Genomic DNA, 288,358 nt, shown 5'->3' with positions numbered 1-288,358 from the left:
TCGGTTTGCCGATGACATTGTTCTATTCAGAAACACTGGGGGCGAGTTACGACAAATGATTGAGAACCTTATCAGAGACACTGTAAGAGTGGGGTTGAAGATTAATATGCAAAAGACAACGATTATGAAGAATAGCCGGACAAAGGAACAAGAGTTCAGGATCGCCAGTCAGCCTCTAGAGTCTGTGAAGGAGTAGTTTTACCTAAGCCAATTAATCACAGGGAAACCCTGACCATGAGAAGGAAATTCATAGAAGAATAAATATGGTTGTATCGCATACGGTCGACATTGTCAGCTTCTGACTAGAAGCTTACCTTTATCTTTGAAAAGAAAGGTGTACAATCAGTGCATTTTATCAGTGCTGACACATGGGGCAGAGACTTGGAAACTGACAAAGAAGCTCGAGAACAAGTTAAGGACCACGCAAAGAGCGATGTAACGAAGATTGCTAGGCATAACGTTAAGACATAAAAAGAGAGCGGTTTGGATCAGAGAGCAAACGGGTATAGACGATATTTTTATGACATCAAGAGAAAAAAATGGAGCTGGGCAGGTCATGTAATGCGCCGGTTAGATAACTATTGGACCATTAGGGTTAGAGAATGCTTACCAAGAGAAGGGAAATGCAGTTGAGGATGGCAGAAGACTAGGTGGAGCGATGAAATCAGGAAATTCGCAGGCGCTAGTTGAAATCGGTTGGCGCAGGACAGGGGTAATTGGACATCACATTGAGAGGCCTTCGTCCTGCAGTGGACATAAAACAGGCTGCTGCTGATGATGATTCGTAATGAGGTTTCGCACGTACACGTATGGCTTGGGTTTATCACATTGTTTATTTGAAATGCCACACATCACGCTTCGCATAATCACCATCATAGAGGGCGCAATGAGTGGTTCATTGTGTTAATCCCATAGTTTCATCAAAGTCTTTCTGAAATGTGTTACGCATCTGTATTGTATGTGTGCGAATTTGTACCTACCCCGCAACAATGACCGGCTTTAGACCCGGGCTATCTATCCAAGACGCCCTGAAGCTCCTCAAACATGAGATCATTGATGCAGACACAAGAGACGCGAGAGCAATCCTAGGGCTAGACCTCGAAAAGGCCTTCGATAATTTATCACACGACTACATACTCGACACGATCTCCAACCTCGACCTCGGCCCGAAACTCTACGCTTATACAAAATCGTTCCTGCGGGACAGAACGGCCACCCTCCGTCAAGGGGAAATCAAGTCTCAGAAATATAAACATGGCGGCAATGGCACCCCGGAAGGTTCTGTCATTTCTCCGACGCTTTTTAACCTTGCGCTAGCTGGCCTAGGCAAGATACTGGATGAAATCGAGAACGTCAAGTACACCATATAAGCAGATGACGTAACGCTTTGGACCCCCGGAGGTAGCCTGGGATCAAATCAGAACGCTCTACAGCAAGCGATCGACGCAATCGAGGAATACCTCGCTCCCACGGGCCTGCGATGTTCGCCTGCGAAGTCAAAAAAAATTTAGCAAAAGGTAAAGCGTATCGTCGTAGGAATACGTTTGGGATATTGTCAGGAACGCACGATGTTTTGGTTTTCAAGTTTAGTGACATAGATTGTGCAATTTCGTAACTTTTATTGTGCGAGCTTCAGCATAGCATGCCACCTTTCCAGTGGCACCGGAGCGAGGCGCCAGTTCTCACTGGGAGATAGAAAGCGCTCAGATTAAGCACGGACTGATCGATTGATTGACTGCCCATATAGCGTCCCAAAGCAACAAGCATGCTCTGAGAGAACCCGTAGTGCGGCGATCCCGGGTAATTTGGACCACGCAGCGCTGGTAAAAGTGAACCCAAATACACGGGATATCTTCTATTCCGCCCCTATCAAAATGCGGCCACCGCGGCAGTTAATCGAACCGACGGCACGTTTCATTAGTACGACGGGCACGGCCATTGTGCGGTGGACCACGGAGCGAACGACTGCGCAACGCAGCTGACGAATGACGTGGGGCAGACACGTGGCTTTCCATACGATCAGTGAATTTCCAGGCGCCCCATAGGATAGACAGTAGGATAGACAGTACTGTAAGAGTGCTTCATATGCCGTGGGCTAGAGGTCATCGCGTTCATTAGTGACTTCCTAAAATCTTGAAATTACGTTGACCAAATTTCAGCGCTCTATAAGTTAACCACAGTAGGCCAAAAGAGGGCTCGGTCATGCCATGGCATCCGTCATAGCTTTTGTGTAGTGCGTTGTCTTCCATACCCCGACGTAACTAGCGTCCCAAAACACTCCATGTTGATTTTTTTTAAGTCGCTAACTGATAATGGCGATGAATTGCTGGAGTTTTGGCCTTTCTATCTTTTATTGTTTTTTAAACGTCTTCCTAATATTTAAAAAAATACAGCTTTAACTCACCTACCGCGGTGGCGAGTCAACGGTGGATATGTTGGATGGAAAAACAACTCCCGATTTTTCCAAGTGGTATCACATCTCAAGATTGTGCTTTGCCTGGAAAAGAAGCTTCAAATCACCCAGGTGGCTCAATAAGTTCTTTGACATGTCTTTAAATGCAGCGACAAGTGCAGGGGCGTATGAACTTCAGTGGGAGCGAAGCATTGAACTTAGAGGGAAGCTGAAGAGTCTGTCGAATTCAATAAGACGCTCATATACGGATGCGGGAACCTTATAAACCATGAAGGTAAAATTTTGGGGGGGATTTTTCACTTAGGAGCGACGCAATCGTCGGTTAAAATTGCGCTGCAGCTCCGCCCCCCGTCGAGCGCCGCACGCTGCTGCTGACGATGACGATGCGAGCGGAGACCGGAAACCGCGGCTTAGTGACGTCAACACTGGTGTTCCGCTCCTTCGCAGTCTCCGCGACCGTGCCTGACCGGGCTTATTTCTGCGTGCGTGCCGTCCTAATCTGCTTCGCTCGACCCTACATTCCTTTATTTGTGTGTATATAGGAGTGGTAGTTGACGTGCGCAGCATCAATTGAACTTGTAGGCCGATCATGCTGGCGCTCTGTGCAGCCTACGCTTGCACGAACACCAGCGGCCGCGACGATGTTCCGATGTTCCATTAGTTCCTGCAAGACAAGAAGCTTTCAGCTAAGTGGGAGGCTGCTGTGAAGCGAAACAACTTCAAGCGCTCAAGAACAAGTGTTGTGCTCTAACCACTTCCGTGACAATTACTACCGGAGTTTATCAATATCGCGTGCTTTGGGTTCTCCTAAAAAAAATATTTAGCACGCTGAACGGAGGGTGCATGTTTATCGCCCACCCTTGACGCAGGTTTCATCGCTAAGCGCCGCGAATTTTCTATTCGCACGTGTGTTGTGAAACAGCCTGCATGCAGCTACCATAACGCAGTGCAAGCGTAAAGTTTGCATGTGTTGGAAAGCCTGCTCACGCCAAGACGCTGCGCTCCTCCTTCTCTCGCACACATAAGAAACCGACCATCTCACGTAGCCGACGGAATTCGCCGGTTACGAGTAGCGTGCGGATGGCGCGCTGATGAAGGTTCTATACTACACGTGCTTCAACAGCCGGTAAACTTTTCCCGCGTTTAAACCGTCTGTGTAGATTGCCGACAGCTTTGGGGCAGCGCACAAATGCTGAAGATCGCATCACCGCTTACGTTCTACGAGGAGGCATGCAGGAACATAACGCTGCAGTTGTTTGCCGGGAAACGTACTCACTAGAACGCTGAATGCAGCTTAACAAAAAACATACTCGCCAACGAACATTTCCAACACAAGGAGATGCTAACACTTCGCCTTCGTTCGCGTGGAAAGCAGTGCTTGCACCAGCATTTTTTGTTTCTTGAAGAGGCCGGCTCTGCGCAATCGGCTCGTACATGTAGTATGTACAAGTATAAACCACTTACAAGTGATCTTGCACGCGACAGCGACAGCGCTACAAGCGAGGCGATGGCTGTCGCGTTCACTCGTCGTCTGGAAGCCGAACTCCACGCGAGCGACGGCTTTGAGCGACTACTTCCCGGTATGAGGGCAGCAATATACGCGCCGAAACTAGCGAAACGCATGCTTTATCAATTTAAGTTGCTGTATTTTACTGAAGAAGGAGCATAAAATATTTCAGAAGGTCTTGCACTAGGTTCTTATTCTTGCACGTGTAAAATTCAATAGTTTGCTCGTTGCGTGCGACAAACAGCAGTATTTGAGTTATGTACATCCAATTTCGGCTTCGCACAATTGGCTAGTCGCTCATAGCATTTCCGGGCGACGAGCGACGAGTTCTAGATTTCTAGATACGAGCGATCGAACGACAACACCAAGCGATTTGTTCAAGCGACGGCCCGTTTTGTCGCTCGAAGCCGTCGCCCGTCACCGTCGCGCGCAAAATCGCTCTCGTAGAGTTTGGACTTAACGCCGAACTCCTTAGAGAAACGCAAGCTCTCGAAAATTTCCATGACCGTCTCAACAAAACACCATCAAACTACCTTGCACCGTGCTTCGTGTGTAGCGGCAGCAGTCAGTCCGGACGAACACCATTGCTGACGTCACGAGGCGCCCGACCAATCACAGGCGGACACGAGGCGCGGGAGCTGGGCGTGTCTGCTGCTGCACTTTTCGTCGAAATAAAATATGTTTGCGCTTTCTTACACTCAATTTCGATGCGATATTCGAATTCAGAGGGCTGAAAACCACGGCGTGCTACTCTTCCCTCATTTTTTCTGGAAAACCTTTCAGCTTCCCTTTAGCCAAAGTACCTTGAGGAATGTTACACCGAAATTTAGAAGTTATTTACGTCACTAAAGAAGTGGTTAAAATGCCGCCAGGACTACACGAAAAAGAAAATTGTAGCCAAATCTTGCTAAATTTAGCAATCTTCTCGCCACGTTGCCAGCGCTGGCTCTCGGGCTGCTCCTCGCTAATATGTGCACACGTGCGCCGTTCCGAAGCCCTTTCCTTCTCCCTGCGCGTCGTTCGGCGCAGTCCTCGTGATTCCGTGAAACTTGAGTGGGGCGTGACTGCTGTCAAGAGCCCTGGCGCAGCGCCACAGGGTTTTGCGAACGGGGAAAGAGTATACACGCACGCGTTCAGGCCATTTCCAAGCAGATGTAACTGTTCGCCGCAAAGTTATGCTCAACCACGTAACAATTTCCTCGCCACTGCCGCGATGCACGCAAATACAAACATCCAAGCGCTCAGTTTTGTGTATGATTTCATTGTTCGTCTTCACCCCCTTGCCCTCATTCGTGCCTCGCGCACCCGCTGACTTCTTGCTGCTTGCGATTCCTTTATGTGCAGTCTCATGCTGCGCATTCTTTGAAACGGAAACCGAACTTCCGTAAAATCACGTAGCGGAACTTACGTCAACACGCGCACACAGTTAACGGTTACGTTCTACTGGCTTGGTACAGCCAAATCGTCGGAATGGGGCCGAGAATGCGCATCGATATCGCGTGCATTTTGCGTTCCGCTACTTTGATACCAAAATCACATTGTCCTGTACATGATTTTTTTTTTCATATAGTAATTTTAAGGAGATCCTTCGTGTGCTTCTCTTCTCCGAAGGGAAAATCTAATTCATATCTCTAAAGTGGCTGCCTTCGGGACTGGGACTGTTCTAAAGAAAAAAGCAAAAACGGGGTTACAAAGAATCGGCGGAGCAAAAAGCGCTCAGCTTCCCGAAAATGTAACTTCGTGGAAGTGTTTCTCACAGCCGTATACAATTTACTGAGCAGACGCCCGTGCTGGAAAGAACGCGCTGAAAGGAAGACGGATGCCTCGTTGCGTGCGGCTCAATCGCCACCTGGGGACCTCCACCGTGGAAAAGTCACGGAATCAGTTGAACACTCGCCGAACAGCCTCGCTTGTGTGATGCGCTGTAAGCAGGCTGATGGTGCCGGCACGACTCCCTCCCCACGCCCTTCCTGAAAGGTACCAAGGTCGTTGCGTAGGCGTTGCGTACGTGTACCGGTGAGAAATCCGGAGAACTCGCAGATGTGCGCCTCAGTAAACAACATTACTGGAACGCTCGGAGAGGTGGGAAACGGTCTACGTATAAGCTCGTTAACCTGCGTGCTTTATACATACCGCCTAAAGCTTGACGTGCTTTTCAGTGCACAGAGCACGCTTCCTGGCAGAGAGTATTGAGAAACTCCTTGCGTTCGCGTCAAACTGCAGTCGTCATTCGAGTCGGCACGTTGTTGCGCTCCGTGTGCCGCTCGAACGAAGAATGACGAACTTCCTGCTTGATAGTGAGAACAGCATTCCGGGCAAGTTGGTAATATTGATAATATAATGATATTGCACAACAAAAAACGACACGGACGTAAGAGAGGACGACACACCAAGCGCTTGATAATCTTTTTTTCCGAGTTCGCGTGAACCGCGTGTCGCATTAATTCTGGGAAAGCGACATATTTGCCATCCCAACTGAAGCTCCGCATTTCATGCAGCGGGTGTAGAAGACGTGCGCGAGAATTCAACACTGAAGGGGCACGACATTTTGCCTGCATATAACTAATTATTTTAGACCACTCCAGGCGCGACAATACCCAGCGTGGCTGCGTGATATTTGCGCTTTCACTGTGCAGCAAGAACTAGTATAGGTTCGGGCGTCAGCGCTCTCTTCTTCTATAAGAACGGCATTCAGAACTGTGCCATATCGCATTACGAAAAAGCGAACTAGAGAGAAAAAAGAAATCAAACCGCTCTTGCGTGCGATTACCTAAGCGCGCAAGAGCTGTATGACTTGCTGCAATGCCACGATCTCGCTCTCAGGCAGACACGAGGCAGACATGACACATGACCTCGTCCTCATTCTCGTCGGCGCCTCGAAATCGCTCAGTGAGCTGCAGATGAAGCGAAGATCGTCCTCGGAAAGCCTGCGAGGCGGTGAAGGTGAGGGAAGGCGTCCGTTGTGAGATGAGGGAGGGCGACGTGGACGAAGTCAGGGCGCGTGAGAAAGACGCGATTCATGCCCTTACGGTTAATCGAACTTTATGTACAATGGACTCCGGATGAACGAAACTTGCTTAAACGGGAACGCCGGAAAACGGAACAATGGTATGAAGTTTGGTAGGCCGACCATATGCACAATGTTAACAAACTTCAGATATACGAAACACATGTTTTTTGTGGGCTCCCGGTTAAATGGAACTTTAACCGAAACTACTACCTACCTCATCGGAGTATTGAACAGTAAATGTCCAACAAACGTACCAAATGGTGATTCTATAAACAGTGAAGAAAATCTAATGTACCAAGAAGTTGCGGGAAAGTTAATGCAAATAAAAGATGTTGAAGTTGCAACGGCGTTTCCATCATGAGGACTTCGATAGGCAAGTATTGATCCCTGAGGAAGCAGAAAGCGCTATGGGTGTAGGTACAGAACCCTGAAGTCAGGCGGCCGCTATATTGCTTCGTTCACACTGCAAGAGACCTCAGACAATGTCCTTGATGCCTTCCCTAAGGCAACAGTTGAAAATTTTGTCGGTGAAGTTCGTCTCAAAAACTACGATGCTCTTAATGAAGACATAGATATTACTGTTCCAGCACCAGTTACTGTTACGGGAAGAGACGCACTTGAATGTATGCAGCGTTATTTTGGACGCTAGGACTGCGCAGAAGAATAGCCTTTCGCGCATGAACACAACCTTGCGCGAAAGAAGTTACAATATTAGAAGCAGAGCGCAGTAAAGTCTCTCTCTCTTTTTTACCAGAGTAGTATCAAAACACTCGGACGCTTTTAGAAAAAGAAAGGATTGTTATTAATTTTTGTGTCCTTCGCTTAAATGAAACTTCCGATAAACGCAAGACGTTTTCCCCCTTCAAGTTTCGTTTAAGCGGATGTATTGTATGTCCCTCGGTGAGCATCTTAAATATAGCCGACAACTATGGGCATTCCGTGCCTTCTTATCAAACAAGATCATATGGCACCATTTATGCAATCTACAGTATACTGCCGACAACATAACCTGTATGGAACGAAAAGACATCAATATATTTTTTTTTTGTTACCGCAGCCTCAATTAAAAGCTCACAATTGGGTTTGCTGTGCCAGTTTGACCGTCCTTTCCGTTACGACGACAACGACGTCATCGTATAATCGTTGTCGTTATGGTGTCGCCGTCACGCCTGCTCTTCATCCTCAACTCCACCTGCGCTACATAGAGCGAAGAAAAGAGAAAGAGAAAGAGAGAGAGAGAGAGAGAGAGAGAGAGAGAGAGAGAGAGAGAGAGAGAGAGAGAGAGAGGCAAACAAAAACAATATTGATGTTTTTTCTTTCCATACAGGTGATGCTTGTCGATAGTAGATCGAGCATAAGCGGTGCCATAGGATCTTGTCTTATAAGACGGCACGGAATGCCCATAGTTGTCAGCTATACGTAATTAAGAGGCTCACTGAGGGATGTACAGTACACCCACTTAAATGAAACTCGAAGGGTAAGAAAATCGCTGGCGTTTATCCAAAGTTTGATTTAAGCAAAGGACAGAAAAATTAATAACAATCGTTATTTTTCGAAAAACGTCCGAGTGTTTTGATACTACTGTGGAAAAAAACATAAAGACAGAGAGAGAGAGAGAGAGAGAGAGAGAGAGAGAGAGAGAGAGAGAGAGAGAGAGAGAGAGAGAGAGAGAGAGACTTTACTGCACACTCTGCTTCTAATATTGTAACCTCTTTCGCACAAGGTTGTGTTCATGCACCCGAAATGATATTCTTCGCTGTCCTAGGGTTCAAAATAACGATGCAGACATTCAACCGCGTCTCTTGCCGTCTGGCGTGAAACAGTAACACGTACTAGAACAGTAATATCTATCTCTTCATTAAGAACATCATAGTCTTTGACACGAACTTCACCGATAACATTTACAACTGTCTCCTTAGGGCAGGCAACAGGGGCATCGTCTGAGGTCTCTTGCAGTGCGAGCGAAGCAATATAGCGGCCGCCTGACTGCAAGGTTCTTTGCCTACACCATAGCGCTCTCTTTTTCTTCAGCGATCATTATTTGCCTAGCGAAGTCCGCATGATGGAAACACTATTGCAACTTCGACATCTTTTATTTGCATTAACTGACCCACCGTGGTTTCTTAGTTGCTATGGTGTTGGGTTGCTAAGCACGAGGTTGCTGGATCGAATCGCGGCCCCGGTGGCAGCATTTCGATGGGGGCCTAATGCGAAAACACCCGTGTACTTAGAGTTAGGTGCACGTTAAAGAACCCCAGGTGGTCTAAATGTCCGGAGTCTCCCACTAAGGCGTGCCTCATAATCAGAAAGTGGCTTTGGCAGGCAACACCCCAGAATTGAATAATTTTTTAATAAATTTGCATTAACGTTCCCGCAACTTCTTGGTGCATTAGATTTTCTTCACTGTTTATAGCATCACCATTTGACAAGTTTGTTGGACACTTACTGTTCCATACACCGATGAGGTAGGTAGTAGTTTCGGTTAAAGGTCCATTTAACCGGGAGCCTACAAAAACGTGTGTTCCATTTAACCGAAGTTAGTAAACATTGTGTATATCCGCGGCCTACCAAAGTTCATACCAGTGTTCCGTTTTCCGGCATTCCTGTTTAAGCGAGTTTCGTTCGTCTGGAGTCCATTGTACATAAAGTTCGTATAACCGTAGCGGCATGATTCGCGACTTTCTCACGCGCCCTGACTTCGTCCACGTCGCCCTTCTTCATCTCACAACGGACGCCTTCCCCCACTCGCAACGCCTCGCAGGCTTTCCGAGGACGATCCTCACTTCATCCGCGTCTCACTGCGCGATCTCGAGGCGCCAATGAGAATGAGGACGAGGTCATGTGTCATGTCTGCCTCGTGTCTGCCTGAAAGCGAGATTGTGACATTGCAGCAGAGTCGACAGCTAAAGACGGTACAGGGAAACGTGTTCCAGCCTGAAACTTGCCAACAAACATCAGGCAAGCTGGAAAACATAAATATTCAAAGGCGTACTTTCGAAGTTAGTTTTGACTTGTTTGCGTTTCAATTTACCTCGGGAAATAGACCTTAGCTTTATACTCTCATGAAGTATACGCTTTAACAGAGCCACAGCGTAAACAATGCAACTATAGTTACCGCGATGCGTAGCCTGTTTACAAACTCGGCATTGAGCGGACTGTGGCACGTTCCATAGAAAAAGGAAGGGAACTGCTCACGGTAAAGGTTTATTAGGTCGTTATCGAAAGCCAGTGCGGTTCTGAGGTAAAGATATTATGGGTTTTTACGCGTCAAAACAAGTATTTAATTATGAGGCACGCCGTAATGGCGGACTCCGGATTAATTTTAACCACACGGGAGTCTTTAACGTGCACCCAATGCACGGTGCGCGGGCGCTTTTGCATTTCGCCCCCATCGAAATGCGGCCCCCGCAGCCCATGGATTTGATGCCGCCCTCTGGGCTTAGCAGCGCAACGCCAAAGCCACGGTTCTGAGGTAAGCTGCTTACTGCGAAATCCGCGGTCGCAAGCTGTGCGAGTACACACCGCTAAATGAAAGCATTTCCCTGTTCTGTTACAAAAGCTGAATTTTTATGCCAAGTGGTTCCAGACGCACGACATACGATAATATGAGGAGGTAGTGTACCCTATTAACGGCAACTCATATAAGAACGGCAGCGACAGGGAAAAACGAAAACGACTACAAAGAATTCTGGCAGAACCCGTCTAACGAGGAATGTCGATGGTAATGTGCTTAGCATTGAAGCAAAGTAGCGACACAGCGCGTTGCCACCGCTGAAACACGCCATACATGAGGCGTGTACTGCAGCCGGGCTCCCACGTGCCGCTTCCCTTCGGACACGCTGCGCCATCGAGCGGCGCCACCGCGAAGCCCGCGCGGCGCGTGCTCGAATTAGCGGGTGTTTCAGCGAACGCTTTCAACAAGTTTTTTAAAAGCTTGCCTGCGGCAAATGGGACAATTCTAGTCCATGAGCTGATGCACTTGAAGAGGCGGACATTACTTGCACAAGCAATTGAAATGCTTAATCGACTAATTAACAAAAAATCGCGAATTAAGTTTTTAACTAATTTCGTATGGTACATATTGCAATTTACAAATTCTAGCGGGGGAGACTGCAAGGCATATCAAGTTGAAAAGAATTGTGTGGATGACCCCATTTACGAGATATGCGCCGTCAGACTTGCGGTAAAAATGCACTGTCGTTCCATTATTTTCTTACCAAAATGTCGCTCTATGCATTGAAGCACAAAAGTAACTGGAATGCCAATGCACTTCCCCACAAATTTCCGGAATTAATATCTCGAAACTAGTGCCATTCTCAGAATTCGTTCCAAGTGGATCTGCCTTGCGAACTTCCTGACTAGAATTTGTAAATTACAATATGTGCCCCAAGGTAATTAGTTAAAAACTAAATATTGAGTTCTTCCTAATTAGGTGATTATGCATTTAAATTTTTTGTACAAGTAATGTCCGCCTTTTCGAGTAGGCCAGCTCATGAATTAGAATTGTGGTACCTGTCACAGGCAACCTTTAAAAAAATTTTGAAAGTGTTCGCCGAAACATCCGGTATATTCTGACAACATTGTCTGGATATATGGGGTGTCCCCCGTCGATTGTGGCAAAATTAAAAAATACGAGAAAACCATGCAGCTGTGCAGAAGCAAGGCAACGTTGTCTGCCGTCGCTTGGAGCTGGAGCAAGTCAGACTATTTTTATGCTTTGCCTAAACACATAATTAGCTATTACTCATTAATTATCTTTTAAAGTAATATAATCAGAGCAAAACCGTCAACCAGAAATTTGTCGGCTGTCATGAAAGATTTCCGATCCATCTTTTCTGTTGCTCAATACGTGCTACATAAAAGCATTTTTCAAGCGCAAGAAAAGCCCACAAAAATACAAAAAATGGGCCGTGCCACTAGACCCGCGGCACTTTAGGCGTGCTTCTGCGGGCTTCTTTAAGCTAGAGAAACACAGATCGTGATGTCCTCTGTGACTAAAAAAAAATTATGGGGTTTAACGTGCCAAAACCACTTTCTGATTATGAGGCATGCCGTAGTGGAGGACTCCGGAAATTTCGACCACCTGGGGATCTTTAACGTGCTCCTAAATCTAAGTACACGGGTGTTTTCGTATTCGCCCCCATCGAAATGCGGCCGCCGAGGCCGGGATTCGATCCCGCGACCTCGTGCTCAGCAGCCCAACACTATAGCCACTGAGCAACCACGGCGGATGCTCTGCGACTAAGTGGTGGACAATGGTACATACTTATTAGTAGGTCTATATTAAAAAGAAGTGAATTCTCGGATTTTGTGCACAAGAACGACGATCTGATTATGAGGCACGCTGTAGTGGAAGGCTCCGGATTAATTTTGACAACCTGGGGTCCCTTAACGTGCACCTAATTCTTACGTTAAAACGACGACGCCATTTCTACACCTGCGAAAAAAAAAAACGTTAAGACCTGTTTAACCTGGACCGGTCGCACAGCTTTTACATAGCGTTAGCTGCTACGAGGAAAGGACTTGGGAATGCGGGCCGATCCCGAGAGCGGGGTTGCAGCCAGCAAAGCGTCTAGAAGTACTGCAGCTGTCACGAGGGAATAATTCGAGAAACTGGGACGTGACGCAAGCGCCAAGCGTCTCAAAGAGTTGGTTGGCTTTGGCACCGAGAGAAAAGTGTGCGTGTGATCATTGCCCAATGGTTTGAGCAGCGGGATGCTGAGCTGGAAGACAGAGGCTCGATCCCACCAGATGCTACGTTACGTTTTTTTTATAACCATAGGTGCCCGAAACGAGGCGGGACAGGAACCTACCTACCGCAAAGGGCATGAAACTGGGCAAAGAATGCTTCACATTAGAATATTTCATATAGCTCTGAAGCTTAGCGAAGCAGAAGAGGAAGAATAGGGTTCACGTTAAGAATACTGAGTCGACGGACTTTTCAAAGACCGCACTTCAGCGTCGTGAGCAGCCTCGTGTATCAGCATGCGCTGTAGTGTGTGGGCGTACTATTCTGTCGGTTTACTCTGCAACTCTTTCTGGAAAAGATTAAGGAAATATTTTCTTTTGCGGCCGTTACTACAGTCACAAGACTAAGCAGCTGAATCTGACAGAAAAGGGCCCGACACAAGCCACGTGAAAAAAAAAATCAGAAACAGAAAGCGGCGTAATTCAGCAAGCCTCTATAAACGCGATGCGGAAATTATGCTATTTTAGAGTAGTTAGATGGTTCTCATCACAGTTCCTCCTTCTCTCTTTCTCACTTCATACCGAGGAAAAAAAAAGAAAACGACAGGAAAGGAAGCGTATTAGGGGGCATTATTTCGTCAGTGCTCCAGCATCTCCTACAAACTTTCAACAAGAAATCTGCGCGTTGCAAGGCGAAGGTGAAAACTTTAATTGTCAAAGACGCAAGGAATGGGACGGAAGTTACTTCATAGCTTTGGCGTCTGTAAAGTGGGTCACCCTGGAGAGGATAGTCGATGCAGGGAGATTCCACAGACCCAACAATGCCGTATCAGCCACGTCGCGTTCTTTCTTTTGTGAAGGTGTTCAAGTGGACGCGGCGCATGGACTCGACAGCCATTCAAGTACAGCACCGATAGAGACCCTATACGCATCGAGGCTATATGTGCAAAGCTGCACACCCGAAAAGAAAAAAAAATGAATAAACTTAGCAAAGAATTCCTTGCCAATGTGTTCGAAGCGATCGAAGCAAGCATGAGCAGCAGAGGGGGCTGCGCCATCATCACATGCATCGCTTGGTTTGTGTCTGCTTTCAGATACGCGAAGCCCCATGGAAACGACATCGGCGCCGAGAAAGCAGTCAATATGGAAAAAGAAAAATGAGCAAAAAATTGAGCACCTGTGTCCCGGTCGGTGCCGAAAGGCAACCATGCGGCGTTTCTCGGCTGGCTGCCTCGGTGCGGGGGAGAATAAAACAAAATATTATAAGGTTATAAAAGATAAGTACCAAAGTAGCCGGTTCTTAAACTAAACCCTTCAAAGAAAAAAACAAGTAAGCAGCCTTTCCGAGCTGGAAGAGTCGACTTCCAGGTCAAGGAAAGCCGATGCATCATATATAGAAAAACAACCATCTGCGCCGAGCTAATGGGGTGCCTAAAACCAATTTGCTGACAGGATCTTTGTGCTGTTGAGAGTGAAACGGTTCAGCGAGATAAAAAGAACAATAACTTCTTTGCCTTGTGAAAGGCTAAAGAATGACAGTTGTTGCTAAGCTGGTGTGTTTATCGGTGAGAGAATTAACGAACTTCGCACGCGCCAGGGCACAACTATTTACATTCCTGTAAGAAGTACCGCAAACACTATCGCAAGCAGCTTAGTTCTGCTTGAAATTCTAGAGTGAGGGCGACAGCGTCAATGCGTTCTTTCCATCTTGAGAGCAGCAAGTGCCACCGATACTCGAGAGCTGACGTTCACGGAAGCAGGACTCCTGTTTATACTGCGACCTGATAAGAACGTTAGGGAAGTTTCTGTATAGGACGTCCCAAGGAATGGAGTTAATACGCAGTCGATAGCTCTTCAATGCATGTTCTTTGAACCACCGTCAACTTTTCAGAATCAGTCGATTTAAGATTTGGTTTTAAATCTTCATATAGTTTTATAGGAACAATAGTACGAACTGTAAAAATAAAAATAAAAAGCTAGAAAGTACATCAGCACTTACTTTACGTTATCACCGCTACCGAAGAGGACGGAATTTTGAATTTCTTTTCAGTTTTTCGTGTTGCGACAAAAATAGCCTGATGTTTCAAGGTGCGACTTAGGTGAGGATGCGCAGCTGCTGTCTCTGATGCTTTGAACAATGAACGCAGAGCGAAAGGACCGAGGTGTTTTCCGCGTTCTTCCTTTCGCCCCGTGTTCCTTAAAGTAGCACACACAAACAGCTACTACAATGTTTCGTGCGCAGAATCAGCATGAAGGCACCGGCACCTTACTAGAACATACGCGTTCTAGACTGATCGGCTGATCACTTGAAAGCGCTTTTATTTGCAAGTTAAATGCGTTATGTTGCGTTGTTGCTGGATAGAGAGAGAGACAAAAAGGGAAGGAAAGACAGGGAGGTTAGCCAGTGTTAATACCGGCTGGCTACCCTGTGCTGGGGAAAGGGGTAGAGGGAATAAAAAGAGAAAGAAGAGAAAAAAAACAAGAAAATTCACGCAGTAACGTGATGTTACGCGCAACAATAGTCAAAGGCGGTCGCACAATTCACAGGTCCTTAAAAACTTAAATGTTAAAGCAGAGCCCTTAAGGCCTTGAGTGCCGAAACCCGTCTGGACCAGTGTACTAGAACTTTCGCTTCTGTGAAAGGGCGATTGTCCAGTTTTTCGAGCGCGGTCACGAGCATTTTGGAGAACGTGGAGAGTCACAGAGGAGGTGCGCGATCGTCTCCTCGCAGCCGCAGGTGTCGCAAGTGGGGCTGTCGGCCATTCCAATGAGGAATGAATAGGAGTTCGTGAATGCCACGCCGAGCCACAGGCGGCACAGAAGTGTTGCTTCCGCTCGTGGCAACCCTGGTGGTAGGCGGAGTTGCAGACGTGGATCCAATCTGTGGAGACGTGCGTTCATGAATTCACTGGTGTTCCACAGAGTTTGCGTAAGCTCGCGTGCGAGGGAGCGAAGACTTGTGGCTGCATCTGTTCTTGACAGCGGTATGGGTATAATCTGGGCACCATCGTGGGCCGACCGGGCAGCGTCATCCGCACTGTGATTTCCCGAAATTCTACAGTGACCCGGTATCCACTCGTAGATGATGTGTATTGTTTCTCTTGTCGATTGCGTAATGGTGGAGTAGTCGGATGTCTACGACTAATTGCACATTAGGTCCGTAGTTGAAAGGGGACAGCAGACGCTGGAGACACTAGAAAGAATTGGCACGGGACCGGCCAAGCCGAGAGCCGAAGTGGAACTGTATTTATTCAGGGCATACAGATTCAGGACGTGCAATATTAGTGGCGCGAGCTTTGATTCAAGTCGAAAGACAACGAATGGATGGCAGGACACGAGGAAGCGACGATACTGTTGTGTGATTATAACGGGTGTTTCACGTAACTTGAACTAAGTATTTAAAACGAAATGGTTAACCGCAGCTGGGTGAAATCAATTGCATATGATTTGCCGTCATATGGCGCTCCTCAAAACATTTTGGATATTCCGCCAAATCACTGATATTAATTGTTCAAAAATTTTAATGTTCACTGTGGGGGCCCAATAAGTTTCGTTACGTTGTAGAGGGGGTACGGAAACGACCGATTCAATTTTTTTTTTGTGTGTCAGCGTACATGCTGCGATATTTTTCGGCGTTTAAAGAAAGCCCACGAAATGCGAAATAAAACCACGTGACTGCGCTCATGGGCTCTCAATCGTGCTTCGTGCCCATCGCTTGTCAGGGACGATGGTGCGTCCTTTCTGTGTGCTCCCGTCAAAGATGCTGACACACTGTGAAGCCGATGCCTAGAGCCCCGGCCGCTCACTTCTCCTCTGTCCGCGCGCACGGTTCTTTGGCTCGACGCACGGTTAAGAGCACTGCAATACGATAGCGCGTGAGAGGAGTCACGTGGCTTACTTTCGTATTTCGCGAGCTTTCTTCAAACGCCGAAAAAGATCATCCACGCAGCATGTACGTTGCCACAAAAAAATTGGATCGGTCGTTTTTCAGTCCCCCTACATTTTAAGGAACGCACTTGGCCCTAAAGTGAATATTAAAAAATTTCCATAACTGATCTTAGTTAATTAACTAATTCGGCGGAATATAATAAAAAAATACTCTAAGCGGCGCCACATGAGGGCAAACCATATGCCCCCGGTTTCATTGAGCTGCGGTGAACCACTTCCTTTAAATCCTTGGTTCAAGGTACGTGAAACACCCGGCATAACAACCAAAATCTGAAAAGGAACGACGATAGGCGTACTCGGGAGATTTTTGAGACATTTCAGATAAGTCAAACATAAAACAGGAGTGCAATGTGTAAGCCCACCGTCAGTGGCCATGACAAAAAAAGGAGTGACCTTTTTGAGAGAAGCCTCAAGTAGATAAAATAGACGAGATGTGGCGATGAAATAAAAAGCGCGGGAATTTCAACCAAGAAATCAATTGACAGTGCAGTTGCGTCCACGTCTATTCGTTATTTCTGCATCCATATTCCATAAGTTCTGCTGCGACAATCCTCGAACCCTGCATAACAAACCCTTCTTTTTAATGAGAATCGGCTTTCTAGGGAATACCATTTAAGGACATTATAGATATGTTTCTTTATAGCTTATTCGAAAGCTATAGCCAGCCGGAAAGTGCTAAGCCACGTTTACTCTAGTTACGTGGAGGCGCTTGTCGAGCTGGAGTATCGCACAGGAGGATTCTTCCGGAACGCGTAGTTTTAGGTGGACCAGGCTGTGTTAATTTTGCTGGAACTGGTGCATCGGAACTGGTGGATGCCCTTGGCCTTGAGCTGATGGACTTGGCTCAGCTATGGTGTAGTCCGCTGGCGAAGTTTTGGTAACAGTCTGTTCCGTAGCCCTCGATCGTAGATGGATGCGGCTTCTAAAGAAGATGCCTCCAGTGTCTGTGCTCATGACGCATCTACGAAGTTCTGGACCGACGTTGACCACTGTGGCATAGATGCAGCTTTTTTACCAGTTTCGATCGTGACGAAGCCACGCAGGCTGACGAGGAATGAGTGGCGGGATGTTTCTCGTGTGGTAGTTGCCATGTTTATGCTGCTCCTTTTGCGCGTTGCTGGTGGAGCGCATGGTGAGGTGCGGTTGGGAAGCTTGGTTTCAAGACGCTCGCCGAAGCAGGCAAGGATATGTGCGCAGCTTTCTGCCCTTTAGGAGCCCAGCTGGGTATTTTCCTTCTATTTGTGGTGTCGAACGATAGCTAGGTAGCACTAATGCGAAGTCCTTGCCCTGCTTTGCTCATTTGTTATAATTGATTAGACTGTTTACTTGAAGCATGTGCCTAGGCGGAATAAGTGCCGTTACTTGAAATTGTAAAAGTTCAAAAGGGAAGCACTTGGCCCCCCGCACATGCCGAGCTTTAGGGAAGTCCGAGGCATATAGGAAGCAATTATTGCGCGCCGCTCCTAAGTTTTTCTTTGTGCCGCAGGACTGATATGATATATCACAATACACCATCCACGTAGGTATTGCGAAGCTGTACCATAGAGTGGAAGTCACTTCCTTATCGCTGTCCAGCAAGGCAGCTCATCAGTTGAGGTTCTCTGCAAATCTGCTCGCGCAATCGCTTGACCTGAGCAGACCATGAGAGGTTATGGTCAATCACGATGACAAGAAATCTTTTGAGTTCTAATATAAGGAAGGCTCGACCACCAAGTATCAGTGGATAGCGATCTATCAGCTTTCGGGCGAATGCCATGGCAACGCTCTTTTCAGGTGATAACTGAAACCTCGAGCTGCTAGATACGTTGACACATTAAAGCGTACTCTCTGAAGCCGCGGTTGGGTATCTCGACAAGAGCACGACGCACTCCAAAGGCAGCGGTCGTCTGCGCACAGCATGATGTTAACTCATTTTGGTGAGCACCATAGGCGGAAAAGTTTAATTTTTCCGGGGAGGGCGAGGGGCGAGGGTCCGACCAGGTTTCCGAATCGCATATATGACCTTTAATAACAGTTGCACTTGAAACGTCGTGTGACCTAGAATAACTGTGCACTGAAGTGACGACCTTATATGAGTTTATACAAGACTTCGTAGTAGGCAACAGTTCAGTTTCACAGCCCGAGCCCTTCGCACCATCAAGAATCTGGCGTCTCTCAGTGGTGTAATCTTTCTTCGTGAAATTGTCTTATACTTCGCCATCCCTAATACGGCTCGCTATGACTAATACTACTCCGCCTTTCCGGAGAAGCTGCAGCATCTTTCTTTTTAGGCGAGTCCGAGTAAAGCGCTGCTGCGCATGACTGCTGTTGATTCTCATTTCGAGTGAACCCGGCTTCGCCTCATTTCAGTTATTGAGTTAATTATACAGGATGTCTCAACTATCATGCACCAAGACTTAAAAAAAAAAAGCGATTGCGCTAGTTGAAGAAAACCTAGTGCATACTGTTTCCAGTACAGTGGAGTAGCCGCCAGTAATTTTTTTAATTACAGAGATTTAATTATGTCATTTAATTATCTAACTCTAGGAGTACTGACGTAATTATCAAAGTCTTAATAAGGCATTCGTAGGCACTCCCCAATAACATCTAACTGCGGTGTTTTCTGCGACGTACTAATTGCGCACTAATTTTTTCCGACTTCTAAAGAAACCCCACAAAAATGAAAAAAAAAGCCCGCCGTGGTTGCTCAGTGGCTATGGTGTTGGGCTATTGAGCACGAGGTCGCGGGAATGAAACCCGACCACGGAGGCCGCATTCCAATGGGGGCGAAATGCGAAAAAAAAAAACGTGTACTTAGATTTAGGTGCACGTTAAAGAACCCTAGGTGGTAGAAACTTCCGGAGTCCCCCACTACGGCGTGCCTCATAATCAGAAAATGGTTTTGGCACGTAAAACCCCATAAGTAAAAAAAGTATATATATATATATATATATATATATATATATATATATATATATATATATATATATATATATATATATATATATATATATATATATATATATATATATATATATATATATATATATACCACGTGACTGCGCTCCAACGCGCATCATAAAGCTGCACCCTCAAATAAGCTGATTGATTGCAATAGGCTGTCCCGATATAGTGTTTGACTATTGAACCACCTTCTGTATACTAAATACTTGTAATGTGACCCAAAATCTAATAATAAATTCTGATTCTGTTACTGTACTGCTTTGCCTGCCGCAAACCCGTATAGAAAGCGCATCACCTTGATAATGGTACGAAAGAAGCACCAACAGCAGGTTTCGCTGCTTCGCAGCTATTCCTTCCTCTCATTTCTACGTCACACTTAATATCCGTCTCCCATGGCTGACTGATCAGACTGATAACAAAAGTCCCTCGATAACGCGGTCGAAGCGCTGCTCTGCCCCCGTAAGAAAGGCGAAAAGTAATGTAATAGGCATAGAATGTTTCAAAATCCCGGCTCTGCTCGCACAGCATCAGAAGAGTGCACACGCAGCTATATCTCGCGGCAGAAGCTTGCTTCGGACCAAAGCAAAATTAAAGTGACGGTTTTATTTTTCATTAGAGTGCATGCGTGCTGCAAGAACAGGTTCTTGGGAAAAAATTAAAGCGAAATAAACAGACCGGGAAGCGACTCACGTGTAGAGAAAAGGCGAAACCGATGCGTTAAAGAAAGTAAATGTAACACTTCTAAATGAGCCGAATTGGCAATCACAACGTCCGCACAAAAAAAAAAAAGAAAGCACGCAGAATCTTCTTCGAGATTTCCCTGACTGTTGCGTAATAAGCATATTGACACGTGTACTTATCTTTATCGCGCAACCACGTTTCGCCGCTTAACAACTGTAATCGCAGAGCGAGGGACGCGCCTGCATGTATCCGACGTTTCTGGAAAGTTATCGACGCTTCTATCCGCGTGTCTGTTGTCGCCGAACCTTGTGTTATCAGATTTCATCGCGTGACACGAATGGTGTAGAACTTTGTGGAAGACACGCGGGTCCCATCAGTTAATCTGGAACATTCGACGACTGATCTATAAAAGCCGACGCGCTTGACCCGCTGATCAGATTTTCGACGATCGCCGATCGCCGAGATTTTCGACGATCGCCAGGCCGCTTTCGTTGTGCTATAAGTGTAGCCTGTTTTGTGGGCACAGGTTCGCCCAATAAAAGCTAGTTTTGTATTCCACCGTACTGCTTCTTTCTTCACCGTCACTACCACGTGACATCTGGTGGAGGTGCTTGTGCGTTCATGTACCGAACGCCCCCGCAAAGCCGCGACCCAAGCCCGAAGCCTGAGGACAGAACCAACATCGCCGAAGACCAGCGTGCTAGCCGCAGACTGCAAGGACTGCCCCCAGAGCACGGACTTCTACCTGAGACGACAAAGAAGATCGTGGTCAAGACAACCCCAATGGCTGCCCCAGCGTCCCCTGTTATCCTACAACAACCTCGGGACCCACCAACCTTCCATGGAGCAGCGACTGAAGACCCGGAATCATGGCTGGAGACCTACGAACGAATCGCAACATTCAACAACTGGGACTCCGACGAGAAGCTGCGGCATGTCTACTTCGCCTTAGAAGACACCGCCAGAACTTGGTTTGAGAACAGGGAATCGACCTTGACAACGTGGGACCTGTTCCGTAGCGGCTTCCTACGCACCTTTACAAGCGTCGTGCGCAAGGAAAGGGCTGAAGCTATGCTGGACGCCCGAGTGCAGCTACCAAACGAGAACGTTGCCATTTTTACGGAAGAAATGAGCCGTTTGTTCCGCCACGCCGACCCGGATATGGCCGAGGAGAAGAAAGTCCGCCTACTGATGCGTGGGGTAAAGGAGGAACTTTTCGCCGGGATGGTAAGAAGCCCACCGAAGACCGTCGAAGAGTTTCTTTGTGAGGCGACGAACATCGAGAAGACACTCGAAATGCGGAACCTGCAATTCAACCGCCGTACAAGCTCTACCCACTACGCAGGAATTCAATCACTGGCCACGGACGATCTGCGCGAGACCATCAGGGCCATTGTGCGCGAAGAACTGCGGAAGGTCTTGCCTTCGTCGCAGCCTCAAGTGGCCTCGATCGCCGACATCGTAAAAGAAGAGGTGCACCGATCGCTTGGAGTTCCTCAAGTGCAACCAGAACCGCCGCAGCCTCAGCCGCAAGCGATGAGCTACGCCGCCGTCACCCGCCGTCAAGGTCCCCTTCCACGACCGCGCCAGGACCCCGTAACGCCGCAATTCCGTCGACCACCACCGCCGCCGCCAGCACGCCCACCCGTCGCCCAGCGCAGCTACCCGAGGAAGACAGACGTTTGGCGTGCTCCTGACCACCGCCCGCTCTGCTACCACTGCGGAGAAGCAGGTCACGTCTACCGACGATGCCCGTACCGAGAGATGGGACTGCGAGGTTTCGCCGTCAACGCGCCGCGTCCACAGCTTGGAGAGCGCCCACGTGACATCGCCGATTACCTCGCCGCCACTCAGTGGAGCCCTCGACGACCGTCCCGTTCGCCGTCACCAGGCCGCTACCTGTCGCCGCAGCGCCGACCGTACACCGGCCCAGCCCGGGGCCGCTCTGCGAGCCCATATCCGGAAAACTAAAAGCAGCAACCGATGGAGGTGCGGTTGCTGTTCGTCGAACTGACGAAGATCCTCCGCCGCCGACGAAGACGACGAAGAAACCATCTCGACGACCTAATGACGACACGCCGCCGTCCCGACGAAGTCTGGAAGCCAAAACTACACCGACGAAAGACGACTTGACGACGCGACGTTCCAACTTCATTTCAACACGACGCAGCCGTGATCCAACGCCAAGACCTAACTGCAATGCCAGACAAAGAACAACCGACCTCGACGTGCTTCTCGACGGCCACGCAGTCACTGCCTTAGTCGACACAGGGGCCGATTACTCCGTAATGAGTGGACACATCGCCGCCCAGTTGAAGAAAGTGAAGACCGCATGGGAAGGCCCTCAGATTCGCACCGCTGGAGGACACCTCATCACGCCGACTGGGATCTGCACGGCAAGAATAACCATTCATGACCGGACTTACCCTGCCACCTTCGTTATCCTCCAACAGTGTTCACGAGACGTCATTCTCGGTATGGACTTCCTGGACCAACACGGCGCAATCATCAACCTCAAGTCGAAGTCAGTAACGCTGTCGGAAGATAAAGCAATGCCGCCGGAGAGCCCTCGTAGTCACCACGCCTTGAGTGTGCTTGAAGATCAAGTGAGCATCCCGCCTCGCTGCAGCATTGTTATTTCGGTCAGCACCGAAACACCCGCTGACGTAGAAGGCGTCATCGAAAGCGACCAACGTCTACTGCTAGACCGTGAAATTTGCGTCGCAAGAGGGATCGCTCGACTGCATGGAGGGAAAACTGAAGTGTTGCTGACAAACTTCAGCCAGGAGTTCAAGCACATCAACAAGGGCACGACGATCGCGTACATCGAGGAAATTCTGGAAACAAGTAATGCGTTTGTCCTATCGGAGTCCGCCGCATCTACCCCGACGACCATGGTTCCCGAACCAGACTACGACATTAATCCAAATCTCCCTATGATTAAGCAACAGCAGCTGAGAAGTCTGCTCCGGCGATACAAAGGCTGCTTTTCGACGTCATCGAGGATTCGACAAACACCAGTCGCCAAGCATCGCATAATCACCGAGGAATGCGCTCGACCACTCCGTCAGAGCCCTTACCGAGTTTCGGCGCGAGAACGTGAAGCTATAAGAGAACAAGTCGACGAAATGCTGCGCGACGACATCATCCAGCCATCGAAAAGCCCGTGGGCATCCCCTGTTGTTCTGGTAAAGAAAAAGGACGGAACCCTACGTTTCTGCGTCGATTATCGGCGTCTGAACAAGATCACGAAGAAGGACGTATACCCCCTCCCACGGATAGACGACGCATTGGATCGGCTCTGCAACGCTAAATACTTCTCGTCCATGGATCTCAAGTCTGGCTATTGGCAAATAGAAGTCGACGAAAGAGATCGCGAAAAGACCGCCTTCATCACCCCAGACGGCCTCTACGAGTTCAAGGTTATGCCATTCGGACTGTGCTCGGCGCCTGCAACGTTCCAGCGCGTGATGGACACGGTTTTAGCAGGATTGAAGTGGCAGACCTGTCTCGTATACTTGGATGACGTCGTCGTCTTCGCCGAAAATTTCGACGTTCACCTTAGGCGGCTGGCAACAGTACTAGAGGCCATCAGGACATCAGGACTTACTCTGAAGCCGGAAAAGTGCCGCTTCGCTTACGAGGAGCTTCTATTTTTAGGCCACGTCATCAGCAAATCTGGAGTCCGCCCCGACCCGCAGAAGACAGCTGCCATAGCAAAGTTCCCACAGCCCATCGACAAGAAGGCAGTGCGTAGATTTCTTGGCATGTGCGCCTACTACAGGCGATTTGTCAAGAACTTTTCACGCATCGCTGAGCCGCTGACGCAGCTAACTAAATGCGACGTCGAGTTCAAGTGGGAAACGCCGCAGGCCGAGGCATTTCAAGAACTCAAACGACGCATGCAGTCGCCGCCCGTACTTGCGCACTTCGACGAGAACGCCGATACCGAAATCCACACTGACGCCAGTAGCCTAGGCCTCGGCGCCGTCCTGGTCCAGAGAAAAGATGGACATGAACACGTGATAGCTTACGCTAGCCGGTCGTTGTCAAAAGCGGAAGGCAATTACTCTACAACCGAAAAGGAATGCCTCGCCATCGTTTGGGCTACAGCGAAATTTCGCCCTTACCTATATGGCAGGCCATTCAAAGTCGTCAGCGACCATCACGCCTTGTGCTGGCTAGCGAATTTAAAGGATCCCTCAGGACGGCTAGCACGGTGGAGCCTCAGACTACAAGAATACGACATCACTGTAACATACAAGTCCGGACGAAAACACTCAGACGCCGATTGCCTATCACGTGCCCCCATTGACCCGCCGCCGCAAGATGACGAGGATGACGACGCCTTCCTTGGTATAATAAGCGCGGAAGACTTCGCCGAACAACAACGAGCGGACCCGGAACTTAAAGGCCTCGTCGATTATTTGGAAGGGCACACCGACGTTGTCCCCAGGGCATTTAAGCGCGGATTATCTTCCTTCACGCTTCAAGACAGTCTACTCGTGAAGAAGAACTTCTCACCAGTCCGCGCCAATTACCTTCTCGTTGTCCCGTCAGGACTTCGTCCAGAAGTATTGCACGCCCTACATGACGATCCGACCGCTGGACACCTCGGTTTTTCCCGGACACTATCGAGGATTCAAGAAAAGTATTATTGGCCGCGCCTGACCGCCGACGTCGCCCGTTATGTCAGAACATGCCGAGACTGTCAGCGACGCAAGACACCGCCGACAAGGCCAGCCGGATTACTACAGCCAATCGAGCCTCCTTGCCGACCATTCCAGCAGATCGGGATGGACTTGCTGGGACCCTTTCCGACGTCAACAACCGGAAATAAGTGGATCGTCGTGGCGACAGACTACCTCACCCGCTTCGCTGAAACTAAAGCACTGCCGAAAGGTAGCGCAGCCGAAGTGGCGAAATTCTTTGTCGAAAACATCCTGCTTCGACATGGCGCCCCAGAAGTCCTCTTCACCGACAGAGGAACGGCCTTTACAGCGGAGCTTACCCAAGCCATTCTGAAATACAGTCATACAAGGCACAGGGGGACCACGGCCTACCACCCGCAGACGAATGGCCTTACGGAGCGGCTGAATAAGACCCTCGCCGACATGCTAGCGATGTACGTCGACGTCGAACACAAGACCTGGGATGCCGTCCTGCCGTACGTAACATTCGCTTACAACACGGCGGTGCAAGAAACAACACAGATCACGCCGTTTAAGCTGGTTTACGGCAGGAACCCGACGACGACGCTCGACGCCATGCTGCCCCACATCCCTGACGAAGAGAATGTTGACGTCGCTAGCTATCTCCAGCGCGCCGAAGAAGCCCGACAGCTCGCCCGCCTACGGATCAAGACCCAGCAGCGTACCGACAGCCGACACTACAACCTCCGAAGACGCTTCGTCGAGTACCAGCCCGGCGACCGTGTTTGGGTATGGACCCCGATACGCCGGCGAGGACTCAGTGAGAAGCTGCTGCGACGCTATTTCGGACCCTACAAGGTCATCCGACGTATTGGCGCACTAGACTATGAGGTCGTGCCAGACGGCATTTCGCACTCACAGCGGCGCCGCGCACGATCTGAAGTGGTCCACGTGGTGCGCCTTAAACCATTTTACGGACGCTGATGAACTTCCTTAGTTTGTTGTTTTCTTTGCTACGAGTGCTTTTCTTTGTTACTTTCGTTTGTTTGCAGCATCGGGTCGATGCTTTTTAAGAGGGGGGTAATGACACGTGTACTTATCTTTATCGCGCAACCACGTTTCGCCGCTTAACAACTGTAATCGCAGAGCGAGGGACGCGCCTGCATGTATCCGACGTTTCTGGAAAGTTATCGACGCTTCTATCCGCGTGTCTGTTGTCGCCGAACCTTGTGTTATCAGATTTCATCGCGTGACACGAATGGTGTAGAACTTTGTGGAAGACACGCGGGTCCCATCAGTTAATCTGGAACATTCGACGACTGATCTATAAAAGCCGACGCGCTTGACCCGCTGATCAGATTTTCGACGATCGCCGAGCGTGTTCGCCGCTTTCGTTGTGCTATAAGTGTAGCCTGCTTTGTGGGCACAGGTTCGCCCAATAAAAGCTAGTTTTGTATTCCACCGTACTGCTTCTTTCTTCACCGTCACTACCACGTGACAATATCGTAGTACTGACGTGATGTTTCATGGTAGTATGCTGGTGTGTTTCGTGTAATTGCGAGAACGACCGCGAAATAACCGTGAAACGGAGAAGCGCTATTGCAACGCTAAACTGTTAAGTGAGACCTGCACGAGACGACGTAGAAGAGGCGAGTAGAAGGAATGTTCACTGGACGTGGGATGAAAGGACCAGGGAGATGTAGCAAATGAAGGAAATATATGCAACATTGATTAGATACACTGAACCCTTATGAACTGTGATAACGCCGTTGATAAAAGACTCTGCCGAAGGAGTCACTGAAGTCTGCAGGTTTTTTCAGGGTCTAAAAAGCACGCAAAGCAATTTGAAATGAAGTGAACATACAGCAACGTATTATTTATCTAGGCATAGGCTATGCATACCTTTAGACATAATTTTTCACTGGCTATCTCCTTCTCTTTCAAAAGTATAATAAACTTTGTCCTGTGTGTAGATTTAAATATATAGTGTATGTGCATGGCGTTTACAGTGGAAATCTAAAAAGAAATGTTGAAGTTAAAAAATAAGGACAAGGCAGTCACCGCTAGGGCTTCTAATGTCCTTATCCTCCACTTGTCAGGATTTGCAGAAATAAAGCGGAAGTATGAATTAAAAGCCGTGCACGTCCGCGCCAACAATGATGCCGTAAGCCATTAGCCACAATGCAATTTTGACTGAAAAGTCAAATGAAACCTCCAGTGATGTGGGTGACAAAACTCTGGTAGTGACATTTTACGTGTGTGAGTGAGAGAGGGGGGGTACGCTTCGGTGCACCATCGGCGGGGGAAGGGAGGCTCTGCCCCCCCCCCCCCCCCCGGGAAAACTTTTGTGGGGGCTCGGGCGCCGGAGCCCCCCCCCGTAGTCGGCGCCTATGGTAAGCACTTCTTAAGAAGCATTAGCGTGAGGTTGAAAAGCGTAAGGCTGACGACAGCGCCATGAGAAACTCCTCCTGCGGCAGCAAGGCAGGTAGTTGGGCTTTCGGGTGTAGCCATCAGATGTTGCGGTCCTCTCAGATAACTGAAAATGCGGGAGTAACGCTTTCCTTCAAGGCCAACAATGTCGAGGGAATCGAGAATTGCACATGAAGAATGAAGTAAACGGCGGCTTTTATCTCTAAAAAATTTGCGATTGGAGTGCGTCCAGAACCGCTTCTGCTGATGAAACAAGGGCTATAATGTTGTCCAGTGCCGATCTGTTTTAATGAAACCGGTTCATTTCCTGCCTCTTGTTTCATACGCCTTTTGTATCCAGGAACCAAGTGATCCTCTTGTGAATAATGTTTTCGATTACGTTACCGACACAGCTAAGAATGTCTATAGGTGGGAAAGAAATCACCGCCCCTTCCAGCCCGTGAAGATGGTTGAAGAGCGAAACTGTGTTAGTTACACCGAGTGTTACACCATAGAAGTCAAACATCGCAAGCAGTCTATATTGTAAAGTTTTGTTTCACCATTCTTTCACATCATATTCGCGTTTGCGTGCTTCGCGGGGTAAACATACTTGAGAGGTGCTTTTTTTTTCGGTTCTCCCATACTCTTTTTTTTTTTTTGCTCGTGAGGTTTTTGTCTGTGTTATGCCGCGCTTTTTTTTTTTCGCGTGCAAGTTGCTCCGACCCGTGGTCTTCCCATAGTTGTAGCTGGGATGGAATGTGCGGAATCACTAATCCAAAGCTCCGTATATTGGGCGAAAGGCCCACCACTGGAGATGCGGGCGTTGCAATCGTTTTGGCGATTGCTTGGATCGGTTTGACGATTGACGTCTTTGTGTTTCTTAACGAGGTTACACACACGTTCGGCTGCGATGGAGAGAACGATGTCAGTGACGGTATGGCTGCAGTCCATCGTCGCCATTTGCATTTGATGTCTCGAGTTTGCTCCGTGGCGTGGTTAGCGGCATCCACCTGGCATTGCCGCTTGCGAGTCTTCGAAATTAAATTGCTTCCAAATTAAATCTGTCCGTCACGTAAGGTGGTATGAATGGCTCATAGCCCCTTAAGCAATGGCTCATTCCCCGTAAACGCGGCCTCCCCATTACGACAACAGAAGAGAAGTGAAATTCTACGCTGAAATGACGAACGGCCACGGAGCCAGCTGTGGATGAGAACGACGGCACTCGAGCCATTGCAGATGATGATAGTTTTACCGAACTCCGAGTACGATGGCACAGGGTGCGCGTAAACAGCTTCGCTGTGAAACAAGACTTGTTAGGTGGTTTACCTTGCTTGAGTGGAACTCACTTCGCACACTTGTCTGCCGAGATAGGCCTTGCCTGTGGCGCGAGTAGTATGATATCTGTCAGTAAGGCAGGCCTCGCATATGAAACACTTTATATAGATGTCCCGTGACATCATGGATGCCACATTCAAACCGAATTCACACATTTCACTGCGCTTCTTCCGATAAGCTCGGAACACGTACATCAGATTAGGGCGAAGCTTCTCCAACACGACGGTCGCGATGACGTCAGTGGAAGCCACCTATTAAACAAACCGCTTAAGCTAATAGCGCCAGTGCACTTTGCGAGGAAAGTGTATACTTGCGGATACGCTTGGAGCAAACATCTGGCGTTCAGCGATGGCTCTGGCTTGGTAATCAAGGCGCAGAATGCCGAGAAAATTGCGTTCTCACAATAATTAAAAGCGTTAAGTGCAGCAGATTAATGAGGCCCTATCTGTTGACAAGTACTCGTCTTGTGGAGTGTCTGCTGTGATGAGAGGAAAGAAGAAAGAAGAAAAAATGCGGCTGGAAGAACTGGTGATTACTTAGATGCACGACCAGGCCCGCCATCGCACGGGCTTAGCGGCTATGGCGTTGCCCTGCTAAGCACAAGGTGCACAAGACACAAAAATGCCCGTGTCTTGTGCATCGGGGGCACGTTAAAGTTCCCCTGGAGGTCAAAATAAATCCGGAGTACGTGCCACATAATCAAATCGGTGTTCTGCCTCGTAAAACCCCAGAATTCAATTCAATTTCAAAAGGCGAACACAGGAACACTTCTGCGCATGCGTACGAGTGTGCACGCTTGCGCGTGTGTATGAGTTCTTGCTGTTGAGTTGTCATGCTGTCTACCATGTCTCCAACTGTGAAAGAGGAAAGACTATGCAAACTTAGAAACCACTATGCACACCAAGAAAAAAGAAAGAAAAACTCGGTGCCCCTCCATTCTGTGAAGAAGGATGACCAGCGAAACTGTGTATGTGGACCCCTTAATGGCGAACCGCACCTCCGCCGCGGGTTAGCCCGGTACTGCGCTATGTTCGGGATCGGCACACGTATGAAAAATTGTTGGCCTACGCGTGCACGCGATCCGCCATATCGTAGCCATAGACAGCTTCGCTTTAAAAATGGTTTCCTTCCGCGTTCTGCACTGTCTTTCCGCCATGACGAAGCTGGCTTCGTGGGCTTTGTGTCGTTTTAGTCACCAAGAGTAGCGCGCTGCGTGCGCGCGTGGGTGAATTGACGGTCACAATCACGGTTCTGTGCTTGTGCTCACATCTGGTTTAGAAAAGACTCCTTGACGAACGCAAAAATAGGGTTGCGCCAACCTGTGCTGCTAGTTCTTATGTATACCACGGCCAGCAAGCGCTGTGCGACCTCACTTGCATGTGTTTTTGTTCGGTAGCGTCATATCGTTTTGTTTATACTCTGCTCGCGAGTGCGTTTCCCGGTGACCGTCACGCAGTTCTTGCAGTTCACGCAGTTCACACGGGAATGTGAAAATTGTTGTGTCCACTACACTAACGAACCCACTCGGCCATTTCAATCACGTCTGCAGCAGCAATACGTTAACATCATGACAGGTTGGATGGAGCGAAAAAGACAGGGCATAGATCAATGACTTTCATCTCGCCAGCTAAAGAAAAAAATAAAGCTCGTCGTTTTTAAGAGCGCCACTTGTAAGTGGAAGAAGCACGTGTTGTGCGAAACGATACGCATTCGCGACAGTCACGCCCTGCATGGCTAGACACGTTGACACAAAACAGAGCATTCTGCATTCTGCATTCTATCGTATTCCATCGCTGCAATGAGTCAGAAATGACCTCCCTCGCAAAGTTTACGCAGAATATGCAACAGGAGCGACGTCTCATTTCCGCTACAGGTTAAGCCGCTGAGGTCAGCGGCACTTTCGGAAGGTTGAAAGAGTCGCAGCGCTACCTGGAAAAAAAAAATCTAAAGGATGTCGCAGCATCTGAACCAACAGCTCTCACTGACTATATACGTCAACATCGATTTAGGGGGTAGTGCACAGGAGCTTTGGCAAGTGGCAGGGTGTGCTAGCTCATAACTAAGCGGCAGGTGTACCCCTTTCTGGGCAGGTACAATTAGGAGCTGTCAGGTGATGTTTTTTGCGCCTTGCTTACAGGAAAAGTGTGGCGAACATTTTGTGAGACACTTTGGAGATAGAGTCACTGGAAATATGCATTGCCGTGCTTGAGAAAGCGGTCGCAGGCTTAAAGACCACTGACACCATTTTTCTGCGAGTGAAAAGGATGAATTCTTTCTGGGAGCTTTAATGACACGAAGCAAAATCGCTAATATACCACCACGCAGCAAAAGTCATTTGCAAGGCACAAGAAATGCTTCAGGCGCTGTCGTAAACTATGCAAACGTGCGATGCTCCCGAGACTCGTTAATTAGGCTGGCCGCTGTTGCTGAACAGAGATCACGAGTGCAGGTGCTCAGAGCTCGTTTCCAGACAAATCTTCTTTGAAATTTAGATTCGATCTGTGCCAGGCTGCTTTGCGAAGATCGCAATGGCCAGGCTTCTACAGAAGTAATAAGGCCTGCGAACAGCGAACGCAGAGTCACGTAGGTCAGGCAGCTCGAAATGCTAGCATATAATGAGTGCATACTGCGCGATAGTTCCTTGCCGCCATGAAGCAGAATCTCTCAAATAAGTCAGAACAGAACTGTAGACATTTTTTGAGCCAATACGAATGTGTTGAGAAAACATACGGGAACAGCTTCTATTTTACTTTTTCTTGTCCTCCCTTTTCCGCTGGTGTTGAATTTATAATATCAAATCAGCACACATGCTTTCAAGTCCTCTGACATAGGAACCGCAACGGAGCGCATTTATAATGGGACCTGTTCATACAAAGTCCTCACTAGTGCACACAGGCCAATTAATATGTATATTAAAAAAAACACCGCATCCCTGCTGGCCTTTTTCATTTCTTCCTCGCTTCCTGCAATGCCTAGCGCCAGGAGATAGTGCTTATGGGAGCTACGCTTACTGCTGAGATCAGGCGATGCTCACAGAAATTAAGGAACAATTTTTATCGTTAGTGAGATTTGACCAAATATATAATTCCTAGCTAAGTCCGTCACTTCTACTGAAATTGCTGCGCCTTTTTTTAGTTAATTGTACTCTATAGTGTTCAATGATGTTTACGTAAAAGACCGGCCGTGAAATAATTATAGGATGAGAGAGACTACGCGCAAGGGCACTATAGCCTAATATAACTGTCATTATCCTATTGGAAAAGACCCATAGGTCCCGTACCGTAATCCTACACAATGATATGGGTTTATATATGGGAACCTACAGGGTTCTTTTTTCATGCCGAATCTTATAGAATCCTATAGGAGTATGGATACAGGCCATAATAACACGCGAGATTTTTCATAATGTTATAGTACAACAAATCAGTTATACATATTATTAATTTTTTTGAACTTAGACAAGGATATTCTGAACAAGCGTGAATGCAGTAATAAACTAAAGATGGATCTCTTTTCCAGTATTTCTCCCAAAAGCCAGTACTTTAACAGAGCTATATCGCCAAAGGTGGTGTTTATTTGACGTATACGGTACCTCATATGCCACACAAACACGCTCGCGATATCCCGGTGTGAACACCGACACTACGCGACAGCCCACTCTAGCGTGACGTGTGATGCCGTGCAGCGACACGTCGGAGCTGGTAGCTGTTTATTTTCCGAGTAACAAAACAGGAGAAGCAACGGGGCTTGCCCGAATGGCGTGGACGTAAGTAGGTGCTCGGAGGAGAACTGGGGTCTTCTTGTCGGGCATACGTGACGTTTCAAGTCGCAGCGATAGTGAAGTGTCCAAACGCGTTTCTTTGGGCTCAAACCTGCAATCACATTCCATCTCCCCGATGTCGCGAAACGGCACGCTCTCCGCTGTCGTTTCAATAGTCGTCAAATGGTCATGACTGCCACCAGCCTTGAACTAAAGCACTCCGCAAACATCGTTCCACAATACCATACTCTTTGCCTTAGAACGCAAAGTATTCACGCACCAATATGCTTTTTTTTCTTTTTGCTATTGACAGTATCGCAACCCAGTATTACTGGTTCGAGTTAGACAGGATGTCTTTTCGTCGAAGCTCTTCAACTTGCGACCGAAACGTATAACGCCGTGCCTGATTCCACACTGTTTCCTCTTTCTGCATCAGTGGGCGTCTGGTGTCATCTAAGAAAGGAACCTCTATTCGTACTATTTCTTTTTTTTTTAGCTGTAAACGCAGCATGACGCTTAATTTTGGTCCTCGATTGCCGTCAGTCACAGAGCCATTTTACAGCCTCACAGAGACAGGCCGGCTCCCATACCCCTAAATTTGGTCATCGACGCCACGCAAGGGTGGTGGCACCTCATCATGACGTTCATCGCGTCGCGAGTGTTGACGGCCTCGACAGCCTCTACAGCGCCTATGCCGTAACTTTAATCGCTGTCTGAAACCAAGTCGACAACAAGCGCTGACCTTCCTAAACTAGTCGTTGCGCCTTATCCAACGATTGAGAAATTTGCCGCAGACACTAAATCTGTTCGGTCGGTTTTTTTTTATTAGTGTCGGTGTTTCCTAAGCGCGGAGTTTCACAATAGTCAGCGCTTGACTTATATAGCAAGTACGGCATTACCAAAGAAAAGGAGATGCCACGATGTGCGTGTAATTAAATATGTCATCATCATCACCATCATAATCATGTTTTATGTCCACTGCAGGACGAAGGCCTCTCCCTGCGATCTCCAATTATCCCTGCCCTGCGCCCCCCTCCTCCCCCCTCCTCCCCCCTCTTCCCCCCCCCCCCCCCCAAACCGATTTCAACTAGAGCCTGCGAATTTCCTAATTTCATCGCTCCACCTAGTTTTCTGCCGTCCTAGACAGCGCTTCTCTTCTCTTGGTACCCATTGTAACACTAATGGTCCAACGGTTATCCAACCGGTGCATTACATGACCTGCCCAGCTCCATTTTTTTCTCTTGATGTCAATTAGAATGTGGTCTCTACCCGTTTGGTCTCCGACCCAAACCGCTCTCTTTCAGTCTCTTAACGTTATGCCTAGCAATCTTCGTCCCATCGCTCTTTGCGCAGTCGTTAATTTGCTCTCAAGCTTCTTTGTCAGTCTCCAAGTTTCTGCCCCGTATGTCAGCACTGGTGAAATGCACTGATTGTACACCTTCCTTTTCAAAGATAATGGTAAGCTTACAGTCAGGAGCTGGCAATGTCTGCCGTATGCTCTACGGGCTCTATAGCGCCTATGTCGTAACCATATGTGAGCATAACTGTAACTAAATGCGGCCGTACATCATGCCCCTTATAAAAGCACGCCTGGAATATTTTATTCACCTCTTCATAATGCGTGGCGCGCTTTCGAGTTAGTTGAATGGCCGGTACTGTAGCGCATACATATGCGTATTTATTAACATCATATTCATTTTTGCTTTCCGGAGCTCGTTATCTTTTTGAAACTTTACAGCGCATTGAACCTGCTTTTTGAATTCCTTTCTAAAAAAATTATTTCTTCTTCTCTTGGCTCTCTATGCGTGTTTTACTTCCATCATGCATCTGTCGTATTGCTTTATATTATAGAACACATAATTGAAACCGACATAAAATTTGATGGATTATTTTGAAACCGACAGCATACGGTTTAGCACAATTTTCTGACTTCCACACATGGATGGGGCATACAGCGCCATAACCTCTAACGGCGACACAGTTCTAAATTGTCGTCGTAGTCGTCGTCAGTTTATGTCCACTGTAGGACCAAGGCCTCACCCTGCGATCTCCAATTACCCCTGTAGCGCCTCTGAACTATAGATAGCACCTCTGAATTTACTAATTTCACCGCCTCACCTAGCCTTCTGCCGTCCTAGACTGCGCTTCCCTTCTCTTGGTGCCCATTCTGTAACCCTAATGGTCCAACGGTTATCTAACCGGCGCATTACATGACCTGTCCAGCTCCATTGTTTTCTCTTGATGTCAATTAGAATATCGTCTATACCCGTTTGCTTTTTCTATAGTCTTTTTTATATAACATTTGCCGATGCCGTCTCAGTGGTTGTAAAGTTGATTCCATCAGAAAAATAATATGATTTGACTTTTGGGGAAGATAGCACTGCACTTTCTTGTTGCATTCACAAGTTTGCGATGTGACGTGCATCACTGTTGTCTTTTATCGCTAACAGGAAGCGCAGAGGAATCGAAAACAACTTGCTTGCCATGGCCTAGACCTAGACCTCTATTTCAGGTCATGGCGGCCACATTTCTGTTGGACGGAAATTCAAAAACGCTGACGTTATTTAGATTTTGTTACAGGGCAAAAAAACCTGGGGGGGAGGGGGGGTTAAAATTATTCTGGTGGCTTTCACTACGACCTCTCTGGTAGCCCCATTGTTGCTTTGGGGGCATAAAATAAATAAATAAATAAATAAATAAATAAATAAATAAATAAATAAATAAATAAATAAATAAACAGCTTTTCATCTGGATGGCAGGATTTCAAACACAACATTTACAATTGCGAACATGTGTGCGGCTCATGTGCTCTTCAGAAAATGGCTTTCTTCTCGTGCAAGTAGACGGTGCAGTCAAGGTACGCTATGCAGAAGCTTTCTGTGGCAAATCTGACCGTGTGAGTGTGTGAGTGGGAGAACGCCTCCTTTCGGGTTAGCGACATTCTTACAAGAAAAGTAAAAGTGCCGTGTCACATAAAATTTCGAGCCAGATTTCAGAAGACGCCACACGAGCCTTCGCGGTTTGATGGATGACGTGATAATACACTCATTTTCGGCCTTGCATTTCCTTGTTATCTGCGTTTCTCATCCTTCGCCGTAGCGTCTAGTTCAATGCGCGTAGTGCCTGTAGGCGCGCATGCCGCACTCCCACCCTCCTACATGACTGACAAGAGACGGACGTTAGTAATACACAAAGCGTGAAATAAATAATTGTGATCGACTCGGCTAAATGCCAGTGCTTTTCTCCTCTGAGGCGTACAAAAGCGGGTGAACGGCCCGGTCCTCGACCGGGATCAGTCGGCGGTGCGCCGAGTGACGCCTCTTCTTCCTTTGGTCTCGGCATTCGCACAGCGCCGCCGAGGATTTGCATAAACGGTGAGACCGAGAAAGACGGAGCGGACGCAATCAGGGGAGCGTCGCTCACAGTGTCCTTCGTTTCTTGAACCTGAGCCTCGGCGGCTGCCCCGACGAAGACGGCGAGAAGGCGCTGATAGTTTTGCCCGCTCGAAACCGATCAGCAAAACGTGGAACCAGTGAAGAAAGGGAAAGTGCCACTTAGTTTCCGCCTGCCTAAGCACTGCACGCTGGATGCCATCTACGTCGGGGCTTGTCGTTAGCTTCAACGCCGCGTGGAGGAAGCCCACCGGATAGCGAGGCTTTAATGTATTTCACTTTTTGTTAGCTTGTTTATTCCCCACACCCTATTTTTTTTCTTAAAATTCGTCCGTGCGGAGCGTAGTGATCGCAAAGCACGCATTGCTTAGAGATAAGCACACGTCTTTTAAAAACGTATCAGTTAAATGTGATTATTGAGTTGGGCTGGGTACTAAGCTGCACTTGTTTTGATTTAAATTCCGTGTTTTTTAAATTCTTGGATAAATTTCTTTACAAAAAACAAATTTATAAAATGAGCGCACAATACACGAGGCGCAGACCAAGTATCCATACGCCAAGTAATCTGCTGGTCAACGGGGAATATTCTGAGTCCGGACATCACATTTTCACGGCGTTAGCTAGCTTTAAAGAATAGCGAAATGATCAAGTTCACAGTCCCAACTAAATTTCCTAATTATTCTAATAATATGTGGCGCTTACAGGTCTGATTTAGTGCTGTCCCCGTAGCGTGGTCCAGTTGATCGTTGACGTGTCGGTGGTGAGGTCGTCCCCCTAGCGCAGGACATCGAGGGAGCCTTGATCGAAGTCCATGGTGCGCAGCCGCGGGTCATGAAGGGTCAGGCCAGGCCGATGCCATGCCGCTAGTGTCTCCCACCAGGCTTCAGCGTGGACTCTCCTGGTTCGCCTCTTCTAGCCGAGTTCTCCCGCGGCAGTCTTGTGCGGTTCTGGTGTCAGAATACTACGCTAGACAGTTACTGCGGTCACTAGTAATTTTTCCTTCCCTCCCTATCCTTTATTTATCTAGTCATTTAACATAGTAACCTAATTATTACTACAACTACACACCTGTTTGCTTGCTTGCTTGTTTTCTCCCTATATCATGACGGGGAGACTGGCCGTGAAGCTTCGGTTAAACGGACGAGGGGAGATAAAACTTGAGAGAAAATATACATCAGGGTAAAGTGCAAATTGTAAAAGAATTAAAGTAGGCAAATGTTAGATCATTTTTTAAAGGCGAAAGCCTTTCTAGGCTCATGGTGAAGTTTTTGTCAGCAGGCCTGAATGCCGGAGTGTCCGCCGAAGCGTCATCACACCATATGAACACATATTAAATAAAGAATTATTGAGTTGGCAGACCAGCTCTGGGCCGTCCGGCAAGCCGAAGATGCCGCCCGAGTCCAAGGACTTCGAGCCGCCACGTGAGGCCACCAAAACAACTGCCGGATCACTCTTTATTGAAGTTTCTTCTTCTTCTAGACAGTGAAAGTTAGTGAATGATAACATTCTAATAGAGGTTGGTAGAGGTTAATAAGGACTAGTAATGATTTGTAATGACTAGTAATGACTATGAAATGACCAATATGTCTAACGATAACTTGTAACGACTACAACTGATTAGAAGTGACTAAAAATGCTTAGTAATGACCAGTAATGACTAATACTGACTGAAATGAATTGTAATGACTACTGACGACTATGATATGACCAACATGTCTAACTACGGCTTGTAATGACCACAATTCATTACGAATGACTAAAATACTGAGTAGTGAGCAGTAATGAGTAATAATGACTGAAATGACTTGTAATGACTAGTAATGACTACTAATGACCAATATCTCTAACGACGAATTGTGACGACTGTAAGTGATTACAGTTGACTAAAAATGCTTACTAATTAGGCGATTGATAAGAGGAAAAAGAGTAGGCTTTCGCCTTTCACCTCTTAAGAGGGATCTTAAGAGACCCTGTAATTTTTCTTTAGAGGACAGCGTGTGCTTTACGAAAAGATAGCAAACTTTTCACTCTTATCAGGCCACGTCACCTATCACTCCTCTTGCGCTTTTTCTTTCTTTGTTTACCGTGCTGGATGCACGAGCTGCCTTTTTTTTTTCTTAAAGCAACGGCAGCCCCGCCTTTTCTGCCTTTCCGTATTGTCGCCGCTTGTGGCTGCATATCTTGTCTTCTTCTTCTACTAAACTCGTGGCAGATGCCTTGGATAGGCAGTCAAGGACGCTGTGGTTAACAAATAGTCAACAAACTCGGCCCTTTACCGAACTAGTAACAATTACATCAGCCGCTTACTCAACAAGAAGAGTTCAGCTATTTTGTTGGTAACCTCTGTCCCCCTCTCTCTTAATTTTTCTCTGTTGACCACTTTCATATTTTACATTAGGTTTTGCCTTCCCTCATTACCAGCAGGCTGCTGTTAGCCAATAGCTGAGCGGTCCTGCATTTATTAAAGCCTCACCCCTGTCAGCGACGAGGACCAAGGTAGACTGGCCGCCAAATCAGCGTCATCAGCGTTGATGAGAGTTTTCTCTGGCCCTCGCTTAGTGACAGTTGTAGAGCCAGCGAATCGTTATGCGCCAGGGCTTTTTGTAATGGTGGTACTTTGTGTGCCTGCTCTGCACTTGAAAACCCTGGGTAATTTTGGCGGCCTAGCAGCATTACCTGCATCAGTTTGCCCACGAGTCCTTAAATTCCTTCACATCGGCTTTCGGGACGTTTGTAAACTCAGCGTCCATGGAGGAGTATCGGCTTCCATTCCTCTGTTCTAAATAGCAGCAAGGGCTTAGGAAGGCGGGGTAGAAGCTTGCACCAAAACCACAAAAGTGCCTTACCATCCTAAGCGCACATATTGAAAAAGAAAACAAAATTAAAGTGAGAAATGCCAACGATCAGCAATGTATTCACGTAGTCCACCGCCTATAGAGGCACCACTGATAGCCACCTAGCGGGTGCTTCCAACAGTACGATCGGGAGCACTGGCAGGCGACAACCCTTTGAAGCAAGGATGGCTGAAGTTTGCTGCTGCGATTTCTCCTTTGTTCGGGTACCAGACTGCTTTTTCTATGGTTACAGTTGCGGGGAAGACACTGGCCTCTGTGGGACCGGGCATGAACACGATCTTACCGGTGTTTGGGACAACTCGGTCCACATACATGCCAGGTGCGTCCCGCAGACAAACACAATGAACCACATTTACAGGAAGTGGAGCTCATGTTAACTTGGCGCTAAGTTTCGTTGAGTAATGCGATGCTTCGATCGTTTTATTGAATTCTACCCTTGCCGTAATACTACTTCTGTACCTCAATAATAGACGCACGTCGTTAGTGCAGACTTATATCTCAAGCAAATCCGCTCGTTGCGATGTCTGCCCACGTCGTTGTGATCGGCGCGCACTACGCGTATACGCTCTGGTTTAAGAACTGTGCGGGCGTCCCCTATTTTAGGCGTTATTTTGCACGGTTTTTGTATTTGTTTGATGCACTAAAACGTATATTATTAAAGTTCGTTTGATCTATCATTCTGAGTGTCACATTCATTGTCCAAGTCGTATGCGATGCAGTGTGATGCACCACCTTAGTAGCTGGAATATCCGTGTGTTTGAAGCGTGTTGCTAGACGACGCGGCGATTGCCGTTCCCTATGGCCACTCACGAAAGGCTTTCAAAAAGCTGTCTGACACCGGCGATTTCTTCGAGACTCTTAGGAGCGCTATCACGAAGCTCCGGCCCGTTCACCATCGCGCCAGCCAGTGGTCGTGTTCAAGGAAAACTTGTAAGGAAGATCCGTGCCAAGACGGGCGGTTCCCCTTACAGTAGAACGAATTTGGGCTTTTGGCGAGTCGCTCGTGAAAATATGTAGTTGCTTGTCGCATTTGTAGGGTTGCTGGCACTCGGAGCTTCGTGTCGGCTCTCGAAGCCGCGCAGACCCTACCGCAACGATCTTTCACACGGAGGGATGTATCGGAGATGAATACCACGGCAGAAAAAGACTCTTCATGAAATGCGGCGCGAGTTAGCTTTTTCTTGGAGGAGGGGAGCTCTTTGAGGAGTAGGGGAGCGACTCAGTGGAAATGTCGTTTCGGTGCTGTGCCCGAGATCGTGAGCTTGAGTCTCAGCCCTGGTGGCCGCATTTCGAGTGGCGCGGTACGCAGAAGACGCTCGTGCACCTGGGTGCACGTTAAATGATCCAGGCAGCCCAAACGAATCCGGAGCCCAACACCACGGCATATACCTCATAGCCCGCGAGTCGCTTCGGGGCGTCAAACATCACTATTTGATTTCTTTTTTTTAGTGGACGGGTTTACTTACATATTGTGATTTAATCCAACTGCGGGAGTAGATCCACAGGTGCTAATGCGAAGAAATGGAAGGAAATGGTCTCGTAGAATAACTAGGCGTGCCTTTTTATCACACGAGCATCCGAACTGCACCAGACTGCGAATTACGTTTCTTTCCCCCCTCAATATAACGAGTGGCTCTTCGGTACGTAATGCAGCAAAATCAAAATTGCGGCACCCATTTCCAATATGTCGTTGATAGGATAAAAGAAAACTAAGTACACGAAACAGACGAAACACAGCAAATGTATACGTAAAGCAAAACGAGTAATAAATAGACCGATTGAATGAGAGTTTCAGAAATATAGCTGGGCCGTTTTATAATGTGTACACTAGACACAAATTACAGCGGTGCTCCTTCTGTTCTCCCTGACGACCTCGCCTAGCACCATCTGTCTCAATTTGGCAGTCGTTTTCCATTGCTCCGTGCGGTTTCCGGTTCGTGTGCCTTGGGTAGCAACGAGTCAGAGCAGGCGCGACATGGCTGGTGCAGTGGTGCAGAGAAATGCCGGCTACGCCACTACGCAATACTTTACCGACGAGCAAGCTGGGAGAGGCCGGTCGAGGCGTTCATCTTTATTTCAGCGTCAAAATCCTGACGTCGACCGGTACAGGGAAGCTCGGTTTCCTCTTTTTTTCTGAAGCGAAAGGGCGGTGACGCAGTTTTCGTTTCCATCTTTTCTCATCGCTTCCACTGCACGGCTTAATTAAGAGAGGCGCCGCGCCGGCCGCCCGTTGTGTTCTCAAGCTCGCAGTAATGCTAGTGCGGTTTTGAGCTGACAGATTTAATATAGTTCGTGCAAGAAAAGGCTTGAGCAGGCATTAAGATTGCCAATGGGCAGCGAACAAGCACAAAACTTCGCGCCAGCTCACTGTAGGTCCGCAAGCCTTAGTCTGTGCTCAGGCCTTCGGTGGACACGCTACAGCGAAACCGGTAAAAATGCTTCGAATAATGCAGACAAGCAGGAGTTCGGGGCCGTACGATCTAGTTCGCCTTTTTCGCAAATTCTCGAAGCAGCGCCAGTGTCCCATTGAAGGAGGGAAACCGGTACATGAAAAATCGAAAGGCAGTAATCGAAGCGAAAGACAATGTAAAAGGGCCCATTATGAAACAGAGATCGTCGTGAGGATAAAACACAAGTTGTGAGGCAGTACAGGGCGTGGGAAAAGCGGTACACGTTCCCCGACGTACAGTTCGTACCTCGCTGATGTACTTCAAATCTTAAGCACAATACCATAGAAGTCAAATGACTTGAAATATCAGCATTATGCGCGCATAAAAGAAAAAACACAAATTAAGCAGTACAGGAAGGCAAGTATCCTCCGAAGTGAAGGAAGCTCAGAGGAGAATCTCTTTCGATGAAAGACTGAGGAATGCGAAGGGAAATACAGTGAGTAGGTTTGCGGGTCGTTTTCTTACAGCGAAGCTGTATATGGCTAGCCGATTCGTCCATCCGTTCGTCTGTCGCCTGTACGCCGAAAACTCCTCCGGCGCAACCCCATGCGCATGCGCGAAAAAAAATGAAAATATAAAGAGGGGCGCGCGATTGGCTGCGCCAGTAGTGAGGTTTTTATTTATTTATTTATTTATTTATTTATTTATTTATTTATTTATACAATACTGCGGAGCAGAAGTCCAAGCAGGGTGAGCAAAATACAAAGGTGATATACACAGAAGAACAAGATAAAACAAGTGTGTAACACGCTTTTCACATAAACTGTTTGATCGTAAGGCAGACGATTAAGAAAAATTTTAACTTGATTTCAATACAACTATAGTTAATACACGAAATAACAAGGTTATTTACACAAATGATATACAGCTCGCGGGCGCTGGGGGTATGCTTCAGTTAGCTTATTCCAGTCATCTCTTGTTTGTGCAAAAAAGAGTACCGAAAACTGTCAGTCCTTGCGAAAATAGGTGTTAGGGAATAAGGGTAGTGGTGTCGAGTGGGTTTGCTTATCAAGGGGGATACGTAATTTGCGGTGTCTAAGGCTATCCTATGATTAATTAAGTTTGAAAGAAACTCTAGTCTAATTTTCTTTCTCAGTCGCAGCCGAGCGCGCGCAGCAGTTCTCCTCCGGCTCCGGCATGGGTAGGCAACGCGTCATACGTACTTGTGAGGAGCAAGTGGCTTTCAATCAGCAACGCCGCGAGCAGAACCGGGAACGGGTGCGTCTACGCCGTGCCGCTGCTGCAGCCCGGACACAAGAACAGGCTCGTGCAGCCGAGCGCAAGCAGCAACTGCGCACCGAGGATCCGGCAGCCTACCAAGCGGTCATTTAATTAATCGTCGGCAGTAACCCAGCGATAAACACCGGGGCAGCACGTTTCAGCTATTGTTGCTGATTGAAGATGCTTATTTTAAGCTTTCTTTAGATATGCCTTGGAACACAAACACAAACACGCACACAGACAGACAGACAGACAGACAGACAGACAGACAAGACAGACAAGACAGACAAGACAGACAAGACAGACAAGACAGACAGACAGACAGACAGACAGACAGACAGACAGACAGACAGACAGACAGACAGACAGACAGACAGACAGACAGACAGACAGACAGACAGACAGACAGACAGACAGACAGACAGACAGACAGACAGACAGACAGACAGACAGACAGACAGACAGACAGACAGACAGACAGACAGACAGACAGACAGACAGACAGACAGACAGACAGACAGACAGACAGACAGACAGACAGACAGACAGACAGACAGACAGACAGACAGACAGACAGACAGACAGACAGACAGACAGACAGACAGACAGACAGACAGACAGACAGACAGACAGACAGACAGACAGACAGACAGACAGACAGACAGACAGACAGACAGACAGACAGACAGACAGACAGACAGACAGACAGACAGACAGACAGACAGACAGACAGACAGACAGACAGACAGACAGACAGACAGACAGACAGACAGACAGACAGACAGACAGACAGACAGACAGACAGACAGACAGACAGACAGACAGACAGACAGACAGACAGACAGACAGACAGACAGACAGACAGACAGACAGACAGACAGACAGACAGACAGACAGACAGACAGACAGACAGACAGACAGACAGACAGACAGACAGACAGACAGACAGACAGACAGACAGACAGACAGACAGACAGACAGACAGACAGACAGACAGACAGACAGACAGACAGACAGACAGACAGACAGACAGACAGACAGACAGACAGACAGACAGACAGACAGACAGACAGACAGACAGACAGACAGACAGACAGACAGACAGACAGACAGACAGACAGACAGACAGACAGACAGACAGACAGACAGACAGACAGACAGACAGACAGACAGATGGATAGATAGATAGATAGATAGATAGATATAGTAGTGAATTGCGATTTACGCTTAGTGCTCATTTTTATCTCGTATGTCATCTTCGCATTTGAACTGTACTGTGTTGTTTCTGACACTTCACATGAGTCGGATTATATTGTGCCATATTAAAATGTGCTTTTTTTACTTTTGTGATACCTAATATCGAGAAGAAAGTGGGTTAACCGAGAGGGGCGCCATGTTTATTAATCGTATCATGAGAAGCCAACAAACTGTGATACCAAGGACCACATAGGGAAAATTACTTCCACTTACTAATTGAATTAACGAAATGTTAAATTAATGGCAAGGAAAGTGGGTGAAAAAACAACTTGGTGCCGGTGGGGAACGACCTCACGTCTTCGCATTACGCGTGCGATGTTCTCATAATATATATATATATATATATATATATATATATATATATATATATATATATATATATATATATATATATATATATATATATATGTATATATATATATAAGGTGTCCCATGTAACTTTAGCCAAACCTTAAAAATATGCAAATGCAAGTTAGCTGGACAGAACAAAGGTAATGTTTAGGAAGTTGAATTAGGATTAATTTGGCAGTTAGGCGGAACGAAAAAAAATAATCTGACTATCTTAAAGCGATGCAAACAACATTACCTTCGTTCTGTCCACCTACATGGCATCTGCATATCTTTAGTTTGGCTAAGTATATATACATACAATTTTCTTAGGGTTATTAGGGTTATATTTACAATTATTATTATTAGGGTTATAATTAAATTCGAGTGCTGATTGCCGTGTTATAGTTTGTTAACGAAGCTTCCCCTCAAGTCTAAATATTTTAAGGCAGTTTTCCTGCAGGCAGTTCAGGCAGTTCAGTTTAAGGCAGTTCACGCTGCTCCTCTGGCGGCCATTTTTCCAAGAAATTATGCCTTCCAACCTCTTGACTATCGGAAATCGACTGTCGCGGACATCATCAGTCCCTTTCCACATAAGTATGAGGCTCGGAGCAGGAGCTATGGCGCTTGAAAGTAACCGGTGGCTTGACGAACCAACCGACTGAGCTACCTTTCCGGGCAACATTGAAGGGTCACGAGTTCGAATTACATATTATGTTCCTTTTTTTTCTTTCTTTTTTTTAATGTCTTTTCCTTCATTTTATCACTTTACGGAAACCCTCCTAAAAAAAAAATTATATCCTCAATTATGTGTGGCCACACATGTGCAGGTCATAAATACCAGGTTCTCTAGCCGAGTGCCATCCATGCGGTATAACCGAGCTCAGATTGGTCCACCTTGACTGATCAAATAGGGCACCACTGTAGGTTAAATGAGGCGTACAACTCCTGCGGGACCCGCCGTGGTTGCTCAGTGGTTATGGTGTTAGACTGCTGAGCACGAGGTCGCGGGATCAGACCCCGGTCACGGCGGCCGCATTTCGATGGGGGCGAAATGCGAAAACACTCGTGTACTTAGAATTAGGTGCACGTTAAAGAAACCCAGGTGGTCGAAATTTTCGGAGTCCTCCACTACGGCGTGCATATTCAGAAAGGGGTTTTGTCACGTAAAACCCCATACTTTAATTAATTTAACTCCTGCGGGGACGGTAGAGTATCCGTCTCCAGTGCAAAAGGACCGTGATTCAAATCCCGGTGCCACGCAATTCTCCACCGGAAAATAAAAAAAAAACCCGTGTGTTGAGAAAATTGCACAAACAGGCCCGGAGTGCGGCCTGATCCCGGCGACCAGAACCGGTAACGCACTCTCTCACCAGAGCAGGATTGGCCACCCTGGTGCAGTACTTGGCCACAACCTCCCATATGAATACAACAATCAAACCCCGGCCCTCAGTCCCCAGCAGCCGCGAAGCAACTGACCACGGCGGCGGTCAGATCTGTGATGCTGCAGAGGGTGCTAAGAATACCTGGCTCCGGACAGGCCGCCATTGGAATCTGAACCTGGCAACGTTTAACGTTAGAACGCTATCTAGTGAGGCGAGTCTAGCAGTGTTATTGGAGGAATTAGAGGGTAGTAAATGGGATATAATAGGGCTCAGTGAGGTTAGGAGGACAAAAGAAGTATATACAGTGCTAAAAAGCGGGCATGTACTGTGTTACCGGGGCTTAGCGGAGAGACGAGAACTAGGAGTCGGATTCCTGATTAAAAAGGGAATAGCTGGTAACATACAGGAATTCTATAGCATTAACGAGAGGGTGGCAGGTCTTGTTGTGAAACTTAATAAGAAGTACAAATTGAAGGTGGTACAATTCTATGCCACTACATGCAGTCATGATGACCAGGAAGTCGAAAGCTTTTATGAAGACGTAGAATTGGCGATGGGTAAAGTCAAAACAAAATACACTATACTGATGGGCGACTTCAATGCCAGGGTAGGCAAGAAGCAGGCTGGAGACAAGTCAGTGGGGGAATATGGCATAGGCTCTAGGAATAGCAGGGAAGAGTTATTAGTAGAGTTTGCAGAACAGAATAATATGCGGATAATGAATACCTTTTTCCGCAAGCGGGTTAGTCGAAAGTGGACGTGGAGGAGCCCGAATGGTGAGACTAGAAATGAAATCGACTTCATACTCTGCGCGAACGCTGGCATCATACAAGATGTAGAAGTGCTCGGCAAGGTACGCTGCAGTGACCATAGGATGGTAAGAACTCGAATTAGCCTAGACTTGAGGAGGGAGCGGAAGAAACTGGTACACAAGAAGCCAATCAATGAGTTAGCGGTAAGAGGGAAACTAGAGGAATTCCGGATCAAGCTACAGAACAGGTATTCGGCTTTAACTCAGGAAGAGGACCTTAGTGTTGAAGCAATGAACGACAATCTCATGGGAATCATTAAGGAGTGCGCCATAGAAGTCGGTGGTAACGCCGTTAGACAGGAAACCAGTAAGCTATCGCAGGAGACGAAAGATCTGATCAAGAAACGCCAATGTATGAACGCCTCTAACCCTACAGCTAGAATAGAACTGGCAGAACTTTCTAAGTTAATCAACAAGCGTAAGACAGCGGACATCAGGAACTATAATATGGATAGAATTGAACAGGCTCTCAGGAACGGAGGAAGCCTAAAAACAGTGAAGAAGAAACTAGGAATATGCAAGAATCAGATGTGTGCGTTAAGAGACAAAGCCGGCAATATCGTTACTAATATGGATGAGATAGTTCAAGTGGCTGAGGAGTTCTATAGAGATTTATATAGTACCAGTGGCACCCACGACGATAGTGGAAGAGAGAATAGCCTAGAGGAATTCGAAATCTCACAGGTAACGCCAGAAGAAGTACAGAAAGCCTTAGGAGCTATGCAAAGGGGGAAGGCAGCTGGGGAGGATCAGGTAACAGCAGATTTGTTGAAGGATGGTGGTCAGATTGTTCTAGAGAAACTGGCCGCCCTGTATACGCAATGCCTCATAACCTCGAGCGTACCGGAATCTTGGAAGAACGCTAACATAATCCTAATCCATAAGAAAGGGGACGCCAAAGACTTGAAAAATTATAGACCGATCAGCTTACTGTCCATTGCCTACAAAGTATTTACTAAGGTAATCGCAAATAGAATCAGGAACACCTTAGACTTCTGTCAACCAAAGGACCAGGCAGGATTCCGTAAAGGCTACTCAACAATAGACCATATTCACACTATCAATCAAGTGATAGAGAAATGTGCAGAATATAACCAACCCTTATATATAGCTTTCATTGATTACGAGAAAGCGTTTGATTCAGTCGAAACCTCAGCAGTCATGGAGGCATTACGGAATCAGGGTGTAGATGAGCCATATGTAAAAATACTGGAAGATATCTATAGCGGCTCCACAGCCACCGTAGTCCTCCACAAAGAAAGCAACATAATCCCTATAAAGAAAGGCGTCAGACAGGGAGATACGATATCTCCAATGCTATTCACAGCATGTTTACAGGAGGTATTCAGAGGCCTGGAGTGGGAAGAATTGGGCATAAAAGTTGATGGAGAATACCTTTGCAACTTGCGATTCGCTGATGATATTGCCTTGCTTAGTAACTCAGGAGACCAATTGCAATGCATGCTCACTGACCTCGAGAGGCAAAGCAGAAGGGTGGCTCTGAAAATTAATCTGCAGAAAACTAAAGTATTGTTTAACAGTCTCGGAAGAGAACAGCAGTTTACGATAGGTAGCGAAGCACTAGGAAGTGGTAAGGGAATACATCTACTTAGGGCAGGTAGTGACCACGGACCCGGATCATGAGACTGAAATAGCCAGAAGAATAAGAATGGGTTGGGGTGCGTTTGGCAGGCATTCTCAAATCATGAACAGTAGGTTGCCACTATCCCTCAAAAGGAAAGTGTATAACAGCTGTGACTTACCAGTACTCACATATGCGGCAGAAACCTGGAGGCTTACGAAAAGGGTTCTGCTGAAATTGAGGACGACGCAACGAACTGTGGAAAGAAGAATGATGGGTGTAACGTTAAGGGATAAGAAAAGAGCAGATTGGGTGAGGCAACAAACGCGGGTAAACGACATCTTAGTTGAAATCAAGAAAAAGAAATGGGCATGGGCCGGACATGTAATGAGGAGGGAAGATAACCGATGGTCACTAAGGGTTACGAACTGGATTCCAAGGGAAGGGAAGCGTAGCAGGGGGCGGCAGAAAGTTAGGTGGGCGGATGACATTAAGACGTTTGCAGGGACAACATGGCCACAATTAGTACATGACCGGGGTAGTTGGAGAAGTATGGGAGAGGCCTTTGCCCTGCAGTGGGCGTAACTAGGCTGATGATGATGATGATGATGATGATGATGATGATATACATATATAGTAAATGCAAATGGCTCAAAGAACAGTTTGAGCTTCAATGAGGATTTACTGACGAACGTCAGAATAAAGTTTGCACTTGTGGGGAGAGCAAACGGCTAAGAAAAAAAAAGAAACGAGAATCTGTGCCGTATTGGAGCGTAGATTCTGTGCAGCACACCGCACTGCTATGTTGAAAGGTGAGGGCTTGGGGAGAGTGGAGGAGAGAGAGAGAGCACTTCCCGGAAGCCGGCGCTCTTCAGGTCGTCTCAACTTGTGGCGCAACTGGCAGTTTCCATAGAATCGCGAGAATGGAACGTGACAAAACAAAGGTGTTGCAGGACGTGAATGCAGAGTCGACCCGTTCTCTTCTCTCTTGTGGCCGCGATGGCCAGACATCATTAGAGAGAAAAAGAGGTAGGGCGGGGGGAGCAAGTGGATGGGCACGAGGTGACATTTGGGACAGGATCATGCGGCCACTGTGTTCTGCGCCCCCAGGTGCCACGCTTACGTTCCGATTTCATTCTTCCAACAAGGTGCTGTCTCGTGTTTTCCGCGAATTGCTGACGAAAGTTGGTGCACCCATCAAGGCTTTCAGACGCCTGGCGAAGCAAACGCCTGATAAACAAGGTTTTCTGAAGTGTTTAAAATGAAATGGGAAATGAAAATAAATATGCACCTCATTGAGGAACAAGAAAAATGATTGAACGTAACTGGAGCGTCAACTTTCAATACAATAGCCTGCGTTTGGAAACATTTGTTCCCACTTGTATGGGCCACGAAGCGACAGGCAGTTTCATACACGAGGGTAGCGCAACCGCAGACACGGACAGAATAAAAGAACACGAGTGCTGTCAGTACGCTCATGAATTGTTACAACCAGCTTGTATTTCGGTTACTGAAGATTTCACAATCCCGACTACATCGCGTGACTTCATGCTGCTGTCTGCGCTTTGTCCGTGTGTCGTGGAGAAAGAAAATCTAGGCTATTTATCACATTTGTATTTGGGTACCCGAACGCTGGACATATAGATGACAAACGTTGCAATGGTTTTGTCGCGTTTTTATCGCATTTGCTGGACCCAATAAAGGTTTATTCACTCCTTCACTTGTACGCATGCTTCGACACGCCGACGAGTCCCAAAACCATTCGGCGGGCACGTGGGCCCATAGGAAACAGAAGCCCTTCGAAAGAGGAGAAGGCAACGTCCCGCGCACGCGAGGAGAGCAGTATATTATCGAGAGAGGGTATAGGGGCGCTTTCCGGCGTCGTCGTCCCCGCTTACCCCGACCTTCGTGTGGATAGCGTCGGCCCGTCTTCCTTGAGTTTTTGGTGTATTCTTGGTGATGAAGAATTGTCGTTATCGTGGGGGGGGGGGGGGGGGGGGGGGAGTAGGGGTCATACCTCGCCGCCATCACCGTAACTACATTGCACAAAGCAGAGATTTGAACTATTCTGCGGCAGGCGGAGCTATCATCAGTCGGCGATCCTGGAGGTGGTCTCCCTCTCGTGTACTAGCTCAGATCAACGCTGCTTATCTTCGGCGATTGCAGGAGCCGGCACTCTTGCACCAGAACATGGCCGATGTCACCTTAATCCACATTCATGTTCACGCAGTTTGCAAACAGCTCGGTAAAAGAAAGGGGGAAAAAAGCGGCGCCCCCAGATAATCGACATCTGGGGCCCTATAACGTAAAACTATTTCAGTATGTTTTTATTACAATCTCCTGACGTCGAATTTGCGTAACCGCCAACGCATGCATCGGGCCGTGGCCCACAGGGTTTTCTGAACAGACCAACCAAACGCTCTCCTCGATCATAGGAGGTCACTTTTGTTTGCTTGAAAAACGAATAACATTGCCTACACTGAGCGGCTTGTCTTATCTGATTGGCTGACAAGAGGCGAGGAGCACGCTGAAGGGGAGAGGGATTCGATGGGGCTGAGCCACTGCACTGGAAATTGATAATGGAATGAAGAGGGTGGTGCCCACGTCTGCGATTGGTCCGCTTTCCTTTACTTGGTGGCTGGTCGAAAATCGCGGCGGCATGCAACAGAAGCTTAAGAATGACACTAAAACGGATCCTCAGCAAAGAAGAGTTGGTAGAACGACGTCGTAAACGTACCGAGAGTGCTCGAAAACGTTACACGGCCACGCAGAAAGCTTTATTATAAGCAACTAAACTCATTCTTACCGGCAGGTGGGAGTAGCCAGTGCCCGAATGATCGGCGGCAGCCATCTTTTATTCCTGTCGGAACGGGGCAGCCTGCGGCTATTCAGAAGAAAATTCAGTTTTGTTCGGCATATTAATGCATCGTTAACGCGTACACGTCACTTTGACGCGGTGAGTTTTCGCGGTTTTGTGACGACACGTGACATGCAGGTGAAGTGGGCGCAGCCCGAAAGCTCTTAACCAATAACCGAGGGCTAATTTCGAAAAGGCGTCGAATCAGAAATAACTATTTTTTTTTGTTGGGTAAAATTATGCATAATCAGTGTGTACATATCATATCAGATGGGGAGCTATCGTGGTTTTCGTGACGTCACGTGACAGACAGGAGAAGAGGGGGTGGTCCAAAAAAGTTTTTGACCAATTGCGGAGAGCTGATTGCAGAATTGGAATAGAAAGTTTGGACTAGCTTTACATTACAGCGCCCCTGTTTTGGAATGCATAGGGCTCACAGTGTTTTAGTTGGCAATGCACAAAGCCTTTCCGTCGCGAATGCACATAAAAAGTACCATTTTTGGCGCACTGCAAGGCGCGCGAAAGGGCTCTGCGTATTGTTAGCGTGGAAGTAGTGGAAAAGAGCTCGCTGGGGCTTCTGAACGCAGGTGAGTAGGCATGAGGTCACGCGGCACATGCGTGACACCCATGCTATACTAATGTCAAAACAGAACTGGTGCCAGCGGTGCAAACAACTCCAATTTCTATATGTGCACACGTGTTCCGGAATTGGGCCTCGCCACCCGGCTGTTTCATGGGACCTAACAGTGCCGGTGACAAATTTTCTCGAGGAAGTCATTGCCCAAACGAAACGCCTTTTTTTTCTTTTTACTTCGTCGCTCTGTTGTAAAATAGCTCGTTTTTACTCTTTACTAACCTCTCACGTACCCTACTCTTTTACTCCCAACCCTCCCCCGCTGTCGAACGCTGTTCAGGTGGCAGCAGACTGCGCTAGATAGCTACTGCAGTAGCAACTTCTTTCCCTTGTTTTTCTTTTATCTATCTGTTGCGACGCACAAACAATATTTATTATTTCAGACTTCAAACCTTCGTTTAGCAGGCCTGCACTTTGGAGAATGCTGGAAAAAAAAGTAGACGCTAGGAAGAAGAAGGAACAAAACTAGTTGACGCTCAATGTCGGTCAAGGTTCCGTCAATTTCAGTCTTAGTCTCAGGGGCAGTAAGCACTGCAGTCAGCAGGCCATCTACCGACACGGTTTTCGGAGCAGCGGCCCGCATTCACATGACAGCCACGTCAAAAAGCGGCAGTGACGAACAACTTACCCCGCCTATAGCCACAATCAATCAGCGGCACCGACCATTTTACATATAGAAAGCTTCAACGGAGCCACTGTTGAAAGCGTCAGCCGCGAGACGGCCACCACGCGCGGCCACAAAACAAGAAAAAACAAGAAAGAGCTTTTATTTCTTGATAAGTGTAGACGCGTATAGAAAAGGTGTTGACCGTGTTTTTGTTTTGTTGTGCCTTGCGCTTGTTCAGTACGGACTTGGCGGACGTCGTTTTCATGAATGAAGTTCAGTTGTTAGTCCAGCCACCTTCCTGTCTCTTTGTCTATGTCTGCATCTCAATTTTTTCTACTCTCAAGTTTGCTGGCGTTCTCCTAGTATAACACAAAACGAAAATGGTTCCTTGCACAACACGCCCTGAAGAAACGGGAGGCGGGGGGCATTTTTCTCAACTGCAGCAGATCACCTGTCGCAGCGTCACAACCTGGTTAGGGGTCTAGTACACTCTAACCTGGTCAGACCGGAGCATGCTACGACGGCTAAGAGAAGATTTTGTTCCCTTTTTCAAAACACGGAAAAGAATTCGTAGGATCAGAGTTTCGCCTTCCCATAGTCAAGAGCGTTCCTATCTTGGATAGAAGACTTTAAATCAACAAATCAAGGGTTTCTACTAGTGATTCTTGCTGCCTGACTTTTGGTGTTATTCTTGATGCGAACAAATGCGATACGGCCAGAGTGCTTTACATGTAAAGATTCTTCCCGCTATTTCTCTGATAACGTACTAGTTTGGTTCAAAGCGGGAGAGTCGGCGTAACACAATGCAGCGCCTTCACGGAAGCACGCGGGCCTCTACATTCAGGGTCCTTCACGTGCATAGTGACCACTCTATTTCAGTAAAGTGCAGCGAGGCCAGAGAACACGTCTTTGACGAGCAGAACACGACGTCTATTGACAAAAAAATCGTTGAGACAGGAGACAGAAGGCTTGCGCCGCGGATTTCATTTAATCAGACCTTGAACGCATATCATCAGCCAACCCTCAGTGAAAAGAAGCCGCAGACGTCTTGAGTTCCTCCGCGCGAATTCAGTGATGACTCGATCTATCAACTCGTCGCTGACCATGAAACCTGTCGTTTTCCATCGTCGAATGTAGCCATCGAACGTAGCCTCCTTCCCCTGCCTTGTCCCCTCCACTGCGCACGCCCATGGTATCACACACAAAGCAGTGGCATATCTAAGAGTGGTGTAAAATGCTCATAGAATGTTTCCTTTAAATGTCTGATTAGGTGCAGTTTACAGAATAGTGCTATTGAGTTCCAAAGCTGTTGCTTTATTGCTTTGAATAAAAAAGGAGATGTTGGCAAAGAAAAATGGTGCCTGCTACTCCTTTTCTCGTGGGTGAAATGCATCTCATATTACCTTATATCAGAAAGTTCACATAATATTAGGTACCACAAAAGCAAAAAAAGTACATTATAATATGGCACAATGTAATCCGACTCATGTTAAAAGTGTCAGAATTAAACAACACAGATGCAGTTCAAATACGAAAATGACATAAGAGATACAAAGAGGAAATCGCAATTCACTATATATATATATATATATATATATATATATATATATATATATATATATGAGAAGAAATGGGGTTAACCGAGGGGCCCGATTTTTATTAGTCATATCATATTAGTTATAGCTCAATTGGTAGAGCATCGAACACGAAATGCGACGGCTGTGGGATCGTTCCCCTCCTGCGGCAAGTTGTTTTTTCATCCACTTTAATGTCCATTAATTTATCCTTTCTTATTTCATTTATTAGGCACAAGTAATTTCTCCTATGTTGTGCTCTGCGTCAGTGTTTGTTGGCTTCTTATGATATATATATATATATATATATATATATATATATATATATATATATATATATATATATATATATATATGTATATATATATATGCGCGCACGGTGTTGAAAATTAAGCTCTATGGTTTTCTTAAATTTAGGCACTAGGAGGCACGCGCAGACCACCTGTGGAAATAAGTTATGTGGCCAGCGGGACACAAAGTGAGGTAATAATTAACGCTGTCAGCAGCCCACTTAACTAAAATTCAATAATTATGTTTCTGTTTGAGGGCAGTACGTGGGTATGTTTGTAATGAAATGTTAGAGGCCGTCGTGTTTCTACACGTACAGCACAAGTTAGAAGAATTCTTTTCGCGTGTCTGTGCTCTGAGACATCAGACTCCAGATTTTACTTGTTGTTCGAGAGATTACGCATGCAACAAAGTGAAGATCGGCGCATAGCTCCTCCCTGACGTGACGCGGCTGTTGCGTGCGGCGTTTAGTCTCACAAAGGGGCGGAGGCATTGGCAAAGGTGATAGCTGTCCCCCTTCCCCTCTCGTCTGGCGAAATAAAACATCGAAGAACCCGGAACAGCTTTCGTAACACGCGACCGCACAGCCTGTAACGATGGCGGCAGCTGCCGTGCCGAAATAATGGCGCGTGCGGAGAAGCCGAAGGGCAGTGCGCGTGCGTAATGGTGACTGGACGAGCGGCCATGGTCCTTGCCTGGGCTACGCAAATAATGTGACTGATGATTTCCAATTATTGTAAGCTTTATTGAAATTAAAAGGAACTGCCCGGCACACCACGCTGTCATATCTTGAGTTCGCCAGCGGTGAGGGGAAGGGGAACAGTTATCTTTGTCTATGCTTCCGCCCCATTGTCAGGCTAAACGCCGCACGCAACAGCCGCGTCACATCAGGGAGGAGCTTTGCGCCGACCCTCACTCTCTTGCATGCGTAAGCATGCCAATGACAATTAAAATTTGGAGTCTGATATTTCAGCACGAGGTCGCGGGATCGAATCCCGGCCACGGCGGCCGCATTTCGATGGGGGCGAAATGCGAAAACACCCGTGTACATAGATTTAGGTGCACGTTAAAGAACCCCAGGTGGTCGAAATTTCCGGAGTCCCCCACTACGGCGTGCCTCATAATCAGAAAGTGGTTTTGGCACGTGAAACCCCATATATTATTATTATAGCACTGTTTTATGATAGCGGCACAAATTACGAGCAACAAGTTTCGGTAGAAGGCAAAACAGCTTGACGACGACGACACTGTGACGACGATAGAGTTGGTGAAGGCGCGATGATGACGGCAGCGTGACTGACACGCCCGGAAGACAAGGGGACCACGACAGCGTCGCGACGACATCGGAATGACGACAGCACGACAACGGTGGCATGACAACAGCTGCTCGCGTGCACTGCGTTCTCCACTTGTTCCCTCCACGGAGACCGCCTACTCTTCTGACCATTCACTGTGAAAAAGTGTAGAACGCACGCACTGCGAAGTCGGTCTAAGCGAAGCTGTAGTCAGCCGGCAAGACGAAACGGCGCATCTACGCAAGCACAGCGGACTTGGGTGACAACCGCTCTCCGAAACCTTCGGCCCGGCCGACGGAGAAACGTGACATAGTGCCACCACCGACCGCACCCTTGAGACGCAAGTCATCATGACGGTGCGGGTGGTGAGGTGCACCTTCGGGAGCACCGCGTCGTCTTCTTCTAGGGCATGCACCTTACCGCCCAAAGCGCGTATGGCAAGCGCGTGCCTCGCCGGAAAAAAAGGCGGACGTTCCTTACGTGCGCTCGAGAGAAAATTTAACTTCGTCGTAACCTTTAGTTACGTAGCTGCGCACATGAAACACCATCGGATGATGCGTCTGTGCAACCCCATAAATGCATAAATACATTCTATGGCGTTGGTCGTTGAGCTCGCTATGGAGTGATCGAGTGACAATTATGTGTTATCGTCCGCGTGGAATTGTGCCGTGATTATGACTCAGTGTTCGTATCGTCTCTTGTCGAAATAAACTTTTTCTAAACACACGCTTATGTGTAACTGTGCCTTTCCGTGGGTCTATGCGGTTACATGTTAGTGAACGAGGACTCGGACACTGCTTTGAAATTGCTCCGTGTGTACAATGCTTCGTTTTTTGAATATGTTATCGTCCCGGTGGTATTGTGCCGTGATTGTGACTCAAATTTCGTATCGTCTCTTGTTCAAATAAACTTTTTCTAAGCACAGGATTAAGTTGCCTTCCACGCAGCCTCTTGCCGTTACGGAATCGGCTTCTCCCTTGCCCTTTATGGCGTGCGGCGGAGTGCTTGAAGCATCATGGATCCCTTCTTCCGCAGGCCCCCCTGCCTGGCTTCTTTTTCTGAGGTGAGACCACTGCCCTTCTCTCACTCCACTTCGTTCTTGACCCCTCCCCCCCCCTTTTTTTTATTGAAGTGAATGTTAGGAGAGGTTGGCGCCTTTATGGTGGCACCGGCTGCTCCTTGTCACTTGGCAAACGAAACAAATTTGCGTAAAAAGGGAGAATAGCGACACAAAATATAACTCAGTAGAACACCGGATCAATAAAATATATACAGTCCAACAGTACATTAGTCTCAAAGTTCTGTACATTAGTTCAGTCCACGTACGCACATATAAAGTCAGATGTTTTGAACAGCCAAAACACACAACACATGTAGTACACTGCAAGTAGAGAACAGAATTATACATATTGCGAAAAAGTTGCGATCACCACATAAACCAATTATGAACCACGAACAACGTTTATTTAACTCATTTAGCGTATTCGGCTTATCTGATACTTCATGTTTTCCTAAAATGTTGGTGTCCTCTAAAAACTTTTTCAGAGCAAGAAGTGCTCTTTCTTGAAGGCCCGCAGTTGGCCATGGGCGAAGTATCTTTTTTAGAGCGAATGGTCTTCTGTCTAATATAAACAAATTAGCTTGCAGTACCGTTCTTTGTGTATCGTATTTCGTGCACTCGAGAAGAAGATGATGTACATCTTCGTCTGGGTGGCCACAAGAACACTGCGGACTAGAGACACGTTTTATCCTGTACAAGAAATGTTTCGTAAATGCAGTACCAAGACGCAGCCGGTGCACCAATGTTTCAAATTTTCTGTTTCCGCCACTGATAACTTTATACATGGGCCTATAGAGTATAATTAACTCCGAGTATTTAGTTTGCTGGTCAAACCAGGTAGTTTTGCTGAGGCGACAAGAAATTTGTCTCAAGATCAGACGGACTTCACTACGCAATAGGGGAAGATTGGTTGTCTCTGCGTTATTGTGAGCTCGATTCGCAGCTGCGTCCGCTGCAGTATTACCAGGGATATTGCAGTGCCCAGGTATCCACTGAAATGCAATTACCTGGTTCATTGCGCTTGCTTTTGTGAGTTCTTTGAGCGTCTCATACAATAGCGAAGTGTTTAAAGAATTTTTCTTATTGCTCTGTAGAAATGTGAGAGCGGCTTGCGAATCGCTAAAGATATCCCATTCTTGCGAATGTTTTTTTGATGTTATGAAACGCAAAGCACACAGGATTGCAAATAGTTCTGCCATGGTGGAAGATGTCTCCCGGGATAATTTAAATGTTTGCTCTAGCGCTAAATGTGGAATGACGAATGCTGAAGTCGAGGAATTTTTATGACACGAACCATCTGTATAAACGTGGATGTACTGGGTATATAAGGAGTAAATGTGGAAGAGTGCCAGTTGTTGTGCGGCTATTATGAACATGTCTCTCTTAGATATAACCCCGTCAACCGATAATTCTATTTTAGGGCATGTTAACATCTAGGGAGGGTAACTAACATCCACTTTGCATAATTCAAATCTTGGTAATAATGCTTTATGTTCTCGAACAACATCGTGAATTTTGCTTTTGTTTCTTTCGGTGAGCGCGAGGTTTAATGGATGCTTCTCGTGTTGGGTTAAGTTGCGATAAATATGTCGGCATGTTTCAACCGTTTGTATGACTGGAAATGGGGCGTGACGAGCTTCAGCAATTACTAAAGAACTCGAGGTAGCCTGCGGAACTCCAAGACACACTCGTAGCCCCCTTGCTAGTAAACGTTGAAGATGTTCCTCAGAAGTTTGCGATAAACCATGGAGAATAGGTGCCGAGTAAGCAATTTTTTGTTTCATGAGTGCGTTATGAACTTGTAGTAGCGAAGAGACTGATCGCCCCCACGTTGTGCCTGCGAGTCGCCGAAGTACGTTTATTACTGCATTGGTTTTTCAATTGCGCGGATGTGTGAAGCCCACGTTAGCTGGCGGTCAAGAATAACTTCAAGAAATTTATGCTCTTTCACAAACATCAAAGTTTGCCCATTAAGCCTAAGTTGAAAATTAATCAACTGTCGTCTAGTGAAAGGAAGTACGGCTGTCTTTGCGTATGAAAGACTCATTCCTCTTTCTCTTAAAAAGGTGTTGATACTATCAGGACCCTCTCGCAGCGTTGTTTGAATGTCTTGTATATTAGATCCAGAGGCCCATATGCAGATGTCATCTGCGCACAGAGAATACTGTAGACCAGACGGGAGTTTTTGTGGCAAGGCTGCCATGGCACAGTTGAATAAGAACGGACTGAGAACACTTCCCTGCGGAACGCCTTGCGTGATGCTGTGATAATTACTTTCTCCTTCAATTGTTTCCATAAATATTTTTCTATCTTTCAAGAAATTTGATACCCATCGCAGCGTTCGACCATGTAGGCCAAGCTCTAACATACCAGCAAGGACGTGTATGTGACTTACAGTGTCGAATGCTCTTTGATTGTCTAAGAATACTGCTACTGTCATATTTCCGCAAATTCGTTCATGTTCGACGCATGTGGCAATGTCCAACACTGCATTCATTGTACAGCGATTTTGTCGAAAACCGGTCATGTGGTCTGAAAACACATTTGTGTGTTCACACCACCATTGCAGTCGACTGTCTATCATCTTCTTCATTAGTTTAGAAAAAACAGCTTGTGAGACTGACGGGTCGGTAGAAGTCAAGACAAAGTGGAGTCTTTCCTGGTTTTAGCACTGGAATTACCCGAGCTAATTTCCATGAATCCGGAAGAGTCTCTCTTATCCAGATATCATTAAATATCTCCAAAAGAGTCATTCTTCCTACTGGACCTAGGTTCTTTAACATCATATACGTGGCACCATTGGGCCTGCGGTTGTCTTTGTACGGCATGGCGAAAGAGCACATTTCAATTCATTTAAACTAAACTCACAGTCAAGTTGGGGATGTTGTGAAATAAAGGACGCACGAACCTTCTGTTCTAGTGTTGTCGAACTTGCAAATTGTAGGTAAGTAAACGGAATTCCTGGTCTGGATATAAGTTTACAGAATTCGTCAGCAACAGATGTTTCCGGAGTGCTTCGAGCTAAGGCAAGGGCTCGGAAGGGATGGCTCTGGGTAACTGGACCACTTAAAGATCGGACAACGGACCATATATTCTGGGAACTGGAGTAAACGGAGACAACGACGCGCAGTATTCTTACCATCTTCTCGTACCTAATTTTTGTAAGCGTCTGCGCGAAGTTGACTGAACTTTCTGTGCCATCTTGTAGTCATCCAGCTTTCCACTGCGGCGGTAAGCCCGTTCTGCGCGTCTTCTAATTGCTCTTAGGCCTTCATATTCGCCGTCGACTGCAGCGTATTCATTTGGAACAATGATTTGCTTTGTGCAGATCTTGTAAGACTCACACAATATATTTGGAACACTTTGAAAGTTCGGATTTTCACCCAATGAGTTACTTAAATGGTACTGAAAACTTTGCCAATTAGTATATTTTGAGTAGCGTCGGGTCCCCTCACTCCGTATGAGGCGATGTTTTACTAGGATCGGAAAATGGTCACTACCGCGTGTTTCTATGTCCGTTGACCATTTAACGCCATCAAGAAGGTCTTGTGAGCAGAGCGTAACATCTATACAGCTTGAGTAACGAAACCCCCGCAAGAACGTCGGAGAGCTGTCATTTAACACGATCAGATTACTTTTTTCTGCGGCAGACTCTTTAATGCTTCCACATGGAATCATTATGTTCACTGCCCCAGATGACGTTATGTGCGTTGAAGTCTCCACAAACCAGCACATGTGAGTTTGCGATACCAAACACATTCACCAAGCTCTCTACTGATATTTTGATAGAACATTGTAGATAAAAACTGATCACTGTGACGCTTGTATTTCTAAAAGATATCTTGCATGCTACGAACTCCGGTATATTTAAATCGCTCGACTGTATTAAATAGGACGGCAGGTATTTTCTCACGCATAACATCGCTCTGCTACTTCCAGCAATGCGCGATGATTTATATATAACATAGTTCGAAAGACGAAAGTCATCTCGTACGCCTGCCTCCTGTATACATAAAACAGGAAAGTTGTGTTGAGATAGTAGTTTGCGAAAATCAGCTGACTTATTTCGAAGGCTATTGGCATTCCACTGAAATATGAAAATATTGTTATAACAATTATTCATCGTAAGCCTGCCGTTGAGCTGTTGGTGGTTGTGGAAGCACCAACGATTTCATAGAAAGCAGTGCTTTTACTTCTGGAAGATTGTTTGCGTGTGGAATGGCACTGAGAATTCCACGTAGAGCTGCGAATAGCATGGGCAGGATCATCTGTGCCATGGGTAAAGACATGTAATCACCAAACGACGCCGAAGCTCCATGTGTGCTCGAAGCAGGTCGCTGAAGAGCTGACTGAGATGGTCGCTGGGATGACTGGTGTGGGTGAGGCGAATGTTGAGGTAGTCGCTCAGATGTTAGGCGAGGTTGCTGTGTCAATGGCAGAGGGCGTTGTTTAGAAGGTCGGCGAAGTTCACTGGAAGCCTGGGCAAGATGAGTAGTGCTCTCTGGAGGTGGATCGTGTCGCTCGCTGTTAACCTGAGTGCTTTAGAGCTGCAGAACAGTTCATATTGACCAATTGCTCTTTTTCTTTGTTGGCAGTTGGAGGCGCGCATCTTACAGCATCAAGGTTGGGTGGGGGCGCATTACGAGGAGGCAGCCTTCCGTATTTCAACTCATGTCTGCGCAACCTTGAGGCAGCTCTGCTCTGAGGGCACCCGGAGAAGGAAGCTGGATGGTTTCCGCCACAGTTGGCACACTTTGGCTGACACACAGACTTGCACTCTGAATGGTCGTAATCTTCTGAGCATATCTTGCAGTGACGTGGACTGCGGCAGTTCTTCGATAAATGTCCGAATCTCTGGCAGTTGTAGCATCTCAGAGCAGGGTCGTGATATTCTTCTACGGCATGACTCGTGAAACCTAAATGCACTCGTTGCGGCATTGGTTTGTCTTCTCTGAAATGGAGAATGACAATTCTCAGAGGGCGTGGTTCTACCGCTCCGTCTTCTTGGCGATTGTAGCGTGCCTGACGACGGGCAGATGTCACACCAAAGTCCTTCAGGAAGTCAACCAGTTGTTCTTCTGTATACTCAACTGGCACATGGCGTATCTTGCCAACATTATAGGTATAAGATGCCGGAATGAATGGTTTTACTCCCAAACCATCCACTTCGCTCATCGACAGGAGGTGTCTTGCAGATGAGACTGAAGTAACGTTGACAGAGAAACTTCCATCTCTTCACGCGGAATGACTGTACTTCTTCCTTTGCCGCGAAGACAATTTGCGACGCAGCGCGGTTTGGATTCACTTGCCAGAAGTTTCGCCCTTCCTGTGAGGGTCGAAAAACAACTGGAATTCCCTCAGGCCGCTTCTTTTTATACGTTACCAAGGAGAATGGTGTTTCATCGCAGTCTATGTCTTCATCTTAACTTAGCTCATAGGTAGATGTCTTGTCGTCGTCAACCCGTGGTTTCTTGGCTTCACTTTCGCTTGTCTCAGCCATATTCGCTGAAGGTGCGCTGGAGGGTGGGGCAGCGTTGAAAACTAGCGTCGCCGGCTTGATAACATTAGGTGCGCGTTGTGGCACTTCCGAGTGCGGCGCCGATTCTGCAGCACTCATGCGCCTAGGAACACGGTGTCGGAGATATGGCTCGTGCCGGTGTTCTTGGCTGCCCACCGCCGTGGCAGGCGTAGATGCGCTGCGTAGCGCAGCAAAACCACGCGATACTGTGCGCGATCTCCAGCACACAGGTATCCCACGGGATATCCGTTCTCTCTGGACAACAGCGAAGTCTGAACAAAGCACTGATTCTTGAAGAAAACAGAAAACAATATCTCACCGAAGAAGCAGCGGCCGCTCGGAGCAACCCTCTTCGTTTTACCTTTCCCCTTTCTTAACTCCCCTCCCCCAAACCCCTTTCCAAAATGCCAACAGCAGACACAGTACATCTAGTATCGCAGTTTACGATCAAGATTCTGGAAATCACACGCACCTTCCCGTTTGATTTATTTAAGAAGCAACGGAATGAACGTAAAAAAACATCACGTGAATGTTATGTCACCACTTAAATAAAAATGAGAGAGAGAAGGGAGGGGGGGACGTGCCATCTGACTTTTCTTTTTTCGCGCATGCACATGGTGTTGCGCCGGAGGAGTTTTCGGCGTACAGGCGACAGACGGACGGCTAACCGGCTAGCCACATGAAGCTTTACTGTAAAACACGGCTTGATAAGAGTACATGAGATGGAAGCTGCAAGAAGCTTCGTTACTACAAAAGATTGACTTTTTACCCACGTAATAGCGCATTAGTTTGTTTTTACAGCCTTGTATTTATTATTAACATTGCTGTTATTTTGAATAATGCAGAAGTGGCTGTTTTACTTTGTGATTCATTTGAACAAGAAGTTGCTGCGTTGGTTAAACGTAGGGTCTTGAAGAAGGCCACGTAGGGTAATGAACGTTTTTTTTTCATTCGCCAAATAGGGTTATTTTGAAAAAGTGTTTGGCAATGATCCCGATCTGGCGCACTACAGTGTACTAGTAGACGTACAAAGCGTTAGATAGACAACGCATATGTACAGTGAAATTCTGAAACATGTCCTTTCTTTAAGTCGGAAATCAGAAGCAGTTTTAGTTGTTTCACCATAATTCCTAGTATCGGCTTTGTTCTATGGAATATTTTGCGCGAAGGTTTTTCCACACATTGGATTCAATAATAATTGATGAAATAATTGATAAGATAATACAGTCTGAGAAAGAGCGCCTGGAAAACATTGTGCACTGGGCCACACTACGCACCCTCAGACTTCCCCGGCAAGCTGTCGCTGCGAATTGTTCCATATTTCCCATTGCTTCGACAGCAATCTCATGCGCAGAAAAACTTCCCCCATCTAAGGGCGTTTGCTCATTGGCCTTCGAGTGTCACCACACATGGTGTAGATATCGGTGTAGTAGCAAGGTCATTGCGGCGATGGCCAATCGAAGCCTGGTATTTACATAGGCATATAGTATAGACGTCTTATGGGTTAGGTTTTTCTGCCGGAAGGTGATTCACCGATTCCACTTCCGCACAGCATATCACGACACGGACTTTTTCGTGCGTTGTAGTCGCGTGGAACTTTGAGATATGAGACGATCATATGTTTTTTTTTTTGACACCGCGGCTCATCCTGCAAATGCATCACGCGAGCGCGCAGAAAGCTGCTCGACTAATCTATATTTCCCGCGCTTTCATCCATCCTGCCCATCCTGCACTGGAGCAGGGCCCTTATCGACACCATCGCAAGAAGACGGGACATGCGGAAGGCCGTGCCACACTGCAGGCCGCTGACGACGGAAAGCGCGCGCTTGTGATGCGGAGGATGCGCGGCAGCCGGACAACGAACGGCCCGCGGGGCCTGTCGGTGGACGGCGTGACCTACATCGCGCGCTCGCCTGACAGGGACGTCACTCTAATGAGCGTTTAATGAGGGCAGCCAGGCCGTAATAGTGCTTTCGTAGTCAATTCCTTTGTGATCCCCCTCCTGTCTTTCACGGCACGCAGCAATGATGTGAGTGGCGTAACTTGCGGAAAGTTTTTCGGGAAGGAAAATTACGACTCCGGGCAACGTATATAGGCCTCCAAGCAAAAGTCGGCGCACTGCGCCACGCCTTTGCTTTGTGCTGCATTGCAGCTACTCTGTCTCGCGGTTGGAGTATTGGCGACGCGAGCCAATCTGGGGAGAGTAACATGTCCCACGCAGTTCATAAATTCCGGGGCAAATTTATGGATGAGGTTTAAACGGGCACCGAAGGGAGTTGCGGCAGACAATTGCGTCTTTGCGTGGAACTCTCCCGTATGTATAGTGAAATCGTCTCTCGCATGGCTAAGCATTGTCTCTTCATTGCGTTGGGGCTGCCAAAGGGTATTTGGCAGCTTAAAACGTGTTCGTTTCGTTATCAGTAAGCACAATATAAGCCAAACCAGCACATTGATGTGATCCTTGTAGGGAAGAGAATCAGACCCAGAATATAATAATAACTTTATACGCAAAATTGTGGAATGTTTCCAAAGTCACGATTGATGAAACGGCGATGTAATAAAAAAATAAATGCGCGAAAACGTGCGTTAGCTCACGGTTTTAAGAAGGAGCAGTCGCGGTGATAGCCACTATATTAACCAAAAGACTGCCATAAATTAAAACCTGAGAGAAGATGAATATATCAAAGGAATTCTAGGTCATCGCGAGGCTGACATATTGAAGGCACATTTTTGTTGACGTGAAAGGAGACGAGAAACTTTTGTGTTCCCTCACCACTGTCACCTATGTGTCCAACTGTTTAATGCGCCTCACAATGAATGCGTGCATAGCACGTGCTCTGACATCGTAAGGATTCCATGGCTTCTATGGCGGTGAGATCTGGACTTAATTTAAACTCAAGCATTTGTTTTGACAAAGTGAAAACAAGGCAACAGAACGGGTCAGGACGTAGAAAAAGGTATGACGGCCTCTCCCCCCCCCCCCCCCCCCCCCCCCTCCCTCAAAAAAAAAAAGGAAAAGGAACGTTGTCTGACTCTTTACAAAGGTAATCTAGACGAGAAGACAGGAAAGTATGCAAATAAATTATATATATTACAAAAACGAATTAACTGAATAATGAAGGCTTTGGTATTTTTGCGAGTGATACGAAAAATCAAGATTTCTTGTGATGCCCAACTTGGCCTAACAATTAAGCATTATTAAAAGTTCGACAATGAAATGAAATATCACCTTACCGCTTTTGATCATGGAGACAGGTTATTAGGAGTGCCGGGTTTTACCTTACATCAAGTCACCAGGAAATTTACTAAAACATGTTATTTCTATTCTTCACAGACTAAACAAAGTGAACATTATTTTATTTTTCGACAGATGCGGTTTAATTTTTGTTTTGTTTGTATGGCATTATCGATCGCATATTTCGCAGGGTACGAAACAAAACAACTCTTGTTCGACCGGGTAGTAATGTCCCTCCTACGTCCTGTCGCTGCGCCAGTTTTCGTGATTGACGCGCCTATAGAGTATATGGAGACAAGTCGTAGCTGGCGCTCCGTAGCGGCTTTGAATCGGGTTAATTGGCGTGCATGCATATTTAGGCGCGCAGGTGCCTTCACACGCCACTTCTATTGGAATGAGCCGCTGCTAACCCAGCCCCGCGTTATTGCGCTCGACGGGAGAGCGGCATGGACGTTGTTGCCCTGGTGTTTTTATACAGCGAAGCTGTATATGCTAGCCGATTAGTATGTCCGTCCGACTGTCGCGTGCACGCCGAAAACTCCACCGACGCAACCCCATGCGCATGCGCAAAAAAGAAGAGAGAAAGAGAGGCGCGTGATTGGCTGCGCCAGTAGTGACGTCGTTGCTTTCCGTCGCAGCCTAGCGCGCGCGCAGCAGTTTCTCTGCGGCTCCGAAATGGGTAGGCCACGCGTCATACGTATACTCATGAGGAGCAGGCAGCTTTCCATCAGCCACGTCACGAGCAGAACCGGGAACGAGCTCGTCTACGCCGCGCCTATATTGCAGTTTGGGCACAAGAACAGGCTCGTGCAGCCGAGCGCAAGCAGCAACTGCGTACCGAGGATCCGGCAGCCTACCAAGCCATCGTTTAATGAATCATCGGCATTAACCCAGTAATAAACACCGGGACCGCATGTTTCAGCTTCGGTGGTTAACCATCTGCACGGAGTGCTCGAGCGGTGATTTTTTAAAACCTTAGAGTCACGTATCAAAGAAAGCCCTAAACCCGCCGTGGTTGCTCAGTGGCTATGGTGTTGGGCTGCTGACCACGAGGTCGCGGGATCGAATTCCGGCCACGGCGGCCGCATTTCCATGGGGGTGAAATGCGAAAACACCTGTGTACTTAGATTTAGATGCGCATTAAGAATCCCAGGTGGTCGAAATTTCCGGAGTCCTCCACTACGGTGTGCCTCATAATCAGAAAGTGGGTTTGGCACGTAAAACGCCATAATTTAATTTTAAGAAAGCCCTAGACAGTTATGAAAACTGGTAAAAACAAACAGCAAAGATGAAATTGCGATACCACCCTTAATGCTATATAGAGAACGTAACTATAAGCGACGATTGTGAAAAAAGCAAACTGCTTCAACGATTATTTTTTTAAGATGCGCAGACATGTGTCACATAGCAAAAATTTGCGCAGAATTGACATTCACATTTCAGTATGTGCAGTCTGTATTTTGGGACAAAAACACATTGTTATGATTTTGGCGGCATCCATTTCTTAAACACGATATGTGTGTGTCTAGAGAAACAGCAAACCACTCGGACAAAGCCTGAGAATCAAAATGTAGCAAGTAGTTTGTTAACGTAACTTCGATTACCAGTCTTCGTTAAATCAAACTAGCGTCATAAAAAACTATAGCTTCATCAACTCAAGCCCAGCAGCCATATATGTCGTTCAAAAGACGCAGGACTGAATGCGTGCGGCGAAGTCGGAGCGTAAAGGGATTCTTGTCCCCCGCTCAGCGGCGCGTGGCCTTCCTTCAGGGCGTTCGAGGGCTTGATGATGAAGACGGCGTATCTTAAAGGAAACCCTCCTCCATCAACGCAGCTTTATGGTCGGGTTATTTCGCGACTAGCTTACACAGAGACTTCTGTACAGTTTAAGGCTCCTTTCAAGTTGTACCGCACGCGTTCGCACCACCGAAAACCAGCAGGCCACAAGTAACTATCCAAGGTTAAAAAAAAGAATTATTGTTATTATTTTGTTACGTGAAGTGCATTGAACGGGGAGGCGCTTGTGCCGCTGACCTGAGACACAATGACGAAGTGCTGCTGCAGAGTTTAAGCAGTTAGAAATACGGGGCGCCTTTCAGTGCAGTTGTTAACAGAGGCGCCATTGCAATGTTGTCATTGTGTACTGTGCTGTATTCGCTACATTGTAAATCCGAATCCACGCCGCGATTACAATGGTTATCTCTTGCGCAGGGTGAACGGCTAGATGAGCCTGCTTTGTCTCTTGGTTTTACTAGTTAAACGTTCTTACGTTAAGCTATGACCAAGAAACAATGGTGCCGAGCATACGCGTGTCGTACCCAGCGAGGGATCTTTCCCGTCAACGATTAATGCAACTCACGTTGTATTCTGCAGCGTTGCACTTTTAGTACTTGACATTATACCGGAAACAATGCCAAGTAACGCGAATTTTGATGCGAATTCTGTGCCGCTGACCCTCTTACGGTTCTCGCAACCTGCATCGATCGAGCTTTAGCGGTTAATGCTTGCTGATAAAATTCGAATAATGAGACCGGGAGCCCGGGCCTCATAGAAGGGATTTGGCGACAGTAACGCGGAGAATTTATTGCGGTGCGCAACATTATAGAGGCTTTTTTGCTGCCGCAATGGTGCGTCATAGAACAAGGTCTCGCAGCTTGTTTGAACCACATGACCTGAAAAGTTTTTTGACCTGCCGCGAGTGTTACAATGACATGACCTGACCAGTGACGCGCAAAAAGTGCTACAAAAAATTAAATTATGGGGTTTTATGTGCCAAAACCACTTTCTGATTATGAGGCACGCCGTAGTGGAGGACTCCGGAAATTTCGACCACCAGGGGTTCTTTAACGTGCACCTAAATCTAAGTACACGGGTGTTTTCGCATTTCGCCCCCATCGGAATGCGGCCGCCGTGGCCGGAATTCGATCCCGCGACCTCGTGCTCAGCAGCCCAACACCACCACTGAGCAACCACGGCGGGTGCAAAAAGTGCTCTGACGAATGCTTGCGGGTTACTGAAAGCTCATGTGGTGTCGGTTTTAGTTATTCGTTGGGGGTCTTTCCATTGCAGCTGAATTCTGGATTGATCCAGTTCGACAGCAACGGAGTACCCACCGCTCCCCCGCGCGACTATCCAACATTATTCTCGCAGTGCCACCCCATAAAAGCCCGCAACCTGGAATTGCATATTGACGTCCTGTAGCTATAGGGGTTCCGGATGGCGCGTTAAAGAAGAGTACACTATACTTCACCAACAACATAGGACATGGATATGGGGCACCGCAAGAATGGGCCGTCTAGAAATAACATTAATAAGGAGGCCGGCGTTGTTCCTCTCGAAATGTGGGCGGAAAATAATGACAGCTGCTTTCATCAGATGCATTTTATCCTGCGCCAAAACGCGTTCACGGTGCGGCCGTAGTGCACTGCACGGCGTGCACTGTGGTCCTTTATGGCACCGCTGATGAACGAGCGCGCCAGCGACCATAGAGAGAGAGAGCGCGCGGCGCACATAATAACGGCTTCTGCTGGTGTCTGCACGCTGTGAATGCCAAGTGCCTGATTTCAGTCGCTGCGTTGCGCGGAATGCGCGCCCTTGCATTTGCGAGGGGCAAAGTTTAGAGCTTATTGCGTTGGCTGCATCTCCTCGTCGGTCGGCGTTGTTCTATCGGTTGTAGCGGAAATTTACGGCCCACTTTGGCCGCAACTTTGGACTGCGGATTGTATAGGTGGCACCGCACCGCTCGGCCGCCAAGAACGGCCGTATACAGGCGCATCTGTTCTAAATATCGAGCGCGCATCGACTCTTTCTTTCGCATAGATCCGCGGTAGGCGCCCGCGCAAATGCTTCGAACAGAGACTGCACCACGGGAGCCTCTACTGTGCGTTCGCCTACGCCGTGCGCCCTCCGCAAAACACATTTTTTTCAGTGCGTAACAAAGGAGTGTGCGCTGCGTTGAAATTTGAAACTGACAACCTAAAAGAAACTTACACTTCCGCATTGTTACGCACAACGTAAATCTACTTGCGACGAATATTGCCGCTTGGTCCGCTTGCTCAAACGCGGACATCAAAGAGCGCAAGTGCGTCGTTAAGAATACAAATATGTCTTGACATGCGCATCGTAGCTGTCCTGCCCCGTATTTACCAATCACAATTGCAGCCACTGTGGTGCAGAGATCGCGTTTTATGTATACACCATGGGTAAAAACAGCACCACAGTGCATCACTTAGACTGTAGCACCCCGCCGTGGAAGTCGATTTATTGTGTGCAGTATATAAGAACTTTATAAGAGACGGCAAAAAATAGATATCACAGCCAGCGCGGGTTTGGACGTCTTTTCATGTGAAGCTTAGGAGCTTTTGCGTGTCGGTACAAAGCGGGAACGCAGTATGGTTTTTGGAGGTACCATCATCGGAGGTGCGTCGTTTTCGGCCACAGAGCAGCGTTAGTCTTTGCTGCGGCGTCTTATGGCAGCCTGGGCTGAGCATTGGACCTCCCATTCGCAGAGAAGCAAGGAAGAGATTGAAGGAGCCCGAGTCGTCACGTTAGAGTAACTCTGCAATACAGATATAGGTTTTATTGAACAGAGAAGAGATAAATGAGATATAGGCAAAAATGCAAGACTGCAAAACATGTAGCAAAACCTTATTAGTAGGCTAGGTGGTCCTCGCAGCTACGCTTCAAATATAATAATAATAATAATAATAATAATAATAATAATAATAATAATAATAATAATAATAATAATAATAAAACTTGCGGCAGAAGCTATCTCAAGGTTACTGCGGACGGTAATGCATTCACTGATCAATATAGCGACACAATGTATTGCCAGAGTCTAAACGAGCTACGCATGAGGTGCGTACTGCAGCGGGAGCCCTCTTTCGCGCTTCGCTAAGAACACGCTGCCCCACCCAGCACCACCGCCACGAAGCCTACGCGTGGCCTCCGAAATGCACGGCGCGCCGGCGCGTGCGAACGCTAAGAAACGCGTCATGCGGCACCCGGTCTCCTCTATCGCGCTTTTTTTCTGGACACGCTGTGCCATCCGGTGGCACTGCCGAGAAGTCCGCGCGTGGCCTCCGAGACGAGAAGCGTGGCGCACAGGTGTCTGCTTAGCTGATAACTGCTCCCTCGCTTGTCGCATACTCAGTGGCCAATACTGAGCAACTCAATATGGTGAGAGATTCATCGGAGAGTGGTACACACCCAGTGCATTCGTGACCCAGCTCGCTAAAGCGTTGGCGTGAAAGGCGGCACATACCCAGCTAATGCGTCGGGTTGCTGTCCTTGAGCCACCCTTGTAACGTGGGTTCGATTCCGTTCAGCATCGGAGAAAGTTAAGGCACCTTTTTCGCCATTGTAGAGCGGCACATTGCCAGTGGCCCACGCCCAAGTTGGCGTCAAAGACGTTCGTTGAAGAGCGGCTCGCACCTGCTGGCACATGACCAGATGTTCACTGGAGGCCAGCGCAGACCGAGTGGCACGTGCCCAGTGCTCCAAGACGGCGTCAAAAAGTTTCTTCGAAGATCGGCACCTATGCAGTCCCTCATCTACAGTGACCCGTGTCGGCATGAAAGCGGTCCGTTCAAGAAGGGCAGGCGTGTGCACATTGCCATCTACTCGGTGATCCAAGTTGGTCCGATGGTTGGTTTCGATCCCTGTTACCTCAGCACAGCAGCACAATGCGTTATTCATTCGACCATATTCTACCCAGTGATCCAGGTAGGCGGGAAAATGGATAGATACAAGCAAACATATATAGATACAAATATAGGTAAATACATACATCGCCCGCGGAAAGCGCGGGAAGCAAGCTAAGAATGCAAACGCTTTAGTAATAATTGCTGCTGTTGTAAGCAAGTAATGGAAAGAACTTAATAAAGGTTCTTTCTCTCCAGCCTTAGTTAGACTTAAACCCAGTGATTCAGGAAGCATTCATTCATTCATTCATTCATTCATTCATTCATTCATTCATTCATTCATTCATTCATTCATTCATTCATTCATTCATTCATTCAATCTTTATTTACAACATATTTTACAAAATACAAATGTCGAGATAGACAACGACCGCAATTTTATTCTGCTGGAGAGTCGTATTCAGCAGGTGCGTCAGGATGAAAACAGCGGAAGAAGTGGATTTCTGAGGTCTGAAACCGTGTTGGTCGGGGCTCAGTATATTTTATTTGGATATGAATTTGTTTATGTGCACAGAGAGTATATTTTCAATAACTGTGTTGATAACGCTATTAACTGAAATCGGCCGATAACTTGATGAATTATAACTTTTCTCCGTTCTTATAAATCGGAATTACTTTTGCTATTTTATATTCTGAAGGATATATTTCGGAATCAAGGTAGTGATTAAATATGTGAGCGAGGGGATCCGCTAATATGTCAATGTTGTCCTTAATTAGCTTAAAATGTATTTGGTCAAGCGCAGCTGCCTTAGTTCTTAGTCCATTAACAACTGCTATTATTTCATCCACTGTGATATCATCAACTGCCACAGTATTCACCACTGATTGGATAGACTGTGTACATTCGGTGACTTGAGGAAGTTGGTTTGCTAGTTGCGGTCCTATATTTACAAAATACTCGATAAATTCATCAACTGTTTTCTGGTCAAGTACATCAGGCAATATACGCTGCTCTGAACGAAGCCCTACTGCACCTGTTAATATATTCAAAATTTTACCTGTGTTGCCCTGAGCAATAAGAATAAGAGAAGAGTAGTATTCTTGTTTTTTTTACGCAGTAGAGACACGGACAAGCTCCTGAAACGCTTAAACTGGCTTAGATAATAATGATTGGTTTTAGCACGTTTCCACTTCTCATGACATTTTTCTTTCTCCTTCAGTATGCGTAGGATGTCGTGAGTCGTCCATGGGCATATAGGTGCAACATATCGACCCGAGGACTTGTGTGTGGCGCTCTGCAAGACGGCACTCTGGACAACTGTAAAGACGTTTGTATATTCTTTGTTTATGTCGGTATCTCTTCTCCCCACCTTTCATCCCCCCCCCCCCATCCCGCTCCCATGTGTAGGGTAGCAAACCGGTTAAGCTAAACTGGTTAACCTCCCTGCCTTCCTTTTCCACTTTTTCCTTCCTTCCTTACTTGCTGCAAGTTCTCGAGAACTAATCTATAGTCAATCTTTTTTCTGCGGTTCATGACCAGATATGTTCGCAGATATTTTTCCTTGGATTTCTACCGCAACAAATATGGGTATGTGATCGGCTATTGGATCCAGGTAAGTTCCGACCCATCTATTACATATGATGTTCGTAAGCGCATGGTTTATTAAAGTGCTAGAACTGCCTTAGATACGCGTTGGCTCTGTTATAAGATTGCATATGTCATATGACCGTAGAAGTAACGTGTAATTGTTAGTTTCTCCAGAAACATCTATATTAAAGTCTCCTACAATTAAAACACGGTTACTTTTTGTATAGGTTAAGATTTCTATAATTGATTCAAGTTTCTCAATAAAAACTGAAACAGCAGAACCGGGAGGCCGTTACACCACACGGACTGTTATACCCCACTCAATCTTTATAAAAAGTGCCTCAATTGTAGGGTCACTGATAGTAAGGACAGGGAGAACTTCAGAAGCAATACTTTTTTTTATAAAGAAGGCAACACCACCTCCTTCTGCCCTTGAAACCCTTGGCAGAGAAGAAAGTTTGTAACCTGGAATAAATGGCGATACTTTATCCTTGAGCCAGGTTTCCGTAATAGCGATCAAGTCGAAAAGAAAAGTGTGCTGGGATAAGTGCGCCTTCAATAAGTTAAGATTTTTTTTTGGATACTGCGCACAGTGCAATGAAAAACTGAGAAGACATCGTGGTGTTTTATTAATTGATCAACTTGATCCAAACTGAAAGCCATGGTGAAACAGAAGGACAAGAAGAAGATATGAACAGAAAGAAAACTATACGGATTGAGCCAGGTGACTCTCAATTCTCAGCACAGTTGGGGTTTCTGTCTTCCTCATGAGGATCTTTCCTTGCCAAACCCAGGCAAGCTTCCATTTTTTCTTTAGGCGCACGCAGTTAACGCGCTTTGCACAACAGTACTTTGATCTCAATACAGAGATGCTCATTAACATAAACCGGATTGCTTTCTTCGAAGCCAAGAACTCTTGTGGTAAGCCTTGCCTTTCTAGCTGCAGAAAAGAACTTATCCCGCACAGCACGAGTGGAAAACCGCAACACAACATTCGGTCTTTCCTTGTCCTTTCAATGGACGTGGTGTACAACGTCGATGTCGTCTTCGGAGACATCGACACCCACAAATGTTGCTATTTTTTCCACTGACTTACGCAGATTCTCATCAGGCACCATTGGTATGCCTTTTATTTCTACGTTCTGGCTCCTACTATATTGCTTTAGCTCGATAATATTTTTCTTAGCTTCCATTAGTGCCTTCAGCATCTGCTTAATTTCGTACTGGCATTGAGAATTCTGTGTTTTGACTTCGGTCACGTCGCGACGGAGCTCTACGACATCCTTCTTGAACAGCTCAAAACTCTCATTCATGAAACCCATGGCCCCTCGTATTCCCTATTGTTCAGAATGGATATCAGTGTTTGATGTTCGCACGGCTGCAATTTCATTCTTCACTTCAGTTGCGAAATTGTCAAGCTTCGCTAGTACGTCGGTTAACACTTTCACAATCTCTTTTGTGCTATTCGGTTGTTTTTCGCCAAATGCCGTGAGAGCGTCCCCGAGAGTACCAGTGTTTGCCATAATTTAAAGAAGAGAGAGCCTCAGCGGACCGCGAATGTCCCCGCGAACACAAATTAGGCAAACAAGCAGGCAATAGGCTCGTTGCACTCGTTGCAGCAACAGCGACGGCGCGGCGTAATATTTCCGCAAATAGGAACGGAATTACCACCAACCTGCGAAAGGTAGATCAAGTTGGTTATGACGCGTCTGTACGCCGCCGCTGCTGCTGCCAAAGTGAATGCGGCACACAGGAATGCGCCCCCTCGATGAAGCCGATAAGCCCAGGAGTAGTCTCCGGTCAGCGAAAACAGATGCCAACAGGCGTGAGTCCTGTTGCACTTGAAGTACTGGGTTTTCTTCAAGATTGGCAATGCACGAAGGCAGGTATGTTTCGGGACCCTTGCAATATGCTGGCGGTTATTATTTGCCACAATTACCGCATAACAAAAGCAAAGCGACGAGCAAACCTTCCTGTAACTAATACACAGCACTCGCTTACTTTTGCGTCCTTGATAAAAACATACACAGGTTGTCGTACATAACTTCCGCCAAAGTTTTAAAAATGAAAGGCACTCCGGACGCGGGTTCAACCGAATGCATAATGTTGGCACTGGCCTAGAGTTGCTCAGGCTATTTTTTTTATTTTCCCCTTAACTAACGGATTTGTTATGTTTAATTAATAAACTTTTTAAGCATTGGCTGCAGACCCCAAGTGTGATACGCAACGTTGTACAGCACCTTGAAAAACCTCTCAATAAATAGTTTCCAACACGATATATCTCACGTGGTTCTTTTTTTTTTTGCGTTACAAGGAAAGCTCGCGAAATATGAAAAAAAAATACCACATGACGGGGCGCTTGCGCATTGTTATTGTGCTGCTCTCAAGCGTGCGATGGATGAACAAGGTCGGCTGCAGCGAGACTGGCGCACGACAGGGCGTTACGCCTGGTGTAGGTATCTCGGCATGCGACTCTTATCGCATGACTGTGCAAAAGCTGCTGTTGGCCGAGCGTTGCCGAAGCGATAAAGCGTCTAAGGCCACGAAAAAGAAAAGACGAAAGCAGTATTTTCATTCCGCTTGAAAGAAGGAAAGGGCGAAGCGCGTGGAAACAATGGAAGGCGATAACGGCTGCTACAATTCTGCCTTTGTACACAAATTACCTTGTAGGAGTTCTCGAATTGAACGATGAGGCTACAACTTTAAACCTTATGGCTTAAAAAGCGGCGGATAAATCACACGGGGACAAAACTAATTAATGCTAAAAAAAACCGCGGTTATATTTAAGAAAGATTACGTATGTCTTCTTCATACGATGACTCTTTTCGCACTGGCCCCGTCTGCTCTCCTTCTCACACTTACCGTCTACCAGACGTTTTTTTTTTTTTATCTCGCACTCCGCACGTGCGCATCGCTTCGTAGTCGCAGTATCGGGTGGCCGTGTCTGGCTTCACACTTGTGCACCGTGACCGGCGCGTCAATCCCTGCACTATTAATCAAATTTACACCCTTTGGGGTGCATATTTCCCCAACAATAATCGTCATTTGTCTTGCTTGCGTTTCCTTCCTTGAAAACGCTGCGGTCGCTACTTTTCTGTCGACAACCCTCAATCACGCTGATAACGGACATGCCGTTCATGACTTGGAAGTACCGGGATCGCAGCGTTAAAGATAGGAAATGCGGGCACGAGAGATGACGATTATTGTTGTGTGGCAAATGCACACCCCAAAGGGTGCAACTGTTTTTAGAGTGTAAGAGTGTGAGAGAGCGGGCCCGCGGGCTGTTCCAGTTTACCAGATGTAGATCATACCTTATGTACCTCGTTTGAACGAATCCCAGTGAACTGCGATGTATCCAGTGCTCCCCAGGCACCCGTATCACTGCGTGTTCTCTACAGCAACGCTATTTGGCTGTGACCAACGTTGAGCAGCAGATATGGCTTGCTCCAATGAGGAAAGAGCGGCTATGGTTTTGGCTCTAGGTGCGTCAAGTGGGCATAGAAGGTGCGCAGTCGAGCTATTTCAATGCTGGCATCCAGGTACGCGTCCGAGCTCAACGATGATTGTGCGTGCATATAAAACGTTGAGACAGACTGGGAGTTTTACGAAGAAACGACATAAATCTTCAATCCTGGGCGAGGACGTGGAGACAGATATTCTGTCAAAGTTTTCTTTAGACTTACATGCAAGTGTTCGTATACATAGTGTGGGTGCTGAAGCTGGGCTGATATTTTGTAACGATGCCTTTTCCGATTCTATGCTTTTTCAGGCTTTTCACGCTTGGCCACTGGTCAGAGCGACGGTCTGCCCACATTATCAACGCGATCAGGCGGCCGTGTGTGGTGGATGATAAGAATAGCATAGAATAAGGCATAAGGAATCGCTACAAAATAGCGACCCTGGAGTGTCAAAGTATTCAGTGTGGATAGTACTTAAGAAGAGGCAACTTCATCCGTACCCCGTACAGCTGCACCAGATGTTGGAGCTCCGCGATTTCGAAAATCGAAAGGACTTTGCAAACTGGATTATAATTAAGACGGAAGAGGACCCAGGCTTTGTCAACAAAATACTGCGGACCAATGAAGCTACCTTCTAACGAAATGCCCAAGTGAACATTCACAACGGTCACTATTGCAGCGACGAAAACCCTCACTGGAATTTGAAGACACATTACCAATATCAGTGGTCGGTTAATGTGTGGTGTGGAATTTAAGGTGGCGCTATCGTTGGCCCCGTGTTTTTTGATAACAGGCTTACAGGCGAAGGATACGTCAACGGCATCCTTGATGGGGCACTTGAGTATTTTCTTTGCGAAGTTCCATTGGCTAGGATCAAGGATATTTGGTATCAGCATGATGATGCTCCCACGCACGGCAGCAGCAAAGCTTGCAAATGGCTGCATGAAGTATTCCCGCAGCAGTGGATTGGACGACATGGGTCCATTGCTTGGCCGGCACGGTCGCCAGATTTATCTCCCCTCGATTTCTTTCTCTGGGGCTACGCCAAGGATCAAGTATACCGTACACCAGAACATCAGAAAACCTTAAAGAAAAAAATAAGACAAGTCTGCAACTCCCTCCCTGATAGCATGATGAAGAACGCCTCCGAAAATGTGCCCATGAGATGCCAAATGTGTATTGCAAGAGATGGTGACTTCTTCAAACACGCAGTATAATCAAGGGGCGCTTTTTGCATTGAAGGTCACTGAAACATCATGCCTCCCCACGCAACCCCACTACAATCCGTCGGCAGGCTGCCAGCTCTTGCCCATTTCAAGCATAAAAAAATAAACCCACGTTCGTGTTCTCTTTCGTCTCCGTAGACGCTTTATCGCTTCGGCACCACTCGGCCAGCAGCACACATTTGCGCCGTCAAGATCATATAAAAGCCGCATGCCCAGATACCTACACCAGACATCACGCCCTGTCGCAGGCTAGTCTCGCTGCAGCCGACCTTATTCATCCATTGCACGCTTGAGAGCACAGTAACAGTGCACAATAGCCCCGTCACGTGGTATTTTTTTCATATTTCGCGGGCTTCTTTTGGAACGCGGAAGAAAGGACCACGTGAGATATATCGTGTTGGCAACAATTTAGTGAGAGGTTTCTCAAGGTGCTCTACTCCTTTGTCTATCACACTTGGGGTCTGCAGCCAATATTTAAAAAGTTGATTATTTAAACATAACTAATCCGTTTGTTAAGGGGGAAAAAATAGCCTGAGTAACTCTAGGCCAGTGCCAACATTATGAATTCGTTTCAGCTCGCGTCCGGAGTGCATTTCATTTTTAAAACTTTGGCTCAAGTTATGTGGGAAAACCTGTATACTTCTTACACAAACGCACAGTCTCCAGCAGACTATGCACATTGAAGAAAGGACGGAGCTGGAATCAGATTGTTTCCTGTTTAAGGAAACGAGTGGCTGTTCTGTCCATCCTAGTAGCTCCTTGCGCGCAGGCGCACAAATGTAACCTGCTTTCCCCTCCCTCCTCCCCTCTCCCATTTCGCTTGAAAGAAAAGAAGCATAAATAAATATTTGCGAGCGATAGTCGCGCGGCACGCTGCGTTCTATCCGTTATTCGCTAAATGCGCTTTTCTAAGCGCGCAAACTTGCCAGAGCTAACATGCGCCTACGGCAGCCTTGAAGCAACCTTCAAAATAGGTCCTTACAAACGAATATGCCTTTTTTAAAAGTATGGGCGCCATCGACAGCGATGCGTGTCAGCTCCAAAAACAATATTTCACGACTCTGGGCGTATAGGTTGTAAAGAACGCGCACGTTATTCGGCTCCTTTCTTCGTTGAAGAGAGGGCAGATTCCTCTTCTGTCATACGAGGGTGCACTCCATTTTCCGCTTTTATTTTACGGCAGATTCCCTGCTCTTAAGGAGTGTCAAATTTTGATAGCCTCTTGTCCGCCAGAGTTATACTTCCGTCTTCCGCGAGTCGATCCTGTCTCAGAGGTCACGACGTCCCCGTGTTCCTGTCTTCTTTCAGAGACGCTACAGAAGGCAATCGCAAAACCCGGAGCAACAAAGTAGGACATTTTCTTCACTGCCTGGAAGTATTAAACGTGTCATCGCCGGAAGAACGGGTCTGCTGGAGCTTTGCGCAAGTGTCACAGCCGAAGAGGCGGCGCAACGTGCACGACTTAACAAACGCGTCGAAGTTACACAATTTTCTTTTGTTCTCACATTCTCCTCTCATACAAACACTCGCAACATCTCTTGCGATCTTTACGGCGTGCGTGACATTTCCTCATATATTATTTGACTACCATCGGCGAGCCTTCCACACATATTCTCAGCCAAGCTGCGCTGGAATACTTGCCGAGCACTGCGTTAGCACCACCGCAAACGAAATGCAGCAATGAGTGCGAGGTCGAGGAGCTCAGTTCTCGGCTTTAAATAACAGCAACACGAAGTACTTTCTGCTGCCTTTATCGCATTGCGCATTTCAACATCAGAGCAGCAATAATAGAGACAAATGATGATCGTTGCGTTTGTGTGTGATGGAGAACGCGGATGAACATCAGCGACTTCGATGCTCAGGTTGCCGTAACTTGCCTTCAAGTGGGACCGTGGTACGGGATTCTTCAAGCGGTCAATAGGCAGTTTTAGGATAGCGCTTGCAACCAAACGTAAACGCATTACGTACGTAAATGATATAAGCGCTAGCTTATAGTGGAACAAAGGAAGCGCTTTCTTCGGAATCCGTACAAGTTGATTATGGCTAAATTTTCCTTACAGATAATTCTCTGCGTGTATATTTGTGTCACGAATTTTGGATGAAGTTTCAATACCTTATAAAACTTTCGGAGAGATCATGACATCGGTGCTCACCCAAATTAATGCTCTGGCTAGAAACAGCGAGTTTTATTTTCCAATGAGCTTTTCATTTACAGTAACAAAGCAAAACCACCTGAGCTGTAAGTGGACTTCAGCTCTCGAAACTCTTTCAGAGGATTGGCGCACTCTTCAGCTTATAACTGCTACCCAGAACAAACAAACAAACAAACAAACAAACAAACAAACAAACAAACAAACAAACAAACAAACAAACAAACAAACAAACAAACAAACAAACAAGCAAACAAACAAGCAAGCAAACAGACAAACAAAACAGAGGCGATATAAATTGCTCCCTACCGGCTTGTCGTGATTCCCAGTGCGCACTGCCGTCCTGGCTTTGCTGTGCGAATAAAGTGATTTATTTGGCTCCCATTATGCTTGTCCCATTTTTCCTCCGAATACCAAAGTTTTCCCTGTTATTTGTCTACCGCCCATGAAGCATGCACTGCTGTGCTACTGCGTTGCATATACGTTGTGGCATTAGTAAATTTTCGGACCAAACGAAATGCGACTATTGGAAATAATAAACAAAATAACAACGTAAAATGCTGAAATGACCAATCACCTACTCTGTTACAAAAAGATGCAGAAAAAGGGGAGATGAAAAAGGGAATCAGAGGCGCAATCTAATTTATGTCCTTCAGTGCACGCAGTGCCTCTTCTCAGACAGTTCAATCAATCGGACTGAAAATTCTGAAGTGAAATGTCACCACAATGTAGGATGATTACGACGGCACCAGTAAGAGGAAAAGAAACATCTTCATATTCTTTCTTGAAAAATGCTGACAGACCACAACGGACGATGAATGACACTGTTGCTGGTTTCCCAAAATGTACCTACTCGCCCAGCTCTCGATTCGTCTGTATCTTGAGACGCGACGCATGCAGGTCTAGAGCAATTAAATACAATACATGTTAGATGAAATTGAACATTTAATGTCTCCCAAAAAAGGGAACTAAATATCAGCAAAACAAAGTACATCCTGTTGGTGGATTGGTTTATGGATTTTATAGCACTCAGTTTTGAAGGTGAACATAAAGTTATTCCTTTTTACCTTTTTTCTGCCTTTATTCTCAGTGCTTGAGATGCGTGTTATCATTTTGTCAACTGTACGCAGGGAGAGGTGGGTGAGTGTTAGATGGCGCCAGCTACTACTCTTAATTCATAGATGGGCTCGAAAAAAAGCGAAAAAAAAAGAACACGTCAGACAAAGAAACAGCAAAGAGTACATTGACAACAATTCTAAATTTCGCATACACAAAACAAACGATTGTTTCTGAGTGGTCCACAAGATCTATGGTTCATGCTAACAATCGAGTGTTATATACTTAATCGCCCTAAGATTGTCATTTATTTACATGTTTTCCCTGCGTTTACGCAACTAATCTTCCAGCCGTCTTTTACTTTTCTGCACTACAGATTCATTCACCTTCTTTTTACTATTCTTAAAGCCCAAGGCCTTGGGAAGGGTAAGTACGCCATCATTTACATCTGGAAGGATGCTGCGCAATAATGGATGCTGTGCAAGCCATCAAGTGGAGAAAACTTCGCATCAATCAAGACAATAAATCTTGAGGTGCCCCCCCCCTCCCCCTAAAAAAAGAAAGAAGAAAACGAAGCATCCTTGCTTGAGCCACCGAAGGTTAGCACGCCAAAATGATTGATTGCTGCACCTACTCGCTTGGCAAGTGCTCGCTTTGTGTAGCGATGACACTTTGTGGAGCAAATGACAGCTAGAAAAAAAAATGAATTGAGTGTAGAAGTAGTAAAGTATTTCTGGCTAAAGCGGCCGTAATAGCGGCCACTCGAAACAACCAGCAGAACGCTCATTTCATGCATAGCACCTTTTCTACGTAATCACGCTTTAATATTCGTAACGGTGTCGCATATCCGATCGCAAGCTAATATTCGAAGAGATCGAATATGACATCCTCGAATAATACAATCACAAAATTCTCGAACGATATAAGGGTCTGTCCGACAGCCGTCGACGCGTGAGTTATTCGGTGCTGGCTCACATTCCAGAATGCAATGTCAACAACGTGGACACGGACAGAAGTGTTCGGGGGCATGAGTGACCTGAAACACGTTTGCTTTGGCTGTTGTTTATCCTCAATTACGGTAAACCCATTTGCCATCATGTGGGCCCCGATTTCTTGGGCAGCGGGCGTACAATGGTTGCCTGCGTTTGCTTCATACCGTGGTGTGTATCGATGCGCTTTACATAACTACACACACACATAGGTTGCAGCGGTGGTCGCTTTGTTCGCGGTAAAATTTATTATCATAGCCCGTCACAGTCCGACCCTTTTGTATCGCTGTGAGCGTTTTCTTCTTCTCTCAGCCTTTTGTGCGTTGCTTTCCCTCTATTTTGTTTCTTTCCTTTGTTGGGCTGTCATTCCCACTTTTTTTTTTCGTTCATTATTTCTTCTTTCTCTCGGCGACGGCACTCCACGTTGTTTCCAACACTCGTCTGCTCCTTTCCTGATGTCGCCCGGCGGGACCTTGGTCAGTTCCGTCTTAGTCACCACATAAGAAAATCTAAGCACCGATGATTAAAAAAGAAGACGCGCAAAAACAGGGGAGAGTAAACAGGGCAGATGCGAAAACAGTATCACTCACTCAGGGGTCAGCATAATTCTCAGGCTCGATGCACGTAAAAAGGTGGAAAAGGGAGTTCGAAGTAAATGTGGGCACGAACGTTAAAAGAACAGCGAATGACTAAATTCGAAGGGGAAAGCGAATAAAAGAAGACGTAGGCGAAAAGGGGTCGCACGTGACACAAAGAGAAATTAAAACGGCCGCATGCATCGTTCGAATGGCGGCGAAGCTCGGCGCAAGCGACAAAGAAGCACAAAGCGCACCTAAAGGAAAGCAAATTTCCCATCGGCGAAAAGGGCAACAAGCATGAAGGCTCATGGGTAGTGACAGCGATGAGGCCATTTGTCGCGCGTGTTACGACAGCTCCTCGTGACAGCGCTTTTAATGGCCGGCCACGCGTCGGCAGCTGAGGTGAGCGCTCTCCGCTATCCTCTTGCTGCCTCCGAAGCCAAGCTGGGTCGACGCTTCCCCGCTGAATGGTCAATGTGACGGGACGAGCAGCGGCGGTCGATCAAGCCTCTCACCCCATTATTGCTAATTAATTCTGTCTGGTTCAAACGAGGCTCTCTGTGCGCAGAGCGCAGCCGTTGCGCACATAATGTAGGGACTCTGGTTGTCCATCAAACATATTCAATTCCCGAAGGCTTAAAAGTACGAAAAGGGACAAAAGCGCCAAATGCTGACGCCGCAGCCACTGCGTTGAATGTTCGCTTGCAGCGCAGTGGGAGTTGTTACTTTTCTTGCTGAAGAGCTAAAGCAAAGAGCGGAGAAATTTATTTAAGAAACAGCACTCTAGCCTGCTTCTCGGTGCCAGAATAAAGGGAAAGGGAGATAAAAAAGGCGGTCACTATGTTGACAGAAGGAGTGAATTACCGTCTGTGAAAGGCAGACCTTTCACAGACGCGAGAGAAGCCCCTTGCTGTGTAGTAATGCAAGTAATGCGCACGCTGCCCTGCAGCTATAGATTTCCAGTCTGGCCAAAGTTCCCTTACTACGTATTTAGTAAGATGTATAGTGCCGATTGTGGACAGCCCTGTAGCAAAAGACAGGAAAGACAGGGACGAGGCGTTCAACCAGACGAGGCGTTCGTTTTGCTACCCTGCAAAGGGGTAAGATAAAAATTCATCCACGATTACGACACTCCATAATGCGAAATTTGAGCGCAGCTGTATAGGCGTTTTCATTTCGCAATATATTGGCTGGCGCGGACAATCTGTCTCGTGCGGCACGTTGCAAACGGAGCGAAGTGGGGCGCGACTGCCTCGCTAATCGGGAGATGGCGAGAGGAAGCGCGCGGGTGACGCGTGGGCGCGATTCACAGCAGCCGGCGCAGACAACCTCCGCTCTTGTAGCGTTTTGTTTCCATACAGATGACGCGCGCTACTCTGGCGCTATCTCGTAGCCATCGTCGCCGCAAAGCCCCTCGTACGCGGCACTGCGCTATTCTTCTCACATTTTCGCCATATCCTCCTCCTCCTCCGCATTCCTTGTCACGCTCTCTTCGCTCCTGCCGCCTTTTTTCATCCCCCACTGCGCTCTGCGTTCGCTCTCATCTTTCGCTGTGCTCGTTCGCTCGGTTATGAGGTAGGACGCCGACGCCGACGCTCGCCGCAGAAACGGACGCCTAAGAGATAATAAAGAAGAGTAAACATTACACACACAGAAGAGGCAAAACATGGGGAACTCGGCAGATGGAAATTCAAGACGATGAGAAAAACGAGACCAAGGCAAAAGCGGCGGACAACGTTTCGACAAGTTGACTTGTCTTTTTCAAGGGGACATATGCTTTCCTCGGCACAGTATATATAGGTAGGCGTCTTCTAGGGGGGGGGGGGGGGGGGAGAGGGTAAGGCGGGTGGTCAGGCGGTGTTGGTTCCGCGTCCATCGTCTGTGTAGATGTTTCTTGGGTTCTAGCTTTGGTGGAACGAGCGCACGAGCTGGTGTTGACGATTTCAGGCGTGTGTTTCTGTGTTGTAGCTAACTGGGACGGGGGCTTTACTGGTGTTGATGGTTGCGTCGGTTTGAATGAGTTCCTGAGCCAGTACTTGATGTTAGCAATCACCTCCACGCTATAAAGATTGGAGTATAGTCCTTCCAGGGCGAGCAGAATGACGGGGCCCTGGTGTAATTCAGCGTGGTGGATAACATGGATGTTTTCGTGTTGGTTTCCAATTTCCAAAAGAAAATCATTGAGCTTACGTGTCCCTAGTGTGGGGGCTAGGAGTGCCTCTGATTTTTGAATAAGTAGCCTGTATTTGTTGGCGATCCTGGGAAGTACTGTTGTCAGGTAGATTTTTGCGTTTGGTCTGTTGGTGTGCAAATCGTTTATGAGCGTTTTCATGCCCTTAATTGTGTTATCACCGGTGTCGTGGTTCAGGTCATTAGTCCCGCAGTGAATGATGAAATGTGTGCTGTGGTGCTGCGGCAATAGGGAGGTCTCGTATGGTGTCTGTCGTGGCACCACTCTTAAAGCTAATGTGTGGTGAATGTTGGCCCGGCGGGAAGTGTTTTTTTTTATTGAAGTGAAAATGAAAGAGAGAGACGTAGTCACCTTATAATGGTGATGGATACTCCTTTTCTCATAGTGGAAACAACAATATAAAAAGATATGTAAGGAAATTATAAAAAATCCCGTCATATAGTCAAAAGTCCACAGCACACAGTCCTATACACCCACGAGCATCACAATATAAAAGTCAAATGCAATTTGAACCACAATGAGTTTGTAAACAGTCACAAACACACTGAAAGGGCCGTAATGTAGACTGCGATGAGCACATAAACAGATGAGGAAATACTCAGAGTGAAAATAATGCGCGCACAAAATACAAAAAAGGTATAACACGTAACACACAAGCACTAATAATTACAAATAATAGAAGCAAGTTACAGCAACATAGTGTGATTACTCAGTGCAATATCTAGTACTTGTTAAGCATGCCTCATCCTTCATAAAAGTGTTCAAGTGCGTTCAATACTTTTCGCGGTGCTATTTACGATGGCTATGGGCCCAGCAATTTTGCGAGTGAGAAAGGCCGTTGAGGATCAATGGAGTGTAGCTCTTGTTCTAGCTGCCCTCTTTGCATCGCGTATGTGGGGCATTCGAGGAGTAGATGGCGAACATCGTTATCGTCGTGGCCACATAAACAAGCCGGGGAAGGAGCCCGTTTTATGCGATATAGGAAATGTTTCGTGTTTGCTGTCCCAAGGCGCAGCCGTTGAATTAGTGTCTCGGTACTTTTCGAAAGTTCTAGATCCAGCCGCTATCTGAGTTTAGGCTTCACTTCGTAAAGAATTGATTCCTTAGTGTTTTCATTAAACCAGGTTGACATACACAAGTCCTTGTTTAGTACTCTCAATATGCGTTTCATGTCCTTTGGTGATAACACCCTCGCCGCTAACACACACTCGGTCATTGCCTCGACCACCACACTAGGGACACGTAAGCTCAATGATTTTCTTTTGGAAATTGGAAACCAACACGAAAACATCCATGTTATCCACCACGCTGAATTACACCAGGGCCCCGTCATTCTGCTCGCCCTGGAAGGACTATACTCCAATCTTTATAGCGTGGAGGTGATTGCTAACATCAAGTACTGGCTCAGGAACTCATTCAAACCGACGCAACCATCAACACCAGTAAAGCCCCCGTCCCAGTTAGCTACAACACAGAAACACACGCCTGAAATCGTCAACACCAGCTCGTGCGCTCGTTCCACCAAAGCTAGAACCCAAGAAACATCTACACAGACGATGGACGCGGAACCAACACCGCCTGAACAACACCTGCTCACACGGAGGCCCACAAACACCCGCGGAACCTTCCCGCAAATAGCAACATACACTAATAAGCAGACATACACAGACAGGCATCGGTGCAGGCCTCTACAACAAAATAAGGCGTAAAAAGACACCGCCTCAAGATGTTTCGTCTTGGAGGTCTGTCCGAACCAAATAGAAATGACTACCACGCACTACGGATAGCACATGCAACAAATCTCGCCCTTTTCTTCAATCCCGCAAACTCGCCGCCAAACAAACAAACTACAGATTTCACATAAAAACGTATACTAGCTGCAATACACAAAGGAAGATCCCAAAAGGTCTCAGAATTAAGGTTAGATGTGCCCTCGCCTCTGTACCCTCCAGGCTATTATTGAAGTGGAATGCTGTCCTAGAAGATACATCGCTCTCTTTAATTGATATTCCCGAAGAGCGCTGCAAGCAACAACTTATGGTAGTTACCAATAAGCTCAACAGCATAAATTTATCTGAGCGGGAAAAAAGAGAATTTGAACAATTCGTCGGGAAACTAGGAAGATAAACCTACTAGATGACCAGCTCAAAGGTATTGGATGTGCAGATCCGCCCTAGAAATCTAATGTAACACCTACAGCACATGGCTCCACCGATAGTCCTACAGGCGAGCATCGAGAGCACTGCAGCAACGTGGTAGACATCCCAGAGTCTAAGCCCCGAGGAAGTTGACCTCCTGAAACTTGGTATAACGTTTTTTCCCACAAACAACGCAGAAAATGAATACGAACTCCACAGGTTATAACAGAATTTTGAAGACGCATGCGCATCAAGGAATTCTTCGATATGCCAGACGTATGAAAACAGGATAGAGACCATCTTAGACCACCTAACACGTGGACACCGGAAGCCGAACAGTTCCCAGACCTCGATATACACACAAAGCTAATCTCAAAGGAAATTCTAGAGTCAACGTGGCATTGCCGCAAACGCAAAAAAATTGTCCCCGGCTGAGCATCTAATTCTTAAAGAACTCGCGCGAAGAAATGATGTAGTGAAACCAACAGATCGTATGGTAGTCTGGCCGACAGTATCGTAGTCTGGCCTATAGAAAAGTACAAAAATAAGGCCTACAAACAACTGAGCAACCACACCCATTACATAAAACTCGACTCTAACCCAACTTCAGACGACAGAAATTTTGTGCAAACCCCAAAAGTGGAGCTCATGTCCAGTGAACTAATCAACAATCTGAATATCGTTTCATGATGCCCAAGAACAAAGAAGCAGGCTGCTTTTATCTTCGTCTTAAAATACACAAGGTTCCCATAGAATAAATAATTACAGCAGAAATCGCAGGTCAGTCTACAGTGCCTAGTAACAACACACCTGCCGAGTCACTATCTAAATTCCTAAATCACAACCTGTCAAACATCCCCACCACCCTCCCGTCTATTGTTCAAGACACGTCCCACTTCCTTCGAATTATAGACGGCATCAACGCCAACCAAATCCTTTCCAACAGCGCTATTCTGGTCACTTTAGATGTTTCTGCCCTTTACACCAACATGCCCATGAGTGAAGGAAATGAAGCCGTTCCTAAATGCCTCGCAGTCAATCCCCATGTGCACGCTCCTGCAGTTTACCTGTCACTCCTTAGGTTAGTTCTCACGCTCAACTATTTCGAATACGATTCTATTTACTATCTGCAAACCTTCGGCACTAGCATAGGAACACCATTACCTCCCACCTATGCGAACATTTTGCATAACAAAAATCATATTCTTTAAAACCCCACACCTATTGCGTTACATTGACGATATATTCATAATATGGGAACACGGCCCGAGCGCGTTAACTGACCTAATCAGCCATTTCAACCGCTTTCACCCGAGTATTAAATTCACTGCTGACCACTCTCCTAGTCAAATCAACTTCGTCGACAGGGCGGTCTACACAGAAAACGGAAAATTGAGAACGACACTTTACCGGAAGCCTACGGATAGCCAGCAATATTTAGACTACCACAGTCATCGTCCGCGACACTGCAAGCAAAGACTTTTTAGTCGGATAAGCGCAACGGATAAGAAGAATCTGCAGTGAAGACAACAATTATATATACCGCCTAAATGACCTTAAAGCAACGCTAGCAGAAACAAACGATCGACAAGTTCCTCTAGACAGAGCTTTTGACTTCGCATTAACACTGAAGCGGCAGTCGGAATTAGGTAAGGAACAGCCTACACCAGAATCTGAGAGACCACCAGCCTTTACAACAAGATATTCTAATGCCTTCAGAGACATAAACAACATGCTACAAAAAATACCACCCTATGTTATCAAGTAACGACCACATGTGCAAAGCGTTCCCAGTGATGTAATGCAAAAGGATAGAAAGTTGTGCGAGTTTGTACGGTAACATATTCTTGGTTTGCAGCGCGAAGTGACACACACACAGACTAGAAGAAGACAGGGCGAGCGCTAACTCTCAACTAAATCTTTATTGAAACTACGAACATATATATAAGTGATTGCAAATACCGCAGAATACGAACATGACAAGGTCTAAAGACTGTCAGTTAAACATATCAAGACGTAGGGAAGCCATAAAAACCAAACAACAAAAGGCACTACTTGAGACTGACACATGTGCTGAGAAGATATTGAAATTCGCTTTCTAATATAGAAATTGATGCTTGGCTAACGCAAGTCTCTCCTAATCTTTTAATGTGAAATGTCTCAATTATTTCGCGTGTGGTTTGACATTTGTGTCTTGAAATGACTTTTGTGTCTTCAAGCAAAGGTTTACAACCGCACTTGAAAGAATGCAACGCTGAATGTGAAGCATTAGGGTTGTTAAGTGATTCTTTATGTACATATTAGTTTAATATTGAGGCACCTGCCACTCTGTCCAACGAAAGCTTTCCCGCACTTGAGTGGAATCTGATAAACTACACAAGTGTTACAAGGCACTAAAGGGGACACATGCCTAACGCCGCAATCATTTTTTCTTCTTTTGCTCCCCTGTTCAAGCTTCCTATTTATCATAGCTCACATCATAGACAATTTGCGGGGGGTCGAGAAAACTGCATTGACGTCATATCTACTGTCACGTTCCGTAAACCGTGTGACAGCCTATGTACACCCTCGCAATTTTTTAACGATAGCACGCGAGCGTCGACGGTAAGGCGTTTCCATGGCCTTGTAGTGGCCAGGGAACGGCGGGATTGGCAACAATACGTGGGGTCATGCAAGGCGAACTATAGTTCGAATGTGTACTGCTGCACTGTTCGCTTCAGGAGTGCCCCTCACCGCTGCAAGCCCACTGACACGTCATGTGATCGGCGCTCGTGCGTTATTGTTAAAAAATTGCAAGGGTGTACATAGGGCACCACAGCAAACTTTTTTTTTTCAATTTTTCTTGTTTATTAGCAGCACTTTTTACCCATTTCGAAAGCTTTTCACAGGTTACAGATAACAAATGAACAGGATAACCAGCCTTCCCAAGCCTATCTATAAGTTGCGAAAAGCTTTGTTGTATACTGTGTGGTCAAGACTTAGCAAAGGCAGACCTAAGAGCTGAGTACGCTATCCCCCCTGTTTTACAAGTTTGTAATGGCAAGAAGATAATTCAAGTAGTGGTTTTTTTGCCTTAGGTGAATAGTACCAACACACATGTTCCTGTTGGAACGTTAAGCACAGACCTAAAAACTGTAATTTGTTGTTCTGGATAAGCTCAAGCGTGAAACCAAGACCCGCACCACATTCCCCCAAAACTTTTAAAATATCCGTAGATTTTTTGCTGTAGTTATCACGTATTTAATTACTAGTAATTATGACGGGTCTCTACAAAATGCACAGTCATTCTCATCCCACCTTGACTTGCTTTCTACGGAGTCTCCAGCACCCCGGCGCAAAATTACGTAAACTTCACACATTTATCGACAGGAGACCGTAATTCGTGACTGAAAGATACAAACTGCTCAGTCATTTTTATTTCACGATCCATGCTATGGGGCCAAGACGCACGCATAGCGACGCGCACCAAACAGGGCTTTAGTTTTGTGATGGATAAACCTTAGCCACTGCCTACAGTTTCCTGCGAAAGAACAGAGACGACATTCTCGACAGCTAGAAAACATTTCCCTTATCTGCACCGCAACGTTGCGCCGGAGACGAGGACTGCGTCACAACCCTGAGAAAGCAAATGGGGACATGTCCGCCTTAAGAATTTCACGCACGGTTCTATAAATAACCGCTAGCAACGCTACACGGCACTTGATCTTCAAGCCACTGCTTACCAGAGTTTGCCACGTGACCAACTGATAAATGACCCATCACTTTCTTCGCGCTGATCTTGATAGTCGAATAACCAAAATATAGCACAGAAAAGAAAATAAGGCGGCGTTATCTTTCTGTATTTCTCGCTAGATGCTCGTAAACTACGTTGACACTCCGCTCCCGGTATACTGCCTTTTACATGCAAACCAAAATTTACGGAGCGGGACGAGTACTTTCTCCCTCTTTCCTTCTGGTCCTGTCACTCTTCGCCATGATGCAAACGGTGTCCCGTCGACAAGACGCCTTTCCCGCAGCCATTATAAAGATTCAGCGCCGTATACGACTAGCGAAGGTTGATGGTTTCGCACAGCATGAGCGATGCCTCGGCTTTTTTACAAAGACGAAGTGCACGGAGTCACTGCTTCGTGTACTACAGTGCGGTGCAAGATGGGGTAGGAGCGAGGAGAACGTGCTTGTATACTATATGTCACCGGCTCCCACCTTCTGCACTGGTCTTGCTCCTGCGCTCCTTCACTTGAAGGATGTCGCAAGCGCGGCTGGTTTATTTTGTATTTAATTGCAACAGTTACATTTCATGTATCTCCAGGACTAAGAAATAAGTATCTAAAAGAAAAGATGTGCCGTGGTTGATACAGCAGACAGTAGGCGGTTATTTATATCTACTGGAGGCTGTTGCAGTCGCGAGAGATTTTACACGAAAATAAATGAGGAAAGAGAAGCGTCAACTCTTTCGTTTCTTTTTCTGCGCTATCAGCAGGTGGAGTCATCTGTCATATCACATTCAGAAGGTGGAATGGGACAGCGTATTAAAGCCGACCTCGCTTTCTCCCGTTACCAGAGTCAATCACTGTTGCCTCGTTTACCATACAACTCTCGTCTGCCTCCATAACGTGACCGAAGCAGATTAAGTCTTTCTTCTTCAACTTTGGCCGCATTCTTCGCGAATTCGTCCCTTCCCCGGATATAGTCGTTTAAATTAGATGGAAATTCATGCTAAAGAATTGTAAAATTATAGGCCATTACCTTCCAATATTATATAAAATATTCAACAAGATAGTCTCTAATAGAATAAGAGTAACGCTGGACTTAAGTCAACCAAGGGAACAGGCAGGTTTCAGGAAGCGATACTCAACAATGGATCACATCCATGTCATCAATCAAGTAATCGAGAAACCCGCAGATTACAATCAGTCTCTCTATATGGCTTTCATAGATTACGAAAGGACATTTGATTCAGTCGAGTTACCAGCAGTCATTGAGGCATTACGTAAGCAAGGACAATGGGACGCTTACGTAAATATCTTGGAAATTATCTACAGAGATTCCACAGCTACCTTAAATCTCCACAAGTAGGAAGATACCTATAAAGATAGGGGTCAGACAAGGGGAAATAATCCTTCCAATGTTATTCACTGCGTGCTTGGAAGAAGTATTCAAGCTATTTAACTGGGAAGGCTTAGGAATAAGGATCAACGGCGAATATCTCAGCAACCTCAGATTTGCAGATGCCCTTGTCCTGTTCAGCAACACTGGGGACGAGTTACAACAAATGATTGAGGACCTTAACAGAGGGAGTATGAGAGTGGGGTTGAAGATGAATATGCAGAAGACAAAGATAATGGTCAATAGCCGGTCAAATGAACGAGAGTTCAGGATCGCCAGTCAGCATCCAGAGTCTGTGAAGGAGCACTTTTACCTAGGTCAATTACGCACAGGGGACCCTGATCATGAGAAGGAAATTTACAGATGAATAAAAATGGATTAGAGCGCATTCGGCAGACATTGTCAGATCCTCACTGGAAGTTTACCATTATCATTAAAAAGTGTGGGGGCACCACTCAGCGTGCGGCTAGGGCTGAAGGCAGCTCCGGATCTAGCCCCACACAGTCGCTCCGTGGTACTCCCCAACCCGTAGCGCGGGAATCGCGGCTACGTCGGGTTCGAACGAATAAGACAACCAGCGGCGTCAACTGTAACAACGTTTATTGCTACCAGCAGTAAAGAACACTGGCAGAGGGGAGTCCTCTCAGTAATAAGTAATAATAGGCTGGCCTCGTTGGCCGAGATAGTCAGGCAAATGAGGTCACTCACGAGTTGAGGCAGGTACTCAAGTCCGGCAGGTTAGAGGTCCGGCATCAGAGAGAGAGGGTCTCCCCCGGTGACGCTGTTTTGTACTTTTTTTAGAAGAGTTAAGTGCTGGGCTAGTTGGTGATCTTGCATACTGAAAAGATTTTGCGCCAAAAAACAACACACACACAAGAAAGACGACGACACCGTCTCGTGGTGTCGTCGTCTTTCTTGTGTGTGTTGTTTTTTGGCGCAAAATCTTTTCAGTATGTACCTTTTTACCTTCGCGAGGGGAATGTCCTCCTCGCCCGTCAGCTACCTTCTCGCGAGTCGGGAAGCAAGGGTGCGCGCGCTTCGCGAGAGCGAGGGAGAAGACAAGAAGACAAGACAAGATCTAGACAAGAAGGCCTGAGTGCTCGGCGAGTGACGTCACGCAGAAGAGGCCGGCGGCGCACTTGGGGATACGGGTTGAATGAAGGGAACGCGGCTTGGTTCACTTAGAGGCAGTACGCTTCCATTGACTACTCCACACTTTTTCTTCAGTCGAAACGGCGGAATGAGCAGCAGACCCCTTACAAAGCATTGATTTAGAGGCACAGATACAAAAGAGCTTTGTAAAGCTTGTGCAGGTATTGATGCCAGCAGCTCTTTATCGCGCCGCGCTTTGTCGTCCTTCTAATGTACCTTTTTTGTGAATTATTGTTATTGTACCCCATACTTTATACCTATTACTTCAAATAAATTGAATTCATAAAAACTTTTCCTTCTGTAGTTTTGTACTTATGCTTTTTATGGAACGGCAATGATGAATGTAACGCACTCGATTAGCTTCACAATTGCATACGAAGAATTTTATTGGGGACTCATGTACTTATTCCAATCTAGATTATGCTTAAACGAATAATTTCGCTCTCGACGCACCAATTACCGCAGTCCGCTAACTTACAACAACTCAAATATGTTTAGAAATGGGATATAAAACATTCGTGCAGTTATTTACAAGGAAACAGCTGCCTTACTGCGCAGAGTTTCAGCTTTTCTCTTCCTTGCCTTAGCATTGGCATTCAATATCTTGTCATTCATCTTAAAGCAGTAGAGTAAAGTTTCGTTCGTTCTCCGTCCTCGCTTCACCGTTGGAACTTGAAGCTTCTCGGACGATGATCGGCAGTTGTTCATCAAACGCAGGCAGGAAACGATGAGATCAGATGTACAAGAAATATTTATACGTAAACTTTTCTATATACATGGCAGGTAAAACAAATACATTACAAATTTGAACAATTGAGAAACAAAGTCTCACTCTTCTACTGTCTCAATGACTGTTAGAGCCCAGACTCGTTTTAACGTACATAGTACGGAGGCTCACTGATCTATCAGCAATCCTGATTTCAGCCAAGTCTGAGGGACAGCATGTGGTCCCGATTTTTATAGCCCAAATACACAAAGAAAAAGAAGGCGGTAGGGCCGTTGGCCCGTCCCACAGGTTCAGTTGCCAATCAGAGTCAACCGTTTGTTAAGCCACAACCCACAGGGATGGGCTTACTCTTAAAAATAAACATATTGGAAAACAAAGCTCTTTTCCTTCTTCCCCAAAACTCCGATGCCCTCTCATTTCTTCGTAGTTAGTGACGGGCTTAGCAAAACACGCCAGGTCCGAACAAGTTATCGCTAGACCGTCTCAAATCCCAACGGCGTCTAGGCCGCAACTGTCTCGGAAGCAGGGGCATCGACACCACGTAGTGCCGCTGTACTCAAAGTTTGGCTGTGTGGGACACGGATGGCCCTCCTTGTCCTTCAAACTTATTGTCTGCAAGACAAAGTTCTCCGAGTGCGTGTTTCCAAGACGCCGTCGTCCGAATGCACTCTTTACGTGTGCACCGCATTCCTACAGCGTGCACTGTAAGCTGGCCTTCGACACCACACAGGCAGTCGCACCCAACAACAAGGCTGGCGATTGCGTTCCGGACGCGTAGAAGATTAGGTCCATGCTCACTGCATGCGGCACGGGGTCAGAGTTGCCAAGTCCTTCTTAACCTCGGCGGCGCCTCCAATTAGTCAGGCACACGGGCGCCAGACCCACAATACCTTGTACAGCGATCCCTTTCAAGGCTGGTCTGTGTGACCGTCGGCGGACTGCCAACACCTTGCGCACAATACGGACTTCCCGGAATCGGTACTCGCCCTCCTGGCGCCTGTCGCGACGCGTCACCCAACACCGCGCGGCCCGTGACCCCACATAACACAGAAACGGTTGCCCCGCTGACATGGGGGGGGGGGGGGGGAGGAAGGGCACCCCCTCTCAATACACACAGCACGTGGCCAATTCGTGACACTTAAGAACACGAACAATCAGAGCGACCTTACAAGAGGACGGAGAACGAACGAAACTTTACTGGCGCAGCATGACAGGATCGGCAAGCCCCACAACGAGCAACGAGCAGCGAGCCAGGCGCAAGGAATCAGAGGGCCACCAGCGAATTCCGCAAGGGTTGCAATTCATCTGGACAAGGACGTCAGGCGGCGCCCCCAGCAGCAACGGGTGAGCTGGATTCCTTGCGTTTTGTCTAGGTTGGCATGGCTGTTGTTTGGTGAGGTTAATGGTGTTCACGCGCAGAACAGCAAATGCGAGTGAGGCTAAGGTAAACATTGATACGGCATCTGAACTAAGAGAGGGTCAGAGACGGCAGGAACTACAACGCATCGGAGAGACCGAGTCTGAGACGTCGGATACTGAAATGGATAGTGAGACGCAAGGCGCTGCTCAGGCTCTGGGCACGACAGATCCAGAGGCCATGGCGGTGAGACGCCTGGAGCTGGAGCTGGAAAAGGTGCGCCTACAGCTAGAGTGCGAGCGCATTGCTCTACGGAGAGTGGAGCTCGAGCAGTCGAGCAGGCCGCCTTCGGTGTCGGAAGGAAGCGATCGGCGCGGTGCCATCACGGATGGAATAGCACAATGTGCTAAAGTGCTTAAGGCATACCGGTTGCCGTGTGATGCTGACGTTCCGATATGGTTTGATGAGGTCGAAAAGTTGTTTGCATCTTTTCAAGTACCGGCACATAGCCGGGTACATTTGATCATGCCTGCGCTGGCCGAGCGGGTCCGTTATCTGTTGCGTGGCCTCAATGACGAGGAATGTACAGATTATGATACTGTAAAGAAGGCGGTATTAGATGAACTTAAGCTCACGCCAGCTAAATACTTGGAGAGGTTTGAAAAGGCTTCCAAACGAAAGGAGGAAACTTGGGCTCAGTTCGCGTCCCGCGTTAGAACCTATTTGGCCTATTACCTTCAATCTCGAAATGCAAACACCAAAGAAGCTATGACGGAGCTTAGGGTTGCTGACCGTATGAAAGCCAGTCTAAGCTCAGAAGGCCTTGAATATGTTCTTTTGAAGGAGGGCGAAGATTGGTTTAAGCCAGTGGAGGTGGCGAAAGTGCTCGAGACTTTCGAGCAAGCTAAAGGGAAAGGACGAGCAACTAAGCCAGCCGCAACAGCCTCATTGCCGCAGCACGCAAAACTAGCTGGCCCGCAGAGGACAAATTTAAGATGCCACGTGTGTCATATACAGGGTCACCTAGCCAGAGACTGCCCAAAAGCTTCAGATAAAGAACCGCAGGGGAAGCCACCGACTGTGCAAAAACAAAGGGTACAGAAGGTTGCTGTTGTAAGTGAAGAACGTCCACCAGAGCAAGAAAGGGTGCTAAGCGCTAGAGTACATGTCGTAGCTCAAAATGCTAGCTCAGGGAGGTCGAAGCTGGACCTAATCCCTATCATGTGCGGGTATATAGCAACGGAAGCTGTATTGGACACAGGTAGCGAGATAACGGTCGTCCGTAAAAGCTTGTTGCCCGTCGTTTTACAGGAGCCATCGGGAACAGTAAGACTCGAGTCGGCATTCGGAAAGACCATTCGAGCTAACCTAGCTACGCTGCCAGTAGGCATGCATCACCCGGGGGCTGTGATACAACCGCAGAGGATCGATCTGGTGTGCGCAGTTACAGACGAACTTGCAAAGGGGGTTGACTGCCTGTTGTCAAAAGAAGACTGGGAACTACTACAGGCGCAGGAAAAAGAGTTTGGACGAGAAAATATTCCGCGGGTAGCCAATTCCGCGGGAGTCCGATCAGTTGAAATAGTCGATAACACTGAGCCAGACTGCGGTCTAAGTAGCGAAGAAACGACAGCCAACATCCCTGCATTGCAAGAGAATATTTTGATACAAGATGTTACTGGGGTGCCCAGTCAGCGGGAGGGATTTCGAGCTGCTCAGCTTGCCGCTGAAAGCCTGGAAAAGGCCTGGAATAATGCGAGAAACGGCAAAGATGACATGTTCGTGTCAGACGGACTTTTGTACCATTGGGATTCCTTAGCGGGAGAAGTCAGACAACTGGTCCTACCAGAAGAAAGACGCAATGAGGTAGTGCCGCTCCGATCCCTGACAGCGAGGGCCACATGCGCGGCTTTACTGGAAATTTTCAGTCGTACTGGAGTGCCGGAAACGATCTGTTCAGACGAAGGTACTAACTCTCAATCTCAACTAACACAGTTAATGTTACAAAAACTGGGCTGTCCACCTAGGTTCTCCACTGCCGAACACCCTGAGAGCAACGGAGTGGTTGAGAAATGGAACAGAGTCCTCAAAAATATGTTGTATCATGTAATGGAACGGGACCGAAGAAAGTGGGACAAGCTGATCCCATTTGTTCTGTGGGCGTATCACGAAGTGCCGCATGATACCACCGGGGTGGCGCCGTTCAGGCTATTGTACGGTAGAAGCCCAAATGGGTCCCTATCAATACTGCAGCAAACTTGGACGGGTGAAAATGCGGTGCCCTCAACTCTGAGAGAGAATTACGCCGACGTGGGGAGCCCGCTTACAGCTTTGACAAGGCGAGGGGTTCCTAATTCAATTCCATGGTCGGAAGATGCGCAGTGCGCGTTAGAAAGTAAAAAATTAGCTCTCTGTCTGGCTGTCGCCATGAACACTCCTGAGCCTCATCAGCCGTACCGGCTATTCACAGATGCGTCAGCGACGGCGGCCGGTGCCTGTTTAGCTCAAATGTCAGCGGACGGAAAAGAAAAGCCGATCGCTTTTGCTAGCCATCGCTTTAACCCGACACAAGCGCGCTGGTCGACTATAGAGAGAGAAGCCTTTGCTATTATTTGGGCACTCAAGAAATTTGACTACTGGCTTTTCGGAGCAGTGGTGAATGTTGTCTCTGATCATAACCCATTGTCATATTTGACAACCAGCACCCCGCAGGGGGCCAAGTTAACAAGATGGGCGCTTTCACTACAGCGCTACAATGTAACGGTGCGTCACCGGAAAGGAACATGTAACGCCAATGCTGATGCATTGTCAAGGCTTTCGAATCGTTCATGGGAGCCAACCGATAAAAGAGCAGAAAAGAAAGGATAGACAGAAACAGCCATGCCAGCTAGGACAGGCGTGAATGTTCCCGTTCACCCGAAGGACGTGTGCGTGGGACAGTTCAGCCTTGATGGAACTTTCTGTGGTTGTGGCCGTCCATGTGTGTGAGGGTTATAAGACTGTGCACATACTATGTATATAACCTGCATATGTCACTTCTCTGCTGTTGTGCAGTGCAGTGCGTTGGAAAGTGTTCCTGTACTTACATATGTAGAGTATTTCTTTTGCATGCTCACTGCCATATGACTGTGTTGAGCTTTCGCCCTTTTCTTTTATCGCTGTGAGGAAATAGTTTTTTTTTCGTGGTCCCTTTAGTTCATTTTCCTGTTCCTTACGGGCTCCGCAGCACCCGTTTTGGGCAGCGTATATCAATTTTCTTAGACGGAACCTTCAGAGCCTAAATTTTACGATACAGCGCCCTTTGGCTCTTGTAGTATAGCTGGGAACATTGTGAGCCCAGTATACTCTTTAGGAGGGACGTGTAAGGTCGCTCTGATTGTTCGTGTTCTTAAGTGTCACGAATTGGCCACGTGCTGTGTGTATTGAGAGGGGGTGCCCTTCCTCCCCCCCCCCATGTCAGCGGGGCAACCATTTCTGTGTTATGTGGGGTCACGGGCCGCGCGGTGTTGGGTGACGCGTCGCGGCAGGCGCCAGGAGGGCGAGTACCGATTCCGGGAAGTCCGTATTGTGCGCAAGGTGTTGGCAGTCCGCCGACGGTCACACAGACCAGCCTTGAAAGGGATCGCTGTACAAGGTATTGTGGGTCTGGCGCCCGTGTGCCTGACTAATTGGAGGCGCCGCCGAGGTTAAGAAGGACTTGGCAACTCTGACCCCGTGCCGCATGCAGTGAGCATGGACCTAATCTTCTACGCGTCCGGAACGCAATCGCCAGCCTTGTTGTTGGGTGCGACTGCCTGTGTGGTGTCGAAGGCCAGCTTACAGTGCACGCTGTAGGAATGCGGTGCACACGTAAAGAGTGCATTCGGACGAGGGCGTCTTGGAAACACGCACTCGGAGAACTTTGCCTTGCAGACAATAAGTTTGAAGGACAAGGAGGGCCATCCGTGTCCCACACAGCCAAACTTTGAGTACAGCGGCACTACGTGGTGTCGATGCCCCTGCTTCCGAGACAGTTGCGGCCTAGACGCCGTTGGGATTTGAGACGGTCTAGCGATAACTTGTTCGGACCTGGCGTGTTTTGCTAAGCCCGTCACTAACTACGAAGAAATGAGAGGGCATCGGAGTTTTGGGGAAGAAGGAAAAGAGCTTTGTTTTCTAATATGTTTATTTTTAAGAGTAAGCCCATCCCTGTGGGTTGTGGCTTAACAAACGGTTGACTCTGATTGGCAACTGAACCTGTGGGACGGGCCAACGGCCCTACCGCCTTCTTTTTCTTTGTGTATTTGGGCTATAAAAATCGGGACGACATGCTGTCCCTCAGACTTGGCTGAAATCAGGATTGCTGATAGATCAGTGAGCCTCCGTACTATGTACGTTAAAACGAGTCTGGGCTCTAACAGTCATTGAGACAGTAGAAGAGTGAGACTGTTTCTCAATTGTTCAAATTTGTAATGTATTTGTTTTACCTGCCATGTATATAGAAAAGTTTACGTATAAATATTTCTTGTACATCTGATCTCATCGTTTCCTGCCTGCGTTTGATCAACAACTGCCGATCATCGTCCGAGAAGCTTCAAGTTCCAACGGTGAAGCGAGGACGGAGAACGAACGAAACTTTACTAGTAGTTCTTCAATAAAATGTTCGTGCTACACCACAAAAGGTGCCTTAGTACAAATTCACATTTGTGTGTATCCTCGCAGGCGTCGAACTCTGAGGAATCATCACTTTGTGTAAAAGCACTTTCTTTAATCGAGCAATTAACCTTTCCGTATTTTTCAAAGGTAACTATTTAAAGAAGTTCTGAACATCTTACCCTAGAGTGCGGCAATACAATGAAGCCTGCACGTGGTAACGCCCTAATTCAGGCACTCTGGGCATCTTCATCTTGCGAAACTTGAAGACATGATTTTTCTGCCCCGATTTGTACATGTAATTGCTCCGGCAATTGGACACGCAGCACTTATTAGGTAAATCTTGGCATGACACTCCATATTCCGGAATCGCAAGCACAGCACAAGTGTTGAGACTACAAGCATTCAAGGAGTGGCAAGGCTCCTGGAACTAATCGAGTTGTTGTCGCCGCTGTCGTCCCCTCGGTCCCCTACGTGTAGCCGGGGTTAACGATTGTATGTCTTCCGCGCTTCCTTTTCAACGCAGGTGCGCCGATCGTAGCTTCGTAGCACGCTGCACGGAGCTTCTATGTAGGCCTCTTTTGCGTGACGTAGCTCAAGGGGAGAGGGTCAGCCCGAAGGCCTTAAGTCCTAGAGGGTGTTGGCCTCTCTCGTGTCTATGTCGGCTCTTGACGCTGTTACGATCGGCCTGCAGGAGTACTGCTCTGCAAAGCTATCTCAGTCCGCTGCAGGTGCTTCGATCGACCCGCGGTGGTGGCGCCCTTCAGAGAACCGGCGAAGACGACAGCGCTAACCGACCATGAACTTCCTTCGGAGAATTGGAGACCACGGCAGCGTTAATCCACCATGCGCCTTCTTCGCAGAGTCGGCGACGGCAGCAGGGCTGGCCACGTTTGGCGGACCGTGTATTGATTCGCCGTGGCCTTCATGGTCTCTTTGCAGCAAGAGCTTCTCAAACAAAAGGGTGCTTTGCGATACGTTTTTCTCGGCCCCCACGATTCGTCACAGTCTGCTGACACTCGTGGCGACGACGCGAGAAAGTCAGCTCTGGAATTAAGAGGCGACGGCTGGGGTCAGGCGTGACCATCTGGCTACGAGGACCCTCTCAACTCGGTTTCTGGGAATCCAAAGGGCGTATGTGCGTGTGTGAGCCCTCCCCATCGAAGGCGGGTTGACTACGCCCCAACAACTGTGGACGGTCCGATTGGATGAAGATTGGACAGCAGTTTTTCCTCCCCTAGGGATCCAGGGAGGACAGAGGCTTCTTAAGCAGCAGTTTGTCGGCTGCTGGGGTGTGCTCGTGCTACAGAAGCAGTGTGCTTGGAGCTGGAGTGCTGTATGCTTCGTCTTGCGTGTTCCATTGGGGAGTCACGCTAGACTGTTGAATGTATCCCTTGTTATAATGCAAATATGTAAATAAACCCTGTACTCCTAGTTCTCGATGAGAACAAGTTCCTCTCTACTACCACGTCCCAAGCGTGGGTGAGTCGGACGATGGCATGGGCCAGCTACCACATAGTTCATGCCCAACCACAACCCTTAAAACGCGACCACGACGACTCGGGGGAAGATGGGCGCGTGTGCTCCATACAAAAGAAAGATGTACAGTCAATGCATTCTACCGGTACTGACATATGGGGCAGAAACTTGGAGACTGACAAAGATGCTCCAAAACAAGTTAAGTACCACGCAAAGTGCGATGGAACGAAGCATGACATAAAAACTGTTACAGCGCAAACACATGCAACCACAAAGTATAAAGGACAGGACACAAGCGCTGACTGTAAACTAAATTTTATTAACGGAAAACGGATACCTTATATAAGGGGAAAGGCAGAAGTGAAGGGGGAATGGAGTGATACAATCGGGGAAAATGACAATGCGCATCGATGAACGAACGTGCCAGCAGTCAACGGAATCGGGCTCGAAAAAACAAGAAAAGGAAAAAATTAGGAAAACACTAGCAAAAGGCGAGGGATACGAAGATACAATGAAATCAGTAAGCAGTCGCTTCCAAAAAATGAAGCTCTGCCGCAAAAAGCGATACAGAAGGGGTGCTTACGCACTTGCTGCCATATTTGTGTGTGTGGAACGCTTCCAAACTGACGCGCGCCGTCGCGTCGGCACTCTTGCCGAGAATCTACGTCTCTCCCAAACGAGCCTCGCATCCTGTGCATCCAATTACGTGCGCGACCAAATGTGCGTACTTGTCCTTTAAGTTGCTTAAATTTCGGGCATGTTCCCCCAAGCGTTCATTATTGCAGCGGCCGGTTTGGCCGACATAAGCCTTTCCACACTTCAAGGGAATGGCATAGACCACTCCTGTGGAACACTTGATGAACGGCTTCTCACGTTTTAGCTGGCAACCTCTTTCTTTAGAGTTGCAGATGCGTGGGCATAACTGTGCCAGCTTGTTGGGAGCCGAAAAAACAACGGAAACACCATGCCTGTTGGCTACCTTCTTGAGACTGTGCGAAGTCTTGTGCAGGTACGGCACAACCAAAGGCTTGTCGGTCTTCCGACGGTCATCTTTTCCTCGTGTTCCCAGTTTTAGCTTCTGAAGGAGGGTCTCAGACACCGCAGTCAAGACAGGATGGGGGAACCCCGCCGCCACAAGTCAGCTGGCCTGATTCTCAAAACTTTTCTACATCAGGTGCGGGCACGACTTCTGAAGGGACGATTCCCAACAGTGCGACGCTATAGCTCTTTTTTCAAATACTGTAAATTCTGCATTCCAAAACTGTGAAAAGAGCTATAGCGTCGCACTGTTTGGAATCGTCCCTTCAGAAGTCGTGCCCGCACCTGATGCAGAAAAGTTTTGAGAATCAGGCCAGCCGACTTGTGGCGGCGGGTTCCCCCATTCGGTCTTGATTGCGGTGTCTGAGACCCTCCTTCAGAAGCTAAAACTGGGAAAACGAGGAAAAGATGACCGTCGGAAGCACAAGACTTCGCACAGTCACAAGAAGGTAGCCAACAAGCATGGTGTTTCCGTTGTTTTTTCGGCTCCCAACAAGCTGGCACAGTTATGCCCACGCATCTGCAGCTCTAAAGAAAGAGGTTGCCAGCTGAAACATGATAAGCCGTTCATCAAGTGTTCCACATGAGTGGTCTACGCCATTCCCTTGAAGTGTGGAAAGGCTTATGTCGGCCAAACCGGCCGCTGCATTAATGAACGCTTGGGGGAACATGCCCGAAATTTAAGCAACTTAAAGGAAAAGTACGCACATTTGGTCGCGCACGTAATTGGATGCACAGGATGCGAGGCTCGTTTGGGAGAGGCGAAGATTCTCGGCAAGAGTGCCGACGCGACGGCGCGCGTCAGTTTGGAAGCGTTCCACATACACAAATATGGCAGCAAGTGCGTAAGCACCCCTTCTGTATCGCTTTTTGCGGCAGAGCTTCATTTTTTGGAAGCGACTGCTTACTGATTTCATTGTATCTTAGTATCCCTCGCCTTTTGCTAGTGTTTTTCTAGTTTTTTCCTTTTCTTGTTTTTTCGAGCCCGATTCCGTTGACTGCTGGCACGTTCGTTCATCGATGCGCATTGTCATTTTCCCCGATTGTATCACTCCCTTCCCCCTTCACTTCTGCCTTTCCCCTTATATAAGGTATCCGTCTTCCGTTAATAAAATTTAGTTGACAGTCAGCGCTTGTGTCCTGTCCTTTATACTTTGTGGTTGCATGTGTTTGCGCTGTAACAGTTTTTATGTCAAGTATGCACCAACTCGCCCAGAAAGAAGTTTTAATGAAGGAACGAAGCATGTTAGGCATAACGTTAAGAGAGAGAAAGAGAGCGGTTTCGATCAGAGAGCAAAGAAAGATAGCCGATATTCTAATTGACATTAAAGGGATACTACAGTGAAAAATGATTTCTTCTGCATCAGTAACTTACCGTCCTACAACACCAAAAACACCACTCTTACAACGATAAGACGTTTGGTAAGCCAGAAAAAGCGCAAGAACGAAATAGGGGTGGCGACGCCTACTTGAGTTCCCGCACCTGGGGGTGGTGACGTCTTGTATTTTGATGGCATTTTCTACGGCCTACTAATTATATGTAGCGGTACAGATTGACTACATTGTGTTCTAAAGGAACCAAATATTAAACATGACAAGTTTCGGGAACCTTTATTCAGCCAACGCGGCCCAAATGCGAAAACATACTTTGGAATCCCTGACGTCACGCTGACGCGCCGGCGCTGGGGTTTCGGCGCGAAATTCAAATAGTGATACTTGGACCTTCATTTTCTCATCTAACTATAAAACAATTTTTTTTAATAACTGCCTGCAGGGTTCTCAAAGAATACTCCATTAGTCTAAACTGATTTATTGTTTTGCTTTAGTGTCCCTTTAAGAGGAAGAAATGGCGCTGGGCAGTTCATGTAATGGGCAGGTTAGATAACCATTGGACCATTAGGGTTACAGTATGAGTGCCAAGAGAAGGGAAGCGCAGTCAAGGACGGCAGAAGACTAGGTGGGGTGATGAAATTAAGAAACTCGCAGGCACGAGTTGGAATTGGTTCGCGAAGGTCAGGGGTAATTAGAGATCGCAGGGAGAGGCTTTCTTCCTTCAGTGGACATAAAATAGGCTGATGATGATGACGATGTCAATATGGAAGAGGCCAGCTTGCGTGAATCATCAGGATACGCATGGGTCTTAAAGCACAGGCAGTTTAAGTGAATACTCACAAACAAATCTTTAATTTGGGGATACGCACATCATTGGATTTTGATGCAGGTGAAGTAATAATGGCAAACGCACATTTAAAGACAGTGCGCGAGGTTGAAACAAAACTGCCGTACCTCGCGACATTGACACCAGTGTGACGTGAGGAAAGCTGCGGCGTAAATCTGTTTTGTAACCTCCGGCGATGGCGGCTAATGTTAGCGAAAGGCATTGAGGCACAGGTTCTGCGCGGGAGCAGGAGACGAAGGGCCGTGAGGAGATCAATCCGCGCGGTGCTTCTCTATAGTCCCCTTGACCTCCGCTTCTTACCGGTAGCGCGGCGTATCCCGTCTGGCGTGTAAAATAACTTCGATTACGACGGAAGAACTGCTTTGGCGGCACAGGATCGACGGGCTTGACACATCCAGCTTGCGGTGAGACAGTTGTTGTGTAAGCTACCACGGACACTGACTGTGTCACTCGATGCGGGCACCTGAACTTACTCCGCGTCGTCAGCAATCGATGTTCTCTTTGCTGTTTTTTCATCTTATGTGTTATGTAGCGTATTTTGCGTCTGAATACCAGCGCCAACTTGTATGAAAAGCAAGTAGGCTTCGCGTTATTCCTCGCATATTGCAAATGGGTCGTTGGCTGACCGTTTTGCGGTGGCCATGTTGCCGGGAGATTGCTTGCTTTCTTCTGACATCCTATTACAGACTTGTATGACCACATAGGTTGATGGTTGAACACGCTGCGTCACCCGCGCTCAAACCAAGGCCTGCCATTTATTGCATATTAATACAGCATGACGTCGGCGTTCAAGAGGAAATCGGAATGCATAAAACCAAGGATTGGACGAGCCCAATGCTGCTCAGCCTCGGTGACCTGACGACTACTGGTGCATTTTAAGGTTGCTTCGTCCGATGTAGAAGTGCTCTCCCGCGCTGTGCCAGTGTCACGGGTTTTTGGCTTCGATGCTAGATTGGTACGAGGTTCTTATTTATATATTAAAACATGAGCACACCAGCTACCCATCTTGGCTTGGACCCAAGAATGCGATCCACTGAGAAACTGTTCATACGACCGTATTTGTTTTCACATAATATTTCTAGACCAGAATCTGACCTCTTAGCTCACAACTACGTTTTTAGCGCCAGTGTAAAAACAATTGACTCAGGATTGACGACCATGACCAAATTCCCGGTTATTATGGACTGAAATTCTTGAGGTTTTCATCACGTGACGTCAATGCCGGTGAAGTAGAGCAGTTATGATTAGAAGACGAAATAACGAGCACTGCCTGATAATTTATCCGCCTTTGAGTGGCATCCACGACACAGACTAGCAATAAGTAATACGTGCCGGTCTGGTTGGTATGCAAGTAGGTTATTTGCACGCTCTAGTAAATGAGGCCAAACATTTACCTTCTAAGAGCAAAAACAGCGTGTCGATTTTCTGTTCTTTTTTTCTTTCATACGCAAGAGGGCGCTTGCGTATCGCTTCCTGGCTTGTTTATGTTACCAGGATCAAACAACGACGCAACGCAGTAGTACCCGCATTAATTTTCCTCCCTCTTCTGATGCTGCATATGAATGGCTTCAATTACTGAGGGAACTGTTGCTCGGGGAATGTAACGTGGACATTGTGGTAGTGACTGTTCCATGCCAACAACGCGCGGAAGGTATCATAACCGAAGAACGGAACTAACTGGAATCAAGTTAATAAATTATTATAGCCCCCACTTACAAGCAAACAAAACATGGATAGATTGACTTTTACTGCCGTATGGCTACCTCGAAACTGCCGGTATGGTGGCTAGATAAGTGTAGTAAACTCACGGTGGGTAAACCAGCCTTCTGAAGCCGCCCGCAGCTGCAAAAACTGGTGAAGTTGCAAAACTCGGTCGTCCGAAACCACATTCCGTTGACCAGACTTACCCCCGTACTCACAAATGCAACTCGACTCGACTCTCCCCTTGAAATGCTCCTTGAGGGCGGTTTTTCATTTCACAAATCGCCCTGCACTCCAAGCGCACCTTGAGTGAAGGAATTTCAGGGAAACCCCGCAGCTACCTTGAATCACTCCTAGAGTGAAGTTACTGCGTAAACATGGCTGCCATGCGATCTGTCGCTCGCCTCACCGGCTTTTTCCCATGGACGCCAGCTGCCTCCGTAGCTTTTATTTCATTAACGATGCTTGCGCATTTTAAAGGGCTTCGTTTTAGGGACCGGTGCAATCCTCTGGAGGGCTTCGGCAACTAAACATTTCCACTGCGGCGCCGAGACAGATCGGCCGTCCTGCCAAGAAGACTGCGAGATAGTGCAGCGATTTGTCATCTTTACTGTGGTCTTACCCCGTGCATGAACCAGTTGATGACCTTCACACGGGTATCCTTCGTGCGAGTGCTCCCGAACTACTATCGGCGCCAGTGCGTGCATGTTTCTCGCTGCTGGTCGTACAAGGCCGCATCAGTTCAAGCACGGCGCGATACAGAACTACGGCGGACTTCGAACCTATGAAAACAATTACGAAGATGTCTGCCATCAGTGCATGTATTGCCTGTGTGTTCGATTGTTGGATGTGGATCCGGCTGTGCAATCGCCGACATTCGCCCCGCCTGAGAGGTTTGCACTCGGGTAGATCGTCGCTGACTACGCTGATTCAAAGACGGCGAAGCACACCACAGCAAGGCGAGCTTCTCTACAAACTAGCAGATGGGTTCACTTTAATTTTTGCAGTTGGCCTTCATTTCATGCAGATAGTTGCGCTACAACAAGCACCAACCCGAAATCCCGCGTCTGCCCCTGAACGAAGACGCAAACGGTCTGTGTGGTTACTGAATGTGGAATGGAAATTGTGTTGCGAAATTCAACCTTAGGCCGTAGTCTGGTTCGTGTATCGCGGTTCATGTGCTATATTACATTATATATATATATATATATATATATATATATATATATATATATATATATACATACATATATATACACGTCAGTGCAATATACTGTGCTTATTCAACGCACGTCGTAGTCGTTTGCTTCATTTTACTACCGGGGCCAGCGCGATTTCCTCAGCCACATATATGAGTCCTTCCTGAATATTTATAAAGGCGCAAAAGGCAACGCATCAAATTTTTTGAGCAGTTACCGTCACTTCTGTAGGAACTATACGTGGTATCATAGCATTCTAAAAGACACGCTTCTCGTCCAATTTGTTTTCCTGTGTCTCGCACTGGTAGTATACCGTGAACTTCGAGGAAGGAGACCATATCAACACGTGTTATTCATAATGCAGGAACGTAGGCCCACGGCAGGCACACTTGCCGTAGGGTTTTTCACCTTTCTGCTCAGCCTCGCACGCCGCTTACGGTTAGCCTGTTTTGTGGAAATAATCATTATTCGTATTATATTATTAATATTATTAGATATTATAGTTCCTTCACTGTAATTTATAGCAATCATCCACACTTCTTAAGCTATAGAGTCAGGCATTTAACCTGTATTACATCAACATTGCTACGACATGCTTATGAGAGTCATTTCAAACTAGATTGCTCAGCCAAAGAAAGTACAAATGAAAGCCTCAATGTTTATTCGTATCTGGTATTCCTAAACAGGTGCTATTTGCAGAATTCTATGCCTGCTTGAATTACCTGTAATTTTATGCTCAAAGCTGGAAAAACTGATTCCTTTTCTTGCTGTCGAAAGCCTGCTTCAATGTCGATAGCAAGCTATAATTATTCATTTAGAAAGTGTTAAGCAATGACCATATCTCTAAGCTCATCAATGCGATTTTGTTCCACGAACAGAAGTTTTCTATCTCCTTCTCATCAACGGCCATGGGATGAAACTGTTCACTTTCATAAGGAACAGGATTCAAGCATTCTGGAGTTTCTCCTGAGCATTTGTCCACATCCTACACTGTGTGCGTGTTTGTATGAAATTCTGATGTTGCAATCACAGTGATGTACAAATTTTTAAAAATATGTAGCAACAAGAAAATTTATTTAACTTTGTTTTCAACTCTAAAAGATGTGGTCACGCAGTAACGACCACATTAATAGGCAAAAAAAAAAAACTGCAGATTCAGTGTACGTGGTGGAATCTATGCGAAGTGAAGTTTTTGTCAAGTGGTCAATTAAATGCTGTTAAAGTAGCTGCGATATTATACAGTTGGTCTCATTTTGAACAATCCAACATGTTACCTTTTGCAATGTTTGCTTATGCATCGCATAGGTCACAACCGTAATATCATGTAATGTTTATGCAATACACGGTTCACAAGCTATACCAAAATGCAAAGAGCAGTTAATGTAGATGCACACTGCAAGACATCAACAAAGTGGCGTTTGTTGAGGGAGGGATGGTGCGAGGTGTATGCAGATGAATGCATGAGATGTGCTTATGTATTTATTTATTTATATACCTGGATTCCAAGGAAAGGGAAGCGTAGCAGAGGGCGGCAGAAAGTTAGGTGGGCAGATGGAGGAGGAGGAAAGAGAAAAGAAGAAGGCAGGGAGGTTAACCAGAATAACGTCCGGTTGGCTACCCTACACCGGGGGAATGGGAAAGGGGAAAGCAAAGATCACAGGGAGAGAGAGGAGGGAAGGAAAGAAGGAAATTGCGGCAAGTTCGCTGACGCGTGTGGTTTTACAGAAATTGCCTTAATAGATTAAGAAGTTTGTAGGGACAACATGGCCACAATTAGTACATGACCGGGTCAGTTGGAGAAGTATGGGAGAGGCCTTTGCCCTGCAGTGGGCGTAACCAGGCTGATGATGATGATGATACCTGGCAGGCTGCAAGGTTGCAGTATTAGGCGAGGGGGAATAAAAAGGTAGTTACAAAAGGAAGAAAGGCACAACATTATACAATACTGAACAAGCAATAGCAGAAAAAATTACCGCCCATGCACACCGTACAGACGGTAAACCGGCGAAGCTGGAACGTGCGGCTCCCCTGTTTATCACTGGGTTAATTACGACGGTTTATTAAAGTCTTTCTCAATTACCGGTGACGTCTATGTTTTTTAATGAGGTTACGCACACGTTTGGCTTGGGTTTATCCCATTGTTTATTTAAAATGCCACACCTTGCGCTTCGCATAATCGCCATCATGGAGGGTGCGATGAGTGGTTCATTGTAATAATCCAGCTGGTTCATCAAAGTATTTGTGAATTATATTACGCACTTGTGTTTCGTAATGCGTTAAGCATAGTATTTATGATTCGGTTATGCACTGCAGTTACCAAGTGACACACCGGCACCGCACATTTCATTTCATTAAATACAGGAACACATTTTCGAACCTATTGCGAAGTCAGAGAGAGACTGCTGCAAGCGCACTCTGCTGCGATAGAGAAACGACGTCACTATCGGTGTAGCCAATGGCCCACCACACCTTTGCTGCAAGATAATTATGTCATCATGATCTTGTCTTAACCCCATCCCCCTCTGTATCCTTTTCCTGCAATAATGCGTATATAAATGTACATGTTTTAAATGCGTATGCATTTCTTTGTCTACCCAACGAGAAATATGTCCATCGGTCACGTAAGACGAATGCAATGGCTCATACGCCCGCAGTAGGGTTTCTGTGGTCGGACCACGAGTGTTTCGTCTAGGCATATACAATTTCGCTGTAAAAAAGAATGAACACCCTTCTGCTAGAGACCAAGACGATCATAAGGTGCACTAACAAATTAAAGTTTATTGAAGATGTCGAGTAAATGCTGGTTGACAAGCAATAAACCAAAGTTACACAAAAAGGACAAGCAAGAACTGATGTGTGCCTATAGAGATCCCAACAGGAAACGCATTAATCTCTGAAAGTGCAACAGATGCCATACTGACAAAAGAATCTCCCAGTGTCTTTACCTCTACAGTTTCCATAATTTCTCTAGGCAGCCGATCTGCACAGAATGCTAGCTTCTTCCTGTACAACGCATCCTCGACATCTCAGCGTGCATTCCACCGAAATGTAGCTCAGTGCTCCAAAGCAAACCCATATGGGTTCTTGAAAAGAAAAGTTTTGCATTCGAAGAAAAATTCTTCCTGACCCGGGACTCGAACCCGGGACCACCGCCTTTTCGGGGCAGCCGTTCTACTATCCAAGCTAACCAGACGGCTAGCAGGTGGCAGGCGAAATTGAACTTATCAACAACTCAGAAACAAAGGCACGAGTTTGACATAATAATTCTGCGGAAACCCGCAAGGTGGAGAGAAGTAATTAATAAAGGGAAAATACCCAAACGTAGCTAAGTGCTACAGAGAAAACCCATACGGGTCTCTCGAAAGAAAAGCTTCGCAGTGGAAGAAAAAATTCGTCCTGCGAAGCTTTTCTTCAAGTGCGAAGCTTTTCTTTCGAGGAACCCGTATGTGTTTCCTTTGTAGCCCTTGGCTACGTTTCCGTGTGTGTCTCATTTTCCCTTTTTTTAAGCTAGCATTCTCTGCAGATCGGCTGCACAGAGAAATTATGGAAGCTGTAGACCTAAAAGCGCTGGGAGAATCTTGTCAGAATGCTGTTCGCTAGAAATGAATGCATTTCCTGTACATTAATTTTGCTTCTCCCTTTTGTGTATGTTCGGTTTATTGCTTGTCAGCCAGCATTTAGTCGGCATCAGGGGCGTGGCCAGGGAGGGAGGGGGTTCATAGGGCTTCAGCCCCCCCCACTCCCGAAATTTTTTTGTGCTGTCATGCACCGCCGACCAAAACAACCACCGGTGCCAGAAATCCTGGATTTTGTCTAGAATGTGTTTTTCGCTCTCGAAAAGACATTTCGGCGCGAAGATTGTGCACTCGGGCTGGATTTGGTGCCAACGCCCATGCACCTGGAGTCACATAACGCAAGGAGCGCCATCCGCGCACAAATTTTCAAGGGCGTTTCGATGGCGAGCGGGCTCGTCGCCGCATCTCGCGGAGGCCGCGGAACCTACACAGCGCATGGATTTCAAACTGTATGGGTATAAAAATTGCATAGACTTTCGATACGAAAGGTGCATTGACATTTCCAAAGTCGCTCGTGCTTTAGATTTTCAGTTCCGGATCTTTGTGGGTTTGATGCTCTTATGAACATTCGGCGCCAAAGGTGCATTGACTTTTCTAAAGTCGCACATCGGACCATACAACGAGACAAGACAAATGAACACACTATCATAAGATATATATATATATATATATATATATATATATATATATATATATATATATATATATATATACATGTACACACTGTTGACAAAGCACGCAACGAAGTCCAGTGAGACGAAGCACTGTGATGGTTCATTTGTTATGTCATGTCACCAGCGCCAAAGCATCCATGTCAAGGCACTAAAGGCACCACCTACGTCCTTATTTATTTTTTCTACTTTGACTTTTATTCACGACGAGACACTGAACGTCTTCAATTTCCTTGTCCTCGCTACCCGTGGGCTGTCAGAGCCAGCCAGAGGTCATGCGTATTTCACGTGTTGCCCTGAGAACCACGCGGCGCACTTCGGTGCGCGTTCGTTTTTCTCTGGCCGAGTGCACTTTGGCCTCACAGATGTTTGGACGCTTTCTGGCTAGCAGACGAGAAAAAGAATCAATGGTTGCTCACCGCCACCACTGTGGGGACTCGGCGGATTGCAACACATTTGGTTGAGGGCATCACCTTGATTTTGATGTTATCGCAACCTTATTTAAGGGGAAATGAGACATCCACCTAATCGTAGCAATTGCTACAAAGGAAACCCATACGGGTTCTTCGAAAGAAAAGCCTCACAGTTGAAGGAAAATTCGTCTTGGTCCGAGACTAGAATCCGGGACCACCGCCTTTCCAGGGCAGCTGCTATACCATCTGAGCTAACCAGGCGGCTAGCAGATGGCGGGGCGAAGTCGAATTTGTCAACAACTCGAAGCAAAGGCAAGAGTTTGACGTAATAGTTCTGCGTAAACCCGCAAGGTGGAGAGAAGTAATTTATAAAGAGAAAATGAGACATCCACCCAATCGTAGCAATTGCTACAAAGGAAACCCATACGGGTTCCTCGAAAGAAAAGCCTCACAGTTGAAGAAAAATCCGTCCTGGTTCGGGACTCGAACCCGGGACCACCGCCTTTCCGGGGCAGCTGCAATACCATCTGAGCTAACCAGGCGGCTAGCAGATGGCAGAGCGAAGTCGAATTTGTCAACAACTTGAAGCAAAAGCAAGAGTTTGACGTAATAGTTCTGCGGAAACCCCCAAGATGGAGAGAAGAAATCAATTAAGGGAAAATGAGACATCTACCCAATCTTAGCAATTGCTACAAAGGAAACCCGTACGGGTGCCTCGAAAGTCAGTCATACATAATGAGGTTTGCACCAGCGTTCTGTCTTTCATGGTGGCTAATCTACACGCTAGCATGCGCAGCGTGAGCACACAGCTCGGTGTGTCCAACTCAACTATGTGGATGATCATGAAAACAGCTGGACTGCACCCCTATCATCGGCAGTTGCATCAATGCCTGGAGTCAAGGGATCTCCAAAAGAGACTCAACTTTGCGAATTCGGTTTTGACTCACGAGGAGCAGGATTGTGACTTTCTCCCTTTTCTTTTCCCGAACTTGTCGAGTAAATATCCACAACGCACACTATTGGAGTGAGAAAATTCTCCAATGGCTCTGAAGATACCACCACCAATATCAGTCGTCTCTTAACGTTTGGTGAGGGATATATGACAGCACAGTCACTGGCCCAGTGTTTTTTTACAACACTGTGACCGGTAAGAGGCATGTAAGTGAGTTCCTCATAGGGCTGGTTGAAGACTTCTTCTGCAGCATGTCACTAGACCGGCTAGACGCGATGTGGTATCAGCACGACGGGGCCCCAGCTCACAGCTGCAGTCAAGCGCGAGCATGGCTTAATGTTACCTTCCCAGGGCAATGGATAGGGAGAAACAGGCCTGTCATGTGGCCGGGAAGGCCACCCGACCTCTACCCTCTTGACTTCTTGTGAGACAATATTAAGGATCACGTATACACGACGGAAACGACAACTCCAGAAGCCTTACAAGAGAAGATAACTGAAGTCTGCCACAGCATTTCACTGACGGTGCTCAAGGCAGCGACAGAAAGCCTTCTCAGAAGATCCCAGCGTTCAATCGCTGCAGAAAGTGACTTATTCGAGCAGTTGCTGTGAAAGCGCACGAAAAATAAACGTAAATTCAGTGAAAGACTGCGTCTGGCTATTTAGCATACTCTTATTCTACCATTTTCAGCCTTCTGAAAACTGAGTTTTTATTTAGGGCAGTTCAATTTACTTACAGCTATCGCGAAATGACGGACCTGTTGCTTCCGGCAGCACGAGCAATAACCGCTACGTCTGCTTATCTATATCACCAACTTTCGCGAGGGTAGCACATCGCTGGCGTAAATGGCACAGCCAACGCCTACGTGGCTGCCTTGTCGGCTTTTAAGTGGCAGCGCGCCTATGGCTGTTATGTGCGCGGAACGTTTTGGAGCACTGCAATCAAGAAGCGCAGGCGGGCGTGTTACGTAGAGTTTTGTAGTTCGCGGGCATCATCAGTAAGCTAAAATACACTAATACCTAATAGATACAAAGACATAATCTGTTTATTCGGACGTTTTGCAAACCACTCTTCAAGTTTCTAATTGGAATTTCTTCCCTGGCTTCGTTACATCAGAAGTTGGTTAATTAATCTTGACTAAAAAGCAAATTAAGCCAAAAAAAAGAAGCGTGACACACTACATACAAAAGTGAGTAACATGCGTTTGGCTGCGTCGTCTTAGAGTGCATCGGCATATTTTTAAACTCTGGCTAATGTAAGCTGAAACACCCCGTATACAGTGACTTTTGCTTAGATATGTGCAGTCAACCGCAAAATCTTACGGGACGCAGGATCTGCCAGTGTGGTGACACAGCCTTGAATTAAATGTTCCAGCATGTAGTAGCCTTTGCCACCTGCACAGTGATTCATTAAGTACGAATTGCCATGCCTTAACAGTGCAGGAATTCACATTTGCAAGGGAAACCGCATGCCGCAAGCTTTTGCTGTTGACTGTACATTTATTGATGACTTACACGCGCATTTAAATATCTTGTTGCGAGGTTTTGTGGATACATGCAGTGAACTTTGTTTCCAGTGACACTTTTTTGCTCTTTATCAAGCAATTTATATTCGCATTTGTGTATTCCATCGTGTCTTCGGATTTCTAACGTATATATATTTTTATAACGTATATATTTTGCAGAAATCCTGCTTTTTATATGTGATCTCTGTTGCGACTATAATTTCGGTGCAATTACAATACACGACCAGGGACAGTTGCTCCTGCGCAATACATTGGAACGAAAGACAGCGTCATTGAGAGTTGTCCTTGGCCGTTGCATATGTACAAGAATGTAAAAACGGTTCTTGAATGACAAAGTTTCATTAAAGTATTTGTCCTCAACTTGTTCATTTCACGGCGTTTACACGTATCATATCAGCGGCATGCACTGATTCGCTCGTTTCGAACTGATATAGTTCTAAAGTTCGTGTGATATTTTCTTTACTTAATAAATAGACCACAACATGGAGGCATTGATATCACTCATTATTGACACAGTTTTTGGGACATACGAATATATTTTTTATGAAATAATACATACTTGTCTTGACACTGTGTAGCGTCCAAGAATTCATTCGCAGCCTCTTTGGCAATGGCGATGCAGTTATTATTCGTGTATTTTATCCGTCGACAAATTCTGTAAGGAGGAGGCCGAGCTCCAACGTTAGCCCCCCCCCCCTCCCCCTCCTCCTCCAACAATATTTCTGGCTACGTCACTGCTCGGCACCTACATTAAACTTTCGGTTGTTAGATCATCTCGGTTTTCTTGTTCGTCCTAAGTGTTCTCTGGCGCTGTTTGCAGCCAGGCTATTCTTCATTTTTTGAGACTGCAACACGTATGCCACTTTAATGGCCCTTATGATGCTTCCGTGTGCCTTATATAATTTTTTGTTTGGGCAATGTTGCAAGAGTGTAAACTGTGAAGCAGCAAGAACAGGGCATGCTAACTTCTAACTAAATAGTTCATTGTGAGAATGCAGTGATTTATAAAGGTTACCAGAAAGTAGTACAGCAAGAAAGCCTGATAAATACCAATGCCTGATGAAACCATACAATAAATATACAAGTCCAGGAAAAAAAAAAGCCTTGTGATCACCAACTCTGCATGCAACTACCTTCCAAGAAGCAAGTTTTTTCCCCCAATGGTATGGTAATGGAAGATTGTGCTTGCATAAACAAGCTGTCAGTCTGTCTATTGGAAAAAGAACAGCGTTTCTTGAAAGGTGCTGGCATGCATGATTGGCGATTGTAGTTATTTGTTTCTTCCTACACTTGGAATTTTTATCCGTGTTTTCTTTGTGTAACACTTTTATTTATGTTTGGTAGCGTCTAACACCAATTTTTGCCTGGCCGTCCTGCTGCCTTTTTTTTCTGGTAAATTGCACAAATTGCCGCATTTTCACAATAAATATTTGTTGAAATGTAGCCCGCATCCTTCTCTAGCGTCATCCTTTGACGCTGTTTCATGCTATGCACCCTTGCAACATTTATGTGTGTGTGCCAGTATGTGTGTGAGTGCTAGAGATTTGCATGTGAAATCGGGGTCTTGGGCGGGAGTATTGTTCTTCTCCTGTGCAGCCTCATCGATTCATTAATTACAGCGCAACAGAAAGCCAATAGACAGGACCGAAGTGAAGGTACAGAGTGCTTTGAACTTGTTCGTTGTCTATTTTTTTCGCTGTAGTTAATAATGAATTCACGCCAACTCATCCAGTTTTCATTTCTTATCTTGGGCTCATGAGGCCACTTGTGTCCTGGAATATCAGCATGGATATATATCATGCAATTTAATTTCTTGGCCGTGTGCTTGCAAGTCATATGTGAATCTCCCAATTTCCCTGACAACCTTGTGTGATGTGTAGGTCCCAACAGTTTCTGGTGAATGCATGCAGGCATGCAGGATGTTGTCTTCTGCAAATATGCACTGCAAGTGCTGCTTTGATTGCTCTCAGTTCAGCTTTTCTGGTTGTATGGCATATAATTTTGTGTAGTGTACGTCTTACTATTGTTACACTGTTACTGCCACATCAGTGTATTATATGTTGCTGGTGTTTGTTTGTGTCATGATTAGCAACCTCTTCTGTGTGTTTGGCAATTGCATACAGTCTCCTGGTCTAACTGTTTACCCCCATATTGCATGCTAGAGCCTGTTGTGTTTCAAGTTCAGGTTCTCCTGAGGTTGTGTTTCTGAAAGGAGTGGTAGTCATCTTTGCATCTCACATGCTAACCAGGTTCCAAGGTTTGAGGCAAAGCATTTCGGCCGCAGACTGCAATTCTACTTTATCTAGGTGCTTGTTCGTTTGCTCTTTGTCGTAGAGGTCTTCAAGCATGGTAAAGTTGGAAAGACCTGTCAGTACCCGACGCCTGTATTCGATGAGTTGTCTTTTTTTTGTGCGCTGCTGGTAATTCTTAACGTACAATACCTTAGACTCAAGTACCGCATCTGCGATTTTCCATAGTTTCCGCTCGTCCACCACCCATAATTTTGAGATTATTCTTTTCACTGGGTGTGGAATTTTTGTCCAGGCATGACACAATTGTTTCACCGAGGTGCTGGCTCTGCCATCTTGGTCTTACACTTGCAAAGGATTTGGGGCTGTTGACATGCGGATATATTTGTCCAGCCATGTGAAGCACAATGTGCAATCTGGGGTACTTCTTGATTCTGGTCTTATTACCGACGTCGATGTGAGCTGACTTATCAGAAAATGAGAGGCCAGACCGGCTAAGAAAGTCTGCCATGTTGTCTAGAGCTTGTTGCATCATTCTTTATTTCTGTTTAAGATAGCTGTTCCAGAGAGTCTAGTACTCGATAGGCTGTAGTATTTCTTGTAGTATGCCTGTGTTGTTGGTGTGGGTGGGCGAAATTTACTTGCAACCCTCACCTAGAATTTTCTGTCTTTCAAAAAGTTACAGTTTAACTTACGCGCTGTACCACCAATGTTTTTTTGCTCATCGTTCCTCCTATTTGAGTAGCATGAGGAACTGTATTAAAAGCCTCTTCACTCTCTACATTGTTTCACAAGTGGTATTACCCAACGCGCTCTAATAAAGTTACTGCTGCTATGGCCCACTCATATCTTCCAGAAGGGACAACTCTTGAAAAAGGTTTTCTTTGTGCATGATGTATGAGCATTCATGTCTTTTGACACTTATAGATCTATAGAACCAGCTACCTGATAGAGTGTTTACTTTGCCAGACCATGCTCATTTGTGTAGTGCTGTTGAACAATAGATATTGATGCAATAAATGTTTACACATTCGAAACATCAGGAAAGATTCTTGTTATACAAATGCGCCCTTTGCTTTCGATTGGTGGTAGTATTGCATGTTAGATTTTGCTCATTCATGCCCCCTTATGCAATAGTCTTGCAAAGTATAAGGGTTCAACAAATGATGATGAAATAAATCGAAGCGCAAGGGCTTTTTCAACCTTTTATTCCCATCGAATTGCGACTGCCACGGCTGGCAATTCAACTCCTCACCTTGTGTTTGCAGCACAATGATATAGCCACAGTGGCAGGCGAATTGATTGAACAATTTCTTTCTGTACAGATGTTTTTCTTGCCTGTATGTAGGTAAAACTTGCAATAAGTGTGTCATTGAAAAAAAAAAGAAAACAGTTTGTGGTCCTTGAATAACCGGCACATAGTGTATAGTGGAAATGCAGAAACTGCTTTCAAAATCCCAGGATTATATGTTCTGGCAAGTAGCATGGTACTTCATCACTTATAAAGGTAGCAATAACAGAGGATATCGTTATATGGGTTTACATACTAATAAATGTGATCCCAAACTTATCAGAAACTGTTATTAGACACATGTAAAGCATGTATGTTTCTGCACACCTGATTAGCTGTGGACGTGCAAGAACCGTTTATACTTAAAATATTCAGAGAAAGGGATGCAACTGCCCCTGAGCTCACTGCACAGTCTTGATTTACTTTAACGTGTGATCTTCTGCTGTTTCGTCTGCACAAGAACAGGCTCTTTGCGTGCTTTTCGCATTGTTGCACGAGCTTTCATGACGGTGCGGGAGGCTGCGTTGTCTCTGTGCCATTATAGCAAGCCAATAATTCGCTAACTGTAGAGTTAACTACCGTTCAGAGCAAGTGTTGATACAGTAGCAGTAAGGATGCAAAGTCGGCAACATATTCAAGGTTTATTGCTTTCTGTGCAGGAAAGAAAATTCTCCAGAGAAGGGATGCATCTTAACGTGCATGAAATATTCGAAAAGAAATTAACGACGCTGTTTATTCAAGCCATGGAGTTAATGCTATCGCAAAAAATTTATTACAATAGCCGGCACGTTTGCTATGTCAAATTTAATAAGTGAGGTAAGATAACTTTTCAAGATGCATTGTGAAAGTCAGGCTTGAAAACTGACAAGAAACTGCAACTAAAGAGTACTACGTTCAGCATAATGTTGAAACTTCGGGTACTTTGCTGCCTTGTCATTTGCCCTTGCCGAAGTTGAAATTATTTAAGCTGCTCCGTACGCGGCGATTTGTGTATGCTACTGAACAAAAGAAAATTGTGACGACCCCAAAAGGCCATGTTGTCTGGTGGGGACCGAACTCTCAGAGGCGTGCGAAGCAAACGTGTAAATGCACTTCATTTACTGCGTAGCGTGTCAACGAACGCATAGAAAAGGTAGAATGGAATCTGCGGTACAAGGTTTTATTCTCCCTTCGCGTACGTACCGAATTCGGCAACCCACGTCTCCGCACATTGCACTTGTTGAGCGAGACACCATTTCATAACAAACCGGCAAAAAAGCACTCCGCGCAATTTCGACGGAAAATTGTAGCGATCGCTACGACGGTGCGACCAACCGGTTGGCCGCAGCCGAAAATCGGGGGGTCGGCTCTGCGACTGCAATTTTCGTCGCAAGCGACGGACATCGCACTTGCGGTGCGACGAAAATCGCATCATGTGGAACAGGCTTTAGCCGTCGTATGCTACGGCAGGGCCGGCATAGGTGGCGCCACTGCCGAGGCCGTGCCGAGCGCGGGAGTGGAGCGGAGGAGGAGGGAAGTGGTTGGCGCTACTTTTGGATATTTAGGGGTTTTAAATGCCACAGAGCACCCCGACTGCTCGTTTCGTACTAGCTCTCGCTTGCTTTGTTGGTTTTAGTTCGGTCTAGTTCACGCTTGTTTCGATTATCTTCGTTTGCCATTGTTTTCTAATCTGATTGTATGCGCGATGCGAATTGTGTAGTACTTTCTGGAAGCCTAGCGGCTATAGCGATTACACTGGAACCTTCGACGAGTCATGTATAAAAACCGACGTGCTTGGCTTCTGCTACAGTTCTCAAATTCTTTGCTTCAATATATCGCGTAAACACATATATAGCTGCGCTGAAATTTGGCATTAGGGAGTATCGTAATCGCCAGTGAACTGTGTGTGTGTATGTGCGTGTATGTGCGTGTGTGTGCGTACGTGTGCGTGTTACGGTATTAAGAACCGACTGAGCAACGTGAAGGGTACACGCGCGTGTGATCCGACATTTCAAAAATTGATAGAAAAAGGAAAGTCGCCTCCAAGAATGCCAAGCTCGGGTCGACGTCACGCTTCCGCTGCCAGGACCTCCCTATAACGTACGCTTAGTGTGTTTTCTTACTCTCCTATGTACAATGACGGTCGCCAAGTGCAGAACCCTCATGTATTTATGTTTGTTTTTTGCCCCTGGAAGACGATCACTCGGTAATAAATACGCAAAAGCTGTGGCATAAATTAAGCTTTATTAAACTGGAATGAAAGAAACACAAAGAGTAGACAGAAATGACTTGAAAAAGTTAAAGTGTGGAAAATCACACATGCACTCCAGCGGCGTCAGCAGCCCTGGCAGCTTGACGACATGACACCAACAGAGGATGACAGTCTATCGAGGGCCGATGCTTGCACACACGGGCAACACGCAGTTAGACAAGTTGCTGGCTCGCCTCTTGCAGAGCGGCGTGCGCCATCGACGACCGTGCTGACTGAGGCCCGAACCAGCCGTCGGTCAGTCAAAGGTACCGACCGATGCGCAGGGAACCGCTGAGGGACGGCGCCGCCGAGCAGTCCGGCGGCGCTGGGGTCTGGATGGTCAATGCTGCTCGGGGTCCCGCTCGAATTCGATGCGGTATTCAAGGCACGAGGCCATCCGGCGTGCCCTGGGGTTGGCGCGGGCGGAAGGCCGAACGAAGGGACGCACCCGCGCAGCCCCGCCGCCGTTCCGGTAGACGTTGCGCGACGAGTTCATGGGCGCTGCGGCATCCGCTGCAGGGCACGGCGCCGTCGCCCGGGCGCCCGTCGAGCTGGGTTCGCCTTTCACGGTCATCGTGAGAAGAGCAGTGTTCGCCGAACAGCGTTCGTCGTGCCTTCTTGTCGCCAGCACCTGGCGCCTAGCAATGGCGCATGCCGCACTTCTTCCCCTTGTGGCGCGCGACCGCGAAGGACGAAGGCGAAAAACAACCCGTTGGAGCAAGGAAGCGAGAAATGAAGGCAACAGAATAAAATTATATCGGGACGACAATAAAGGACAATTATTTATTGCAGACAATAGGCTAGTGAGAGTAAAAACATAGTGTAGACAACCCTGCTAGCCAAGACAAGGTGCCAGCCAAAGGCAAAACGTGAAAGGTCTTCTTTCTCGTTCTCCGAGCGTCGCGGCACGTACTCGCCAGCAAGAGAATTCGTCAAGGCTCGGCAGTTATCTAAAGCTATGATGGTAGCTGACAGTGGGCAACGGAACAAAAGGTAGTACCGACATAGCATAAAACGAAGTCTATAAAATATTATTCTGCCTTCTCAGTTAAGCCTGGCCGTATGGCAGGTGTATACAAGGAACAATGCAAAAAGAAACGGCATAAAGAATGAGAAGGCCTCGGGACGAGCGCTTGTCCCGTGGCCTTCTCCGTCTTTATGTCGTTTCTTTTAGAGTGCAGCTATTAGGCGCCCGTTCCTGGGGTCGGCGTCCCTCGGCATAACCGTAAGAGTGAGCTCGTGCCACTGCTCGCCCACTCGTCCTCTCCCACAGCTGGCTGGGATGCCTCTCACCATGCCAGCGTTCCAACACTGCGAAGGCGCAGACTGTAGTGGTCCACTGCCAGTCGGTGTGATTAATTCAGTCTCGAATCCTTCGCCTCAATATATTGCGAAATGAAAACACGTATACAGATGCACACAAATTTCGCATTAGGGAGCATCGCGAATGTCCGACATATTTTTGCGCTGTTGCAACAAACTGGCCCAACTTTCCATACTATTCTGTATATCGACGGAATCAGATGCTGAATGCCATCGCATACGCCTTGGCGTGTAGAATTGATGTCAGTATAGGACGGTGTATTCAGAATATAGAGACCATCATAGCCTAACGACAAGTTCCTAACATTAAGACAATCCACTATTCGGTCTGCGCCGCACTTTCTTAAGGCGAAAGCCTTAAATCTCTTTGTTTCAAGGTCGCGCTGTGAGGTACAGAAAGCATCACGTGGCCCAAGGAAGGCCAGAAGCGAACCAAAGCAGGTCCAGCCATGTATAAGAGATGATTAATGATTAGCAAAGTTAATACATGATTGATCAGTGATTCGATAAATGTGAATTAGGGTGGATTAAAATCGGTTAAGGTGAATGAATGACGATTAAGATGGATTAATCAGGATTAAGGTGGATTAGAATGAATAAAGGTAGGCTTAGGGAGGATTAGTGTGTTAAGGTCGATTTAAGTGGTTAATGATGATTAAAGTGGCATAACGTTGAATAAGGTGGATTAAGGAGAATTAAGGTGGATTAAAGTGGATTAAAGATACTTAAGGTGGATTAGGATGGGAATTACAAGGCTTTCACCGTCGCTTTTAAGGCGATCGCTAAGGCATCGTACTATCGACGTCCTAAGTGTTGTAATATTTCTCAGTGGACAAGGGGAAGAAGACGAAGTGCTTTTCTTGTGGAACACATCTCGCCCGTCTTTGTGCTTTTCTGGACTTCTCACTGCACCTGTGGGGTCTACAGCCCCCTCCGTCGCGGTGATGGATGTGCAACACCTCGAGGATCCTCCCGGCGCCCGTTCACCCGCGGACATCGGTTCGAGGAAGCGAGGGAATACATCGAGTGATAGCGAGGACACAGAGCTGTACTCCGCATCAGGTGACGAGTCCTCGGAAGACAGCTTTCGACTTGTCCAAAACCGCAAGGCCAAACGAAGAATTATCAACTCATCTTCGGCGTCCAGCTCGAACACTGTGAAAACAGCGCCTCAACGATGGCTTCACTCCATCTTCTTTGTGCCACAGAACGCTACCGACAACCTGAGCGTCCTCAACAGGCAAGCACTCTCCGTGTATCTAGAAAACACTGTGCCAAACGAGATCAAGGATGTCAGGATAAACACTAGGCGAAACATCCTGGCAATCGATGTGATGAACCCGAGCGCGCTGACCATACTACAACATGTAACGCAGCTGGGAAACATCAAGGTCCGATCCATTATGCCAACGAATGGTGCCACAATAACAGGAGTCATCTATCACAATGACAACGAAATTCCTAATGCAGACCTCCCAGTTCTCATAAAACCAGCAAGTGAACATAACGTCATTGTGCATGTTTGTCGCCTCGGCAACACACGTTGTGTGAGGCTAACGTTCAAAGGCGACTGCCTTCCACCCTACGTGAAGGTCGGCCACTTTCGCCACCAGGTTCGACCATTTATTCCAAGACCAATGCAATGCTTCAATTGTCAGAAGATTGGCCATGTGAAGGGTGTCTGCAGAAATTCGGCCGTGTGCCCTCGATGTGCCGAACCCCACTCAGAAGACAACTGCAGCGCAACCACATTGAAGTGTCCTAACTGTCAGTGGGATCACTGCGCCTCTTCCAAAGATTGTCCCCAGATCAAGAAAGAGATCACCATTCTTAAACAAATGGTGAGAGACAATTCTACCCACAAAGAGGCCGCTGTGAAAGTACGATAATTTAGTAGGATAAAAGTAGGATAATTTCGGCATCATTCCCGAAAACCTTAATATCAGTATTTATGCATTCGACTAACTCTTGATTCTTCTCGTGCAATTATTTCCGGCCCACAAATACGTTAGGCCCAGCCATGTTTTTTTTCCCACTCATTGTGCCTGATAACCAAAGATGCTGTTGACATTTTGCATTAACTCTTTTCCATTTGGCTCCCTGATTGACGAAAATTCCGACTCCCCCTCCCTTTCTTTCCGACTAAGCTCTGTTTCGCCCTTCCCAAACATACTTCTCAATCACTCGCGGCTCTTCCGAGTCTCTAAGGAGCGTTTCTGTAACTGCATACACCCCTGTTTGTTCTGTATTTAACTGCTCCTCAATCTCTACCCACTTTTCCTTTATTCTGCGGCTCTGCATGTTTATGTAGCTTATTGCATGGCGAGCTCTCTTTCGTGTTTTCTTCCATTTTTGTGTTATTGATCGCTATGCTGTCATGAGGTTCCCCTAGGGGGCCTCCTTTTATGACGTGATGCCACCTCGCAGCGACAAGTTGAGCAAAACACACATGCTTTCTGTATTTTAGGTCTTCTGTATTTTAAGTCTGCAAACCTATGAAAAACACAATTTGACTTACATGTAGGGCCTACCATAGCGTGTCTACGTTTTCCTGTGCCCGGAAAACCTTCCTGTAGGCTTTACAAGCGTCCTGCTCACGGAAATTAAAGAAAAAGTGCGTGAGGGGAAGTGGCCTATACCAGTCTATGGGCTCGGGTGAAGCTGGCGGCGGCCATCTTGCGGGGGGCAAGAAGCAGCCTTTCAAGAGCTTCGCAGCGCAATTCGTCGACTTTTCCAGCGGTTTTTATTTGCTTAACCGCTTTCCAGGTTTTAATGTTACACTGTGGGCTATGTGGCGAGTCATATTTCAGCCCTTCGGATAGGAGATATCCGAGCACTGGGGCATTTTTCTACTTTATCGGCATCAATATGCAGCTGCCGAAAAGCAGAAACAAAAATTCGCGCAATGATTACCGTTTCTTCACCTTATTTAGTTCACTGTAGACGTTGATCAATCATGAAAACTGTCAGAACAAAGAGCAATTAAAACCTGAAAATGTAGCATGAGAAATAGCAGTACATGCAGGAAAGATAAGTATTCTTTATTTTATTCATTATCAACAGGCGTTGCCTTAGCATCTTCATTGCATGGAGGGTCTCGGAACTTTGGTGGCGGCCGTTCCCTATTACCCTAATATATAAAGTTTTCCTTTATTGTAGAGCAAGACAATGCTAACCTCCAACCCTATTTAAACAAGATGGATAACGCTAACATGTCCACTGCTTGTATGCTAACTTTCCTAAGAATACCCGAGCGCTTTAGCACATTTCGGAATCCGCACAGCCCCGCGCACGGCAAGATGCGACGATCCGAGACACATAAGCTGGAGCGACTGACCTGCTTTTGCATCCCGCAAGGTGGTGAAGCGGCGGCTTCACGCTCCCTTCACTCCAGCAGTTTTTCTTTAACCTCCCTGGTCCTGCTCAGCCACCATCTTGTTTGGACAGGAAAGTAGTCTGCATTGGTTTTGACTTCGATGCTGTCTTCGCGAAGCTGTCTACTTCGACGTCTTCGTGAGAATTGGAACGAGACTTAAGATGGCCGCTGTCCGCTTAGCCGTCTACTTTGCCGTCTACGGCGAGTATAAAAAAACAGCCCATGTCATGCGTAATGGCGTTAGGGCTCTATTCTCGACCAAGGAGGTTTAACAAATATTTGCTGAGGTGGAGATGCCGTCTCAAAAGTGAAGCCGAACTGCTCCTATCTTACTATAGGCAAGAAATAACGTTAGCAAACAGCGGGGAATATATGAAGCGCTTTCGTGTTTTTAGCATGCTTAATTTAGCCGTACAGACACCGCTGGACGTCTTTCTGCCACTGGTTTCTGAAGGAAGCCTAAACGTTTTTTTTTTCAAATTTCATGAAACTCATGATATCAATACGCAGCCAAAGGCAACATTTTAGGCAATAACTTCAAGCTTTTATTTTCAACTACCCATAGCATTTGCAGTCCAAAAACAAGAAAGGGGCTGGCAGATGGAATGGCACACTGTGGTAGAAACTTTTTTAAAACAGGGTTGAAGTGCCTCAGACAGGCTGGCCAACGTTTCGATAGGTGGACCTATCTTCGTCAAAGGCGGCCTCGTCATCCTCGGCGTGTTAGTTTTAAAGGGTTAGTGCAGTGACGTCACGTGCGGGTGTTGTTGCTGGCGGCTGGTTTTAAAGAGAGAGATTACAAGAGGGAACAGGCGCTGTCGTCCGACGTCTGTGAGCCTCATTCTCAAGACGAAGGGACAAGAGCGTGAGAGTGGGCACGCGGGGAGGAAAGAAAAGAAATAGAAGCAGAAAAAAGGGGGAAAAAAAAAGCAGGGGGGTGCCAGGGCCGTACCAAGACACAACAAAGGGGGGGGGGAGTGAAAGAAAAAGAAAGAGAAAAATGAAATCTTTAAGAAATATGGGGGCTTGGGAGCGTGTTGGGGATGCGAACGGTTAGGAGGTAATCCGAGGGAGTCGTTGGCGGCATGTTTTTGAGGCATTAGAACGGCCGGTCAAGCAATAGGTCGAGTAATTTTGAAATAGTTAAGGTGGCGACGGGGAGTCTGCGGTGCAATGTGTGGGGTGAATGAAAGGCAGCGGCATGGTCTTTCAAGGGGCACTGCCCCACGCGCTTAACGTAGGTGTCGTTACGGCGGCATCCAGATCGCCAACCATCGCCTTCTGGATGCCGCCGTAACGACACCTACGTTAAGCGCGTGGGGCAGTGCCCCTTGAAAGACCATGCCGCTGCCTTTCATTCACCCCACACATTGCACCGCAGACTCCCCGTCGCCACCTTAACTATTTCAAAATTACTCGACCTATTGCTTGACCGGCCGTTCTAATGCCTCAAAAACATGCCGCCAACGACTCCCTCGGATTACCTCCTAACCGTTCGCATCCCCAACACGCTCCCAAGCCCCCATATTTCTTAAAGATTTCATTTTTCTCTTTCTTTTTCTTTCACTCCCCCCCCCCTTTGTTGTGTCTTGGTACGGCCCTGGCACCCCCCTGCTTTTTTTTCCCCTTTTTTCTGCTTCTATTTCTTTTCTTTCCTCCCCGCGTGCCCACTCTCACGCTCTTGTCCCTTCGTCTTGAGAATGAGGCTCACAGACGTCGGACGACAGCGCCTGTTCCCTCTTGTAATCTCTCTCTTTAAAACCAGCCGCCAGCAACAACACCCGCACGTGACGTCACTGCACTAACCCTTTAAAACTAACACGCCGAGGATGACGAAGCCGCCTTTGACGAAGATAGGTCCACCTATCGAAACGTTGGCCAGCCTGTCTGAGGCACTTCAACCCTGTTTTAAAAAAGTTTCTACCACATAGCATTTGCAATAACTTACCAGAAGGACGTGAGCTGTGAGGAGTCTCCGCTGTCGCGGCCCTCTCTCAGAGTAGAAGTATAGGCAAACTCTAGCTTCACCTGTGCTGGTTAGAAACTACGGGGGCTGCCCTCCAGCTTGTTTTTTAAATATCCTTGTTCTCGACACGCATGGCGGCTGCACGGCCGCCATTATCCGCCATGTTGACTCTCTCACTGGCTGTCGAGAGCTCACGTAATTTGAAATTTGTGCCGGGAAATTAAAACTTTGCAAAATGCAATTTTGCATATTCATCAAGATGAAACATGACGCGGAGCTGAAAATGTTATCGACTAAGGCTTTTTTTCTGGTCCTTGGCAGTGATATTGCGAGTGTAGTGCTACAAAAAGAAAGTGAGCGGTAGCGTGCAGGATCCCGTTCAATGTACCTGCAATTTCCCGAATATGTGGTGGCGATCCAAGATAGCTGCTATGACAGCTTGCTGATTGGCTGAAGGAATATGCCTTGAGGAGCGTTACAGGAAGGGTCGTTTCGTAAACGTCAATTTGACGTTGCGTGACGTTGCGCTGGGTCGCCATTGCAAAGATTTTCGGCCAAATTTGCGGTGCGAGGAGCCGCGCGAAACGCTAATGAACGGCCATATACAATGGCGTTCGAGAGGCATGCGTATCGCCGCATTTTCCCCAACGTTTGGGCCATGAAAATATTTTGTTCATAACACGCGCTCATAGTATTTGCATCACTCTCGAGTGCTGCTGGCATTTTTGTTTTGAACCATCATTAAAAATACACACACGCGCTTACTTGAAATAATATTGGTTTAACATTGCAAACCTTCTGCGACGTTTTCCACTTTTCACTGCTGCGTTTGTATTGTAATCAATATTAATGACTTTTGGCATCATCAGAAGTTATGAAAACGGCGGCTTTTTAATTTATAAACAGAAATCTACGCAAGGCGGTGCCTAGAAGTTTCCACTGATTGATTGATTGCCCTAGAACTTTGTAATCGACATGTTTGCAATTCAACCAATAATAAAAAAGTTAAATAATTAAAAACAATGAATTAATTTATACTTCGCGATGAAAAAAAAAATACTGGCTGTAAGTACACACGACTGCCGCTACTATACAGTCGGTACGATTTCTCTAGAGCCTTCAGTTTTTTTTTTAATCTTGGTTCAAGTTAACTGGGCACCCGGTACATAGGACGTGTGCAATGTCTAAAACATAATGTTCCATGGAAATCTACTGTACATAAATGGTTCACTGGGGAGGAACACCGGCGTCGAACATGAGACATTTAGAATCGTTAGACTCCCTCGCTGAATTTTGTATCCTTTTCACCAAGTGCAAACTCCTAGAGTATCCACGGTACTGCGATGAACGGTAAACATTATGTTAAAAAAAATTCGCATCGACAATCCCCAAGAACCGTCGCTGCTATGAAACGTGCGGTTATCACTGTCGGCTTCACAGCTACTTCGCCGGGCGTAATCAAGTGTAGAGAATTTTCGAACGAATGAAGCGTACGGCCATAAAGGCGAGATTAGAAATGCTGCCTGTAGGTTAATGTGAGATAAAACCAAGCTGGCTAGCATCAAAGTGCTGCTTCCAGAAATTGGAGTTTCCAATATCCTACACACTACAGGGCTGGCCATCTGATCTCGCCCATGGTGGTTATACACGTTGAAGCAGTACACCTGTACAGTGCTGTACAATAGGGAGAACTATGGAATAGAGAGAAAACGTCGAGCACGCCCGGATGTACGTTTTAGGTTTGTGCGACGCACCAAGCAATCGACAAATGCTCAGTTATTTCGTAAGGAAGCAGATGTCGAGCGGAAACCTAAGCTAACAATTGTGTTGGAAGGACGGCAAAAGCGGATATTAATACGTGGATGACGACATCCGAGCATTAATATCCGCCCATATCTTCGTTTGAGCACAATTGTTGCTTAAGTTTCCGCTCGAGATCTACTTCTTTACGAAATAGCTGAGCGTTTGTTTCCATTCTTGCTCGATATCGCAATCATAAGTAGTACTGCTCATGATTGCGATATCAAGCAAGTACGGAAATTACATTGGTGGAATGAGACTTCATAAAGGTTCGCTCCACTCAAGTGTGCCGCTACTTATTGCGTGGAAACCCGTCAAACACGTGCAGGGTAGAGCGCAAAAAGAACTTGCGCTTTTGATGGAGGCGCTTGGAGAATTAAAGCTAGCGAGGTTAAAAGTAAGGTCAGTATGTTGCGTACGTGTTTACACAAGGCGCGCTTGCACCTGTTTGACGCAACTACGTTGAGAAATGACTTGGCAGAACTGACAAACAAGGAGGGAACGCTGTCCTCCCACGCTGCACTCGCCGGCTGTGCATTGCACGCCGTTAAAATGAGACCAAATATATTCGCCGGAGAGACAACGGTGTCGGTGGCGACGCGATATGCGGGGCGACAATGCGCCGAGGCAAGCGATACCTCGAAGGCAGAAATTGGGGCGACGATCGGCTCACTGTCGTTACACGCGAGTGCTACTCGTGGCCGAGATCACGCTGTAAATGTTAACGGCCTGTCGAACTCGGGCGTAGGCGATATGACGGAAACGTCTGAGGAGGGCCGGCGCATCAATGCTTATAGTTTGCGCGTGTCCCACGCGCATGCGCTTAGGTTATCGTAGCACCTGAAGTTTAGCGGTGATTACTCGGATGGAAAGTGGGAACGACCGGCAAGTCTAGTCTATACGCTTGTGTCGATACACGGCTCAAAGTATGTATCCACCGCGGCTTTCTGATGCGGGCTCGTAAACGATGGCGCTGCAGCATTTAAGATGCCCGCCGAGTAGCCAGTCGACCAACGTGTTTGGCGTTCTACAATTTACAGATCAAAGTGACTCCAGGCCTCAGCGCGCGACTGAGTCCGGGAGAAAATTTTGCCTGTGAGGTATGCAAACCAAATTCAATATCTTGTTTCGGAGAGGAAAAATAAATCCATGAGACTTCCTGATAAAAACAACACTTGAAACGTTTTCGACACACGAAGGAAAAAAAAGAAAGAAAGGTTACTCCTTGAAGCCTTGCGCTTTCAATTTCCGCGCGAAATTGTTCTCTCGCGTTGCATCATCTACTCGGACCTTAAACCAGCACTGGCAGTGCATTGCGGCAAAGAAAGGTTCCCTTTGCCTCTCTTAGAGGCATTGGCCTCGACCAGACACTTCAGTTGCTTGTCAATGCATGTGCAAGTGTACGATGTATGAATGCGTCATTTCATGTGTCCCCTTTGTCATGTGGAGCAATGCAGTAGGCGCATGGCCATGCAAACATCTCTGGCCTATATTAAAGGATGCCTTTTTTATGTTTTCTGGGATGTTAAAGTTATCACAGAAACCTTTCTTGTTGACATGCGTTGGCCATACTTCGTTCATACTTCAGCAGCAGTGATTATAAAGATTTCGATAACTGCTGGAGAGATAAATGATGACAAGCACGCACGAACGGAGGCGGTGTCAAGATAACTTAGTATGTTAAGACGACAGCTTTAATATACGAAACTGGTGGCCCTTCTCCCCGCTTTGAGGTTTGTATGTTTCTCTCAGTTTATGGGAGGAGAGTCAACTTTGGTCACTATATGCCGGTGCTGGCTACTGTGATCATCATCATCATCAGCCTAGTTACGCCCACTGCAGGGCAAAGGCCTCTCCCATACTTCTCCATGGCTACTGTGATACTGAAGAGAAAACCATTCTTAGTCGATTTTCTGTAATGGCGGTGACGGGGCATACAAGGGGTACGTAGCCTTAAATGTATAAAAACAATAGGGGGCCCATCCGCAACAGGCACCTCCGCGGCGAATGCGACCGCTTGGTTGATAGCTATATTGCAACCAAGTTACAGCCCGGATACTAGGGATAGTGGGAGTTGCTAAGGAGATTCAACTGCGGGGCCGGAATTACACCAAGATACTCGTATACTATGTCGTGGTATCATTTGGCATTGTGGTTGGCTATGAGATTGCCGCTTCGTGTGTCAGCTGATGTGCCCACAAGGTTTAGTGACACACCGATGGCATGGATATATGCAGCAGGTTACATGAGAAAGCTATCGCAGACGTTTACGGTCATCTTGGATGGTTTCTGCCTCAATTTCTAGGTCATTCATACCGCAGGAAAATGGTACAGAAGTGGCATAAAACATAAAGGGGATCCACCATTTAGCGTTAGTGTTTCGTGCGCGCACTTGAGTGTGCTCCAAATATGTATCGAAACGCGGTGTATTCATCTGTGCAACCAGGTGCCGTCATCCGGGGGGCTCTATCCACTTATGTCAACGCAGGCACAAGACACTGAAACTTGGAAAGCTATAAGGTCGCTTGGCCTTCCTTGACGTTGAAGTCATGCGCACTGCATCCGGCCTTTCCACGAGTGTTTACCGAAAGCCTACACGCACAGGGAAATATCTCCACTTTGATTCGACCCACCCCCTTGGACAAAAACGATCTGCTGCCTCCACATTGTTCACCCGTGCATTCCGATTATGGTCGACTACTGACGCACGCAGAGCTGAGTTGAAGAGAGTGACGCAGGATTTGGTCAGCAATGGCTACCCCGGCCAGATTATAAAGACTGAAGAAAAGCGTGCAGCTGAACCCCCTGTAAGGCCGGTGAGAACAAGAAAACGGGCATCTCTCCCTTATGCACGAGGCGTAAGCGAGTCATTATCAAGAATTTTCAAAGATTATGATGTACAAATCTGCCACGTCCCTTCAAGCAAGCTAAAACAACAACTCGTCCGAGTGAAAGACCGCCTAGAAAAAGAAAAATTTCCGGGCGTCATCTACAAAATTCCTTGCCAGGACTGTCATGCGTGCTACGTAGGCGAGCCGGGGAACTTTAAAAGAAGGCTACAGCAGCATCGCAATGATGTAGCCAAAGGACACACGGTCTCCAGCGCCCTGGCAGAGCACCACGAAAAGACTGGACACATTATTAACTGGAATTCGGCTTCTATCATCGAAAGAGAGAAAAAATTATCATCCCGATTGCTCCTTGAATCATTCTGCATACAATCTACTACTAACACGATAAACCGGACACGGGGACCCCTCCCTGAGTTGTACGCAAGCGCATTACGTCTTCCGACGCATATATAATAAAGACCACCATGCATTCGCTCATTGTGAACAAGGCACCCGTATTGGGCGCCGAAACGTCAATCCGTGTTTTGAAAAAATTTTTTTTTCAGTTGGCGAGTGTACGTTTATTCAGCCATGTTATTTCCTCGCCAGACGAGTTTTCGTCAAACCCTAGACTTCAAGGCCGACTGAGTCACACCCTCTGTGCAGAAACCGTGCTGGGCAATAAAGGGTAAGAGTCGTGGGTATGTGTTACGCACTCACCATCTGTTCCACGGGACAAAAAAAAAAGAAAAAAAGGCAGTCGTTACACGGTCACCGTCGCATTTCTTGCTCGCAATAAATTGCTCGCTAATGAAAATTGACCCTGGCAACCTTTAACACCCGAATTCTTTCGAGTGAGGCTAGCTTAGCAGGGCTCTTTGAGGAACAATCAGGCATTGTTTGGGATATCATTGGCCTTAGCGAGATTAGAACTGGTGGGGCTTATACAGCGCTGAATAACGACCATGTCCTCCATTATAGAGATCTCTCACACGAGAAGCAATACGCGGTAGGATTTCTAATCCATAAGGATATAGCGGGCAACATTGACGAATTCTACACCTTAATGAGAGGGTAGCAGTAGTTGGAATCAAACATAACAAGGGATATAGATTAAAGATAGTACAAGCCTACGTTCCAACATCCAGCCATGATGATGACGAAGCAGATAGGCTTTATGAAGATGTTGAATTAGCGATGAGAAAAGTGCAAACTCAGTATACTGTAGTAATGGGCCACTTTAATGCAAAAGTGAGGAAAAGGCAGGCTAGTGAAGAAGCAGTTGGCAACTACGGCGTCGGTTCTAGGAAACCTAGAGGAGAGATGCTGATGAAATTCGCGGAAAGGAATAAGCTGCGAATAATGAACACCTTCTTTAGGAAACGTAGCATCAAAAAGTGGACCTGGAAAAGCCGTAATGCTGAAACAAAAATGAAATTGATTTCATATTTTCTGCCATTCCCAGCATAGTGCAGGATGCAGAAGTGCTGGGTAGGTTAAAATGCAGTGATCTTAGGTTAGTGAGGTCTAGGATTTAGCTTAGTTTCAAGAGAGAAAGAGCAAAATTGGTCAGGAAGAAACAGGCCAACCTAGACGCAGCAAAGGTAAAAGCATACCAATTCACGCTGGTACTTGCAAAACACATATGCAGCCTTACAACAGAGATATGAAGATGACATACAGATAATGAATGAAACCGTAACTAGGCTGGCTTCAGAGGCAGCAATTGAAATGGGAGGCAAGGCACCAAGGCAACCAGTAGGCAAGCTCTCCCAAGTAACAAAGGACCTAATAAAGGAACGACAAAGTGCCCAACACCAGAGATGAGATGGAATTCGTGGAACTGAAAAAAAACTGATCAACAAGGAGAAAATAAGGGATATACGAAATTATAAGTGGAGAAAAACTGAGGAAGCCGTAAAACATAGACACAGCTTGAAACCAATGAGAAGAAAACTTGGCATAGGAGAAACCAAGATGTATGCACTGAAAGATAAGCAGGGTAATATCATCAGCAATTTGGAAAGTGTAGTAAAAGCAGCGGAAGAATTCTATACTGACTTGTATGGTACCCAGAGGAGCCACGATACTTCTGTTGAAAGTCGCAAACGAGCAGCACACATTGTTGCACCCGTGGTTGGGGGACCGACGACACAAGAGAAAGAGGGAGCCGGCGAACGGACGAGAGGCGCCCCACTGCAGCACGTGCCGGCCGGCGCATCTACCAACAACCTGATCCGTTCCACCGCCTTTTCGGCGAACCGCCCACTCAGTGCGAGGCGCGGGCGCCCCCGACAAGGACGAAGGCCTCGGTGCGGCCAAAAGAGAACGTGGACTTTGTGTTTCTTCTCCCTTTCCCTTCTCCTTTCTTCAATATCTTTTGTAAATAAACCAGTCTCGAAACGGATCCCAACGAGTGAAGTTCCTTCCTTCGAGGCTCCTGCGTGCGCGGCCGACGCCGTCCACCTTAGTTAACACGCAGCGAAAGTTAGCGGAGTTAGCGAAAGCGCGAGCATTCATTTACAACTTCCATTCGAAGCAGTAATGAACAGGTTGCAGAGGCTTCTATTACTAGCGATGAAGTTAGAAGCGCCTTGCAAGACATGAAACCGGTAAAAGCTGCAGGAGACGATAATGCTTACATAATGCTTGAAAAGCTGATACGAAGTGCCTATCCACTTGAATGGTCCCAGAGAAGTGGAAGAATGCAAACATTATACTAATCCACCAAAAGGGAGACGTTAAAGAATTGAAAAATTATAGACCCATTAGCTTGCTCCCAGTATTATATAAAATATCCATCAAAATAATTTCCAATAGAATAAGAGCAACACTGCACTTTACTCAACCAAGAGAACAGGCTGGCTTCTGGAAGGGATACTCTACAATGAATCACATTCATGTTATGAATAAGGTAATAAAGAAATCTGCAGAGTGAGTGACTGAGTGACGAAATTTTGTTGTGAACGCCTGCAGAACGGTTAGCCTTCCTCTGTTAGGGAGGCGTTACCGTGACGCGGCCATGACGTCTTCGCGGCGTGTGGCGCCTCTACTTCGGCCGCGGCCGCACTATTCCCTTTGGTCGACCGCGCCTGCCCCTCTTTTGGGGCGGCAGCCTCCCTCCGGTTTCGCTCGGTCGTTGCCTTTCGAGGGCCGCCGAGATCTGCTGGACGGCCTGGGTTTGGACATCTTGGTCATAGCATCTCGTTGCGGCCTCGAGCCGCGGCGGGATCGTTGTTATTGTTGCAGCTTCATGCGGATTCTTAGCACAGTCCCAAAGGATGTGAGCTGCAGTGGCTCTTTCCTTTCGGCACACACAACACAGATCACTTTCATAAACACTTGGACACACGTGCCTCATCAGCACCGGGGTGAATAACGACCCCGTTTGAAGTTGTCGGTATAAAACCGCCTCCTTACGGGTCAAGCACGGATGAGGTGGCGGCATAGTCCTTCGCTCTAGTCGGTACCATTTCACAATTTCATTGTAGGAAGTCATTTTGTCCTTGGTTTCCCACCACCACGACGGGTCGACTGTAGTGGCAGCGGCACGGTTGGTTAGAATACAATCAGCCTCTCTATATGGCTTTCATAGATTACGAAAATGCATTTGATTCAGTAGAGATACCAGCAGGCATATAGGCATTACGTAATCAAGGTGTACAGGCCACTTACGTAAATATCTTGGGAAATATCTACAGAGATTCCACAGCTACCTTAATTACCCAGGAAAAGTAGGAAGATATCCATAAAGAAAGAGGTCAGGCAAGGAGACACAATCTTTCCAATGCTATTCATTGCGTGCGTGGAAGGAGTATTCAAACTATTAAACTGGGCAGGCTTAGGAGTAAGGATAAACGGCGAATACCTCTGCAACCCCAGATTTGCGAATGCCCTTGTCCTGTTCAGAAACACTGGGAACGAGTTACAACAAATGATTGAGGACCTTAACAGAGACGCTGTAAGAGTGGGGTCAAAGATTAATATGCAAAAGGCAAAGTTTATGAAGAATAGCCGGGCAAAGGAACAAGAGTTCCGGATCGCCACTCAGCTTCTAGAGTCTGTAAAGGAGTACGTTTACCTAGGCCAATTAATCACAGGGAACCCTGACCATGAGAAGGAAATTCATAGAAGAATAAAAATGGGTCGTATCGCATACGGCAGCTCCTGACTGGAAGCTTACCATTATCATTGAAAAGGAAGGTGTACAAACAGTGCATTTTACCGGTGCTGACATATTGGGCAGAAACATGAGAACAAGTTAAGGACCGCGCAAAGAGCGATGGAACGAAGAATGCAAGACATAATTTTAAGAGATAGAAATAGAGGGGTTTGGATCAGAGAGCAAACGGTACAGCCGATATTCTAATTCACATTAAGAAAAAAGATAAAGCTGGGCAGGTCATGTAATAAGCAGGTTATATAATCGGTGGACCATTAGGGTTAAAGAATGGGTGCCAAGAGAAGAGAAGCGTTGTCGAGGACGGCAGAAGACTACGTGGAGTTGTAATCGGTTGGCGTAGGACAGGGGTAATTGGAGATCTCAGGGAGAAGCCTTCGTCCTACAGTGGTCATAAAATAGGTTGATGATTATGATGATGATGACGATGATTATAATGAATATGCGCACCGTGCGGATAGGAAAATCATCAGAACGAAGCAGGAAGACCTGGAAGGTGCTATGTAAGACATAATGGCAAGTTTTTGTAATGCCATTTCAAAATAGTTAATAAAATTCGGTTCAGCTGTGGTAGCTTTTATGCGGGATAGGCCGTCGTCTCAATCATAGGTCAAATGAGCACAAGCAGTCATTGGCCGGTGGAACGCCGCCTAACCATTGGTTTCACTGCAGAGGATGTCAAGGCACTCCCAATTTTAAAGATAATGAAGTTGTACTACAGGAATGAAGAAGTGCGTATCTTGGAGGTGAGTGGCTGCTGCTATAGAAGCTGGAGCTAACGTGTGTACAGTCGCAGCAAGAATGGCTTTTCCCCTTGAGGAGAAAAGGGTAATGAATCGGGGGCCATATATTTTCAAACGCTTTTGTTGTTTCGATTAGATTTATTTCTTATCACCTGTCACGTCTGGGGCCTATCCCTACGGTAGCCATTAAAGCGGTGGCTTGCGAGTCCTTCAAGAAGTACAAAAGAAATGGGAAACTAAAAAAACAAAACAAATTCTGAATTAATCAAGGCTGTCCAATCCCAGAAAACTACTTTTATTTCTGAGGTTTTATTATGGGGTTTTTCCTGCCAAAACCACGATCTGATTATGAGGCATGCCTTAGTGGGGGACTCCGGAAATTTGGACCACCTGAGGTTCTTTAACGTGCGCCTAAATCTAAGTACAGGTGTGTTTTCGCATTTCGCCCCCATCGAAATGCGGCCGCCGTGGCCGGGATTCGATGCCGCGACCTTGTGCTTAGCAGCCCAACACCACAGCCCCATAAGCTACCGCGGCGGGTCTTTCTGATGGTGGTACATGCCAAAACAACGATCTTATTATGAGGCACGCCGTAGTGGGGGACTCTGGATAAATTTGAACCACTTGGGGTTCCTTAACAAGCACCCAATGTGAGGTACACAGGTATATTTGTATTCCCCCCGCCCCCCCTCCTATCGATATGCGACAGTCGCGGCGGGTTCCACAAAACTACACGTTATACGCATTTGTTTGCTTGTTGTGGCACTGTCATTGAACATCTGAAGGTGACTGTTCGAGCGCAGTTCGAGCTCCACGACATGCGAGATGCTCGCGCTGGCAGTGATGCTGTAGGCCCGCAGCACATGCGTAAACAGCGCAGAGGACATTGAGTTGGCGCTACATCTTAGAACGCGTCGTCTGCTACAGCATCGTGTACGGACAAGTGCTACGTTTTTTGTACATGACCGCTCAACGAACATCAACATATTATAAACACATCGGCTTCCTCAAGTTGGAAAGCAGATCTCAGAAAGCCAGATACATCCATTAGATGTGCTTAATATAGTACACCTTGCACATTCAGTGCGTCTATCAGATATACAGATTTATCCAGAAAACGTTGCGTGGATGTACTATGCATCATCGCAAAGGCGTCCAGAACATCTAAGTTGTACGCTGTGGGGTTGTCAGGGCTGGATATATGTAACATGTAATAGATGTCCACAACGTCCTGTAGATATATCTATTACATCTAATAGATATCCATATTAACCACACTTAAGTCCAGAGAACATACATTGTGCTACGTAGGATTGTATCTGCAACATCTAATAGATAACCACATTGACATTCACTGGATGTGCTTTGTACTATTTTCGGCTGTTACTTATATTCGTTATGCATGCATGCACTGGGCCTCTTCAATTTGTTGTACCAGACTGCCCCGGACTGCCAGTTTGCCTTAGCGCACGCGGCTTCTCGGACAGTCTTGGACTGCTTGAGACAACAAATCAATGTGCCCCCACAAAGCCAACAGAAAATCAAGTTTTCACCACCAGCATATTTACTGTGAAACCTCTAATTGGTATCAACCTTTTGCCAAGTACGTAATGATCTACACAATAGATGCAGTGAAGTACAACGCCGGATACAGTACCAAAAGCGTGAGGCGGGGCATCCACCTCTATGTCAACGGCGCAGAGATCCCCGCGGTCAACAATATCCACGTCCTCAGGTTGAGTATTGAGGCGAAATGGTAGAATTATGAAACGCTTACTAGGTTAGAAGGAAGGGCAAATCATACGTGTCGTCTTATCCGATAAATAGCGAACAGGCACACTCGGATGAAGGAGGCGAATCTCCTGAATCGCGCAAGCCTTCGTAATCAGTATAGGATAGTGTACGTGGCACCCTACTTCAAGCTCAACAAAGTGGAACGGAACAAGTTCGAAATCATTATCCCGAAAAGTGTCAAGGGCGCACTCGGACTTCCCGCGAATACGTAAGCAGACAAATTTATGAAGCTAGGGTTATCGAACACTCTTGAAGAGCTGATTGAGGCTGCCGTTACCGTGCAGCATCAAAGGATACTCGGATCTAAAACGGGGAGGAAAATTTTAGAGAGATGGGCTATGAGCCCAAGCATGAGCAAGTGCGCTCAAGACACATACCGAGACAGATACAGGGACAAGATAAAAATTCCTCCGCTACCCAGAAACATAAACCCTGCCTTTCATGAAGGTAGACGTAGACATGGCCGAGGCATTACAAGCAAGGTATACCGGTCGACAGGACGTCTTATATACGGGGACACACACACGCACACGCACGCACACACACACACGCACACGCACGCACACACACACACGCACGCACGCACGCACGCACGCACGCACGCACGCACGCACGCACGCACGCACGCACGCACGCACGCACGCACGCACGCACGCACGCACGCACGCACGCACGCACGCACGCACGCACGCACGCACGCACGCACGCACGCACGCACGCACGCACGCACGCACGCACGCACGCACGCACGCACGCACGCACGCACGCACGCACGCACGCACGCACGCACGCACGCACGCACGCACGCACGCACGCACGCACGCACGCACGCACACGCGCACGCACACGCACACGCACACGCACACGCACACGCACACGCACACGCGCACGCACACGCACACGCACACGCACACGCACGCACACGCACACGCACAAATGTAGCAGGAAAAATAAAAATAAAGTATATGTAAGGACCCGAAGCGGTGCACAGGAGAAAAAAATCGTGAGCCATTGCCCTCTGTGAAGGTGGTGATACATAAGTTTGAACAAAGATACGAACTCATTTATTGTCTTGATGGGTGGTCATAGTGACGAAAGGTACGCGCACTCATTTATTGTCTGGATCGGTGGTGATTATTTCACTCGCAACTTCAATCACATTCTTTGATAATGTCAAATCGATGGACATACGCCGCTGGGTGGTCGGTTGGGCCGGATCGGTGTGGCGTCGCAAGGGATATGTCTGCCACACGTAACGCGTAAACCACTCCCATTTCGGTACCGATAAATCCACATTGAAATCACCGACAATGACAACAGGGGTAGTGTCATCACAGCTAATTCAAGCAAAGTTAGTAGCCAGGAACCTCACGGGACTATGAGTCATTGCATTTTTTGCTTGTATACGTGGGTATGAGCCATTCGTCATGGGGGTATGAGCCATAGCTCACGGGGGTGTGAGCCACTGATGATGATTGTATTCGACATGCTGTTCTGTATGTTGTGTGCATGATTAAAACGAATTTAAGCCCTGTTCGCTTCCCTTTGCTGAGTTCTTGTAGCCTCTGCCTTGCGGGGCTATGAGCCATTGTATTTTTTGCATGCTTACGGGAGCGTGAATGATTACAGGGGTATGAGCCATTGATGATGGTAGTTTTTCTTCACGGAGAACAAAAATGCATGGAACCGTAGCCATGTACAGCTTCACTGTAAAATATAGTTACTGATTTTACAGAACCAGTTTAATCAGTGCTTGTTACGCACTCTGTTTACACGGCAAATGTAGCTTAGGAGGGAAATGATTGCAACACCCACTAAGTTACATATTTATTTCTCTGTTTGCAGGCGCGTTATTGTTGCCCTCAGTTGACCAAGCGACGCCAGTGGTGTAAAGTACCAGTATCCTCGAAGGCTCATTAGCCCGTTAGATTAGATTTGCTTTCGCTTAACGTTTTAGCTTAGACGGCTAAGGGAAAACAGGGAATTTCTTTCGCACAATCTCTCAGCAGCTCGGTGCCCCCAATAACCCGAGCGGCAGTTGCCTTGTTGGAACACGTCGCAAGTACAGTCGTCTCGGAAATGCACAGCGGAGTCGCCAATCACCTGGCATCTACTTCGTCATTGCAGAAACGACGCCCGTTCTGAGTTCGTAAGTGGAAACTTTTAGTGCCTGCCGCTAGTGCTGCTCCTAAATTGAATAACAGCGCCATAGTTGTGAAAGGTGGAGTGCTCCTGTTGTACAAGGCTTCGCACTTAAGACAGCAAGGGCGTTACACGGTATTTGGTTCTCAGCTTCCATTCTTGGAAGGAAGCACGTTATACCCAGCGCCGACGCCAACGTTGCGGAACAGTGCTGAGAAGGCGTAGCCAAACGAAATGTTGACGTTGCGAGAGAAGAAGGTTTTATACCTATACAACCGGTGGTACACGGCAGTTAATATAGCGTTGCAGCCTTGCATCGGAACTACCGATGTCCGCTTCTCGGCACCGACCGAACGGTGTGTACGCGTCACATGGCTAATGGAGACACGGCTTGCCGGTGTCTCGCCAATGCAGTTCCTGGAGCGACGCAGTCGGTGCTCCGGCTAAACAAGCGGCAACACCCCAAACTTCCCCTCCTCCGGAAACAGCTGCGTGCGTATACCGGCGGTTCCTTAGAAGGCGACGCCAGCACAGCGCGCAGCTTTTATGGCCGTGCACATACATCATTGCGCTTGGTAAAGGACCCAGGGTTGGGTGCCCAGGAAAACCGGAGCGGCTGCGGCACTCTGCACATCGGACTTGAAATTTAATCCACCCGTCTCCTCCTCGCGCCCATTTTACCGTGTTTACGCCAAGACGCGAGCTTGGCGCAAGACGCGCGCTGCTTCTCCCTACGCGCCAGCGTTTACGGCGCGCGGCGCTCACGTGTACGTAGCCTTTATGAGCGCCGTCGTGTCGCGCGCCATATTTTTACGGCCCAGGTTTAAGACCGGAGCGGCGTCAATTTACGACGAAGTGGGTTCGGCAAGGCAGGTCGAAGCAAAGTTGAGCCCGCGCGGTATTATGCAAGTTGTCCCAATACGGGAAACGCCAGCACCATTCGCCGCTTTCTTTTTTTCTTTTTTTGCTGCGAGCCGCATCTCGGGCGGTGCTTCAGATATCATTGCGCCGCCTCCCGGTGCTGATAAGTGGTGCACGAAGTCGTATCTCCAATGAAATCTTAATTGCACCCCAAACCAGCTACACTGACACGCAAAATGGATCACTGCCTAAGCCATGTCAGCTTGCTCGTCGGCAGCCATCCTGGGGTGCCACTCCTGCTATTTCAGGCAGACAGTGGTGGTGCAATACTTCTCCGTTTTGAGGAAAGCGTAATGACATCGTGCGGCTTTCTCGCTATTTTGCCTCGTTTACGGGAGGGCTTCGACAATAAGTGGCCCGACACGGGCTAAAGGAAGGGGGAGGTCGGGAAGGAAAAAGCTTCTTGCGCTACGCGATGTTCCTACTTTCGAAAGGCAAGCAAGCACATGAAACGTTTTGGGATGAAGAACGAAAACAGAAACAGCCTTTAAATAAGTAAAGGGATGGAAGAACGTGTCAGCTACCCTACGCGGAGAACAATATGCAATCTACAGCTCCATTTTAAAGGTTGTATACTTAGCTTTTAGGTTGTGGACACAAACGACCGTCTGCTTTCTGCTCAGCGTAGCAGGAATGTCGCGCTGACACATGCGTGCTGTCGTTCTCTCTTGAGCGGTGCTGTTACTATTTTGCCAGAATGTTTCTGATCAATGCGAGCGTCCCCGCAGTCTGTTATTCGAGTTTTCGCGGGATATTGCGAATTAGCGAGAACATTCGCAAGCGATTGCAGGTTTCAAAATTAGGAAAAAAAAAGGAAGAGTGAAAGGGTGGTGAGAGTGGGTGATGGGGACGGGGAAGGAGACGCCACGTGCTCCTGCTGCCTTTTGTGCTTCACGTGTGCTTCTGAGAAACGTTTTTCTCGTGCACTGGCCTGAACACTGTGCAGCCACTTTGATCGACATTGGAACGCTCGTGAGATTTTCAAGAACAAAAAAAAAAAAGGATGAGAGAGAAAGACAGATTACCGGTTAAATGACACGTGCGTTAGTCTAGTCTTTGACCTAACAGCGCCAGCTTTCATCTGAAGTTAGTTGCATGTGTACATTTCGCCCAAAACTATTGCAAAAGGGTTTGAAGTCGAGCGGCTTCATGATGGAAGAACAGCACGAAAAGCGGGACGAATTGGCGCCTAGTACTGTGCACTGTTCCATCATGAAGCAAAACTAACTTGTGACTCGGGATGAAAGTACCGCCTTAAACAAAGAGCACACGCACGCACGCACACACACACACACACACACACAGAGAGAGAGAGAGAGAGAGAGAGAGAGAGAGAGAGAGAGAGCATAAAAAACAAATAAAAGAAAACGTTGCACGCGCCTCCAGGCGCTTTTCGGCTGATTGTCATCTCATCATTTCTATTAGTTTTTCGTGGGGATCGAAGCCAGCCAGTGCTTAAGGGTCTACTGCTTAGATATCCCGAGTCTGGCACCATTCGGACCGCAAACTTAAATTACGGGTTTCACGGGTCAAAACTACGATATCATCATGAGGAACGCCGTAGTGAGTGGGTCTCCGGAATAATTTTGACCACCTGGAGTTCTTTGACGTGTCACAAATGCACATTACCACGGTGTTCTTGCATTTCGCCCCCATCGAAATGGGGCCGCCGCGGCCGGGATGCGATCCGGCGATCTCGTGCTGATCAGCGCAACGCCAAAGCCAATGGGCTACCACGGCGGGCCCGCAAACTTTCTTTGAAATGAATTGGCGGGCCACTCACCATGTCCCGAAAAATGCCTTTCCTATCTACTGTGGACAAAAACAACGTGGAATGCGGCATGAATGATGCAATCGCAACATGCTCTCTTAAGTATAAATAACTAAACTTAGTAGCAGATACAGGTAAGTGAGAAGTTGAATGGTAATTATGGCATATGTTACGTTGTCCACGGGCACGAGTAATGCTTTGCCGAAAAAAAAAAAATCCCGTTGTTATCCCTACTGCGCTGTATTTTAGATTTCTTCGAAGACTTCGAGGAACAATTTGATATAAGTTCTACAGAAAAAAAAAAGATTCTTCTTTGTTTTGTGCGATTTAAAATCAACACAAATACGGGACGACAGGCACGGTAGCAGATATGCACCAGGGGACCTTTTCTTTAACGATCGATTTCGGAGACACCATTTTCATTGCGCGCTGATTGGCTGGCTGAGCAAACCCGCTTGGACCATCCGTTTGAATTGTACTGTCACGCGAAAATGATAGTATCGCTGAATGTGATTGTTTGAGAATATGCCGCCCCAGATCAGCTGTCGGATAACGGCAAGAAAAGCATGGCGGGCTTCCGAAAGGAGAAGCACTCCTGCTCAATTGCTCTGCCCTGCAGCTCCATTTCTTCTTGCTCATTTCAGCTATTTAGAGCAGGCAGCTGACAACCATGTGAGCGATATCGCGGTCAAGTTTCAGTAAGTGCGGAGAGTAAGGGAAGCGTAACTCTCGTAAACAACGTGTGTTTCTATTGTGCATTCATGGTCACAGGCATGGAGTGACGCCAACTCTCATGCAGGTTTGGAGTGACGCCTGACACCAGCAAAAGATACCGAGAGCGAGTGCGGCTATACTAACCCAGGTACAATCAAATTAGGAAGGCCCACTAAGCTTCAACAAATCTACTTCCTCTACAGAACAGGAATTGGCCTCCCTGGTGCAGTATTCGGCCACTACTGCCCAAATGATTCCTTCAATAAACCCATGGCCCTCAGTCCCCAGCAGCTGCGGAGCACCTGAACAAGGCAGTGGTCAGACCTGCTGCAGAGGGTGCTAAGAATCTCTGGGTCCGAACAGGCTGCCAATGGAAACTGACCCTGCCAACCTTTAATTACCGAACTGTGTCGAGTGAGGCTAGCTTAGCAGGACTCTTTGAGGAACTATCAGACATTGTTTGGGAAATTAAAGAACTGGCGAGGTTTATACATTGCTGAATAATGGCCATGTCTTTCGCTATAGAGGTCTGCGAGATAAGAAGCAACACGGGGTAGGATTCCTAATCCATAAGGATATAGCGAGAAACACTGACGAATTCCACAGCATTAATGAGAAGGTAGTTGTAGTCGTAATCAATTTAATAAGAGGTATAGATTAAAGGTAGTCTACGCTCCAACACCCAGTCACGATGATGAGGAAGTAGATCAGTTTTATGATGTTGAATTAGCGATGACTAAAGTGCAAACTCAGTATACTATAGTAATGGGCGACTTCAGTGCAAAAGGGGGGAAAAAGCAGGGTGGTGAACAAGCAATTGGCAACTATGGCATCGATGCAATCAATCAATCAATCAATCAATCAATCAATCAATCAATCAATCAATCAATCAATCAATCAATCAATCAATCAATCAATCAATCAATCAATCAATCAATCAATCAATCAAATCTTTAGTTACAACGCCAGTTGGGGGTCCCTTAGGCGAAAAGCGGCAAGAACACCACTTGAATATGGCCCACGTACATGACAGTGGTATTAAGATCCATACTTTCAAAAAAAATTTCCAATAAAAAATAAAAGATACAGTTAAAATAAATTAGAAAGAGGTTGTGTGAATACAACAATGGAACAATTAAACAAATAAGGTCAATGTATAGGTACACTCCAGAATGGTTGTACATTACAGGTGAAATATTCAATGTTCCCGTGAACACACGTACGAGGAAGCAGTCAAAGTTTTAGATGACTACTTCGACCCCAAGCGTCATGAAGTAACGGAGAGCTATCGGTTCTTCAATCGCTGCCAGTTAGAAGGTGGGCCCATTCAACAGTTCATCCTTGAAGTTCGCCGGGTTGCGGATGGCTGTAATTTTGGTGGCATGCTAGACCGGATGCTTCGCGACAGGATCGTCTGTGGAGTGAGGTCAAGCGCTGTTCAGCTATTAGCGAAAACATATTTGACGTTGAGGGAGGCTGAAACAATTGCCATATCAGCAGAAGTGGCGGAAAAATATACAAGGAAGATGTCTTCTGACATTGAACCTATGCTCAAGGTCAATGCACGACAAGCTGATGAACTGGTGTCAGTATGTGGGCATTGCGGAAGTAAGAAACACAACAGAAACGCCTGCGGCTAGACGAGAGCGAGGTGTTACCGCTGTGGTGTATACGGCCACCTGGAGAAGATGTGCCAAAGCGACGTGCGGAAAGGACGCCTAAAAGCACGTTCACAATGCAGGCAAGGAGAAGCGTTTGCAGTGCCAACGGATGTCACTGAGGAAAATGGAGACGATGCGCACATTTGGACATTAACCGCACCCTCCCATGGTCGGCTACCACCACCTATTTTTCATACTTTCGCATGGTGTGGCATTGACGTACCTATGATTGTGGACACCAGCTCACCCGTCTGTGTTGTGTCCAAAGAGATTTTTGAGAAAAACCGTGAACACTGGCCGCAATTAGAACCCGCATTCATTAAACTGTCCTGTCATCTTGGAGAACTTCCAGTATTAGGGAAACTGAGTATGACAGTGTGTTACAATAACAAGGAGGTCAAGAGTTCCTTGATGGTCCTGACCTGTTCAGGTCCAAGCCTCTGCGGACGAGAGTTGATTTCCAAGTTCAATGACGCAGGATCCTCGGTGTTGAACGTATCAGTGCAACAAAGCCCTTGTCCAGGAAGCAGCCGTACCCCCGCCATGCATGCCATCCTGTCAGAGTTCAAAGACGTCTTCAGCCCCGACCTGGGTCTAATTGACGGACGCCCTGTCCATCTGAAGCTCAAGGAAGGCGCCATGCCAAAATTCTGTAAGGGCCATTCCCTTCCATTTGCTTTACGCGACAAAGTTTCGACAGAGATTGATAGGCTCGTAATGCTTGGAGTACTGTCCCCTGTAACGCACGCCGAGTGGGCTACTCCCATGGTGCCTGTAATGAAGAAGAACGGCGCGGTTAGAATCTGCGTTGATTTTAAGGTGACCTTGAATCCCGTCTGAACTGGAGCAGTACCCGTTGCCAGCTATTGATGACATTTTAGCATGCCTGAACGGTGGGGACTGCTTCAGCACGCTGGATTTAAAAGACGCGTATAACCAAGTCCCCCTCGATGAAGACTCAAGGAAGATGTGTGTAATCAATACACACCGTGGTTTGTTTTGCTGCAACCGACTGCCATTCGGCATAGCTTCCACGCTTGCCATCTTCCAGCCGGATCAGTAAGACGACATGCTGACCAGGTGCGGAACTGGGAAGATACGACGCCACCGCTTGGTAAAGACCAAGAAGCGGCGAAACGAGAATCGAGAACAGGTACTCCTAGCGACTACCCACTGTCGCCGAAAACGCCAGCCGAAAAAGGGGGCATAACAGAACCTGAGCATGAACTTCAGCCGGAACTCGCAGGGAGCAACGCTGAACCTGTCAGATCACCCCAAGCCTTGCGGCGCTCGGCACGTCAAAGAAAACCAGTACAGCGACTTCAGTATTAAGGAAGAAGAGATGTTGTAAAGTGACGTCAGCCGCAATCAGACTGCCTTGCAAGCGCTGACGGCACGTGGGTTTATCGTTTGATATCCTTCCCTTGTTCTCCCTTTCCCCCTCTCTGTTTCGTATATATACCCTCCGAGATGGAAGCAATAAAGACTCATGTTCCAACCTTCGAATGGCCTGATGTCGTATACAGTAAGACACGCCACGTGTGTCGTAACTATATAACAGTACCCAGATGACTCGGGATACCTCAATTGGAAACAGTAATGAACACGATACAGAAACTCCTCCTGTAACTAGTGGTGAGGTCAGAAGGGCCTTGCAAGACATGAAACGAGGAAGAGCGGCAGGAGAAGATGGAACAACAGTCGATTTAATCAAAGATGGAGGAAACATAATCCTTGGAAAACTGGCGGCTCTCTATAATGTCTCTCGACTGCAAGGGTTCCAGAAAACAAGAATGCAAACATTATACCAATATACTGAAAGGGAGACGTTAAAGAATTGAAAAATTACAGGCCCATTAGCTTGCTCCCAGTATTAAACAAAATATTTACCCAAATACTGTAGAAGGATCGACATTTGGGGGAGTTGGTACTGGTTGAACATCTTGAAGGGGCAGCGCAATAAGACGAAGACAGAAGGCAGGAACACACAGCCTGTCCTGTGTGTTCCTGCCTTCTGTCTTCGTCTTATTGCGCTGCCCCTTCAAGATGCCTAAATACTGTGTGTGAACAGTGCAGTTACCCTGTAAGTAAAAAAAAAAAAATTCTACAGAAGTTCTGAGGATTGCCTGCTAATGTGTAAGCATTTTTGGCTACACTGCAACTTCGCTTTCGCTTACCTATTTAGGTAGCTTATCCACGTGTACCCATGGCTACCAATCATCTAAGATCACTATTGTAATGATTGCATGTGTTAACGTGACCAGTTAAACATTTATTTCGCAGATATAAGGCATCACGGGACGGGCAGGTTTTGCTGGGGTAATCTCCAAACAATGCTTATGCATTAAAGAAAAAAAAAAAAGGCGCACGGAGGGATTGAATGCGCTGCTTGCATCTTAAAGAACTCGCCGCGGTGGCTTAGCGGCTATGGTGTTGCGCTGCTAAGGAAGAGGTCACGAGATCAAATCCAGGCCGCGTTGGCCGCATTTCGATAGAGGTGAAATGCAAAAGCACCTGTGTCCCGTGCGCCGAGAGCCCGTTAAGATCCCTTGGTGATCAAAATTAATGCGGAGCCCCCCACTACGGCTTCCCTCATAATCAAATTGTGGTATTGGCACGTAAAGCCCCAGAATCTTGAAGAGAGGTAGTCAGGGGAGTGGAAAAGATTCGGTACAAACCACCTTATGGGGCCGACAAACGAAACGTTCTACGCATGACCGTTGTCTGTTCGCCTAGCAGGTCTCGGAACAGGAAGCATCCCAGAAATGTCCTGCAGCGTCCAATCCATTGAAGCAGAAATAATTTGAATATAGGGACAAAGATTCTATATTTATTTACCCCCTCCCCCCTTTATGTAATACCCCAACAGAGGCCTTGAAGGGAATAATAAATGATGATGATGATGAAGGACTGGGGACTGCTGCATAGGAATTATGCATGCAAGTGAACCCTCATATTCTTTCTTGCGAGGAATCTTTAACTAGTCTAAGGTTAAGTTCAGAAACAGGTTAAGTTAGACCTCGAAAATTGTAAGAACGTATGTTGCCGTGGCTCAAAATTAATTGTGGTCAGTAATGGCAGCAACATATTTATTTAGTGGAATTCACAAAGAAGGAAGGAAGTCGGCTTGGAGACCCTGCAACAAGCCTTGAACGTATGGTTCCCTGGCGTGTTCGTACCGGGAAAAAATGAAACTTGATTCGTTCTGCAGAATGTACCTATTTTACCACCATAACTGAAGAACCCCAAAATACGCTATCTGGACCGCACAATTATACTCATGATATGCCGACAGAAAACTACAAATTCGCAGCTCTTATGATGGCCCTTGTATAGAAATGCATTATTAAAGTTAAAAAAATATTTTCTTTCGAAGAGAACACCACAAGGCTAGGTTATCAGTTGCTTTTTTTTAGATCTCCGGTATATGCATAATTAGTTGGGTATAGTCAACTGCAATAGCTTGCTGCAAATACTACTATTGTTGAGATTTTAAAGCGAAAGCTATACTAACCGCGTCGAGCCGAGTTTCGCCGTCGCCGTCAATTTGACCTTCATTTGACCGCAGCTACGCCGTAACCTTAGCAACGAATCACACCGGAGGCGCATGCGCTCTCCGCCGCTGGGTAGCCGCTTGACCACGTGACTTGCCGCGCGCTTGGATAAAGTCTTAACCAGACGTACCCGCAGGCGCACGGTCGCACGCGCCGCACGGCGTCCGAACGCGTACGGCGTCAGGCGCGGAGGCTGCATCGCGTGTCGACGCGCGGCGGCGTGGAGACCTTGCACTGCTAGGTTTTTTTACGCCTGCGCCGGAAGCTGCCGCGCGCGTCACCCGCCGGACGCGCCTCACGTGACTACGGCGAACCAACGTGACTTCCGGAAAGATTCTTCGCGCGGCGTGCAGGCAAGCCCGGGCATGCTGCGTGCGTTGTGATGGGAGTTCCGCGCGGGTTTTGGTATCTTATGTTGGCAGCCTACGAAGTCTTCAGCCATAACGGCTGCATTAATGATGAAATGTTCATCGCCGAAGTTCGCGACCTGACACAGCGTCCAGCACGTGTAGAGCACATAGCACGCGAGTGATGCTATGCCGACGATGCTGCAGGTTTCACCGAGGTCACAATATACGGTATTAAGTCGCAGTTGAGCTCACTGAACCGCTAGGAGCCCTGCAATATCTTTTTGAAAATATAAAAGGAAATTTTAAGTTAAATCTTATTGTGTTGTATTGCCATCTTCAGCGGATTGCTTAATGCGACCGTTAAGAGAAGGCTGGGCTGCCTTCAACGCAGAAACCTAGCAACACTGCGCCGCCGCGACGAATCCCGCGACGACGCACGGCAAGTCGTGCGCCGTTTCGGTGCGCGCCCTCTCTCTCTCTCCGTCGGGCGCGACGTGACCCCTAGTGAGCGCGGCGCGTGCGGACGCGTTCCAACGCGTCCACCCTCTCCCACCTACGCTTTCACTCGCACATGCAGCATGCGGCGCGCGGTCGCGAATGCTATCGCCTTTGGAGTTGACACGGAACATGAAGCAGACGGCGAAGGCAGGAATGCGCCTAGATTGTGCACACAATCGCTATCACAGTATTAGAGTATCCGGCAACTGAAGCGTCGCGTGGCCCATTACTTTCCGCAAAAGAAGTAACAAAATAGAACTTTCACCATGCGACAATTCGCTGCGCCGCAACAATGTCTCTTTCTTTCGTGGGGCGGGGCTTCCAAAATGAAAAAAAAAAAAGGCGCGAAGAAAAGCAGGTTGACCACAATCGAATGCCTACTTTGGGCACCTACCGATGGAATATCAAATTAAACATGAGACGCTTGGTCCACGGAGAATCATACGCATAATGCTCGGTATCCTACACCGGCGAGACAAAACTTTCCGGAGAGGTTACGCTCAAGCGAACGCGTTGCAATCCGCCGAGTCTCCACAGTGATGGCGGCGAGCGACCATTGCTTCTTTTATTCGTCTGCTAGCAAGAAAGTGTTCAAAACTCTGCCGCGCGAAAATACACTCGGTCAGAGAAAAACGAACGCGCACCGAAGTGCGACGCGTGGTGGTCGGGGAAACGCGAGAAAAACGCACGCGCTCTGGCTGGCTCTGGATAAAAGTCAAAGTAGAAAAATAAATTAGCTGGCTTTAGTGTCTTCACATGGACGCTTTGGCGCAGGTGAAAAAACAATGTTGATGTTCTTTTCTGCTACATGACGGCACAAATGAACCACCACAACGCTTCGTCTCATCAGACCTCGCTGCGTGCTTTGTCAACTTTAGAGTAGCACACTCTAGTCAACTTGTCTGATAGTGTGTTGATTTGACTTGTTTCGTATGCTCCAATGTACGACTTTAGAAAAGTCAATGCACCTTTCGCATCAAAAGTTTATAAGAAATTTATGCCCACAAAGTTTCGGAATTGAAATCTATGCGCTCCGTAGATTCCGCGGCCTCCGCGAGACGCCGCGACGAGCCCGCTCGCCATCGAAACGCCCTTCAAACTTTGTGCTTGGATGGGGCTCCTTGCTTTATGTGACTCCCGGTGCATGGGCGTTGCCACGAAATCGAGCCAGAATTCGCAACGATCGCGCCGAAATGTTTTTTCGAGCATAAAAGACATTCTAGACAAAATCCGGAATACCCGCCGTGGTTGCTCAGTGGCTATGGTAGCCTGCTGAGCACAAGGTCGCGGGATTGAATCCCGGCCACGGCGGCCGCATTTCGATGGGGGCGAAAGCACCCATGTACTTAGATTTAGGTGCACATTAAAGAACCCCAGGTGGTCGAAATTTGCGGAGTCCTCCATTACGGCGTGCTTCATAATAAGAAAGTGGTTTTGGCTCGTAAAACCCCATACTTTAATTTAAAAAAAAATCCCGAATGATTTCCGGCGACGGGGGCTGTTTTGGTCGGCGGTGCATGACAGCACGAAACAAGTGCGAGAGGGAAGGGGCCGAAGCCCCATACGCCCCCGCCCCCTGGTTACGCCCCTGCCACTGTGACCTAGGCACAGCCGTCACACCTGCCTTAACGACGATTGTATACCTGAGTATAATAATTACAGCTAAATCAAAGGTTAACTAAGTGAAACCAAGACTTAAGCAGGCTAAACGAAGCTTTCGCTTTGCATATCAAGGGTTAGCTTATAGCTAAGCCGCAGCCAATTTTTTAAAAGGATAATGGCTTTATGGGAATAATAACTCAATTTAGCAGGAGTGGTAAGGCACTGGGGTAAGTTACTGGACATTTCGTAATTGTGAACGTAAAATTTAATCGCAAATTTCACCACCATGCGCAATTAAAGTGGAGTTCAATAATGAAACAGCTCATTCCTCTTATGCTTTCCCAGGCGTAACCTCTGTTGGCTCCATATGCAGAACAGCGTTTTAGGCACGTTGGCTTTTCCGAGAACTATGCAATATTTGACTCCGGTTGACCCTCTTCTACTTGTTGCGCATAACACGCCATAACGTTACGTGTCTGCGGGTACGCAGTCAGCTATGTTTACAGCCGGCTATATGCAGTACATATGTGGTGTACAGAAGTGAATATAAATTATCATTTATGCGCACGGGGGCACCGCGTGCCTGCGAGTGAGCTACATGCTCGAGTTTGGCAATCGTGTTATGCGTTTTGTAATGGATCGTGCGTATTTACGGCACCTATAAATTTTGCACACAGTATTGCGCTTCATGTTCTAAGGCAAAATTTTTTGTCATTCAGGCGCAATACCCTCCCGTAGCGATTGACCTAAACGTGGAGCATCGCATCGACTTTCGTTGCGTAGGAAGCCAGCCTCTTCATTGTTAAGGGGTGCTGTCTCCATCCATCAGTACTTGTGTACGAGCTCCTAGCCGTTACAGATTTGGTGGATGGAGGTGGAGGGTCCTGAATGCTGTTGGACCTCCGGCGTTCGTACCAAAGCAGAAGCGTTGCTCAAGCGAAGTGAGGCAAGTATGACGAACCGACGCCACCAACTGTCCCCTGTGCTCCCTCAAGTAAACTTACTCGTGCTTTCGTCTGACGCTTCGTGAGCGAGGCCGAGCGCCAGACGCTTCTCGATCTGACGCACTTTGTTCGCGAGTTTGCCAGCACCGCTGCACTCGTAGGTCGTATGTTTTATTTTTTTATTTAAACCTCGCAAGGCGCCTTGTGTAAGGTGCAATTCCTCGTGGTTCTGTCTTATAAAGCGACCTACGTCTTGCGTAGTAAAGCCCATCAAAACATCTCCCCACTGATCTTAGCGCCATCGTCCGCTGCGCAGTTTTGAGCATCTTCAAAGTGGTCTTGTGCCTGCTACTGCCTGCTGTATAATACGGACCATTTGTCAGTGGTCTTGCTAGAAAAGTGGCGAACGACGCGCGGCATTTTTTTGCGTTGGGAGCCTGGTTAACTTCCACTCGGTTGTGGCGATATCGCAACATACCGTTACTCAACCAAATTTTGAAGCGGGACGTTTAAATTGAGAGAAATATGCGTTCTGACGTCATGTGCCGTTGTCGAACGACGATATATAGATGTGGCGTCATCTCGCATTCGAAAAACGAAGCTCGGGACACGAAACTTCTAACGAGGCTGCACACTCCAAGAGACCCCCGCGTTTGCTTCCAGTGAGACGCAAAAAGTGCAAGCTTCCCCTCGTCCATATTCTCTGCTTTGCAAGGTGACATAATAAGCGATATAGGTGGCTTTCCAGGACAGAAGACATACAGTGAAAAAAAATGGATATACAGGCATTCTTTTGCGCTAGATACCAGGTTCGTTTTTTTCTTTTTCGTTATTTTATTATTTTGTTCATATACTCACACATTTCATACCAGGGCAAGCGAGAAATAAGTACTGAACATTCTCACCACATATGCGCCTGCCTGGATCGGTCTTAAGGCGCTATTCCTATTTTTCGGGGTTTAGTCTTAGTCTCGGTCATATATGGGATCAGGCTCTATGATCAAGCAGGGAAATCTTCGAGCCTACGGGCGACCAAGTAAGCCACCCCGCGAACGAAAGGCACGGTATGTTTCCGCTGCGGTGGCTCATCGTCTGCAGGTTGTCGAGATTTAAAGACGTGGTGCAGAGTTTAAACAGCCAGCTGAAACACTTGGAATTATTATATGTTAAGACAGTTTGTTCCAAGGCAGAAACAGATGGCGAAACGGTTAGGAAACGAGGCGGTTCTTTAAAAGGTTTTATGGAGATATTGGGAAGGCCTTGCGTGACGCCGTAGAAGAAAAACTATGTTCGCCCTTACTCAAACCCGGGTCAGCTATAGCGAGACGCTTCATACTATACAGATCTTAACATCGACGGTAGAACTTATTCTGGATGGTAAGGACTAAGACAAGTGAAAGGCCTGTTCAGGAGCAAAGTAATAGCGTCATGAGTTCGCTCACTGGCTTGAAAACTAGCTAGGGACATCAGTTAGCCGGTACACTGCATAGTACATTCAGACTAACTGTGAAGTAAGATGCAAATGAAAGCACCTATGTGTTTCCCATATGTTCAGGTTGGGAAGTTGGAGCTGTGTACGACCTAAGGGGAATTTTAAGTGTTATTCATTCGTTTCATTACTTTCAAGCTTCGTATTGCGGAATTTCAACTAGGCGAGTCGAAACAGCTGAACAATTTCGCACGAAAATTCTATAAGCAGAGGCAAAAAGAAAAGGTGATCATTAAGTTCTTTTGCATAAATATGCGAGTGAATGGATTTGCGATTGAAACTTCATCTTGCCCATGGTGCCGCTGACATAAGTGCTTGTGCCCATCAATCGCCGCTTCGGGTGCACGCTGACAAACTCTCGTTAGTCGGACGCAGCTACTACGTGTCTTGATGAAGCCTTTGCGTTCGCTGCGTTATTTCGGCGTCATCTAGCATGCACTCAACGAATGACAGCTGTTGCCTACTATGTTTCGGTGCACGTCCTTCGGGCTTTTTTGTTTTGGGCATGATTAGACATAGGACACACAAGAGGCTTCATACAAGCCGACATGAACCAGGCGCGCAAGCAACACCTTGCTATCCCAAGGAGAAATACCAAAGCTCAGTGCTTTCCATGACAACAGAAGCGTAATAATTCACAACAATCTACCCCTCCCCCCCCCCCCCCCTCCAAGCGACTATTTAGGCCGTGACAAGGAGCCCGCCCATACCACTTCTCCTCCTCGGAAGTGCACAAAAAAAAGAGAGAAAGAACGAAACTGTCACAGCACGAAAGATGCAGTTCAAAACTAAAAAAAAAAAAATTGTCAGCATACGACTGCGATTCGTCGAAAGTTCTTGCTATTAATTTTGAGCATAACGTTTGCGGCTGTTGGCAAAATTTAATTTGGCAAAGGCTTGACTAACATAACAAAATGTGTAACGTTGTTCCTTCGCACAGAACAATAAAAAATAATAATAAACAAATAATAATAATAATAAACAAATAATAATAATAATAATAATAATAATAATAATAATAATAATAATAATAATAATAATAATAATAATAATAATAATCAACATGTTTTATGTCCACTGCAGGACGAAGGCTTCTTCCTGCGATCGCCAATTACCCCTGTGCTGCGCCAACCGATTCCAACTAGCGCCCGCGAATTTCCTAATTTCATCGCTCCACCTAGTCTTCTACCGTCCTCGACTGCGTTTGCCTTCTCTTGGTACCCATTCTGTAACCCTAATGGTCCAACGGTTATCTAACCGGTGCATTACATGACCTGCCCAGTTCCATTTTTTTCTCTTGATGTCAATTAGAATATCGTCTATACCCGTTTGCTCTGTGATCCAAACCCCTCTCTTTCTGTCTCTTAACGTTATGCCTAGCAATCTTCGTTCCATCGCTCTTTGCGCGGTACTTAATTCGTTCTAAGCTTCTTTGTCACTTTAGCAGGGAAGAAGTTTGGGCGTGTTGGTGGGATGCATTAAGACTGGGATACATAGCGCAAAAAATTACACAGGGACAAGCAGAACACAGGACGAGCGCTCGTCCTGTGTTCTGCTTGTCCCTGTGTAATTTTTTGCGTTATGTATCCCAGTCTTAATACTTCTTTGTCAGTTTCCAAGTCTGCCCCATATGTCAGCACTGGTAAAATGCACTGATTGTACACATTCCTTTTCAATGATAATGGTAAGCTTCCAGTCGGAAGTTGACAATGTGTGCCGTATGCGATCGGACCCATTTTTATCCTTCTATGAATTTCCTTCTCATGATCAGGGTTCCCTGTGAGTAACTGGCCTAGGTTAACGTACTCCGTCACAGACTCAAGAGGCTGACTGACGATCTCGAACTCGTGTTCCTTTGCCCAGCTATTCATCAGTATCTTTGTCTTCTGGATATTAATCCGAAAGCCACTCTAATACTCTCTCTGTTAGGAGGAGGGAAAGAGATAAGAAGAAGGTAGGGAGGTTAACCAGACTCACGTCCGGTTGGCTACCCTACACCGGGGGAACGGGAAAGGGGGAACACAAAGATAACAGGGAGAGAGCGGAGGGAAGGAAAGAAGAAAATTGCAGTGAGTTCGCTGACGTGTGTGGCCTTACAGAAATTGCAATTAGAGTCACAAATGGTCGCACAAGCCCGTCGTCCTTAAGAAGCACAAAAGTGCCTTCACCGCTTTTTGGGCCGACGGGCGATGGGGGCGGTGTTCCAGCAGCACCTGCACAGAAAGCGGCCGATTGTCCAGTTTTTGAAAAGCTTTGGCAAGTTCTTGTCTCTCAGGGGTGTATCGTGGACAGTGGCACAGCAGGTGGTCGATGTTTTCTTCCGTGCCACAGACCTCGCATGCTCCACTGTCAGTCACTCCAATCAATGTAGAGTATGCCTTTGTGAACGCAACTCCTAACCAAAGGCGACAGAGAAGCGTAGCTTCACGTCGAGGAAGTCCGAGTGGAGGCCGGAGTTGCAGGGAGGGGTTTAGTCGATGCAGTCGTGTAAGTCGTAAGTTTGGCGAGTTCCACTCGGTCAGTGTGAGACTGCGTGCCAAGTGTCGAAGCTGCCTAGCGGCGTCTGTCCTCGAAAGCGGAATCGGAACGCTCTGCTCTTCATGATGTGCTGTACGAGCAGCGTTATCGGCGGAATCATTGCCACTGATTCCACAATGGCCAGGTACCCATTGAAAAATGACCTCTTGACCTTTTTGTTGGACATCATGGTAAAGTTTCGCGATTTCGTATGTCAGTTGGTCATGGCATCCGTGTCGAAGAACTGACTGCGTGCACTGTAATGCCGGTTTGGAATCACAGAACACAGCCCATTTTCTAGCTCTTTCAGATTCAATGAATTCCAGTGCTCGACGCAGGGCCGTTAGTTCTGCTGCCGTTGAGGTCGTGACATGCGATGTCTTGAAGCGCAGTGTCATTCCTCGCGTTGGTACCACCACGGCACCACCGGAACTGCACGACGTAGTTGATCCATCGGTGTAGATGTGGACGTAGTTTCTGTACTTTTCATGCAGACTCTCTGTTAGGGTCCTCAATAATTAGGGTCCTCAATAATTTGTTGCGACTCGTCTGCATTGTTGCTGAATAGAACAATGTCATCGGAAAAGTGAAGGTTGCCGAGATATTCGCCCTCGATCCTTACTCCTACGCCTTCCCACTTTAATAGCTTGAATATTTCGTCCAAGCACGGAGTGAATAGCATTGGAGAGATTGTGTCTCCCTGTCTGACCCCCTTTTTTATAGGTATCTTCCTGCTTTTCTTGTGTAGAATAAGGGTAGCTGTAGAACCTCTGTAGATATACATACATTTTATAAACGTATATAAAGAGACGCAGTGTTCGTCAGTGCATCCGGACTGATTCAAAAAAGCAATATGATGAAATTGATTCAAATCAAATCAGTTTATTTCAGCATCAGAGGAGACAATACAACAGTCCGAACAGTGTTGATGTGGGTGAAAGCAAAAAGTCATCAAGCCTTGACGAAGGCTTTCACACCATTTACGGCATAGCAAACAGCAACTTGAAATCATGAGTATTTATACAATGGCAAACATGTCTTTGAGTATTGTATTGATTGCATTCTAAACGCATATAAAAGAAGGATGTTTGCAGAAAAAGAATGGTATCATTCATTATTATGTAAAACCTGTTTAGTGTTAGTGGCAGTAAATAGTTCATCATTTGGCAACCATAGTTGGTACGTCTGTAAGGGATTTTCCAATCATCAGTGGCTGGCGTGCTGTATTGGCCGGTGCGTGGTGCTAAATGCGCTGCGTTTATAAGAAAAGAATCATAATTTGTTCAGCAAGTACGATATCGGTTAAGTAAAATCGAATTATAAATGTCAGGCAATGGTTGTAAATTTAGGGCTTCGAAGATGGGTTTAGAGTGTGCATCACGTGGGAGCATCTAATTATACGCACAGCTTTTTTCTGTAGTCTATATATTCTGCCTAAGTTCTTTTCCGTTATGGTGCCCCATACTAGATAGCAATAACTTAGTGCAGGTTAAAATAGAGAAATATATATTAAATATTTAATTCTTGGCGGCAAATTAAAACGCAGACGCGATAGGATCCACCTACGATACGAGAAAGTTTAGAGTGAACAAGCTCATCCCGATTGTTCTATAGCATATTTTCGTGAAAAATCACTCCCAGGGTTTTCACTATAGGTTCCATTTTAATTATTTCCGGGCCAATCGATAGGGTTAAATCGCAGTTTACGGGCTCATTTTTGGGATGGAAGAGTAGTGATTTCGTTTGAGAGGTGTTTATAGTTAACGAATTGCTTATACTCCATTTGTTCAGTAATTCGAAGACACCGTTTGGTTTATCCACAAGTTTATGCAAATCACAGCCCCTTAAAAAATAAGCTTGTTTCAGCTGCATAAATAATGAAAGTTGTGCTATTATCCATGTTCACCAAGTAATTTACATAGATATTGAAAAAAAGCGGACGCAGGATACTACCTTGGGGCCCGCCATTTCATAATTCTTTAAAACTGGATGCTTAGCCATTAATTTCAACTTTTTGCTGTCGGTATTCCAAATATGATTTGATGACATTTAAAAAGTTACCCCAGAAACCATAGTGGTCTAGCTTTTGAATTAGTGTAATGTGGTTTATTCTATCGAAGGCTTTTGAGAAGTCAACGAAAATTTCAAGTGTATATGTTTTCTGTTCGAATGCATCCATTATGATTTATTTCTGCGTTAGTAGCACAGTTTCGGTTGAACGCTGCTTTGCGAAACCAAACTGAAGAGGCGTCATAATGTCGTGCATGGTTAAGAATGAAACTATTCATTTATGTATTAGTTTTTCAATTACTTTAGAAAAAACTGGCAGTATGGAAATGGGTATATAGTTTGGTATGTTCTTCTTGTTTCCACCCTTGAAGATAACGGAAACTTTGGCTATCTGAAGACGCCTAGGAAAAGCGCCTAATGAAAACATTAAATTAATGACATATTCTAAGATAGAGCATACAATATGAGTAATATCTTTAATTGGCCGAATTAGCAGGCCGTCAGCGCTGCAAGAACTGCTGTTCTTTAGGGACATGAAATGAGCCGTAACTTCCTGTGTAGTTATCGCACACAGAAATGCACTTTCGCCTATTTGCGGGCCCACGAAACGGGTGAACTTATTGTCATGTGAGCTCTCTCCTATGGAGGTAAAGAGTTTATTAAAAGCTTTGGCAAGGTCAGCAACTGTGACGATCTGGTTGTCCACGGTAAGTTCAATCGAGTATGTGCTGCCGTCCGAGCATGGATTAAGCAACATGTTTAACTTTCTCCAGACGGCTTCAGATGTTTTGGTGTTTTGGGGGTCAAATAGGTTACTGAAATATTCAAGTTTCTGTTTCCTTAAGAGAGAATTTGTATTGTTCCTGCGTTTTCGAAACGTCTTAGAGTCTTTTTCCCTCGATTTTAAAGAGCGCTCGTAATTGGCACACGGAATAAGGCACACGTCTAAGTTCACTGGCACATCAATCAACGTCAACGGCGTTCGGGTTAAGAATGAATGCCACTATAGCGTTGAATGAATTCTGGGCTTTTACGCGCCAAAACCGCGACTTGATTATGAGGCATGCCGTAGTGGGGCACTCCGCGTGAATTTTGACCCCCAGGAGATCTTTAACGTGCCCTTAATGCACGGGACACTATAGCGTTAGTTTGAGCGTTAAAATCTGTAATAGTATATCTAATGGCAACGCCCATGATGTTCAGCGCTTTATTTATTTTATTTATTTATTTATTTATTACATACTGCCAACTGCCTCTTGGCAGTCCAGGCAGGAGTGAGTGTATACAAAGTCGGCACTGCAAGTCAAAATAACAAAAACTTGGGTTACGAGGAACCATAAAAAAAGAATTCTTAATGATACAGACTATTGCGTCGGGAAAGGCAGCATGTACAAAATTACAAAAATAGGAAAATGGTGATTCTAAAACGAACACGCTTCATTGCAAAGATTGTACGGCAGCCACAAATGAATCAACCGAGGACATACAAGCGACTTCTTGCGGTAGAGCATTCCACTCTGCTATAGTTCGAGGGAAAAACGAGAAGCGATAAGCAGTAGTTTTAGTCGGTGGCATCACAATCGTTTTGCTGTGCTTGCGTCTGGTTTCTCTTGTTTTATTGAAATTCATGTATATGTCGGGATCCATTTTTGTTTGTTTATTAACGATATTAAACAAAGTTTGTAGGCGATGCAGTCTACGCCGAAATTCAAGTGATGGGAGGCCAGACCGTAGTTCTCTGCAGTTCTATTCCCGCTTTACAGATGCTAAGAGAATATAATTGTTTCGTTAAAGTTTGGTTCTGCAGATGTCGGGCTATCATCATGTTCACTATCTTCTACCTTACAAATATTTGGCACGCTAGATGCCGCTGATTGCTTATAAAAGGACTCGATGCCTAAGGGATTGATCTGCCTTTAAGGTGTGGTAAGTGTCGAGTACTTGCGGCAGAATAACAGCGTTTATCTTTAGCTGCACCAAGCTTTTAAATATTGCCTGTGGCATTTAGAACAATTCTAACCTTTGGATCAAATTATTCGATGAGGCGGCCATTACTCCCGCGAGAAATAAAAATGCCTACGTGTATAATTAACGTAATTATACTAATTACATACTTAATTACTGCACTGTACATATTTCAGTCTACGACTTGCAGTCGGTGAGTTCGCAAGGAACATCCCCTCAGTACGAATTCTGAGGACTCCACCAATTTCGAGGTATTTTTTTAAATTTACCGCGAAATGCATTGGCGTTGTAGTTACTTTTGTGCTACAATGTATAAAACAGTCATTTGCTGAAAAAAGTAAGTGGAAGAACAGCGCATTTTTACCGCAATTATGACAGCGCATATCACGAAACCAGTGCAATTTTCAGAATTAGTTCCAATTCAATTTGCCTTGCAAGCTCACTAGCTACATTTCATAGATTGAAATATGTGCTGTAAAGTAAGGAACGAATATGTAATTTAGCGCAATTAGATAATTAATTAATTAATTGAGTGATTATTTATTCAATTAAGGCGTAAGGATTGAGGTCGCCTCATCGAGTAACCTCGATCAAGGGTTAGAATTGCACTATTGGACAGAAGAATTTATTTTAAAAATGTTGATGCAGCTGAAGAAATACCCTGTAGGTTACCGTCCTATCGCTATATATGAATGGTTAAAGTGAGCTGACGATGCCAATGTTTCATGGTTGCTTCAGTATACTGAATGCTGGATTTTTTAATTGTTGTATAATTAAAATAGATATGTTTCCAACACCTTTAAAAGACGTGCAACCAGCAACTTGCTTTTGCTTGTGTGCACGAAATGAAAACATTTGTCAAAGTTTCTGCTATCTTTAAGCTGTTTGTAACACAGATGAAAACGTTGCAACAGTCTCTTTCTATTACGATTTCGAATCGCTTTAAATCTTCTGCTTCGCGATTCAATGCGGAAACACATCCAGAAAATGCAATCTAGAACGGATGTTTTTCGCGTACAAAACTCTGCGCGTAAAGTGACCGCTGCATTTTAAATGACTATTTGAATCAAACTCTGACGTTAAAGGGATTGTTCTGCTTTAGGGATTCAGCGATTATAATTCCGTGTGAAAAGCTAAAAAAAATGAGGAAAGTAACAATCAACAAGAGGTCAGTGACAGACGGGCCCACACAAAGCGTTTCACTGCTGACCGGACTTCATTTCCTGTGCTCCCACGTAAAGCGAAGACCGTGGGCATTTCCGTACTGGCCATGCCTACTCCCGCGCTATTTTGTGGATGCCTGTTTCTGGACGCGCTGCGCGTTTGTGTCGGAATAGATCTTCGGGTGGGCTCTCGAGCCGTGAGCTGCTGCAGAGCAACTTAAGCTCACCGGAACCGAAAAAGGTGCCGCTGTGCTCACACGTGCGCGGTGGTGGACGGCGGATGGAAATAGGATTTCAAAATCTGTGCTGAGGCAGGTGTAGCCAGTTTTGTGTCTCGTTTAGGCTGACCCGCGAGGTTCTATCGGGCGCACGCGTCGGGTGCGGGCGGATACACTTCCGTGGCAACGAGCACTCGCTTTTGACACTCCGCGCTCTCGTCGCCAAGAGGTGGATCATGCAAACATTCTTTAAGACCGAGAAATAGAATTTTGAGTTCCCCCTTCCGATAGGTACGCCGGCGCACCTTCTGGAATCTCATTATGTTTGTCGCTTTTGTGTTTAGCGCCTTGTTACACACGGTTGTTCCTTCTCACATTTCGGTGAAGCGTCTTAGAAGCTGGCGCTCGCTTCAGATGCTGCTGGCCTCGAGGGCCACCACTGGAGAGACCGGCGCTGCTATCTTCCTTTTTTTATTCGGAAGTTTCCTCTGCGGCCTAAAACGTTGTCGCACGCGGGATATCTATATAGTGTGTCTCGGCTAATGTTATCAAAGATGTTCAAAGAAAAAAAAAGATTGTTAAAACACGGTGCAAGGTACGATTTTAATACTGACGGTGTGCGGTTGTCAGACCTCTGGCGACCACACAACGTAGGTCTTGTATAATCGCATCTTGCACCGTGATTGCTATCTTTTTTTTTCAACACCTTGGCTAAGGTTAGATGGGATACATGGTATTCATGTATTGGGGGCGAGGTCTTACGCAGTCGCCATCTGTCGAAAGCACCTCGCTTCCATAGTATGAGGGATAACGCGGAGCGCTCCTCATATATGTTTGGCTGTCGCCGCTCAATAAAAAGACCACGCCTGAACTCTCCTGGACATTTATTTAGGTACTCTCGAAACGAGGGAAGTTTTTTCACTGTCAAAATAATAATTTTTGGCTAACAGAAAACACAGAACGGTTTACAGACGCTCTTTACCGAATACGTACAGTGTACGCCCACTGCGCGCGGTCGCCGCGATGGAGTCCCCCGAACCGGCTTCTGGAGTGGAAGGTAAGCAATCGCTGAGAGCAAAATATGTGAAATATGTTCTTGTAGTGGGTTGTCTGCGTAACCAAATGGAGCATACAAAGAAGGAAGATTCAGTGCAGCGATCGCACGGGTTCGCAACGACCGATGTGCGTCTGCATGCATGTCCGCGCACAATGTTTCGCTTCGTGCTCTGAGCCTTAGGGGGCAGAATATGAGCATTTGACAGCACGCAAGTAACTATTGTTGCATCGACGCTATCACAGCTCTTCAAAAATAATTTCGCTAAAACTAGGGACTTGGACGCCCACGGCGACTTCTGATGTGCCGTCGCGACAATCTAATCTTTCTTTTTTTCTTTTCTCCTAAATTCTTGGAGGTTTCAATATCATTATTTCCCAAGTTGCGCCGCACTGTATGTTCATCGTGTAATAAGATGATTTATTATAAGGCACTAGGCACAGTCTAGTCGCACTGGCAGTAGGCGAACGCTGATCGCGCGCACAGCCGACACAAGAGCGCCTTCTTCGTCTTCCTCTTCACCACAATGGCCCCCGGGAGAGAAGAGGAGCCATCCTGGCGACTTACGGCGTAGGTAGGATAAGGGCGTCATAGTACGGCTTAAGTCGGTTGACATGAACCGTGTCACGCCCGCGATGCCTATGGTCGGGTGAAGGTGTCACAGGTTCTACAACAGAGGTGACAGCGGAGGTATGGTCTATGACGTGGTAGGGGCCATCATAGCGTGCAAGGAGTTTGGCCGAAAGGCCAGGGCTGTGAGGCGGGACCCACAACCAAACAAGGGAACCAGTCGGGAAAACTGGTGTAAGCGCGCCACTGTCACGCCGCAGCTTTTGACGACCTTGAGCAGCGGTCGTAAGGGTTCGCGCGAGCTGCCTACAGTCCTCGGCGTATTTGGCGGCTTCAGACACAGGCGTGCATTCGGAAACGTCGGGTCGGTATGGGAGCATTGTGTCCATAGTACACGAGGGCTCTCGTCCATACAGCAGAAAAAAGGGCGAAAAGCCAGTGGTAGCTTGTGTGGACGTATTATAGGCATACGTGACGAACGGCAAAACAGTGTCCCAGTTACTGTGATCCGAGGCGACGTACATAGTCAACATGTCACCGAGTGTGCGGTTGAACCTCTCTGTCAAGCCGTTCGTTTGCGGGTGGTAGGCTGTAGACTTGCGGTGAACGATGCTGCATGCAGCGAGAAGGGCCTGGATGGCTTCGGACAAGAAGACACGTCCCCTGTCGCTGAGCAGTTCGCGTGGTGCGCCATGTCGAAGAACGAAGTTCCGCAAGATGAAGAACGCAACTTCGCGCGCAGAGGCCGCCGGGAGTGCGGCAGTCTCGGCGTAGCGCGTCAAGTGGTCGACACCTACAATTATCCATCGGTTACCCGAGGAGCTGCAGGGAAGTGGCCCGCATAGGTCTATGCCGACGCGATCGAAGGGCCGAGCCGGGCAGGGCGCCTTCTCTTATGTGACTCCTTATTTCAACAGCATTCCGTACACAGTAGACTGCCACACTGAATAGCTTCAAACACACAAAACGCAGGCTAAGCCCGCTCCGCATAGGCTCGGAATCATAGGCTGGTGAACAAACCATTTTAGGCGCCCTTTCGCTTCACGTCTAATTGAACATACTATGGTTCTGGGAACGTTTGCGATTTTCAAAGCTCTTGCGGATAGCGGCCAGTGATAAAATCCCATGCAGTTATCGCGACAACTGGCTTTTTCGATTGACACCGAGAGACACAGCGCGCTTAATCGCCTAGTCCGTTGTCAATCGCGTCGGCTAAGCGCCAAGACGACCTCCTGGCGATAGCATGTCATATACGGAGAATGTGCACCAAAGTTAGCATTCACTTACTGTTGAGGATTTGTTGTTATATCCAACGAATGACGAACGACTGTCGTGTTTTCGCGGCGACGCGAGATGGCTGACACACAATCTCCCTTGGATGGCCTCCGTTGCTGCTCGCTGGACAGATCACCTTTCTCCAGTGCTTTGCTGTTCCGCGATGTTGAGCGCGCGCGCGTGCGCTGGAAAAGTAGAGCGCTCAATACGCGTTCCTTTGAACTGTTGCTGCCGGTTCCCTTAGAAGCAAAACGGTGTGTTCTTTGCTCAGCGTGCGTGAGTGATACATTGCCATGTTCGGGGCCAGCCTCCTACAGTTGAAGCAGAAGATTACGCTAAGTTTTGTTCTCTACCGCCGCAAGAGTAGAACGGGCATTCTACTCTCCCTCTGAAAGGCAGAGTGGAAAGCACATTTCACTCTCTCCTTGGTGACGGAGTGAACAATGCATTTCACTCCAATCGACATTTTTAGAGAGTAAAAGAACGCTTTGAAGAGTAAATCGGCCGCTTCACTCCTGCGATACCCTCCCTAGTTTTTAGAGTGTAGTTTTGATGTTTCCCGTGGTTGATATCAAAGTAGTCAGTGCATCGTATATAGCATAGCATCGTATCGCTATGACGTATTGAGTGACACCACGAGATTCGCGTTCGCACCTTCGTCGCAGTCAACGCAGCTCGTTGGCTGGGCGATTGAAGCCTTGATTTAGGGTGTAGATAACGTGCTTCCTGCCCAGGGGTGCTATGCAGGATGCGCCGAGTTTCTCGTTCACCCGAGTTTTACCCGAGTTTGCTCGACGGCAGTCAGTGAACGGAGATAGCGTGGAACGCGCAAAGGCTGCAGGCAAAAAAATATGTAGACAAAAAGCCGCGTATGACAACATGAGCGCACCCTGCGCGGCACGCTGCTTCCACGTTTCAAGCGCAGACGGCTGCACAACGAAACGCGCCAGCGCCGCGTATTGTTATCAACGGATTATCGCAACTTAGCAATACCATGACTGTCCCGCTGTCTGTCTGCACACTTGCCGTGAGCCGCTTGCCACGCCTTTCCCGGGCGCGTCAAGAGCGTGCCTCTTCTTTCGGCAACTATCTTTCTATCCTCCATCGAATGCGAACAGGGTACATGCGGCGCATTCTGGCACCTACGCTTTCGCTCAAACGAATACGTTAAAATACAACAAATAAAATAACAAACATTTTTATTTCTTTAAGTGTTTGTTTTTCGTTTTGAATGCTAGAAATTTCTGATGACAAACGGTGATCGAGCAAATTATTAAATTTTACACTTCTTGCCGCGAGTGGCGACAGTGAGGCGAAAGCTTAGAAGCGGATACATTGAAGCGGGTCGCACGCACGAGGCAGTTCATACGGTGAGATGTCGCCTAGGGGCGCTACAGTGCTTTTCTCAATAATGTCAATGATCACCACTCTTTCTCTATTAGGCGAATAGAAACGCAGCGTCGTGATACGGCTGTTCATCGCAGGCGCCTTAATGCCCCCGCTTTACCAACTAAAAGCGACGCACTATTCACAAATAGGTGAGCAACGGCTGTTGCTGTAAAATGGCGGGCCGTAGTGACGCAGTTAAAAAAAAGGAACGAGTTTATCTTTGTGCGCGAAGCCTCGGCGATGCATTGCGAAGAAGTGCGTGCTTCCCATCGACACAATTCATCGCTTGTCATCGCTTGTCCACTGAAAGTGCCCCTGAGCGCATGTACGCAGTATTTGAGTGTTTTGTGCGCACCAAGGTGCTTGCGGATTACTTTTGCTGGAGCCAGCAGCGATCGCAGAAGGATATCGTAACGACGCCGCAGCAATCGCATTTTGGCAGGTAAGGGCTCTTGTGCGCGGTTATGAAATGAGACTTCGAACTGAGGAAGGTGTTGGAACTGTTGAGTGCGCAGTGTTTGTGATGAAGAAATGCCATTGCACTGGGTCTAGAAGAGCGAGTGATTCTCGGACGCTGATCGTGTTTACGACGTTGTGGCTCCGATACATCACCGATGACAGAGCAGTCATCTCAAACGACTGCTGCAATACGCACTCCTCAGCATCGTCGTCACCCTCGGCGCATCGACGCCTTTTAAGCAGCTACAGTGATGTGCCGATAATTATTTACTGTGCGCTACGTCGCCACAATGCAGGCAATGAAACCGTGCTGTGGGGCCATCTCAGCCAGAGAAGATATATGCATAAGCCGGCGACAGTCAACGATTTGTTTTTTATAGTAGTGCGCAGTACATCACCGATGACAGTGCGTTGCGTGTGTCTTATGTCGATGGCGAATATTGTTGATGCCTCTCAGCTCGGCACCGCGTCGCTGTTGCCGAAAGATAAGTTGGGCGTGGCCCAACCGTGGTGGGTGCGCGCACAAGAGTTACATGCCTCGCGCGGGGCGTGACCTCTGGCTTTGATTGATAGGCGAACTCGTGCTAAACTCGTACATCGCGAAACCCCTTCCGAGTTCAACTCGGGAACATGGCGGCGGCAGCAGCAGCCTGTGTTATTGCAGCTAGTGGCAGCAAGCGTCAGTATGACCGTCTGGACCCGTTCACGTGCATGAACGCCGTGGAGTTTCAGCGTCATTTTGGCCTGTCGAAGACATCAGTGCGCTGGCCGTGTGACGAGCTAGGCGAAGACTCTCGTCTGCGGAGACAGCGTTGCGGGCTTCATTCGCTCACCGTCCAAGAGCAAGTCCTCTGCGCCCTCCGTTTCTACGGGACTGAGTTTTCAGTGAAGCGTCGGCGCCGAGCCCTACATTGGACGTCATAAAACTACTCTGAGCCTCTGTGTCATAGATGTCTGATGCGCTTATTGACGCGGCAGTGCGGAAGCGGTGGCTCGTTTTCCCGAAGACTGCGGCTGAGCGGGCATTTATAAAAGAACGCTTCTTACTTCGCGGAAACATTACGAACGTAGTCGGGTGTGTCGACGGAACGTACGTAGGAATTAAGGTGCCTTCAATGTCAGCGTTACTGTGATTAGCATTGAAGCAATGTCTAGACGAACCATATTGCCAAATTCGTCACTTCTGTGTAGCCGACTTAAATTTTGTGTTACCGACATCACACATGCGGCAGCCTATGATACTGACTTTTTCGCTGGTTGCTGACTTTTTACCGATTGTTCTACTTGTCTATCAGGGTGCCTTCCAAATGGCTCACTTTTTGGGGAAAGAGGTTAATGAAGTATAAATAGATAAATGGATATCACAAATTGTGTGAAATACCCTGTGAATGCTAATCTCATAAAGAACTTGGGATTTTTTATGAGATTACTTAGTACAAGTTACTCAGTATGCATAATGCCGAATTTTGGTCATGCGTCATCTATCGGCCGCACTATGAAACAGCAAGGCATTGCACAATTGCAATGCGAGATGTGGATGTCGTGCCAAGCCGGTTGTGCCTATGCATGTATGGCAAAATTAAAATGCATTGAGAATCTTAGTGTGCTGGCTTGCATGAAGAAAATACTTCAGAGTGTTTGCTGTGTTCACTGTTGGTGCATGTGCCAGTGGTTCAGTGTGATTTCTTTTGGGGGGGGGGGGGGCAGCGTTATTCTGTTTGGACAAATCGTATATTTCCCTCTCATAATGGGGCTCTAATTCATCAGCAGTAGAACAATGCAGATCCAATGCTCTGCAGAACTCGGTGTGCGTGAAGATGTCGTGAACCACCAAGGCAAAATTACATATTGGGAGAAATGTGGTGCAGATGCCAATGAAAAGTTGGTCTTTAACCCGTCATGATACGAACAAAGATTGCAGAGTGAATCGACCTTTTTTACAGCTTTAGAGCAATGATTACACAAACTGTGACATGCTCAAACGTGTAAAAGCTTGCCGCAGTGCCAAAGTAGGATGAGCGATATGCAGCATATTTTGGCATTGAACATGTCTTGTAAATGCTATTTTTACTGTAAGCCTCGCTGTCACGCCTTTCCCTCCGGCACTCCCTTTACTGAAACGCAGGACTGTCTTTCTATTGGTGTCATGATGATGATGGTAACGGCAGTAGTAAGGCTGGTTAATGCTTGCCCCTTTGATTCCTGCGAGTTTAGTGGTACAGAATATGGCACGTGCATACACCTGTGCAGCAAAATATTATGCTTGTGGGGATTTGCTGGAGAGCTAATTCGTGTTGGGACATTTCAAAGACGTGCACCATTTTGGCTTAATAACTAGATCATTGGTGAGGTTGAAGACTCATTGTAGTGGTATAGAAGCTTGAAGCTGAATTGCACAACGATTCGACGGGACACAAAGAAGAGAAATACACACAGCAGAACGCTCTGCTGTGTGTCTTACTCTTCTTTGTGTGCCGTCGAATTGTGGTGCGATCCAACTTCAAATAGAGCATTGGGCCTCTTTGGTGCAGGACCGAGGAAGTGTGAGCTATTCGACACCATGCCGGTGCCTTGCCACACAATTATGGAAGTCTGAGGGTTTGCAAACAAAGCTTTGCTTTCAAATCCACCTGCTCATGTAATACAAGCACTGATTGAAAGAACCGTCATACAAAAATAATGGTGAAATGAATGGCCTTTCAAAATTTTTATGTTGACACTAATGACATAATAGGTGCCACAGCGAACTCGACAATTGTACTGGACAGAGCACTTTGTTTCCTATGTGAAGCAAAAGCTTCCATTACATGCTGTGCAGATAACCAAGCTCAGTTTGTTTTAACGTGGTACACAACATTCACTGTAATGTGTTTTTGATTCTAAAGTGCCAAACACCACCTCTTTTTCAAGGATGTCATGGGAATATTTGGCGAGAACTGTTTACAGCCCCTCATAATGGATGTCTGCCCAGCCAGCTTTGCTGGAGTGCCTTTATATATTTCTGTTCCTGATCACTGTGTGCTATCAAGTTGCTAAAGGCTATGCAACCAGTGCAAGGCATTATGTGATTCTATAGTCTGATACAACTTTAGGAGGCCGCAGAACCTGCACTTCAATGGCAGGTGAACACAAGCCTGCACCAATGGGCACACACTCTACACTGACGTCGTGCCGCTGGACGCACTAATACCCGCTCATTGGAGAGGGACTATTTCTTTAGACATGGAGGCAATCGGCTGCTGCGCTTTGGTCATCTGGGCGGGGCCTCTCCTGTCTTGCGAAGTTGTATCCGACGAGAGGATGCCGCTTTTCATACAACACAAACGGACAAAGTGTAGAATTGTTTGGCCTATGAAATGGATACATCACAAGTGAGCTACGCATGGGCTTAAGCTGTGTGAAAATTAGTACATGCAAATATATGACATTGTTAAAGAATATGTGGTATCGAACATGCATGTAATGGCACGTTTAAATTGGGGAGTGTTGCATTGATGTGCACAGTCTATATGTCATAGCATTATTAAGGTCATGCCGTTTCCTGTCTTTTCATTGTGAAATACACACACCATTCATCTTGTGGCTAATCAACACCCACTGCATTCTTGCACATAGAAAGAACAAATAGCACAATGACATATATGCTGCATTAGTGTCTTTTTCATTTACACGGTCCAATAGTGGCACAGGTTGTCTTACGTGTTTGCCCATTTTGAAGAGACATCAAGTGCATGTTACAAGTGTCCCAATATACACAGCACAATGTTTACTGCAATAATTTTATTCATGCTCTTGAATAATAAACAAAATAATAAAGTGAAAGCTCCTTTATAAGGTGTGTTCTGGGGGTTCGACTGGAAAGCAGTGAGGGCACTGATCCTGCTGTTGCAGAGCTACTGTTGCCACACTCTCAAGAGCATGTGCCTGGCGCTCGCCTACTGCCACCAGGCGGTTGAATGCCTCCAGCAGCAGAATGTTTTGCTGCAAAAGAAGTGGGTTGTTGGAATGAATCAATCCCATATAAACCATTATTTACAAATAAAAATGCTCATTGCACTATTGGTACTAACTGCCCTTAACTGTGGAAGCCTTTAGTGTATGCATAAGAAAACAATTTGTCGGGATAACATTGCTTTATTTTTCATAACAGGTTTTTTTCAGAGCCAATTGTCATGCTTGTTAGTGTGCCAACAGCTGAGGTGTCCTCGCACCTTCACGAGTCTCTACTGACAACACGACAAACCTATTTTTGTTCACTGCAAAACCAATGCTTCTCCCTACAATCCCGTCTTATGCGAGCTGATTGCATCCTATGCCTACAAACATATTTTTGTCCCATTACGCAATTTTCTACCATCCTCAGCTGCAGTTCTCTCTCCTTGACATCCATTCTGTCACGCTTATGTAATCACCTGTTATAAATTGGCAACAAGTGATTGAAGACGTGCATGGCCTGCCCACCGATTCCATTTTTTTTTCTTAATCTCAACTAGCATATCAGTTGCCACGGTTTACTACGCCACTGTCTTCCTGCCTTAACGCTATCTCCAACAATTTTTGTTACTTCGCTTTCTGCACAGTCCTCGACTTCTCAAGTTTCTTTGTTAACCTCCAGGTTTATGTCCCATACTGGATAACCGGTAGAATGCAACGATTCTAAACATTTTTCAAGGATATCGGTAACGTGGCGATCACGATTCGGAAATGCCTCCCATGTGCTGTTCAACCCATGAAATTTTTGTATAAGTTTCCTGCTTTATATCAGTACCTGCTATTGATATTTCACCTGGACAAAGATACTCTTTCATAGATTCTGCGGGTTGAATGTCACTGATGAATTTCTGCTATATCACTAAGTTAGTGAAGGTTACCTTTATCTTTTCCATATTTTCGCGGGCCCACGTAGATGTAAAAGCACGAGCACTCATTGGCTCTCAATGCCTTTTTTAAACTGCTGGACATTCAGTTCGTTACTACGAAAGTGACTTAATCCGTGCACTATTATTATGCTAAATATTAAACAGTAGAAATATACTTATCTGCAGTTTGTCGATGCTTCCTTCACTGTGTTGGTTGCGAGATCCATCGTCGGCACCACCTCCTTGTCGCATCGTAGCTATATCGACTGTCTTCCTTTTGCACACACTGTGCAATATTTGTGACGCTCGCAGTCACGCAGAGTGGAGGAACTCAGCGCACTCACATAAGCAGCACCGGATAAGTTGTTTGTTCAGGATTGTGCCGTGAACAGTAGGTGCGCGTTGCGATCTGTAAAATCGCCTAAGCTATTGGCAGTCTTTCGGGGAGCACGGAAAGATTGCTCACGGAGCAATAGAACTATCCAAGAAATAGTGGTCATCGTCGAGCCTGATCACTACGTCGCGTACTGCAAGCTCGTAGTATGAGTTTGTTTACACTGGGCATCGCCGATGCTTAGCCACCATGCTCGCCCGATGAATGTATGTATGTGATGACGCCACCACAGCGTTCCCTCGTGGTATAATGCGAAGCGTACTAAATTGCAAATTAGTCGAATATACATTCAGTGTACATCTTGTAAGCTTTAAAATGCTTTTAAACCACGTTAAACTAACTAATAATATTGTACTAAATGCATTTGTTTTATAACTCGCTTTTGTCTTATAACTCGGTGGAACGACAAACAAGTGAAAGAAGGCGCGACCATGCACCGACGGTATGATCACGGGAGCCCCAGTTTGTCGACCGCCCAGAAGGCAACGCCCAAGGAATGATAGCCAGCCAGAGTGAATCTAGATCAACCAATGAAACTGGAGGCTTGTCGAAAGATAAACTGTGTCTCGGTACCATTCGTGCTTTCATCTTGGGGTGTCGCCAGAGCTCGTGAAGATCCCGAGTTTCGCCAAACTCGGCGCATCCTGCATAGCACCCCAGGGTAGCAATTCAGTCGCGCACTTTCACAGCACGGTTTACTGCTCGGTGCCGCAGTGCCAAACGTATCCGACAGAAGCAGGTGTGAGTTTTCATGCGTAATCCAATACGAAGCGATAGCGATATGCTTGGCCAATAGAGTCACTGAAAACTAAGTGATATGGCGATTGTAAGAGTCGAGCAATCGATGCACACAGGGCCTGTAGCGTGCTCGCTTGAGATGACATCAGTCAAAATACCTTGCGCAGAGATGCGTGCAACTTGCATGCTCACACAGGGTGGAAGCGCGGATTGAGGAGACCAAAATAAAAGCAGTTTGTTCCACATATTATAATATTCGGGTGATAGATTGGTCCCGGTTAATTCTGAGTGTTTGCATGTTTCCCGCTCTGTATGTGAGGCGTCTGGGTTGCGAAACAAGCTAGCGCGTACATCACTAGTCTGGCACATATACGACAGCAAAGGTGTATAGCGAGAGGCCAACCTGGTGTTCTCATTTCATTTATTCAGTCCGCGTGATCCTTCACAAAAGTTGCTACACGCACTTTTGCCACAAGAACAATACTGTTCGCAGCATTCCTCCCGGGGATTGCAGCTTGCCACTTTCGCCAGAATTACCGCAGGATTAACATAATATTTTGCGTTCGACACAACGAGCAATTTCTGCACTTATTATTCCTAAAAAGGGTGCTTTCGTCCCCTTGTGGAGTAACTGCATGAATGTGCGTACCGTGTTCAAATTTCGGAGAGTAAGTGCTTAGTCCCTGGTCGGAAAGAGAGCAATGGGAGGCCGAACGGCAACAGTTACTCCCCAGGCACTTCGCTGTTTTCGTCTGTGTCGTGGAGTGATGCGGCAAAAACGGTATTGTCTATAAATTGTGGATACTTCGAAGTTCGTGCACTGTCTATTGAACTACATGCAAAGCAGCACTTTGCCTCTTCGTGAGAAAATATCGTGAAATTTAAAAGCTGGAATGTGAAGAACCATGCCCTTCATGCGCACACCATAAGTGAGTCATTGACAGACTGCCACATTTTGCTGGTCAACAGTACCTAAGTTCCTTCCGTTCCAAAAAGATTACGAACTTAACTGAAGCGATGTGTAGCTGAACGGGACATACTAAGCGACAGAGAAATTGTCCTTCTCTGTCGTCTTAGGGGCCCCGTTTGAGCTCGCTACACATTTACATAGCGTAGTGCCTGAGTTTAAATTACCCTAAGAATACTCGGGCAGATTTCTTTTCGCACTCGTTTATGGTCGCAAGTACACTCAACGTTATACTCTCCCCGCACAGCATACAGAAAAAGCCGAGTCGCTTTCACATTGCCGCACCTGCGTTCCGATGCTTAACCTGTCTCAATTTCCTGTCACGTCAACCGTTTAGTGGTTAGAGTATCTGACCTGTGAGCGCGAGGACATGAGTTCGAATCCTACTTTCGGGCACTTTTTTTAGCTCAGTAATTTTTTATCGGGGTATAAATGCCTAATTTCAATAATTCCACCTTTGCGGAGCTTCGAAATAATGACCGTTGCTCCCTTGAGGAGCACCGGAAAAGAGCAACTGTTAGTCCTCGGAGGAGTAACGGCATGGGGAGTAACAGCTCCTCCCCTCGCACTTGCCCCCTAAAGGGAGGAATGGTTGTGGCAGATCATTTTCTCCCCTAAAGGAGTAACCTCAATATTAAATTTCCTCCTTTTCTTCTTAGAGTGATGGTTACTTGGATATTGGGCATTTGTAATTGCGGATTGTAATTGCGTCTATGGACGTCACGTTAAACAAGCTTCGCCAAACATCGGAGCGCTATCCTTACATAGAGGGGAAACTACAGCGAATTTGACTGGAACACTTTATTATTGTCCTGCACTCTAAGAAGAATTCCGGGGAAAACGGGAGTAACTGCGCAGTTAGTCCCAAAAAGGGCGCTTTCGTCCCTCAAGGGAGTAATTGCATGGATGTGCGTGCCGTGTGCAAATTTCGGAGAGTAAGTGTTTAGTCCCTGGTCGGAAAGAGAGCAACGGGAGGACGAACGGCAACAGTTACTCCCGTGCGCTCCGCTGGTTTCGTCCGTGTCGTGCAGTGATCGGCAAAAATTGTATTGTCTATAAATCGTGAATAGTTCGAAGTTTGTGCACTGTCTATTGAACTACATGCAAAGCAGAACTTTGCTTCTTCGTGAGAAAGTCGCCTGAAATTTAAAGTTGGTATGTGAAGAGCCATGCCCTTCGTGCGCACACCATAAGTGAGCGATACACATTAAACGCGCCAGTCATTGATAGACTGCCAGATTTTGCTGGTCAATAGTACCTAAGTTCCTTCCGTTCCAAGGAGATTACGAACTTAACTGAAGCGATGTGTAGCTCAAACGGGACACACTGACGCGATTAGCGCGCAGCGGGCTCTCCCACGTAGCGCAGAAAAGGAGCAATCGCAGGCCCGTGGCGCTTGAAAGCGTTTGTACGGAAATGTCCATCAGCTTCGTTAGCACGCCCCGTCACCAATGCAGAGAATCTGTAGCACCGGACGCACGGACAGCCAACGCGTGATGCGAGCGAACGAAAACTAATTTCGCCACGCAAGCAATGCGCATGAGCCGCAGGCTCCCCGTTACGGCGCACTGACGGCACTGAAAGGCACCCGCTCGCGTGTTCACTCTGACGCCGATGAAGATTGCACGCACGCGCCCCCGAACACTACAGAAGGCTGTTACGTAGAGGACGCGTATATGGTCCCGCATAGCGTTCGTGCCGTGATTGTCAGCGTAACGTGCCTCTCGAGTGCTGGAGTATAGCTTTCAGTAAACACGCCAACAGATACAGTATTTCAGGCGCCGCGTGCTCCTTGCGGGAAAGCTACACCGTTGCTACCCACGTCGCCGCGAGTACCGCATATATTCGTGACATCACACTTGCCAACAGTACGCGCTTGGACGGCGCTGCGCTGCCGTCTATGCATGCGCTCCCTGATGAGCATGCGGCTGTAGCTCCGCGCGGGTTGGCCCACATCAGTGCCACGTGCGGCGGCACATCCCGCAGATCACTGCCGGCGGCTTAATAAACCCGCGCCACAGATACCAGGAGCAATCTATGCGCTCCGCGCGGCCCATATGCGCACTGGGATACAAAGAGCACTGACAAGTTCAATAAGCCCGTAATTTATTCCTCCCTCGGCTCTAGCGAGACAAGGGAGGAAATTGCGAAAGAAAGAAAGAAAGAAAGAAAGAAAGAAAGAAAGAAAGAAAGAAAGAAAGAAAGAAGTATCACATTGGGACAACGCACCTCGAAGCGATGTCGATGCTGTGTTGCAGCGTTCGTGCAGATGCGTAAAATTGATGCGAGATTAAAAGCTTGGCGATTATTTCTATTCGTTTTACTTGCTTACACACCGACAATCACGAAAGCTTTGCTATGAACAAAATTTGTCGTTAGTTATCCACGACAAGAAAGCTACGCTCCATGCATATACCGTATATTCTTAAAAGCGACAGTGCAATGTATAACTGCAAGGGACGAGTTACAAGGATTCTTTCCTCCATTTAAAGAAAAAAAAATTATGTACAAGACGCATAGCGTCAATAAAATTGCGCGTAATATGCGTAATATATTTACGGCATGCTCCATTGGGTTTTTTCTAGAATGGTCCTTCTGAACGAGCACTCTAACGTCTCAGCTATCCAAGCAGCCCGTTTGCTCTCGGTATATAAGGCAAAGCATGAAAAGCAATTCTTGGGATAGTTCTTTTTACTTTGTTTTGCTGCGTAACATGACAATGTCCAACCTTTATTACGATAGCAGTCACACTGTCGGAGTCGGCGTCATGCCCCAGATGTATAGTATATGTATACTGTCTTGGCTATGTGAGCACAGGTCTTCGGGCGGCAAAAGAACAACGCAGAACTGTTATTTTGCATAGGACACACTCGGAGTTTTTCTGTGGAATACGACGCGCTATGTTGGTGCACTATCCCTCCCTTCACCACGCCCCACTCCCCGTAAAAAAAAGAAAAAGAAAAGCCCTTTGCAGCACGGCCAACGCTTCGGGTGACGCTGGCCACTCAATATCTGACGTTATACGCAGTATAGGCGCAGGAAAAATGAACCCATTAGCGTGTTTTTGATCTCTTCGCTTGGTGTATACTTAACTTACCGAGCAACCTCCGACATACGTCGCAGCACCCACTCATCTCGTAATTTAATAGAGCTGGCCAATAAGTGTCCCCAGCAAAATTTTTCAGAAGATCTGTCCGAGAACTGTCACTTGACAGTGACAGTCAGCGTCCCCAGTATTTTCTGCTCATTTTTTTTTGCTACTAAGAACGATAAAAAGCATTTCACGCAATCAAGTTCGACGTCCACTCACAACCTCCCCCCTCTATCCAGTCTTCCAAAATTTCTCTTCCCCCATCCTCGTATTAACCCGGAATATCGCATATTCCGGGTTAAAAAGGAACAAAGAAGGTTGCAAAACATCATGAGGGAATGTACCTTTACGCTTATATACTCTTATCGAGAACCGCATGATTTGTGTAGACAGAATTGTTATTTTTTCTCGTCTGGCGTAAGAGCCAACCAACAAATTTCCAGTCAAAATGCGGGTGCAAGTACGTCTTGCGACTAGCAGTTCATTTTCTGACGGGGCCCTGTCATGTGTTTTCATATTTTGTTTTAACATCAAAGCTGTCATCTCTTAATAACGTCATGAAGCTTGACTATATAGTAAGCGAACTGAATAACGTACCACGAAACAGTCGGAGAAGCCTTAGGCAATCGCTTGTTTGAACTTAACAGCTTGAAAATCCATTTCCAGAAGTGAATACAAGCATACTAAGGAGCGACAAAAGGGATTTACACTTCGGCGGGCGTCTCTCTCTCTCACCACTTCAGTCACCACGCATTCAGCAACGAAAAAACTGATTCTGAGAAGGCATACTTCTGAAAGCGCACTGCACCCATCTTGGTCAAATGAAACGCGAGTTAGTTAGGACTGACTAGAATGCGTTCTTTCGTTTCAGCTTCCGCCAGCTCGTGTAATGTCATCGCGACTTCGGCTGGTGCGCTTTCTGTGAGGCGCGTACCATCGTGGCTGACGGATAAGTCGCGATGCAGGATCGCGCTCCCGAGTTTTTTGCTAAAGGTGCTATGGCTTGCAATTTTTTGTTCGCGTTTCATTGCCACGGTAGCGCAGTCCCTTTGGCAAAAGAAGCTTCCTCAGCTCTCCTCATCACTAGCAACGTCTGACTCCGACAGCAATGAATAGTTCGAAATTGGGTTTGTACTTCATGGTTATATTGCGCTTAGTTTTACACTGATGATATTAAGTGAAGGACAGGACGTGGACGGACGTAGCGCATTTTTTTTTGCGCTACGTCCGTCCACGTCCTGTTCTTCACTTAATATCGTCAGTGTAAAACTAAGCGCAATATAATCATGAACGTTCACCAACTAGCCCCCTTCATTGCTTTACCAAATGGGTTTGTACTGTCCGTCCGTCTGTTCGCCCTTTCCGTCACGCCGATGAGGACATTGTGACATCGTGAAGTCGTCGGCGACGTCCTATCCTGCTCATCCTGAGCTTTGACACCCACACAACACATGCAGCACACATACACACCCAGCACACACTTTATATAAAGAGAAGTAAGGGAACCAAGGAGTAGGTTTCTTATCAATGACATCATGAGAATCCCACAACCAAAGCCGAATTGACGAGCAAATAAACGCTTAAATATCTACTCCCTATTTCATAAATACTTTGGTTCTCTACACTATTATATATATATATATATATATATATATATATATATATATATATATACACACACACACACACACACACACACACCCACACACACACACACACACACACACACACACGACTTCGCTGGTTATAGTCCGCAGCAGAAGTGTTGTATATAACGATAACAACCATAATGTGCGACCTTGCTCCGACATGCGAGCCAGAACAAAGCAGCGCCAAGCCCAAATGTTTTAGAGCAAAGCTTTCATTACCTCTTCCACTCACATTTGGGGTGCTATAGCTGCTGCTTCCCGTCGTGCATGATTGGCAAGCACCGGACATACTGCAAAACGGGCACCGTATATGGTTCAAACAGTGGTGGCCCATGGTGGCAGGTGATGTAAGTAAGTACGGACGTGAGCTACAACCGAAACACGCTGTAGTCGTCATACCATCATTGCGATTTCATCTCCTTCACTTCTTTGTGATCACTCCTTCGTCGTCATATACCGTCGTCATCGTTGTACCATCTTCACTATGTCGTCGTCACTGTGTTGTCATTTCGTAGGCAACCCACCTCCATCGTCATGCCATCATCATCATTCCGCAGTCGTCATTACATCATCATCATGCCATCGTCTTCATTCTGTCCTCGTCATACAGTCGTCGTGAAACTATCGTCATCATCTTAACATTGTCATCGCACGACCTCATGCCGTCGTCATCATATGATTGTCATTCCAGCGTCATCACCCTACCGTCATCGTCCCTTCAGCATTGTCATCCGAATGTCGTTTTGCCTCCGTTGTCAAGCTACTCTCATTTCGTCATCATTCCATCGCCGTCGTTGCATCATCGTCATTCTATCGTAGTCTTTCCAGTGTCGTCATTCCAGTGTTGTCATGCCCCTGTCGTCATGCCGACGAGGTCATTCCATCTCCGTCATGTCAGTGACGTCATCCAATTGTCATGATGTCGTCGTCATGTGTGGAATTCGCATGTTTATGTTGAGCGAAGTGTTTCCCGGTGAAAACGTGTCCAACTTGGTCGTGCGGTCTACTGCAAATGGTCGCTAAGCATCTTAGTAAACACCAGTGAAAGCATCGCTTAAACCTATTCCCATTGCGCGTCGGATGCGCATATTTCTTTTTAAGCTTTTAAAAGAGAAAAACGCAGGACACTCGCAGCAGAGAGAGAGAGAGAGAAAGAGAGAGAGAGAGAGAGAACTCATGAGAGAACGGCAGGGAGGTTAACCAGGCTGAGCCGTGTAGGCTACCCTGCACTAAGAAAGAGGACAGGAGGTCAGCAGAATTCTTTATGCTCCAATTACCCTCAACGAAAATCCACGTGGCACTGAAGCCACTCGCAAATTGCTGTAGGGCACCATTGATGCACTAATTTAACACGATGTTACTGGAATTTAAGGTGCCATTAAGGTGTTATTTCCCAGAGGATAGCAAAAAAAAAAGAAAGAGGTAAAGAAAGAAGGAAAAAGGAAACAAGAGAAGGAAAAAAAGGTATTGTTCCCTGGCGGCGTCCGGTTCAGAAGGCTTCTGCCGACTTTATCGCGATTCTCGTATGTACACGTTGCGTCAGCCCACGTGCCTTCGCAATCAATCAGCTCCTTGAGGGCAATAGCCGCGCACCGCTTGAGAGAATGCCGTCTGCGTTTAACGGAAAGCGACCGAAATGGAAGAAACGCCAGGCTGGCTGTACGGGGCTTACTCAGAATGGTGGTCGTTGGCATGGTAATAGCGCAAAACTAGTCTCTTCAGTGCGCGTTATTTAGGCAAAGCACCGCTGAGGTTGCACTGAATGTCTGAAAAAACAAAAGCCGCTCGCCATTCACTCGCGCTAGCGCTGTGCGTGCGATTTTGGTATCGTTAGTTTGGATGGAATTTCTTCAACACCAACGTGGAGTGGAAGGAAAACAGTCGTGGCAGTTTCAAATATTTCCCTCGTGGAGATGAGTCCATATGTGATGTGCCTGTGCTTTCGTGGGACACTTTTTTTTCGTAGGTTCATTGCCAGTGAAAAGCGGGTTCATATAGTTTGCTGATCCTAGGCGGACCGCGAAAGGGACGATATGATTTCTCTAGTTCTGCTTTTTAGAACTAGCATTGCCAAACCAGAGGTCGCCACTTGTTGAAAATGGTGGGGCAACCTCTCCTTCTCCTCCTCATCGCTCATGATATGAAACGACTGGTTAGAATATTTCGTGGCAGTTCTACTGCATTCCTTGCATTATTTCCGTAAAGTTAAGTGTCCGTTCAGTAAAATGAGACAAAAACAATGTACGTGAGACAGAATTACATGTCAATGGTTCGTCATACGCAGCTGATTGACGGTAGTGGCTGATGCGTCCTAACGTGTGCGGGATGTCGAGATTCTTCAGTTTGTTAAGAATGTTTGCGATATATATAGAAAAGCCTCAATAAAGGCCGAAGTTGAGGGTTCCTTATTACTTTTGATCGCCTGGGGTTTTATTAACGTGCACCCGAAGCTCGGCATACGAGCCTTCTTTGAATTCCACTTTCCTCAAACTGCTGTCACTGTGGCCGGGAAATGAACTCGCAACGTTGTGCGCAGCACAAGAACACCACAGCTACTGAGACACCGCCGTGGCTCGCTGCGAGTAGACGGAAGCAGAAGCAGATAAAACGAGAGAGAGGAAATTGTGCTCTGGACAGCGGCTTCAGCCGCTGAGCTGCATCATCAATGTCTGGCACTTAAGACACGACACAGTACTTGATGTGTAGGTAACCTTTGCATCAGCACAACGGGGTCTATAATTAGGTCGCTGATGATTTCATGTTGTCAGCGCGCTGGTAGCCATCGATTCGGTGAGCGACGTGATTAGTGTATCTGCGTATGATAACGGGGAAGCCAAATACAGGGACGCAAGGTGGTGATGATTTATTGGCATCCACTTTGAAACGGGAAAGTCACAAATGGTCGTCTAGTTTACTTGAGTTAATCAGGTATGCTATACATGCTTTTGTTTGTAGCATTTTTGTACACATCTCCCAAATCTTTTTTCTCTTCCTCAAAACATCTATATCTACTTTGTAACACCACCTATGCCTGAAACGAATCCGGTCGTTTCCATCCCTTTCCGCCTTTGCAAATGCGTAGGCATTTCTATGCCTACCCAACGAGAAAACTCATCCGTCCGTTGGTCACTTAAGACAATCGCCAAGGTAAATGTACTTGGTGGCGAAACTTCCATAGAAGCCCATAAGTTCAAAGCATGGTGGTTCATAGGTTGTTCATAAAGCCCCTTAAACTTCGTAAAGTAGTGCCACGCTTTGAAGAATGCCGCCTCCTCCTCGCGCACTCTGGACGAGGCTGACGCCACGTCGCTATTGGCCTAATAGCATCACGTGGGCCCTCGCGCCGGGTTCGTTTGTTTACAGTAGCGCTTTAGCGCCATTTTCGCCACGGAGTGGCGAGGAGCGCATGTTGGCGCCGTAGCTATTCGGTGTTGTTTCGTCTGCTACTCTCGAGCGGTGTAGGGGGCACAAAGGTCGAGGAAGGAGGGTGAAAGAGGCGAAACGAGGAGTGAAGGCCGAGGAGGAGAGAGTCGCTACTTTACGAAGTTTAAGGAGTTTTAGTTGTTCATGGGGCTTAGCGCCATCTGTGTGAAGATGGAACACTTTCGGTGGAAAAAAATGTATGTTACGCCATATCCGTTTTAAAGAGAAGTGACGTCATTTTGTTCTCAAAGGCGCGAAATTTGTTTTAATGGCCTGTCAGAGCTGTGTATTTGAATGCGCCGCCATTAGACTTGATGAGCCTATCGAGCTTTCAGAACGAAAAGCGATGCAGGAAAAGGAAAAGGCCAGCCATACGGTTGTCGAAATCGCACCCCTGCAGAGAACGTGCTTTCTTTGGAGGCCGACGAAAGCTTTAGGTGTAGAGGGCTGGTCTTATCGTCGGACGCTAAGCCCGTCAACCAGCTCAGTCGCACGGAAACAGCTGAAGTAAACAATTATCTGGCGGTCGTAACTCACTAATGAACAGGTTAAGAAATGATGAAGCTGTCCACGTCATCAAATTCAAACAAACGTCGACAAGCAAAACATCACAACGTGTGATGGGGGCGTATTGTAACACGTGAAGTTTACGAGAGCGCCTTTCTACACACTTCAAGAGTTGCATTGCATTGCAAGTGATAGCGGCGCGAACGATGGTCTTACGATGGGCAATGAAAAAATGAATTTATTGGTAATAATAAAATAAAATGAACTTGTCTTTTCTTTAGTCGTGACGCATATATTAAATTGACCAGACATTTTATTTTTGTTGAATGAATCAAACTCTTGTTTTAATTAAGAACGTTTTCTCCCAATGATTGTTCCCTCCTCACATAGTAGCGCCTCAATCACTGTTCCCGTAACCACCATTACTGATGTCGGTGATAATTTGTTCTGAACACCTTTTCGCACGAAGCTTCGCGACCTATTTGGATCGACCTTGCGATCGCTCTCAAGACAGGGCCCGCAGCGGCGAGCGAATTCACCTTCGTGCTGCCTCTTGCTTCAACGCGAACTAAGCGGCCGAGAACACAAAGCTCATTAAGCTATCAGTACACGGCGCACTCAGTATCCATTGCAGATCGCTTTCGAGAAAGGGCCAGCGCCGCCGCGCCAAAGGCAGCCACCGCCGGAGTACGGTTGATAATGGTTCGAATCGAGAGGAAGCAGCGTCATCGACCACGTATACGAGGCCTACCAAACGTTGTCATCATCATCGACATCGTCATCATCATCATCATCAGCCTGGCTACGCCCACTGTAGGGCAAAATACTCTCCCATAGTTCTCCAACTACCCCGTTCATGTGCTAATTGAGGCCATGTTGTCCCTGCTAACTTCTTAATCTCATCCGCCGACCTAACTTTGTGCCGCCCCCTGCTACGCTTCACATGAGTGGCTTCCGGATTTGTGCTGGTGAAATGAGCTGAGTATGTCTTCTGTGGGTCATAGGCGTAGACGACCCAGGCCTGCCACTCCTTCGTGGTTGGGTCCGCGAACTTGTTTGTTGATTCTAGGTAATATGACTCAAGCCACTACGGGGGACAAGCCATGAATTGGGTGGTTGTAGAAAAAAGAACGAAACAGGAATTTTGTAAATCAAAGTGAAAATATTGTCGCGATTTTACGGTCCCAAATCCTGCGACATATTTCGGATGTGACCTACGAGACTGCTCTCAAAGAGCCAGACCCGTCGTCCGTACAGCCAAGAACCGATGTTGTTCATGTCTGCCGTTTCAAGTCCTACATGCATGCCTTTGCCGGGCCATAATCGTTGGCGCCGGGTCGGCGCTCCAACCGCGGCGGCTTAGTGCCGCGATGCAGAACAGGACGTGCAGACAAAAGACGATGACCAAGAAGTTTCGTTTCGTTTCCCAAACACTAGCGCGTACCCACTATGGGGGATTGACCAAGAAGTAGGCGGTTTTCCGTGTGGTTAGAATTAAAGCAAAACTAGGTTTGAACGGCGGAGCATGAGACTGAAGAAATGTAATTTAGAAGTGCAATGAACATGTTGTTAAGAATTTTCATAAAATGAGTTAACACAAAGAAATGAAACAATAGAAATAATTGATTATTTAGAAATTCAGTAAGATAATCTTTTAGTCTCTTATAAAATTGTAAAATACAAGAAAATCATCCCTGTGGCTGGCTCCCAGTGAAGTCGCCCCAAAGGAAAGAATGGTTGGTGAGCTGAGCGATAGCCCAAATTTGCTAAATGAGCTTTCTAAGAGTTTTCGTTGTCTTAGAATGCGGCGGCACGAGGGAAAGTAAAGTTCGATTGGTTCAGGTGCACTGCAAAAAGAACACAGAAGGGACATAGCTAGACCAGACTTGTATAGCTAAAAATTTAGAGGCGGTATATGACATCTCAATTTTGTAAAAGAAACTTCCATTGCCTTGATGAACACCAATTATTATTCCATGTGAAGCCAAGATGGTTGAATTCAGAAGACGGTGTTTGCATGGATATTGAAGGGTTTTGCGATATAGAGAAATTTCTGCACCTAGCCGCGGTGCCATAAGCTGATGTCGGCAAAACAGATATGATAGGGCCATTGAGGGATGTTCGTGCGAGCGAATCAGCCATTTCGCTCAAGTGCAACCCACGATGTCCCAGTACCCAAAGCAAACATACTTTCCATGAGTACGGAGGTACCATCGAACGACATGTCCGTTGAATTCTTGAATATAAAGATGCAGTAAGCGCTGTGCATACAATAAATAGCGAGTAGATCACAATGACAGCTAATGGATGATTTGGGGGGAATTTTCGTAATGTTAATATAATCACTAATAATTCTGCCTGAAATATCGGTGTGAAGTATGGAAGGTGAAGGGAGTGAGACCACTAAAGAGATTCAGAGAAGATCCCCACTCCTGCCTTCTGATTGCACACAGAAGCGTTAGAAGCTATTACATTGTAAGTGGTTAGCTGGCGTAGGCGGCCCTGTAAGCTATAAATTAAATGTCTGTTTGGTAATAGTTTAGCATGATTTGGAAATATGTTCTCGAACTGAATCTGGAGGTCTGGTAATGCATTATTTCATTGGAAAACTTGGTGTATGGACAAATCCAATTTTTGCAACTGTGCTTGCGCCAATATTATCTGAGGACTGTGTAATTTCGCCCACGGTACTTGAAAAAACTCAGATGGTTCAGTGACAAATACATATTGCTTACGACTTTTTAAGAAGTCATAAACTTTTAAAAATGTCTGAACCGTAAGCATGCGGAATCTGCAATCTAGAGTGCGTATATGAGCTTCCCGATATAAAACAGTCTGGGCAGCAAATATAGGTAGCCTGAGGCATAATCGTAGAGCTTCCCTTTCTTAGAGTATGAAAGGTTTAGGTTTGTAGGCGGTACCACCGGAAAATATTACACTGCCGAATTCTAATATTGTTGTCGCTAGGGCACTTCAGCCGCCATGTTCTACTGTCAGCTGGTGCCTTCAGCATTAGCCTAGCATAAACAACATTCGTGCTTGTCTCCGCCTCGCAACAATATTAAAGAGATGAGCAGTCTACACTAATGAATAATCACAATAAAAAAGCTTAATTCTCTTAACTCTGTTTTATTATGAATATTAAGGAATACACCAAATAAAAGATGCGACTAATGCTTTAGTCATTCATGTCGAGAGAAAAAGAAATTTAGACTTCTATGGCAGTCTGCTTATTTTACTTATAAAATCACACATTGCATCACTCACGTTCCTGTTTCAGAAGTCTATTGCCAACGCCCTTAGCACGCAAAGCCTAAGCCCCAACCAAAGGTGCCAAAGGGGACCTTCTCTAAGTAATTTTTAATTCTAAAATAGAACATTCTAAAATGAAATGTCCTGTAGTTTCCGGCTCACTGCAATAAGAACGTTGAGGTTAAGGAGCCAAGCAAGACTTGCGTGAATAAAAATTAAGCAGTGGTATCTGGCAACGCACTCTAGCAACTTAAGCATCAAGCTTTCTTGTCGAACACAATGTTCTGTGCCAATGGAAGCTATGGATCTGAAAATGAAGACGTAGAGGTGCTTGTTGTTGTTTCAAAAGAATGTCGTCGTCATCGTTGTTGTTGTCTTCGTGTTATAATCAACAGCTAGACCACCACGGAGGGCCAGCATGTAAGTTGTATGGCACCCGTAGAAAGAGTAGATACTCGCCACTTTTTGTTTAGGTGGACTTGCCACGAGGCAAGTCCACCGACACCTGCTTTGGACGTGCCCCGGAACGCACGAAATCAGGCTAAAGTTGCACAAGAAGGGCGGGTTGATACCGAACGTACCGTACTACAACCAATGGGTCACGGACATCAAGTCATCAGAGACAGTGCTACAATTTCTTCACGCTGCAGAGCTGCACGTTTTTTTACAGTGAAGCTGTTAGCCTCCCAGTCGTCGGCATTTTTCGTGTCCGTTCCTGATGAGAAATTATCATCAGCAATGACTCATCCCCCTGCTAATGCAAAGGCTACAATCACTCAGCAAAGTGAAGCGAACGGTGCGTACAGTATTTGAAATCCCCTATACAACACACAGAACAGCATACGTTTCAACAAAGAACAAGCTCAAAACAAGCATCCGAACCATCAATAAAGCTTTGAATGCCCCCCTCAGCAGTTGTAGAGCTGGTTTTGCAACATATTCGCTGGACATTCACTTTCGCGGGGCCGGGATCGCGAGTCCACTTTTCTTTCATTTCATTTCTCATTATGCCTGGAGGAAAATATTCCGACATTTAGAAATAAATGTGAAGGTTGGCAACATACTTACAGGCAATTAAAAGAAAGCATGAGGGCTCCGCTACTTGATAGTCGGATAAGGCATATGTGTGTTACCAGAACAGCAAACTAGGGCGATTAGGAGATACGGGCACAATCTTGATTAACGTGAGTATCATGTGCTTCAAACTATAATTACTTTTTTTTCGAGAGCCATCGGCTCGGCGGCTTTCGTTATCCCTTCTTAGAGCTGCGTGCGTAGCTGTCACTGTACGCTGTCCACTCTCACAGCCGACCACGCGAAAGAACCAGCAGACCCGTCGCGGCAGCTTAAGCGAGCTACACGCGAAACATTGCACGGACCGGCCCTACATCTCGTTCGCATATCAGCCTGCTGCGTAATGCAGGTCGATGACGACAGAGAGAAGGAAATCTTTGTGTCGACGACCGAGGTGAGGTGAGCCGAAGAGAGACCTATTCCCGAGGGACTGTCTCTCTTGCTCTTCCCATGCATGCAATTGTAGAGGGTCGGTGAACGGGCCTAATTGGTGCCATTAACGACCCACTGAGCACCCGCCGTTTGTAGAAGATGCCGGGGCGATACGCTATCAGACTGCGCTCTCTATCAGCTGCTTTCCAAGAGAAAAATAATTACCGCGCAACGGTTTTGTAACGCACTTGGGTCACATCAAGTGACGATGTAGATGTAGATGGCCTAGACGTTAGTGGCACACGTCCACTCTGAGGAATTGGCCAAGAACCGGGCAATTCGATATTTGGTGAATGGGTGTAAGGGAAGTAATAGGTATATTCTGGCTTATAATTTTAATAAAGATTAGTAATAAATGAAAACAAAGGTACAACTAATATAAAGAACCTTGTAGTTTGAACATGCCCTACTTTGTTTTCTTTTAGACTGCCTCTCGATTAATGCTTGCAGCTGCTTGAAAATGGCGCTGTGTTTCCCAGTGGGCAATGCAACGGTTTCGTTTGTCTTAGTATCTGCTCTTAAAAAATTATTTTTGATCACATTCATTTTCTTTAAAAATATGTTCTTTAATTTGTTTGCGTAATTTAGGAGCTCAAATGCATGTAAATTATGCATGCCGGATGATGGGGAGAAAGCGTGCGAAAGAAGTGTTTCGTGAATACAGAGTAGCTCAAAATGCCCGAAAACTTCTGTTGACAATGAGACGTTTTATTTGTTGCCGAATAACGGTATTGGCAGTCAAATAATTTTTTGGCGGAAAATGCAGTGTTTCGTGCACCTTATTGTATTACTTGAGACCTCCAAGGCTATTCGTCAAACCGCGATTTCATAGAAATTTGATTGTCTCGTTCAGATGACCATTGCACTATCAATTATATCATAATTGTCAACGTTGTTAAGTGCATTTTCAGAGTGCACCGAAAATGACTGACAGCACGTGTTTGAAATCAATCAAGCAGTCAATCATTCCTGTGCGGGTTCACCTCCTACAGCAGGTCACGAAGCATAGTTTAATATACCAACAACCATGCATAAGCGAAATAAACAGTTCGTATACTGGGGATACCGCATTTTAAGTCAGTGGGCCACGACAAATAAATAGAAATCTACAGGCTTGGCCTATGTGTTGGGTTGGCAACCGCTGTCCCCTCACCCTAAAGTGAAAGTGACAAACGATTTGTTGTCGCTCTGACAGACCTGCTCTATCGCCTTCCTCCACCAAACCTCGAGTCTGCTTATTTATGGGCACCTCTTCGTGATGACCTCCACGGTTTCGCAGCGCAATGGCCATATTCCCCCTAACAGATTTAACATACCAGTCACATTAGCAAGGAAATTCCACCCAAAGCTCGAAGCTAACGTTTAAGCTGTGAATGAAAAGTATCAAGCGTGTATCACACGTTTAAAACAGCTTCAATTAACATACCGTATTTTCAGGACAGTAGTGTGTGTACTATACATGTTTAAAAGCTAAAAATTCGCGATACGTGGACTATCTTGGGTGTGAACTATCCGTGATTTTATTTTTTAAAGTTCGGAGCCGCGCGCGATAGAAACGGGGCCAGACGGCACCTGCAAGTTTTCCCCGGACTAAATCACATAGCGAAATCACCACCGCAATGATCATCGCTGCACACGAGCAATTTTTCCTGCTTGTACGGGCGGCTCACGATATGCAAGGAACGCTGCTTGCTATGCTCAACGTGGCTCCTTTTCAGTGCTAGAATTCATGAGCGCACGTATTTATACGCGACATTATATGCGCAAACTGCAAGAAAAAGAACAGCCTTCGCGACATTGTTCAAGCTCAGCGTAGACGAATATGCGCAGGAAATAAAGAATTCTGAAGGCGACGAAGACATTGAAGAGCCGCTCGTCGAATGCGACATGCTTGATTTGTTTTGTTCGGGCATCCCGGCTAGAGTGATTATCACGTCCTCTATGGAAGTGACTCCTCTATGCAGTCTAATAATATATCCAGGCTTTTTACACATTGACAATAAAATTTTTGCTTACCTACTGTTTGGGCACGGAGGATCAGCTGTCATGCGGTCGCGGCCCAACTCATTCTGCTTTCTTGTGCCGTCGCTTGCTGCATTCAGTACATGTTCCCCACATCCCCGTCGGTTCGTTTTGTAGTCGGAGCAATCTGCCTGCTGCTGCCCCTACTTTTGACACGCTTTCGGTGACGCTCGGAGCACAGTGGTGCTCCTAGCGTCGCCAGGTATCAGCGGGACATTCTCTGTCCAACCTGATACCACCGCTATCAACACTAAGCAAGACAGTGAACCACGGTCGCTGAACATGCCCGTGCCGGATGCGTACTTCACGATGCCAGCGCTCGCTATCAAGCTTATAAACGACCGGCAACACTTCGCCGCTTTGAGTGGGTACGGAAGAGCAGCTGTCATGCGGTCGCTGATCAGTCCTTCGTACTTTAATGTAAAAACCTGGCCGATTATTATACTGCGGCCCATAATTGCTGTTGGATTGCGGATACATCCGCGGCAACGTCCAAAGGAAGCCGAAGAAAAATTAAAACAAAAGTAACATAGCTTTACTAGCAGGAGCACACCCGGGCTCTTCGCAAAGCTACTGATGCGCTGCATGGACAAGGGGCAAGTGAAGCGTTTCTACACGTGTTAGAGGTCCGTACTTGACAAACCTGTAGACGCTGATGACGTCAATTTCGAATAATCTGCGCGCTTCAGCAGGAAGACATTACATACGCTACTTACTGCCCAAACAAGTTACAGAAAATATTGCTTCCGAGTACTTCATAATGTTTGTTTACAATATCACTCAAGGTGTAACTTATAGTACGCTCACGTTTTATTTCTCCTTTCTAAATAGAGACCTTCAAAAGGCATATACAGGGCGCCATACTCTTGGTTGTCATCTTTGGCGCTGGGACAAGGTTGCCTGTTCAACGCCAGCGGTCCGTGAGTTCCGCGGCTCGAGAGACGGCGCCACGCTGCGTGACCGGAGCACTGCGGATGGCTGTTTGGCCGAGACAACACTTGCAATGAGGTAAAGTTCAAAACAGGTTCGTGTGCTGTCGTGGGGCGTGCCGTTGCGAACATGCACTATACCTATTTTAAAATTGTGGCTATAGTATCATCTCAAACCAATCTACTTTGGCGGTAGCCATTTCATGCTTACATCCGCTGTCGATTACGAGAGAGCCAGCAATTTTCGTTTTACCATGTTTTCTCAGAATGCTGATTAATGCTGTTTTTGCTCGACGGCTCTGGACGATGCGCAGAAACGACTGCCTATAAGCTCGATATTTATAACTGTGCACGTCTGCTTTGGTGGAGGGAAAGGAGCCCTGCTTGAGAAGCTTAGTTTGCGTGACAGTGTAAAGAGCCCACGTGCCGGCAGCGCGAGTGCTCTCCAATGGAAGCACATGCGAGCTTACGAACTCAGTATGGTACAGCCTGCGCAAGCCAAATAAGGGCAGTTCGGGACCGAACTTGTTTGCACAGAGCGTGAATGGGGTGCCGGTGAGTTCAAGCTACGAGTGCAAGAAACTGATTTTCAAATCTCTCGAGTGTCGAGAAGGTTCGGTACCACATTTCCTTGGCGTTCTTTTTGGCTTTTGCTTTCATCGCTATTATTAAACCGAGGCAGACAGTGCACTGAAAACGAGCAAGGGTAATTGCGGAGCCATCGCAGTGAGTTGCTGTCTGTGCCTCGGTACTCATTTGTAACTTCGTGTGCAAGTTCCTGGCCTTCTCGAAACCTAGGCGGCCGGCCTCTTGTTCAAGTTATTAGTTACAAAGTCGTCTTTCACAACACTTTCCCGTTCAGTCATGATTCACTATATTTAAAGAAAAATTCAGCCATAGGGCGCTTCGCAGACAAAATATTTGAGAGAGCGCCACTCTCGCTTAAAGGAAAAAAGAGAAAAAGAGCGAGAGAGAATAAATATGTGTCGGGCTGCAGTCCTGTCTAGGTTCAAGGCCCCGCGCTTTAGTTCCTTTTGTTTCGTCTGAGGGCCCTCGTCCCAGTTCCTCGAGCCGCTCAAATGTAGCTGCGCCCGGGAGCTTGGAATGCGGCACGGTCACATCCGTACCTCGGTTCATTGCGTGACCCAAAGTCCCGATGAAACTTGGCAGCTTCTCGTTTTCTTTCTTCGTGCACTCGCTTTTGTCTTTGGTCCCAGGGTAAACAGAGTGATGCCTATGGCACCTCGCTTTCTTTTATTTAAGCAGCTCTGCTAGTTTGGGAAACCACTCGGGGATCCAGCGCGTAGAGCCAGCAGCCGGCGTAATCCGCTTGTGTGGCCACTGCTGCGCGCGCCGACGTGACTTGCGGCAAGCGCCACAGGCAGTGCGCTGCTGGTGGGCAGAGCGCGCTGGGCCAATGACCCTGATTTCGCGCGGGCGCGTGCCACGCGCTAGTCGCGCTTGAGTTGTATGATAATAACAAGAGTACTAAAGCAACGGGCGAACTGTGAAAGCACGAAGCATACAAAATTCAGGTATACGGCCAGGCTTGTCGCTAGGGCATCGTTGACCGCTCATAGCGCGGGCATTGAAAAAACAAATACAGGAGCATATGCTGAAATAGACATGATTGAGCGCTATCCAACAAAACACGACTCTTAACGTCTATTAGTGGCCTCAGCCATGTGCTAGGAGAGCTATTACGAAACTAGTGAGCCGTTCATTGAGATATACCGACACTGCTTTGATTTGTAGTCCGTCCGTCCTTCCGTCCGTCCGTCCGTCCGTCCGTCCGTCCGTCCGTCCGTCCGTCTGTCTGTCTGTCTGTCTGTCTGTCTGTCTGTCTGTCTGTCTGTCTGTCTGTCTGTCTGTCTGTCTGTCTGTCTGTCTGTCTGTCTGTCTGTCTGTCTGTCTGTCTGTCTGTCTGTCTGTCTGTCTGTCTGTCTGTCTGTCTGTCTGTCTGTCTGTCTGTCTGTCTGTCTGTGTCGGGTGATTGATTTTAATGGAAACAGGTTTTAAAGAAAAGATTTAGCAGATGCGGGGATGCTTTTCCTACTGTATGCCCCTTCTGTGCGGCGGAGACTAGATGGTAAAGCAGCCCTCGCAGTCCTTTGCCTAATGAACTTAATTTTGCTTATTATCTGGTGAAATACCGGTCCCAACACCCATGTTGCAGTTTCACTATTGCAGGATGGCGCCGCTGGGGCAAAACCAATTTGCGCAATTGCAGTGATTCCGGCGCTCTTTGAGGGGCCCATGGAGCTTCGGAACCGAAGTGGAAAGAGGTTAATTTTTGCCAGCAGGTGCCTGGCGTGGCAAGTGCCTTCCTGTCGCCTCCTCCTTCCATACTGTCATTGTAACATGTTTGTTAGAACCAGTATTTCAATGTAAATAAATTAAGAATTAAGAACAGTAATTTAATCTATAAAGAAGAGGTTAGTAAGACAAACCAAATTTCGGTTAACCAACGGACTGCGACGGCTACTCGCCCATCTGTGCCCACCGCCACATTGAAGGAACGAATAGGAAAAAAAAGGATTCTCGCATGACCTGAATATGATTTAAACAAAAATGTTTCCATTAAGAAAGAAAGATCAATCGGTAATTGGTATACATTCACACAAGAAATTAGGGTAAGCATTATTACAAATTAGAGGCACGTCCAAAAGAATCCTACCGGGGCCTGGTTTGCTGGTTTCTACATTGGAGCGCATTTTTGGAGTTGACGGAGGGGATACGGGAAGTGCACTGTCTCTTAGGTACCTGAGCGTGTCAAGCAAATTCAAAGGCGTTTCAAAAGCTTTTTTTATGCACACAGCCCCCAGTGGACGCAGCTGAGGAATGGTTTTTAATTCGGCATTGCTGGACGCGTTCGCACATGTGACGCATTGGGAGACTCTGGTCGTGACGGGCGTTATCGTGCATGCCTACAACGTACTCAACCGCAAAAGTGACAGGGATAATCGCACTCTACACTTGGCCCGAACAAAACTTCTGCTGAATTCAACTCTTAATTGGTTCAACAGAATAATACTGCACTTGCAGCCCCTATTCGTCCCAGATTTCAACGTCGCCTGTGTCACATTCAGGCATGACGGCATTCGCTTTTATCTCGAAATCTTTAGATGAAGTACGAGTGATGCGCTCGCAGTTCCGAGGCTGAAACAGAAGCCCGGAACATCCAGATTTTTGTGTTACGAAGTTTAGGTTCGAAAGTAGGCTATCAGAGCCGCCGTAGTTGGTGCTCCATTGTTTTGTCTTTTGTTTTTACTTGGAGTTCTTTAACGTGCACCGAAAGCTCGGTACACGAACGTATTCGCATTTCGCGAACATATAAACGCGGGCATCGCCGTCGGGCATTGAACCCGCAACCTCGTGGTCAGCAAAAGAGAACAGGCCAGCCCGTCGACTGCTTTTAAAATCAAGGTTGTGTGAGTTCAAAGCTTGCGCAGCGCGCACGCCTTCTGTGAATATGTTTCGCAACGAGAACAGAAACGTTAAACTAATCTCGTTGGACACGCATTTCTCGCAGGAACAAAATAATCTGAAATGCTTTTGAAAACCGGAGAAGACGATCACGCTCCACTGCACGTCCCCGCAGTATGCAGCTCGCGCTCTTACAAAAAATTTAGCGAAAGCAACCTATGGAGATTAAAGTAGAGACGTGAAGCAAAGGCGCAAGTAGTTTGCAATATAACGTGGAAGCGCACAGTCGCATGCACGATCGCACGCAAATATTCATGACTTCGGGGAACGCCATGGCCTTGGTTTTTTATATTTCAATTTCTAAGATTTGCACCGTACAGTTATTGGGGCTTTTGGTGTTGAATGTTGTGTGGTACCCTTATACGACTGGCATAAAACTCCGCTGGCGTCAAAACAAACAAACAAACAAACAAACAGTTGACGGGATTCACAGCATAAAAGGTGACAAAAGACGTTTAATGCAGGTTCAGCCCCTGTACTGACCCATGAAATTTCACAGATCGAATCTTTACAGAGTCAATGTGTTTGAAACTTATTAAGGGCTTCTCAGCCGCAGTGCAATGTGGCAGCAACTTCTTGTGATTATAGTATAATCAAGATGCAACCTACAATACCTAAGGATAGTAAAGTGCACAAAAATGCAACACCAATCTGTGGAATTGGGTATGTCACAGTTGGTTACACCATAAAATAATCCTAAAATTCCATTGTGTGCCCAAGAACTCGAGAATAACTTTTTTAACGCCTGCGGTTATGTGCTCAATACACATTTACTTCTCCCATTTCAATAAGCAATATTCAGTGTTCAATCCGAAAAATGCTTTCTGGAACACATTTCTCATTCTACAACAAAATTCCCGAAGGCTGGCAACTCTAATTCATATAAAGGCCCACTGCACAGGAATGTTAAGCTGGAGTGATAAAATACACACCTGCAATACGAGTAGAGTCGGTATTGCATTGCATTCTCAACCATCTAAGCAGTCAATGTACTGAGGCGTGATGGCTTCCTTTGAAGAATGACCAAAATATGCGAAAGTGCTTTGAAATCTGCTTCGTCAGGCTTTGATAGCGGCGCAGCGCTTCGGAGGTACTCTTCAAGAGAGAAAAACGAACTACTAAGTGAGTAAGCAAAAGAATGAATGATCGAACGAAGGACAAAAAAAGAACGATCGAACGAGTGAGCGGACTAACGAACAAAATGATGAACGAGTGAGTGGACTAACGAACAAAAACAAACGAACGAACAAACAAAAACGAACGAACGAACAAAAAGAAACGAACGAACAAAAACGAACGAACGCACGAACAAAAACAAACGCACGAACAAAAACGAACGAACGAACAAAAATAAACGAACGAACAAAAACGAAGGAACGAACAAAAACGAAGGAACGAACAAAAACGAAGGAACGAACAAAAACAAACGAACGAAGAAAAACAAACGAATGAACAAAAACGAACGAACAAAAACAAACGAACGAACAAGAACGAACGAACAAAAACAAGCGAACAAAAAAAACAAACGAACAAAAACGAACAAAAACGAACGAACGAACTAACAAAAACGAACAAAAACGAACGAGCGAACGAACGAACAAACGAACGAACAAAAACGAACGAACAAACGAAGGAACAAAAACGAACGAACAAAAACGAACGAACGAACGAACAAACGAACGAACAAAAACGAACAAAAACGAACAAACGAAGGAACAAAAACGAACGAACAAAAACGAACGAACGAACGAACAAACGAAGGAACAAAAACGAACGAACAAAAACGAACGAACGAACGAGCAAACGAACGAAGAAAAACGAACGAACAAACGAACGAAGAAAAACGAACGAACAAACGAACGAACAAGCGAACGAACAAACGAACAAACGAACGAACAAATGAACAAACGAACGAAGAAAAACGAACGAACAAGCGAACGAAGAAAAACGAACGAACGAACGAACGAACGAACGAACAAACGAACGAGCAAACGAACGAACAAACGAGCGAACGAACGAACGAACAAACGAACGAACAAACGAACGAACAAAAACGAACGAACGAACAAACGAGCGAACGAACAAACGAACAAACGAGCGAACGAACAAACGAACAAACGAACAAACGAACGAACGAACGAACGAACGAACGAACGAACGAACGAACGAACGAATGAACGAACGAACGAACGAACGAACGAACGAACGAAGAAAAACGAACGAACGAAGGAACGAACAAAAACGAACGAACGAACGAACGAACGAACAAAAGGAACGAACAAAAGGAACGAACGAACGAACAAAAGGAACGAACGAACGAACGAACAAAAACGAACGAACGAACGAAAACGAACAAAAACGAACGAACGAAAACGAACAAAAACGAACGAACGAAAACGAACAAAAACGAACGAACGAAAACGAACAAAAACGAACGAACGAACGAACAAAAACGAACGAACGAACGAACGAACGAACGAACGAACGAACGAACGAACGAACGAACGAACGAACGAACGAACGCACGGACGAACGAACGAACGAACGAACGAACGAACGAACGAACGAACGAACGAACGAACGAACGAACGAACGAACGAACGAACGAACGAGTGAGAGAGCGAGCGAACAAATGAACGAGCGCAATCGGCTCATTTCCCAGCTAGTAACTGCAATTGCCAGAAAAAGGCTCTATCGGTTGTCAAGATAGGTCCTGTCATTTATCGAGTCTACTTTGGGGCGGGGGGTCTCCGCACGCTCTGTATTTTTTTTTTACGAGGCACCATCTAAGCGAAACAATTTGCGGCATATTTCAGTTTACAAGCTTCTTCAAGAGCTCTAAAAGTAGCTTCTCGGGACAAGCTCTTAACGGTTTAAGCAGACGTTATCGTTTCGCAACTTGCTAATAATCACGTAGTGTGCTGCGGAACTGTGCGCACACATCGCTGAGGGAGAAAGATGAAGGAGAAAATATATATATAGAAAGGCGGAGGGGGGGGGGGGCAGGAGTAGAACAAAATTTCAGGGCAACGGCCAGCAAGCGACGGGAGTTGTGCAACGCAATCAGGGAGAAAACGAGTTTCCGTTTTGCACGGCACAGCTTCGTACAGAAACGAAGAGGACGATATAGCTGGAAGACGCAGAGGGAATCACCATGCCTCGCACTGCTGGTTGGTACTGAGAGCGAACTACTAACGCGTCTTTTGTTTTCGGTTTATCACATGGAGCTGCGCTTACGTTCATGTTGCAGGATTTTTGGTACATCGCTCTGTGTACTTTCTTTCTCACGACTCTCATAACTGCGTGCAGCTGCTGGGAAAGTGGCGTGTAATATCGGGCTGATCGTGAAGCTGAGGAGAGGATATCTTTCGGGGAAGGAAGGAAAGTACAGATCGGACGCAAGCGTAACGCAGCTTGTGGCGCAAAGATGGGGGACGTGCGGAATGAAGCTCTCGAAGTTACGTGTGGGTACATAGCTCCATGGTTGAGCGAGAATGAAGCGCAAGATTCATCGCTGCAGGATTAAAGGTACGCAATAGCATAAAAAAATGAACAATAATACGGAGTGTTTGGTTAAAGGATACGGACGAAAGACAAAGAAACCGCCATACTTGCGGCAAAGCGTGAGACACTAAAATCATGTATAAGTGCAACAAAGTGGTATGGCAGACTTTGAAAGTCTACCTCGCACCGACAGAGCTTAGGATTTTGAAAATGGCAGTGTCCACATTCAAAGTATCCAGAAGCAAAAGTAAGGGCATAAGCGTTGATGGCCATTTTACTTTCATCTGCAGAGCCATAAATAAAACGATCATAAAATATACAGAATGTGAAAAGCTTGCTCCTGTGAGCCAACGCGGGTCAACCATAGAACCGCGACGCCATCGCTCGATTCGCGCCCTGACATCGCCGCTCAGCAAGAAGAAAACAACAGCGGGGCCTAACGAACAATGACCTCGCCGACGGCAATTGAGCGTTGTTGTACGTAAATCCGCGCGCGTATATGCTGCACAAAAGAAACTCCTTGATTTGCTGTCAAGAAGTCTGCCAACAGGCGGGGACTTGTCAGTCTTGTGGCATTGCAGGTGAGTCCTTACAAAGCGGGTCGATGACACGCCTACTAGTGCGATAACATGCGAGTGATTTCGAGAGAAGAGCGCAGCTGCTTGCGAAACAGGCCGGTGAGAAGCCTATCGTATCGATAACAAACGAAAGTGGTGCGGAGCTACCGTAGATGGACATCCCTTGTTCTGAAGAGAAACCTCAGTATTGCACCAAAATAAGCTGTCTCCACCGTCGTTTCTGGACATTTGCTATGACGTTGAAAAGGCGGGGACGTTTTCTCAGTATTATGCGGTACAAGGAGAATAATGAAGGGCTAATCGCTTGTGCTAAGTCAGACGACAACCCATGAGAGACTCTTAGCCACACCGGCGCCGTATAAGGTCTTCAACAAATGCCTCAAAGGGGATGACTTTATGCTGCCGAACACGGTGGTCGCAGGTTCGATTCCTAGCTGTGACGCCCACATTTGTATAAGGGCGGAAGGCAAGCGCCCGTGCCCTTATGCAATGTCTCAGTCTGCATCGTTTTCATCGTGAGTATAGCAGGCTGCCAGGCAAACTCCCTGGTTTTTATTAAACAGCCTCTCTCTCTTTCATTCTCAATGGCGCGACTTTGCTCTGCAGTCGCGGCAACCACATTTTGAAGAGGGAGGTATGCAATAACGCCCGGGCTGATAGTTTCTTGCCACAGGTTAAAGAATACCAAAATATTCAAAACTAACCAGTATTTCTCCACCACACCTGCTCTCTTTGTCCATATTGGTTTTGAGAAATTGCACCTAATGAATGAATGAATGAATGAATGAATGAATGAATTAATGAATGAATGAATCGATCAGAAAGGTGCCCCAGCGCTGGAATGTTCTACACATCAATGAAACACAAATGTGCGTGTTGTCCGTCACGGTCAGCTGTGGGAAGTAACAAACAGTCCCTCACAGAAACGCGCAAAATCATGTTTTTGCGAACGCTGTTTATTAAGTATGGCTGTGACGTTTTGCTGAAACAATGTCGCTGCTGTAGCATTACAGATAACACTTTCACGAGTGCTAGCGAGAATTTATTCCTTAGTTGCAGTAAAACGGCAACCCGAAATGCAACACCTTCAAGGCATAGATCTGAGTTTAACACGCGCACGTACATACGCGCATACACGCACAGGCCTTTTTGCAAGAGTAATCTTATTTTGTCCCACAGACTTAATGTTTATTTCAGCTAAATCTCAAGGAGCGACGGCATGGAAACAATGCACTTCGATTGTGCTCGCAAATGCCCGACTTCCAAAGGCACAAAAAAGCAGTATCCTGGTTTTGTATATCTCTGAAATGCGTTATCAATCCACTGTTTTTCATCTAATCAGATGGAGTAGTTTCTAGCTCAGGACCTCGCGGTTAAGGCCTCATTTGTGTGACACCGGCTTCAACGGTGTGTAGATTCATTATACCTATTTTTAAGGCGCCAAAAAAACAACACGCAGCACACAAGAGAGGACAACGGGACACAGCGAAACAGGATGTGCTCTGGCTCGTTGTTCTCTCTTGTGTGCTGCGTGTTGTTTTTTTGGCTAATTAAAAATAGGTATAATGAATCAATACCAACTTGCCCAGCAAGAAGGTCTCCTAAGGTGTGTAGATAATTCAGCGTTCAAAGAAAACAAGTGGCATCTCGAAGGGTAGCCTTCGGATAGCCTATTGCATACTCTCGATTTTAGGACAGGAAGCATTGCACGCACGCAAGCATTGACAAAACTTTCCAAACACGCGTTACGCACCCACCCAAATTCCAGACAGAGTTCTGCGCAAAGCGTCCACAAACGTGGCAAATGTGGATACAAGGGGGGGGGGGGGGGACAGTATGGTCATCTCTGAAGCCTTTTCGTCGTCCCGCTCTGAAGCTGGTTTTTATTCTCAGCGAACTGTTATTTATTTGTGACCCTTCTCTAACGGCTTATTCTCTTTCACGCTTTATAACGCTGCTACAACAACAACAGCAACGACGAGGACGACGACAACAACTGCAACGACGAGCTGCAGACAATGCTGCCACGAACATGCGAGGCAAATGATTGCGCTGCGTCCCGTTGCATCGCTCGCTCCCTGATGTGGTTTTCGAGGCCGCCTCGACAGCCAATAGGCGCCAGCCATTGGGCGACTGGTCACGATCACGAGTTGCTCGCGAGCGAAACCTCGCGCCCGCATGCCCGCCTCTCCAGCCTTGTAGTAAACAGGGAAGCGGAGGTCGTTGACGTGCCCTGCATGCCCTGTCACCGAACCTTTGTTCCTCTGGGGCACCTTTGTAAGTCGACAATCTTGAAAGGTTACCATGGGGGCCACAGGAAAAGAAGAAAAAGTAAGAGAGGAGCAATAGGCTGGGCAGTGCTATTGGAACCACCACACTTGAGAGGAAAAGTCGTGTTCACGAGGAACGGAGAAAGTAGACATTGCACTTTTCATGACTCCGTTATTAATATTCATTAAAAGACACCACACTCACTCAAGTGTACAATTGAGTGAGCGTAAAACGGAGAACACGTGTTTTCAGTTTTGAAGAAATTATGTTGCAGGGCCCCTTTGAATACCCAGAACCACGTTACATTTTTTCGATCAGGCGTGAAAACGTTTTTCTCGCACTGTGGCAAACTATTTGCGTACGAAGACGCATGCTTTTGTGAGCTGGCAAAGTCACCACTCCTGTTCAGAGTTGACCCATTTCTGCAGTGTTCACCAAACGGGAATAATAACGGCACGTTCGACACGCTCCTGAATCATCTGCGCTCTTATGTAGCTTACGAGCCTTACTATCCGCGTTTACATGAAGGCGACAGTAGCGTATCGCATTTCTTGCTCGACAGCGTTTACATTTGGCGCACCTCCATTCGACCGAAACAAGCCGGACCATGTCTACGGCGACTCGCGTTCCGCCGGTGAGGGGTGGAGAGCACACGACGGCAGCCGTCTTTACGTTTCTTCTCCCCCTTGATGCGGTACGCCGGCGCTTACATGTGTAGCAAGACGACTTACCCGGTCTCGAACTATCCTCCCCCGTCGTATCAATGCGAATCGACTTGTTAGCGCATTAACACTGTTTCCATGGATGAGATGCGCTAGAAATGCGCTCATGATGGGGATTCACGTTTTTTTTTTTCCTGGCCCAAGGGCCAGGGATGGCCAAACACGTCAAGAAATGGTATGGGGAAGTCGACGACGAGGTGAATGACGTGCCAGATGTAATCGTGGCTGTATAGAGGCCTAAATTAATCGCTGTAAGGTACGTAAATATACAAGTACTCGTATTAAAGTGATGTCACCGACCAGTGACGTGGGTGATGACCACAAAATATATTCCACAAAGTGACAATATAAGACAATGAGTCGCTGCCAGTAGCACTACCGCTTCAGTGAGACTCTTGAGCACAAAGGCCTGGAGGCATGTGCTCTTCAAAACAGTTCACTCGGAGCAATACCCGCTATATAGAGGGATGGCTACGAACCTCTCAGGCTAATACCATGTAGCAAAACACAAAAAACTTAAACACTGCTTTAGTCTGAAAAAAAAAGTTCTAGGCCAAGAAATAATGTCAGACGTAAGGGAATATGTAGTTTGTATGCTAGAGCAAAGGGGTTTTTTCGTTATGCTTCTGCTTCGCGGCACCCAAGCGTGATGTGGAGTACGGTTGCCAAAAGGTCGTCAGTATTTTGCGTAAGAATGGCTTCAAGTCTGTGACAGGATCGGGTATGGACGGAATGCTAGGTTTCGTTGCTACGAAAGTTGCCATTTCATCTGCAAGCACGTTACCCTCTATACACCTGCGCTCAGGAACTCAACGTATCACAACCTGTTGGTTAGATGCATACGTATTGCAGAGCAGTGAATAGAGGCAGTTGATTCCAATCGTGACAAAAGCATGAAAATATTGTAAAGCTTTGATGGCACTTAGGTAATCCATGAATATAATGGTCTGAGGGCTTTGCTTTCTCAATGTGTTTAGTAGCTGATAGTATGGCATAGGCCTCTGCTTTAAGGATACTGATTTCAGGGTGTAGAACGTCGGATTCCGAAAACGATAGGCCGACAGGTGCATAAGAGATGCCGGCTAGGGACTGACGTAGGCGTACCTACCGGGAGACAAGGGGGGCACTTACCCCACCCCTACTCTTCCCGAATGCCAAAAAAGGGGGGCGAAGTATGTCATCCCCCCCAAACACTTTTGAAAATGGCGCTTTCGGCTACACGCTGAAAAGTCCAACAAAACTACAGCTGAAGCTAAATTTTATTTCTTAACAGAGTTACCACATAAGTAATACTTTTCCTTGCGGCGCATCCCCTGCTTGGAGAGCGAAGGTTGTCTTTTGTGCCATCTCGGGATGCACTCTAGCGGACGACGCGCGCTATTGACCACAATTTCGCATTGCGGAGAACGCCTGGTGCTGAGCATTTCGCGCCGTAACAAATGTCAGCTTGCGTAAGTTGCATCGCGCCCAGTTTTTTGGGAGTGCTATATCCGTATTCGAATCAGCTTGCTACATTTAACTGGCGGGTGGGGGAGGGGAGGGAGATCGGGATAAAGTATTATAATCAATCGCGCCCAACGAATGGTGTGCCTTACGACATGGAATCATTGTATTATGAAGTGCTGGAACTATTTATCTCTGAACAGATATAGCCTAGATAGCGTCGCAGTCTCAGTATCGTGGATATGCTCGTGCTCTCTTATCGTGGATATGCTCGTGAAAATGACCTTGGTCTAAACTGCAGAGCCCCTTCAAAACCAATAGAACACTGACTTGAATTTTTTCTAAAGGCACGTGTCACTTCTGACTTTGACGATCTCATTTGCAGGCTGTTTCTAAATAAGAGTTACGCTATCACATGTTTCCCGGCAGGAGGAAAAAAAGCAGATATTTAGTATTTGGAAAAAATGAAGGCAACTTTTCAGTGCCCTGTACTGAAAATTTGCACTGTGCAGGTTGCCTATGTTCTCTGAAAACAGTTACTGAATAATCGCTTTCTACCAATTTTTATGCGTTATACAAGTCGGTTAGTCTTCTCCCCGGTATTCTGGTAAAATATGCGGGGCACGGCATTTATATTTATTCGAAGTACGAAGCAATGTTTTGATAAACCAGTGAGATATGTATGTTCTGTCTAGGTTCATTACAGCCTTTGTAGAAAGTTACTAATTGAAGCGCTCCAGTGTGTCGTACTACTGCTAATATAAATGTTTCGAAGACTCATAAAACAACAGCTCGAAAGACGGTAGAATTCTCGTGAAAATAGAGAGAATTTTAAGTGAAATGCCTTGCGAAACTTTCATTTTGCTATTTTAAAAGCCAGTGCTGCAGATAATTCCTAAACCCCTGTTTTTGCATGTCCTTTCGTGCATCATACGAGATTCGTAGTTTGTTTCTCCAGTGTCCTCGGTGAGCTAAACAAGGCGTCTTGTTTATATCTGGGAGATAGGAGAAGTATGATATGAGTAATGTCTAGGCAGTGTTCCAAATGGGTTGGTTAAGTGCTCATTTTCCTCTAGAATATGCATGAAAATGGTCCTTAGCGTTATTAGTCTGTTTTACGACAGTTGTAAAACTTAGACCGCTGCGCTGGCGTAGTTACAACTACAAATGAGATCATATTTTGCGAGCATAATAGGAACAATACGCCAAGTTTATGTGCGATGGTAAATGAGCGTTGATCAAATACAGCTTTAAAAAAAATTGCAAGCATGTATTCGAAAGTATCACTCTGATGTTATTAGCTAGGTTTCCTGATGTCCCAGGAGAACTCTGCGTTCAGATATTTTATTCTTTGAAGGAATAGGCAGTGTTTTAAGTGCAGTATGTCACGTAGTTTTAAAGTTTCTGGCTTATTTAGAAGAATTACAAATAATGATTGAAACCTCAATTTTTTTTTTCACGGGTGATATATTTCACCTGGTGTTCTCACTGAATGAGGCAGCTTCGTTACGTTTGATGACTGTAAGAACAAGTTACTGGGTGATGTGTAGGTGATGTTCTAAATAGATGGGCTATAAAATACGTATGCAAGCACTCTAGATTGTAATAAGCGTGTCTGACGAGCGGGGAAGTATTGAGCTCAGTGCCCCATGACAGAACTATAAAAGCCTTTAATAGCAAATTTAGCACAAATTGGTGGTGCGCTATGGAAACTTTCTGTACAAAGTTAAATGCGGTTGGATCAAACCCAGCCTTTGTAAGAAAATTATTATTCAAGTGTTAAAGCGTGTGATATGGCCGCTATCAGCTATGCTTCCGAGTGTCCGGACATAGTTGTAGGTTACAACAGGTTTATATTTTATGGAAAGGGCGACATGGTAAATGCAATGTACGACAAAATTTTTCTGTTCCTGGTCTGGCTAGAAGCGTTGTAAATAATTACTGAGCCGTCGTTTTCCTTTCCCTATCTTCAGGTGTCGTAACACGTTCCGCTCTGTTTGCTCTGTTCTGATTTTGCTCTGTTAACGTTCATTTCCTGTTGCTTGTATAATACCTTATTATATGCTACTGTTGCTTTGCGATGTCAATTATCATAACTATTTTTGTACAGGAGGTCCCGATACAGTCTTTGACTATGGGACCTCCTCCTGCATACTAAATACATGTAATTTGACCCAAATTCTAACAATAAATTCTGATTCTGATTCTGACTTGGTTTGATCGATGTCCTCAGTGAACTAAACAAGACATTTTGTTTATATTTGGCAGATATAAAGGGCACATTAAGGAAAATATGTAGGTAAACTTCAAAGGCAGGGGACTAATTATGACATTTGCAATAAATTGCGCGTGCAAGCGATGCGGAGCTTTGGCAATGCGTTTGGCGAACAAAAGAATTTACCCTGGTAATGAGACACGTGTGTCCGAGTGTTTATGTTAGTGACCTGTGTTGTGTGTGCCGAAAGGAAAGAGCCACTGCAGCGCACATCATTTGGGACTGTTCCAAGAACCCGCACGAAGCTGCAACGATGACAACGATCCCGCCGCGGCTCGAGGCAGCAATGGGGTGCTACGATTACGAGGTCCAGGCCGTCCAGCAGGTCTCGGCGGCCCTCGAAAGGCAACGAGCGAGCGAAATCGGAGGGAGGCTGCCACCCCAAAAGAGGGGAAGGCGTGGTCGACCAAAGGTAGTAGTGCGGCCGCGGCCGGAGTAGAGGCGCCACACGCCGGGAAGGAGTCATGGCCGCGTCACGGTAACGCCTCCCTAACAGGGGAAGGCTAACCGTTCTGCAGGCATTCCTGATAAAGTTGCTTCGCTCGCTCGCACCCTGTTGCTGCGGGAGAACTGCGAACTGAACCGATATCCCATCTAGTGGAAATTGACTGGGGGAGGGAGAACACAACGGTAGTAACATGCCTGTTGATGAACTACTGACTTTTCAAAAATTACCAACAAGAAGTGCTCCCCCAAAGCGGGCAAATTTTCAAACGGAACAGTTCATATTATATATATATATATATATATATATATATATATATATATATATATATATATATATATGGGCAACACTGTAGAATATGCGACATCCGTGCAAGAAACAAACTTTTATTGCGACTGTTCGAAAGAAACAGCTTCGCTGGAAATCTGGTTGTAATCATCCCAGGTCTCACACCATCTGCTGTCTTTCTTTCTTGACAATATGGAAAGTAATTTATGTTTATTGTACTTCGTTGCGTATAACCGCGATCCTACTATTACATAACCTAGCAATACATTTGTACTGTAGACTGAAACACCAAGTACAATTCTCTGCGCACTTTTATGTGCGCTGTACTGCTGCTACTGGGCGGGATCCGGGACCTCTGTGAGGCATTCATTACCTTTTGTCCCTTTATCTTGAGATTGTATGTGGTGGCAACAAACAAATGCAAATATAAGTTAACTTTCCGGGCCCCCGTGCTTCTCCATGTGGGATTGATAAATAGGTCTATGTGTGCTAAATGGAAATATACCTGACAGAAGCCTTTTTAGGCTTATTCACTCTTTGTAATATATATATATATATATATATATATATATATATATATATATATATAGAGAGAGAGAGAGAGAGAGAGGGTCACATCGTGCGCAGTTTGCCCCCCCCCCCCCCTCCTCGAGAAATAGTTGGCACACCACTACTGATTGATGCATCTGTGTAAAACTATAGGCAGCTGCACTTCGACAGAAGCTCTAGAAAGTGCATTTGCGTGTGCACATCTTGAGCGTGTTTTGTTGCCCAACATATCTTCGTATCTGAGGATTTTTGCCCTGCCACCCGGAAAATAAGAAAGAGACTGTTTGACTTCGCTAAAGAAAAATCGGGGTCATCTTCCTTCCAAATAAAATATCAAACGCTGCATTTTCACGGCAAACGCTTTAGGTACGACCCGGCGACTAAGCAGTATTACAGAATTTGAACGGTCATTCGCTACTCATCAACTAAACTGTGCTGGCGGTAGTTCGACAGCACGTAGATTGCCACGTGATACTTCTACATAGGGATACGCGAGGGGACGTGGTGTTTCTTCACCTCCCGGTTCCGTCGGTGGTCCACGCTTGACCGTTCTAACCTGTAACGCACGCAGTCTTCTTAACAAGTTCATCGCTTTTAATTCAGCCATTGATTTCTTCGATGCTGATATCAGAATCAGAATCCACTTTATTTCCAACACACTAGTTGGGGGCCCCCAGGCAAAAAGCTGTCGAAGACAGCTTGACGGGACCTGGGGGCCTACAGAGAGCAAGATGCAGTGGACTTCACAAATTCGAACAATTATAAATACATACAGTCATTATGAAGAAGAAATGAACTGACTTGATACAGATACAGCATACATGGTGGGCATTATCAAGGAATGAATAAACGCTGGAGAAAATGTAGGAGCCAGGAGAAAAGAGAAAAAGTTCATTGCTTCATCAGGTAGTCACGCACCTCCGATTTAAACGTGCCGAGTGAGGCACTGAAATTAATGTGAGCTTTTAAGAAGTTGTACAGTATGCAGTAACCCCGCCTATATCTACCCTAATATGTACGTGTACGCGGCACTGGTATTAGCCTGTTACGTATGCTGCAGTGATACGGGGAATGCTCTGCATCGTTTGGGAGTTTATTTTTATACATATAAAGAGGTAGTGTATAGTCGTATAACTTCGACGCTTTAAACATATTAATTAAAGAAGGGAATTGCGCTAAAAAAGACACGGACGAGTAAGGACATGGACGGGCGCAAACTTATGTCCTTACTCGTCCGTGTCTTTTTTAGCGCAATTCCCTTCTTTAAGTATGTACGACCGACTCGCCCAACAACGTGCTCTCCTTAAACATATTAAGTTTATATAATAAGGGACCAGTGGGTAATAGGCTCGGGTGTCCACTGAAGTTCTCAGAGATTCTTAGTACCTTCTTTTGGAGCCGCTCCAGTTTGTCATAGTTGGTGGTCGTTGTAGTACCCCAAACTAAAGTGCAATATGAAAGACGTGAGTAAAAATTAGCATAATATATATTGCATTCTTTAGTCTAATTGAAATTAATTCCCTCAGTCTGTAGAGGCAACCAACTGCTTTGCCTAATTCAATCGTGAGCTTATTAACGTGCATGCTCCAAGACATTTATTTATTTATTTATTTATTTATTTTATTTACACAATACTGCAGGCCAGTAATGTGGCCCTAACAGGAGGGGCTACAAAGGATACATTCAATGTAACGAAGATCAACAACAACAAAAATCAACAGAACACGAAGACCACAATGTTCATCCATAGCAATGTTCATCCATCGGTGTTTACAACATGATACTCGAGTAGCTTCATAAAGTCGGCGGATTCAAAAATCGGTCGGGCAAAGAATTCCATTCGGACACTGTTCGAGGGAAAAAAGTGTACTTGTGTGCTTTGGTTCTAGTGAAAATTGGCGATAAAGAGTATTGATGGCTGTGTCTACTTGTCCTTGTAGTTAAAAGTTTTATGCAATTGGGAAGTATTAACTTAGTTTTCCCTGCAAGACAATTGTGAAGAAAGCCAAGACGACTAATTTTCCGGCGAACCTTGAGAGTCGGTACATTGTACTTCTGCATCAATAAGGATGGCGAATCGTGCTTTCTGTGTCTATCAAAAATAAATCTTATTGCCTTTCTTTGGACTCTCGAGTTGCATAACATCCTTCTTATAATGGGAATCCCAAAATTCAGCAGCATACTCTAGTTCTGACCGAATACATGTATTGTAACCTAACATCTTGGTACTAACTGGAGCGTGCTTAAGTTTCCTTTTAAGGAACCACAGCTTCCGCAGGGCTGATGAAGAAATGTCCAATATATGCTCCGACCAAGCAAGCTTATTAGTTAGAGTCACGCCTAAGTACTTATATTGGGAAACTTCTAACACAGGCTGGTTATGGAGCTGAGAAGAAAAAGAACTGGGACATTTTTTCTTTGTGACACGCAAAAGTACAGTTTTCTCCGAATTCAGCGCCATACCCCAACGCATACACCAATCATCGATTGCCGAAAGAGTGTTTTGCAACAAGAAATGATCATTTGGGGATGATATTTTCTTAAAAACAGCACAATCGTCAGCAAACATTCTTATGGATACATCATGAGGCACTGCATCCACCAAATCATTAACATAAAGAAGAAACAGTAGCGGACCTAAAACACTCCCCTGTGGAACGCCCGAGGTAACAGACAGCGCACTAGACGGACAATGATCAATTTCCACAAACTGCTTTCTATCAACTAGGTACGAGGCAATCCACTGAATAATGTACAAAGGTAACCCTATACACTCTAAGTTATACAATAATTTTCCACGAGGCACTCTATCGAAGGCTTTCGATAAGTCTAAAAAGATTGTTTCTTCGAAAGCACATTTTTTTCATATGCAACGCGCTGCAGGGCCATTCCTTGAAAGTTTAGGGTAAGTTCGAAGTCACTTTGTTTGTTGAGGAGTTTAAAAATAATATATTTAGTTTTTTATAGTATTTAAGGTTAATCTGTTTGAGTACAACCACTGTTCAAGGTTAATTAGGTAATTGTTTGTCGTTGTGTTCAGGTGGGCTAAAGTTGGTGCGGAAAAGAAAATATTAGTATCATAAGCATACATGACCAGTTTGGGAGAATTAGGCACATCACATGTCATTGATGTAAAGTATAAACAATAAGGGCCCTAGAATCGACTCCTGAGGTACTCCGTGTTTTACCACAGTAGTCGGAGATGACAAGCCATCGACTTTAACACACTGTTTTCTATTGTAAAGATAGTTCTTTATGAGATGATGGGCGACGCCACGTATACAGTAGTCATGTAGTTTTGACAGCAGAATATTATGATTTACACGATCAAGTGCTTTCCTTAAATCAATGAACAATTCCACAGTAAACTGTGGCTAAGAATTTCATTCTTGATTAGTAATAACGCCATTTCAGTACATTTCCCTTTATGGAAGCCATATTGTGAATCATTCACAACGCGGTATTTAGTCAGAAAGTTTTTGAGCCGTCTATGAATGACATTCTCAAAAACTTTGGACAGGATGGGCAGAACAGATATCGGTCGATAGTTTGCTATTTCACTGACGCCTCCATCTTAGTGAACAGGGGTTATACATGCCAGCTTAAGGTCAGAGGGAAATATAGCAGTCTCTAACATTTGAATAATTATGAATGTCAGCGATAAGGCTATATAATACAGGCCATATGTTTAATAGGGACAGCGCTCAGGCCATCCAACCAGGCAGCGACGCAGTGTCTAATCCTGGAAATGAAATTTGTGACTTCTTGTGCAGTAACAAAAGAAAGAATAATTGAATTAGCCAGTTTTGTACGTGCAAACAGTGGCATTTTAGTACAATCACTATGGCTATTCGGAGACACGTAGTCGCCAACATTCGAAAAAAATTCGTTCATTTCTGTTAGGGCGTCTTCATCCTCTTGCCTTGAGCAAAAGCTGCAATACGCAAGTGGACGTAATCATTGCTGCATATGCTGCATATGCGAGTGGACGTAATATCCTTGCCGTAACTGAAACCTGGCTACATCCAAACATTAACGACCATGAAGTTTTCTCGAATGTCTCGCACTTTGCAACTTATCGCTAGGACCGCACGATGCGTCGGGGCGGTGGTGTACTGCTAGCCATCAAAAAGAATGTGTTGTCACGGCTTGATCCTGTGAACTATCAACTAGAAAGCATTTGGTCGGTTGTCGAAGTAGGTTATCGCAAAGTTATCTTTGGTGTCTTATCGTCCGCCCTCGTGCACGGGTGACTTTGCTAGTAAGTTACATGACCTGCTAGGTACTATTCACACTCAGTTTGCCAATGCTTCCTTCTTTCCAATGGGAGATTTCAATTTACCAAACATACAATGGTCTTCAGTTCCGCCTACAGCTCATCCCCCTTCTTAAGAATCTAACGACTTTTTGAATCTCTGCTCATTGTTTGCTCTTTCACAGCTGGCCTGTAAGCCGACCAGACTAGCAAATGGAACAGCCAACACGCTGGACTTGATACTAACGTAATGCCCTGAACTTGCGTATACTATTTTGTACTTACCTGGTTTAAGTAACCACCTACTTCTGGAATTTACTATTAACACTCCTACTTCAAAAAACACACGAGTACTAAAGTTATCTTGCATTACAAAAATGCACAATTTGAGGCAATTAACACTGACTTATCGAATTGTTTCGACTTCTTACTAAATTTGACGAATGGACTGTTGATGACAACTGGCAACTTTTTAAAGCTAAACTTCACGAACTCGTACAGAAGCACATCTCCTTGCGCAAGCTCTCCTGCAATATCAACGCTCCTTGCTACAACGCTTACCTAAAACGCTTAGTAAATAGAAAAAAACGGGCATACCTTGCCGCTAACTCTTGTTCTCATACACGATGGGAAGCCTACTATACTGCTAACAGTAAGTATGTGTCAGCGGAGGCTCTAGCTAGAAGTAACTTTGTTCAAGAAACGTATACCATTATTAACTAACAATCCCCCAAAATTTGCCGATTGATTCACCCTTCCAGTCACATACTATTAACTTTGTTAACGATACCGGTGCTATCATATCAGATGACGAATGTTGCTCTGTTCTTAATGAAATTTTCTACAATACCTTCGTCGTTATTCCTAATCCACCACTCCCCACAGTGACACCATGCGCATGCCTTCCTGTGAACCCAATACTCATCGATCTATACGGTGTTCTTAAGGTTATAGAATCACCAAAAATCTCTGGCTCAGCTGGCGCCTACCTCATTAATTCAAAAATTCTAAAAAAACACTACCTTGTATTTATCAATTATTAATTCTAAAATTTTTCAGCAGTGTGTTGACACCCATCACATTCCCGCTGACTGTAAGGTCGGGAAGGTCATTCCAATCCACAAGTCTGGTAATAAGAATTCGCCTAACAATACTTGCCCCATCTCTTTAACCAGCATTCGCTGTAAAATATTGGAACAAATTCTGTCTTCTCGACTTACCTTCTTTCTCGAATCTATCTTTTTTTCTTCTTCCCAACACGGCTTCCGAAAATCACTCTCCAGCTACTCTCCTTCACCAACTACACTTCACTGTGGATTGTACTTCCATGGCTAATTATATTTTTCTGGATTGCTCAAAGGCATTCGATAAGATCTGTCACAAACAACATTTTTTTGAAGTTAAGCAAAATTAATATAGGTCCGGATATCCTTAACTGGCTTGAGTATTTCTTAACCGTCTTCAGTTTGTTGAATGTACTGATCACAGATCACCTACTAAACGTGTCCAACATGGGTCCGTTTTAAGTTTCCTCCTGTTCCTAATTTATATTAACGACGTGCCTGACTGCGTTTCTTCTAACATTCTCTTATTTGCTGATGAATGCGTCATTTTCTTGGAAATTGCCAACGAGAACGACACTAATGCCCTTCAAACTGATCTTGACACCAAAAGTAACTGGTGTGACACATGGCTTCACACAATGAATCCTAATGACACAATGAATCCTAAGAAATGCCAAGTTTTGTGTGTAAATCGAACGCCATCCACCTCCCCCTGCTATTTCTTAAATAATGTTATCTTGGAGTCTGTTGCTTCTTACCGTTACTTCGGTGTGAACATAACATCAACCCTAAGTCGACTCTGCACATTATCATCATCATCAGCAGCAGCAGCAGGAGCAGCAGCAGCCTATTTTATGTCCAGTGTAGGATGAAGGCCTCTTCCTGCGATCTCCAATTACCCCCGCCCTGCGCTAACCAATTCCAACTAGCGCTTGCCAATTTGTTAATTTCATCACTTCACCTTGTCTGCTGCCATCCTCGACTCTGCTTCCCTTCTCTGGGCACCCATTCTGTGACCCTAATGATACATCGGTTATATAACCTACGCATTACATGACCTGCCCAGCTCCACTTCTTTCTCTTAATGTCAATTAGAATATCGGTTATCCCTGTTTGCTCTCTGATCCACACCGCTCTCTTCCTGTCACTTAACGTTACGCCTAACATTTTTCGTTCCATAGCTCTTTGCAGGCTCCTTAAGTTGTTTTCGAGCTTCTTTGTCAGTCTAAAAGTTTCTGCCCCATATGTCAGCAGCGGTAAAATGCATTAATTCTACACCTTTCTTTTCAATGATAATGGTAAGCTTCCAGTCAGGATCTGACAATGTCTCCCGAATGCGCTCCAACCCATTTTTATTCTTCTGTAAATTGCGTTCCCATGTTCAAGGTCCCCTGTGAGTAATTGACCTAGGTAAATGTATTCCTTCACAGACTCTAGAGGCTGACTGGCAATCCCGAACTCTTGTTTTCTTGTCTGGCTATTGATTATTATCTCTGTGTTCTGCATAGTAATCTTCAACCTCACTCTTATGCTGTCTCTGTTAAGGTCCGCAGTCATTTGCTGTAACTCGTCCCCAGTGTTGCTCAACAGGACAATGTCATTTGCAAGTGGAAGGTTGCTGAGATATTCGCCGTTGATCCTTACTCGTAAGCCTCCCCAGTTTAATAGCTTGAATACTTCTTCCAAGCACGCAGTAAATAGCATTAGAGAGATCGTGTCTCTGTGTCTGACCCCTTTCTTTATAGGTATATTCCTACTTTGTTGCGTTGAGTTAAAGTAGCTGTGGAATCTCTGTAGACGTTTTGCAAGATATTTACGTAAGCGTTCTGTACTCCTTGATTACGTAATGCCTCTATGACTGCTGGTATCTCTACTGAATCAAATGCATATAACTAATCTATGAAAGCCATTAGAGAGGCTGATTGTACTCTGCGGATTTCTCATTTACTTGAGTGATGACATGGATGCGATCTATTGTAGAGTATCCTTTCCTGAAGCCAGCCTGTTCCCTTGGTTGACTAAAGTGCAGTGCTGCCCTTATTTTATTGTAAATTATTTTGATGAATATTTTATATAATACTGGGAGTAAGCTAATGGGTCTATAACTTTTCAATTCTTTAACGTATCCATTTTTGTGGATTAGTATAATGTTGGCATTCTTCCACTGCTCTGCGATCCTTGAAGTCGATAGATAGTTCGTATAAAGGGCCGCCAGCTTTTCAAGCGTTATGTCTCCTCCACCTTAGATTAAATCGACTGGTATTCCATATCCCGCCGCTTTTACGCGTTTCATATCTTGGAAGGCCCTTCTAACTTCATCGCTACTTATAGAAGGAGCCTCTGTAAAGTGTTCATTAATACTTCGAATGGAGGTATCGTGGCTGCTTTGGTTACTGTACTGGTCAGTATAAAATTATTCCGCTGCTTTTACTACATCTTCGAGATTGCTGATGATATTACCGTGCTTATCTGTCAGTGCATACATCTTGGTTTTTCCTGTGCCACATTTCCTTCTCATTGATTTCATGCTGGGTCCATATTTTAGTGCTTCTTCAGTCTTTCTGACTTTGTAATTTCGAATATCCTTTATGTTCTCCATATTGATCAGTTTTGACAGTTACGCGAATTCTATCTGATCTTTTGAATTCGACATTTTCATTCCTTGGCGCTTTTTATTAAGACCTTTGTTACTTGGGAGAGCTTACCCACTGGTTGCCTTGGTGCCTTACCTCCAGCTTCAATTGCTGCCTCTGAAGCTAAGCCAGTTACGGTTTTATTCATTACCTCTATGTCACCTTCATCTGTCTGTTCTAAGACTGCATATTTGTTTGCAAGTGCCAACCTGAATTGATCTGCCTTTACCTTTACTGCACCTAGGTCGGCCTGTTTCTTCTTTAACAATTTTCCTCTGGCTCTACAAATTGTAGTGAATCCTAGCCCTCACTAACCTATGGTCACTGCACTTTACCCTACCTAACATATCACATCATGCACTTTGCTGTGATCGGCAGAATATGTGAAATCAATTTCATTTGATTACCAGTATCGTAATTAACAATGCTAAGTGCATGCTAGGTTACCTCAGTCGAAACTTCTCTGCTCCTTCCTCCCTCTAACTACTGCACTAGAAAACACTGGTCAGAAGAAGACTTCAATATGTGTCTTCCATAAGGGATCCTTCTTCTAATACTCTCATTACTGCAGTTGAAATTGTCCCTAACAACGCTGCTAGATTTACTACTACCAACTATCATCGCACAGCTAGCATCACTGAAATGGAAAACAAGCTCGAACTCCCTCCACTTGATTCTCGTCTGTACTTGTTTCACGAAATCCATTATCATATTCAACAGCTACGTTCCCACCTAATGCCCCCACCATCCTACACGTTTTCACGCATCATCCATATCAACAAGGTTGGTATTGCACCATGCCGTACAAAACATACCTCGACTCCTTCATACCGCGTACTTCTATGGAATGGAATGACCTTCCCAGATCAATCGCCTGCATTCAAGACCCTTCGTGGACTTGTAGCCAACACTGCGGCAGAAATAGTTCTCACCTTAGTTGTTATTTCAACATGTATTTCAACTTTTTTTAATATAGCCTATTAGCTATCACTGTATAATAAGGCGCTTACATTTTGTATTGATTTTGTTTCCCAAGTAGTTTACTCTTGCTTCATGTACCACTCTCTTCTGTAATGCCGCCGGGCCTTGAGGGTACTAATAAATAAATAAATAAATAAATAAATAAATAAATAAATAAATAAATAAATAAATAAATAAATAAATAAATAAATAAATAATGGGTCATATTCAGTGCGTTGCCAGTGCCACGGAGGTAACAGGTTCACTGGAGCCATTACAGGATTTTCAAAGACTGGAACACCCGTTTCCTCACTGAGGTTCCTTAAACGCAATGAAAAGGGCTCTCTTACTGCAGGTCGCTTAAGAAAGAACGTGCCACTAGTCATATGATTTATAGTTCAATAGGAGGGGTGCTCGTTGTTTGAAGGTGCTTTCAGATAATACAGGAAACTGGAGTACGACATTCGCAGATGAAGTGACCACTCATTCGATTCTGTGTAGGCACATTCTATTGGGCTTGTCCCGAAGGCACGAGTCGCCAGGCGGATACCTAGATGGTGAACAGGCTCCAGAATTTTTAGGGCGCTTGGAATGGCAGAATGCTACACCATGGCCCCATAGTCTAGGCGTGTGCCTATAAGGCTTTTGTATGGATTCATGAGACACTTCCTGTCACTGCCCCATACTGTGTGTGATAAAATTTTAAGGATGCTCATTGTTCTTTTGGGATTTGTTCTTAAGGTATTTTATGAGTGGAATGAAGCTAAGATCTGGGCTGGCTAACGTCCGTAAAGGGAATAAAAAAGATAACGAATGAAAGTATGGCGGAGAAGAAAAAAAGGACACGTGATTTCACCGCGTGCCGCACCTGCGCAGTGGGGAAGTGCACCCGCGCCGGCCGCAGTTGCGGCCGGCTGCGTCTCCCGTCGTCTGCCCGCAAAAGAAAGGCACGGCAGCTGTGGCGGGAAAACACGGAGATGTGCGCCGCGGATGGCGCCGTGGTGTGCAAGTACAGGATAGTGCATTGCAGAGATAGACCATTGCAACAGTTGCAACTTCAACAAAAATACGAAAAGTGGGAAGACCACACTTTGGGCGCACGGCCGAAGAACAAGCCGAGTACGAGGAGAGGCGTCGACAACAGACACGCGAATATACCCACCAACAACCTGCCCGTGCGAGAGCGGAGAATGCGGCCAGTGACTTCGCCTCCGAAGAGCTTCGCTGTAGAATTTATGCTGGGTGTTCAAAGGTAATCGGTGTTCATGCAGCACAATATCAGATTCCGGGAGTAGGCCTCTCTTTCTTGAAAATAGGATGCAGGAGCTTTTACGGGGATTTGACTTGAATCCATCCTCAATCGCACATTTTGACACTTTATTCAGGCCAAGCTGAATCTGTCGCTCGCAGACTGTGGTATTACATGATTTCAATCTTATCGGTACGTCATCAGCTTACGTGGAATTAAACATACTTTGTGGAATGTATGCGCGTAGGGAATCCATTTTTACTATATAGTACAAATAAGTACGTCACCCTACGGTACACCAGTTTCCTGAATAAATGGCGTAGATAGGGCATCATCAACTCTAACGCGTTATGTACGGTTCGATAGGTAACTTTCGATTATATTTATTACCACGGATGCCCATTTCCAAGAGGTCTCAAAATTCCGTAGCGTCAGGTTGTGTCATATGCTTTTCCGATGTCGAGCAATACGGATAGAAAGAATTGTTTGGGAACGTAAGCGTCTCGAATGCATGACTCAATGCGTACGAGGTCATCGTTTGTAGAACGGCCGTCTCTAAAACCAAATCTATATGGGTCAAGTAATTTGATTCAAGGAGATTCAATACCAGTCGAATAATCATCTTTTCAAATAATTTGCAGAGACAGCTTGTTAGCGCTATAGGTGGGTAACTTGCCTCTAAGGACGGACCTTCCCCATGTTTTAAGATAGGTACCGCAATAGCTTCTTCCCATGACAGTGAAATGAATGTACCCTGTTGCCCAGATGGTGTTGAAAATGGACAGTAGTTGTACATTTGCGTCAGTGTGAAAACCTGTATTCATTGTGTACATAGGCAGGCTTCATACAGTTGTTCAAGGAAGCTTTGAGCTCGGCAGCACTAAATGGTAGGTTATAGAATTCATTCCGGCTATATTTAGGGTTCAGTGCCCTATTTTTCGCTATTGCTTTATGCTTGAGGAATGCGTCTGAATAATTTGCCAAACTGGACACACGCTGCAAATGTTCTCCAAGAGCATTAGCCTGGTCTTCCAGTCTATTCCCTCGGCCATCGACGAAGGGTAATGGCCTGGTTTGCTGGCCATTAAGTCTTTTGACACCGTACCCAACTTTCGCCTCCTGCGTGTAAGAGTTCATGCTTGAGAAAAACTTCTCCCAGCTTGCACTATTTGCCTGTGTCCGCGTCCGCCTTCTATGTGGCTTGACCGGCTTAAAATCAACGAGATTTTCCGTAGTTGGAAAACGGCACAACACGTTCCATGCTTTATTTTGTCTCTTTCGCGCATGCTTGCAGTCGTTTATATGACTGCAAGCATGCGTAAAAGGGCAACAACAAAGGACAGATCATCTTTTAGGTGAGCTGCCCTTTGTCTGAGGAATGCATTTCTCTTCTGCGTGTATAATACAACCAGTAAAAGTGGAGAAAACGAGCCCTAGAACCATCGCTAAATCTACCGAAGAATATGAATTGCAATGGATGTTGTACTAAGTCGGCTGTTTCTTACTTAACAGGCAAGCACCAGAAGAAACTAGGAAGTTTTTTTTATTACTCGGCCTCTCCAGTGCCACCAGGTGTTTCCCCACAATCTGTTGTATGTATTGAGATCGCCAATGACTACGTAAGGTTCAGGGAGCTGATTAATTAGGCTATAAAATTCAGTTTTGCTGAGGTGATAATCCGGTGGAATGTAAATAGAGCAGACAGTAACCAATTTCTTGAACAGAATTGCTCGTACTGATACTGCCTCGAGGGGCGTCTGAAGGGCTAAGTGCTGACAAGCTATGGACATGTCGACGATTATTGCTACGCTGCTAGACGGGGCGTTAGCATTATCTTTGCGAAAAATAGCAAATTGCCGGAGACAGTTTGTTTGCGTTGACTTTAAATGTGTCTCTTGAACACACAGCACCTTCGCATTATACTTAAGAAGCAGTTCTTTAACGTCCTCGAGATTGTAGAGGAGGCCTCTGGCATTCCAGTGCAATATTTGTGTATCCACGTTGAAGGTGGTTTTTGTGCTGTGTTTTTAAGAGATAGAAGTTCGCTCACAGAGCCCTTTACGGGCGCCGTTATGCGATGTTTCTCTTTTTTGGAGCGGTCGAGGTTCGCTCGCTTCTTAGGCGCGAGATGTGCCGTTTGACTGGGAGTCGTGTCCATCGCGTCTTGTGGAGCGCTGGACACCCAATTGCGCGAGCGTTTTCTTCACGGGGTAGGCCTTGTCTCGAGACACGAAACTCTGGAGCCCACCAGCTTGGAGGCTGATGGGCTTCTCCTGAATGGTGGAGCAGCGCTAGCTGCAGTCGCTGAGGGGGCAGATTGGGTCCCCGCCGGCTCACTGCGTGTGAGCCGGACCGCCACCGCGGGTCGTTGTGGCACTGACCCCTACGCGCCACTTCGGCAAACCTGTTCTGTGGCAGGCATAACTACCGCATTCATGCCTCTTTAGGGTGGTAGGACACACACACGCACACGCACACCTTTCTTTAAATCGGAAGCCAGGATCTAAATTACCTTTCTTTTCCCTGAATAAGCATCTTTTACCTAATCAACTATCTATAGTGCAGAAAATTGTTCATTTTATTTTTTGGCAGGTCATTTTTAGCATAAAATGCGGTAAAAGTGTTAGTCGCGCCAGCAGCGATAAGTAACTTATGATTTACTGAATTGAGTAAAGCCTTGGCATTTATGTAGCTGAGTGTAGGACTTTCGCAATGAAATAACATAAATGCACGGTGATAAATATTAAGGAAGTAACGTTCGATAAACAAACCAAAGTGAAAAAATTTCCAATTTGGACTAAATTTATTTGCAAATTGAGGCGTACATTCAAAAATATTTAATCAATTTCTTTTCTTCTAGTTCATCGCACACGTCCCTAGCGAGAATTAGTGTGCGAAATTTCACATCAAGATGTTATTGAAATATTGAATAATATCTTGAAAAAATTGAAAAGAAGTTATCATAGTTTGCGTACCATGAGGTGTATCAAAATCTTGTTTTGAGAAAAACGTAAGGAAGTCTTCAAGCATGTGAAAGATGTCCAACACAACTCAAGAGGCCTAAATTGCACCTTGTTCATAGCTAGAACCTCCATGACAAGCGCTAGAGTTTCTTTTTGTTCGTGTCTCTGCTTGACCACTATATGAAATTAAAAAAAATAATTTTTATAATGTTTATATAAAGAAAATATTACAAATTTTCAGTTTCACAATAGGAGGGTATAGGTTGGAAAACTTACTGTAACTCCCAAACTAATGGTGATAGGAAGAGAATTTCTCTTGCAGCGTGTTGCTGAATGTCTGGTCAGACACAAAAGGTAAAAATCAAAAATAAATTAAGACAATTTTTTTGAAAGTTGCTTACCCATTAAATGAAATATTCCTTTCACGTTGATCATCACGATTTCTTTATTTTTTCTTCCATGTTGGGCAGTACCTCGAGTAGGCGGCATGTTCCCCATCACAGTTCATAAAGGGGAGAGTGTTTTCACAATGTTCAGAGGACTGTTCCTGAGCACTGCATTTCGTACAAGTTTGGCGGCCTCGGCACTTCTGTAAACTAAGGCCAAATGGCTGGCACTCAAAGCATTACAGAGGATTTGGCACATAGGGTCTGACCCGGATCTGCCTCGATTGTCTCGGGTAGGATGCTTGAGCCAAAGGTCCCTATTAGATCCTTGGTTTTGATCTATTTGCCTTCACGCCTTAGCATAATTTGTTTAACATTAATTACATTTTGCTCGCTTCAGCCTTCTAATAGTTCAGCTTCTGTCAGCTCCATCAGGTCATCGTCGGGAACAACACCTTGGGTGGTGGGTGGTGTTCCTCCTGCGGTGCGGGGGTATCGTCAGTGGGATGTCCCCGAATGACACCAGTTTAGGCAGCTTGTCATGTTGTTTCGAATCGCAGACTTCCAAAAAGAGATCGCCGCTAGCCATCTTCGATGCTTTGTAGCGTGCGCCAAGAGATTCAGTCAGACATTTGGAAACAAGGAATGGCAAGGTCATTCTCACCGGATTTTCTGGTTTATCAGAATGAATTACATGGTGCCGGGGAAGGTTTTCTTTTTGTAGTCCACAAAACTTGGAACATTTAAGCTGTGCGCACTCTTTTCCGAGGGCGGTCAAGGAGTTTAGGAAAAGAACTATCGATGAGTGTATCTACAGATTTCGGCAGAAACGTCAGCCACCCACCATGGAGCCCAATATGGAGACGCAGCAAGACTTATAAAGAACAAATCCTGCTGACGCCTACCGTACGTTTCCGATATAAGCAAATATGTACAGCCAAGATTGCTTGTTCCACACAAAGTTAACCCGTGCTGCCAGGATGATCGGAAGTAAGAAGAAGTGAAGACGAAAAAGGTGGAAAGTGAGAGAGAAAGATGAAGATTGGAAGAGGATATAAAAAAGCAACTACTGACTTCCCCCAGTTGGTCAGTCCAGGGATGCCATCTACGTGAAACCGAGGCCAAAGGGGTGTGTTGACTCCGCCTAGGGGCCATAAAAGTCCAAACAGCTGGCATCGGCTCAACACCCCCCCCGGGTCCACTTTTTCCGGAACGCGGCTAAGCCACGCGCGGTTAAGCGTGGGAGGGTCCGTCCCCCATGTGCTCTGGTCCATGGTGTCCATGCAACGCACCAAACGCCTGCTGACCCAAGCGCTCCTACGGAGGGAAATGCGATGCCATGCGACGCTTGTCGAATTTATGTAAACTTCAGTGTCGCATCAAAAGAAGCACGCCCGCAGACAGAAGCTTCTGTGACAACTCCGATGCCTATTATAGACTGCCCTCATTATGACCTAGAGCTCGCCTGCGCGACTGGTTATAACTTGCTAAACAAACTCTTTCTGCTAGTGAGTAAAGAGCTCGGAACGTGGTCATGCCATGATAATCATAGGCGTGTCATCATCGCCCCTGACCACTTTAAACACGGTAATCTTACAGATTGTCTATAAGTGACAATATGCCATTTTTCAGCTTGCAATGCGCTGAATTCCTGTTCTGATTGTGATGTCACGGCCTTGTTTCTTTTCTCCTGGAAACATTAAATTGTGGCTTTAACGCCCACACACTGTACAGTGGGTTACGAGGGACGCCATAGCCGAGTGGCCCGGCTTGCCTGCGAACATGTATTGCCTTGCCTGTGTACACATGTATGTCTGTATATATGTATTTGGTTTTATAACTCCCCCCCTCCTCCATATAATACCTTCGGAAGAGGGCTTTTAGGGGTAACATTAAAAAAGTGTGATCATCTGTGCTTCTTTAACACGCTTGCAAAACTCGGTAAACGAATGTTTCAACGCGACAGCGTTAAGGGCCCCGTGTCGCAGAAAACCCGGTGACGGTGTCAGCGCCGGCGGATTTTTCGGTGGAGTTGTCCATGAGCGAAAATTTCCGTATATATTTAAGTATATGTATTGAAGCGGTATGAGCCTTCGAATAGAAGATGAACAAGCGCGAGAACCGGGAGACAGGAGAAGAGAAGAGGGAAGTGGGAATAAAAATGTAGACAAGATGGACGCCAGTTCCACAGCAATGCTTTACGTCTACTGTGTCCTTTAAATAGGAACGCTACATTATTTTGGCGCAGCCGACAGCGAACTCCAACATGTGGGTGAGATTTTTCCTTGAGGAGACCTCCGCGGACAAGATCATCTTTTCGAGATACCAAGCTGAAGATGAACCAGCGGTGGAACTACCTCGCGAACTCAACTCGGCAGAACTCATGAACCTGGTTTTAGAGAAGGCTTCCATGGACCCTGATGAACTACGTCGGAAGGGTGCTGTGAACGTGAACTTGCCTCTGGTGATCTTCGACGAATTAGTTCTTCAACCGATGCGTCGACAGGACTCTGGATCACAGTCGTCGACGGAAGAGGTGAGCCTCGTTTTGAAAGCACTTCGGCTACAACAAGAACAGATTTCGCAACAAAACCAGCTGGTGACATCGCTTATAAGCTCTTTAAACGCTGAGAAGCCAGTGACTAAATTTGTAGAACCCGATGCATTCGACGGCATGTCATCAAGTCCAGAAGGTTGGCTTGAATTCTATGACTATGCTGCTGGGAAGAACAACTGGCACTCTAATGAGGACAAGATTACTAACATGCGTAGTTACTTAAGCGGTGTTGCACGGAAGTGGTATGATTTGCACGTTATTGAAGAGGCTGGCAACTCTTGGAATCAGTGGAAAGAAAAATTCTTGACGACATTCCGAAGCAACCCAGTGCAAAGGTAGGACGCCGCGCTTAATTTCAAATTCAAGCAAGGCTCCCTCGTCGAGTATTTCTTTGACAAATGCCGCCTTTTAAAGCTGGCCGAGCCTCTGCTTCCTCCATCTGCCGTAGTAGCACTAATAATGCACGGACTGCACGCGCAAGTCCTGAAGCAAGTGCAAATACGGTCACCTAAAGCTATGGACGGGCTCCTGGAGTGCCTTCACGACATATCATTTACTTCAGAAGAAAATATAAACGCTAGCTCAAGCGGTCGCTTCACACGGTCCGGCGCGGATTGGTCAAGCCGTAATCAGCGAGAACCGCGCCGCCTTGCAGGCGGCACAGAGAAGTTGGGTTGGCGCGCTCCCAGAGGTCGGGTGCATAACGTCGACAGCGACCCCGTTCCCCTCCTTTCGGACGCTGAAGAGGCTCCGACGACAACAAAACTGATAAACAAGGGTGATCAGTCCGACCCGATGACCACAACTGAGACTGTTTATTTAACTTGCTCTAGCCTACTTCACATCCCTGTCAAAGTGGGAAACAGACATATGATGGCTTTGGTTGACAGCGGTGCCTCTGTGTCTATAATTAGTGCCAAGCTGGTAGATGCAAGTCACCTGCATAGTGGAAGAGTACTACGGGTGCAAGGCTACGACGGAAAAGTGACAATGCATAATCAATGGGCCTCAGTAAACATCGAGTTCCAAGGTCATCAAATAGAGAGTGAAGTACTGGTGATTGAGGGGGTGACGTATGACTTTCTGCTATCCAGACCAGATATAAAGAAACTAAAAATCAACGTTTACTGGGACGATGCTGTTTTAGTGGAAGGACTATCAAGGCAAGAGACACAGCCTGATAGAAAAGATAACCTGCGAGTTGTCAAGTGCGCGAGGGATATTGCAACGACCTATCCTGAACTGGTATGCATAGGAAGCTACCCACCAGCGATGACGTCACACAAGGTGCCTTTCGAGCTAACCGACAAGACTGTCATCCGAAAATCGCCTTATAACATGTCAAGAGAGCGCAAGATTTGGTTGAAGAAGGAATTGCAGGAGATGCTAGACGCGAATATAATCCGGCCTTCGGTGTCACCCTTCGCCTCTCCCATAACTATTGCGCCGAAAGAAGATGGAACTTTCAGACTGTGCACAGATTACAGGGTTCTCAACCGCCAGACAGAGCTTATACCATTTCCCATGCCGAAGATAGACACGATTATAGATGAGACAGGTGGCTGCCGATGTTTTTCACGTATTGACTTGTGCAAAGGTTTCTGGCAGATCCCGCTAACCGAAGAAACAAAAATGTACACTGCTTTTATCACGCCCTTCGACCTGTACGAGTATAACCGGCTTCCTTTCGGCTGGAAAAACTCACCAGCATGGTTCCAGAAGATAATGAACGAAGTCCTGAAGCCTTTCCTAGGTGTCTTTTGTAACGTGTACATCGACGATATTATCGTCTTCTCCAAAACAGAGGCAGAGCATCAAGAACACCTGTCCCAGGTATTAAATGCCTTGAGCTTGGCACACCTCAAGGTTAATTTTAAGAAAAGTGCGTTCTTTCAAAGAAAAGTTGTGTTTCTTGGAAGAGTCTTTGATGGGACTACCAAAAGCACGAAACAAGAGTCCGTTGAGAGGATATCCCAACTGGTAAAACCATATGACGTCCACTCATTGCGTGTGTTTTTGGGATTAGCAGGACATTTCAGACCTTTCATAAAAGACTTTGCCATAAAAACAAGATGCCTCACGCGCCTAACGCAGAAAGCAGTTCCATTTGAGTGGGATGAGGAATGTGAGAGAGTCTACCGTGATCTGGTGCACAGAATCTCTGCTGACCCTATTCTACGCATACCAGATTTCACCTTACCCTTTGAACTGAATACCGACGCCTCACATTATGGAACAGGTGCAGTCTTGTACCAGAAATGTCCAGAAGCATCCGGCCGAGAAAAGCGACACGTAGTAGGCTACTACAGCTACACCCTCAAGCCACCTGAAGTCAACTACACCACTACTGAAAAGGAAGCGCTTGCAGTCCTTAAAGCAATTCAGTACTTCCGTACGTACCTAGAAGGTGCGAAGTTTACTTTGTTCACCGATCACCAGGCCCTCACTCATCTCTTGAATATGACTCAACCTAAGGGACGTATCGCCAGATGGGTGAACTATTTGCAGCAATTTGATTTCACCATCTCGCACAGACCTGGACCCCTTTTGACTGATGCAGATGCATTGTCTAGACTGATGATACAGGCCGAACAATCTGAAGAAATCAATGAAGTAAAATTGTGGGAAGGCACTGAACAATTGATGTTTATGGAAGGTCGCTATCAAGTCCCGCCAACGCTGATTTCAAAGGTTCTTTATTTGTACCACGATAGCCCAGAATCTGGAGGACACGACGGATTTTGGCGCACCTACAACAAGCTAGTCAAGAGATTTACGTGGCCTCACATGAAAGAAGACGTCAAGCAATACGTTCGTTCATGCCACCTTTGTCAGGTCAACAAAGTGAAATATAAGCAGCCTACGGACGCCATGATAATACCTTGCCACTCGAACGTGCCTTTTGAAGTTATACACCTTGATTTTGCCGAGCTGAATAAGAAACGAGAAGGAGTCCGAAAAACGCAAGCTTTTCTTCTGGCCATAGATGAATGCACCAGGATGGTCGCGGCACGGGCAGGAAAAGAAGATGCGAATAGTGTCATCGCCCTTCTCGAACGGGAAATGTTTAGGACAACCAGGACGATTGTATGTGACAACGGTCCAGCGTTCAAGAGTGAAAAGCTTGCAAGATGGGCTCGAGACCATAATATATCAATCAAATTCTGTGCGCCATACCATCCCGCAGCGAATGGGCTTGCAGAGCGTGCTATACGAGATGTAAAACAATACATCAGGATGTACGATAGTTTCCCTGGTGGTTGGAAATGCTCTTTAGAAGCAGCTGTACGACATCACAATCGCTCCTACACCAGTGGCTTGGGATGTAGCCCGCAGTTCGCGTCTTCAGGAGAGACCCCTATTCTTCAGGCGGACCGTGAATTGGGGCTGTTAGAAAATCTCAAGATCGTCGAGGAGAGGAAACAAAAATCGCAGGAGGAGAGGTACCGTAAACGAATGAAACAAAATTTTGACAAGAGACATTGCGTAGATATCCCAGACATTCAAGTCACCGACCTCATTCTAGTTAGGAAAGGAGTAAGAGAATCCAGTGCCAAATTTTATGGTCCTTACTCTGTGACAAAGACAGCCACTCAGAAAGGAATATTGAAGACTGTGTGGTACATTGGTGAACGGGGCACAGTTGAATGTGCTTCGATTGGAAACGTTTTCAAGTATTACCCCAGGAGGGGTTAGCAAAAGAAACCTGGAAGGGTGAAGCGGTATGAGCCTTCGAATAGAAGATGAAGAAGCGCGAGAACCGGGAGACAGGAGAAGAGAAGAGGGAAGTGGGAATAAAAATGTAGACAAGATGGACGCCAGTTCCACAGCAATGCTTTACGTCTACTGTGTCCTTTAAATAGGAACGCTACATGTATATGCCAGGCCTTGCTATATCACATGCGGTATTTGGGGATTATATTGCTTCAGCATTCTATCCCTAAAGTTAAAAATTAAATTTTGGGGTTTACGTGCCAAAACCACTTTCTGATTATGAGGCACGCCGTAGTGGAGGACTCCGGAAATTTCGACCACCTGGGGTTCTTTAACGTGCACCTAAATCTAAGTACATAGGCGTTTTCGCATTTCGCCCGGCCACGGCCGCCGCATTGGCCGCCGTGGCCGGGACTCGATCCCGCGACCTCGTGCTCAGCAGCCCAGCACCATCGCCACTGAGAAACCACGGCGGGTCATCTCTAGAGTTGCTCATACCTTTTCTTACATTATTGACAAACTTATTCCTAGGAATTTTGAGAATGACAGCCCACAAACATATGTCATGAAATAAAACACCGACAGCGCATGCCTTTGATGTTAAATCTTCTCAGACGTAAGTATTAAAAGTGCGAAACAATAACGGAAACCTTAAAATGATGCGTTTTTTTTTCTTGGCGCGGCTGTGCACTATCTCCGCATTTGGCCCACGCAAGAGGTCGCGTTTCTACCAGAAAGCTCACCTTCGTGCATAACGATTGCCTTCAGCGTTTCCCGGTAATCATTACAGTCACATCAGCTGCAGTTGCTGGGAATCGCGAGAAGCAGTCAGGGATCTTTCAATGCTATCGCGTTCCAAGGCGAAGCTTAAGTGTCCTCCAAATTTTTTGTCTTCCGACCCCATCGACATGGGGTCACGAGGGCTAGAAATCAAACCCGCGACATTCAGCTCAGCACCAGAGCGCCGTATACACTAAGCCAACGCGGCGGGTCCCAGAAGGTTTATGAGCAAGTTTGCATTTTTTATAAATATGTAGATGAAGTTCTGTGGAAACCCACAAGGTGGATGAAGGTCTCTGAAAGAAAAAGCAATTGTCATCCACCCAACTGTAGCACAAAGCTACAAAGGAAATTCTTTAAGGGTTTCTCAGAAAGAAAGCTTCGTAGTTGAAGTGCTGCGATCTTCTAGTGCCTTGGCTATCTCAGATGTTAGAACGACCGCAACGAAAAGGCAATGGTCCCGGGTTTGATCCTTCAGGATCAGGGCAAACTTTTTTTGAACTGCGAAGATTTCTTTGAGAAACCCGTATAGGTGTTCTTTGTAGCTTGTGCTACACATTTGGGTGGATGACAATTTTCCGTTTCATATATACACGGAAAGGCTTCAATGGACTCTTCGCTATGCAATGCGTTACTGTCCCAAACACTAGACGATGCTTCCAATGCAGGTGCCCTTAGTGAAAATTTGTGTGTTTATTACGTAAAAGTTGAAATAAACTGAGGGAGTTGATGTCTCTAAACAGCACAGTGGGCTATGAGGAACGCAGTAGTGGAGGGCTTCGTACTAATTTAGATTAGGTGGAATTTTTTAACTTGGACCCAAAACACCGGTACACGAGAGTTCTTGCATTCCGCCTCCATCGGAATACGGCCTCCGCTATCGGGAACGATCGTACGACCTTTCGCTCAACAGCTCAACGCCATGGCCATGGAACCGCTGCGCATAGTGCTTGCTGAAAATTTCCCTGACGGAATTTCTTACGGAGCCTCGAGTCATCGGGGGCAGCAGCCGACAAATGTTCAGCTAGATCTGTATAATGAATCCTGGCGAGATGGCACACTTTCCACATGCTGGAAGACTAGCCGCGTAGTTGCGCTACTGAAGCCTGGCAAGTTGCCGTTGTAGCTTTCATCGCATCACCCGATTCCATTGGAGATCTGTGTGGGCAAAGTGATAGAGAGGATGATTGTCGGACGCCTGGAGTGGCGCCTGAATTATCCCAATAGCTACACAAATGACATGGGAGGCTTCTCACGAGGCAGCTTTTCGTTTGTTAACGTCGTCGATGTGGATACCTACGTTCAGCACCAGAAATGATGCAATCGGCTCTGCGCGTCTTCGTTCCTCGACATCAAAGGGGCGTACGACAACGTTACGCAAGAAGCCATCCTCGCTGCTCTCGAAGAGTTAGGCCTCGCTGGTAGGATGTTTCGACAGATGTGCAGCTATCTCTATCTGCCATTTTTCATTGCAAGCACCGAGGACCACCACACTTCTTTACAGTGCACGAACCGTGGCGTCCCCCAGGGTGGCGTAGCGAGCTCTACGTTGTTCAATCTCAAGCTAGCTGGTCTGCTTGATCACCTTCCCAGCACAGTTAAATTATCAATGTACGCGGATGACATACACTTGGGCTTCTGGAGTAACAGGCCTACAGGTGCGCGCAAGGCTTCAAAATGCTGCCTCTTAAACTACACGTTACCTCCACTATCAAGGCCCACAAATTTCAATGCAGAAATGTGCACTCGTGGCGTTTACGCGTAAGCCCATGACGCACTACAGTGTATTAATCAATGGGCGAACGATACCGAATGCCCGGTCATACAAATTCTTAGTTATCATAATTGAAAGAGACATCTCATAGAGTCCACATGTATCGAACATGAAAATGCGGTTCACTAGCATCTAACTGTCACAGTTTTAAGTTCTTCGCTGGAAAGAAGTGGAAAATGTTCACAAGTGTTATGCTGCTACTACATAGGATATTTCGTTCGGCTTTCTGCGGTATATCTTGCCAGCATTAACCAACGCAAGTAAAACAAGCCGACGTACTATACAAAGCCTTCAGAACCAGGCCCTCCGGATTTCGCTAGGTCTTCCTCTAAATAGCTTAAGACCACCTCATCAAGACCCACATCGCAGTTGAAGCACTAAGAGTGCACGTAAGGCACCTTGCCCGCACTCCTTGCCATCATCAACATCTCTACCTGCGGAGAGACCACGTGCCTTGTTTTGTCGAACTGCATCCGCGCATCGAGAGTCTAGTGCGCTAGAGCGCTTCTTGAGGTCCACCGGCCTGACCAAACACGTACATTAATTAATTAATTAATTTATATATATATATATATATATATATATATATATATATATATTTATTTATTTATTTATTTATTTATTTGTTTATTTAGCATACCCTCAGAACTATTACGGCATTATAGAGAGGAGTGGTTACAAGCAAAAAGGATAAATTCAACAATCTGGAGTTAAGAAAGCAAGACAAATTACAGGGTGTTGCAGCTGACTTTAGCCAGAGCTTAAAAACATGCCGATGCAGTCTAATACGACGCGGCCAAATTCCTGTTGCTCACTTTTGTATGTAGTGCGTCAGGCTATTTTTTTGTTTTGCCTAATAAGATAATTAGTCAATATTAACCAACTTCTGAAGCAACGAAGTTAGGCAACAATTACAATCAGAAAGTTGCAGAGCGGTTTGCAAAACGTTCGAATAAACAGTTTCTGTCTTTCAATCTACTAAGTATTAGTGTTATTCAGCTTACTGCGGGTGCCCGCGAAATACAAAATAAATGCCACGTTACATGCCAGCTTGCTCGTCGGGATCGTACTGCTCCCAAGCATTCCACGCACAACCGAATATAGCATTTAGTCAGGTGTGCTGCCACTGAGTCTGCTTATCGCTGTCATGAACCACCGCGAGGGAAGCACATCATCGGTGTAAATTGCACAGCCAACGCCTTCTTCACTGCCCTGTCGCCTTTTAAGTGGCAGCACGCCCTGCTAGATGCTATGATCGTTTGTACGCGGACAGTTTGCGAGCGCTGCAATCACTGCGCGCAAGCGTGTATGTGACGTGGTACCTTATTTTTTATTTCGCGAGCATCCACAGCAAGCACAAAAACGCTAATACCTAATGGATAGAAAGTTAGAAACTAGGGACCTTTAGCGCGTCCGGTATCCGGGAAAGCGCGGGCGGTTTTCCGGTTTAGCGGGGGCGTAAAGGTGAGCGGCCCGATCGGTGGCGCCAGCTGGTGGCGCAAAGCTCAACCACACAACCACAGAGCTAATTACTGTATTCTGCTTAGCTGCTGGGGTAAATATTCGAAAGTGGCGTAATCGTGTTCTCAATTACGCCGCTGCCAAAAATTTGCACGAGTGGCGAAGCAGGATATGGTGAGTTACTGCAGTTTTAGCTATGCGTTTGTCTGGTTGAGCTCTACAACACCAGGCGGCTTCACCGCTCACGTTTACGCCCCGACCATCCGGTAACCCGCCCAAACCGCTCCCGTTTACCGGATTAGCGTACAAGCTAAACGTCTCTACTGTCTAATCGGACGTTTTGTAAACCGCTCTGCAACTTTCTAATTGGAATTCTTGCCTAACCCCGTTGCTTCAGAAGTTGGTTAATTAATATTGACTAATTATCTGATTAAGCAAAATAAAATAGCGTGACACACTATATACAAAAGTGAGGAACATGCTTTTGGTTGCGTCGTCTTTGAGTGCATCGGCATATTTTTAAACTCTGGCTAAAGTTAGCTGAAACACCCTGTATATAGAAAACAATAACCAAATGGCACCTAGAAATACAAAGTTAGCTATGGCGTTCATGAGTACAGGTTGAACAATGTGAATAAAGAGGTTCCTAGTTCTCCCTTCCCCTGTGGCCTGTTTGTCTTCTTCTTCTTTCATTCTTTCTCTGTCCCCGTTCCAACCCCTACTTCCCGCACAACAGTGCAGGGTAGCGAACCGGAAACTCGCATCTGGTTAACCTTCTTGCATTGACACCCCCTCTCTCTTGCTTTCTCTCTTCTTTATTCTTGCATGAGCTGCGTATATCTGGATTTTTGCATAAAGAAGCCCATCTTTCCATTTCTATACATTTTATCAAAAAAGTAATATTGGTATTTTTTTTTCGCTATAGGCGACTTGACATTGCGGTATCCTGTCCTGGAACAGGTAGCGCCAGAGCGGCACTTACGCAGTTCATAGCAGATCAAGGCGTGGAGCGAGCCCTCGTGGTACACAGTTGCAGTTCTTGCACACCAACCGGAGAAGTTCCCGCACAATATACGGTGACGCGCAATGCTAACGCGGGCTGCACTGGCGTTCCTTGCTGTCAGTAAGCTCCTAGGTATGCGGAAACTGCGCTGAAGCGACGTTCAGGCCAGCAGAATGAGCGAGGTGGGGCGACATCGAAAGATTGTCTTTTTCATGAAAACTGGAGAGGTTTGCCTTCTAGCCTGCTACTGCTGATAATGGTGCTCCAGCCCTAGAGCTATGAGTGTACCTCCTGTACCTGCTACGAGGCTTTGGAGAGGAAGGCGGATCACGTGATCCACTTGGCGACACGGGCAAAGTGGAAATCTGAGAACAAAATGACACTAATAAATGACGTATATTCTTCTGTTGAGCGAATTAAGCCGTCTGTGAACCGGAGTTATGCGCAGTTGGACTGTAGCTTCGTGAAATAGAAGTATATACCCTGTTGATGTTGACAGCTGACCCTTTGGACAGTATGTTCGCAGGGTGAATAATTATACACCCCCGCGTCCCCTCCCCTTTGCTGAGAGTTTATTTACTTACATTGTCGAAAGACAAGTTTTTGTCTGTATGATGCCATCGCAATAAAAGCTTTGCCAGGACTTACATCTGTCTGAGTGTCTAGCGACGCCTCAAATTACACAGCCTGTGGGATCTGCTTGTGTCACGAACCACATTAAAACAAACGTGCGAGGACACACGTTGTGTACTGATCTCATCGTAGGCTCTACCCAGTGCGTTGGTTATGCACAGCCTACGGGATTCCCAGGCTTTATTTTGCGTAGACTGTAAGAACTAAGGCCGGTTAGTGTCCCGTAGAGTGCTATCGCACATGAAAAAAATTCAAGAAAGAAAGAAAATGAGAGAGAATGTACTGCATGCACTTTCAGCGTTAGTTCATTGACTGCCGCGAGCCATTCGCTGCAGAAAGTCAGCTGTAGGATATGGAGAAACGTCAAAGCGCTGTTTATTGTCCGCACGGCTGCTTGAAATAGTATAATCCCTGTTATAATGCAGTTCCACAATGCATTGATTTGCCGCTTTCATGACGCTTTGTTCGCTCTTACATTACACAGTATTCGCTATGAGCAGGGAGACTATGCAGAGCAAGGCTTTCGTTTTTTTTATTTTTTGTTGCTATTAATGTATTTCTACACATGCTGAGCATCGAAACAGATTCTTGTTCGCCTAGAAATTATGTGTTAGACGCTGCGAGGTTGCAACAACTCAATCACAGCCTACAGCTTTTCGCGATTTCTACCAGGCACGTCTAATGACCCTTTTGATGTCGTGGGGAACGCCCTGTAACGATACACAGCCTCTATTACAGGACTGTACTATACGCCGAACATAAAACTAAAAGAAAAGGTTGTAAGACTTCATTTTCATCAGAAGTTTCAAAGTCATTTCGAATACTAGAGTAGCCGTCGTTGGGCCCTTTGATAATTGTCCTTTAGCTACGAAGGCTATTATATAGTAAGAATGAAGCATTATTCCAGCAGTATCTGTAGCCTTTAAGCACCAAGAGGCTCCCACGGATTCCATCGAGTCTCCAAGCTGCAGTTTGCATACGCTTAGCGGTTTCGGAACTTCTGGGAGCGACTGCACGTCAAGAAATCCGCGAATGACTAATGCAGTCACAGAAAGATGGCAAGTTGCTGCATGACTGGACCTAGTTTCAACGTGGACTTCTACAGAGCTTTGGTGAAATAGGTGCACTGAAGCACATAGAGCGCACGACATCAACCAATAAGCAGCTCTAAGTTTGAAAAATGGCCCTAGTGGTGAATTTGGCTGGCAAATAATACTATCTCAGACGCCTTGCTTTACTTTTTACACAGAATGCAGCCCCATTGTGCACAATGTACGGCGATTTCGGCGTAATATCTAAATCAGTTGTCCTCGCAACACGAAATGGAAAGAGACTGAAACAGGGAACAAGGCACCAGGTTAGGGCGTAGAGCAGAAAGAGAAAAACAGTGACAAATATAGTTTGCAGGAATTGGCAGAGAAGCTGGCCGGAGCCTGCACGTCCGCACTTGTTACTGTCCGTTGAAGAAGGGCAAGGAAATTAGTGATGATAAATGTATGACAACTGGCGAGAAAAATGAACGGCATGCAACTACAGAACCGCGAGACGCAAGTCCAAGTCGATGACATGCGAAAATTTAAGACAGCCTTCAGTGACGATGCTGCACGATTGCCGATACGAAAAACGCAGGGCAATAGCCTCGACAGCAGTCATTTGCCGGTGCGTGCCCGATACCAACTTGTCTACCTCTCTCGCACGAAAGGATAGGTGCAAGGTACCTGTTTTTGGAACTCCGTGAAGTACACCCTTTGGGTCTTATCTTGCCACACAACAATACTCGCTATCTGTCTTCCTAGTGTTTCGTTTCTTGAAAACGCTGCGCTCACTACTTTCCTGTCGCGAATGCTCTTTCATACTGATAACGCGCATGCCGTTCGTGACTTGGAAGTGCCGGGTTCGCAGCGTTAAAGAAAGGAAATGCGGCCAAGACAGATGAATATTATTGTTGTGTGGCAAGATATGACCGAAAGGGTGTAATTTGCTTAACACTCTTAGAAAAATTTACACCCTTTGGGGCGTATCTCGTCCCACAACAATAATCGTCATCCGTGCTGCCCGCGTTTCCTTTCTTTAACGCCGCGAGCCCGGTACATCCCAGTCACGAACGGCATGCGCCTTATCAGTGTAAGGCAGCATTCTCGACAAGAAAGTAGCGAGCGCCGAGTTTTCAGGAAAGGAAACGCAAGCGAGGCAGATGATGATTATTGTTGTGGGACAAATATACACCCCAAAGGGTGCAACCGTTTTAAGAGTATAAGAAAAGTTCACACCCTTTTTTCGTATCTTGCCACACAACAATAAACGTCATCTGTCTTGTCCGCATTTCCTTTCATTAACGCTGCGAGCCCGGTATACTTTCCAGTAACGATGCGCGTTCTTAGAGAGTTTTAGCAGAGCGTTTACGGTCCGCTCCACTCAGACCGGCCTATCACAACAATTGGCACGCAGGCGCTCAGCAAAACGCTGCCGGGAACACTGACGCGCGTGCGCACAGCACACATAGCGGCACCGGAACGTGTGACGCTGACCACGTTCCGCTAGGAACCTGATTTAGCGGTGCGTCAGGGGGCGTGTCGATGCTTTCGTAATCGTTTTACCGCCAAGCTGAGAGCACGTCAGTGGCGTCTCTGGGAGACGCGCTTGTTAGATAAGCGAAATCAATGCATTCTATGCAGCCACCGGCGCACGTGAAACGTGTGCGGAGCGGAGCGCAAGCAAACGCTCTGCTAAAACTGTCTATTAGCATGACAAAGCATTCGGCACAGGAAAGCAGCGAGCGCAGCGTTTCCAAGAAAGGAAACGCAAGCAAGGCAGATGACGATTATTGCTGTGTGGCAGATATACACTCCAAAGGGTGTAAACGTTTTTTAGAGTGTAAAATCCATTTTCGAAGAGCTGCTACACTCTTACACTCTTAAAACGATTGCGAAACGAAGAGTGTACACTCTTAGAAAAATTTACACCCTTTGGCGCTTATGTCCCACAACAATAATCGTCATCTGTCTTGCCCGGGTTTCTTTAACACTGCGAGCCCGGCACTTTCCAGTCACGAACGGCACGCGCTTTATCGGTGTGACGCAGCATTCTCGACAGGCAAGTAGCCGGAGCTGAGTTTTCAAGAAAGGAAACGCCAGGAAGGCAGATGACGATTATTGTTGTGGGACAAATACACATCCCAAAGGGTGCAACCGTTTTAAGAGTGTACACTCTTAGAAAAATTTACACCCTTTGGGGCTTATCTTGTCCCACAACAATAATCGTCATCCGCCTTGCCCGCGTTTCCTTTCTCTAATGGTACGCCCACACTAGCGACAAAAACGCGCGCGACACGCCGCACGCGGCAAGCGCCCGCGCGGCAGACGCGTGCGGGCAAGTCCACAGTCGCGTTTTGCGGCACGCGGCAGCGGCCCGTGGAGTCCCGCGTTGTCTCGTTCCATTCGATACTTCTCGCGACAACGCGCTCTTCGCTCTGCCCATTTCGTCTTCCATCGGAAGTGTCTGTGTTTTTTTGCGCCACTGCCGGCCACGCTCAGGCATGTCGGATACGGACGAGGAGCTACTGGTGACTGTGAACACTATAATACTTGTTTGTTCTTTACTTGTGCGACGCCGACGTGCCAGACAGCGGACGAGAAAGTTTTGAGTGCGGTACAGGGACACTGAGGGCCAGGCGCGCACTCTGCTTCCCCACCTTCACCAATTACTCACCTGTCATGCCAAACTGCTGTCCATAATGTGCCAGCGGTTGGCGCGCAGCTCCTTGTCCGACGCTCGATTTATCATAGAGGTACGCATATCCGCGAACGGTTTCCAAAAACGCCTCCATTGCGAGGCGAATTCTTCGTCGACGCCTCAGTGCCGGTGTGGTAAGGCTTAACGAAAACAGCCCCCTTGACTGGAAATGGCCTCTGAGATTTTACGGCGCGCGTGTCACTGTTCAGTCTCAGAGCCCATAGATTATGATTCTTTGCTTATGCGACAGGTTGCGCCACAACAGCGCGGCTCGTAAAGCGGCTCGCTTCTGATTGGTGGACGTTTCGCGTCTGCCGCGAAAAATGGGTCTCGCACCCTTCGCGCGTTTGCCGCGCGTTGCTGCCGCTTTTCGTGAATCTTGCCGCGCGCGACAGCACCGCTCGCCGCGCGCGTTGTGTCGCGCGCGTTTTTGTCGCTAGTGTGGACGTACCATAACGCGGCGAGCCCGGTACTTCCCAGTCACGAACGGCATGCGCGTTATCAGTGTGACGCAGCATTCTCGACAGGAAAGTAGCGAGCGCCAAGTTTTCAGGAAAGGAAACGCAAGCAAGGCAGATGACGATTATTGTTGTGGGACAAATTTACACCCCAAAGGGTGCAACCGTTTTAAGAGTGTAGACAAATGTACACCATTTGGGGTGTATATTTGCCACACAAGAATAATCGTCAGCAGTTCTGTCCACATTTCCTTCCTTTAACACTGCGAGCTCGGTACTTCCGAGTAACGAACGGCATGTGTGGTATCAGCGTGACGCAGCATTCTCGAGAAGAAAGTAGCGAGCGCCGAGTTTTCAAGAAAGCAAACGCAGGCAAGGCAGATGACGATTATTGTTGTGGGACAAATATACACCCCAAAGGGTGCAACCGTTTTATGAGTGAATACCTCCTCCTCCTCTTGCGCACACGAAGCAACCTTTGTGGGAATATTTGATGTTTTTAAATGGTCGACCATTCAAAGAAAAAGATATAAAAAAACAATAAATTATGCATATACAATGCGCAGAGCTTGTGCTTCGATGATGATGGTGAAGTTTATATTATGGCATGGCATGACATTTATGTCACGTCATGTACGCTATGCATGTCATGTAATTCACGTCATGGCATGTAAATAATTTAATGCCTTGCATGCGTGCTATTGGTACCTGGCGCCCAAACGCCTTTTCGAGAAATAATAGCACAGGCGACTCTTTGGTGCTGCAGATTAAAAAAAATGAAGTTGGAGCATTTTTGCAGCCAGGAGGCTGTAGGCGCCACCAACATGGACAGCTGCGGGGCCGCACTGGCCGCGGGGTAGGCGCCGTTGAGGATATGAAACCGGCTACCTTCTGCACAGTAACGAACTTGACCACCATGCTCTCGTACCAATAGCCTTCACTGTTTCCTTGTATGCAATAATAAGTGTTCTGAAGAACGAGGTGTGGCGGCTCAGATGATTGCGAAAACTTCAATGTGGAGGAATTGTAGAGTCCCAAAGTACCGTTCGCCCAATCAATGGTGAAAAGGCAAGCAGCTTTTTTTCCTTTCCCCCCCCCCCCCCTTTTTCTTTTACAACGTACTCAGGGTGGTGGGCCCCATCGGTAACATTAAGTGCTTTTGTTCACAATCTACAGTGCGAGTGACTTGAAACTTATGTGTTGAGGCAAACAATTAACGGCACGAATTAGTTTGTGCACCTTGTGCCAACCAAGGTCCTCCAAAGCTTTCGGCGGGGCGCCTAAACATTACTGCGCACTTCCAGAACTTTCGCTGTCGCGGTAATTCGTTTGCCCCTAACACTGAGTAAATGTTTACTGTATCTGTTTCGTAAATGAGAAAGAACCTTGCCCGAGCCGTCGCAGTCAGGCAGCGCATTCGAATTCTAGCTTCATTCTGTTGTCTGTTCGCCTTTCCGTGTTTTGTCTTCTTTTCCGCTTTGAAAGGCGCACCTTAAGTCATCGAATAACAAAGTAAGCAAAAGAAAGTTATACAAATACCGACCAGCGAATGCATGTTGGCGTAGTAACTGAGTGACTAGGCGAGTTGTTTCTTAACCAAAGGGTTTGGTTTAGAAAAGCGCCTCAAGAATTTTTTTTTGTCTTAATTCTGGAGTGACATTGATTATCCGCGCTTTATGCACCACGTGGAGCTAGGTCATCAAACAAGGTTGTATGCACAAAGCCATATACATAAGTCAACACACATAAGTCCTTAAAGACGCCTCGAAGCTATCAAACGTTGTCACTGTAACGAATGAATTGTTTCTCGACGCCACAGTCCTCACTCGAGGAAGACGCTGAGCAACGAGTGAATAACAACTAAAACCAAGGGTATCTAGAGAAATATTGAGGTCCATCAAAGAAAAAGAAATGAGAAAATGGTATGTAATATAGCTGGTATAATGTGCACCGAGCACATTTCAAACAAATGTTGCTCACTCTATGCACTGCGAATATATTGTTTCTTTGTTTTCGGCGTCATTTTGTGGAACGAGTCACAATGATTGCTCGCAATACGCTGCTTGTGTTTCTCAGCCACACTTTGTATTTCTAGAAGCTTGCAGATTTTATACACAGCCACTTTTGTCTCCGCTGACCGAGAATAAACAAGGAATGGCGTTATAGACTTGTTTACCGTCCTGAAAGCACACACGATAGCAGAACAGCAAGGCAAATTTATTGCCTCTGACGGGCACTTTACTACTGGCCTTCACATACAAACCACTACTGAAGACGATGTTCTTTCTTTTTCTTTTTTTTGCTAGGAAGGGAAAGTGTGCTGGCGTAATAAATTATGTCACATTTCGGAATTACTAACGTCAGCCGTCCCTCGTTCCACCACATGGCAGTTGTTACTGCCATAAACAAGCTTTCTCAGTTTGTGCAACAGGACCAGTAAGTATAACCATGACCACCGTATCTCACTTCACAGCGGTATAGCCACGTGGTCGACGTACTTCTACTGAACGAGAGAAACCACGTGAGCGCAAGAAAGAGCGCCGCTCGCAAAGTGTGTTACGATGATGATTGTCGTCGCTTGCATTAAGTCTGTGCCGCTTATCGCGTAGTGCATTAAGAAGGCGAGCACAAATGATGCAAAATAGAAATAGCTTCTCTGCACCCTGGGCGTTCGATCGGCGCTCTGCACTCTAGGTGAAATCAATTTCACGGCGGCCGGCGTCTATAGCGGGAGCCTTCATCAGGCAAGGTCCTCCGTCCTGTATTTTATCGCGCCAGGTTTTTCCAGCGCGCGATGAGCTTCGCGCGTTCAGCACTTGATGACTCGCCCGTCCGCTCTTGGAATGAATTGTCCTCTGTTGCGTGCGCCGTATGGATACATACATATACATAAACCCGCACGTTAACGACTTCGCTTAGCTGGGGCAGCTCTAATTCCTACTCATATTTGCTCGTCCTGCGGAGGCAGTCAATTTCAATTCCTCTTTCTTCGTTTGGTCCTGTACACGCGCGTTTCTTCTTTTTTTTTCACCTCCGACAATAGCTTATGTATGGTGCGACCGGAGCCACGAATCTCCACATGCAGATAAGGAATGCGTTATGCCCGGTTCACTGAGAACACTCTCTTGGTTAATGCAGATGTTCTCCGCCAGAAATGAATGAGCAGAGTGGGTCGATACTGACACTATATGCGGTATGTTAAAGCGACTGACGTTTGAATACGTAAGCCGGAAGCTCTCTTTACGAGAGCGGGACGTTATAAGGGCGATTCTCCCGTTTCCGCGCACTGATCCTTACGCTCGGACGGCGTGAGCATTCATGCTTCGCAACCATATATTTTTTTTAAAATCTCCGCTCACTTTCATCGTTAGCGCTGCAGCAGCTTTGTTTTAGACGTTTCCCTTAATGCTTTTTTCCACACCGTAATGAGCAGCTTGCTGTTTTGCCGATGTCGTCGTTACGCTTTGCGTCGTCCTTAGCCGTCAATTGCAGCAAACTGCGGCTCTATAACGTGTAAAGTAGCCCGCTGTTTTTGAGCGCCGTGGTGAAATTACGCAAAGGGGGAAGAACACTGTAACGTGAATAACATTTTAATGCCAGTCCTTCCTTTAAAACGTCAAATCAGACGGGAAAAACAGCGCTAACAAAAGAAGTAAACCAAGTATGTGCCGAACACAAGAAAAATAGACTGCTGTAAAGACGGCGGCAGGAAATTGACTTATCTGCCCCTGTATTCACAAAACAGTTCTTATTCTAGAGTAGCTCCAAAAACATGCAATGGTCAATACTGACGGCGGCGGTGAATAAATCACAGCGAACACATTGTTATAGTGATAGCGCGATTCCAAACAGTTCTTACGAACGAAAAATTTTGCGAGTTCAGACCCGGATCCGTAAGTTTTACTGAACAAATACCCAGTGAGCTAGATTATGCAGATTTATTTGTTCGCATCTGTGTTTCCGTTCACTTTTGACCTTTAGGCTTATTGTCAGCAAGTAAGTATTCCTGGTGTTTCAGAACTATTAGAAGTTATCAGCGTCCCATCATACTGCTTATACATGATTATCTTCGCGGCTTCTGAATGAAAACGAAAAAGTTTCCCTCTTAGTGCATATAAGTATATGGACTATGTGCACAACTCGATGTCTAGTAATGAAAGCCGAAAGCACGAATGGAAGGTCCACGGAAGAGGAGCGAGCACTTGCGGTTTCATTCCACAAGCGTAAAATATTACAATGCATTCTTTTCATCTAAACAACCGCTGAATTGTATTCTATATTCAGCCATTTTATCAGCTGAACATTGTCGATTGGCCAGTCACATTTTTAAACGTTGCATAACTTGAAACTGCGCGTGGCGTACATCGCGATCTATACAAAGTGCCTTGTCGGATTTCCTGCCACTCAAATATTGCGGCCGCCACCCCCAGTCTTTCTTTATCTGGGCGCTTCATCGCAAAAGCAATGTACTGACTGGCACACGGAGAAAGGGAAAAGAAAAACCACCGATGAGGCGGGTTAAGAGCAAAACGCTTCGTGCGCGGACGACATCCGCATCCGACCTGTCAGTGGTGGCGTTGAATTCGGCGCGCGAATCGAATAATCACTCGGTTAGCGTATAGTCTCCCGCAGCAAACAAACTTGCCGGAGAAGAATACGCGACGCGACGGCATCCAATAGTCGCCAGCCTCGGTGCGCCATGCAGGAAGTTTCCGAACGATTTTCGTTTTGTTACGCAGCTCACGATCGTCTTGCGGGCGGCGTGTTTCTGTGGTGACGCGGCGTAAGCGCCAAATACGTTTAGGGACAAAGAATGGACGACCGCCGTGTGTAACAAAAGCGGGAATGTCCGTCCCGGGTGCGTCTCGTGTCTGGTACTCGTTCTGCCGCAACTGCGCCCAAACTGGCTCTGGAATGGCTGGACATTGTCCCTCAGGGCGTACTCTCCTGAGGCACTAGTATTTGGCGTAGTACAAATGATTTACTTGCTGCAAGTTTATTCAAGCCGTTTTCATGATTCAACGAATATTTTTTGACAGACAGCCAATCGTTTTTTCTTTCTTGCCAGTTTGGCAAAACAACGAATGTAGACCGATTTCAGCGGTCTCCGACCTAACAAAATTGAGTTTCGATCGTAGTTATAAGTCTCTATTGACAAACGGTACTAACCCTTCTTTATTGCTCTGTTTTTTACGCTGATAAACATGAACAACTCACCCACATTCCCTTCGGTGCTCAATGAGTTGATACCACTTCGCAGCATCAGTTTGGCTTTTGATAGGTGAACGAGTGCAAGGTACACCAGCCGTCTGTTCACTATGTCAGGTCGACTGTGCTTGTCTAGGTAAGCACTAGAAAAAAGAAAAGGCAAAGCGAGATCATACATGTGGCTTGTTATAAGTAGACCTGTGGTCATTCCAGCGGTTGTTATTACGCGACTTGGCTGACGTATCTGAAGCCTAGCCAAAAATGGCTACCTTACAAATTACGAACCATGGTGCGTTTAAGACTAGTGGAAGTTTCATCAGAGGCACGGTTGATGGAACTCCTCTAAATAACTCAATAAGTAACAGCCAGCATTTCTTGATGGAAAGCATGGCAAGGACGAGTTAAACAAGTCAGGCCGTTCCGGTTTCCAAGGCGGACAGTTGCCTTGCTCGTCTTCCGCGGCATTTTGGTTGCCCAGATACTTCTGTAGGGCTTTGATGGAGGGTGGCAATATATTTTCAATAGTAGCCAAAGAGTGAAACAGGGAGAAAGAAAAAGAAATTATTCAGCGCACGTGTTCCAAATTATGCGAAGGTATGCTTTAGTGAAGGGGGCAAATAAATACAGTAAAACAAAACGGGATACATACAACTGTATTTTCATTTTAGGCTACGCACAACCTCGTGCAATGTTTATGTATATGCATTACATCGCTCGCACTATACGGAATCGCAAACACTAAATTTGGCGGATGTACACGTTGTGACGTCGGCGCAGCGACATCATGAGGACTAAGGCGACATGCGGTGGTTGTCGAGGGAATAATGGTGATGAGAGGTGAATGCACAGAGAAGTACACGTGACAATATGTAAATACATTTAAGAATTCGACACCCTTTGTATCACAGTGACACATACCAGCCATAGAGAGAGAGAGAGAGAGAAAGAGAGATCAACTTTAGTGTCCAAAGAGCTCATTGTCCGATCCGGTCGTGCTTGTAATACTTCAGGTGTCGCATTGAGGCAGGGAACATATCCCCGAATCTGCTGGATGTGCCTGACCAGCAATCGCCAGGGGATGGAACAGAGGTGTTATGGTTGACTCGTCCAGCTCACTCACGAGTGGGGAAACGGGAAGGAGCCATAAGAGTAAGATCGAGGAAGTATGGTGATGATTTAGAGGATTGGCCATGCATGGGAACATACCAATTGGTGCATACCCCGTAGGCCAAGAATGGGTAGCCCAACTTAACTTTAATAAAATCATAGAAGCCGCTGAAAATCGTGCGCTATTTCATGAACAAGTCTGTGTGCCTTAGAGATACCCATGAGCCGACATTACAGCATATGTACAAGTGTTATGTCATGACATGTTGTTTTATTACGCCGAACAAAGGCTGCGCCCACTGGCTCTACATTGCTGGTCAGAATTCCGGACTAAGTAAGCCAGAGTATCCGGTGTCACATATCCAGCTCGCTACCCAAGAATAGGGAAGGCCAAATATAAGAAATTTAAGAAAATCAAACAAGCCACTGAAATACATGCTCTATTTTATTGAGAGATCAGTATGTTCAATGCTTCAGCATTTCGATCGAGAAGTGCATATTGGTGGCGTTTACCGGCAAGCCCATGACCTGGTAACTCCCTTCAATTTACCGAAAAACAACTTCATGTAAAAAACCTCACCATTTCCTAGCCGTTATTATGGACAGGCGTTTTGTGGAAACCCCCCATATACACTGGAGAAGAGGCTTACCTCTATCGCCCAGGTGCCAAAGTTTCTCGCCGGTAACACACGGGACACATCCGTGGCATCTATGCTTCAACTATACAGGATGCTCTTCCTAGAATATTTGCGATATAACACACCACTACCATCCAATGCTAACAATACTAACACTCGTGTCCTACAGACCATTCAAGACGAGGCCCTTCGGACATGCCTGGGGCTATCTCGGTGTTCAGCTGCAGCAATGACTGCCCTCGCCACCCATCGCTCATAGGTGTTAACGTACTCCGAGCACATATTCACCGTACATCCAAGGGCTCTGCCCATCATCTCGCACGCCTGCCAGAGGAGAGACTGAAGGAAGCGTTCTCTAGAGCAGTTGCGGCTAATTAGGACTACATGTCACTGAGGTTGCCTGCAACATGAACACGATCTCCTTTGTGGTGCCTAGATCGAAAAGCCTTCTGTTTACATTGTAGTTGCAAGAATGCGGAAGAAAGCTAGCGGCTATCAGGTAAATCTCGTCCGAAAATGCACCAACGTCATACATTTGCCTAAGCCATGCTTACACGGGTAGTTTGGTCTCGGTAAGTTAAAATGGGCGTCTTTGTAATCCCATTTCAATCGGTCATCAAGTTCGAGACATCACACGTCACGCCATCTACGGGTCCCGAGCTTGCCGCTCTAAAACGTATATAAAAAAAATCACCGTGCAAGTACAGAACTTCAGTCATCGCTTATACAGCATCGATTCGTCATTACAACTGCAGTTACCACCATTGGTCGGCAGAATAAACGGGACTCAGGCTCACTCACAAAACATGTTTTTTGCTTAGGACTCACTCGGACTCAGGCTCACCAAAATTCTGCTCAATCGGGCCTCACTCGGACACAAACTAACCAAAATTCTACCCAGTTGGGCTCAACTCAGATTCACCAAAATTCTGCTCAGTTGGGCATCACTCCGACTCATTCACCAGAATCACACACAGGCAGGTCCAATTTGCGTACGGACTCACTCACTCAGGCTTTCTCATGAATTGAAATTCTTACGAGATTAATATATAACGCATGCAGAGGCATTACAAACGCGAAACGTTTAAGCAAAATTATGCGCAAGAGTCTTAAATACACAAGAAAGTTCCTTATTTCCTGTGTATCACAGCAGCTTGTATAAGGAACAAATAAGTATGACGCGCCATCTTGACAGTGCTGGAAGTATTTCAATTAAGGATAAATGCGCTGAAGAAATATTTAAAGATTATGGGAGTTCTTGTTTGTGTAGGCGTGCCGCGCATCCGCGCTTTCGTTTGAGTAGCCCGCGCGTGGGTTATTGGCAACTCAGGGTAGAATTTGGCCCTTTCGTTCTGGCACTGTGTGCTATGAAGGCCTTCCTCGCCAGCAAAAGTGGGCGCTGCAAAAGTTGTGCGCAGAGCAAACGTCCTTTTACGTAATGTCGTTATTTTAATTGCGATTCACGATAGCACCGCAGAAGGTCCGGCTAGCTGTTTTGCTTTTCGGGTTGTCGGACATCGCGCTAGGCACTGAGAAACTCGCAAGTCCTGGTCGGTCAAATAATCAAAGGCTGTTACGTCTATAACACTACATGCCAAGGGTGCAGCTGCGCAGTTCCAGCAGTGACACGCTGACATCCATATTTGCTGACAACCGCTCTTACAGCAAGTGCACCAAATACGCAGAAATAAACAAAAACTAGAATGGAGCGTCCCGTGACCATCTTGAAGCCTATTCATAAAAATATAAACGACAGGCTCATGGAAAATAGGCCCTCACACGTGAAGCGCAAGCGGCAGTTTCCAGCCGTTGAGCACGCGGAATGCACGGGAAAGAGTTGACCGCAGAGCGCGGGGCGTGAATCGAGTGTGGCGAGGAAGTGCTAGCGCGTACCAAACAGGGTCTTGAAAAGGTCCGGCAACCATGGAGCGTCTACTCATCAAGAGTCCTCGGCTAACGCATACCAAACAGTGTCTTGAAAAGGTCCGGCAACCATGAAACGCCTGCTCCCCAAAAGTTCTCGCGCTAAAATGCCCCGGAGAGATAGTGGTGGCGCAGCATCAGAGGGGGCCGGCTGGCTGAGGCTAGCTGCCTGCTGTCATGTTCTCTTCGTTTTTTTCCCTCCGCGGCACCAGAGTGTCTGCGCCAAAGCTACATCGCTGACGTTCAATCGAACTGCGATTCAAGAGAACACTACTGAAAGTCCGGCGCACCTCATCGTTCCAGAAGGTTGCGCTGGACATTGAGCATATGGAGGTGAGGTCGCTCCGCAGAAGCAACAGGAGTACTACTCATTATAGAAACTGCCCCAAGCGAAGATGCGCAGCACGACCAGCAAACAACAAGGTCCATGATGTCAGCCGTCAGTCGCGCTGAACTTAATAGCCAGCACAACTTCCGCACGAAAGCAACAGTGCCGACGCCTAATGTAGACAAAACAAGGGAGGGGTTGAGCGAGCGCTGAGCTGAGCGGGTACGGTAATTGAGCCGACCAACCATACTAAACTCAAGAAACTCGGCCGGCGTCGACCTCGCTTGCTTCGCGCAACACCGTAGCCCACAGCGCTGTAGTGTCTAGCCTTCTCGGACTTCATCCGCAAGGATGAAAGCGAAAGCTTACACAGCATATATGGACTACGGCTGCTGCGATTCCCGAAGGCAATCGGTCTGAGCGAACGTCTGTGACACAGCGCTTCCATAACGTCGATGACTCAAGCACGCACCAACTTGATTTTGTTTCGTTCTCTTAATTTTTTCTTCTACTTTTTTTCTTCTACCCCTCTCGCAGGGTAGTAACCCGGTCGCGCGTTTGGTTAACCTTCCTTCCCTTCCCCTCTTCTCTCCCTCTTTCTTGCAGTGATATCTCTTATTGTTGCCCAAGATGTGCCTACTGTGTTTCACTGGCAGTCATTGTGTTAAGAAATGGGCTACGAACTTTATTTTATTTCAAGCCGATCTAAAGGTATAGTATAGCGTATCAAACTCCCGCGCCTGGTTTCTGCTACAACACATTGCGCCTAGGCACGACTCGAACCACCGTTAACTATGAATACGCTGCCCTCAAAAGAAGAAACTGTCCAAGTTCACGTTTTCGATGGATGGTCACCACTTTCAGCAAAACTCGATTTCTTAGCTTAAGTACTCGTTCTCTTTTCTCTTAAATAAAGTACCGTGGAGCGGAGAAAGTCAACTTTATAAAACAAGAAAAGTGATAATACATATAAGACTGCGACGACAGAGCGTATAATCAACATCTAACGGCTTTACACGCTTATACACAAATGCGTAATACGTTTGACCGAAGTGTGCCAAATTTCTAGGTAGTATTTTAGAAAAGTACGCAGTCAGTCCTTGCGATGCGGGAGTCCTGTCTTTCCGTACTCTAATATTTACTGAGAGCGTGCTAATTGGGCTGTTCGAGAACTTTCCATTTATTGGCCCATAAGTAGGTATTTCGAAAGCTTTAGGGCTTTTATGGATAGCCTAGCTTGGATCTCCACATCACTAAACGGTTCGTCATATCGTACCGCGAAGTAGGGTATGTCACATTCAAACGTGACAGCAAAACATGTCGTACGTTGCGTTCGTGTATGTTGCGAACTTTTTACGATTAGTACTATATTTATTATTACTTTGACTGGAGCTTCTTGTGTAGTTGCGAGCTTTTTACGATTAATATTCTTATTAATATTATTACTTTGACTGGAGCTTTTTAGTGGGACGTATATTTTTTTTCGCATATTGTTCTACATTGTTCTACACAAGCGCTATTGTGTGGCTTGACGGTGCGGTTTGCTCCATTTACAAATCGCACCAACTAAATCAGCCATGGCCATTTACGTCGAGCTCGCCTACCCTGGCTGCTTCTGCAAATGCCAGCTTGTCGCTTTAAAATGTATAGCTTTCTAGAAAAGTGAAACTTCAACTTCAATTACAGGCATTGGAAGGTTAGGGCCGAAACACGAGACGGACTCCGTCTTGCTAAGCTTGTGGTGTTACAGTGTCTTCGCGATATCGTTTTTAAACATGAAATGTTTAGCTCCCGTTGTCGGCGACCTTCAAGTGACCTTGAGCCAAAAACCGGAGCCGTCACTCGGGTAAGTTGCGCGAACAAAACGAGATCATCATGTGCAACCAGTCAAAACTTAAGAAAATGCGGTCTCTGGCCCCCAACCCTTTCGATAGAACAGCATTATTTACTCTAGTTACTGCCCAAATAAGTTACAAAAATATTGCTTCCGAGTTCCTCCAAATGTTTGTTCACACTATCACTCAAGCTGTAATTTATTAGTACGCTGAAGTTTTATTTGTCATTTCCCATAGCGACGTTCAAAAGGCAGACACAGGGCGCCATACACTTCATTATAATCTTTTGGTGCTGAGACAGGGCTACCTGTGCTCTTTTGAACGGCAGCGGTCCGTGAGTTCCACGGCGTGGTTCTCGCGTCGCTTCGAGAAATGGCGTCACGCTGCATGGCGCCTCTGTCAGACGCTTTTCTTCTAGCTGGGCAGCGCGCTCTGTCCTCCTGGCGTCTTTCGCTGCCTGTCATGCTGCCTTGAACCGTTTTTTTTTCCTTTTAGCTGGTCAGCGTCCATAAGAACCAGTGCACAGTATAGCGTGGTGCGGCGTTGTGGTGGGGCGTGCCGTTGCGAACATGCGCTACACCCATTTTAAGGCTGTGGCTAGTATCATCTCTAACCAGTCTGCTTTGCCGATTGCCATTTCACGCTTACATCAACTGTCGTATACGGGAGCGCGATAATTTTTTTTTTCACCGAAAGTGCTTCCATTTTGCTGCACAAAAATACGCGGCACGGGCAAGCCGTAGTAGGCGGCAGTTCGCGTTTCCGGAATTTTCGCTGCTCCCACCAGATCGGTAGCAAAAGCGCGCGCTGCCTTTACCAATCGTCCTCGGGGACGATCGTTTCTGACACCGCCAAGTCTACGAACGATCCGCAGCACTATCGAGCCTTTTATGAGCACGGCTTGCTTTTCGAGCCCGTTGCTGAATGGAGAAATGCCCGCTGAGTATTCACTCGTTGCACGATGCATCGCGCTTTCTCTTGGTGGCACGCGCGAACTTATATATATCAGCCGAGGGAAATAGTCGGAGTGCTTCTATGCCTCCTTGGGAAACGGGAACGCATGACTACGCCTCGCCTCGAAAGTGAATCATTCTCTTCCAGTGAGTGATAGCTCTCAATGGAGGCACACGCATTTCCAGCAGCGGAACTTTGAAATAGAAGGTACGTAGACAGTTGAATGGACGAAATGTAATACGGTCTACTAAAGTCTCCACGATCGGCAAGCGGTGACCGAGGCGCATCAGTGCGTTATGTCTTCCGCCGGCTCGCGAGGCTTCGCAAAGAAAAGAAAGAAAGAAGTGCCCGCGCGTCATTCTTCTGTTGTATACCGGTAGCGTGTTCTGCTCTTGAGAGACGCTGCCTTTGCCTCACAATCGACGAAGACGGTAGCTGCAGGCTGTGTCAATCCGAAGTCTATGAATTGTTTCATTTGAGCGGCTGGTTTTCACCGGCATAGTGAATTGCATGCCGGTGTTTGCCTCATACAATCCGGAGGTTTCCGAACCTTTTAATTTCCTGGAAATTCGACCATATATTGTGTAGGAAACAATTCACATTACTCGCACCTATAGGGGTAACAGCAACAGTACATTTCGGCGAGCTGCACGCGTTATGACATCAGAAGTGTCGTTCCCTGTAATGTTGCAATGAATCGGATCTACAGGAGTATGATGTCTCCAAGACGTCTTGCTATAGCGCAAGCCTTCTGTACTTCACAGCTCCTTTTATACACAGCAGTATGGGCATTGCGAATCGCTCAGAAATGCCAATCGAAGGGTTCCCGACTGGAAACGTATGAAGTGAAAGCCAGAAAATATATAACTCGGCCATTGTAGGCGTATATTGACAGCAGCCTAAGTGTTCTTTGCTGTAGACATGCTGGTATAAAGAACGTCGATGTAGAGAGAGACACATCGGTGTGTACCGATGGATCTGTCACACCGAATGCCTCCACTGCAGCCTGCGTCATCGCACATGTGACCATCGTTCGGGGGTTTCCAGGATGCACGTAAGATCTGTCCCTACCGGAATCACTCATTGTTAACTTACCTATACCATGTGTCCCAGGTGCATTGTGCCAAAATTTTAAAATATGCAAGTATCACGTAGCTGGACAGAACCAAGGTAACGTTTACCGTAGCATGGAGCAAGTCACATTTTTTGTATTTCGTATAATTAAATATTACTTGTTAATCAGCTTCTCAAAAAATTTAATTCAGAGCAAAAGTGTCCATAAGAAAATTGTGGACCATCCTGAAAGCTACCTTATGGAGCATTTTGTTGCTAAATGCGCGCTACCTAAAAGTATTTTTCCCAAGCCAGAAAAAAAGCCTGCAAAGCAGGAAAAAGTGCCACCTGACTGCTCGCTTGTGGCACCATCAGGTTTCGTTTTCCTCGGAACGAATACGCATGCAACGTTGGATTTACGTGGACAGAAAAAAAAAGAACGACAACGAGGCACTTTAATGACATTGCTTCGCTGAAAAGCACGTACTTAGTGGCGGCGAAGAAAAGAAGGCGTCCCAACATGACCGAAAGTGACAAGACCCATCGCTTCGAGAGCACAAAAACAGCGCCGTGGCGCCGTGCGAGGTCCGAAGCAAAATATCTGGCTGTACACGAATAATAGCGTCAGACAAAAGAGAGAAGAGTGAGTGCACTGAATTTTTTTTTGTTTCTTTCTCATGACTTGCGGGTTTAGAGTTCGCATTTTGATTGAATGCTTTCTGTCTTCCTTTTGCCTTTGATTGCGGTGCCTCTTGCTTCATTCAGCGAAAGTGATCGCTCTTGTCAAAGCGTAAAGCAGCATAGTCCCAGCCCCTGTGAGTATGATCGTGCCCAAAAGACGTTAATTGCTGCCCCTCGCATTCAGGCCACAGCGCAGACGCCGTGGCCGGCAGCTCTACATTTAATTAATTTCCAGCTCAAGGAAGCGCGCGGGACACAGCGGCCCATTCATATATATACAGCGACCTGCGCGTCCACCTCTGCTCTTGTGCACTAGCAACGCTGGTAAGGCTCACGAAGATGGAACACCGTTATTGTGCAGATATTGGTTCTGCACGTGGCCTGTAGTCATGGGCAACCCGTGTTCTCATAGGCTATATCACAGGTGACGCAGAAGTGTTGCACCACTGATGTGCTGGCACTTCAGAAACATTTGAGCGCGCATAATTCATAGCGTAACTATAGTGACACACGCGGTAAAGACGTAGGTAGAAGGGTTGTCACGAAACGCCGTTGGAATTTGTTGTGCGTTGGGGTGAAATACTGACTTTCACATGGAATCAATTCTGAGAGACGGCGACTGACTCTGAGAAGGCGCTTCGATGAATAAGTGAGCGCGCGCTTTGTCGTGGTAACCGGGACCGTCACTGCATTTCGAACTAGATGTGCTTTTGACTAAAAGAAACACTTGAACTATTAAAAAATCGGCAGCATGTTACACTCCCGTAACACCTGAAAGTGAAAGCCTGCTGCACAAGTGGTAAGGCATTAAGTTATCCCATCCGAGTGGTCAGATGTCTTGCAAAACATAACGAGCTGCAGTGTGGAGTAAAGGTATTGCGCAGTAGGTCGATCTCCTCAACGACACATGCAAGCACCCAATGCACTATATAAAGATTATTTCGTTCTTTCTTTCATTCTTTCGTTCATTCTTTCGTTCATTCTTCTTTCACATTCAGCCATTGCATCTTTCCTTGCTTACAGGGGTTTGAGCCCTTCCAGATTCTGTTTGTTTCTGGTATATGAGCCATTGCTGGTGATGATATTACCGCGACAGCGTTAAGGAGCCCGTGGCGCAGAAGATCCGGTGTCGACGTCGGACGCCGCCTTGGCGAAAAAATTTTAGAACCACCCATACTCAGCTCCTCCACATGACACAAAAAAATTTACTGAACTAATTGAACTTCTAAAGCTAAAATACGTGGGAACATCGTAAACTATGACTTACGCACAACCTACAGACATGATAGCTCTCATATTGTAATTTGACTGTACGAGAAAACATAATTCTGTTACGCGAAAACTTAAAGAAACCCCTTTTCCAGCGTTTCTACCATTCACACACCAGCCGCAGTGTGCGCCATTTGCGCGCGCCGGCGCGTGGGTGTCTCCGGGGCTACGGAGCGACGCGTCCGGTTCCTTGCATTAGCTCCAGCTGGCGCTCGCCTCCGTCGCATCGCGGCCCACGCAAGAGGCCGCGTTTCTACCACATAGCCTGCCTTCGTGCACAGCATTCGCGGCCAGCGTTCCCCGGTAAACATTACGGTTACAGACGCTCCAGCTACCGGGAAGCGCGAAAAGCAGTCAGGGATCTTTGAATGCTATCGCGTTCCACTCTTATTCGCGAAGCTTAAGCGTCCTCCATTTTTTTTACCACTTGTCTATATTTTTGTATCACTGGTCCAATGGCCGATCATTTTCAGGTATGGGCAATTGCAACGAGCCACTTAAGGTTTTTGCCTTAAAATCCTAAGCCTACACGCCAATGTGAGCAACTGATGCATCAGGGAAATTGTATACGCGACTTTTAAAACATTCACAAATTCACAAACATTCAAAAAAATGAAATGCGGTGTGGTCACCCGGCTGCTCCGAGATGGCGCTGTTAGGCGATGGCTCTGGCGGCGGAGGAGGAGGCGGTCGTAGAAAGTAGACAGCGCGAGATATGAACGCGAGATATGAACGCGAGATATGAACTCCTTTTGAACGTTTGGGGAAGAGTTTCACTATATATGTCAACGGCAATTTTCCCGCTCTGCTCGTGCTCTGCCTCGAACATTTCGCTATCTTAACTGTGTAGTCCATTTGTGCCATTATTTTATCCTGTACCATTCTGTATCCTTATCTATTGATTTTGTAATATCTATACTTTATACTTATGGAAAGTTTAGTATTGAATTTCAGTGCGTAAGCATTGTCTGGCGAGTACCGCAGCGAAATCTGTACGTCCCATGACACCGTATATCTGCAAATTAAATGCATAATTGGCAAAGTTAACACATGTAATCGTTTTTATACTGTAATAGTAGACGATTGGTAGCCTTCAAAAAATACTTCTGACAGGTATTCAAACCCCGAAAGACGTCTGTGTGAGCCCCATTACACCCATGGGAGGGAAAGTTACGTTGGCCTTAGTTTACATCGCAACCCGTTCCAGTCAAAAGGACATTAAGAGGGTTCTCTCCATTTCCTTAGTTTCCCACAATCCTACAGTAATGATTGAGCATTCTTTGGCGTGTAAGCCAGCAAAATGTGTCCATCCCATTAGGCCTTATATATGCCCCATGAATGCATAGTTGGTCAAGTAGATGTTGTTATAATAGCGTAATAGTCGATTCGTAACGTGAAGAAAAATCTGGGTACGTCGCCGTCGCCACGTCGAAGTCCTTACAAAAAAGTGAAATATTTGACAGCCGCTTTAGCATACGCCAAAGAGGATGAAAGCAAAAGCCTGCGCGCTCACGAGACATTCATTACATTACTTGACATTCTTATTTGAATGCGTTGTTACATCCTATTACTTGTTTGCTCCCACCAAAGGCCGGGGGTTCTAGTGCCTTGATAAACTATCTTAATTAACCGTACCCTAATTAACTTTGTCTTAATTAACACCCAAGAGATGCTACTTAGAGATGCATCTATTTTAAACAAGTCTAATGACAGACTGGCGAGAGAAATTATTGAGGCTGGCCAGATACACGCACAATTTGCCCCGTGTGTCAGCGCCCCGTCAGTTGCCTTGACGGATAAATTGGGTTTCTCCATGGGCGTTAGCATTTTTTACAATTTTTGCGTGTGATTATGCGTGAGCTTTGTATCAGCCTTCTGAATGCGCATGTGCAGCCCTCCGCTCCCTGGAAAACCTTTCATTAAACTTCATTTGTAAGTGAGCGTCTGTCCTGTCCACTCCGTTTCTTGTCGCCCGTATTTCCGCTCAACGACACTATAACATGCACACACCGTCTGCCAGAAGTACGCTTCAAGTACTGAACGCTCTGAGTCCGGTGCTGGCTACTCTTGAGTCGATTCATGGCTCCCCAGCCACTGTCATTCAGGGATGAGGTCCGAAAAGCAGCTATTTTTCAGTGAAATTCCTGTGGACTCAGAGCGCGCTTTTCGGATTTCTGTCGCTTTGTGTGTGCCAATGTGTTTCCCATTATCGTCATTTGCGAGCCAAACTAATCGGACACGATCAGGCTTTCTGGATATTAATCGCTTATGTCGTCAACCGTTGATAAAAGCAGTAAGATTTTGGTGTTTATTCGCCGTGACCTCACTTACATTCATCAGCCTGTGCCACCTAATGACGATAATCAATATATATGCCTAACAGTAAGGAAAAAGAATTTTACCTTTACTTTTGTGGGCGCCTACCTATTTCCGTCAAGTCGATTTGGCCACAAGGGACTACGAGACATCTCGTCCTCAAATTGGATACACGCGCATGACACTCTCTGGGGAAGTTCGAAGATCAACGCGAGAGGCAGAGCTCCGGTATCTTTCGCCTCCATTAATGAACTTTGGCTCCTCAATGATGGAAGTCCTACGTTTCTCCGTGGCTCCATATACAGCCGCTGTCTTCCCTTCACTTTTGTCTCACGAAGTGTTGTCAGACGTGCTGGGTGATTTGCGGACATAGAGACGCACGCAAGCCACAATATCCCCACGTACGTCCAGATCAGAGAATTGTCTCCTTCCAAAATACGGGATACGATCCAAAGAGTGGACTGGACTAAATTTCAGTCTGTCATGGAAGAGCACTGCGAAGCGAATTCATCTTTCGACTCGGAAGAGGCAATCAAGAGCGCAGTACAAGACAGTTTGCGTACTCTCACTACCTCTTCGAAACTGACGGAATTTGATGCGGAACTAGAACGACTTCGAGCAATCCGAGGACGTGCTAAACCGAGGTACCAACGCACGAATCTAATGGACGATTTACGGACCGCCAGACGCACGCAAAAGAAGATCCAGCGCTGCTTAGACAAGCTCGAATCGCAACGTTGGACTGCCTTCTGTGAGTCGCTAGATCCACGCAAGCCTTTATTGCAACTATGGAGAACGGTGCGCGGTCTCCGGACACTCCCCGTACAGCGGTTCCCATTCAAGGCTCTTGCCCTTTGTCAAAAGAGACCGGAGATTGACCTGGCAGCAGAGGAGTTCTGCGCCAAATTATCCAGCCAACTCACAGCTCCCAACATTCCAACGCCTTCGTGTAGTTGTCCGCCACCACGTGATCACCGCATGGATCTACCATTCTCAATCCACGAACTTAAGGCAGCATTAGCTTTGTGTGGCCGTACATCAATGCCAGGACCTGATGGAATTTCCTACCGAGCTCTGTGTCACCTGGGTGAGCGAGCGAGAGGTGCTCTCCTTGAACGGTACAATGAATCATGGAGAGATGGCACGCTACCAACAACCTGGAAAACAAGTCGCCTTGTTTCACTGCTGAAGCCTGACAAGTCGCCGTTGGAACTGTCATCATATCGCCCGATCGCTTGGACAAGCTGTGTGGGCGAAGTAATGGAGAGGATGGTCCTAGGACGCCTGGAGTTGTACTTGGAGTACCACAACACCTACCCGAATGCCATGACGGGCTTTCGACGTGGTCGATCATCGATCGATAACGTCGTCGACCTGGTCACCTACATTCAGTATGAGAAATGCCGTAAGCGTCTCTGCGCTTCTTTGTTCCTCTACGTCAAAGGGGCGTATGACAACGTTACACATGAAGCCATCGTAACGTAAGGGGGTGGTCGGATGTTTCAATGGATACGGAGCTATCTCTCCATGCAGTCCTTTTTTGTAAGCACCGAGGAAGGCCATACTTATCTACAACATAGCTAACGCGGCGTCTCCCAGGGCGGTGTACATATACTATAGCCCTGTGTTATTTCTTTTAAGCCTAATTGCTTTCCTTGAGCACGTGCTAAGCACAGTCAGATTATCAAAGTACGCGGATAACATCTGCATATGGACGTCTGCAGTAACACGCCTACAGTTGCGAGCGAGAATTCAGAGAGCCGCCACCCAAACTGCTATCTACCTCCGTAATCGAGGCCTGGAAATTTCCTCCGAGAAATGCGCACTAGGGCCATTTACGCACAAACCTATGACAAACTACAGCGCAATGACCAAATAATACCATATGTTCGATCTTAGAAGTTTCTAGGTGTCCTAATTGACAGGGACTTGTCAGGGAGCCCTCACGTATCATACGTGAAGAAACGGTCTCTGTGTGTGAAATTTTTTAACCGTTCTGTCCCCTTTGAAACCCCTACTTCCCAACCCCAGCGTAGGGTAGCAAACCGGAGACTAATATCTCGTTAGCCTCCCTGCCTTTCTTCTTCATCGCTCTCCCTCTCTTCTCGATAACACCGGACAAAGGATTTTTCGACCCATAAGCCACTTAAGGCTTTAGCCTTAATAAAGAAGTTCGCACATGTAATCCGTATAATAGTGTAATAGTAGATGATTGGTAGCATTAGAAAAAGAAAGTGGTGACGTCACCGTCGTCGCGCCAAGGTCGTAACAAGGAAAATAAAAAAACGAACATAAAAAAGCTGTGGTGTGGAAAAAAAAAAAAGCCGCTTGTGACGCCGTTTCGACTCAGTTGATCCGATGTATCTGCAAGATAAATGCATAACTGGCCCAGGTAATAGATGTAATCGTCATAATGGTGCAATAGTAGATTCAATAATAATAATAATAATAATAATAATAATAATAATAATAATAATAATAATAATAATAATAATAGACGTGTGCAATGCGCTGTGCACTTGCAAACTATTTCCATATGCAGATGATACTGCACTTGCGGCGGGAATTTTTCAAATGCGTTCTCAATGCTTAAGAATGGTGTTGGAAAAATAATGGACTGGTTTGATATAAATGTGATTGACATTAATCGTTCTAAATAGGGGTTGGTTTGCTTCCATAGCCCTTTGTCTCACTTTCTTACTCACTTTATTTGAAAACTTCTAGATGTCTCAATTGTCTTTGTCCTCCAATACATTTTTTTTTATCAGTAAAGTATTTGGGCATACGTTTTGATTCTGGTCTTTTTTTCCAATCACTTATCTTACATATGCGCCAAACTCCGTAAAATCGTCTGTTTATTGTATCACACCAAACTTTTCGTACCTTTGTCTGTCAGAAAACTTTTGGTCCACTCGTTAGCCTACAGTGTACTCAGGTATAGAATTACAACATTTGCTCATTGCTCTGGTATTTGGCATCAACGTGTAAATAGGTTATTAAAATGTATGTTAAAAAGTGTTACTTATGATGTATGTAGTCCACAAGACGGGAACCCTTTTCAAATGCTAAGATTGCCGAATTTACGGTCCCTTCTTGTACAAACAGTGCTACTCAAACATTTCGGGACCGATACATTTGAAGTCTCCACTGTGTCTTGCCGTCCTTTACGTCACACACCCGTTTTTTGAGTTGCTCACACTAATACCAGATTTGGTAGATGTACTCGAGCCTATTATGTTCCTGACATATTCAATGCTCTTCCCTACGAAACTACTTCTTGTGAATCCATATGCGATTTTCGCAAAAACTTAAAGGAATCATGCGTGGAATGATTATGGGCGTCATGGTTTCCTATTTGCGTCAACAGAAATCGTGTCTTCGGTTTCTGTTCTTGTGCCTTGTATTTTATCGTCCACAAATATGTTTCATTGTCACTTTTCTTTTTCTCCTTTTTCTTTTTTTTATAAACTTGGCAGTTTTTGTGGCTGTGTCTTGCTTCTGACTGTCGGGCTTCGCGTGACAGGCACTGTGATGACTTAGGCGAGCCTGATTTCAGCAATTGTAATTACATGATTTGTTAATAAATAATAATAATGATACCTATTATTATTAGTAGTAGTATTAAATTGTTTTACAGACATATATACACTAGACAAGAAAGGGAAAGCGAGGAGCTGGCTGGAAACTGCCACCGAAAGGGGCACGATGCCTGCCTATACTCTTCAGAAAGGAGGGCACACAAACATAGAAATGAAAGATAAGAAGGGAAGGGAAGCGGAAAGAGCAAGATGACAAATCTCAAAGAATCAAGCAGGACACACAGCACAGGTCACACACTGTAGGGCTGGTCCCTGCAGGTCACGCCACTATAGGATGTCGAAATAGAAGAAATAGTGTTTGAGGTCCCGTCACCCGAAAACGGAAATAATTGGTAGCGATAAATAGGCATGCATTAGTCAGCTAAATAAGTAAGCGAAAGGGAACTAGAAGCCGAGCCAAAGAAAGCTTTCACATTAGTAGAGAATTCTACTAATTCTACTAAATTCTGTACTACTAGTAGAGAATTTTGCTGAACAAATCATGTGTGGGCGCACGCCTTTCGTTGTCAGTAAACTTGTACCTTATCGTAGATGGAAGGCTGCCTGCCTCTTTCTCTTTTTTCTCTTTGCGTTGCCGTGAATCACCAATTGATATGGTTATGTTCATGCCTGTACGCCCACTCTGTAGTACAAAGAGCTTCGTGTACTAATTACTAGTATCTTTCCGAGTACACTTGTTTCCATTTTTAGTTCTAATTTCAATTGTACTGTCTTTGTATTGACGGTTGCGTGCTATTGACGGTTGCGTGCTATTGATGTTTCCTACTAATGATGTTGCCTACTAATGATGCTGCGTGCTAATGATGCTGCGTGCTAATGATGCTGCGTGCTATTGCGTTGAGCGAATGGGGCTTTTAATACGTCGCTTGTTTTTTGCCTTGTTGAATAACGCTTGTTTTAGGTTGATGTAACCGAAGTTTCTTTGAATGCATGCATGGTACCCATAAATAGATTGGTTAATAGAATAAACTTGGCGTAAGCTGACGCGCGGAAAAGCGACAAGACTTTTCCTGTTCGCTGCAATTGACATTTTGGTCATTACTATGTATAGTTAGGGTAATGCCTACTTAGGTGGCATCTACATGTACTAATCAACGAGTATTTATATATTTGAATAATTTATCATTTAACGCTTCGCGCACAATGTGCACAAAAAATCACCGACCATTACGATATTTCCTAATACAAAATTTGAGCGCAACTCTATACGTGTTTTCATTTAGCGATATATTGGCTGGCGCAGAGAATCTGTCTCGCGCGGCGCGTTGCAAACGGTGCTAAGTGTGGCGCTACTGCCTCGCTAATCGGGATATCGCGAGAAGCAGGGTGTGGGCGACGCGTGGATGCGATTCACAGAAGCCGCCGCAGACAGACCTCCGCTTATGCAGTGCTTTGTTTCCATTTATGGTATCGGTGGCGACATCGGTGAACAGACGAGGGGCGCTACTTTGGCGCCATCTCGTAGCTGTCGTCGCCGCAGAGTCCGTCTTGCTCAGCACTACGCCTTTCTGACGCTTTCGCATTACCCTCCTCCTCCGCTTTCCTCCTCGCGCTCTCTTCGCTATCGCCGTCTTTCATCGCCCGCTGCGCTCCGCGTTCACTCTTTCATCCTACGCCGGGCTCATTCGCTCGGTTACAACGAGGACACCGACGTTCGCCGCAGGAACGGGAGTCTTAAGTGCTGCGCTCTAAAAAAAAAAGAAGAAAAGGATTTGCTACACTAAGATGGAAAGCTGGGTGTGTTGGTTTACCATCACTGATATCCAGAGGCAGCACATCTAGTGGATGTCAGTGTGTAGCGTATTCTGTGTTGAAAGGCCCGTAGACAACGACACACATCACAGATACAGGCACCTTTCAACTCAGTATCTGCTGAAATACGTCGCCGGCTTTCACGACCTGCAGTCGTACGAACACCTAACTCGCCTCCAACGTAAAGGCGGCATAACGCGACGTTAGACCGAAATTACTGGCTACTGTTAAAGGAAATTGAGCAGATAAGTTTTATTTTATACGAACAAGGTATACAGTGAAAGCTCGTTAATTCGAACTTCAATAATTCGAATTTATGGATAATTCGAACTGTACGATTTGGTCCGGCCAAGCTCCACAGAAGTCTATGTATAAAAAAGTCCGTTAATTCGAACGCGAGAAGGTTCCCTCACGGATAATTCGAACTACGCTCACCTGGCACACGGCCAGAGAAACGCGCCTACTGCCTACGCACAAGGCTATATTGCCTCCTAAACGGAGAGAACGGCGAGAGAAGGCAAAATAGGAAAAAAATCTAACCGACGCGGGGTCAGCCAGAAGGCAGCGGCGGCTGCCGCCTCTCCGTTCTACGTAACCTCCGAGACTTCTTGCCCATTGCGAATCTCGGAGGCTTTGCAAACCTTGTACAGCTGCTAATGTGCGGAGATGGCACGACAAGCGCCAAAACACAGCGAATCAAGTACGTCGCAGCTGCGCTTGCAATCAAGAACCAACGAATCAGGGCCTTCGCCACCTTCACATGTTCGGCGTCTTTGTCTCGGCAGTCTTCATCGGTTAATACCTCTGTTTTCAGTTTAGGAGGTATCGGCCGTCGCGATTCATTGTGATGGTGTTAAGCCTTGGCTAACGTTCGTTTCGGTGGACATCGGTGGTGTGGCACAGCCGGACCCAGAGCTTTGACTTGAAGATGGCGTGTGCCCGCGGCACACGCCATCACTTTCTGACACGCCAAATTTCTGACATTCCCTACTGCTTCCAAATCGCAGTGTACTGTTGCTCTCCTTCACTTTCGTTAGTTCGAACTTTCGTTAATTCGAACTGAAGCGGCTTCCCCTTGCGGTTCGAATTAACGAGCTTTTACGTACAAATATTTAGGCATTCTCCCCGATTCAGACAAGCACTGGAAAACTCATGTTAAACGTTTGTTCCAAGCTCGCTTGCGGATGTTATATTCTTCTTAGGCTCGTGAATGTTTCGAATATGCTGTCCTACGCATACTGTACTGTTCTTTCATTCAAAGTCACATATCTTGTTGTACTGAGTCATGGGGAAACACTTTTATAATTCACCTGGATCCTGTATTCCGTCTGCAAAAGAGCGCATTAAGAATTATCACTTCTTCTGGGAGCACACAATCCAGTACGTACTTGTATAGCAGCTGCATTGCATGTGCTGCCAATGCATGCATTGTATGAACATAAGATTGCTGAGGTCATTCATGGTATTATTGAAACCAATGATCCACTTCCTATTACTTTGTTCAAAATGCCGTTACAAAATAAATAGCTACAACTAACCAGAGTTTTAATCCGCCTCCATGACATAATCTGTACGGGAAAAGGCTCGTAGAATTTAACAGCGAATTTGCTTGAAGTTCGCTGCCAATACATATAAAAGAAACCCGTAACTTTAGGTCTGCTGTAAGAAAATACTTTTTTTAGTAGTTTAAATAAAGAGCACTTGCTTTATATTTACATTCCTGCCTAAGTTATGCATCTCAATTTCATTGTTATATATTACGTCTGGTTTGTTTAGTCGCGTGCGTGAAGGATAAAAGTACACCGAGATTATACTTCCCTTCATACCTAAGTTATGTTTGTTAATTTTATTATTATCTATTATATCTGTCGTTTTGTTCCCTCGCGTGCTGCGTTTTTTTGTACCCTAAATTGACTATGGACCGGGGACTAGACAATGGCTATGGGGCCAGTAATGCTTTTGTATTTTGTAAAATAAGTTGTAAATAATGAATGAATGAATGAATGAATGAATGAATGAATGAATGAATGAATGAATGAATGAATGAATGAATGAGGTAACTTTTATTTTAGAATAATTGATAATAACGTTTCAATTCGTATTATTGGCTCCGACACGTTGTGTTGAACTTATCTGCGATATCGACCACGCCGTCGAACACCGCCGCGCACAACGGCTGTTCAAGTCACCTTAACTGCGTCGCTACGAAACAAGCGCTTACTTTTCATTTTTATAGCCATATTTGCTTTGGCTTGGAGTTTAGTCTTTGCGATGGTTGCAGTGTACTTCGAGATGAACGTGCCACTCCTGCTGTGTTATAACTGACGTTCGTCCCATCTTCTTGGTTTACAGGGACTTGTTTACAGGGACTGAACCAGGGTTCAAGCCCTTACGTTGTCGATAATGAATGCCGAAGACGCCAACGAAGGGTGTCGATGCGGGTCAAAATGTGGGCATTTGATGAGGATGTGCTTTATAGGAGCGTCCCGCCGGGTGCCACAATGAGCGCATTTTGAAGACGAGAGCTTTTATGCGTGTGGTGTAAAAACCGGGGCGAGATTGAAGGCGGTCTCGAGTAAACGCGTATGCTTAGAGGCCGTTCAACCTGGAAGTTTGGCTAACAAGCGTAAAAGGCCTGTGCTGTACAAGAGCAAACATTTCTCCCGCTCTTCAAAACTCGTGGTCGTTGATAATTTCAGCCTCAATAAAATGCTTCTTTGGCGTCCTATGAAGAAAACGCTGTGGTCGTTCAGTACATTCGGTCCACTACTTCATCAGCCGCAATATGGCTCGCGATACACTAAAGCGAATCCGCAAAGGAGGAGGAATAAACTTTTTTATTTTCGTAACAGTATCCCGGGGTAAGCCCCGGTTCTACTCTCGGTGGGAGGTCTCATTCCAGGAACCCTCTGGCCTTCGCTGCCTCCTTGGCCCTGGCGACGAGGCGTCGTTGTCGTTAAAAAAAAAATTATATATGTTCTACGCATTTACGGTGTGTCAAAAACCACAATCTGATTATGGGGCACGCCGTAGTGCGAGGTACTATGGTTTAATTTTGACCACCTGGGGTTCTTTAACGTGTACCGAAATTTGTTGGTGAATGTGCACGTTCAAGTGCTACTTGGCATGTGCGCGTGACTAGTATCTTTTCCCTTCTTGCTCGCTTTTCAGCCACCTTACCCTGTTCCCCAGTGCAGGGTAGGAAATCGGACATGCGTCTCCCTCTCAATCTAAGAAGACGAGCGCTTTTGCACCTTTAACAAAAGAGTGGCGTTTTGCTTCCCTCAGGTGTTTGTTTTCAAATACCTGCCGCATTCTGCATTATGTGAACAGTACTTGATATAGCTTTTAAAGCAGCAAGTGGGGTATGAGTTTTTTTCGTTATGAACCAGGTCGGTACCTTTTGGGCTCAACAAAGATGATCAACGAATTCTATACGGAGCTCTTCACTGAATTTGGGCACATAAGTTTTTAACCGAGTTATATTTCTCATCTGGCCCTTTCAAAACATTGAGATCTGGTGATTTTCTTAGTCTTGTAAAACACTGATTCTATAAGTAAATACGATGTGACCATTATTCTCTCAGACTCGACTTATTTTTCTTTCAGTGAACCAAATATTGTTGAAAAAGTCGCAGTTGCGGCCTAATCAAACGTTTCTACTTTCCAAATCGATTTGGTTAGTGAAATGCTACTTTAGCAGGAGCTGAGGCTTTCAGTTAGTCATTTTAATTGTTGTCATTCATTGTAGCACGTTCATTATAACAATAATCAAATTATATACAATAGTTACAAGTTAATTGTGCGCAGTTGCACTACAGACTGAAGTGTAGATCGCGTGGTGAAAGTTTGAACGGTTATCGGCAAACCGAGCCTGGCCAACCCAGTTCGCGTTCCCCAAGTTACTGCAAGCAGCGATCGCCACGAAAGCAGTGGAATCAGGCGCAGAATGAGCTTCATAAAAGCATCTGAGGTGGCTCGACATGACCTTCACGCGTTCTTGCGGATTATATGTGCTGCCCATCACCAAAAGGCACGTTAGCTCTCAATCGCATTAGCGAAAGCGACGTCGCTTGGTCTCCGGACCAGGGAGGTTAATCTTGCACGACGTTTCGACAGCAAGGACATTATGTTACCGAATCCGCCGTCCCGTATCGCGCCGGCAACAGTGAAAGCAGACGCCGGAAATTGCAGCATGGGAAATGTGACTGCTTATTTTTAATTCTGCTGAAATTGAACGATGTGATTTTCTGCCTTCGACTGGAGCACGGCCGAAAGTCTAACTCGGCACTTGTACACACTTTATGTTTACATTTCGGCTCCACGTTCTCTCAATTGTCTGTCTTAACTGTCTGCTCATTCCCACAGTCAGCGTGTTTCTAATCGATTTAGTTGTTTTGCAATATTTATTAGAGCCGTCTACTTCTTGGTTTCGGGTATTCTTTTGTCAATAACTTGCACGGCACACTGATTCGGCGTTTGTTCGCTTGCTGGTCTTCGATGCTTTATCTTCCATGGCGCTACGAGGTTAGGGCACAAAACGCGCTGAATTCACCATCCGCAGGTTGCGGAGCCTTGCAGAGAGAGTGGCAAGGAGTTATCGCATGGCAACAGAGACGAACGACATGGCGTGCAAATTGGCGACGGCGGGAGCGAGGCAAAGGCTATATATAGTCATATTCGTCCTCTTTTCGTGGGTATTGCATCACCGGACTGCAGTTATGCAGGCGTTCTCCGGCATGAATATAGCCCGCGCCAAGAGTGCATTTAAGGCGCGACTATGCGATGGCGTCAGCATACCGCGTTCGTGATGAATCGCTTCGGCTGGGCGCCCGAGTGACGCATACGAAGAGGCAATAAAATCAGTGCTGCTCCTGGACTCTCGCGCAGACAGTGCGCGTGCTTCGGCGGGGGTGCATGTGGCGCCGGGGCGATTTTGGGAAAGAACAAGTGGACCGGCGTCTCAAGGAATACTAACCGCGTATGGTTCTCCGCGTACGTACGGTAGCAGGCCACGACTGCCGCGCGTGTAAAGGAATGGCCAGGTGCGTTACTGAACGTGAAATGCACATGCTTGTTGCCATAGCCACCGGTGCTGTAGCAGCTGGGGCGATCAATGGGTGCCGTTTACTTCCGTAACATGTGAGGGCAGACACGACAGTGTGGCTCACTAAATAAGTGCAATATCACTCACACCATAACTGTATAGACTAATTTATCTAGTCGCGAAGATTATGAAGTCGTCCGACCGCAAGAATGGTTTGTGATTGGGCGATTACTTGGGCATATAGTATTCCTACAATCATGGTTAGTTGGTGAGGTCGCGGACGCTGGCCTGAAACGAGTCGTTCTTACGTGCGCGTTGCTTTGTGCAGGCTTACAGTTGTTACATCTTGTGCAAAAATTCACCGTCTTGGCGATGCATCATGCCGAGAGAGGTCCCTACCACACTGCATTTTCGGAAAGGAAGGAGCCTGTGCTCAGCCGTGGCATTTCTTCACAGTGCTGATCACTGCCTCTTTCGCAGCTGAAACAGCCGGATGGAGACACTTCATTGTGCTATAAAGGGTCACAGAATGAGGAGCATTGAAATTCCTTCGCTCATCTGCTTTTTGTTTAATTTCTATGGTTCTTTATGGAGGTTTTTATTGGATCAGTGGCTTGTTGGAACGACCAATTCATATTGAGCTCCACACTAATATTCTAGGTATATATTCATTTTAAAAAGATGGGGGAGAGAAGGGAGAGAGCTAAAATAATGTTGCAATTTAGTCCATAATGACGAAGGAGTATCGCGACACGTGGCGCAATATTATGCACGATAAGTCTAGCACTGTTTCGGGCGTTATCAGTTGATGGAGTCTTGGTTGGCGTAAACACTGGCAGATGCGCACGAGCAATCTGCTTTCTAGAAGAAGAAAAATAAACTTAGTGATGCTACCTTTATACTTTTTTTCTCATAAAGTTCTATATATCCAGCTTTCTGCCACACTGGATAATTAGCGCTCATAGCGGACACTGCTGAAAGCTGCCCCGTTTTCTATGGGATGGGCTCATTTTTCGGTGAGAAAAAAAAAATCGCAGAGGCGTAATTACATAAAAGCTCAGAAAGGTGCGTTCTAGGAACTGTACCACACTTGGTAATGCAGCAATGTCACCATCGGGCCTTCTCAATCTTTTCCCACGACATCTAGAATTTCAGCAATGGGACTGACTCTATGGAAGCTACCGAAATGACGCCTTGTTTTGGGGGACAAAAACTAGCCGTTCGAAAAGGCTAGTCGGAAACATTGAAATCACTAGGAGGTACAGTCGACCAAAAAAGTTTACGGACCAAGAGATCTGACAAAATGCTGAACATCTCAGTCTCAAAACACAGCGTGTTATTCCCATTTCCAGCCTTTTGTGGCATATGCGAACAACATTGTGATGCACAATTTTACTGGCTGCTTTTAAAAGCTGCTCGTATATTTTGCATTTTCTTAGATCCCGTGGTCCGTAAACTTTTTTGGTCGACTGTACATGTAGTATGGAAAGATAGCTTCCATTTCGGCCTATCATGTATTTGCGTGAAGAAAAAGCCGTTCCAAAATGATTTCTACAACTCAGTCGCGTCTTTGACCGTAGTATCTTCCTAATCCCCATCGTCTCACGTCACGATAGATGTGCGCCGTGGCCGGGTGGTTTAATCGCTCGTGCCCATTCGCGCGAAATCAATACTGCCCGAGTTAGAGCGATAGAATCGTGACGTGGCTTATCTTATTTAACTGCATCGCTGCCTACCTAGTTATTTCTTTCTCTACAGGGCAGCACCCAGAATCTTTGCTGCAGCTTAGGTTTCGCCTCTGGAAATACAGCCGTTGATAATTTTTATCACGCAACCTTTTATGTTGTCTTTTTGAGGAGTGTCCAAGAACGCTATAAAGCAACGTTATCCGAGAAAGCTTCAGTCCACCTTCAGCTCATGCGCCTATGAGTGTAACTTTTCCAGCGACCTGTAAACATTACCGAAATGCGTTCAGCATGCCAAGGTAGTGGCATGAGGGTGTCCGTGTAGCATAATTGTGGAAATGTGCATGATTTAATATCCTCTCAAAGCCGTTCTATTGAAAGCGAAGCTTAGTGGCGAAAGATCTGCATCTGTCCACACGTCGTTTCGCCCAGTGCGGCAAAGAGCGTCACGAGAAACCTAAAAAAATAGCGAATAAAAAAGGAACTCGACCTGTGCGAGCCTATTCGTGTGAGCGAAGTGTGCGCGGTGCGAACCGGGCATCGTATTCAGCGCATACTTTTGCTGCATCTTGCAATAGCGATTGCGCGTTATTACATCGGTACTTCTTATTTTTGTTTACGTTACTTTTAATACTGTAGATTGCAGTCGGCACCTGTGCGGTTAATAATGCGTCTTAACACTCCATTTTGCTATGCGACTTCTCAAATTTTGTCACACTACCAAGTGTGTCCCAGGCACCGTCTGCTGGCACGCATGACATTCTACTCACTATAGCGCACAGATTTCTCCTGCAACCTTTCCTATTTTCGCAGCAAATAATACTTACTTACATTTCGTTGTTCCAGGGTAGCTCCGGTGTGTTGTTCACTCACGCAGACGGGTTCAGCTTCAACATTTTAGAGCGCTCAGAGTCGTTTGTTACCAGGCATGCATGAATTCTAGGCACTAAGGGCGAATTTGTTTCATATAATTCACCCAGAAAAATTTCACCGGCACTTAAAAAAAATAAATATCTCGCTGCGGGAAGCTAGACGCAGTTGCGGCGACAATAATAGCCTGCTTAAACTAGTGCGAAACAACCGCACTATGAATTGTCAACAAGGGTATGATTACTACGGCGGAATAAAGCCTGACGCCAAGAAGTGTGTGAAATTCTCGAGACATCATCTCAGTGAAGCGTTAACCAGCAAACACTCAATAATTGTCTAACGATAGGACTGACAAAGTAGATAGACGACGTTTTCGGATTTAAATTGACTGCCTGTAAGACGTAGCGCGAGTCAAACGTAAATGGACATCTGCACGACGTGACGGAAGCTTCGTCATCAGCGGCGCGCGGGAAAGATGCGGCAAAATTTTAGGTTAGGTATAGACTCGTGCACAGGGCACTCCAGTTGACACGGGCTTGCATCACCCTATAGCCACATCAGAAACAGCTCTGCAGGCCTGCGAGTGCGCTTACGAAACGTCCCAGTATTCGTAAGAGTTGCGGTCGGTAACTGTTATCGACAACGACAGACTATGACACGCTCGATAAAGGCGGCGGGTATACAGCACACGGGCCAAAAACTGGCGCGGCTGTCGCTTGTCGCGTCGTAAAATGTCAGCATCTTCGGAGGACCAGCACGACGTCGTAAAAATAAGCACAGACTTGTAAATATTATGCGCTGCAGCACAGAACCGCGTTCGAAATAAAGGTTCGTGCTGGCTATCGCGCCCGATCATTGGAGCTATACAAAAACTGGCTGCATGGCGGATATTGATGCGTTATGTAAGGTACAACCTTGCAATGTTTTTTTGACAATACCATGCGAACGCCGACCTCACGGCGTGTTAGAGGCCTTGTGTAATGGCGAGGGGCGCTTCTGAAGCGAACAGCGCAGCCGAATGCATTAGAAGTGGCAATAGGCTTGCGTGCACACTGTCGCCGATCCCGCCGCCTCTCGCCGCTACGGAAGGCAGCTGACACTCCCTGCGGTCGACGCTCGTGCGGTAATAAAATAGTTGTGAGGGTGTGCACATCAATATGAAATGGGGTGTAAAGTTGTATTGGTTCAAGGTCAACATGACGGCAGCTCAGGGGGGACGGCGACACACACACACACTGGACAAGCGCTCGTCCTGTGTGCTTTCATGGAGCCGTCATATCGGGCACATAAATTTGCCACGTTCTTGTTAAACCACGCCAGCAATATGCAAGCCAGTTGCTGCAACAAAAGTCACAGGAGTTTAATACTATACAGGCTGAATATTTTTACAGCAACACACCGGAACAAAGTGTGTTTCTTTAATTCCTAAGCACATGTGCTCGCGTTTTTGGTAAACTATAGCATGATGCTACTGAGCAAAAAAGTGGTTCTCAGCATCTCACCTTCAGTCTGCCGGAAAACGAACGAACTATGCTTGACTGTTTCCGCCGCAGTTCTTGCACCACAGAGCAGACAGAATTGTTCTGGCAGCCGGTATGCTTGTTGGGTGGCATCGTGTCTGCTGCGGGACCGACGAAATTGCGTGCTCGATGAAACCGTGCAACCGATACAACCACTAAAGCAGGCTCAAAAGGGGGTCATAGAAAAAAAAATTCAAGAAGAGCGGACACTGCAGCCTTTTTGATTATCAGTCCCTGACAGTCTGAGACTGCTTGGAACTGCTGTGCCGCATTCGATTTTCTCGAACAGCTTCGGAAGCTCCGCCCACTAGTCCGAGAGCTGCCAGAATCGCGTTCGTTTTTTTATGGACCGGAAGTCGCGGAGTGCCAGCGGACTGTCAGCACATTCTTGCTCGGACAAGCGCAAGCAGCTGGCAGACGACGACTATCCTAAGAAGATGGTCGCGGCGTCTGATACCATGTTGTGAAAGATGTCGTGTGCTTCTACGTACTTTGCTCGTTCCAGACGGCAAATATTGTGCACTCAGCTATCGCTTCTGTTACGTGGGTGCTCCGTGTGCCATCCTGCGGGTTTTTCCCGAATGGTCTAATTCCTGCAGCTTTAGTATTCGCGTTTTTTACGAGAGAAACACAGCGATCAGGTGCACATGCATGCTTTTCTTTTATGTGTTTCGGAAATCTGTCATGCTCATTGCTGTATGCTTAGTAAAAAGGTACATTTCGCTTTCCAAGTGAGTGAAACAGGTGTGCGAGGAAGCACTTCATATTGCAATGTAGCCACTTCACGCCGGTAGCTGGGGTTGATCCCTTCTGTTGCGAAGTTCGAGCGTTTGCTTTTTGACGCGCAGGATTAGTAGATGGTGTACATATGCTCCGTCCTAGATACGCGTCGGCCTTCAGTACACGGTCCCACGAGCTTTGAGGATATCGGCGGGTGCTTTCTGCGTGAACAGCGACGTGGCACAACTACGATTTTGCTTATGGATGTGCACGAATTCCGCTTAAATGTCGCAGCCAATGAGCTAGCTTAAATACGGCGCTTAAGAGGAAGCTTTGGCGCGGGTGCTCCTATCTAAATGGAGAATTCGTTTTTTTTTGGCAACCACTGCACCAAACTTGACGAGGTTTGTTGCATTTAAAAGAAAAACCTAAAGTCTAATGACTCTTGGCTTCTAATTTTTGATTTGTCTTCATTTTTTAATAAAAATGGGCAAAAATCGCAAATTTTCAGAGAACGAAACTATCAAGTTTACAACTCTGCAACTCAGCAATGAAAAATGATATCACATTTATGTGAATTGCATCTAATAGTGCATGTATAATACATGTAAAACACATGTAAAACACAATAATGTTTTTGTGAAATAACCCCTGAACCGATTTCAATGAAATTTGTTGCATTTAAGAGAGAAAGTTAAATTCTGGTGACAGTTGGAAGCGGAATTTCGATTTAGGGCCCGAGTTTTGTTAAAAAGATTTTCGAAAATTCTAAACTTTGAAAAAGGTTGAAGCACGAAGTTTACAAATTAGTAGCTCTGCATCAATAACAGATATCGCGGTTCTATAAACGGCCCCCATTAGATCATTGGAAGTGGACAAATTCGGTATGTCATTTGATATCTTACGTGCATGTGTTACGTTCTGTACAAGGGTTCTGCAAAAGCTCTATTTTCATATTACTAGACTTCTTGAAAGTCATGTGTGACATATCAATTTTGTCCGCTTTAGGCGTAGTATTAGATGCAATTCACAGAATTGTGATATCCTTTTTGATTGCTTAGTTACCGAGTTGTAAACTTGATAGTCTCATTTTCAGAAAATTGTCAAAATTTGCCAATTTCCAATAAAAAAATTGATGACTTAAATAAAAATTTAAAACCAACAGTCACTACAGTTTAAGTTTTTCTTTTAAATGCAATAAATTTCGCCAAATTTGGTGCACTTGTTGGCAAGAAAAACGAATTCTCATTTTACATGTATTTATGTAGGTGCGCCCGAGCTATAGAGCTTCCTCTTAAGGGGCAAGAAGAGAGCGCGACGTAAACTGCACTTAATGAACACATTCTGTGAACTTAGGCTGCGATTCCGCCATGCAAGCTTTAAGTTTGGGTCAGCGACGTGGCATCTGAAATTGCACCATCTCGGAGGCCACGCTAATAAATTCGCTGGGTAGGGCGCTATCTACGAGTAGCTAACAGCAGACGACGGCAGCCAGAAGAGTGACTTCTGATCATGGTGATTTCGAACGAAAGCTCGGACACTTCTCAACAGCTGGATCACGTGACTCACCCGCTCTTCTGTCAGGGCTAGTCATACTGGAGGCCGCAGACGGTTGGCGGACAGTCCTGGACTGCATAATCGAAGAGGTCCATTCACTGAAAACTGGCAACAGGAAATATTCACGCTGGTACTGATGCCTAGACCGACCGAGATGCCTGACGCGAGCATATAAAAAAAAAAGAGAGTATGAATGGAAGTTAACAGACAACGTTGTATTTTTATTATTCTTTCCTGCTAAAACTAAACACATTTTGCGTATAAGTGAACTGATACTTGTCGACTTATTTTTCTTGCGTCACCTAGCGAAGAGCCAATGACGTGCCAGACATGCCACCGACGCGAGCGAGACCGGATATGGCCCGTCTGTATGTTTGTTATCATTATTTTTTTTTATGTAGCTCTGGTTTCTTCGGCTCTCGGCGTACTCTTGCGTTCCTTCTGCACTTCGACACGGCACCACTGCGCTATTGGGCTACGATATGGTGACAAATTTTTTGACAGACTGCGCTGCATTACAAGGAATTTAGGCTTACGGCACGGACCGAGCCTTTCGTAGTTAAAGAGAAACAGATCGGCCGTTGTGGCGCAGTTGGTTTGGCGTGTACTAGTGTCATTCTGGGACACGCGTGTGACGCTTTCTTTGACACCCAACATTACTGTAACTAATTTCTTTACTTTTTGGGGTACTTTCGGGGCGCGGTATCCGCGGGTTGTCAAGCAGTTAAGGCAAAGCAGCTTGGCCGTTGGAACGCATTTAGTTTTGCGTGTATTGAATCTTTCTGGGACGAGTATGTGGCGCTTTCTCTGACCCTCAATATTATTGTAACTTATTTAGGTATTTTTGTGGGTACTTTTTGGGTACGCTGGCCACAAAGTTAGGGAAAGACAGCTCGGACGCTGTGACGCATTTAGCTTCCCGTTGACTGAATTTTACGGGGTCACGTTTGTGACGCTTTTATACCGCCCCTCCACGACACAAACTGAATTGTTAGCTCAGTTTTCGTGTGGCGCTTTTGTGACATCGATGCAGATATAAGTAACTTTTCTTTTATGACGAAGCTGTGTACCTCTACCTCCCCCCCCCCCCCCCCCCCCCAATGCAATTGTCGTGTCCGTGGGCAAGAACTCAACCAATCACAGTGGGAGGTGGCGTGCGCTTCCACTTTACACACTTTAAAAGGGTTCCCGCATATCACTCGCCAGATGGAAACGTTGACTGTACGCTTACAATAATCTTCAGCTCTTGTAGAATCCAACAAATTCCAATGTATCATATAGAAAATGGTGTTTTACGGGTCCCAACTACGAGGCAGGCTATAGTGGAGAAATGCCGGCTTACTTTCAAGCACCTGGGATTTTCTAACATGCAACTATAAAGCGCGGTACATGAGAGGTTTTCCGTTCCGCACCAGTGAAATATGGCCACCGCGGCTGACATCGAACTGGCCATTAGTGCTGTCACCACTGAGCAGTTGCCTCAAAATTTAGATTTTACTACATAGCGTAGGAAACGCAACGCACTGCGCACATTAGTGTTATTGATATTCTGGAGCAACATTTTAGTTGCGTAGGGTAAGAAAAAAAATTGCCAAATAATTATTTATTACCCTATATCAATGTACAATACGTGGCCAGAAACAAAGACGAAATGGTGTTGGGCTGCTAAGCACGAGGTCGCGGGATTGAATCCCGCCCACGGCGGCCGCATTTCGATGGGGACAAAATGCGAAAACACCCGCGTACTTAGATTTAGGGGCACGTTAAAGAACCCCAGGGGGTGCAAATTTCCGGAGTCGCCCACTACGGCACGGCTCACAATCAGATAGTGGCTTTGGCACGTAAAACCCCATGATTTATTTTAAACAAAGACGAACAAGTTATTCTAGTTTTTTTTTCTTGAGTTGGAATGTTGTTCTGGCTTCAGGGGGCTATGGAAGTTTTGGCAAAACCCATCCTTCACCAAATCCCCTCTACCTTCGCGCGCACATCAGCCTTAATGTTCTCAACATTTCCGCTAAATGTAACCTCGGTGGCTTTTATAGCTCACACAAGAGAAGCCGTCTAAATCCTGCGTCGTTCACAAAATACAATTATAATGTTCGATAACGCTTGTATACACTTACAGGCAAAGGACCTACTTCACCCACCTAGGATGAATACCACGAACCTGGTATAACACTCGAAAATAAGGAAGAAACCAGCTTCGACTAGTTCTTTGCAAAGCTGGTTACTGCTTTAGTAGCCAGAAAAGTCACTTCTTCGTCCCACATTGCATTTTATATGTCCACACCTCTACCCACTTTTTCATCAAAAGTAATCTCAGTGTTCTCTAGGGACACTATAGAAATAGCGAATAATGGCCGTATAACACGTCAGAGCAGCTGTTGACAACTTCTTTTACCAAGGCTGAAATTTATCGCCCCACATTAACGTTTGCAGGCACAGTCGCTGAAGGGCTTGGCCTGACAGTGGGCCGCATTTCAATAAAAATTTTCACACATACAGTGGTCATATAGAAATCCCCCCATGCATTTTCCCTGATTTGAACTCTGTGGCTATTCTCCCAGGACAGCGGCCTAACTGCAGCGACGTTTATGAAACACATTTATAGCTCTCCGGAGCACGTGAATATGTATTTTGGTAAAAAAACTGTAATTGCCTCACTCGCTTTAAACTTTACCTACTGTCACAGACCGGCGCCAACCATGTTATATATATATTTCTTTAGAGTGCGTTTTCGGGCATCCCGTTCAGAGGCTACGGGAGGAGGCCGCGAAAGAGGGCGGAGAGGACTGCCCGGGGTCGAGGGGCATCTGGAGACGGTCGGCTTTGTGAGCCGCGCAAGCGGCTGTTTTTCGGAGGCGGCTTCGCTGTCCCCTTCGACGGAGTCGGGGCTTGGCCGCGGTGTAAGATTACCAGAGTGGAGCAGGCAGAGCGCACGGTGAAGAGAGTTGTGCGCCCTGTGTCCACTGTTCGGTCGCTTCCGCTGGTCGGGATTGCGGAGACGGCCGGGGCCATAAATCGACAGTGCGCATGCTGTCTTCGGTGGCGCCGAGAAAAAAAAAAAAACGCCCGTAAATAACCGATGGGCACAGCACTGCCTTTCAGCAGCGTCTTCCCTCCGCCAGCTCGTTAGCAGTTCGGTGGGAAGGGACACAGTCGTTTGGAAACAGGCAGCGAAGAAGGTTGTGTGAGTCTTTGCGGCGTGCGGGGCCGAATTCCTGACGGCGAGGCGCGCGTTTCATCGCACCGGGCCCGCCGCCTTCGAGCCATCGCCGCAACGACTGCCACACGAGCCGTCCCCGTTCTTCGCTGCGCTCCGATATGGTCTGTCCGCCGGCTTGTCCTCTTCTTCTTTTCTGTTAACTATAAATGACTCGTTTGTCTCTAAACTCATTTGTTTACTGTTGTTGTAACCCTGCCTGATTATTGTGTGCTCTGGTCGTGTTCCCAATTGTGTGTACTTCTCGCCAATTCTGTTCGTTCCTACTTTGAGTTCTTTGTTACCTTATTGTCCGTGATCAGTTTTGTGTATGATTAAATGCTTGTTATCCCCCTTCAACGAGTTGTTTCGCGATTGCCGACGCACCGATACACGGGCGTATTGCTCGGGCTGACCAACCCTGAATAAATAAATGTTGTACAAAAAAAGCCTCTCGCTTGTAGGCCGGGGCGAAGCGTAAAGCGGACCCCTGTGCTCCGTCGGCTTGCGCCTGACAGCCGGATCGGCGAGCGAGGGGAAGGTTTTTTGTGACAATAATTGGCGTCCGCGACAGGACTTGGTCAGCCGCGTGTCGGTGCTGAGGATACGAAGGAACTCGTGTGAGGGGTCGTGGTAGTGGCAAGAAGTCCACTGTTTCTTTGAGCACGATGGCAGAGGCCGAGTTTGATAAACTCGTTGATCAGGGACGGAGCTTCGGCTTCGAAGGTAAAGAATTGTTTTCTTGGATAGAGCAAGAGAGAGCTAGACGTCGAGAAGAGCGCAATGCAGAACGCACTTGGCGGAGGGAAGAAGCTGAACGCGAAAAGACTATGAGAGAGGAGGAGTCCAAATTAAAGCTCGAGAGGGAAAGAGAGGAGTCCACCTTAAGAATGGCTCTGCTTGAAAAAGAAAAGGAGGTGTTGTTGCTGAGGTAGCAACTCGGCAGTTCCTCGGAAACGGGCTCTAGGTCCGGGTCGGAAGAGAGGGGGGCTGTGCCGGGAAACAAAGTGAACCCGCACAAAGGAATGCCTGTGTTCAATGGGCAACGTGATGACCTCGACGCGTATTTGATGCGTTTTGAGCGTGTGGCTCGAGGTCAAGGTTGGCCACGAGACCAGTGGTCCACTGCATTGAGCTTGTGTTTGAGTGGTGAGGCACTGAGCGTTTTCAGCAGGATGTCCGCGCCAGATTGCACGGATTATGATAAGTTAAAGAAAGCATTGATGCTACGTTTTAGAATGACCGAGGAAGGGTTTAGAGAAAAGTTTAAGGGTGCATCCCCTATGAATGGGGAAACGTGCTCCCAGTTTGTTACTCGGCTCACGAATTTCCTTGAGCGGTGGGTCGAGCTGTCCAACACCAAGAAGGAATACAATGATCTGTTTGAGCTGATGGTGAAGGACCAGTTCCTTTCAAGCTGCGCGGCACCACTGGAACTCTTCCTAAAAGAGAAAAAAGATGCTACTCTTCACGAAATGATAGAAAGAGCGGAGCATTACGTAGACGCGCATGGATGGCCGAATTTCGCAAGGCGTCCAGCTGCGAGGAAAGAGCCGTCAGCTACAACAGATGCGGAACAAAGAGCTGAAAGGAAAGACAGGAGCCAGTCAGCTGTGAAGGCGAGGGATCAGGAAATGCAGAAATGCTTCCTTTGCTCTCGTACTGGCCATCGAGCCGAAAACTGTCGCGTGGGCAACGCGGAGGGCAACAACCAACCTCTGAAATGTTTCAAGTGTGGCAAAAGCGGCCACACTAGTTGGAAGTGTTGGCAGAAGGATCCAAACAAGCCAAAAGGCGCGGCAGAAGAATCAGCGTCGTTGTGCATTGAGAACGGTTACATTGAGCTGAAAAATGGGGAAAAGGTCCCCGACGTTGGCGCGGGCCTGACAGATGAGCCCGTAAATGTCAATGAGAAACTTCCAGTAGTCACCGGGGTGGTTGGTAACCAAAGAGTTCGGGTGCTTAGAGACACAGGGTGCAACACAGTGATAGTAAGGAGGGGTCTGGTCAAGGATGGTGATCTCATAGGATCCAAATCTCCCGTGTACCTCCTCGATCGGTCTGTTCTCCTGCTTCCAGAGGCTTGGATCAGCGTGGACACATCTTATTTCAAGGGCCGCCTTCGGGCGAAGTGTATGAAGGATCCCCTTTATGACCTGGTACTCGGCAACGTTGAAGGAGTTAGAAATGCCGCCGATCCGGATCTCGACTGGAGATTGGAGACGATGGCCGCGACTGTGCGCTCCTCGAAAGTACAACCCTCAAGGCATATTAGCGCTGAGCAGGGGTGCGACACTGCTGGAAACGAGCGCTCGGCTGTCGCAGACCCATATGGTGACCAGGCAAACGCCGTAGTGACGAGATCGCAAGCCGGTGAGAAAAGACCGTTAAGGGGCCTTCAGGTGTCGGAGAATTCAGATAACGTAAGCCGGGAAGACTTAATCAAGGCGCAGACTATAGGAGTCGGATAGACTAATTTGCGGAGGCGTGTTGTTATCACTGTATAATGATGTTTGTTTTTCTCAACGTCAGGGCTTCTATGTATCCATGCCACTGACGACCTCATGCAGTGTTTTGTATTATGTTCGTCCATGTGTTCTGTATGGAGGCATTAGGTTTAGCTTTGTGTAGCTATGATATAATACGATGTGCTTGCTGTCTTTGTGCCGTGCGTTATCATGTGCTTCTTAGTACGGACAATACTGTGGACTTCGCAAGTGCAGTGGGTGCGCGTCAGCAGACAGTGCCAGAGAACTGACAGTGCCCATGAGACTGGGTCCAGATCCTCATGCCATTGGGATTGGACTATCTTTTTTTTTTGGACAATGCAACTGTGAAGTGTGCATATCCACCTGTGCGTCCGTAGATTCTACGCTAGTTTTGAGAGTACATTCCTGCTCTGACGTTCGACGCTCACAGGTTTCTTGTTGTTATTGTGTGTGATTTGTCGCTGGTCTGTGGCTAGCAAAATATTACGCTGTAATATTCTTGAGCGGGGAGCAGTGTCACAGACCGGCGCCAACCATGTTATATATATATTTCTTTAGAGTGCGTTTTCGGGCATCCCGTTCAGAGGCTACGGGAGGAGGCCGCGAAAGAGGGCGGAGAGGACTGCCCGGGGTCGAGGGGCATCTGGAGACGGTCGGCTTTGTGAGCCGCGCAAGCGGCTGTTTTTCGGAGGCGGCTTCGCTGTCCCCTTCGACGGAGTCGGGGCTTGGCCGCGGTGTAAGATTACCAGAGTGGAGCAGGCAGAGCGCACGGTGAAGAGAGTTGTGCGCCCTGTGTCCACTGTTCGGTCGCTTCCGCTGGTCGGGATTGCGGAGACGGCCGGTGCCATAAATCGACAGTGCGCATGCTGTCTTCGGTGGCGCCGAGAAAAAAAAAAACGCCCGTAAATAACCGATGGGCACAGCACTGCCTTTCAGCAGCGTCTTCCCTCCGCCAGCTCGTTAGCAGTTCGGTGGGAAGGGACACAGTCGGTTGGAAACAGGCAGCGAAGAAGGTTGTGTGAGTCTTTGCGGCGTGCGGGGCCGAATTCCTGACGGCGAGGCGCGCGTTTCATCGCACCGGGCCCGCCGCCTTCGAGCCATCGCCGCAACGACTGCCACACGAGCCGTCCCCGTTCTTCGCTGCGCTCCGATATGGTCTGTCCGCCGGCTTGTCCTCTTCTTCTTTTCTGTTAACTATAAATGACTCGTTTGTCTCTAAACTCATTTGTTTACTGTTGTTGTAACCCTGCCTGATTATTGTGTGCTCTGGTCGTGTTCCCAATTGTGTGTACTTCTCGCCAATTCTGTTCGTTCCTACTTTGAGTTCTTTGTTACCTTATTGTCCGTGATCAGTTTTGTGTATGATTAAATGCTTGTTATCCCCCTTCAACGAGTTGTTTCGTGATCGCCGACGCACCGATACACGGGCGTATTGCTCGGGCTGACCAACCCTGAATAAATAAATGTTGTACAAAAAAAGCCTCTCGCTTGTAGGCCGGGGCGAAGCGTAAAGCGGACCCCTGTGCTCCGTCGGCTTGCGCCTGACAGCCGGATCGGCGAGCGAGGGGAAGGTTTTTTGTGACACCTACACATCACCCATAGCCTGTCGCTTATTCGCTTAGTTAACGGAGGACATCGCGAAAATAGATCACCTCCTCCGCCGAACGCACTATAATAGACAGATTACAAGTATACAGCAAATATTTGCGATCATCATTATCATCATCACCACCATATTTTTCTGTCTGCTGCAGGACGAAGGCCTCTGCCAGCGATATTCAATAACCCCTGTCTTGCGCTAGCTATTTCTAAGTTGCGCCTCAAATGTTTAAAATTTCATCCCGCCACCCAGTAATCTGACGTCCTGGACGGCGCTTCCCTTCCTTGGCACCCATTCTGCAACGATACTAGACTTATCGGCCACATGCATATTACACGGCCTGCCCAGCTTCACTGCTTCCTCTTAATGTCGGTGAAATGTATGCGACGATCACGATTATCAAGAAACGTTAATATTTCCCCTCACACCACCACTACCAGGGGCCCCATTTACACCGATTGCGACCAAGTTATTACGCACAATTATCCTAGGACACTGCAAAACCGAGCGGATAATGGTCGTACAACAGGCTCAAGCAGTTGCTGAAGAAAGTATATACAAGCAGTGTAATTTATCCACATACACTTCGCATAGACATCGGCCGCAATGTTTCGACATTTTAACTACATTTGGACTTCATGGCTGTTGTAACTATCTCACGACGTTGGGACAAATTCTGCGTTGTTTGCTCGCATAGACGGTGGTGCCATATTTCTCTCTAGGTACTATTGTGAGAAACTTTATGACTAGAACTATGTTGACATTATTATCAGCATCTCCCGAGCGCAGCTAACAAATTGATCTGCACGTAACGTAAGCGCAGTTCGTGGTTGATCGGCGTTGCATTAGTCCTTCGGGTCTATAGCGAGCGCACGGTATCCGGCTAATTGCGGTACGTCCTCGACGGCTCTGTGAATTCGCGCAGGGATCACGTGGTGTTAGCTATAGCCACAATAGCGTTGAACCATTTCACTCAGGCCGAGCGTAAGCACTGATCTCTGAAAGACTCGTTCGTGCCTCTTCCGCGACTTCGGGGTCGGCTCTGCATGTGCGCTCGTGTGTATGTGCCAGCCGTCAGCTCTCTTGATCTCCAATGGCGCGGTCGGCGCGCCCGATAACGAAGGAGATTATGTGGTCGTTGGGTCACAACAACGCCGCGAAAACCCCTTCCTCGTGGCTGCGGCCTGCACGGCACGGCCAGAGAAAACATTTCGTCAGTGAGCCGGACATCATTAGCGGAAGCCGGGCAGATTTATCTCCACTGGCGCTCGCGTTCGGCGCGGAAGCTTCCTTCCTTGAGCGCCCTCGAGTGCAGAGAGTCACGCACCGCGCCCAGACACTCGAAGCAGAGCACCCGGTCGACGCCGGGTTGGCCTCTGCCGCCTCGCGCTTGGGGAGTCGTCGCGCCGAGGAGGCGCTTTGTTTTCTTTTTTTTTCTCTCTCTCTCTCTTTTTACTCGAAAGACCTGCGAGAGGAAGGAACAAGGAAACAACCGGTGGCTTTCTTTCGTTCGCGAGTGATAGAAGGCGGGAAGGAAAGGCAGAATATGGCTATAGTTTACTGACCGGAAAAAGTGCGAAGGGACAGCGTAACGCAAATAGAAGTGGAAGAGAGAAGAACGCGGCATGCGAAATGCACATGCGAGACGTAGCACTGTGAAAGGCTGTCTCGCAGGCTGCAGACAGCAGTAAGTGAAGTAGCGTGCTTGTACAGACATTAGCGTGCTACAGAATTCCTGTACGCCCAACTCATTCTCGCGATAGTTTCCAATGCTGAATGCACAAAGCCAGCACGCAACTCACTTTAAAAAATAACATAATTGTTGCCGCGCTTTGGCTCCGAATATTACAAAAAGGCAAAGCGTAGTGATCGACAAGTATGGTTCTCAAAAGCTTGATTACTCTGAAGTGCCTCAGGGGTCGGTCCATGAAGCCATTTTATTTCTTGTTTATGTTAACGGAGGCCTCCAGTTCTCTGTTCAATATCCCATTCAGATTCGGCTTTTTGTCGATGACTGTCGTATAGTATATAGTCACACTAGCCACTCAAATAGAACTGGATAATTCACTACAACCAATTGTCTCTTGGAGCATGAAATACTCGTGGTATCGAACTAAATCCATCAAAAACTGAATAAATCTCATTTAATCTTGCAATTACGCTTGGAAGCAATGAGCGTAAGCGATGAGAGAAAATATTTCGATTTTAACCCTACGACTAACTTTCATGGCGAGCCCCATGATTCATCCGTATTAATAAAGGGAAAATGAGACGTGCACCCAATCGTTGCAATTGCTACAAAGGAAACCCATTCGGATTCCTCGAAAGAAAAGCCCCGCAGTTGAAGAAACATTCGTCCTGGTCCGGGACCACCGCCTTTCCGGGGCATCTGCTATACCATCTGAGTTAACCAGGTAGCTAGCAGATGACAGGGCGAAGTCGAACTTGTCAACAACTCGAAGTAAAGGCAAGAGTTTGTCGTAACAGTTCTGCGGAAACCTGCCAGGTGAAGAGAAGTCATTAATAAATGGAAAATAAGACGCCCACTCAATCGTAGCAATTGCTACAAAAGAAACCCATACGGGTTCCTCAAAAGAAAAGCCTCGCAGTTGAAGAAAGAAGCCTTTCGAGTTTCCGCAGAACTATTACGACAAATTCATCCATATGTCCGGACGTGGAACGTGAACTGTCTGTCTTGGGAGGAAAATTTAACGTAATGCAATCATCCATGTGAAACCAAATGCTTCCAGGAGACTAGTGATATTTAGATTTGCCTATTTAAGGTAAATTGCCCATAAAGAACAGTTAATTAATAAACTTGAGTGTGCGCAAGAAAACATCAGTCATATTTATATATTCCGAGTATTCAAGGAAGTTTACAGCGTCTCAAATCTGTTCACGAAGGCGAACCTGCAACCACCCTCATAGTGAAGAATAATGTCAAGGATAAAATTTATTAATCTATAACGTTGTAACTACAAGATACCATGGTCTTATTATCTGCATGGCCCTTTTGCTCCCATCAAGATGTAACCATAACAAAGCAACCCGCTAGTCCTTGAATCTTGTTAACAGTCAGAAGCACTTTTTTCTTCGGCCATCTCTTACTGAAATACTCTGCCAAATAGTGCTGTGTCTTGTGATACCATTGATCCCTTCGTAAGCTGCATGCAATCCATTCAGTTTTAACCGTGAAATTTAAACGCAGGCAATAACTACGGGACATTTCTGTGTTACTTAAGGAAGACTATCCACATGTAGCCACTCTTGCACGGGCCGTAGTGAACCGGCAGTATAGGCTCAAATTAAAGTTTAGCATAGGCTCAAATTAAAGTACGGCGTGGCCGATGAGGAGGACATCGAGGCACCGTAGCAAACGCCGGAGAAGAACGCTCCTCCTCCCTTGCCTCACCCCCTTGCCTCGCGCGCCACCGGAGAGGGCACGAATCCGGGCCGCGTTCCTCGCTCGCACATGCGAGATTGAACCGCGTTCGCCGGCTCACCCTCACATGCTTTTACTCCTACGCAACCTCACGGCGACGGCATAAATGCGCCTGGAGTGTCCATATAATTGCTATCGCAATAAAAAAACTTGATGTGATTTAGGTTGTTGGGTCTTAGGGCCTCACAGGAGTACCGACCACCGGGGGTTCGAGCTTAGCGAGCCACAGGGCCGCGTCAGCCGTCAGCCTCTAGCGCCGTTGCGCGCGAGCTCAGGCTACAAAGGGCTACCGAACGATGCACGCAAGAACACAGTAATACCCTGAGCTAACTGATGCTGTTTATTGTATCCCGCGGCACTCGACACTGCACAAACGCCCGATCCCGGGACGGCGGGGAACGAAGGAGGTCCTGCACCAAGGGCGAAAAATACAATCAGGAGCACCTATAACACGTCGCTGCGATAGCACAGGCTCAAGCTGGGACACACCGCTAGGAAAAGACCCTGTACCTATGCTACTTGCTCTCTCGATAACCAACGGACCAACTCGCGAGAGCTCGGGCAATCTGCTTCGGCTTGGGCCTCCAATGAGTGCGGCTCGGCGTGGTACGACCTCGACAGATCACAAGGCACCCGTGCTTCGGCTTAGCTTCTGGACAGGATCAACACGAGGTACACGCTCCCCGCACGGGCAAAGGCACCATGCGTGAGTTCAAGTCCTATTCACAAAGGTGTCGGCGGATGACAGGAAGCATGTACGTACCCAGCGCAGTCACAAGGGAGAAGAGACACGCTACCGGCACGAAAGTAGCTGCTAGGGGCCCCTCGTAACGTCTTAGCCCCGACCTCACCTGGAACCATTGTGAGTGGAGCGCCACAGCTGACAACTGGGAGGGAGTGAGGCGTAGGGATGGTAGAACAAGTGAATGCGCCCGCGCAATGGCGCGTCAATTTGCTCAAATCTCCACAAGGTAGCATTAGTTAGTATATGTTATGCATATATTTTCACTTGCCTTTTCTGTGAACTCGTACGTTGATAATGAGTCAACTTTCAAATGAGGCAAAGAAGAAATAAATGAAAAAGATGAGCGGTGAAGAGGTAACATTTCCGACTGGCAATCAGTAGGTACCCTGTTGGAATCGAGGTGGAGAGCTGCGCGGATTTTTTTTTTTTCTAAATGTCTCGGAAAGCACTTCGGGATTACCTCGGTGGACGTCCTAAAGACCAGGGTATTGATAAAATAAAACATACCGCTGTAAAAAGAACATAGCTCGCATTTGGACAACATGCCAATAGGGGGAAATGGTGCAATTAAAAAAAGATAATCCTTTTCATATGGCTGTGTATTAGCTTGCTCAAACACCTTTTCCTGTGAGTGTAAATGGATGAGCTATACAGACACAAGGAAACACCGTTCAGGATGCAACTTTTCTTAGTGTGTAGGGAGGCAAGGAAAATGGCGCGGGTGTTCTAAAGGCAACAATTGAGCTCGCGGCTGTGTTAACGTAGCCCGCTGCGTTGAACCAAGCTCTATCCATGGCCATGCGCGTTGCGAGGAGCGCATGCACTCCTGCGTTACATTACATCCATGCGGGAATCCCGTGGCACAGGAGTGGAACATGGCGTAACTGCGAGTTGGAGCTGCAAGCTGGCAAGTCTTGAGCAAAATTATTCAGCAATGTCAATTTCGCTGCGGCCTTGGTGCAAAGCGAGGGATTTGAAAGGAACACGCTGTTGCGGTCATACGCGAAGTCCACGCATGGTTCTCTATATCTGAGATAATCGCTGACGTGGATCCAACGACTCACAAAAACGTTTCCATCTTTGAGATTGCAGTGCATCAATGCGACGTTGAATCTTCTTTCGCATCCACCTTGCCTCTCTGATATCATGGATGGATTTGGTTCTCCTGTATCTTCTTTCAGCCCGCCGGCGAATTGCTCGTAGTCACTGCAGTTCGGCTTCAATTTTTTCGTATTTCTGGAAAGGCTGAAAACCACGCGTAGCATCTTGCATGGCTTTTTGAATTTTGTGTTCCAGACTTGAATGGTTCCCTTGCTGACATACTTCCTCCATGTGCGACCGAAACGCCGAGCAGTCAATTCTCCGGAGGGTCGTGGAGGGGCATTTAGATAGTCCCTTGATCTTCAGGTACGTCGGAATGTGGTCGCTTCCATGTGATTCGATGTCTGGAAACCATTGCACGTTTCTTTCAAGACGCCGAGAAACCTGGGTCAAGTCTAGGCAGCTGCTGTAAGTAAGCCCACGTAAATATGTTGGACTACCATCGTTGAGGCAGTAAAGGTCGTGCTGCGTGGCAAAGGATGCTAGTCTCTTTCCCCTGGAGTCCATCTTCAAACTCCCCCAAAGTGGATGGTGAGCATTAAAATCTCCGGTGAGAATCGTAGGGCCGGGTGTCGCTGATAGCACGTCGTACAGTCCTTTAGAGTCGAAGCCACGTGAAGGAGAAATGTAAACAGCGACGAGTGTGAGCGTAAGCTTATTCGTTTTCACAATTAAACAAACGTACTGGTTGTCGTCGTGAGGCGGGACTGGGTGCAACACGTATGTCAGATCACATCTAATATATACAATTACCTTGCTCATATCATCACAGGTAGAAGACATGAATGCTTCATCGCCAGAAGTGCGTATAACATTCTGCGCGTTCGGTTCGCAAATTACAAGGACGGGAAATCGGTTTTCGAGGACCGAAATATAGTGTCTAAGTGTCATAGTGGGGGGTATAAAATCTGAAATTCTCGATTTGAGACCACGGGCATTCCACTGCAATACAGGTGCTTTCTTGACTTCCTTGTGGAAGGGCAGCGGGGGGCGGGTCATGATGCTATGCGATGCTTTCAAGTACTGGAGTAAGCGCGTCCAGCACTTGCAGTGCGCTACGAGCAGCCGGAGTGTCCATGTTTGTCAGTAGTAGACGCATGACATTCGTGAGGGATTTGAGCATCGCAATCACTTGCGAATCCTTGTCTCGCATTTGGTCAACTGGGGCGCGATCGGAGATATTTTGTTCGATATGCGTTCTGTTCAGTTGCGGCAACGTCACAAAGTTGCAGTATGCAAAATTTGTGACAGCGGGGCGGAGAGAGCAGCCAATCGGGAAGCGGTCCCCTCCCCGGAAGTTTACCTCCGCCGTTTGTCGTCTGCTTGCAAAGAGTATACTACAAAGCCAAATGTTTCTCGTCTTCCAATTGAATGAAATCTTTATCTAAAAAAATGTATTTTTTCTTCTCAAGCCCAAAGACGTTTTCAAATAGTAGTACGTGTGACTACTGCAATTTATAACTATTAGGTTCTTTGCGTCGTCCCTAGGCGGTGTCGCGCACAGCGAGAAGGAAAAAGAAAAAAAAACGATGGGAAGAGTGGCGCACTTTTCAAGAGGCAGCGACAACATCCCACTGGCTCGCTGGCACCGATGTTGTCGATTTCTCTGTACAACCAACGAATTATTTGTTTCGAGAAAGAAAAACGACGCCGGAATTAACTTTCTGTCATTTCTTCAAACGCGTTTCGCACCACCACCCGCTCTCCTTCTTCCTCTAGAAACGCCAGCGCAACAACCTAAGTTTCCAACGGAAGCGCCATTTTCTAGAATTAAACTATGGATCGGATGCAAACGTGCCATTCCGCAGCCGAAAAGGCCGCCTGTTGGATCCAATCCAATCCACCAGACGCGCCATACGAAGCCGTATGATCGCTCCAAACTTCTCAACTCCCGTCGCGTTCGGACGAAATGCTCGGTGGGCGGATGATTGACAGGAGCGTGTCGTCATTTTGACGTCACCAAAAACGGGGCGGCGCCCCGCGGCTGGCGACGTCGGCGCGGAGTAGGCCAATCGCGCGCGCCGGTAAAGGCCGATCCACACGACGGACCAAGTCCGCGGGCCGCTCGGTCACGTGATGCGACGTCATGGCCCGGCGCGGTCCGGTCCGGCGCAGAGCACATCCACACGGCGGACCGCCATAGCAGACGGCAGAGCAGATCAAACAGCTACACTCTCGGCCAGAGTGTTATCATTGTTATCATTCCGGCTCGAGACCCACAAAGCCGGGAACTGCTCAACGAGGTATACAATATGAAAAAACCTCCTCGTCACTCCAAGAGGACACGGTGTTTAAAAAATATATCTGCTGCACGCACGTGTACGCGGAACGGCGGACATGAAACGACTGGCTTGACTGGCTTTTGCTGAGCCGAAAACTGGGTTGGATTTGGCTGAAGACACTCTCTTGCCGGACAACATTCGTTGGCTAAGCCAAAATCGCGGTGGTTTGCATGCGGTCCGCCGCCAAAACGGAAGCGGGAAAAGCTTCGGCGATTTGTTGGACCGCGAGGGCCGCGGTCTTGCGCGGGCCAACAGCGGTACGCACGAACTGGTGACGTCGTATCACGTGATGCGCGGACCGCGGTCCAAAAGAGCAATTTGGTCCGTCGTATGGATCGGCCTTAACCGAACGAACGCGCCGAACAACCATCTCCGATCGCACCCCTGAAGTGACATATGACGTTAAGGGGCGAGTCATGTGCTGTGGCTCTGGCGCGTGGCATGTCTTCGGCAGTGCTGGCCACACCTCACTTGATGAAGCAGTCATAGCAGGGCCGCTTTTATCGTTGACATTCGTGCTCTTACTGGAGGCAGATGGAACAGGAGGCGGCGTTGCCGGACGAGACTTTTCCCTTGAACCGGAAGAGGATTTTGTAGACTTTCGGTTCCGGGAGCGATGTCGCCTTATCGCTGCAGAAGCATCTTTGTGTGATGATCCGTCTCTGGCCATTTTTCGCAAGATTTTCTGCTCTTTCTTTTGGCGTGGACAGTCTTTTGAGGATGCGGCGTGCGAGCCTTGACAATTTGGGCACTTAAGCTCTGTTGCATGGCAAGTGTCAGTGTCGTGTTGTTCGGAACATCGTGGGCATGTCGCTGTATTTCGGCAGACAGCACTCACATGTCCAATTCTTTGACACCTTCTGCACGGAAGTGGTTTGGGTACGAAAGGTCGTACCACATGCCGAAAGTGGCCGACTTTTACGTGTGATGGTAGGCAGTCACCTTTAAACACGAGCCTTACACAGGTCGACTTGCCAAGGCGCCGAGCTTGTAGTAAGGCGACACAATCTGTGGCAGGTTTGATTAAAATTGGCAGGTCGCTGTCACTAATCGATGTGTCAATATCATAAACGACACCAGCCGTGGTTTTGTTGTCCTGCGGAATGAGGTAGTGTACATTGATGTTGCCTAGGAGCTTTACTGCCATCAAAGCTTTGATTGCGCTTTGGTTGTGGACATCAATAGCCAGGACGTTCTTTCGAGTATTAATTCTAATATACTTGATTTCTCCTGGAACAAGAGCCTCTAGAGAAACGGAAATCGCTTGTCTATTAAGGCGGTTGAGGTTGTCGACAGTTGTGTCCTGCACAAAAAGAATTGTGTGCGCCGATGACCTTCGCTGTGGCAGGACGGTAGACTTACTTGACGAAGACCGTCCGCTGATGTTTTTTCTCTTGGCCTTGCGATGTAACACCCTTTCGAAGCCTTGGTCATCTGAGGCGTAATCGCTTGAGCAGGAGTACAGCACAATGTCCTCGCTGTCAGCTTGACTAGGAGGGCAATTTCTCTTCCTCGGGCCGGTACCTGCCGAAGCAGTCACGTCCCGTCGGCATTCTGCCGACTCCACTTCCATTACCGCGGCAATGGGAGCGGCGTCTCCCAGTAAAACACAGGAAAAAGCCAAAAATACTACAGCGCGAAGGAACAGTGCTCTCTACGAGAATCACTTCGTCTTCCTTTCTCAAGCGTCGCATAAAATGCTACGCAGATGTAGGCGCGGTGCGAGCGAGGAAAACGTGAGCCCAGCGAGCAATGAGCAACGCTCAGCTAAAACTGTCTATTGACTGCGAGCAAGTTGGGGAAAGACGAAGGAAGAGAAACGACGGGGAAGAACGACCGCACAAAAGTGCTCGTCGTCTGCATTCGCAAAGGCGCGCATACGCCTCGAATTCTATCAGGGTACTTTCGCGAGGCGAAGGCAAGCCGGGGATAGAAACGCATGTGACACAGTCACGACCGCTGCACTTAGCGTGTCGTCCAAGATGACACATCGCGGCCACGTGGACGTCTAAGTTTCATTTGGCCGACCCAGATCCGCGAGTGTAACGTCGCCGCGTTGTGCAGTAAACAGTCGCACTTTGCCTCCACAGTTATTGGCATCCGTGGCCCACATCACTTTCAAGTGTGGTGGCACTCTAGCCGTCAGAAGCAAGGGCAACGGCTGTAGACGTGCGCACTTCGTTCCCTTCACGAAAACAGTGAAATGGCATTGTCAGATATAGGCCCTTTGAATGCATAAAGACCCCGCTACTGGCACTTGAAAGCTTCCGTCCCGTCTATGACTTAGTGCAGCAGTTAGACAAAGCAAGCTAGCTACACGAATAATTCGTCCGCACGCACAAATGCATTATGCAGTGCATCACGACGAAGTCGCCACCTGTGAGCAAAAAAGCATCAGATGCCTTTTCCCCACTGACCACATGCAAGATCGAGTAACAATAGAGCTGTAAATGGCAGAGACGCCAAATTGACTCTCGGGAATGCGCGAAAAAGGAACGCATGCTGTCAAGCGTGTACTTAGCCTGCCATGTGCGCTGGCATTTGCTGTTAGCATTCACTACCATTCATAGCGTTCACAGCTTCGACGTGCGGCTTGCGGTCTAATAAGGTATTTTTTGCTGTCCGAAAATTTCATCCGTATCGTTCATAGATGACATGCATTTGAATGGAGACCACGCATACGGCCGTGGAAGTTAGCCTCCTTCAGTGCTGGAACACGTTTTGCGATGAAACTATCAGACCGTTGTGCCGATAGCAGCATCTACACCGTGTCTTTAATTACATGGGTGTTTTTCCGAGCCCCGGCTGCCACTTTTGCTTTATTTGCTCTTTTTCTTCCTCTTCTTCTACGTGACATTGCGGTACTTACGGTGGGCGTCTTTCTAATGAGCGGGGCTGGGCAAAAATGTCTTGCAAATGTATCGTGACGCACACACAAGCTATTGAGGCGAAATGTAATAGAGGTACATATGTAAGATACAAGCGGATTAATTGTGTCCCGTACGATACTTGCCATATGTATATTAAGATACTTCGGTACAGTGGTTATTTCATCATTTTAGAGGGACTGCAGAGGACGCTGCGAGTTATCAGGTGTTTACTGGCGAAGTTCTTAGCTCCCGGCAGCCAGACATCCTTCTTCTCAAATTTCCTCTACTAACACGTATATCAAAAACTATGTTTCCAAGTTCTAACAACTTTCAAGTTCAGTTTTTAGCGCAAATACGCTGCGCAAATCAGGATTTTTTTCATGCCGCCTTTATCATCGGCGTGGTGCACTGTTTCGCGGTCCATTCCTAAAGTCGGTCAGCGCCTTATATTGGAACGTGTTCGTTTGTGTAGTGTTATAATTGTTTCAAATTAAGCTTCGGTGCGTAATCTGCGCATTACGTTGCACGTGTTATGTAAAGATAAAATTTTTTAAAATAATACACCGCGCTGTGCCGATTTTGAATACAGGCGTCAGTAAACGGCAGTAAATATAACTTAACGTATGAAGGTATACTTAAAAACAAGAACACACAAGAAAATTAATAGAAGGAGCTTAGTGAGGTTTGTCACCACCCAGTTTCAAAGTGGACGCCCACATTATCACCATCGCCATAACATTGAACCTTGCGTTCAACATTGAACGTTTAGTCATGGCTGAAGCTCAAGCTGAAGCAGTACACGCCGCTGATGATGGTCTGGCAAATTTTGGCAAATGGTCTGGTAAATCCATTTGAACATTTGAACATTTGAAGAACCATTTGGTGATGGTCTGGCAAATTCGACTTTGTACGAGTCATACGAAGAAACGCTAGATCATGTAGCAGCAAATAACAGTCTCTATAAGATTGCATGTCGACTATCATTAGCCGCACTCAGCTTTCCGGCAGAAGCATCCAAACCTTATCAGTGCTCAAAAACAAGGGCGGGAGATCTCAATGATTGCCCGAATTCTCAACAGGCTCATCGTTTCTCATTCTCATTCACGGGCATTGAAATCGTATGGCAAAATGTCCGTAACATTTGAAGAACACTCACTAACGGAGTAGGAAATGTGCCACGAGACTGAGCAGCAATTATTACATCATAAAGGGACGCGTCGACATCGGCTGAAAATTCGAGACGGGGAAACAGCACAGTGGATATAGATGTCATTGAGAGAAAGCCAGCCATGGAACTACATCGAACATCGAAGAATTAAATCACAAGAGAGAGAAATTTCATGATGCTTCAAAGCGCTGCAGCACTGCTGTTCAAACCCATATGGTTCTCTAAACGCGGTGCTTTAGGCGAAAAATTGCCCATGACGACTAGACTGAAAACAGCGCGAAAACTATTGAGCACGTTCTGTTATAATACTAGTACCCGCATAGAGGTGAATACTGTCTAGTTACTCTGTCGATTGCCTTGAATTTTGAAGAGACATTTACGAGAAACACTAGTTTCGATTGATAAGGAATTTCCTTTCAAAACTGTTTTATCGGTAATTTAGCGGTAATTGGTTGATTATTAGGATATAAAATTATGGTCAAAGTTCCACTTTTATTGCGCTAGCAATTATATGGACACCCCAGGCGCCTTCCTGCCATCACCGTCGCCTGACGTTCCGTACGAAGTCCAAGGGCGATAAAATCCTCGCCGCGCGCAGTGTGCTGTTTGTGCGAGCGAAAGCTTGCGAGGATGAGCCGGCGATCGCGGTTCCACATCGCGCACGCAAGTGAAGAAAGCAGGGACGAAGCGCGCCGTCTTCAGTCGCGCGTAAGGATCCGGGGGGAGGGGTGGGCGACGTGCTTCACTCCGGCGGCCCGGGCGGGCGCGCGCGACCGCCCGGGCTACCGTATTTTGAAAGGTATCTGCGACGGGGTCGGAGTCCGCAGCGCGCTGTTGTCGCGGCTTATTTCACGTTGATGCGAAACGTCGCACGAAGGTCAGCTAGCTCGCTGCTGTTGCCGCGCGTCCTCACTCCAACGTTCTGACCGCGAGTTTCTGCGCTCATCGAGTGAGATTTGTTCATGCGTGCTTGTGCGCGCGTGACACCATGCTTGTTAATTTAGTTAGTAAGCGAATGATTACAAGTTTATACGGCCGATAAATTAAGTGCTATCATTACTTCGGATAGCTAGCTGTCCATTAATTTGCTATCGCAACCGATGCTTCGCCTTTCGGGCGAAACTACGACTTTCTTAATATCCCGCCGAAACAACATCGCCAGCATATCATTGTGAAGTCATGGATTTCAAAGTATATTTCATTATTTGTGCAATTTCAGCTCAGTAAAGTTTCCTGAAACTTGCCAAGTCCAGTCCTTGGCACCTTTAGAACACAATTTAATCCGTCTTTGCCAATAAAAATATAACTACGGCCGAGCAGGGGAGGTCAAAATTCGTGACGTTGTTCACTGTAACAACTCTGTTCCAGTTCTTTTAATTTTCGGCGTTCCATGAGTGATCCAAATG

The 288,358-nt window shown here is 46.5% G+C and overlaps 1 long non-coding RNA gene and 1 pseudogene across 1 annotated transcript; one reads left to right on the top strand and one right to left on the bottom strand.

The window, feature by feature from the left end:
- Window positions 1-68,916: 68,916 nt before the first annotated feature.
- Window positions 68,917-266,206, bottom strand: LOC135902922 (uncharacterized). Its single transcript, XR_010564646.1, has 3 exons — window positions 265,756-266,206; window positions 239,206-239,339; window positions 68,917-69,252 (listed from the first exon to the last, which is right to left on the bottom strand). It is a non-coding gene; the product is annotated as an uncharacterized lncRNA (long non-coding RNA).
- On the top strand, window positions 91,031-98,770 carry LOC135902866 (uncharacterized; annotated as a pseudogene).
- Window positions 266,207-288,358: the final 22,152 nt, after the last annotated feature.

The sequence above is a fragment of the Dermacentor albipictus genome, chromosome 1 (assembly GCF_038994185.2).
Source record: "Dermacentor albipictus isolate Rhodes 1998 colony chromosome 1, USDA_Dalb.pri_finalv2, whole genome shotgun sequence".
Taxonomy (NCBI): domain Eukaryota; kingdom Metazoa; phylum Arthropoda; class Arachnida; order Ixodida; family Ixodidae; genus Dermacentor; species Dermacentor albipictus.
The sequence above is the reverse complement of the archived record's forward strand: the minus strand, read 5'-3'. Positions and strand labels throughout refer to the sequence as shown.